Source organism: Neolamprologus multifasciatus, chromosome 7, assembly GCF_963576455.1.
Source record: "Neolamprologus multifasciatus chromosome 7, fNeoMul1.2, whole genome shotgun sequence".
Classification (NCBI taxonomy): Eukaryota; Metazoa; Chordata; class Actinopteri; order Cichliformes; family Cichlidae; genus Neolamprologus; species Neolamprologus multifasciatus.
In genome coordinates, this window is record NC_140445.1 from 36,463,335 (window position 1) to 36,682,694 (window position 219,360).

Sequence of the window (219,360 nt, forward strand, 5' to 3'; positions counted from 1 at the left end):
ATTTTGTTCCATTCATTTTTACAACGTTGCTTCAGTTCATTGAGATTGAATTTGTTTATGCATAGCTCTCTTTGACTGACCACTGCAACACCTTGATCCTTGATTCAGTTTGTTTGTTTTTTCAGCCATTCTGTTATAGATTTGCTGCATGACCCACTTTCAGGCAAGCCTTATCAGTCAGACAGATGACTTCACATTTAACTCTAGAGTACTTTGTATACTTTATATAGTCCAACCAGTTCATTAGTAGAATCATGAAAACTGCCATGAAAATAATGACCTAATGCTGACTGTGCCCGACTATCTGCTTGCAGCAAGGTATGAGCCTCGGGTTGATTTTAGTACAATTTAACTGAATAAAAATGTGATTTATTCAGAAAAAAGATGGTATAATAAAAAAAGAACTTAATTATTATGATAATTACAGCAGAACCACTTACTTAGATATTAAAAAACACCATGACTGCACTGAGAAATTTAAATTTTATTCAGTAATACTGGCAGTGAAACAAGCAAAAATATAAGCTTTTACTTTGAAAGGATGAGATATGCTGTTTTCCTTTGTTCTCGCAGCAGTTCACTGAGCACCTCAATAAAATCAGAATGAACTCATAAATCAGACTGATCAGATTTTCATGTGAACCCCGCGATATGAAACCAATCAGAGGAGCTCGCATCTCATGAAAGAGTCAATTAATAATCAATAGTCATTAGAGCAGAGAGGTGGCTGGATGATCAGAGTCTGCAGCACCGCCTGAGCCGGGGGAGCGTGAAATGAATGCACTGTACGCGCACGCACGTGCACACATCAACACACACAGACAAACACACACAGAGTCATAATCAAACCACAATACTTACCCCAGACTTACCAAAAGATAAAACGAAGTTTTAGGCACACCAGTATTCAAATCTGTGGAGATTAGCCTCCATATAACCGAAATGGTGTGTTGTTGTTTTTTTATTTTATATTTCAAGGCATGTTTGATAGAACATTTAAGCAACAAGCTATTTGGTTTTAAAGTCCTGATTTAGCTTGCTTAGCGCCATGTTAGAACTGGGCTAGCCATAAAACAGATACTAATAGGGTACATTTATTTATTTTTTAATATAAATAAATATAAAAATAATAATACCTTCTTTCTTTTTTTTTTTTTTCTTTTTTTTAGCATTTTAGCCTTTATTGGAACGTGTAGACAGACAGGAAAGCAAGGAGAGAGGAGAAGACACATAGCAAAGGGCTGCTACTTTCTAGCCATGCAGCACAGGGTCGCCTGCTGAGCAAAACTGCTGCCCTAACAGGGTACATTTAGCTTTCATTAATTATTATTTATGTGGTTACAGTGATAATTAAAGATTTCCCTTATACATGATAAAGTATTCCTTTGTTGTTGTTATTACTAATGAGTTGACACAAAATCCTAAGACAAGCTTGGACTTACCATTTGAGAACCTCTGTCCTACCCTAAGCTCAACCTAAGCTCAACCTAGCATGGCCACTGAAACTAATTGCACCAACTTAAGACAACACTTGCATTTCCACAAAATGCATTGTTCGTATAATTCTCCCAGAAGCCAGAAGCTGTCCTTAGTTGCTTAGAGTGGCTGAAGAAGTCAAGTCAAGTCAAGTTTATTTATAAAGCACATTTAAAAACAACCAAGGCTGACCAAAGTGCTGCTACAATAAAATACAAATATAAAATACAATAAAACACAAGTACATAAAACACCTCACTGATAAAACAATAAGTTAATACAGTAAGTTAAACCTTGCTAAAAGCCAATGAGAAGAGGTGAGTTTTAAGAGCAGTTTTAAAAGTTCCTAGGCTTGTGGAGAATCTGATGTGAGGAGGTAAACTGTTCCACAGTCTGGGTGCAGCCACAGCAAAGGCCCTCTCTCCCCTAGTCTTTAATCTGTACCTGGGAACATCTAAAAACATCAGGTCTGCTGACCTCAAAGATCTCCTGGGGCGGTAAATGCTAAGAAGCTCTGCCAGGTAAGGAGGTGCAGTACCATTAAGAACCTTAAAAACCAGCAGTAAATTTTTAAAATCAATCCTAAAAACAACTGGGAGCCAGTGGAGAGAGCAGAGGACCGGAGTGATGTGGTCTCTCTTTTTGGAACCGGTCAGCATGCGAGCAGCAGCGTTCTGCACCAGTTGGAGGCGATGCAGACAGGAACGATCTAAACCAGCATAAAGGGAGTTACAGTAGTCCAGCCGTGATGTAATAAAAGCATGGACCACCCTTTCTAGATCGTTCCTGCACAGGTAGGACTTGACTTTAGCTAAAATCCGTAGATGATAAAAAGATCCCTTGACTATGGAGCTGATTTGTTTATCAAATTTAAAAGCACTGTCAAAAGTAACACCGAGGCTCTTAATGGAGGAAGTACATTTGGAAGTTAGGGGTCCCATAAAATTAAAGGAAAGGTTGGGGTCTTTAGGAAGCCCAAACACAATGACTTCAGTTTTACTTTCATTTAGATGTAGGAAGTTAAGAGCCATCCAAGTCTTAATGTCAGACAGACAGGAGAATAACGGCTGCAAAGAGTCCTTACAGTCTAACCTCAGAGGGAGGTAGATCTGAATGTCATCAGCAAAGGTGTGGAAGGACACATTATGTTTGCGCAGCACATCGCCCAGAGGGAGCAAATACAGGGGGCCTAGAATGGACCCCTGAGGTACACCACAAGTTAAAGGAGCTCTGGGAGATGACAGTTCACCGAGGTGAGTCTTCAAGAAGGCATGAAGTCACTCCCAGTGTGATTGAAGCACTCAGAAAAACTTAACCGGACACATGACTTCAGACACATACTCCTGGGTTAAACCAAACCAAGTAGTATCAGTGCCTAATTTAGTTTTATGAAGTTTTTGATCCCTTTGTTTTATTCTTGTGATTCGTTTTAATTTGTTGATTGTTAGATTTTGGTTTCCGCTTGGAGTTTATTAGTATTATTACAGCCCACCCAGTGTCCCAGTGTTAAGTAGTGTCTGTAGAGGTATTTACTGTTTCACTTTGGTAGTTATATTTTTCCTGGCACTGTATTTTAATTTAGACTTCCTGTTTGTCTGATTGTTTTCACCTATTGTTAATTACTTTCACCTAACGCCTCCTCCTCATCTAAATCCCCAGTCAGTTTTCTGTGTATATTTAAGCCTGTGCTTCCCCTTAGGACATTTTCACACCTATAGTTCATTTACTGTTTTCCAAACCTGTTACTGAGTTTGTAAACTTTAATCAATCAATCAATTTATTTATAAATATATTTAAAAATAGCATAGTTTGGCCAAAGTGCTGTACAAATTGAAAAAAACAAACAAACAAACACAGAGAGAGAGAGAGAGAGAGAGAGAGAAATAGAAGGCACAAAAGCAAAAGAACTCAGTCACAATTAAAAGCTGTGTGTCTTCAGTTTTAAAAATGTTTAGGGACAACAATCTCAAAGGTCCGGCCTCCTCTGTGTTTCAGTCTGCTTCTAGGAAATAATCAGAAGCAACTGATCAGCTGACCTAAGAGTTCTGTTTGGAGTATTTTTAGTTGAAAGATCAGAGAGGCACGAGGGAGCTAATCCATTTAGTGAGTTAAAAACAAGCAATAAAATCTTAAAATAAATTCTAGAACGTACTGGAAGCTAGTGTGAACGAGCCAAGACTGGGGAAATATGGCCGCGTCTACTTGTCCCTGTGAAGAGTCGAGCTGTAGCATTCTGAACAAGCTGACGACGAGAGAGCAGAGCCTGGCTGATACCAAATAAGACGAATGGATGAAGTAAATGCATGAATCACTTTCTTGAAGTCAGCAGATGACAAAATGTTCTTAATTTTTGCAAGGGCTCTTTAAGCTTTTCCCCTTGGTTTCATTTGTTTTCACACAGAAAAATCCATGTAAACTCCAAGCAAACCGAAATGCTTCATTCCAAACCACGTGAGAACGTCCACTCTGCTCATTGGCCAGATGTATATGTTGTGGGAGCAACAAAAGTAAATACAGGAAGAAGGTGAACATGGAGAAGTCTTGTTCGTTTTACAGCTAGTTGCTAGTCCGTACAGATGATTGCACCTCTATAGTACCTTCTAGGATACAAAGCATACATGGCTGCGGGATGTTTTTTAGCTCACACTTTTAATGTACACCTGGTAGTTAATAATAATAATTCTTCATTTAAAAAGGGACAGTTTAAGATTGGGGTCGGATCATGTTCACGCCAAAACTGGAGTTCTGGATTTGGGTCTTCTAGTCTTCAGAACTCTAATCAACCTATTTCTCATGTTTTCTCATATTGGAAATTGATGCTGAAGGGGTATCTCTGTGCCTTCACCCTGTATGTTCAATTATGACTTAATAGTAAGACAGATAGTTCGGTGCTCAAAGTTAACAATTCACCATTTGCTTTAATATATATTTCACTTTAATAGTGAAAGTTGTCACTAAACATGAAAATGATATGGGGCCTGGTTGGTGATCCAGCCTTGGTCTGCACTTTTTCACCTAATTTTTAAAATCTGCCATCTATGTATGTGAAAAGTGACTAATGTGCTCTGTTGTCAGTTTATTTATGTTCCACTGAGTGTCAGATGAGATGGCGCTCATCAGGTAAAGAACAGAGAGCGACTGTAAATGAAGCCTCGGTCGACTGTCCAAGGTCACATTGAAGAATCCAGTTTCCACATTTCATAAATCATCATCCCCACCTGGAAATTGAACCTGTTCCTCTCTGAAGATGGAGTGTGTGTGTGTAAATGGAGTAGGAAGCAGTACTTTGTTACGTTCACTGTATCGATGGAGGACAGCAGATAGACTGTATATCACTCATAGTTCAGACAGCGATGGCCTGAGCCCTCTGTTTCTGTGTGTGTCTAGACAGTACTATAGGACTGTGCCACAAAGCCAAATAGACCAAACTGGCCTTAGCGCTGCACAGACAGAGGTGGATTACGTTGTGACTTGAATAATGTTCAAGTCTGCACAGTCACTCTTTTTCTTTTTGAGGTCACTGTGGCAAAAAGCTGGATGTAGAGCAAACTGAATCTCTTCTGTTGATCTCCATCTTTTACTCTCAGACTCTGATGGATTAGCTTTGCAGGATGTAAAGTTAAAAATAATCCTTGTTTATTTTATTCTGCAGCTCTTCTGCTCATCCTGTCTGAAACAAATTAACACCTTTATGACATCATAGAGAGCCGACAGTAGAAATGTGGAGGATGTACTTTGTTAAAAATAAACTACAAACAGGACACAACTGTTTTTGTTAAAGAGCTGAACATAATGGCTATCATGAAACATACTTTAATACATTATTTTTTTTTATTAATGACATTCAAGTATCAAGTATAGGAAACAAAATATGGAATCACCTTGAATATTGCTTTTCTAAAACAAATACCTGTACAAATCAAAATATGCAAAAGTGCTGTCTACCGCTGCATCATGCCACCCACCGTAGATGGGAAAACCATGGTGTGACCATGATGTAAACTCAGAAAGAGCTTTGTTTTATTGGCTCTATGGGAATCAAAACACAAAACCAAGAAAATAGGCTAGACAATAACACGGGGCGCACAGTTAGATCAAATGAGGGTTGACGCCAACTAAGAACTAGAAACACAGATGACAAAACTCAGAAGCACTGGCAGATAATACTACACTCAAAAGACTAAATAATGTTAAACAATGTATAAATCACTTCATAAACCCAAAGAACCATGACCACAACAAGCTGGAGTTAGCTGGCCCTCCTGGAAACATCCTGTGTTGAAATAGATACATCGAGTGGTGGTGACACTAACATCATGCATCCATTGTGTAGTCTTTCATAGCCTGATGTTGCTCTTTAAGTATTGTAAACTCGAATTTAATTTTAAGTATTGTTTTACATGGTACTTATACTTTGTAGTGTATGTGGAAAAATCCCCTTAGCTTTTTATTAAAGGACATCCAACGTCCAGGTTTACCTACAAACAACACCATCCTCTCACTTCTAATTCACATTTAAAGAAATAATTTAACACCAGCGGCTGGCGGGTTACTCCTGTGCTGAACTCTCTCTGTTCAAGGCTCTAGTTTGAACTCACTCGGCCCTAGAGCGAGTACAGCAGCTCGACATGTCCAGAAGCTGAAAGGTCAATTTCTTTCCATTTAAGAGCAGGTACGAAAGATAAATGGGAGAATTAGGAGAGTGGAGATGGTCACTGTGCTGCAGAACATACACTCCCTACTTCCACTCATCCCCCCAATGACGCCTTCCTTTCCCCCTGCAAGCATCCCCATATTTTACTTATCCTTTTGTCTCCCTTTTCTTCACATCCCTCCATCCCTTATTCTGTCTCTTCCTATTTCCAATCATTCATCTTTTTTTCACCCACCTTTCTCACCTCACACATCCACAGTACCATAGGCGAGAGTGAGGAGGAGAGAGAACAGCTGTTGCCAAGCAACTCGCCTGACCAACGAGGTGTGGAGAGGCAAATAAGGAGGAGGAGGGGCATGATGATGGGGGAGGAGATAAAGGGACTAGGAAGGAGAGGAGAGGTGAGGAGAGAAGAGGAGACGGAGGACGGATGATGAGAAGGAGGAAGAGGAGGGGGCAGGGTGAGGCGATGGTCACCGCTCACTGATTGCAGGAGTCGCTCCGGCCAATCAATTGCAGCAGGTGCGTGACCACAGCTGACCAGCATCAATCAGACACACGAAGGAAAAGTCATTCATTACAGAGCAATTTGAGAAAGTAACAAGAAGAGGAGGAAAAATAGTGTTCGTGTAAAGGAGAACCAGAGAGAGCAGCGGAGGAATAAGAAATGAAAATTAAAGAAGAGTTTGAGTTGAGGCCTCCGGCTGCAGTCTGTGTCTTAAAATTTCACTGCTGTGAAACTGAACACCATAAACTAATTCAGTTAATGTTCAAGCAACCAATCCTGTTACAATAATATGCATTAATAATCAGGATGGAGACAAACAGCAATAAAAATAATAGCATGCAGCAGTAAATGTGCATATGTAGAGTGTGCCTCCATTCATGTACTATGGCTAGTCCACTTTAATGGATAACACTTTATAATAACAATCATTCATAAATGGTACTTGGATAGTTAATCAAACTCGAGAAAACGGTTTTTCACCTTCTTGGATCTCTCAGGTGTCTCTGTCATGTTATTCCAGATTTTGGGCCTAAGAAACAAAACAAGAAAAGGAATGAAAGGTGAACACAGTCGAGGTGACAAAGAGAAATACACGAGTCTCTTGTATTTCTCATTTATCTGATTGTGAAAAGGACCATGGATGGGAGCAATCAAAAACCATGAAAAAAGACTTTAGATGTTCTAAAAAGAAAAACTCATGCTGTTCACATATGGAGGTCAGAGGAATCCTTTGGAATCGTTATGCTATTTTCCAGAAAGTGAATTGGTCAGTAACCTCACTTTTGTCTTCCAGAACCTTACCATTGAATCATTTATGAATTAGCAAGCTAAATTAACTCTGGGCCTTCTGCCATAGAAAGTTGGTTTACTTCTTATAGATGATTTGGCCTTCTGCACTGAATTTTGTAGAGCTTATGATGTAGCCTCCATAAGTGGGTGACATAAACGATAATTGTTTTGGAGGAAGGAAGGTTCAGGGTTTAAGTAGTCATCATCATGGGCTCATCCGATTAGAATGAGAATAAGCAGTCATCAATCATTTGCAGGTTTTGTCTTTTTATTGGATAACGGGTAAAGGAAAGACACACATGGACTGCTATCTCTAAAAGGACATGAAGTATGATTTAAGTAACTCAAAATGATACATGAACTCAGGAGCCTCAAAGAGAAACTCACCTCAGCTGCCGCCCCATGTGGGACTGAAGAAAGAGTGAGGGGTAGATGAGTGCAGTCCTTATATAAGGAGTGACAGGTGAGTGCAATTAAGGCCAAGCACCACACCCCATCAAAGGTGAGGAAAAGAAACAAGGTGCATCTGGTGAAGTGAATGTGCTGAAAGGTGAGCCTTTACAACAATAATAATGCTATATAGAGCTTTTAAAATGGTTTCTTGTTTGTATTTACAACAAATAAGCTTATAAGGAATGATATATGGGGAGTCTAAATATCACATTATGCTGGACGTCTGACCACTTCTTCAAGGTCAAATGCAGTCAAACGTTCAGGTTGACCCAAAAATGTGTTGTATCTGTAAAGAATATTTTGTCAAGAGAAACAGAATGAACTGCCTAATTAGTTAGAAATATATTGTAGTATAATATTATATAATAAGCTCAGGTTGTGTGCATGGAGTTAAAAAAGAAATCATGGAATCGATTTACAGACCAAAATGTATTCTAAACCTTTGACTCAAAGTAGTCACCTCTGGCAGATATAACAGCTGAACACACCGTGTCATTCTTTCAACAAAAGAAATCAAATATCCTTCAGAAAGTTCTTCCCATATCTGTTGCAGAAGTTCCCATAAATGTGTGACACTTGTAGGCTGCTTTACTTTCACACTTCTGTCCAGGTCCTCGCAAACGAGGACCTGGACAGGGTCCAGGTCCTCGGGTTTAAGTCTGGACACTGTGCTGCCCACTCCATGTTTTCAAGCTTACGATCTTGTTCTTTTTTCCTGAGGTAGTTCTGGCATAGCTTGGACTTATGTTTTGGGTCATTATCTTGCTGTAGGCTGAACCCCTGAACAACTAGGCGCATACCAGAGGGTATTGACCCTGTGCACGAGAAAATGCTAACTTCCTGGTTTGAGACCGGATGTGGGGTTGTACATTTCCGGTAGCTTTACTTTGCGGTCAATCGCTACTACGAAGATATACTCCAAAATCATGTCCAAAACTCGAAAACGGAAAGATTGCGTTAAGTTACAAAGAGCAGAAGGTGGGAACACTCACCACTGTTGTGTCATAAAAAATCTAATGATCAATTTTGACGTTTAAAGAGTTTAGATCGATCAGTTGTTTACATCACTAAACACAAGCAGAACTGCAGCAGAAGACACATCGTCCACATTCAGAAGCACATCTCTGTATAGTGACTGGTCTTATGATTTAAACAGGCAAATGTTCAGCATTCAAACTACAGGTGAAGAATAGTCAAACCAGATGTTTCCCCCGTTATGTCGAGATCAGCTAGTCAAATACACACCTACACAGCATGTTAACGAACCGTGAAAAAAGCCACACAAAAAATGAATGATTGCTGGTAAGGGTTTCTATACATTAGTATTTACGAAGGGTATGTTGTGACTTACCTTCAAAATTACAGCGGTCCCTCGTTATAACGCGGTTCACCTTTCACCTCGCTGTTTCGCTGATTTTTTAGTGCAAGTTTGCATGCTTATTTTTTTTTTTACGTCACATTGTGTCCTGCGTCCTGATCGCTGCAGACGATCTCCTCCGTGACGTCTCACCTGTACAGTACAGAATCGCTGCATCGATCGCTGGCAGTGTGACTCTGAAGTGCAGTGCAGTATGTCCACAATGTCCACGAAATGTTTTGCACTGCCAAAAAAAAAAAATTGGCTACTTGATTTCACCTATCGCTGGTTATTTTTTTAGAACATAACACCCGCGATAAACGAGGGACAGCTGAGAAATATAACATTTGAATCCCTTTTCTCTTTTGCTCTGAGGCGCGGGGGAAAAATATCGACAAGTCGATGAACATCATTTACAGATACATTGGGTAAATGCCCGAGACATCTATAGAAATGTAAATCGCCTCTTGATTCATTCATTTGCTTAACTTGTTTTGGACCGTAAACGCCCTGTTTACGGTCCAAAACAAATAGGACACCGGCGAATAGGACACCGGAAACAAAGCTCCCCACAGGAGTTTCCGCACCGGAAGTAGCATATGCTAACGTGCACATAGTCAATTGCATGGTGCTGCAGAATGCTGTGGTAGTTGTTTTGGTTCAGGGTGCCTCTCACTCTGTACAAGTCACCAACCCTGGATCCAGCAAAACAGCCTCAGACCATCACACTTCCTCCACCCTGTTTGACAGTTGATGCCACACACTGTGGAACATGCCTTTCGCCTGCTTGAAAACAATGGCTTTCTTGCTGCAGCTCGTCCTGTCAAACCTGCAGCTCTTCTCTTCATAGTTCAAACTGAGACTTGGTTACTATGACCACACAACTTCAACTGTGCTTTAAGTTGTTGTCCTGTGAGCTGCCTATCTCACAAGCTGTTAATTCTCAGAAACTTGTTCTCTAATTCAGTTGTGGCTTTGTGTCTGCCAGACCTCTTCCTGTCAGAGTTTGCCCCAGTTTCTGAGAGCCTTTTGATGGTGAAGAGGAAACTGTACTCACTGACACCTTGACTTTCTTTGCAATTTTTCTGTATGCCTTACATTTTTAAATGTTAGGATGGTCTGTCTCTCTTCCATTGTTAATTGCCTTTTTCTCACCATTTTTGTAGCAACACACTACCGTATTTCCCGGTAGTGTGTTGCTACAAAAATGGTTACTACAAAGCGCACCTGAATATTAGCCGCACAAGCTAAAATCAGGGGAAAATCCTGTTTTGTACATACATTAGCCGCACCTGACTAAAAGCCGCAGGTGTTTCGATGTTGACTTATCATATGTAAGAGAATATGCACAAAGGGAATTGTCAGGAAAGAGATGGCTGTTTGGAGACACACCCCTTTTATTAATATTTTGAAAAACAAGTTACGGTACATATTTGCATAACTTTCTAGGTATATGTACAAGTGTCGGTAATTACAAGTACAAAACATGTACTGTGCTTCATAAACGAGTAAGAAATGTAGTACATAACAATAACCTACAGCACACCAGAAAAATAGATTCGGACTACCTTTTAGGCTCAGGTGCAGTGACACGGCTTTAACAAGAAGAAAAGTCAGTCATTCACCACCATCTTTCTCTTCTTCCTGCGCACTAAAACCACCAAAGTCCTCTTCTCCAGTGTCGGATACGAACAGGCTCAGGATGGCTACGTCATCCACTCACCGCTTCTCTCCTTCGTTGTCACTTTCAAAACCAAACAAATCCTCGTTGTCAGTGTCAGAGTCGAACACCCTCTAAAGGGCCGTGGCGGTGTCCTCCTCTCCATCATGCAGCAGTCCAGCCCTTTGAAATCTGTTGGTGATCATGGATGTTTTCACACTTTTCCACGCTGTCAGATTCCACCGGTGGAGTTGAGCATAACTTGCTTTTCGCAAGTTTATTGCCGCTCGTCATCCACGCCTCCCCGCTGAACGCGTAGCACTACTTTGAAGTTTGTTTTTCGCTACTTGTACGGCACTATGTTGCCTGGCGGATGGACATGTGACCAACATACCACTCTTGAACCCCGATACTGTGTGTCTGATCACATGCCCTTCCGCCAGGCAACGTAGTGCCGTACAACAGCGGAACAAACAAAACAAATTGTCTTATGATATGACAAAAATCATGGACAATCCATAGAAAAGCCACACCTGACTAAAAGCCGCAGGGTTCAAAGCTTGTGCAAAAAGTAGCGGCTTATAGCCCGGCAATTACGGTACTTTCTGCAGTACAATACTGTTCAACTGATGCTCACGAGGGTACAGTACCACAGTGTGTTCCAACACTGGTTTTATGCAGACAGAGGGGGTTGTAAGCAATCCAGAAAAGTTGGAACACCTGTAGGAATTAGTAGCACCAGCTTTCAAGGCTTGATCAGCCTCTATTGCTGCAGAACAGCTTTAAATTATTAACCCATTTTGTGCTCACTGAAAAGGGCCTTTTTGTATAATTCTGAAATGTACATTGTTTTTCAGTTTTGGGTAACCTTACCTTTTTTTTAACCTCTGGCAGTTTACCACTTACCTTCGTATCATTTCAAGCTATTCAATGGATTTGAACGACTTGAATTGCAATAAATAACCAGGAAAAATTGTTGTTCTAAAACTTTTGACTGATGGTGTATGTCCATGGAGGAGAGAGTGAAAGAGGATGCAGTCATGTGTGAAGATTATTTCAGCTAAGAGCCAATTAGTGATGAGAAAATGAAGCAAGTTGAAAAAAGGAAAGAAAGCTGGTATCTGCAGTTTATCTGATCTATTTCAGATTTAGCTCATAAGTCTTTTCTGTTGCTTTCACACCTTCCATACTTTGCGTGTATGTGAAGCATTTAGGGAATATGTTGACTGTAAAATAATGTCAGTTACTCAGTCCCCAAATAGTTACAGGACTACAAACTAAAGAAAAGTACCTGGAGATGTACAAGAGTTGTAGATAAAACTCCGGCCTTCCTCTTTTTCTTTGCCTGTCTCCTTCATTACACTCGAGGCTCCCAGACATCAGAACTCGCCGGTTTTACTGATCAGTCTGTCTCTAAACATTATTGATCTGTCCTTATACGAGCTGACATTGATCTGATCTCTTAGGATGATTTTAGCCCATGAGATGAACACTGTAAAATATGACAGGCCTCACAAATCATCTCCCTGCACCGAACCCTGGAGTCAGAACAGAAGTGACTGTCAGTGATGCGTAATGACTGCAAAAGCTTCCAGCCTGGTGTCAGCTGTCCTCACAGTACCTCAACTTCAAACTTACTTCACCGGCCTGAGTTCTACAAATGTGTTTGAGGTTCTTTAGTGGTCTACAGGGTTCTCAAAGACAATTCCTTGATCATTTTGCCACATCTGTTGGTGTAGTTAAAGCTCTGGCAACACCAGTTGAGGTTGTTTGGACTTTATCCTCTTCTCTGCTATGAAGAGGAAGTTCTGCCAGAAAGATTTAGTGTTTGGTGACTAAGTTTTAGCTTCTCAACACCTAGATGGAGACGAGTGTCCTTGTTGAGGCTTCAGAAAATAAAGTGAATATTTTTGGAGTGATATGATGAAAGGAAAAATGTGCAAACCTGTGAAGATTACAAAAAAACATCCATCAGACAGATTAAACTGGGTACAGCTGTAGTTCTAACCTTTATTCAACCCAACAAGAGGTTGATGGATGAGTCAATGATCCAGTTTCTTTTTTACAGCGTCTACAAGCAGTGAAAGCAGCGTGCTTCTAGATAGAAAAGGTCGAGTTAAAAATAAAGTACAGTTGCAAGATTTACTCTGCTCTTCTTTAGAAGCTCAAAACCAGAAAAAAACGTCCTAATGAGAGAACCCACAGGTTGTTTGTGCAAGACATCTACTGTGAAAACCATTGTAGGTTCATATGAAAACTGCTGCAGAGAGACACCGAGGTAGACATGCTGTCAAGCTGCAAGATGACAGACAGTGGCAGGAGGTGATAGAGCTCAATCAGGTCCTTCACGCTGACGGTAAGAGAAGAAGCCACTGATGTTAAGTGAAGAGATCTCGGCCAGCATTTCAACTCCTATCATAACTACGCCATGATATTGTTTAGAATCAGGAGAGAGGTACATCAGTGAGTGTCTACAGCCATCTGTAAAACACGGTGCAGGCTGTGTGATGGTCTGTACTCTATAGAAAATATAGACAAGTACCATCAGATTCTGGGGAGCATGTTATTCATTTTTCAGCATGACAGTGATTCCAAACATATTGACAACTGGGCACGGCTATACTTTCAGGCAATACCAACTGACCCGAGAAATGTTTACACCCTACTTGAATCTTTAAGATATGAAATTTCAGTTGAACCTAAACTCTTTACAGTAAAATTGCCTTAAGAGATTTTTTTTTCTGCAGATAGTAAACATATTTATTTCTGCTCTAAAGTTGTTTGTGTTAACATTTGTTGGGGGGACTGCCTTGCTTTTGGAGTGAGCCTCAAGTGACAATAAGAGGACAGTTTTTGTCATTTTAGCACTGGAGCCAGTTGTTTTAGCAATTTGCATTTAAATGTTAGTGCTCGCTGTGGTCATACCAGGGTTTTAATAGTTTTGCAATTTTCATTAGTTTTTATTTTTATTTAGTTTTGACTTCAGATTTTCAATTTTATATCAGTTTTAATTCGTTTTTACCAATTGTTTGCTAGTTTAGTTTTTATTTTTTTGAAAATCCTTAGTTTCAGTTTAGTTTTAGTTATAGTTTTAGTTGTGTTTGCAATAATTAAGTGTAACAAAATCCCAGTTTCATCATATCAGTCATTCTCTTCTGCTCATCCTTGGGTATGTTGCTATTCCAGCTACCATACTGCACCCTGCACAGGTCACCTGTCTGTCGCAGGGCTAACACGCAGAGACAGACAACTCACATTCCCACCTATGAGTTCTTTAAATAAATAAATAAAGGCAGATGAACAACCATTGATACCAGGCAACTATAAAATGTATATCTTGGCCCCAATGAGACTATTAACTCTCGCAGCACCGGGTGTTCGTAATTTTGGTTCAAGTGAATTGATAAACTTTTTGAAGGCAATTGACTCACACAGTTGTGTAGATATCCCCGTCCTGTTGTCTCGGGATGCATCACGCTGCCTTGCCTGGGGTTAGCTTCTGTTTTCTGGGGATGAGGGTTGAGTGTGCTCCCTTACCTTCTCAAGGTAAGCTAGGTTAGCCTTCTTGTGTGAGCTTTTCAAGTGCACTTTAAGGTTTGTGGGATTTTTTTCCCTTTAGAAACGTCCCTCATAATTTGTCTCTTTCCACTACAAGACACTTGCTTTATCCAAAACACAGTCATATTCGAAGTAATCCCAAATTGGACTCTGGCTCCCGACTTTTCCTGATATGATTCTGCGCGTGGACGGAGCAGCAACACAGACGACTCGACTAACGTACTGCCACCTGCTGGCATAATGAGACAGCAAGAAAAAAATCTGTAAACTAAACTTCATTTTCACCCTTGACTATTGTATGACACGCACACGTCAATGAAAACTAAACACATTTTTGCTATAAATTCAGTTAATTTTAGTTAGTTTTGTGAACACTCATTATCGTTTTAGTTAGTTTTCTTTTTTTTGTTTTTATTTTTATTTCCGTTAACGAAAAAATGTTTTTTCACTTTTAGTTTTCGTTATTTCGTTAGTTTTCGTTAACGATAATAACCTTGGGTCATACACATGTTATGTGATGTGAGGCTTTTTTTCTTAACCAAGGTGGAAAATAATGTGCTTTTGTAAAAGCCACTGGCATAGTCTTAGTTTCATACAAGGTCACTATAACAAGGAAGGTTCTCTATCCTTAAAGAAGTGCCTGATTCAAAGCAATGATCCCCTGAGAGGTAACAGGTTTATTTATTTTTTTCTAGATGTGTGTACTGAGCCCTAACCAGACCTATAGTAAAAACTCCCTGTTTAACATTAGCTTAAAAAACCTCACAGTGCCCAGGGAACAAAGGTCCTCCTCTTTCGTGCTGTTTTTGTGATGGAGTTTTTACAGTGAACTGACTTCACATCCAATCAGGAAGAATAAACAGGCACAGTCCAACAAATGAGGCAGTGACATTGACTCAGTTCATTTCAGAAAATGTAATCTGGGATGTGATTATGAAATGATGAAGGTGAAAATGGAAGTAAATATGATTGAGGGGAAGGAGAATGATTCATATAGAGAGAGAGAAATGGAAAGTGGAAGACATATAATAACGAGGCCGTGAGGTGCTTAAGCAAATTTTTAAATTTGCTTCATTTCTATTGGGTATAACAGCGAAAACCCCAAAGAAGTCCACTCCTATTAAAAGATCAAATAAATTTCAGTTTGACTAGAATAGAGAAAAAATGAGCTACTAAAGTCGTCCATTTTCCCCTTAGCTTTCATATTTTTATAGATGTTTATTCTGCATTCAAAAGGAATGTTTGCTGCTGCTTATTTATTTCTGTTTAAATGAAAGTGTTTTAGGGCCAGTGGGCAAACCAACTAGTTTAGAGTGGAAGTTATATTTTTACAAGATAAATTATTTGGAAAGTTAACACCCAATGTGGCCTAAACTGAACTTTTCTAGGGTCTACCTGTCATTTACTGGACATTTTAGCAATCCCTTTATTACACACACCTACGCTAGTACTGGGTTGGAAACTCGTTTTCCGTCAGAGCTGCTTTCACTTTATTAACGGCACAGATCCAACAAGGTGCGGAAGCATTTTGGTCCATATGTACATGGCAGCATCACACAGTTGCTCTAGGTTTGTTGTACATTCATGATTTGAATCACCTCTTCCACCACATCCCAAAGGTGCCCTACAGGATTGAGATCTTGTAGCTGTGGAGGCTACACTCGGTACACTGTGGACAAAAAGGGATGGGCATAGCCAAAAACAATATTCTGTGGTAGGCTGTGGTGTTTAGATAATGCTCAGTCTAAGTGGTCCAAAATCATGCCAAGAAGATATCGCCCACTCCATTACACCACTAACATGAGCCTGCCTTGTTGGAGCCATGCTCTCATGCTGTTTTTGCTCAATTCTGACACTACTATCCAAATCTTGCAGCCAAAATCGCAACTAATCAGACCATGCAATGTTTTCCCAATCTTCCATTCTCCAATTGTACTGAGCCTGTGTGAACTGTACACTCAGTTTCCTGTTCTGGGCTGACAAGAGTGGCACCTCGTGTAGTCTTCTGCTACTGTAGTTATCTGCTTCAGGGATGGGCATGTGTATTTAGGGATGCAGTTCTGCATACCTTGATTGTAACAAGTGAATTACTATTGCCTTTCTTTTAGCACAAAGCAGTATGGCCATTCTCCCCTGACATCAACAATTTTGGGCCTTGACAACTGCTGCTCACTGGATGTGTTCTCTTTTTCAGACGTCTGGCATGTTTAAAGCCACTTAAAGCTCCTTTTTTTCCCCATTTTAATTTAGGTTTAGACTTCAGCAGGTCGACTTGACCACGTCTATATGCCTAAAAGCATTGACTTGTGATTAGCTGATTCAGTATTCGCAAACAAGCAATTGAACAGATGTACCTAATGAAGTGGTTGTGGTTGTGGTTGTATTTTGGAATGGACATTAATTGTACTTCACAGTAGTGATGGGATTTCCGGCTCTTTTTAGAGAACCGGCTCTTTCGGCTCGGCTCACTAAAAAGAGCCGGCTCTTTCGACTCCCAACCGGCTCTTCAGGTTGTTTTGTTGCTTTAATTAATTTATTATTAACAACAATATAAAATTATGCACAAAAGGAATTACTAATGTAAAAAAAAAAAAAAAAAACGTGGTTTATTTATATATGTTTATATATAAATATATAGACAAACTCCAAAACATATTTCTAACATTAACTGAACTTCCAAAACAGAGCTACCTAGATCACTTAAATTACACAATTTGAAAGCATATGTGTATTGTTTGTGTATTTATACTGTGTATTTATATATTCAAATAATTTTTAAAAAAATGTTCATTTACCTGTTACTACCACACACCAAATCAGGTACTTGGTACTTGCTGGCTTGTGTAGCCACTAAGTAACAAAAGCTCAACACTGCCCCTAGCATCCTGGAGCACTTCTGTTGTGTTTTGTACGTTGTTTGGAGTTTTTACGTGTTTTGGAGTTTTTACGTGCTTTGTCTGTAGGGGCCACCGTAAATATACTTTTATTTATTCACTCCACATAAAATGTAATAAATAAATCATATAATACAAAACACAACTATTTACATTTCAACTTTCAACTATTTCAATTTTCAGCTTTTTCCTTTTAAACCAATTTAAAGTGAAACAACACAAAACACTGCAAACCACAACACAATTAAATATAAATATGAAAACAAAAAGAAGATGTATATTCTCTGTCATATGGGCCTACATGAATAAACTTTCTGAATCCTTTATCATCTGCAACTGAAAATAGTTGTGGATGATTACTATACCTTTCTAATGTGACGTTGTTGTCTCTGGCTCTCTTTCTCTCTCTTTCCCTCCGGCTCTGTTCCTGTGCAACATGTTCTCACTCCCAAAGCGTCACATTTTACACTAGGTGACAAATCGTCAACATATTACGTTTTCGGATACCCACCACGTTCCTAAATGACGACCTCGGAAAAATGAGGAAATATGAGAACCGTATGGACTCAATCTACACATGTTCGCTCTTTTTCTTCAAATTGCTTAGAAACACGCTATTTAACATAATTAAAGTCATGGTTAAGGTCAGGAAAAAGGTTATGGTTAGGGCTAGGGATAAGGTTAGGTTTAGGGCTGGAATAGAGGGCTGGAACGTCTATTATCGCGGGAGTGTCATTGCACTGGATTTCGGCCATAACCCGCCACGTACCATATGAACGCCGAAAGTCTCCTTTCGCGTTCCTCAGGAACGCCGCGGGACGTCACAAAACGTCGGCATGTTACGCCTCGGGAGTGAGAACGGGCTCTCCTGTGCTACTGCGAGTGTAACTAGCTAGCTAACTAAATATACAGAATATGGTGACAAGCATATATGGAAATCCTAGAAATGCTACTGTATGTAGTACTGTACGTGGCACTCATGTAAGCAGGTTCTAAAAGGACACCAGTTCAGAACTGGTTCTACACCAGCACCAGGGTTTGAATTTGGCTTTCTGTGGATAGAAATATCCTCCAGTGCATTTAAACTTCCCCCGGCTTCCTCAGAGACCCAGCCAGCCTGGAGGTTAAACATCAGAGACGGCGGGCCAAAGGAAAATTGAGAAACAGACGTATTAATCATCTTCAGAGGAAATGACCTGTAAAAATGGCAATCAATATCTATCCCTGCACTGACTCTCGGACTGTTTAATGATTGACTCTGAGTCAGTGGCACATTTTAAGTGGATTTTCTGTTTCTGTTGACTCACACACACCCTCCTACAGCTACTCTGCAGTTTCCCAGTTTAACCATTAATATTCCAATTGTTTACTCACGCTTTGATGCTATCACTCTCTTTCTCTGGATGATGATGTATTATGAGCTTCACTACTGAGGGCACAGCACTCCTCTGACTGATAAAGGTATTTCACACTGAAAACAATAGACTTAAACCCCACTAAATATTTCACACGTGGAGATTAAGTAGCCTGGAAAAGACAGAAGATGCCTGGATTGTAGACAGACTTGATGCCACCATTGCGTTACACCGATCTTCTGTCAAATGTTTTTTTTACCTAAATGTGTTCCTATGCCAAGAAATAGGAGCAACATAGGTCTGTCCTCCTTTTTTTTTTTTTTTTTTTTACCTCCTTTGATTTCTTGTCCACACCTCTGCCTCCCCCTCATCTCCTCCCGATATGTAGTAATATGTAGAGATGATGACCTATTGATTTCTGCTGCAGGGATGTTTGACAACCAGGCGGCAGTGGGAACACACTCAGGTTGTAATATCACTTGTTCTGTAATTAGCAGTTGACTTATTACACTGAGACTGAGGCTGCAACAGTGCAGAGCTCGAGCCAAGGCTGAATTGAACTTTATTTTGTTTTTGGTTGTCTAAGGTGCAGTTTTATGACTTCCATTTGTGCAGGAGAAAAACACAAAGAAGAACATTAAAACTCTCCAGTGAAATTCAATCCTGCTGCTTTTACACTAATATGTCACAACTTGCACTGCTGCTAATGCAAATTTTGCCCCTACGGAGTGTGATTCTGTGACCTAGATGTATTTAGACAACATGAAGTGGTGACATAAGCATGCCAACATAATTTTCATCTACTCTTTTGAAGCACAAAGCAAAAATGATCAGCGCCTCAATAAAGAAGATATAATAAATACAAAAGCACAGCCATATAAATTAAGGCATGAAACAAAACAAAATACACTAAAATTAAAGCATATGACTAAATATAATTGTCATGTGTTTATTAATAAATATTCTACTTCCGTTTTACTTTTCTTATTCAGGTGTGGGATGTCAGAAAATTAGGTGTTTAATCAGTTTCCTCCTGAATACTATTAATACTCTATTCAGTCAAGCAACAATCACCAAATAAAGGTTCAGTTCTGAAAAGTGAAGCCAACATGGAGGTGCTTTATACTTGCAATTTTTTAATTAACCACAGGGGGAGACTCCTGGCTGTAGAGAAGTCTGTGCTAATGACTTTGCTTCTAACTTTATTTGTGGACTCACAAGACATTTTGAATGGTTTCTTGTCTGGTCCACGCTAAGGTGTCGATTCTTTAGCACTGCTGGCATGTTCATGGTTGCAAATGTAATGTTTAACATCTTGGTTTAGCATAATAGGCCAGGAATTCACTGGGAGTAGCTTCAAAATACTGTAAGTGCAGGCTAAACGTTTCACTTCTGAGGCCGTACACAGAAGATGGGATGTCACTGATGGAGCTTTTTGTATTCCCATGGTTATAAGGATAAGATTAGCACTAAATGCAATATAAAGCTTAGGCAGATCCGATGGTAATTTGTTTTGATGCACTTTTATCATAAACCACGCTAATGTAAATGAAAACCTCAGTCGTGACCTCTTGTATGAGAGAGAATGATAAAGAAACACGGCAGGTGAATCTCAGACACTGAGAGGAGTGGATGTTCTCTGAGCTGTGAAGATGAACACTATAGTCACACCAGCTGCTTGCTCATCATTACTAATTTATATCTGATTGTGTCGGCTAAAACTCCAGAGACCGACACACTCAGAGAGAGAGAGAGAGAGCAGAGAGAGGACTGAGATTAAAGGGGGATTCTGCCGTGCCGCAGAGATACTTTCTGGACACAGAAGAAGCTCTTTTTTTCTCCAACTATCTATATTATACATTAACTTTGGCTCCTCTCCAGTGAAACACACCAGTATGCCCTGACACTGAGCCAACACGAACAATCCCAGGAACCTGAAACTGAAGCAGCTGGATGGAATTAGGCGATCAATCATTTTATTATTTACACTTGTTCTTCCGGCTGTTTCTGCACAATAAAATTCCCAATGCCGCATAAGTCGGATAATCGCTCTTAGCATCAATTCATTCATCCATCCATTTTCTTCTGCTTATGACAAATCCGTAGTAATGGCATTACATTCAACTGGTATGAGAGCTGAAAAGCAAACAGCTGAATGGTTTTTCTCATTGATCAAGGAAGTAATACTGACTAACAGTGCCGTTTTAAAGATCTACAAAGCTCGTTAGGAGGGATGGTGATTTCATAAGTCGCGACAAGGAGACCTCTATTAGTGTCCTGCTGGGAAAGGTGTTTGGTTAAGTTTAGGAAAATATTGTTTTTGTGCCTTTAAATGTGAAACCAAGTGATCCTTTACAGGCATTCATATAGTCTGACATGTTAGCATTTTCGGTAACTGCAATTCCTCTAATGTCCACTTGAGGCTGGCTCCAAAGGTCATGCCGTGCCTATTTATATCCTTGGGTATCCCAATCCCAAATTGCTCTCAGGTGCATCCATCAGAGTGTGAGGTAACATACAGAAAAAGTGCTTGGATGAGTGAGCATGTTGTATATTCACCAAAGCGGGCCTAACGATCCTTCTGACTCTTGCGGTTTTAAGCAGGAGGTGTCAGAAAAGTTACCACAGGGATAACAAGCTTGTGGCGGGAAAGCGTTCTTTGGTCGCTTTTTGACCCTTCAATGTCGGCTCTTTCCGTCATTGTGAAGCAGAATTCAACAAGCGTTGGATTGTTCACCCACTAACAGGGAGCATGAGCTGGGATTAGTCATGACACAGGTTAGTTTTACCTCAATGACGATGTGTTGTTGTAATAGTAATCCGGCTCAGTACAAAAGGAATCATAGATTCAGACATTTTAAGTATGTCCTTGGTTGCAACGATCCATAATTATGACTAAAAGTCTCTAAGTCAGAATTCTGCATAGCCACAGTGATAAGGTAGCACTCAGGTGGTCTCTCAGTCTCGGGGATGCCAGTGAAGGAGAGCCGTTCATGACTGGTCTGGAGGACTGCTGAACAATGGTCGCCTCTCTCTAATATCACACTCATGTTTTGGGAGAACCTGATGGTAAATGATTTGTAACTAGCCTGATTCCTGTAATTTACAACACCATTTAACTTTATTTTGAAAAACTGGGGTACAGATTTCCTAAGTTTTGTGTTTTTAATGTTACTCAATATATCAGATTGTCTATAAAACGCAGTCTATACACGCTACAAACTATTTCAACCCATCCGCGCAACATGGCAACGCACAACCCGATTCAAAGGTGTGTTAGATATGTTCACTGGTTAATCTCATTCTTGATGATCTGCATGTTTGATTTGGCAAAGATTTGCCAGATCACTTTCCTGATGCAACTCTTTCCAGTCTATTGGAGCCCCTTTTCCATTTGGATCTACTCGGATCAGCTCGACTCAAATAGACTGGTTTACCATTACAATCTGGTACTACCTAACGTCCGTGGTTGTCATCATAGCAACGTGTCAGAATGTCCCACAACGTAATTAATGTGCAACACGAATGCTACAAAAAAAGGTGGACGTCAAGGCAAGAATGTACCCGCTGTTTGGTCTGTATGTTTTCATCAGACTCTGGGGAACACGGTGTTGTTTTTTGTAGCCAGTTCCAAGTAGGTACTAACAAAAAAGGGGCTTAGGAGTGGGTCTGCCCCCAGTTTTTCCAACCAGTAGGCCACATCAGACACCATCCTCATCAGAAGGCTCCTGGTGGCCTCAACCAGCTCCTTTCAGAGTGGAGGAGTAGCTGCGCTACTCTGAGCCCCTCACACTAGCTCTGAGGCTGAGCCCAACCACTCTTCACAGGAAGCTCACTACCCATGACCATGTAGTTCATGACCATAAGTGAGAGTTAGGTTTTATTCACTCCCTGCATTGTAATATCAAATAAAGGTCGGTTGATATCTAAGAAATCCTGCTCTACAGTGTTAATATTATAAACGAGTATATCAGAGGAGGAGCTGCTGCCAGTTTGTCGCTATAGATTTTAGCTATGTTAAGTTTTATATTTGCTTTGCTTAAAATGTGTTAAAACGTTTTCACAAGTTTCCGTTTGCTTGTTTGGAAAAATGTCTGTACAGCGTAACACAGTGAGCTTGTGCTGTGTTTTCCTGCCAAGACTGTAATGTACATGCAAGTACATTTGGAGTAAACTGACATTTTACTCAAGTACTTAGTACTGCATGTACTTTCCAGCTGGAAAAAGAGCAGTGGTGGTACAAAGGCTAAATCCCAGTTGCTTGCCCAGCACACTAATGAGACATGTTCACACTCACATAAAGCCTGTGGAAGTAATGTGTTTGTGTGTGCACGTACGCAGCATCCTCTAACTAAATGGACGGGTCTAATCACCTCAGAGGGAGGAACCTCTTCCCCTTCCGCCGCCTCTTAACATTAACGGATATTAACGGCCCCCAACGCTCCTCCGTTTCCTACTGAGAAATGAAATACATCACTAATGGTTTATCACAAACACGGCTAATGCTTTATGCAGACCTCTTACCATTAATAAATGATGGCATGTAAAGAGGGGGAGGGGTGCTGTGAGCGCTGACGGTGCCTGAAGGAGGGGGGGAACTGGATCAGTTTCAGATATTAAACAGAAAAAGGAGCGCTTGATTTGTCTCATTTTGTGGCAACAAGGTGATTAAATCTTTCCTAAAACTTCACGCTCTGATTACCAGGGGAGGGGCTTTTTTCATATGTTCTCTCTCAGATCAGATTTTTAAGTTTCTTCTTTAAAATATAACCACACTTTTCTGTTTTTACGATTAGTTTTTATTAAAAGAAATATGATAATAATGACACATTTATACTATTAAGCCAGAAATGTCATGAAAAAAGGAGCTGCCATGGGTTGCAAAGTGGTTTGCAGAGCAACTGCGGGCACAGTAAAGTTATACGAGATCAGCTGAGCTTGGTTTTGTTCCCTGCTTCAACCATCACTAGTGGGGGCGGTCCTTAAAGCCAGGTTTATGATCAGTTTAATTCCCCTTATCTTCCAATTGTAGGACAAATATAAAGAACCTTGGTGTGTACCTTGATGGTTCCTTCAAATTGTGTAGGCAGGAGAGTGCAATCCAGCTTTTTTCATTTAAGACAGCTAGGCAAGGTTAAGAGATAACTTCCAGCTAATGTCTTTGAACGTATTATTCACCTCTTTATTACTTGAAGATTGGACTACTGCAATTCCAGGCCTCTCTTTATCATCCAGCTCGTCCAAAATGCAGCTGCTCGTCTGCTAACTGGCACTAAATGGAAGGAGCATTTAATCCCATGTTGTGGCCTCTCTAAACTGGCTCCTTGTTCCTTATGTTATCCAATTTAAACTTTTTGTTTTTAAGTCAGTTAACGGTCGAGCCCCTTCTTACCTGTCTGAGCTCCTATTTATTTATGTTCCAGAGAAAACCTTGAGGTCCAGTTAGTGTTATCCATGTGTTATCCATGCTACGGACTAAACTTAAGTCTCATGGTGACAGAGCCTTCTCTGTGGCATGTCCCAGACTCTGGAATAACGTTCCTCTAAATATTAGATCTGCACAAACACTCGAACATTTGAAATCGTTCCTAAAGACACATTTTTATGGTCTGGCTTTTAACACACTTTGACCTAAACATTTTGGTTTTAACAGCCTTATTTGTTGTTTTACTTATTTTTATTCACTTATTTTATCTACTTCACCTATTTATTTGTTTGTTTCTATATTTTACTGCATCATTGTTTTACATTTTATTTGTTTTATTAGCATTTCAATGGCATTTTACATTGTTCTGACTGTTGGAAATGTGCTATATAAATAAACTTGACCTTGACCTTTAAGTGAATACCATTTTTTTCCCACAATGAGTAAACTTCATATTATAAAATAAGCTCTGCAATAAGCAGCTTTTACAATGATGTGGATCATTGAACAAGTCAAATAGGACATTTTATCCCCCTCCTCTAGTTTTTTTCTATCATCTTTATTGTTCTTCATCTCACTATGTTCTTTTTCTTTTTTCCTCTTTCAACCAATCATGGGAGATAGCTTCCCCTCCTTGAGTTTCTATAGGCGGTCGCTTCTTGTTAAAAGGGAGTTCTTCCTCCACACAGTCACCAAGTGCTGTTTCGATGTCATCTGATTGTTGGGATACTCTAATATTGATTAAACTGAATCTTGTTAAGAGGGAGTTTGTTCTCCCCACAGTTGCCAGTGCTTGTTCATGAGGATTCTTTAGTAAAAACTGACTTGAAGTGCAGCTTGTCCAAAAGATGTCATGCTGACACCAGCGAGGGAGGATAAGAAGGACAGACGCAACAACATTGTCATCCCCTATGTAGCCGGTGTATCAGAAAAACTCAGGAGGGTTTTCTCCAAGCATGACATCCCGGTGTACTTCAGACCCAGCAACACACTCAGACAAAAACTGGTTCACCCGAAAGACAAAACGCCAAAACACAGACTTAACAATGTGGTGTATGCTGTACAGTGCAGCGAGGAATGCCCAGAGCTCTACATTGGCGAGACCAAACAGCCACTTCACAAGCGCATGGCACAACACAGAAGAGCCACCTCCACAGGACAAGACTCAGCTGTCCATCTGCATCTTAAGGATAAAGGACACTCTTTCGAGGATGCCAATGTTCACATTTTGGACAGAGAGGACAGATGGTTTGAAAGAGGAGTGAAAGAAGCCATCTATGTCCACTGTGAGCGACCATCTTTGAACAGAGGCGGTGGTTTACGACACCAACTCTCTGCCATCTACAATCCAGTTTTGAGATCCCTTCCCAGACGCCTTAACGCCCACTCACATCCTGGGCCATCTGACCTCAGGAAATCACATGACAGGGTGGGGCCAGGTTTCACAATGAACTCACCCGAAACTCTGGCTGATTGGGACCCACACCCAGTTCCACACCTTGGCTCAGGCGATTAGAGGATCATCAGGGGGTCCTTTTGTCCCTCTGTGGGGGGATACTCCCACTAGGTTTATATCTGGGACTCTCCACCATTTGACCTTAGAACTGAAGAAGCTTCTCGGATGAGAGGTGAAACGTCTTCAAGTAACTTAAAGAAGTCCAGACGCTTTTCTTTGCAAGCTCCTTTGACTACTGAATATTATGTCACTTATTTATGCGCAAATGTTTTTATAATGAAGAACATTAAAACATTACTGTTGGCCACATGTCGGGAAAGTTATGTGACATTAGCGATGTTTGTACTAACTTGGTTTTAAAGCCTTTACTTCAAAATATACGCCGTTCAATAGTTGACTTTAATCTTACAGAGAATGTGATGATTTTATGGATAATTAAAGTCAGTCATATATCCACAAACACAACAGGCTGAAAGTCAGTGATGCTGCGCGGTTTGCAGTCCTGAATATCACAGCACAAGTAGGATTCACTGCACTGTTAATGTTAGCTATGTTATATTGCTGCCTCTGTTCGGTGGTGTCGAGCCAAACGGACTTTAATGTGTGTTTGAACGAGCTGACGGTTCACTCGTTAAGCTGAAAGAAAGATGCTTTAATCACAGGAGTCACACATGTGTCCACTGTACCATCTGGGAACTCTTCTTGTTTCATAATAACACAGTCCTCCTTCTTTTGTGCTGTTTTGCAGCAGTGTATACACCTGAGACTGTCACCTGTCTGTCTGTCCTGCACTCTCTCTCTTTTTCTTTCTCTCTGATTGTGTAATAAAAGTATGAACATGTATTTATAAGTTACACTTGTGTTTGAATCCTGCAGCTTATCACACATTTGATTTCCATGTGTGACGACTGCAAGTGTCCAGAGTGAGGACAGACTGAGGGACCCACTGCTGCACATCATCTGTGAGGCTTTGCACCCCTGATGATCCACCAGGACAAACTCAGCAGTGTGTGAGGAAGAGGAGGAGGAAGAGCCAGCAGCAGCTGACAGATGGAGAGAATAGACAGACTGTTCCCTGTTTGTGAAGGACTGCTAGGAAAGTTTAACATAACTAATTGTCTGTCCTGAATCAGTCTTATTAGGTAATGTTCAAATAATTTTATCATTCCAGTGTTTGCAGTGTGGGAGAAAGTACTCAGGGCCTTCAAGTTACACACTATGAAAGGCAGCAACAAGTTTAATGTTCAGAAAAGTAAAGTATGTATCAGCAGCTGAATGGAGCTAAAAATAATTGTTTGTTTCAGTTCTATGAAGCTTTGAGTATTTTGGATTAGTAGTACTGCTGTGTTTGTTGCATCATATTGCTGTAATTGTTTATATGCTTTATATATTCTGAGGTAAGTTGATCTATAGTGTTACATCATATTCTATAAGGATGTTATGTGTTTGTATACTTTCTGCCCAGTTTGACCCATTTAGCAGAAGTCAGCCAGTTTAAGGCTCTGATATCTATTCTGTATGACTTAAAGCAGTTATGACATGGTCTGATTTTCTCACCCAATAAAGGAATATTCATTATATCAGTCTACTCTTCATTTTATCAGAAACGGTTATCACAGCTCATACAATTTCTTTTTACACATGTATGTAAGCAATGAGCCAAATTTAGTAATGCCAACATACTGAAGGAACAACATTTCTCTCTTATATATGATACACCTATATATGCACTGTCAAAGATACTTGTCTTTGAGTGAAGATTTAAGGTGATAAGACATGTAAATAACTGCAACTTGAATCTGTACTGAGGCTCAGTATTTGACACAGAGTTGTTCACTGCTGTAATAGCTAATAATGACTAATATAATAACTATAATATTGGCCATATTATATTTACATTACCAAAGTGATATGACTTTAGTCTCATGAACAACATTAGCTAATTGTTATTTACTAACTAATCTTAAATGACTGATCAGTACAGAAATGAAGCCCAAAAATCATGTTTTACTGTCCTGTGGTCTCAGCCTCAGATACTTATCAAATCACACAAAGATCTTGTAGAAACAAACAAACAAATGAACAAAATATGTTTTCCTTCATTTCTGTCAAACAAAGTTGTATGACACGTTTCCAGCGGTTAGTATCATGGTTGCTAGGCAACCTGGGAAGCGCGACGGAGACTAGACCGTCCCATACAGACAAACTTGCCGTTTATTTTGCAAATTGAGCTCAACACTTCCCCTAGCGTCCTGGAGCACTTCCGTTGTGTTTTGGAGTTTGCAAGTGTTTTGGAGTTTGCGAGTGTTTTGGAGTTTGTACGTGCTTTGTCTCTAGGGGCCACCGTAAATTTGCCATGTTGCAAGGAGAGCTTAACTTCTGTCTCGCTAGCTTGCCCTGCTCAGTGAATCTGCGTTCGACTACTCCGCCTAGGCTCCACTGTCGAGCGCAGATCCACTGAGCGCTCAACACAGACAGCATCGTCAGAAGGAAAGTTGATAAAATAAATTAAAAATTTTGTATTGTTCGATACATATGCGTACCGAACCGAAAGCACTGTATCGAACGGTTCAATATCGATACGAGTATCGTTGCACCCCTAATATATATATATATATATAATCATAATAATCTGACAATACTATAATATTGGCCATATTATATTTACATTACCACAGTGAGATGATTTTAGTCTCATGAACAACATTAGCTAATTGTTATTTGCTAACTAATCTTGAAATAACTGTTCGGTACAGAAATGAAGTCCAACTATCATGTTTTACAGTCCCGTGGTCTCAGCCTCAGATACTCAACTAATCAAAGTGATGTCATGACAAAAATGAATGACCAACAAAACATTTTTTCTCCTTCATTTCTGTCACACAAAGCTGTATGTAACATTTCTCGCGGTTAGTATCATGGTTGCTAGGCAACCTGAACAGCGCGACGAAGGCTAGACCGTCCCATTTCACAAGCCTCTCACTTACACACTTCTCGTACTTATAGTACGCACTGTACGTAGTACGCGTAGTGCGCGTACTTCAAGCGTGCAGACCCTGAATTGGGACACAGCCTCAGTTTATATTATGCTAACCATAGCTGTGTAGCTAGCTACCACGTAGCAGATCATTATATACCAGCTAGCGCAACTTCAGTAACCCTACAAACGTCACTGCTGTTTAGTTTTATGTCTTCATTTATGTCAGAAGTGATAGCAGTTTTAATTTTTGCTGTGGCAGCCTTCACGAACCTCCTTTGTGGTTCTTTGCACTTCAAAGCTCAGTTTGCTCTTTGTGGTGTTTCAGCTGATGACACAAAATACCATCATGTGGTGGCCTCGCTGGATCTGCTGTCCACCCGCCATGTGATGACCCTCCTCCGGGATCCCCCCACCCAAGGGAAATACACCGCTCTCAAGGCGCTGCTGCTGCGGTGCTACTCCCTCTCTGACGCAGAGCAGGCTGATAAACTCCTCTCTCTCTCGGGCCTGGGTGATGGTACTGCTCTTGAGCTCATGGAGAGCACACTGTCCTTGCTAGGAACGGATGACAGAGGACTCCTCTTCACTCACTCTTCCTCCGGCTCCCCGTTGCTGGCTGCAAAGGATTACCACTCACTCGCAGAAGAAGCAGATCACATTCTCCTGGCTACTAGGAGTTTCAGCATCCAGGCGATAGTTCCTGACTCACTGACGGCATCTCCTGCGCCCTCACTGATTCTCCCAGTGCCTCAGACTCATCTATGGTGGCTGGGATCGTGGCACAGCGGCACAGCATAAGGGCTGTGTTTTTACCATCAGTGTGTTGCCACCACAGCACGGTTCAGTTTTAAGGCCCAGGGGAACGAGCCAGCCAGCGCTCTGTAGCCGTTACGACCGCTGGCGATGAGGAAAGGCTGCTCTTCATAGAGGACTCACACTCGGGGAGATGTTTTCTGGTCGACTCCGGCTCCCAGAAGAGTCTCATGAACTCTGGTGTCTTCTTTGCATACCTCCACAATGGTATATTATTTAATCTTAAAAAATATTTGGAAGATTTCCAGCATACCACTAGAGAGAGCCCAAGCACCACCACGCGTACCACAGTTTGACAACCACTGGTCTAGTGTAAGTGCACCCTAGCTCTTAATGCTTCACAATCCCCACCTCTTAATTGAAAACAGTTCCAGGTGACTATCTGGCTACCTGGAGATGGATTAGGTGACCTACAAATTAGAAGGTCAGTGTTTTGATGCCTGGCTCTGATAGTCTGCATGTTGAAGTGTCCCAATCCCAAATTGCTCCTGATGCAGAGTGTGAGTGTATGCATGTGACAGAAAAGGCATTAAATTACCTCCATCTGAATGTGTATGAATGTGGCCTAAAAGGAGCTTTGAGTGCCCAGAGTAGAAAAGCACTATACCTCGTGAAAAGTTGTGTTGTTTTCACTGTTTTCAAGTGGTTTGAAAAGCCGTCATGAATAAAATGATGCATACATTATTATATTTACAATTACCTAAATGATCAGTAAATATATGTAATGGTCATGGAGGAAAGGACCCCAAACTTCATAAAGCAAGCAAATGAGTAAGTGAGAAGCAAAAACCAGTCTGAAAGTTGATGAATTAGGAACACAAGGAAAATAACTGACAGAAAAAACACAATGAAACCTAAAAGGGTGAAAGACTTGAAGTATACACAGTGAGAAGATGGAATAAGTGGACTGTGAATTATTTCAAAAGATCACAACAATGCTCTGATAATGCTCTCGTGATAGCAGAGACAATGTCAAGAACAGGAAGTAGATACTGTAGATAAGAAACTGAAAAAGACAGGAAGGGCCAAGTTTGAAGTCGTTTTCTGGAAAATGAAACAGGAAATGATTAAACAAAAACCCAGAATAATCTCACATATGTATGTGCCATCAGCGAAACACTGAAGTCTTCATGGTTCAAATGATCACCTGTAACCAGTGATATGGAACAAAAGAAGCTAAGCTGGAAGAAACTGTCACAATCTGTTGGTTTTACCTTAAATCAGCCCCTGAGAAACCATGAAACCATGGAAACTGTCCACCACAAGCCTAAAAACTCAGTTTTTATCCCTGCGAACCCTGCTTTTCAACACACACACACAAACACACACGTTTGACCCTCACGTCCAGTACCCAGTATCCAGTACATGCTCCCCAGTGTCCTCATTAACCCAACCTCGAAGGCCACCATTCATCTCTCTGCTCCCAGCTCGTTGCCTGTAATAACATCCTCGCCCCGTCGCCTCGTTTAACTTTTTCAATTAAAAGAGGAGGAGCGCTCTATTAACCCTGCGCCTCCTCGTGCAATTTTTCCAGCCTAACGTTGTTTTGGAGAGGGCTGCAGGGACGGGGCAGGCGGCTGTATTTCACCCCCGAAAACGGCGAGGGTCTCGCTGCAGTGACAGCGAGCGGCAGGCGCAGCAGTGAGTTATGGAGCCTCGGTGGAGAGGGCAAATCATACGTTTGTGTCTCATCTGTGAGTAAGGGGGATGAAGGACGACGGAAACATGAGGGGACGCTGCATGGGTCAACACGTGTACCTGTCTCTCTGCCTGTCTCTCATACTTTATCTGCCTTTTCCTTTGTTTCCCATCAGATTAGTCTTCCCTTTTTGCGTATATCTTCACATTTTTTCAATCTCTTTTTTCCTCTTCTCATCTTCCCCACGTTTTGTAGTTTCAAGACAATAAACTGTGGGTCAACCCATCTTAGATGAGCTACACTTATTGAAAACGTCACCTCCTGATTACCTTCCTGACAGATTACATCACTGTGACATCATCATCATCATGTGTCCCACCCTGTCTGATGGTGAAGGTCACCTTGCTTTGGACCAACTGTCCACTTTTCCATGGAAACAGTTTGAGGAGATTAAAGAAAACATTTTTACTGAAGTGTATCTGTGAAGGTTAAACTGTGCCTTTGTGTTTAATATGTGAGGCAGAAAAATTATGTTTAAAAAGTAGCATCAAAAAGCTGTTTTCTTACAGGTCCTAGACATGTAGAGCATAATTAATCCTATTGTTTGCTGCTGTTCGTGCACCTCAGACTGTCGTGAACAAGTTCTTGGATGACTCTCCAGTGGACGGACAGGAGGGAGACACAGATTAGTTCTAGATGATTTTTCTGGAGCAGTGTGGAAGAAATTGTACGCTTCTGACCACAGCTAATGCCACTTTGCTTCTTTATCCTGGGACAAGTTGTTGATGAAGCACAGTACTGTGTAAAAGCCTGGAACCACCTCTTATAGTTTGATTCAAATTAGCCAGACTTTCTTGTATTTTTTTTAAAGTGGTCTTTAGTAACAGTTCTCTGGGTTTTCTGAAGGTCTTTCAAAGTTTTACTTTAGATATCTGCTGCTTTTTCACTTATTTTCAGTCAAGTCCTTGTACCTGACCACCTGGAAAATCCAACATGTGACCTGCTAAAAAGTGCACCTGACACAAGCTCTGAGCTGGTGTTGAGTCTACACAGAACTGACACCTTAGGCTCAAACCAATTTTAAATCTTTAGACACTTTGTTAATAGCAGCCTTATGTCTAATAGTAAAACAATCCCACATGAACCTAAAATGAACCACACAAAGTCTCTGATTCTATATATTCTCACATACAAACTGTTTAGTTAAACCTCTGCATTTTACACAAATGCTTTACAGCCATGCAATTAGGCCTTGGATCCATAGTAGCAGTGCCTGTATAGAGCTCAACATGTTGTCTATTGATTTGCCAGTGAGTAAAGAACAGACCAGAGGCCATGTTAAAGTAAGTGTGTGTGTTTGAGAGGGAGAGGGGGATGAAAAGGGGCCAGGCAGAGTTAGTAAATCAAAAGAGTGAGAAAGGAAAGAAAGAGAATCAAGTGTGTGTATTTTAGATCAATGAGAGTCTGAAAGACACTGCAGCTCATTCAGAAACACACTTTGATCAAATCGTTTTCTGCCTTCTGCTGCTTGTACATGTGTATTTATATCCTCATGGTTCTCCCGCTACTCTGAATTCTACATCTCCCCAGTATTGGCAGCATTCGCCCAAGAAGCAAGTCTTACCACTCAGCAGTCTTCTTGGTAACGCCTGTTGGTAAATCTGGGAAGATTACACAGAAGACCAAGAAAAGACTCTACAGCAGCAATGTGACGCCTGTCCTTCAGCACTGGTCTGAGCAGAGATGCCCAGAACTCTCTCTCTTGAGGAACTTCCTCCAGTTCTCCCAGACAACACCAAGGTGTTCCCAAAGGCAGTCAAGAGACATCTCCTCTCCAGTCTGTCCAGGGTTTCCTATCAGTTGGACGTACCTTAAATATGCCCAGGAAGCATCATATTTCAAGTTGGAGGAGCAGAGCCCATCCTAAATAAATTAACTCACCCTATCTCTAGGACAGAGCCCAGACATCCTTTGGGGGAAGATCATTTCTGTCGCTTGTATCATGGAGCTCATTCTTTCGGCCACTACCCAGAGCTTGTGTCCATAGGTGAGGATAGGAACATAGATTACAGGTGAATCTGTAGGTAAACACTCAGCTTCCCTTCATCAGGACAAACCAGTGAACCAGAAAACCAGAAAACCAGAAAACAGAGCAAGAAGTATTGATCATACCAATACAAAAAAAAGCTTAAACTCAACAAGTGTCATCATATTTGGCTTTGCGTGTCTCTCACAGCATGACACACGTTATCCATCTCATGCCTGGATGTTTTTAGTATGTGGTGCTTTGACATGTAATGGTTACTCAAAAATAGTTCCATCTCCTGGATGTAGTAGCTTCTTATATTCTTGCGTTTTGTTTTATTTTGTGCTAATTATTTAGAAAAATACTAAGAAACAATTGTTGGACTTTCTATGAAAGGAATATTTGAGCACCATGTTGACTCTTTGTTACAATTCTTAATCGTAATAATCAGTTTTGATCTACAGTAAAATTCTGATAGTTTTGCTTCATTTTGCCACAAGCTTTTAGACCAGGGGTGGGCAACTCCAGGCCTCGAGGGCTGGTGTCCTGCAGGTTTTAGATGTGTCCTTGAACCAACACAGCTGATTTAAATGGCTAAATTACCTCCTCAACATGTCCTGAAGTTCTCCAGAGGCCTGGTAATGAACTAATCATGTGATTCGGGTGTGTTGACCCAAGGTGAGATCTAAAACCTGCAGGACACCAGCCCTCGAGGCCTGAAATTGCCCACCCCTGTTTTAGACAGTTTGTGAATGGACCATGCATCATGGTGTTAATGTCTGTTATCTGTGCCATGCTGCAAGCTGATCAGTCAGGAACCCAGCATGTTTGGTTTATGAGGCTCACTGTGTGTGTATGTGTGTGTGCGTGCGTGTGCGTGTGTGTGTGTGTGTGTGTGTGTGTGTGTGTGTGCAAGCTAATTCTCTATCTGGGAGAGAGGGCATGGGAACGGGGCGATTTAATCAGTGCAAATAGAGCATGAGGGTTGACTTCACAACAGGAGAGCAAGACCAACACACACACACACATTTGTGTCTGTGTGATTTCTGCCTTTTTCTGTCGAACTTAATGAATTTCCTGAACTCTAATAATCATCACTTATTTCCACCCAAAGCTTAAGTGTCAACTATTATCAGCAGAGAGGAAAGAAAGAACATTTACTTCAAACTTTCATTGATTCATTTTGATTTTCTGATTATTTTTTTCTCCATCAACATCTTTACTTTACGGTTTAAGTTTTTTCTAACTAACGATGAGAGAAAACGAGTTCAGGATGAAAACCAAATGAGAGAATCAGGGATAATAAGCCCACTTTGTCACTGCTTTAGTTCATTGTAAAAATGTTTTTGAAACAAATTGCATCGGATCTTAAAAAGAAAATGTGCTTGGCCTAGGACCTGATCTCAAAAGAATCAAAATAAAAGTGTTATCATATGAATGAGCCTGTATTGGTGGATCTTATCCTCTAGATTTATCATATGGGATTGAGTTATATTAATTTTTAAAGGACAACTTGTAAAATATAAGAATTAAGAATTCAGTTTTCTGAAAAAAGTTTTCCTTTATTTCGATTTGTTACTGGACAACATAAGAATTAAAGTTGTAAAGTAAAGGTTATTACACATTGAGGGCATTGCAAAAAAAACCAAACAAACAAACACAAAATTCAGAACAAAATTGTTGTGTACCGTATTTACACACCAACAAGTGTTTGCATTCTTCATCCACTTCTCAGGAGAAGGCAGCACCAGGGAGAATTTCATGGTTTGGTCCAAGAAACCAGTGTGGTCATTTCTGGATTTCTGGATTGAGCTGATAAGGAACCTGTAATGTGAAACTTTACGCATGCACATGTACAAGTAAAACCTGCAAAGGGAGAAAGAGGTTTTTGTGCTTTATTTTGTGGAAAATAGGCAAACTTTTTGATTAATGATTATGTTCTGTAGTTTTTATGTTCTGCTGACCATTTAAATTCTGTGTCATCCTCATTCATGTTAACAGGAGCTTCCAAGTAACTGCCCAGATTCATTTCAAAATGGCTGCCAGCACGGGAGACTTCCTTCTGTGTTAAGTGGATCACATATTAGCCATTCTGCCCTTCCAGAGGCAGCAGTTTCCTACATCAGAACACCTCAGAGGATATAAATGCACAGTATTATAGTGAGTTTATTATAGTGGGATTATTATGCTGTATATGTGTGAGAGTGTTCTGAATGCAGGTGTTAGAAAGGTTAAAATGGAGGCATGGATGGAGAGAAAACAAAAGAACCCCCAACAACAGCATCTGTGTGTGTTAGTGCGTACAGAGATGGGCTGAAAACAACAATGGATCAATAGGTTTACTGTGGCCTCTAGCCAGCGGCTCTAATACTCTGCCTGTGTGTGTGTGTGTGTGTGTGTGTATGTGTGTTTCTCTCTCCTCTGCTCTCATCAATACTTCCATTCGGTCAGCCTGAGGGCCCCGGGCCCCCCCACAGTGCTCACATTTATTTTTAGAGGGCCGACAGAGTTTCACTGCGGGGCAGATCCTGGCTCCATGTGTTTGGACTGCAGCAGTACTGTATACAGTCAATGTACAACAAACTCACTAATGTATTTATAGACAATCTATCGAGTACAAGAAGTCGCACAAGAATACAGGCAAGCTGAGATCTGTTGGGAGGAAGAAAAGGGGAGATTTGTTTTGATCAATAAGAAATATTCAGCGGGTCTTTGGGTAGTGTTTACTATTCAATATTTGAACAAACTGGAGATGGAGAGTCGAAGCTCTGGAAACGTTCCCCTTACAAAATATCAAATGTTCATAGGCATCATTTTCCTGGTTAAATCTGGTGATCCAGTACAAAGATTACAAAGATGTCCATGTATTACACATCTGCAGTCCCACAGTACAATATCCAAGTGATTCATTGGTGTTGGATACCTCAAAGTAAGCATTTTGCCACCATCGAGTTGTTTTTATAGAGCCAAATATGATGACACGCCAAGCGTTTGCAATATTAGAGAAAAAGGCCCAACAATTAGATGATCCCCCTGTAAACAAACCCTGGCGACAGTGGGAAGAAAGAACTCCCTTATAACAGGAAGAAACTTCTAGCAGGGAGCTCCAAAAGGCCCCAACAGCTCTAACAGACGAGGCCTAGAAGGCAGCTATTAACTACAGTTGAAGCCTTGCACTGAGCATTCTGGGGAACCTTGGTGGTTTAAAAACCGCAGATCTGACTTTAAGACCACGTGCTCGTTGGCTAATGATTAAATCAAAATCAATCAAAAGTCATTAGCTAGTGACAACACCCTAAGCTTTATTTTATGCATTGAGAATGACTAAAATTTACAAAATGAAACTGAAGCAGGTGACTGATTTTCCCATAAGCAAGCACAGCTGTCGCCCCCTGGTGGTCGGGAAAAAAAGAATGCATATTTAAATCACCCCTGCGCTGACTTCACTTTGCAAACATTGAGGCTATATTAATCTTTCATTCGGTGTACAAAAAAATAAATAAATAAAAATTCTTTGCCCTCTTAAACATGAAGCAATAATTTTGAGGTTTATTTATTAAAATAATTAAACATTAAGAAAAAATGTGTTTGGTACAAACTGAATGCAAACAAATCAAGTAAATTTCATTTGACCAAATTCCATTAAATTTAACATCTCTTACTGTACTTGTGTCACAAAATTACATGAAAATATCTTACTTATGCTCTTAAATGTAAGCTTTTATTCAGGGTTCGGTGCTTAAATGAGTAGGTGAATACGTTTGGTAAGAAAAATGGCAAAGACTAAAAACAACAGCAGTGTGATTTCAAATCCATCTTTCACATTTAGCTCATTCTCTCTAACGCACCCTCACTCGCTAACACACACAATTTCACCCTGAGTGGCTCAGGATATTACCTATCAACTGGAGCTTGATTAATTAGTCCTTAATTGGTTGTCATGTCACTGACCAATGGTGTGACAGCACCCCCAGGGGACCGGGTGATACAGAGGGCACTGGAGAGAGAGGAGAGAGGGACAGAGAGAGAAAACGTGGATCCTGAAGGAGGATAAATGATCAGAAACGTGACACTGGATCATTTTGCTGGTCAGAAATAGAAAAGATGTTTAAATGAAAGGGAAAAAAAACTTTAAGCAAAAAGGAGGAGTTATATTCAAAAGAGTAACTTCACAGTAAATCTATTTTCATTACATTTAAAATGCTCAAAAAGGCACCAGCAGCACAAACACCATCAAGAGGTCCAGTTTATTGATTTGAATTGGGGAAGGTTGAGGCCTGGTCTTTGGTATCGACATACCTGCCAATCAAAATGGCTGCACCATAACAAAAAATCACTCACTGTACACACTGTACTGTTAATAAACCTTTACAAGTCCTTTATAAATAAACTACAAACCCATAATGCCTAAGAACAGGTAAAGGCAGGTACGAGGAGACCCTTTCTGTGCTCGGTCCAGGCTCGGTTTCTAAAGGCGATGTCTATTTTTTGTCTTTAATCAGTGTTTTTATGCCTGTAATGAAAATGGCCCTGCAGGGAGACATAAAGTCTATTGAACTGAATTGAATTGTTCTTCTCTGCGATCTCTGGCTACCAGGCACAGACAGGCCGTTAATAAAAAGGCTATTTGTCAGTCTGTCAGCACTCGCTCCTCCAATCAATGAAGACTCTCTGAGTGTGTAAATGCAGCTGCGGGAGGACGCAACATAGATCGGATGGGACGGAGAGGAGGAGACACGAGTGTGATGGAAATATGGGACAAATCCTGTTTCCCTCGTGCAGAAATAATCTGATGGAAATATAAAACACAGATATATTCATCAGTGTTTCCCACGCACACCGATTTACTTACTTTTGTTGAACTGACCTGGTAGATTTATTTGTGAACAAGCCCCTCACTCATACTTTGGAAGTGCACTGTCACCAGCTAGCTTCCCATCAGCTGTTTCTCAACCAGCAGGCTTACCAGGTACCAATCAGACCTTATTTCCCCATTTTCTCCCACTCTCCCACTTCCTGTCTTCTTTTTGTTAGACATGTGCAGAGAAGGCATGGTGGATACTGTATATTGGACAAAGGATGCTGAATGTGGAACTTCCAGGCAGAACGAAAACAGGAAGATCACAGAGGAGGTTCATGGATGTAATGAAGGAGGATATGCAGAGGGTTGGTGTGGCAGAGGAGGAAGAAGAAGAGGAGAAAACACACAGCAGATCATTAGCCAAACACTTTCTGTTAATTAACAGAAAACTAATTTTCCAGGAAATTTTCTGATATAAAATATTTCCTTATAGTTAAAAACCCTCATTTTATTTTTAATAACACTTTATGGGTCATTCCACGTAGCATCCACCCAGCATCCTCTTCCATCACACTAACCCTCTGCATCTCCTCCTTCAGTCTTCCTCTCTTCCCCCTCCCTAGCAGCTCCAGCTTCATCATCCTTTGTCCAACGTATGTACTCTTCCTCTTCTGAACATCCCCACACCACCTGAGCCTCGACTCTCTTGGTTTGGCTCCAAACTGCTCAGCCTGAGCTGTCCTTCTGATGTACTCATGTCTAATCCTATACCTTTCAATAAGTTTAATGTCTGTAATGCGGAGGAAAGGTAACGTTGCTACCCTGGATGTTTGATCTGTTTTCTGTTCATTTGCTGAAGAAAACTTTGAAAGTGCATTTTGGCGAAACTTTTAGGGGCCGTATCACCCTGCCTGATAGATAGCTGCTCAAAACAAATTAGAGCATAGGCAAGGTTTCCTATTCACTTTAATGTTGATACCAGGCTCACCTCGAGTGAATCCTTCTGGGTCTAAATCTATTTTTAGACTGTTTATAAAACTGAGGATAAAACACTGATGTTCATGTTTTACATGACAGATTGGACTGATTTCATCATTTAAACCATTTCAGATCTTGAACAAGGTTTTCATAATGGTTAAAGGGCCTGAATAAAAGTGTTTTTAGAAGAGTTTAGACGTGTTTTGATTTATTTCCTGTTTTTGTGGCATCAAAAGTTGTGATTTAATGGCTTATAAACATAATTTCTAAAATGCGAAGGTTCCCACACATTTCTCTTTCTGCTCTTACAGAAACAACCGAAGGACATGAGATAAGTGTGGCACCTTTCACAATTTTATACACTATAAAATAAAACATTACAAGCATTAAAACAGAGAGAAATCAGATTTCAACTGAAGGGATGGGCGGATGGAGGGAGCAGGGACGAGGAGGAGGGGGAGGAGGGAGAGTCGTCAGGAGAACAAACTGAGGTAGCGAAATCCCAGGAAGACTTTCTCTCATAATTAATAAATGAAAGATGTTGTTAGTGCATCTGATCAATAGAGTTGTTAGAGAGAGGGAGCGATTGATCGGGCCATGGGATGAAGGATGGAGGGATGAGGAGATGGAGATGGGGGGGGGGGGGGAGGTTGATGCTATTCGCTCTTGTGGCTGTTTCAAATTTTCACCCTCGTTGAGAACAAAGGAGTCTCCTGAGCCTCATCAGCACTGATAGACACTTAGCACCATCCTGACCTTAATAGGAGGGCGAGGGAAGGGGGGAGAAGGTGGAAAAGAAAGAGAGATGGGGAGGCAGAGAGGAAAGCAGGAGGAAGAAGAGGTGAGGGGAGCAGGAGCAGCAGGAGAGTAATAAAGTGAAAGGCAAACCAAATGTTGATTTTAAGCTTTGAGTGAAATTAAATAAAGTCAAACTTGCCTTTGTTTTTAAAAGTATGTTCGTTTGTTAAAACGTGTCTAAAACAGATTTTTCACCTTCTTCTATAAAAGTTTTCCTGAAGAATGTTTGTTGGAAGTAAAAACAATTAAAAAAGAAAGAAAGAAAATAAAGTCTCATTAAAATCTGGCACTTTTTACCATTTCCACAAGAACTGAGAGGGTAAGTAGCTCCTAGGTGCTGCTAATTAAATGTAATTCATTGATTAATCAGTGAAAAGACAAATGGAACAAAATTCCTCCACAGCAACGACATACAGGAAACGATTCCTTCCAGTTATTGCTGTTCCTATTGTTGTTCCCAGAGTATTTAAAAGTATAATGGGAGGCAGAGCCTTCAGCTTTCAGGCCCCTCTTCTGTGGAACCAGCTTCCAGTTTGTATTCAGGACACAGACAATATCTCTACTTTTTAGACTAGGGTTAAAGCTTCCCTTTTACTGACGCATACAGTTAGAGCTGGATCAGGTGACCCTGAATCCTCCCTTAGTTATACTGCAATAGGTGTAGGCTGCTGGGGGACTCCCATGATGCATTGAATATTTCTTCTTCAGTCACCTTTTTCACTCAGTATGTGTTTATACACCTATCTGTATTTATTTATTTTTTGTTATTAATCTCTGGCTCTCTTCCACAGCGTGTCTTTGTGCTGTCGTCCTTCCCTCATCCCAAACTGGTGGTGGCACATGGCCGCCTCTCACTGAGCCTGGTTCTGCTGGGGGTTTCTTCCAGTTAAAAGGGAGTTTTTCCTTCACACCGTCGCATGAGTTTGCTCATTGGGGGGTCATCTGATTGTTGGGGTTCCCTTATAATATTGTTAGGTGTTTACCTTACAATATTAAGGACTTTGAGACAATGGCTGTTGGGATTTGTATAAATAAAATTGAATATTTGGTATAAACGTTGTAGCCATTTCATCACACGACTTTCAGGGTCACCTGAATCTCACTTATCGTGGGGGAGATCCAGGATTTTTAAAATTGCCACGTGAAAATGAAGGTTTGATGTAGCAGTTTTACAGTGTACACTTATGAAATAGTATTGAAATGTGAAAACATGAACCTTTTTGCATATATATTTATAAACATCGGTGTTGTGTTTGGTCTGTCGGGTGTGTTCTGTTTGCCTTATTGAGCTTGAATTGTTTCTAGAACGTGATTGAAGTTCTAATTATTGGATTTTGTGAGGACAACAAATCAGCCATGAAGCCCTGGGATCTGTAAACCTTTAAGTGGGTCACGACGAGGATGCTTCTACATCTGTAAATAACCATTGTGACTGATCATGACATCATCCATTGGTTAAGTTCTGAAGCCTCAAGCTGAGCCATCTTGATGCTAAAGCATTCCCTTACTTTATCTTCCTTCTGGTAATGGGACTGGATGGATCAGAAGGTTGAATCAGAAGGCTGTTTAGGTTGGAGGACTGGTTTTGGTGCACAGGTGGAGTCACTAATGTGCAGTGGGGCATTCCAGCACTCACGGAGGAAGTCCTTAAAGTGGGTCAGCTCATCACAGAGGGCCCAGAAGCAAATGCAAGTTCACAACCACCAGCTTCGACCACTATCCTTCGGCTTTCTATGCGTCTAGTGGAGAAAGAGAGTCTGCAGTGTGGTTGTTTGTCCATTAACAGCTAATAGCAGCTCTGTTTCCCCATTATCACTAATGGATGGAACTCTCTGGACACACACACATGGTCGCACATATATACACAGTCTGCTGGGACCATTACTTACTCTCATTCCCATGCTGTCAAAATTAGACATGCAACATAAAAACTACACATATACACACACAGAGCTCTCTAAACGTCTCAGCGGACAGGAAGTGAGGGCGTTATGGCAAACAAGGAAGTGTTTCCCGCTGCAACCAAAGAGCTCGGTGTCTGGCCCCCCGGCCCGCCCGCCTCACTTCGCCTGTAAACTGTTCGTGTGATGTAATGATGAGTTGCTGCCAAGGGAATCCAAAGTGCCCGTTGACTGTTTTAATTGGCTTCTCACCTCTTTCCACTCTGTTATCCATCCATCATCCATCCATCCCTCCTCCTTATCTTTCCTTCCTTGCACTCATCTCTCCTATCTTTGTCTTCCTTTCAATGCTTCCTGAAAGTGAGGCAGCAAAGAGTCTTTTATTTTGAAAATCGACCTGATTCTCTTTGTTTCTAACTTTCTAGACTATTCCCAAATTTCTCCAGCATCGCCACAATCTTCTCCTTCCTGTTTCCTTCTTCTCTTTCACCACCGCCTTCATTAAATCATTCTTTTTCTGCAGCATCATCTTCTCCTTCCATCTGTTACCTGTTACAGACAGGTAACAGATTGCCAAGACAATCAAGCAGTCAATCTGAGCCTGTACCGATGAGCGCAGCTGCCCTACAACCTGTCTCTTTGCGGTATAGGACTGATTGCCAGCTGGTTGTCATTTTCCAGTTAAATTTGCCATCCTGCAGAAAGTATGTCGCTATTTGTTGAGAAATGTCTGGATTTTTCTTGTAAATCTCAGAGGCAGAGGGGGCTTGAGCATCTGGCCTTTTCCTCTTGGATGCCTCAAGTGGCATTTTCTTGAGCTAGTGTTTTGTTTTGTTTTTTTATTTGTTCTTTTTACTTTATTATTATAGCACTAGGAATAAATACTAAGGGAAAGATTCTGGATTAGCACCATGATAAAAACTTGTGGCAATACCATATACAGTATTTTGGAAAAGGTATAAAATGTCACTGTATGTGCAGGTGTGTGTGTGTTTTATGTGTATAGATTTGTTTTTTAAATTATTACTCAAGTATAAAAACAGCAATAAACACAGTTGCAATGTTTTGGTTTTTCATAGATTAGGTGCAAGAGTTTTTAAGTGTGGATAATTAAATAATAGAATCAAACATCTTCAAAAATCTCTGCACAGCCCTGCTGTACACACTTCCATTAAGGCACAGATCTCCCTCTCAAGACTTTGAAGATGACAAAGGACACAAAGACATGTGATGCTGCGTGCATCATGCTGTGGACTCCTCCTGCTGAGGAGCTAGACAGCTAGACAGAGACCACAAAAAAATGACTTTGGTTTGTGGTCATTTTTCCACTGGGGTATTTGTGCTTTCTCTTTGTGGTTATCCTGTCTCTGCTTTGGGCATTATTTCTTCTCTTTTTGGTTGTTTAGTTGCTTTTTAGAGTCGCTTTCAGCTTCTTTATGGTCATTTTGTGCGCCTCTGTGGTTGTTTTTGTTTCTGTGTTATCATTTTTTCCTTTTGTGGTCTTTTATTTTTGTCTTCTCATTGTCATTCTTTCTTTGTGGCATGTTTGGTTGAGTTTACAGTAAGGTAAGTCTGTCCTCATGCCAAAGTCACTGTTTTTTTTGCAGTTTTTTTGTTGCCAGTTCTGAAATATAGGATTGTGGAAAAACACTATTATATTTTAATTCTTCTATATCCAAGTCTCAAGTGTCACACAGAAAATCGAAGGACATCTCCAAAAGCGAGGGCAGGTCAAAATGCCTTAATTTTTAAAAAATGTCCTCAATCCCAATGTCTGAAACTCCGTGTCTCTCTCTCTCTCACACACACACACACACGCACACACACACACACACACACAGCTCTTCCAGTTCACTGCTCCTCTCCGTCCAATCAATGCAATATTAATGAGGCACAGCCATGCAGGGTACAGAAGGTGTGTGTTCCCCATTATGTTTGAATGTGTGTGTGCATGTGAGGATGTGTTGGTCCAAGCGTGTGTATGCGCATGTGTGTGCGTGTGTGTGTGTGTGTGTGTGTGTGTGTGTGTGTGTGTGTGTGTGTGTGTGTGTGTCCATGACACTGACTGAGTTCTAGCCTTAGGCCTGTCCTTTAGCTTAAGGGAACACACACACTTACCAACATTATTTTTCCATTCATTCTGTCCCTGACCCTTTAACCTCCTTGTGCTCAAACTATTAAAAAAAAATCTGCTGCTTATTCAGTCTCAGACAATTCTAGATATTAATTCTTCAGGTCTTTTTTTTCTGTTTATTGATTTTTGAACAGAAAGTGACAGCCTGGCGAGGTGCAATCACAAGCGATAAATAGCTGTAAACAAACCTCCAGCCACCCTCCCCACAGCACATCCCACCACAGAATGCAAAAATACTAAAATGTATGACACACAAACAGCCTCAGTAAGTCCAAACCTCTAAAGTATCTATAAAGTATGGCACCTGAATAAATCAAACTAGCAGCAAGGTGACTTCACTCAGTCTGGGATCTAACATCTACCAGGTCATCGGTGCCCCGTCGAGGGCTGCATACGTGCTTCAAATCAAGTTTCCCAGATGCATTCTGGCCTTTTAGTCCTATTGTAGCAAGGTTTCTGGGGGATGTGAAAACCTTTTTTTTTTCATGTGCCAAACTTTAAATGCCTTGAGTCATTGTCACGTGGCACTGTTTTCCTCATCTGTTGTGAACCCTACATTTGTAATTGAAGACATGAAGTCTTACAGAGCAATCACCAACAAGACAAAATCACAAAAACATTACTCCAGCTGTAAACTGTCCTTTAAAGCAGTTTTCTTCTCAGAAATCATCAGATATGGAGTTTAGGTTTACCCAGAGCTAGCCTATAAGCTACTAAGATATATCCAGGCAAGTGCAACTTGAAAGGGGAGTTTAATTTTTCAAAGCTCAGATGCCTTTTTAAGATATTGTGTCCAGATCCCACTGAAGTGACCCTCAGCTCCAAATCTGAGGGGATAATGTGTTTGCTAATTGGATTAGTGTCTGGATAATCCTTAATAATCTGATGATCCAGTGCTCTCAGGACTTAAAGGATCATTCTGGTTTATTTCAACCTGGTGTGTTTCCCATTAATGTGGTTGTTGTGACTCCATAAATAATGCCAACACTGGATTTTCCACCCTGCTGTAAAAACTCCAGAAACAATAAAAAATATCAATGGAAGAACAACAAGATTAACCAGTGCTTTTATACCAAACTGTCCTGTGTCGCCAAAAAGATTTATACAGTCCTAGAATTTCATGGCGTTGTTTTTCTTTTTTGTCCTGATATGCAATCCGAACTGTAGACACACTTCAAGCTTAGGTCATTAAGCAAGGTCTTTCTTAATGTTGATGATATGTAAACCTAACCCAGTGTTACTGACTGCTAAACAACCCCATAGCATGATGCTAGCACCACTGGGCTAGACAGCTGGTACAGTGTTCTTAGGTTTTAACGCCGCACCTTTACTCATCTAAACATACCTTTTGTCATTGTGGCCTAAAAGGTCAATCTTTGTCTTGTTTGACCACGTGTATGCATTAGAGCCTGTGTGGATTATAGAAAATCCAAAATAAATTCAAACCCTTTCACACAATTCTTGTCTTTTAAAGTCATTAAAGATTTATAGTGTACAATCAGTTGAAAAACAACAGCTCAAAGACATAAATAAACGTCCCAAATTACCATGGTAATCCTGTCCATGGTGTGTATGTAAACTTCCACCACTGTAGCTTCATATAAAATCTAATTAACCTTACTTGACTCATAATTTCTTTCCATATATAGGAAGTGATTATCTAACAATTGTATAACATGAGCTAACCGCCCAATTCAAACTGACACATGTAAAATCCTCTTCAGCACTAAACAAAATAAAACAGAAAAATACTTGCATATTTGTGTCTCAGTTGCTGTTTATAGTGTCAGCGGGGTTTTTTTGTCCTCAGGGCAGAGAGGTGCTCACAAACAGCACAACAACTTCCCAGAAAGCTGCCCAGTGTGTAGGCTGGTAACGCAGGATACACCTGACACCACTTCGGCAGAGGCGAGGGTCTAAATTCAAGGAATATACAAATACATTTGAACAAAGGTGCATGTTTTTCACTTTGACTGTGGCCTCACAGGTGTGTACTGGCAAAAGGCAAATTGACATGATACCTTCATGCTTGCACGTGTTTCTTAAATTCAGCATTACATGTTGAATTTAAAATCTGTTCAGTTTCCATTTTACCATCAATTTTAAGAACCCAGCATCATTCCTGTGATCATCAAGGAATGCCAGAGCAGGGCAAGGGAGAGAGAGAAACACAATAAAAACAACAGAATTTCTTTCATTCCTCTTTCTTTCCCTCCACTCTTTTCTTTGCCTCTCCCTGCAGTAATCACGTCTCTCCCTCTCCAAGCGTCCAGCTGTCTGTCCAGGCTCCGGGTGTATCGATCCGTCCTCTCTCAACAATCTCCAGCCCTAACCAGTCGATGCTGCTGCCGGTCACATCCTGCACGCCGCCGTCTCTCCTGCTCGGCTTCCAGCTTTAATAGACCTGAGGAATCTGTTCTGGAGGCGATTTACAGCCATCAGATGACAACCTTGCTTCTCCTCGATGTGTCTGCTGCTGACTGCAGTTTGTTATTTGTTATTGTTTGTTGTTAGTTTTGTTGTTTGTTGCTCGCGCTGAGGTGAAATTACAGACTGGCGTGAGGGTGTTTCAGATGCGGTGGCATCATAGAATTGACATTTGCCATTTAGCAGAGGGGAAATAAATCTTTGCTTCTTCGCTCCCTCTGGACTTTGTCTCAAGGATTTTCAATTTGAGAGGCCCTCTGTAAAATAAGTGCTGTGGTGTTTCTCACCAAAAGTTATTGGAACACCACACCACCACTTTAAAGGCCTTAATTTATTTCCAATATATAATAACAGTTTTTTAAATATCAGTCAGAAAAATATCTTACAGTATTTTTGGAAGGAACTGAAAGCTTCCAGGAACTAGGTTTGTAGCTTACAATTAATTTTGGGGGGAAATGCGCATGCATCCTTGCTAGGTTTTTGAAAACCCTGGATTTGAAATGAATGAATGACAGGGCCTCTGGCAGAGTCTCCAGACTAAATTGTTCCTGGATGGGGAGCTAGACTACAGTAAGTGTGACTCAAAAGTCTTCAGTGAAGAAGAATTACCTCTACTCTGTAGCCTCCCGAGGCTACAGAGTAGAGGTAGAGGTGGCCGGGGTGTAGTCAGTACAGCTTTGTGGGTCAGGTTGTGGTCAGAGGAAGAATCACTGCAGTTTAATCTCCAAGTGCCAAATTTGGACGGCTTCTACGTGAGGAGTTTCATACTGGGATGAGAGCCCAAAGAAGATCCAAGACACTGAAAGAATTATGTATCCTCAATATTCTCCCAGGAGAGTTGCAGGAGGAGGCTGAGTAAGCTGTGTTCAGGCACACTAGAGTAAAAATAGGACACCCAGATCGTTGTGACCGTCGGCCGGAGATAACATTTAATTCTTTTGCTTTAGAAATTACTAGTAGTTCTGGTAACCAACTGAGACATTGGTAGTTTTGCACACTCAACATCTGGGCAATGACTTTCAATTGCGAGGTAACTGCACAGGTCCGCCTGGTGGGAGCAAACCCACACAATCCACACAATCCCAATCTCACTCAGACTCACTGCAATCACTCCCAGAGAGCTGGGTAAGGGTTTGCCATTTAATTCATCAACACAGACAGATTTCCAGTGCCAATGAGCACAACTCATCTGTGACTCGCATGGGACTCGGCTCCACCGGTTGTATTCTGCTTATATTTCTGTACAATAAAAGAAATGTTGGTAGGTGTCGGTGTCATATTTCCATCTTGCAGCAACTGTGTTACTATTTGTGGAGGAGTTTCTGAATTTCTGTTTCAGATCTACGAGGTTCTGGCTGGAATCTGAATACAAATAGTTCATGTGAATTTCTATATAATGCTTTATGCATGTTCCATTTGCAATAATCCCAACAGTTAATCTGTTAATCTGAATAAATGTGCAAAGCAATGTTATAATTTAAAGTTGTTACCAGAAGACATCACATTAGTGACTCTTTAACAACTCTACATCTTCAAAGTTTCGTCCTTTCTTCCTTGTTTGTTTCCTGATATGTGTCTCACAGGGCGAAGCCAGTCGCCTGTCAGTCACCTGAGATGTGATTATAAGCAGCAGCTCAGACACACGGAGCGGATGCTACACCACAAAACCAATTCATCTCTCATCAGCTGCTCATAAACAGTCCATCGATAGCCTCGCTGAAATCGTCTGCGTCCAGAACGAGTCCGCAACAACTCACGCGTTGTCGGGGAGTCATTTATTGACGTGCACGGATATAAAATATTTATCATCAAGCAGCTCTTAGTTTGGAAACTTGATCAATCGTTATACCCTCCGGTGTACAAATCACGGAGGTTAAGAGCGGAATCGTACCGACGCCTTTGAGACATCAAACACGGGAATGTATTGATCTCATTTTTGAAATGGAGCATGAAACTGTGAACAGGGACATGGGAGATTTTCTCAGAGTAAGGAGAATTTAAAAATATATTATGCTTCTTTTAATGGGAGAAACAGTTTGTTCTGCCTTTTACTAACGGGTCCATGATTCAGGAGGTAAGTGTAGAGATGGGGTGCTTTGCTCAGTGGCAAATGTATACACAGGTTCCAGCCTACAGTAAACTGAGCATCACTGGACCTTAGTGTTGCATGTCCACACAGAGATGTTAACCAAGAACACAGCTTTGGATACATGACTGCAAAGAAAGCTTTGAAAAAGTTTCCAGAACCCTGCTGGACCGTAAGTCATACAGATTCAGTTTGATAGTTTGAATTTAGCCAGAAAGTTTGAATTCAATTCAATTCAATTCAATATTATTTATATAGCGCCAAATCACAACAAAAGTCGCCTCAAGGTGCTTCATAGATACAGAGAAAAACCCAACAATCATATGACCCCCTATCAGCAAGCACTTTGGCGACAGTGGGAAGGAAAAACTCCCTTTTAACAGGAAGAAACCTCCAGCAGAACCAGGCTCAGGGAGGGGCGGCCATCTGCTGCGACCAGTTGGGGTGAGAGAAGGAAGACAGGATAAAGACATGCTGTGGAAGAGAGACAGAGGTTAATAACAGATATGATTCAATGCAGAGAGGTCTGTTAATACATAGTGAGTGAGAAAGGTGACTGGAAAGGAAAAACTCAGTGCATCATGGGAATCCCCTGGCAGCCTACGTCTATTGCAGCATAACTAAGGGAGGACTCAGGGTCACCTGGTCCAGCCCTAACTATATGCTTTAGCAAAAAGGAAAGTTTTAAGCCTAATCTTAAAATAATTGTATCCTAAAGACAGCCGGGAAACATTTCACACTGAAATATAATATTTTTGTTTCTGCCCAGTTCCTCTATGAAACTACCTTTATCTCCTAAAATGGTCCTGTTATATTTTTCCTTATTTCTGTGGTAGGCAAACATCACCAAAACACTGAGTCAATAGTAGTCATAGCAGTATGACGACAGCTGGACAGATGTTGTTGTTGTTTCCTCGTACGGTACAATTACAGGACAAGAAAAAGCCAATTTCAGTCTCCATTGTGGCTGATTAGTTTGTCAAAAGTTTCTTATTTTCTTAACAAATTACAAAATATTTCTAACACAGTTCTTGTACACAAATTTCTCCCTGTCAGAAAGTCCAAACACACCAACATGTCTCCAACGTTGTTGGCAAAAAACAGAAGACTAGGATTTGAGAAACAACGTTTAATGGACGGTTATTTTATGTTGAAATAAAATAAACAGTGGATGTGCACATTAAATGTGGCCAATGTTTCAGATAGTGATGTTGGTCTTTTTGACTCATTTTCAGTCCAGTCCTTACACCTGACCATTTCTGTTTGTCTGTTTGTTAAGCCTCTTCACACTGACCTCATTTGGGAGGAACCAGTGTTGTATCTAAACATAACAGACAAATCAGCAAAGAACCAATTTTCCCTTGCATTTTTAGGCTCTTTGTTACTACCAGCTTGTCACAAAAACACATCATTTGTTCTCATTTCTTTAACTGAATCTATGAGAAGTGCCAAAGATAGCAGTTTGACAGGTATAAAATAGTATTTCTGCAACAACAAGGTGATTCACAAAGGGCTATCAGCTGAAAACTCAGCATATCTCAGCACGGTGTGCAGTCTGTCCTTAAAACAGTGAGGAAACTGGACACGTGGAGGATAAAAGAAGAAGTGACCTAAAAAAAACTCTCCAGCAGTTGAACAGTATCTGGCACAGGACCTGAGAGATGCATCAGACCCTTCAGTTGATGCATCTACTGTTTACTGAAGCCTCATCAGAAACGGTCTCAGTGGAAGGGTGGCTGTCAGTAAGCAATTCTTAAGAAAGGTAAACAGGAAGTGAAAGCTGAGTGTGCCAAATTACACCAGAACTGGACCAGGAATTAGTGGCAATATGTCTTATGGAGCAATGAATCCAAATTTGACATTTTTTTTATTCAATTGTTGTCAGTATGGAAGCTGTTAAAATTGTGAATGCAGAAAAGCACCATCAGTGATCCACCTTCATATACATTTGGAAAGCATCTATTTGGCAGCAGCTTCACTTTTCAGTATGACAGTGATCTTGAACACACTTCCAATGCAGTAAACAACAAAAACAAAACACACAATTGAAACACTATAAGTCAAAGATTGGCCTCCCTGAAATTTAACGTTATTGAAGCAGCGTGGGAACAAAAGGCAGCCAATATCTAAAGAAGAGCTCTGTACTAAATATTGTCTTTCAAGCTAAAGTCATTCAAATTATATATTTATCCAGAAGAACTCATCAGAAATGAGGGGAACCGCGACAGCTGACCTCCTGAAAGTGTCAGCACTGAGCACAAACAGGTGCAGTGTAAGCCCTGAGGGGAAAACACGGTTCAGTCAGTTCTATCAGCACTCGTTTGAAGCTAAAGGCAGAGCTGAAGGGCTGTTATTGTGTTCTGCTTTCTGCGTCTACTTCTTTTTCTTAAAGAAAAGACAAGAAACTGATCGAGCCCCGAGCAATTGCAGCTAGAGGCCAAGATCACTGTTTGGTATTTTCTGCAGTTTGGCTTACACAGAAATTAATGATTGCAGCAGCCTCTTTGCAACCAATTTCACCCAGGGACAGCCAGCAACCAGTCCTAGTGACTAATGGTTGCCAGGGTGGTGCCAGTCACTCATTAGGCCTGTGTGCCTGAGGCCTAAATTATAGTTTATACTATTATTTACTGTTTTACTGTTTGTACTGTTGACGATGGCAGTGGAAAAGGAGCACTAAGGCAAGAGCAAGGTTAAGCTTCAAGTCCTTCATGTGACCATTTTCCCCAAGACTCATTCTCCTGGTCTTTGCAGGTTCCTTAGACCAAGGTGGATCAAACGGGAGTTCCAGTTTAGCGGTCTATCTTATCTATCTGGGGATGAATTTAAATATAACCTCAGATTTTTCACCTCCTCTCTGTTCTCCCTCCCCATCCTCACCGACTTTAACAGCAAACTCCAAGCTTGTCGGAGCTAAACACTCATTTTTGATCTCCTCGCTCGGAACTTAAGATTGACTTTCCTTCGTATCTTTCTTTAAACGTCGACACCAGAGGCCTTTGTCCCACGTTTAAGTATGCATAGATACTTTCTCAGGATTAAAGTGAATTTAGCAGGTTGACGGCTCTGATGTTCAAATGTGCTGCTGCTGCTGCTGTCAGGAGGCTCTGAGGAAAGATACGGGAGGGTATAAGTGGACTACTTAAAACTGTTTGTAGGGATAAAGATCAGCAAGTAGGCTGCAGTGAGATGCTTAAGGTTAAATCTGAATTCAAAACACAGATTGGGGGGGGGGACCTCCACGGGGATAACTTAGGGGTAGGATTAAATGCCTAAACCAGTTTTGTTGTTGTTTTAATTTTTACATCACTTAATGAAGGATAAAACATTATTTTAGACCTTTTAGTACGTCTTATTTTTAAATGAAGATTAAGACCTGGTTTTGGTTTAAGATTAGAGGTTCAGATAACGGATTATATCAGCAGGGGTCCTCACAGGGATAGTGTGTGTCCTAAAAGAGGACAGATGGGTCATTTCCAGTAACTCCCCCGATCCACACACACACACTCACACACACTCAGACTGATGCAGCGACACTTTGATGCACAGAGGAGAGATTAAAGGTCAAAACCCTGGAGGGTCAAAAGACACGTGTGGAGGCGAAATGGTCTGTGTGTGTTTGCCCCAGAGGCAGATGTGCATAGAAATAAAAGTTACTGTGTGGTGTGTTTTGTTTTTTTATTTGGAGTTGGAATTACAAAAGTTATGTTTTTATGGCCAGAATTTAAAAGGCTTAGGACCACCAGGATAACCCAAACCCTGCAGTTGCAATCTTCTCTGAGCTCTGAGATCTGTTACATCACCCTTTTGAGGGAGGAAGCCAGTTCACAGTTCATGATCCCTACAAAATATGTTATATGGCAAATTTTCCCTGTAATGTTTGTAATAAGCAGGTTTATAAGCAGATTAAAGTCACTCCAACAAGATGAAAATAAGCTGATTTGTTCCATATATACTTTCCTAAAGTAACTGCAGATGCACTGGATGTATCACAAATTCTCTGAAGCATCATTTATGTTTATGTGAACACAACAGCTGTGACCTGTGGGTCCCACCTTAAAGCAGATGGGCTATAGCAGCAGAAGACCAGTTACAATTTACACAGGCTCAATAAAACTCGACAATAGAAGGCTGAGTCAGAATTTGAAGTAAAAATCACAAAAACACTCTATGTCGCAAAGCTTTTATGCCATAAAGAATTAAGGTAAAAGGGGGTCTAATCTAAAACACCAGATTATCGGGGTAAGCTTGTTTTTTCCATGTGTTTGTTTGTTTGAATCATATTTGATGTGTACTTTAGATATTGTATACTCTATGGGTTTACATATCAGTTTAAAAAAACTAAGGCAAATCTCAGATTGAAGGGTTAATTAACTCTTTATAATATATTAAAATGTTTTATTATCCGCACAGTATAAAAGCATCTGTATATTAACCAATAAGTACTGAGGCCACTAAAAGTTGTATTAAATTATAATAAAATATAAATTGAATGTTATATAGTGAGCAATCTGCTCCTACATTTCTTAAGTGTTATAAAAACCATGCAGATTAATCTTGGAGTCAATATAAAATAAAGCTTATTTGTTCCTTATTAAATCCGAAATAAAACTTGTGGTTCTTTACCATTTCGGGATGGTTGTACAACTGCCTCTTTCTCATGCAGCTTTCAAGTTCCCAAACTAAGAGAAAAGTAAAAACTTTGCCCTGAATCAGATTTAAGTGGTGTTGATGAACTTTTCTTTGGTTTCTGTATGATGAATAACGAGGTCATTCCACAGAAGGCAGGAGGTTTACGCTGCGCTCGATGGAGAAAAGCCTCCACGCTGGCGGATGAAAGGAATTAAGAGAAGCAGGGAGGAGGAAGGAGGCCTAAATTTGCTGCATAAGTAATTTTTGATCAATATATAACATTAGAAAGTTCTTTCTTTCATCTTTTCATCAATAGTTCATCACTGTACATGGTCAGAACACTGCAAGAAGTGAGGCAAATTTATTTGAACCAAAACAGGTGGTCAGAACATCTGGATACTTTACCCGTGCCATCTTCTCTGTATACAGTACCCAAAAAAACAAGCACTGATATGGTTTCTGACCAAAACTTTGGTCTTTCTAACATTGATGGCTTTGATTGTTTGCAGTTAATTTAGCAAAGAACAAACAACTGACAATGAAAATAACAACTGTTTTCTTTTTTCTTTTTCCTTAAAATGTTTTAATATTATATGTAATTTCCTCAAGTAAAAAGTTATTAAGTAGAAAAAACTGCTAAAGGTCCCTTGTCAGATGAGCTTGCAAGCTAATTCAACAACACTGTAACAGTTTCTTTAGAAGACATGTAGGTATACATCCCATCCACTCCTGTCTGAAAGCCACTGCTGTACAGCCACTGCGGTACAGCTGCTAGCTGCTAGCTAAAGTTGTACACATCCCACGCTCAGTGGTAACCATCTTGCCAACGTAAAAGAAAGGGCAGGGACCGGTACGTTTTAGCTAATAGCTAACTAGCTAGCTAGTCACGGCAGATCTTTTTCGGGCTTTGAAAAAGTGAAATCAGTGTTGTATGGTGTTTATGCAAAACTGTTGTCTTTATTGTAGAAGATTTGAATAAACACAACAGCAAATGTCTGCAAAATATGGCAGCCAGCACGACAACAACACTGAATTGCTGCACTTCTTGTTCTTCTGTAAGCAAACAACTTGAATTTTGGATTTAAGATTAAATTCACATATTACAGTACCCAGAACAAGTTAGGTAGACTACACTAAACCTATCGAAGAGAAAAGTAAAATGGCAGAAATTACAACAAATTGCTGTTAACCGTCAGGGCTGGGGGGCTGGGAGGAGGTGCTGGCCGTCGGATTGGGGTCTGGGATGCGGGGCCTCCCTGCTACTACAGATAAGGAGGCGGGCTGCTTTCCTCCACCCCAGAGAAAAGGGTTACACCTCCTGGGTCTGGGTACGGTTTGCCCCTCTGGGGGCGGGGTTACCTGGACCTGGGATATAGAGTATGTTTGGGGAGTGTGAATGTGTGTACAGTGTCTATTTGTGTCTGTCTCCACGTCGGGTGAGTGCTGAGTATTTGTTAGTGTATATGGGGGTAGGAATGCACGTTTGTGTCTGCGTTCGTCTGTGTCTATATGTCAGCTTGGGTCTTAGACTCCACCTCTCTGGGAACATCTCAGGCTCTCCGAGGTATGGAGATCTATCTCCCCTCATCACACTCCCTGCCAGTGGCTGATGCCCTCAGACGTTGGTGTGTTGGTGGTCCTTGTCGACTGGGGCTGGGCGCTCATGTATGTACCGGCTCACTCCTGTTGGCCGATTGGTGGGGCCTGGCACCTGTGGCCCGGCTGGGCCCCTTCCGGGGGGTGGGGTGCCCTCAGGCCTCTGGGCCTGAGGCCCGGTCCTCTCTGGCACAGCTGGCTGCCGGCAGAGCCCGCGGGCACGTCACTGCAACCCCCTCTGGCCTCTGCTCTGTGGCTGCTGGGTGAACTCTCGTTTGGGGCTCTCCTCAGCTCTTCCCAGGAGGGTGGCACGGTTCCCCCCCTTTGGTGGTCCTCCTTGGGTCCTCGTATTCTGGGGCCTCTGGATGTCTGGGGCCTGGATCTCCTCCATACCTGCTTCATGCCCTGGGGGACGGGGCTATGGCTCCCCACACTCCCTAGCAGATCGTTACATGGAGAAACCTTTTGAATACAAGTGTGCTGATCCACACAGGTTTACACACGGGTGTTCACAGACGCGGACTACACCTTTCTTGGCTGTTACCTCAAGGCACATTGTGCGCTCTCGATCTTGCGTACTGCACAATAACATGTAATATTTAGTATCTACTGTTAGCTAGTTTATTGTGATGGTGTTGTATTTATTATGTTGCTCTTTCTTGTTTTTCTCTTCTGTTTTTTCTTATCTCCATACAGGTGATCCAGGTGTTTTTTTTGTTTTTCTTTGTTTTTTCTTCCCCCCTTTCTCACCATCTCTTTTCCCCTCTATTTTTCTTTCTCTCCCTCACTTTCTTTCATTCTTTCTCCCTGTCCTATCCCCCAGTCATGTCTGTCCCGTCTGTAACAACCAAAAATCAAATCAAATAAATACATAATTATAATAAAGGTCAATCAAATCATCATGGCCTTGCCATGATGATCCAGTTGGTAAAGTAAAGCCGCTTGGCATCTTTCTTGGCCTTCAGGCAACAATTCTGATGGCTAAAGATCCAAACGGGACAGGCAAAAAGAAAAAGAAAAAAAAAAAAATATATATATATATATATATATATATATATATATATATATATATATATATATATATACATATATTTATTTATTTATTGGGGGGAAATCACGGAAGCGGAGGATGGTTTTCCATGTATACTATAAACCATATATCTATTTGATTTTTAACCCTTTACAACTCAAATAACCATGCAAACATTCTGTAATGATTCCCAAATAAAGAAAAATAGGAAGTTTTTTTAACACCAGAATACTTTTTCTTCATTTAAAAGTCTAATCAAAATTTAAAAACCTCTCAGGGCCGTGTAACTTCTCTAAGTGTGTTTGCTTATCTCTGATCTCCTCACCTCGTTAAAACACCATCCACACATCCCTCCACAATCCCACAAACCCTTGCATCTTAACTGCCGTTAGTAACCTTAAGCCAGCTCTAAGCTGCGGCGCAGCTCAACGCTGCATTGATAATTGAAAAGTAAAGAGGCGGCGATTAATTTTTGACAGCGTTGTGGGTTTTTTAAGAGTTGGCGGCCCCTCCTCGAGCGCGGGGGCCCGCCGGCTCCTGCTGTTGATGTGAGAAATCCCGGTGAATCAAAGCTCCGACTGGGCTCTCGAGGGTTTCTCTCCCTCTGTATCTCCATCCCTCCATTCTTCCCTCGCTTGGCCGGGTTTTAATGCCTACCTGAGGGACTGAAGGGGAGGGAAGCCGAGGTTCTCTGACTCCACGTCGATACTTTCTCTCTCCAGCTGAGCAGAATCACAGCCTCTCTGCTCTTAACTAATCGAAACCTGAACCTCTACTCCCCCCACTGAACTCCCTCCTCTTTCTCCCCTTGCCCTCCCTCCTCATCCTCGCCAACTTTACCCAACAAACTCCGAGCTTGTCGGAGCTAAACACACACATTGTGCTGTTTTTGATCTGCTCTTCACTCGGCACTTATCATCGACTTTCCTTCGTATTTTCCTTAAACGTTGACACCGGAGGACTTTGTCCCACGTTTAAGTATGTGCGGATACTTTCAGGATTAAAGTGAACTTAGCAGGCTGACGTTCAAATGTGCTGCAGCTACTGTCAGGACGCTGAGATACGGGAGGATAAGAGGAGTTCTTAAAACAGTTTGTAGGGATAAAGATCAGAAAGTATTTTTGAACTGAAACCTGAAATCAAAACGCTGAACTTCTCCAGTATGAGAAGAGGCGTAAAATGAACTCTGAGAGGTTTAAATTATTACCGGTAATGACCCCAACCCAAATCCAAACCCTGTGCAATCAGAATTTCCAAGTCTTGACAATCAGAAATAAAAAACGTTATCATTTTAACTTGACCTGCATCAAATTTTATGTGCATTTTATTTAAAATGGTATGGATTTAGGGTTGGAGTATTCTGCAGGGTGTCATTTAAGGATTAACTTAGAAGATCATCTCTCAGTATCAAGAAAGCCAAGTTAGATTTTTGGTAAGCACAAAGAAGCTGAAGGGTAACGGTGCACAGATTAAATTAGAGGAGAAATTTGAAAGGCACTGGCAGTTTTGTATAAGGTAAAGGTTACACACGAGGGTTAAATAGATTTTATAGACCAACGCTATGTTTAATACGAGGCATGGCCTCCTCTGAACATGATGGAAATAATCACCTGCCTGTGTCCAGATCTGTTGTTGAGGAGTTCCTCTCCCTAGATGCCTCTGATTAACACATCGAGCGAGCACGTCCATGTTCGATAGGAGACCTATCAGGACAGCTGCAGGAGGTTCCCCCAAATTTGGATTGGAGAATCTCCATGCAGTCAGATTTCCACCAGGAACAATCGCTTGGAGATGGTGCTCTCACAGATGCAAGGCTGTAAGACCCGGTCAGCTTCAGCTGGTTGCAGCATGGCCATGATCATGAAAACAAATCAACCAGAGCACAAACTCCCCACAGTGTTTGGGTTTCCTCAAAGATCGACCTTTTAATCAACAAGATATTCAGAAAGAAATTTGTGAAATGGGTTAACCTGATCACACTGATCCGTTGTTTCTAAAGGCCCACATCATGAAATTTAATATTTTGATCTATTATAAAATAATGTAACTAATGTTCAAATATCAACTTCAAATATATATTTTTAAAAAAATGTAAGAAACATATTTAAAACAATAAACTCAAAGTCCTGCTATAAATACCCCATGAGTACCTGTACACAGCGTTTTAACTGTAACCCAAACCACTGCACTGCATAGACGTGAATCGATGCAGGAGTCCTGGTTATGGTGACCTGTTACATTTTTGTGCTGCACTTGGTTGCACAAACACTGGAAACCTTCGCCCATGTCCAAAGAAATCAAAGTTTAACCACAGCATAAATGAAATAATCATCAGTGCATGATAAAGCTCTAAAGAGTCTTTGTAATTGCTATTATGAAAATACTCCCTACTCAGGAAACTCAAGTACAGTTAACACAGGATAGTGTTTGCATTTCCAATTTAACTCAAAAACAAGCATTCCAGGTTACTGCACATGCTTATTCAAATATACGTGAATAGTTTTTGAGCAATTGTGTGTATTTAAAAATAAAGAGATAAAAACACGAGATCCTCGAAGCACGAGATAGTGAGACAGCAAACAGCCTTCATACTGAACTAATCTTATAATGCCCAACACCCCTGGGAGACAGCATAGATATGAGCAATGGTGCCTCTTAAACAAGTACTCCAAAAGTACAGTTAAATTGTACTTGTACTTTTTTAAAGCTGCTTTATTCTTGTTTCTAAGCTGCAGATCATGAATTGGTGCTTAGAGTCATCATGTTTGTAATTCATTGTTCACTTATCTGAGCAAAGCTCCCTTGAATATGTGCAGCGTGTTCAGAACGCTGCTGCGAGGCTTCTGACTGAGTCCTCTAAACCCTCTCATGTCACACTGATGCTGATCCAGCAGCACCGGCTCCACACTGAATTCAGAGTCCGTGTAAAAGATCTGGTTCTGACTTTTAGAGCTCTTCTTGAACAAGCACCAGCTTACATCAGTGAACATTTATAGTCATATCTCCCCAGCAGGTCCTTCAGGTCTTGTAATCAGAGCTCAAAACTAAAGGGGACCCTCCTCTGCATTCAGATCATCTCAGCCTTGTTTCTCTATCTCCAAACCTGAGCTGTCCCTCTCTTTCTTCTTCCTCATATTATTGCACTTTGCATTGCATATATTTTATTATTTTTGGAGATTTAAAAACATAAATCTAGTAAATATTACTTTATTATTATGGTTAAAGCTACCCAGTAGTATATAAGTCAATAAAGTAATATCTGGCTGCAATACTAATGAATCAGCAATTGTAATAAGGTTTAGGATTCTGTATAAGAAGTACTTCTACTTGAGATACTTGAACTTTGATACTTATTTCTAATCTTATTAAAGACTACAGACTCACTGAAATCTGCAAAGCTGCTACACTGATGAGTTTCAAATCCAGCAGCAGTACAGGTGTTTGAACTGTGTTTTACTTCCACATTTTTAATGAAACTAAAAGCTGTGAGGCATTAGAAGCTGCTGCTGGGCTCCATCTTACAAAACTATGAAGTTCCTCAAATTAAAAAACAACTTTGAAAACTTTTCTCTTTAAAAAAAACTGCAGTGATAGTGTATTTGTATCTGGGCTAAATCAAGCAGTCGGGTCCCTGCAAACCACTTGCAGATGAAGAGTTTTTTTCTGTATTTCTCCCCTCAAACGCTCTCCCATCCAGCTGTGAGATCGTATCGATTCAACCCCACCGCAGATCTTTTGATAATCTTTTTATCTTGAGAAAGAAAAAAAAAGATACTCACTCACAGTAAAATCACAGAAACGTTTGGGAACATCAATAATGGGTAAATACATGATTTTTTTCTGATCTTGACAAAACTTTCATATCCACAACAACTTCAAAAAAAACGAAGGAGATAAGACGACAGATGGGGAGAATATTCAGATTTGTTTTTGACTCCGTGATTATATTTAGTAAGAGGATAAGTTTTCTTCAGAGGTGTGGAACAAAGGAAAAGGAGGAAAAGAGGCAGAGGAGAGTGAGTATTAGAGGGTATGAAGATGAAGAGTTTTGGTTGGCTGCCTCGCCCCAGCAGATCAATGAAAAAATCAAGGAGACCAAAGAAACTGAACCTCCTGCTGCTCTTGGTAAGTAAGTGGACAGTAGGACTTTTTCCCAAGTATTGGTCCAATAAAATAAAACTAATTGAATTTAAACTTAAAATGTAATTAAAAGAACACACATCAACAGTCAAACATGGTCCTGGTAGTGTGATGTTCTGGGGCTACTTTGCTGCTTCGAGACCTGGAAACATGAATTCTGCTCTCTGCCAGAAAATCCTGAAGTCCATGCCCTGAAGCTGGATCTCACTTGGGTTATGAAGCAGGACAATGATCCAAAACACACCAGCAGGTCCACCTCAAAAAATTAAAACAAAATGAAGGTTTGGGAGTGGCTAAGTCAAAGCCCAGACTTAAACCAACTTGAGAAACAAGTAGCTAGTAGCTTGGGGCTGACAATAATCATGAGCTTTTAAGAGAAGTGGACTAACTTTGAAGTCCAATCAGGAATCTTTCTGATCCTGCTGTGGAAACACGGATGCGAAATTTTATCCAAACACTGGCTAACAGGTGGTGTGCTTCATTTATTTATTTTAGGTTTCAAGTCTGTATGGTTGATGAGGAATCTCTTCTTCCTGAGCTGGTTTTCATCCCCTAGATAGACACACTTCTGATCAATACCATCAATACATTGTGTTCAGTACGAAACTGATCAGACAGTTGGAGTGAGAAACCAGGGAAGGAGGAGCAAAGAAAGACGCTCTGTGATAAATGGTCGGGTTTCTGATGAAGGACTCAAGGTCAAAGGTCAAAGCCACCTGGAGGTTTGATCTGTAGCCTGAGAAATGATCAGAGGGAGAAACACACAGGCAGGATGTCCATATTTTATACAGAATACTTTTATATCTTAGTCCGTGAGGCTCTAGTTATGCACTATTGCATATAACCTAACCTTGGGACTTTGTGGTGGTTCTAAATGTCTAAATAATCATTCTAAGTGGTGTTTCTGAATCTCTTTTTGGGGTCTCAAGTCTCTGTGGTACTTCTGGGTGCCTTTGTGGTGGTTGTATATCTCTGTGTAGCATTTCTAAATGTTTCATATTGGTTCTAGCTCTCTATGTGGTGTTATTGACCCATGTAAAGAACTACAAGTTCCTAACTTTATAAAATAAAAACATCAAATCAGTGATCCTCCTTTATAATTATTTTCCAGGTTGAATTATTTCAGACAAATAAACAAAACAACCAATTCCTCAAAAGCATATAACCATTTACCTTGCAAGTGGTTATTGGAATTTTTGCCTAAATCCCTTAAAGAATGTTTTAAGATTTAATTAGCATTTTCTGCAAAAACACTTAAAAGTATTTAAAGCAACAATGGAACAAAGGTAAAAGAGAGAAAGCTCATTTGATTTCAGTTTTTAATGTCTCCCTGCTCATTTTTAATAGTTAAAAGTGAATTATTGAGCACACACTTAACTTTTACAAGCAGAACTTCAACTTTAATCATTTTTCACGTTTAAATTATGAACAGACTTCATGTTTTTAGTGTAGATGAGATGAAAAAAAGAGTTTGGAAGTCCAAAAGATGGAAACAGAAACTGTCAGAGATCAGAGGGAGATTGATCTGCTTCTCCGTGATCAGAAACTTGTTAGGCAGGTCTTCCCTGAGCTCATCATGGTGTGTGTATGCGTGTTAACCTCCTCATTAAATAAATTTGTTTAATGACAGAACGAGACAAGATGCATAAATATTTCAGTATCTTTAATGCAAAGTTGAATGTTAATTTATATATATTACATTAAGTTAAAGGGACTCTGCTTAACCTTAGAAAAATCCCACAAGTGGCAGATATGTAGCCTAAGTTAAAGCTAGCTGACCATATGTGTTGATTACTGTAGAGCAATTATTCTACATCTTACAGCTATACATTTTCACTTTAAAATCAATGTTTTTTGCATCCATCCTGTAAATTGCTGCCATCTTGTGGCTACAACTGGTTATTGTCTCTTGAAGCAGGCTTAACTCTGCTTGTGTGTCCCATAAACTAATGGTGGAGCTGCATAAGCTGATAGGGCACCAGCAGATTACTCTGGTTGTGTATTGTGGATAAACCTCTGGTCTTTGATGGGAAACTGAAGGAAGGAAAATATGCCAGACAAGCTGCTCCTGACTCTACTGTCACAGATCTGAGATCAGTTGCCATCTGTGTTTGTTACAGCTAGCATTAGCTCTGTTCCCTTGAGAGGCTGCCAAATACATATTTTCTCAAACTGTTAAGTATGCCAAAGAAAACAAAAGATTAAGAGTATGCTTGTGTATTTATCTATTATTTTAATAGATAAATACTCTTACTGACCACCTTGGGCAACATGGGTGATGCAGAGGAGTTAGGAGTTAGAGGAGTTTGTGCTCAAAAGTTAATAATTCCTTTAGTAGATGATGATCAACATGATCCCATTCTTCTTCAATAGTGGTGAGATCTGGGCTCTGGGGAGACCAATCCACGATAACATTGTGTGTGTGTGTGGGGGGGGGGTGTCTATCCTTTTACTGCATTAACAGTGTGTTTGACAAATGATAAATGAAGGTGATACATGAAGATGTTGCCAATCAGATGCTTAGCTATCACGGTTCATAAAAATCTGAGAGTACTTTTCCACATTTGTAATTCCATGGGGTTTTGATAAAATCCCTAACAACACTGGCTGAAGTGTTGCTCCAAACAATGACACAGACAATTGCTGCAGGTAGATTTTTAGGGTTTTTTTACCATTTCTCTCATCCTTCACTTGTCCAGATACGTCAAGTTTTTGGCTAATAGCTTTTTGAGAATCACCTTAATGGTGCAAAAATACAATTTTATGCTTCTCAAGCTGTTACCATTTGCACAAATTATGTGTTTTACTGACAGGTTGCTAGTAACAAAGTGTCTAAAGGTACAACTGGAAATTGATTATTTGCCAAGTTGTCTGTTAGATACAACATTGGTTTATCCCTCCGGTTGAACAACTTTTTATACTTGAATATGATTCATAGGTCAGTGATACGTGGCTGGACAAACACCTAAAAACAGACATTTCTCTGAAAATGGTCAAACACAAGGACTCAACTGAAAATGAGTGAAGATGATAGCAATGCCCAGAAGAAAAGCCTCCAGACATTCAGAAAGAGAATTATTGCTGAAGACCACTTTAAAAATTGCTTCTTAAAAGCAAAATATAAAGAAATGAGGCCTACTTCAAGACTTTTGTACAGTACTGTATATCTGGTGATTCTGACGGGTTCTGGTGGAAATTTTTGTTCAGGTTTCACTTCATATGGAATAACCCAGCAGTAAAATTAGAAATAATTTAATAATCAAGTTTTTCAACGGAGCAGATAGAGAGAAATATAAAATATAGTAATTTTTTAAAGGTGTTTTAATCAGAGGTGTGTGGTAATATGAACAGAAATGCAAGCAAACCTGTAGGCTCCAGTCCCCGACCCTGATAAGTATACGTGAAAGACTAAGGATGACTCCATCATTAAGGCTTTCCCTAATAACATGTCAGGAGTTTTTGGTTAATAAAAGTTGCCGTGATCATTTGGAAAGAAAGATCAGAGTGTAGAGAATAAAACAGATGCATCATTTGACCACCACAGTCACATTTTCATCTTTATTGGACATGATGACAACACAGTTTTACACAGCAGATTTATAGGATGCACAGTAGAATCAACCTGTTCTGTTACATCACGTTAAGCTCATACATGCAATACATCACACACTCTTAAACACTCTGTAAACAATAAATACAATCAAACTAAAATGAGTAAGAAACACCGATTTCGAGAATTTCTATATTAAAGTAACAAGACTGCTTCACTTTGTTGTAAACATCTGGGTAAAGATGAGTTTTACCATTTTCAGTTTGGATATTTTCAGCAAATGTACCTCGTGTGTTTAAAAAAGAAAAATCCCCAGTAGGTTCTAACCATTTTGGTTCACTACCTTCACAGCAGAACCTCTTTTTCTGGCTGGATGACCTGATCTTCTTCACTTGTTATTTACTCCTCAGCTCTTCCTCTCTGCCTCCTTCATTTTTCCTCACCCTTCCTCCCTCGAGAGGCTGCCAAAAACACATTTTTTCAAACTGTTAAGTGTGCTGGAGAAAACGAAAGATTAAGATCTCAAAGCTGTCAGGACCTGGTGGACTGTTTGTGTGTGCGTGTTTTCAAAAAGAAGCTGTCTGACGAAATGCTGGAGGAACTTGTGAAAAGCTTTGACACGCCCGGGTTTACAGGTGTGTATCGGTGTTAGAAGCTTTCTGACTGCACTAATGAAACTGACAGGAGCTGGAGAGAGGAGAATGACGAGTGGAGAAAATAGAAGTAAAGCAAGTTTGAGCATTTTGCAAGAGTCACAAAAATCTAAGCCCAGTACAACTGACAGAAAACACTATAAATATATTTGCATATATATTTATATATAGATAGAATTCACTTTCTGAATAAAACTCTGAGTACTAAAACAGTTACATTTTTTTTAAAGTAATAATGTGCAAAAATGTGTCATCAACCACAAAGAACAGAGCTCAAGAACCTGATGGTAAAATTTTGCCGTTGGAAATGTCCTTTGTTGCGTCTCTAAGCACCCCTAACATTGATGTAATCATGTACCAACACCGTGGAGTTTGTTTATCCCCCTGCAGAATGTGCAACTTCTGCTAGTTTGCTATTGTTAAATTTCATCATCTTCCTCCTAAGAGGTGATGGTTGTACTTGGCTTGGGGCAAACAAGGTAAATCTAGAATGATAGCAGCATTTTAAATATAAATGTACCTCTGCATCATGTATTGTTAGTGTCATAAGACAACTTTTCCATTTTGGCTCTTTTAACTTATCCTAAATAAATTTGGTCCTTCTTGTTAACCAATAGGAAAAGCACATTTTCTAAAAGAAGTGATTCGTGGTTTAAAAAAACAAAACAAAAAAAACTGCTGGCAGAGGCTTGAAAATGGACTGGAAATTGTGAACTGGAAAAGTGGAAATTTGCCACATTAGCCACAATACATACAAAACAGGACAGATGCTCAGATCACTATACAACATGAACAGCCTACATACACACATATGCACAATGGCTCTGAGGATATGTTGGCTGAATATGGACACATTTATAGTCATAGATATATTTCAAATGTCAGATGTGAATTGCAAGAAGAGGACGATGACGATTTCACGCGCAACTGCCAAATATACAGTGTTGTCCTCTGCAAAGAAAGAATCCAGTGGAAAATGTGAGCTTTTTAAAACTTTTGTTTTAAATGTATTAACCTCCAGAATTTTTAGCCTTTGAAAAGAGGAACAAAGTCCAGAGAAACTTTGTGGAAGTGATAGGAATGATTTCACTGGACGAATAAAAAAATGGTTGTGGTTCATCTGGAAGTTTAAATGAAAATGTCTACATTTTGCCTAGCCACTTGTTTTCTTTCCAAGACAAAAAGCCAAATTTCCACATCAGAAAGGCTCAGTTATTTAATTATAAGGCATAGATTAACAAAAGGAAGCCATGCAAAAGATGAAAAATGGCCAATTTCATCCTATCAACACATAAAATGGTTAGTAAACTGAGCTTTGCGATGATGTACCTACTTATCTATTTAACTTTGTAGTTTGATTATTTCAAGTGGACCAAAATATTAGTTTGTCTACTTTGGTGATACAACAACAAGATAAACTTTCAAATAGTCAGATGGGAGGTGGATTACTAAAAATTGTCAGAAGAATAAAGGTATAACAGTCGGAATTAAAGCAACATCATTTGCGTAGAAGCACAGAATCTGGTTAAAGAAAAACAAAACAAAAAAACCCTCAAATTGTTTACTTTAAATGATAAACTTCCAGGAGAGCTTTTCCCTTTCTTAAATACTCATAAATGTCCTCTGAAACTTTGTGGAAGAGAATGGAATGATCAACCATAATATGAAGAGGTGGAAATAGAAGAATTTCATTAGATATTTTAGACCAAAAAGTGAATATTTTGCTTTATGAAGGTGCTGAAGGCTGAGGATCAGCCAGCTAAGAACCAGTTGACATACAAAACGAGGGGTAAACGTTCATGCGACAAGTGAAATTAACAAACACAAGAAATATGATTTTTTTTTCTTAAAAATGACCAAACATTGGGAACTAAACTGAGCTTTGCCATAAAAAACAAAAACTACAAAAACCCATTACTGGTAACCACTGATGATGTATCTAACTTAATTTAAATTTAAAGGGGACCAAAATAGCATTAATTTGTCTCCTTTTACATATCTGCAGTAAGAGCAGCTACACCTCCAACCTCCAAAGCAAGAATGTGTGTTTAACAGTGAAAATACACTTGGGTGTAGACACACACACAGACACACAAACACTTCTGTGTGAAGCCAGAGAGGTTTCAAAAGCTTCCAAGGTGTCACAAAATACTCACACATGTGCACATGCACATTTGTGCACACGCACATTTGTGCACACGCACATTTGTGCACACGCACATTTGTGCAGCTTGAAAGGTGAAATGCATGCACTGGTCTTACAGAGGTCGGAGTGTACCTAAGGCCAGAGGTCAAACTAATTCCTTTCATCATTTTCTACCCCCCAAAATACACATTTTAATCAAAGTTTAATCACCAAAGTAAATACCTCCCATACATAGAAAACATTTAATAATTAAGTGATCCAATTACTGGAACTGAAATAAAATGAAAAAGGAGACTTAAATTAACAGCAAAGGTTTGGAGGGTCTGTGACATCCAGCATCAACGGCAAATAAATAGGAATGGCAGAGTAAATGATTAAAAATACATCAATGCAAATCATGTAAACAAGGCTTCTATCACGGCCTATGAAAGATATCACAGAGTCACTTTCCTTACAATGATTACTGCAGGAGATAAAATGAGAACATGAATCTGGTCCAAACCTGGGCCTGAGCTGGGCTTTTATCATTCCTTCAGATTTTGACCTTAACTATTAGTTTTGATCATACTTCAAATCTCTTAACTCTAAGACTTGGCCTCTAAAATATCATCTGAACTGCAAATACCAAAATTACCACCAAATAAATCCAGAGTGTAGCTTTCTAGAGTCTGCTTCAAAGTAAAAACCTCCTACCAGGCCCAGGTCTGTCAGTAGTAAATACAGCTTGGATTTAGACCATGAAGCGATGCTCCTTGCCATCATGGGCCATCAGAATGACATTGCGGTTGGAGGTCCAGATGAGACGGGCAAGCTTCAGGTGGTTCTGGGAGCCTGGGGAGGCCGGCTGGACCGGAGGAACCTGGTACGTCTTGATGCAGCGAAGCTGAGGAGCAGAGTTCAGCATTCCGATGCTGCCCAGCAGACTGGTGTTCATCTGAGGAGGACCAACAACACATGAAGCCACACATTCACCTCATCTATCAATCAAAACCTCAAAACTCTTGCCAAGTGTTCATAGGTGACCAATTTAGGGTTAAGTTTCATTTTTAGCAATGTGCTAAACAAGCAGAGTTTTATAAACTAGAAGCTAGAAGATGCTTTCAATTCAAGTTTCTTGGATACAACAAAGGAGTTTCTTTTGGTATATACAAAGGTGCCTCTATGCCTTATTTATTTGTGGCACTGAAATTGTATCAAGTCGCCTCATTAGATAAACTTTGTGAACTTTTTGCATTTAGTGCCGACACACCATTAGTCCTTCTTTTAGGACAAACGGTTGAATATTTCATATGAAGGGGTATTGATAAACATAACTGTAACCAGCTACTCTATTGGCCTAAAACTGAATGACTTTTTCTGGCCTGCAGTAGATCTTTTGTTCCTCATCTTGATCTTCAGGTTGGGGTTTCTTGTTGTACAGTTTGAGAGCCAGCTTGTTCATTGTCCTTGACTGCCGATGCCAGCACATATTCATGGATAAAGTAAAGTTGGTGGACTAAAACAGGGAGAATCACTATGATACTTGCACTTCCCAAACACTAAACAGGTCACTAGCAACCTGGAGGATTTTAACCAGTTTATTGCTCAGCCAGCCTGGGAGGTTTGAAGTTTGACTGTATGGATGTTTTTTCAGTATTGGAGCAGGTCAGGTATGTTAAATTAATTTTAGTTCCTGGGGAACATACATACCACCCCAAGTTGATCTCAGATGGGCCAAATCAGTAAAACCAATGGGTAGTAAGTTATCTTTGTTTTTAACGTAAGTGCAAATGCAGCTATTGGTGAGATGGAATCATTAATGACTTTTCTGCAACTTTTGCAGTTTGCAAAGCCATCCACAGTAGACTGGATTGGTCCACCTTCATCCATGGGTACTCTTTTAAAAGAGATTTTTGATCTCACAGTTTCATTTCTGGAAAATGAAAACCCCCTTTATAACTATTTCTTGAGCCTTTGTGTCATAGTCTTGGTTTTCTGCGTATTATTCAAGCATCACTTTCTGGTTAAATACAATTCAAAGATAGATTTTTAATGGAGCAGCAGGTAACTGATAAAACACAAGGCAGGAAGAGCTGGGCTAGCTGGTCAGTATTGCCTGAATTTTCAAAATAAAAGCAAGGGAATGGTGTCATTTTCAGATAGCCATTAATAAACCTGAACGTCCCACTCATGCGCTCATGTGAAGTCTGTGTGGGAAACACTGCCTTCTCTTTCTACTGAGAGCTGATACCTCCTCCCTCATTTTGACAAAAACTGCAAAGAAAAATTAGTTATTGAACATCTGATGATCATCAGTTTCTGCTGAACCCTGTGAAGACGTCTCAGAGGGAAAACCTGGTGTTTAACCCCAGAGTATGTCTATGTAGGAAATACACAGCGAGTGGAAACCAAGACTACACTGCCTCACACACATACACACATAGACACACACACACCCCGACAGAGCGTCTGCCAGCTCATTACCACAGCAGCCGTCTTGCCGGCGCGCTTACAGTGGTTTATGCTTACAGTAATGCCATTAACGTGTGTGTGTGTGTGTGTGTGTGTGTGTGTGTGTGTGTGTGTGTGTGTGTGTGTGTGTGTGTGTGTGTACACATCTGTGTCAGAGGTTGTAAAGACCTTTCATTCAAAATAACGGTTCCTGGAAGAAGATAAGAAGAGCCTGATCGGTTATCTGAGTTTGTTATAGTTTATTTAGATGCTTTACGTGTTAAGCCTTTTATTTTCAAGTTATTTTTTTAGTTTGTGTAGATACAGTGGAATTAAAAGCAAACATGTAAATAAAAATATCTAAATTCAGTTTTTTATGTTTTTAACCCACTGCACAGAACAGTCATGACTGAAAGCAGCCAACTGGACAGTATTTTTTTATTTTATTTGTTCAAATCCTCCGCTGGTTTGTCTTTAACAGTGAAAGTACAACTGAAAAAAGAAGTGAAATCTGAAGCTGTCTGCATGCTGATAAACTGATAGCTCTTTACATTTGGCAGATTTCATGTAAACTTTAAGATACCTGCAGGGAGGAGTCTAAAGGGCTCAGCATTTATTCCACTGTATATATACTAAAGAAATCCTTAGTTATTGTTTTTTCCCCCCGATACAGATTTATAATATAAATATTAATCTAGAAATAAGTCATTCTCTTGTCTCATAGAATAAACTTTTTGCATTTTTTTGCTTTTAAAAAAAAGGGGCAGTCTAATTTCTTGCACTGCATAAACTACATCCTTTCTTTTATCTATTTTATCTAATCTATTTCTTTAGTTTTGTGTAACGTTTTTTTGCTTGAATAAAAAGACAAGGCTGGGAATGTGCAAAAAAGGTTGCCCTTCATATAAAGCTTTAAATCTGCTTTAAATATACTGGAAGTTCATATCAAACCACAAACCCAAGTCCATGTTTATTACATCAGAAACAAACTCACCTTTGTAAATCTGACTCTATACAGTCTTACCACAAAACAGTTAACGACTTCAGAAGGAGGACTTGCATTAAGTTTGTATGTGTCTGTATGGGTGAGTCTTACCTGCCAGAAGGAGATATGGCTGTCAGCGCTGGAGTAGGTTGCCAGATAACGGCCATCAGGGGCGAATGATACCGCTGTGATTGGACCTTTGTGACCATGAATGTTCTACAGAGGAACAATATGGGATAAAACAAACTCATTAAAAACAAATGAAGAATAAAATAAAGTGAATAAAAAACATGCCGTAGATGGAAAACATCAATGGTCGTCTCTTTCTACCAGTAACTGTTAAATGAAAAACTTATGCAAAGTTCATTTAAAACTCCAGGAGTCATAAACTGTGTGTTGATGGTGTCAACATGCAGCAATCAGCCTGTTAAAATATTTACTCTTTAACATTTACCACAAGTACTCAGTATTACTCAGAAGACAAATGAGGTGGTCTAATTCAAACTGTGCTATGGGATTAACTTTCCATCAACTGGTTAAACATTTAAAACAAAAATAAATTAGGGGAAAGTGTAAAGTAACTAAATACAAGAAAACTTGAATGTAAATTCACAAGAAAATAAAATTATTCAATCTTTGTCATGTTTTATGAATTAATATCTAAGAAAAACAAACCACTCAAATCAATTAGACAGGCATCCGAATCAACCAATACATCTGGTAACCAACCAAAATAGAAACAGGTAGGCAATCAACTAACCACCCAGGAGGACAACCAGCCAGGCAACCAACCAACCAGGTGGATAACTAAACTAAGCCAATAATTCTTGAATTCAATAAAACAAATAGGAAGGCAACCAAACCAGGAACCAAGCAAGCAGGCAATCAAGCAGGCATGCAACGAAACAACAAGGTGGGTAACCAGTCAACCAGCTAGCCAGGTGCGTAAGCAACCACCCAAACAAGTAGGCAGGCATGTAGCTAAACAGCCAATCAATTAGGCAGGCAACCTATCAACCAAACAGGTAAAGAAAGACCTCTTTTATTACTTATTTATTAATACGTTTGTGGTTTTGATTCCCCACATTTGTCTACTTTACACTTTAAACAGTCATCTATAAAAAGCACAGTTCTGACATGTCCAAACCTCTTCTGATGAGAGCTTGTTGCTCTGTTTGTTGCTGTGATGATGGGAAGCCATTTTTGTTGGTTTTATAACACTGACAACAGACCAGAACAAAATACCACTTTACAGTATCACAGTGTTTTATCAGGCAGCAGCACATCACTCACTATCATCACTTAAAGCCGCTAAAATGAGAGCATGCCCCGATTTCCCAGACAGTTCCTCTTTCTGATGGCTGGAAGTTCAGTTCAATAAACTCTGCTCTGTGATGAAGCCTGAATGAAAAACAAATTTTGGCCCTTGTTGAAATTTCATTGAGGCGTTTTAGAAAAACTCTGCATCGACAGCACGTGTTCGCTTTGGCAGAGATAATTCCATCAGATGGGTGGCAGCTTCTGGTCCGACAGATGCTGCCATTCGCCTCCAGAACTCTGGGGACAAAATATACTGCTGCGTGTAACACAATAAACTGTCCCACCAGATGCAGGGTGTGTAACGCAATAAAAGAAATCATCCCCCCCACCCGCCTGCCTTTGCTTGCGACTGGGATTACAAACTCTCACCTCCAGATGAGATTAAGACGCGTCGCCTCAGGCACCCAGACTCTGAAATAATAACCAGTGTGTGGCGATTAAAGCTTAAAAAAAATAATAACACAATGAAATGAAAATCTCATCTTTTTAATTCGTTCTCTCCCTCCTTTTTTTCCCCTTTAAAGGGCAAACTCTATTAGATTCCAGCAGTGTTGTCTGGGAAAAAAGCAGAATTATTTTTATTTCCTTCATCCCTCTCCTCCCCTCATTCAGTGTCTGTCTTCATCTCTACTTTTCTCCTCCATTTTTCTGTCTCTTAGGAGAGATCCCAAATCTCATTTCCTGTCACTACTCACCTTAAAGGGAAAATGATCAAAAACAGAGTAAATGCGGTTTGTCTGCAAACAATCATCAGCCCTAACTAAAGGATACTGAAGCCACTGAGAGGGAAATATGACAACTACATCCAGTTGCTCTAAGTCAAAATGCCCAGTCATGTTAATCCAAAACCAAAAAGTAAACTATGTCTTCAAAGTGCTTTTCGAGACAAAGAAGAGTCACAACCTGCTTTTACAAAGGTAAATAAACAAAAACAGCCAATGCCCAGGAAAACACAAAACACAGGCACTACCACAATTGCTTGTCTGAACAGATTTGTTTTAAACTGGGGGTTTAAAATGAATCTGTTCAGACAAGGATGAGGTCAAAGAACAGGACAACCATGGAGTCAAGGTTGTGAAAAGATAGTGGTAAGATGTCCATAGTTTTGGAAGTTTTGAGGTTTGGAAGACCCAATCATCTTTAGTTTCCAGTGGAATCACAAAAAAGCCCCTGTCTGAGAACCTGGCCACATGAATGGATTATTTCCATAGTGCAGGTTGGGGGCCTCACCCCGTGAGGGCATAAAAGAACGAACCAAGATTTTAAAATGGCATTACAATGTAAAGTGACTTGAGGCGACTGCTGTTGTGATTTGGTGCTATACAAGTAAAAATGACATTGATTTGAAATTTTAAAACAACTTACTTATCCAATTCGTGAGATTTAAAAGAGACGTAGTGTCATCAGCATAGAAGTGATACATGATTTTAAAACTGCTGGTAATAGAGCTGTTCGATATAACAATATATATATATCGGATGATGTGAAAGCATCTATCATTTCATATTACGCACATTTGTTTCGTGGTGTTGCAAAATAAACTGTTAATGGCAATATTTTTTCATCGTTTTGATGGTCACTGTAGTGGCTATATTAATTTCTTAAAGTTCTCTCTTTCTTTTATGTTTAAATAACCACACTACAGACGGACTAGCGACTGTTTTTATGCGTTGTTGTTAGCAACAACGACGGTAAACCCAGCGTGCGGCTCCACGTCCACTTGTTTATTTTCCACATAAACCTTTTACAATAAAGCTAAAGATCCTGTTAAGGTTTTTCAACATAAACTGAAATGATAACAAAATACAATACATCAAATTTCAGAATATGCATCAAACAAATGACCTCAAATAAAAACATGAAGTAACTATAAATGGCGCTTACAGTCACCACGTGGATGCAGGCACAGAGAATACCAGCATAGCCAGTGAAGATGAGTCGAGTTGCCTGAGATTCACAGAATGTACAGAAAATGTAAAATTTTCGTGATATATATTGTTGCCGGGACGATAAATGTCTTATATCGGGATATGTGATTTTGATCATATCGCACAGCCCTAGCTGATAATGTGAGGTGATGGGAGAACACACAATGAAAACAAGAGAAGACAACCTGGGAATGTAGTAGAATGGTAAAATGCTCCAAAATATCTAATTCAGTGATTCAAATTTGCAGATGTAAAGTCAAGCAGACACAAATTCTACCCCTCGTGGAGTTTTTTGTTAATTTCTGCTGTAAAGTTGGACATTTGAAAATTAAAGTCTGGAGCTTCAGGTGGGCATTAGAGAAACTGAAGTTTTGGGCTCTTCTCCATCAGCTCCATCAATCAACTACACAGTCTCCCAGCTCTTTTGCTTAGAAAACAGAACAAATTTAGGTTTAGACACACAAGAGAGTTAGTTACTTATATTCAGGTGTTTTTCTTGTTTTTTTTAGACAATTTTTGAGATCCTGACAATAAACAGAGGATTCTGACGTTGCTATGTGGGGACAGTTTCATCTGATGTGCAGCTGCTATTTTGTTCAGATGTCCTCTAAAAGTCAGAAACTGAGGAGTTATCTTTGTTTTTCCTCAGTGTGGATGCATGAACTAGCTCCTCTGCCTGACATCCTTCCTCCTTGCTCATAGCAGCGATCATCACGCTTTGGTTCACAGTTACTGTTAGTTTTAGTCACTTCATTTAAATATTATTTTGTCTTCCTCAGATCCTCACACCGAGAAGGTGAAATAAAGAATAATGTAGAAAACAAACTGTATAACATGGATTAAACATTGATGCTTCCATATATATTATGATCTGTGTGTGTGTGCGTCTCTCTCACAGTGGACTGCCTACCAAATCAATCAGCCTATCAGAGCGCAGTGAAGCACACTGAAACCATTTACAGCACTCTGTACTCCAATACACCTGACGCCTGGGGCTCGGCTGTGTGTGTATGTGCGCGTGTGCATCACATGGGTGCTTCACCCCATTTTATTCTTCCATCTTCTCTGACAAAGACTGACAGCTTGTAAATCCCGCCCCCTTGCTGAACAAGTATTACGTCAGCCAATAGGAGAGGTTTTTTTTTTGGGGGGGGGGGGTGTTGGACGGGCAGTACCCCGTATGTTATCATCAGATGGGAAATATAATAGTGAGAAGTTGTTATGTGTGGACAAAAAGTGGACAAAAAACTCAACACAAAAAAACAACCCAGGACCAAGACAGCTACGGGAATAAGACCAACTTCCTCCTGTCAACAATAAGTACAGCTAGAAAAGCAAGGGTGTGTGTGACTGGTAGACTAGAAGCTGTTACTGTTCTCGCTAGTTGACATCAGAAATTAAAATCTTTCAAATTTTTAACTAAAGTTGAACAGCGTAACAATTTAAAGGTAGAAACAGTACTTTGAATTATAAGAGGAGTGGCTGTTTATTGGCTGTGAGATTAAACTGACATCTAACTGAGGCTTCTACCCAAATCCTCGTCCATTTAAAATGCAATATGGTTATCAAAGAACTAGATTAATACTTTCAAATAGCACTTGAATACACAGACACTATTTATATGACCAGAGTACGTCTTCTTACTTTTAGACTCATTTTTTCCCTCATTTATAACTTTAGCATTTAGTTTCCAGGAACATCTGCAGTTAAAAACATGTTCCTCATAGAGTGTTTTAAACAGCAAATAGCAGCTGAACATGGTGTAGGTATCACAGTAGCCCAATTACCACCAGAATAGGGACACAGTTTACATTAATTCATCATGTCATGCATTGCGGGAGACGATTCTTCAGGTTAATTTTGGCTACACTGCCACCTTCAGCTGCAGGTTTCAGCTGTTAGAGAGAAACAGATGCAGAAAGAGGTACGAAATCACTCAGATTGTTTCTTTGTGTTCAATTAGTAGACTGAGTAGAGTCTGTTAAAGAAGCAAGCAGCTGGAGACACACACACACACACGCTGCTGACAAAGGGCTGTTCACGGAGGCTGATCAAAGCCATGGCAGATGGTCATGCGGGGACTAGCTAGCTACGGTTGGACACACACACACCCGCAAAGATGGATTATGAACAAAAACTGCCTCTCATCTCCTTCTACTCTCCGTCTTTGCTTTTCATCTGGTCTTCATTTCTCGCCTCCTCCACTATTTCAGAGAGGTCGTCTCTCCTTTCTCTCCTTCTCACTTTGTTTTAGATACACTAAAACAAGTCAAACAATTTAGCTCCTCCAAAATTCTTGGAAATCGAGATGTTCCCATTTTTCCAAGGAGATGTCATTTATTCAGAAGTCTCTAAGGAGATCTGACAACTTTCTGCTGCTGCGTTAAATTTTTAAGATTAAAAAAAAAGAAGAAGAAAATGTATCCCCATGGAGGACAAAGCTGGCCTCTATTGGGATGATTATTTTAAGTTGTCATGAATACAAACTGACAGCTGACATTCTTGGAGGTGATGCAACACACAGTTTCTGAATTCCCCTTTTGAGTACACAGCAATTTACTTGTGTAACTTGGAACAGCCCCCCTGCAACCCCGATAAGGATAAGAGGAAGAGAATGGATGGATGGACATTGGCAAGCTGACTATTATGAGTGCATGATTTTCTAAACTGAGTCTGGTGAAACAATCTAAAGTGTAGTTCAGAAAACTTCGGTTTTGTATTATTCTGCAGTCAAAGAGTTGCAACAAAAAATATTTTTCCTCAGAAGTGAAAGAGGTTTTCTCTGCTCGGTGATGTAAGTGACACGCTGCACTGCAAATTAAATGATTTTTTTCCTCAAAAAAATCATTGTTGTTGTACTTGCATCTGAACAAACCACAAGACTTCTGGAACAATGTCCCTTAGACAGACGAAACCAAAGTGGCGATGTTGAAGAAGAGGGGAGATCGTGGCAGTTCGTCTTGTAATCGGAAGGTTGCTGGTTCGAGCCCTGGCTCCGACAGTCTCGGTCGTTGTGTCCTTGGGCAAGACACTTGACCCGTTGCCTACTGGTGGTGGTCAGAGGGCCCGGTGGCGCCAGTGTCCGGCAGCCTCGCCTCTGTCGGTGCGCCCCAGGGCGGATGACTGGTAGCTTGCCAGCACCAGTGTTTAATTTGATGTAATTAAAATCATTTAATTTTAATTTAATTAATCTGCCACGATCGCCCCTCTTCTTTAACATCACCACTTTGGTTTGTGGTTTGTTCAGACGCAAGTACAACAACGATTTTTTTGAGGAAAAAAATCATTTAATTTGCAGTGCAGCGTGTCACTTACATCATCGAGCAGAGAAAACCTCTTTCACTTCTGAGGAAAATATTTTTTTGTTGCAACTCTTTGACTGCAGAATAATACAAAACCAAAGTTTTCTGAACTACACTTTAGATTCTTTGTGTGTGAATGGATGGATGACTGAATGTGTAAAGCGATTTGGGGTCCTTAGGGACTAAGTAAAAGCGCTATACAAATACAGGCCATTTACCATGTTCAAGCATAATGCGCAGCACCACCACGTTTGGAGAAAACCAAACAACGTATCAGCGATGGTGGTAAATGGACTGGTTCTTATATAGCGCTTTCCTACTCTTCCGAGCACTCAAAGCGCTTTACACAACTTGTGCATTCACACATTCACACCCATTCACACAAGAACATTTTCTTAGTGCTTTCTAACTAATACACACATTCATACTCCGATGGATACATCGGAGAGCAATTTGGCGTTAGTATCTTGCCCAAGGATATTTAGCATGCAGACTAGGGGAAGCCAGGAATCAAACCTACCTACCAACCTTCCGATCAGTAGATGACCTGCTCTACTGCCTGAGCTATAGCCACCCATGGTGGTGGTGGAGGGGTGCTGATTTGGGTTTGCTTTGCAGCTACAGGACAAGGGTAACCTTACAGTCATTGAGTCATCCATGAACTCCCCCACAGACCAAAATATTCTACTTAGGATTGTGCATAAACCAATGCCTGCAAACCTAAATGCACTGAAGCAATGTTGTAAAGATAAGTTGGTCAAAATCATTCCCCCATGATGTGAGAGACTGAAGTCATACAGAGAAGGTGGCTTCCCAAGCTACTGAATCATGGGAGGTTCTCAAGTATGTAAATAAAGAGGGTTTACAACAAAGTGCAAACCACTGGTTACACGCAAGAGCTGGTTATTTATAAACGCTAATTCTGTTTTTTAAAAGACTCCTAAATACAGGCAAAGTATTTGTCTGGCCAATGTTTAACCTCATCCATTAGCCTGCGCTTAATTTTAACCGTTTTCTGAGTGTTTGCTCACTTTTAGACTCCTCTACTGTTTAATCGACTAATATTAGGTGCCTGGAACATTGCTGCAGCTAGAAGCCTTGCTGTACAGGTTTTAATTACAGCTGTGGGAAGACCATTTAAGAAATAGTGAGCTTTAAACATTGTTCTTTTCTGGCTGAATTAATTACCCATCACTTGATAGAGGTTTCTGTAAGTGTGTTAATAAAGATAATAGCTTTATGTTGCACCTGAAATAAAACACCTGTAATGGTTCCAGCAGAGAGACACACACTTCCCACAAAGCCATTATCTATTAAAAGTTAATTACTGCAAATAACACACACAAAGTGTCTCCTGTCTCACACACACACACACGCACACACACACACACACACAAACTTGCTCACAATCAAACGAGATGTTGGGTGAAAAGGCCCGTGCTGTTATCAGATATAAATGACCCCCTCCACCAGAGTAGACTGCTCAGGTTACTGCAAATCAATACACAGCAAATTATCAACACACACCCGCTCATACAAGAAATACACACAAACATGGAGACCAGCAGCTCACACACACGAGCGAGACACAAACATGATTAAGAGAGTCATTGCTTCATCATTAATCAATTACTGAGGGGTGAAAAAATGAAACTCCTCTCCTCCTTATCTCCTCCTCTCTCATTTAAACCTACTGTTTCTGCTCCTCCTCATTTCCTCCAGTTTGAGCTAAAGCATCCTGTTTGCAAACAGATGGAAAATTTCCAACATATTGAGCAAACAGATTAAAGGCATCTATTATGCTTAATTTTCTGTCATATCTGCTGTTTCAGATGGATTAAATATGGCCAAATAATGACATCAGTGCGTGCAAAAGCCAAAGACAAAAACTGAACACTCAGTTTACCTGCTCACATGTGTTTTCTAATTATAAAAGGATGAAAACATGATGGTGCTGAAGTTTTGAGATGTCTTAGAGTTTAGTTAATATATATGATTTTTGGTTACCTTCTCGCCTTCCCTTGCTTCAAGGACTTTGTATACCAGACATTAACCTTTTGGTTTTCTAATCATGAAATCTCTCTTTGCCTCTTGCACTCTGTACTAAAGACCTATCTGTGGAGAGAGCTGGTTTTCCACGTGCAGTCATAATTATGGTTGGAAATCTGTTGAACGCCTTAACGTAGGCCGTGAAGGCTACATGCAGGGGTGGATTAATACAAAGTGGGGTGAATGGATGGATGCGAGTGGGAAAATGAATGAAAAAGAAGATGATCTGTGTTAAGGAGGCGGTGGAAGAAAGGATGGGTAAAGCTGGGGTCCAGAGTAAAAACCAACTTCATCTGGTGTAATCAAACAGCTGCTGAGCTGATCAGTTTAGGTTTTTTGATGTACCTGACATTTCCCTGTACGGACATCGTAGAGGGCCACTGAACCTTGGCGAGCTCCGACAGCGATGCGGTGACTGCGGTCGCAGTAACCAACCATGTAGAACCTAAAAAGGTGGACGGCAAACACACATGAACATTTAACACTGTATAAGGGAAGATGTTTAGCGATGAAGGAAGATTTCATTCATCCATTTTCTTCCTCTAGTCCAATTCTGGGGGCTCACCCCCACCCCCGCCTCAAGGTTCATTTTTATGTAAACAAACAAACGGAAACACTAATAGCACACTGAGGCTGACACACCTTAATGTATGAATACATTCTTGCATATAGACTGATCTGGTTAATCCACCAGCACTGAGGCTGATGTCCGAAACAGGCGCAGACAGAGCAGTCAGGGCCCAGCTCGCCTTTCCCAGCCCCTCCCAGTTTGAAGATATTACTTGGGGTTGAACCTGATGACAAACTTACTTGCAAATAGCAGGGAAACATTCCTGCAGTCCTTTCTTCTTCACCAGAGAACCTTCAATACAGTACATGATGATATCCATCACCTAAGGATCAGGAGAACAGTTTTTATTGCAGTTGAAGCTAACCTATGTAGCTTGTTTCCATGTATTAAACACTTTTTATTGCCAGGGTCTGAACAGATCATCTTCTCTGACTCTCCTTTAGTTTGGTTTATAAATCCAACCCTGAGTCATGGGGTTGACTAGCCAGCAGCTTCTGATTCAGCACATCCAGGTCTTTTCTGTTTTGGATGATGCTAGTTTTCACTGGCGTCATTAATAACAATAGTTGTCTAAGGGTAAAAAGAGCTCCTTTTTTATTTTGGTAAAGTCAAATACTTAATTGAATTATATTATGCTTGTGTCATTTGCTGAGATTTCTGAGAACGTTATCTTTCATCGATCTCAAATATAGTTCGAATTACTTCAACCAGAAGATCCACGACGTCTCCAGGCATCTTCTCAATCAGGATGTCGATCACTCGCAGGATCTCTGTCTTGGCTCTGGCCAGAGTGGTCGTGTGAATGTTCTGCTGTGACTGAGAGTTCGCCTGAGCAGCGTTGTGCCGATGAACCTGAAAAGATATAACACTTATATTTATAAGAGCTGGAGAGGGAAAACAGTTGGTGAGTACCTAATAAGATGGCTTTGGTTTCAGCAACTGGTAAAGAAGTCTGAAAACACACCTCTTTTGCAATGGTGGTGATGAAGGCAGGCGGCCGGGCGGTGGCAATAAGAGAGAGGGCGTGGCGGGCTGAACGGGCCGAATCTGCTGGAGGGTTGAGGGGCAAACCCATGGTGACACTGTAGAGCGAGGGAGTAAAATGTATCATTCAGATGTTTGAAATTACTGTTTAAAAAACACAAAATACTAACAGAGACAGAATTAATGCAAAAAATACTAATGCAAAACAACAGTAACAACAGAGTTTCAACAGCTTCAAAGCATTACAAGTCTTGACTAGCAAAGTTCCAACTCAAAACCCTGCAGCGGTCTGCAGCAAACCCCGGCAACCCTTGGTTGCTAGGGAAAGGTTTGTATTCCCTGATTGGTTGGTGAGTGGTTGCAGGAGGTTGCTGCCAGTCACAAGGGGAAACTGGTCAAAATGTCTTACTGCAGCCAACACATAAAAGGTGCAACTATAACTTTACAGTTTTATGCTTGGAGAGTAGATGGCAAGTTTTTGCAGACAAGCTGGCAACTTCCATCCAAACTACAGGCAACTGCAGAAATCTGATAACAAAAGCGATCACAAGGAGGTTTTTGGTGCAAGGCCTTATTTGGGACCGATTTCACCAAGCCACTGCCATCACTCACTCGCATACTTGTTTGGATATACACATTTTAAACAAACCATCTACCAAAGTGAAAACAACAATCTGGGTTGCCAATACTTGTTTATGTTCCTCTTATTCTTCATAGACAATAGATTAGGGGATTTTTGCTGTTGATACTACAACATATCGCAGTACATTGATGCGGGAAGATGGCTATGGAAGGCAATTTTTTTGCCTGTAAATTGTGACACTTTGAATGAATGTAAAATTGATTTGGTTTCAGTTTTTAAACAGAGCCAAAGTGTGTTTCCCAGCACTGAAAATTGAATCTTCCATCTTTGGTAATTATGAAGTTATGAGGCCTTAAAAACACTGAAAGCCATAGCACCAAATTTAAACCCAGGACATACTCATTATGGTTTTATGTGCTTGTGCTGGGATTTGTTGACAATAAGAAAACCATGCAAGGCTTATCTCTTAGAGATTTTACAAATCTAAAGGGGGACTTAGACATTTCAATCAGCCACTTTAGGCGAGAGGAAGAAAACAAGACAAATCTGAGAAAAGCAACGGCGAGATTGAGTTTTACAAATATATGGAGTGAAGAGATTAGCCAGCAGCTTATAATGTCAAGGCCAAGTCAATAGGAGCCATTCACCAGGCGACAGCATAATGGACTCCCACAATGCAACAGGAATTAGACACACATACATACACACACACACAGAGACACCCCTCAGAGAGTGTATGTGTATGATTGTAAGAGAAAAAAAGACTACGAGGGCGAGTGAGGCCACCTTGTTAACAAATGGAGAGAGAGAGAGAGAGAGAGAGAGAGAGCGAGAGAGCAAGGGAGGGAGTGATGGGTGGACGGCTGGGCGAGTTGCACGATTCATCTCCTCTGATTACACATCACAGCCGCAGATCTCGTAATTAATACCGGTAATATATCGGCAATATATCAGCAATATTGAAATGTTTAATTTCATTCAGAGAGGTGGCTGTAATTGGAAACAGTCACAGTGTTGATATAAGGCAGCAGGAGTGCAAAGGGCCAATTGTGCCAAGACCGGCTGAGGTTAATAACCAGCGTTTAGCACATGTAATGAAATAATCTGGGTTACCATTAGAGTCACAGGAGACAGAGAGAGACACAGAGTCATGAAACAAAACTAAACCCAAGAAAATATTAATAAATAAAATAAAATATTAAAATGGGTCTATTTTAAGAGTGTTTCATCATCCAAACTAGCAGCCAGCAACTGTCCATGAAATAAAAACAAAAATTCAGCATTAAAGTGGTTGTACTGTTGTACTGAAATGGATTAATGAGTCCAGATAGAAAGGATTTGACTGTGATGAACTTTCAGTGCTGACATGAAACACACACTCAGGGCTTACTGTGTGTGTGAGAGAGAGAGAAGCTGGCAACATGACTGCATTCACAGCCAATATCACGCTGACATTATCCAGTCGATACCAAGTCACACACACAGAGCGAGGACTGGAAGTATTGATTTTTGTGTGCGAGGGAGGAGTGAATAACTCCAGTCACATGACCAGAATCCACGCTGCAAGAAGCCAGCGCTGTGTGTATATGGCTGAGTGACTTCCAGGGACTCACTGGCTTACTGATTGGCTTTCTCACTGAGTTGCAGATGGGGTAACTGGACTGTTTACAGACTGATTTACTGGAAAGTTTCTGAATTGTAAGATGTGCCTCTAGTTAATGCACATTTGACCTTTTCTATATAGACTGATGACCCTACTTTTTACTGGGGTTGGGTGACTGGAGTTTAACTTTGAACTGTCCAGATTTATTAACAACCACCCAGCTATATTCAAAATTATTCCTTTAAATTTTCAGGAGCAACCCTTGTTGCATTTATTCTAAACGTTCTGCAGTTCTTAACAAGTAAGGTTGAACATGTGGAAGTTCTCAGAGTCATTTGGTCCGACCACAGGACTCGCTATAGACAGTACAAAAGATGGATGTAGCCACCAGTGTTTTCATTCTTGCCATCTTGCTGTTTTTAAACCAGGTTTGAGGAGTGATGCGCGAGCTTCAAGCTGATTGGCTAAGCATATCCTGTATAGTGACAGTTACAAAATGAATTTCATATTTTTTATTTAATATCACCTAAAATTGAGCGACTGAGCCCATAAATTAGGTAGGAAACATTTTACAGAGGTTTGGGCAGAGAGTAATTTTAGCAGATTTGTACCAGACCAGAAGTCTTTTTGTGTCACCCCTTGGCGACAGTTAAAACGAATGCAGATTCAAGACACTATATAATCCCGGGGTGGTGATTTGTTTACTTTGTTTACCGTAATAACTGAGTAAGTATGCTGGAGGGAATTTTTGTGAATATGTTGATCAGCTCAGGATGTCGAGCAGGTCATCTACTAATCTGCTGGCAGCTCCAGTCTCCATGCCAAATATCCTTGGGCAACATACTAACTCCAAGCTGTTAGACAGAATGTTAGAAAGCATTTATGTAGACAAAACATAGAAAAAAGTGCTTGTAAGAATGGGTGTGTGAATGGTTGAATCAGGCACGTTGTATAAAGGTAGAGAAGGCAGAGCAGAAAAGCCCTACATAAGAACCAGGCCATTTGCCATGTCAACACTCTGTCTCTTCTGTTCTACAAGGAGTGTTTTGAGTTATGTTTTGGTCATCATTCATAGTTTTTCATAAACATCAAGAACAAAAAAATATTGATAAAATGAATAAATGGCAGCAAACAATTCAATTAAATGGAAAGAACTAAAGTTCAATTTATTAAACGTATCATTTTTTTTTTAAACAGCTTAATCTAAAGGTAACAGTTTTTATAGATTTAAAGATTTTTAGACCAAAAAAAAAAAAAAAATACAAGATGGATGCTTAAAAGCTTGGCGGTGTCCAATCTGTGGAGGGTTAGCTGGCGTGTGCTGACCTGTTCACATAAACTCTGACATTGGCTGGTCATGCATCACTGTGTTGGTCTAAATGGACTAACTGGTTTTCTCAGCTGCTTAAAGGCATGGTTTACTGACTGCAAATGTATCCACAGACTGCAGAGAGCATGGTGGAGAGGTGGAGAGTAGGGCAACCTTTTGATGCAATCTTTACAGCAGACACTGGCTTTTTCAGTGGTTAATTTTAATTTCTGAGTTACTGACAGCCTTATCTCAGGTCTGGGTGGAATTTACACAAACACACCCACAGATTAAAACTGATCAGTAATGGTGACCTGCAGTTTCCAGATTTTTGTTTTTCCTTTAGGGTTCATGAGTGGACATCCATGGTGACAATAACATGTACTTATCTCTGCATGACACACAGATAGCCAAAGCATTCATTTACCCCTGCATGACAAACGCAATCGTTCAAAACCTGAAGACAGACAAAATACAGTGTAAAAAGATGTATTTATCCCTGCAAGACAAACACATTGAAAACATGCATTTATCCCTGTGGTGGTCTCTGATTGGATGGAGACAGGGAGGAGATTCAAACACCCTCAAAGTTTTAGAAAACTTTCTATATAAATGTGATATCTCTGTAGATATGTAGTACGAAAGCGGGCTTAAATTCAGAGTGATCTTATAGATAGTGCAAATGAGAACAGAATTTAAAGATCCAACAATCACTGTGGAAAAAGCTTTAATCGGGATACCCATACAATAGTGCATGGGCCACAAGAATAGATACTGCAGAAAAAGCTTGCAGTCAAATCCTGTTTGTAACAAGCCACACAATTTTAGCATAAAACTATTTGGGGGTATGGAAAGATGCCAAGCTTTTCTCTCTAATGTACATATTGCTGATCATGGTAGAAATCTCAAAGTGGTTTTGACTTAAGGAATAAAAACTACTTGTAGAAGCTACCTTTCAGCCTGTGATTATATGCACACAACCTACTCCATTTTCAGTCAGACATGCTTCTCTTTGTTTCATTACATTAATTGGTTACCACTGAATTCTTTATGATTTTGTAGGCTAGCTATGACTGACCACCTGGGTAAAACACTCTCTCTCTCTGTCTCTCAGAGAGTAGTTACCAAATAAGCACTCATTAGAAAAAAAGATATGCAGAAAACACTGAACCTTAAAGAAGAAGACAACAGCAGAAGACCACACCGAGTGTCCCCCATGCCAGCTAAGAACAGGAAACTGAGGCTACAGTTTGCATAGGCTCGCCAACACAGGACAACAGAAAATTAGAAAAACGTTGACTGGCCTGACAAGTTTCAGTTTCTGCCGCAACATTTGGATGGTCAGGCTTTGGTGTAAACTACAAGAAAGCATTGATCCATCCTGCTTTATTCTGCCTGTGCATTGTCACTCATCCTGTCCACCCCTTTATAACCACACTGTATCCATCTTCTGCTTTCAGCGCAGTGACACAAAGCTGAAATATTTGGGTTTATTGAACATGACAATGAGTTCAATGTGATACTGTCATGTCAACATTTAGCAAAGTCTGTGAGGAATGTTTCCAGCACCTTGCTAAATCATTGTCACAAAGAATTAAAGCAGCAGGGTCCAACCTGGTACTGGGAAGGTGTGCCTAATGAAGTGGTGGCCAGTGAGTCTAAAGGGAATATGGATTATTACGACCCATTAATCATGCAAAGCTACTCTAGTAGCTTCACCACAGACTTTGGATATGAAATTATACGGAATAAGGAATGTGTTAGCGTTTCCTGGAGAAAGCACTAGTGTTTTATACCATGTTGTATGTCTTGTACTTTGTGTTGTATTTTTAATATATTAAGAATTTGTGTGGCTGCTACCTTGGCCAGGTCTCCCTTGTGAAATAGATTCGACCACAGTGGAACTTTCTGGTTAGATGCACAGAGGTAAACACACAGAATAAATACATAAATAAACGAGAGAGAAAAAAAATGCTGATTCTATATGGGTCAGGTGGAAGGCGCAGATTGATTTTTCATGAAATGACCCTGAATATTTTCTGTGTATTTTTATCAGTTATTTTTTATAGTTTAGTTATCATTATTATTATTAATACACTTTTTATTTAAGTTAAGTAAAATATGTCTTAACACTTAGCTTTAGTTAGTAGTAACTATAATAACCCTGGTAGGGTCAGGAGGCACCGATGACCTTCACATAAAAGTAACTCAGGTGTTTATTCAGACAGTAAGCAGACAGGCAGAGCATATAAAGGTGTGCGTCTGCTGAAAGCAGCTTTTACCTCTTAGAATGGATTCCTTGAAAACTGTGTGGAGACTGCTGAAGCAGTTTCTTTCCCTTTCTTTTCTTTTTTTTTTTTTTTTTGGCTTGTGTGTCTGAAAATATAAAGTGCAAGTCTTCCACACCGGGAGCTTTTTCAAATCTCTACCTATTGAAAAGGGATTATCCCACATACACACACAGCTCTGCAAGGAGTGTATTGACAACTGGTTGGATGGATCAGGGACAAAAAGCCTCACTGCAAGTCAGCTGCATGGAAATACATCCTCAGAGAGAGAGCGGAGAAAGAAAGAGTGAGCGTGTGTGCTCTCTTTTAGCCAGTAATGCATTCAACTCCTTGTTTCTCTGTCCACAGAAAAGAAAATTGCCCAAGTGAAGGAATACTGAATACTGACTGTGTGTGTGTGTGTGTGTGTGTGTGTGTGTGTGTGTGTGTGTTCGTGCATCCTCTCCGTATGTATTATAATGTACTGATGTGATTACTGTGCGTCTCATTGATCAGCCCTCGTGCTGTTTACTTCAACAACACCAGGAGGCAACACCACACACCTGCAGACTTCACATTATTAATTATGCATGGTCATGAACTGTGTGTGTGTGTGTGTGTGTGTGTGTGTGTGTGTGTGTGTGTGTGTGTGTGTGTGTGTGTGTGTGTGTGTGTGTGTGTGTGTGTGTGTGTGTATTTTAAGTTTTAGTATTTACTTAAGCTCACCACTAAGTTGCTGAGGACTCTAAACTAAAGTATCTAAAAAAGAACATTTGATACTGCAACACTTCTCCTATAATGTGACTCCTGAACACACACCACATGATAATAGCTTAATTGAAGCTCTCATTAGTGCTACTGCTTATTTTTGCTATACCTTAATTTAGTCTCAAATGTGATTCCAGAGGTTGATAGATAATATAGACAAATTTTGCCTATGTTGAAAAGGTTATCAAAGGATTATAGGGACAGCTGTTACTATAAGGAGACTTGAGATAATCTTTCTCAAACTGAATGTTCAAAGATCCTTTATTTAAATTTATTTTCAGTTTCCAGTTTAGTATTTTTTCTGACTGTTACCCTTAACTTTATTTTTCATTTCTTATTAATTTATTTAACATTTCCCTTTTATTAATCTGAATTTAGTTACTGGCATATTATGCAGATCCATATACACGTTATAGGGATTACTTAAATTATGCATTTTGACTGGACATCATCTCCATGTGATGTGATTATATTCGCAGAAACGTGTGATTTAAGGTGGAATAAATGTATAAAACTTGGGGTTCTGTAAAAAAAAAATATTTATTTTTTTAAAGACAAGATTATAACAATTATGTCTGCCTGTTTTTTTAATACATTTTTTATTGTTGTCTTGTGTTGCATCATATGTTTTAAAGGTTCATGAAGATTTTTTATTAAAAGAACAAAAGATAAAACAACATCAGTGAGGTGGTAGCTCATTCAGCACATAATAACCTGGAGCAAAGAGCTCCTAAAGTGACCAATGTGTGTCAGTTAAAATCTGACCAATGCTCCAAAAGAAGTAGTAAATATTTAAATTGTGGAGGGATAGACAAGCACTTCACCAGGGCATAAGCTTGTCAGCAATTACTTGAAATATAAAATTACTAAAAATATAAAATGACAGAGCAGGTGAAAAGAGACACACGTCAAACACAGGAAATTTTCAAAATAAAAGACTGTGCAAGGGGGAAAAAACTAAAAATGATGCTTCTGAGACGCTCCTCGTGTGACTGGAATCACTGTGAGGATTAAGTTGCTTGGAGTCAAGCAAATTTTTGACTGCTATTTTGTGCACTACTGGCATATTCAACTTTATCTACTGTATCAATGTTTTTTCACTGTACTGTAACTTATAACGAAATTTTTTTGCATTAATTCTTGTGTGGATCTTATAGGCATCTTCCCTTTCTATTTGACCGAAAATGTATTCCATTAAAATGGAATTGTGTCAGTTCTCTTCCGGACACACCACTCTGCAGCTATCCTTGCTAGAATACTTCACTGACTTCAATTTATTGTGAACAGCCCAACACAAACCCTAACCGGGACTCCAGAAACGATGTTTCGCCTCATTAGGACCTGGTTTGGGTCCCCATGAGGACTAAGGTCAGTGTTTATACTGAGAGAGGTCCCAGGGAGGTAACAAAAATGAACGAACACACGGACGGACACGGACACACACACACGCACACACACACACACAGCGGCAGACATATCTATACTCATTTAACCAGACTGTGCCAGCTCGAGTTTCAGACTTAATAGGATCAACTCATATTGGCCAGTTAGATTTCAGCAGGGAAGAAGACGCACACGCACACACACGCTCTTTGTATCATACATGAAGAAGAAGCGACTGAATTAGCCTCTCTGCATGACCCCTGACCTTCGCTTGTGAAAGAAGCTGCTTCAAACCACAACCTCACTTTAACTGCATGAAGGCAGCCACGACCTCTGACCTCGACTCTGCTGCCAGTAATGTTGATGGTCGAGTACGTGAAACCGGCTCTGCTGACATCTGTGGTTTTACAAAGTCTTGTAACTCAGCAAGTCGGAGTGTCAGTGTCTTTACCGTTTGCTCATAATAGTTCCCAAAAATATTTAAAGGCGTTATCTAAGCTGGGAAATCAAGAGTCCACACTCTGGCGCTTATATTGTGTACTTTGTTAACATATGATCTTGTCTCTCACCTGATTAAAGTCTAACGGGTTAATCTTGTCTGGAGCTAGAGACTGCAGGGCAATCTGCTCACTTTTCTAGATGGAAATTTTTAAGAGCCACTTTAAGTGGGGCACAAAATGCTAAATAAAATGAAGAAAAAGACAAATGTGTGCACAGAGACAGTGGACTCTCGTGTCAGGCCAACGCAGACATCGTTACATCATCATAATGTCTTGAAATCAGATTAGAGTCGGGCTTCCATAACTCACTGTGGCGGCTATATAATGTTCGTTTGTGTGTGTGTGTGTGTCTGTATTTGAGCGGATGCATATGTTTGTATCTATAGGATATACTCTGGAATCTGAGAGGGACGGATACAATTTAACAAACAAATTAACAAACAGGAAGTGAGTACAGACAAATTGTCTGTTTTCAGTTGCTGGAGAGAAAGTTAATAAATGCAGAGCGTTCAATTTCCAGATGCAAAAGTAGATTTTTAATTTAAAAAAATTACCTAATTATGTGAAACTCCGTCAAATCGGTGTGAATGTGAAAATACTGAGTGTAAAAAAAAGAAACTATTTGTTAGTGAGGGTCCATTTCAACCAGTCTGCCCTTACAGGAGAATGAGTCGGTGAAAACCCCAACAACCACTGCAGCCTGCATGAAACCATGACTCCTGATCTTTTAGTAGTGTGTCTTTAGGATGCCTTCATGCCAACACAACAGACCAACACTATGACACTTTTAAGGACTCTAGTATACATGCAGTTAGACTCTCATGATGATTTCCATGAAGATGAAGGCAAAGTGAGCAGGAAACTCTTAAAACTCTTTTACATTTATCTTGTCAGCATCTTCTGCCTGATGAAACATTTTTTAAAAAGGCAGCAACTTCATTTCTGTTTAAGCGGCTCGTCGTGACTCACTTGGCGAGCTGCTTCTCGGCATCGGCGCACAGCTCCAGCAGTCCCATGAGCACCGCCGACACATCCATGTATGGCTCCCACACGGTGAAGCCTCGACCAATCAGATCGATGGCGGTGCGTCGGATGGTGCTGTGGGCAGGCAGCTTGGGGCTGGCGGGCTGCAGCAGCAGGAAGGTCAGGGCCTTACCTGCAGAGAGAAACAAATCAGAGGGTTTTATCAGAAAACAGCAGGAGTTTGAAATCAGCCTGTGAGGGTTCAGCATCAGACAATACTAAAGAATACACACAGTCACCCTCTTATGCTGGAATTTTTGTCAGTTTAAGGACATTAATATTAGCTTTCAGGATCCCATCAGCTCTGAAAAGCAGCCTCAAGCTGCACCACAGGCGCAATCTTAAACAAAGAAAAGAAAGGAAAACATTCTCATAAAGACAAAATATGTCCTGATATTTTTGGTGAGGTTTTGGGTGAAAATAGTCCAACACACACACTGACAGACACACACTCTGAGGATAAAGACAGCAAGCGGGATGGAGGTCACTTCATAGCTGACCTGACATTTGAGCCAGTCTCTGTGGGGACAGACTGACCATTAAGACTCCTGAAAAGAATCCCCCACCCCCCACCCCACCCCACCCCTCAATAACGCTCTCCTTCCACCACCCTCTGTGCTCTCCACCTCACATCTGTCTGTCTTTCCTAGCTCGTCTCACCCACCTATCTTTGCAGGCAGAGGTCCAAAGATAACACCAAACAAAAAGAGTTTCATTTGTTTCATCCTCTTTTTTGAGTATCATGCATTTAAGTTCTCATTTTATCTACTGTGAAGCTGAAAATCTGTCTTTTGTCTGTTCTCTTCTGCCGCTGCTGCAGTCTCAGAAATCAATACGACCCTTTGTGTGTTTTCACTTGAAATGCAAAAGCTAAATAGGCATAAAATGAAGAAACATACAATATAAAACAGATGATTTACTTTAGGTGGTGGCTCTAAAGGTCCACCGGTCTCCAGACGCACTTGGCTAATCGCATCACCAGGATCTCCTGGCATTTCATCATCAGCCTGCCTTAAATGGCAAACCCCCTTCCTTATTGGTTTACATCTAGACACACAAAAACCTATGGATGGGTCTATGAAAGATATGGCAAGAGGTTAACCGTGTAAGAATAGCAGCTATCTACAGACATTGACAGCATTGGCTAATGTTGTTAGCTGGTATAGTTAAGACAATAAGGTTTATATTGGCTTGTGAGCTCTGCACTTTCAAGGCTCCAATTTTCGCTTCACAACCACATTGGTTTTTTGGAGCCAGAAGTGACGGTCTTTGAACGAGGGAGTGAGATGAAAGTAATAACACACCAGAATATCAAATAAATCATAAAAAAACCTAAATGATACCTGGAATAACTCATGGGCAGACTCACAAATGTCAGCTTTACTGTTTACTGGAAAGGAAAGTTCAATTTTATACTTTGAACTGGAACACTCCAACTTTAATGTTGTTGGTAGTAGCTGTTAATTTAGGACTTGCTTTTTAAGTCCAAATGTTGTCACATTGGATTAAAATTACGAAAAAAACAAACAAACAAACAAGAGAGAAAGTCTAAAGACCAATAGGTGACACGGTAACTATTTCAATCTTTCAATACAATTCACCAACACCCTAAACACAATATGAAAGGTCTAGTTTAGTAACTTTAACTAATTGAAATGAAGTCAATTTAACTGGACAGCATATGCCAGCAATAATACAAACTTAGAACTTCAAGAAAATAAGAAAAGTTGCCTTTTAAAAAAGATTCACCCCTCTGTGTAATTGTTATGATGGGGGAAACAAAACAATTTGTTGTATGAGGCTGTAAATATGTTTATTTCTGCTGTAAAGGTGGTCAATTTAACATTGGAGCCTATGGGGATCGCCTAACTTTTGGAGCCTCAAGTGGTCACCAAAGGAACTGCAGCATCTCCTTTATTCCGTCTTTATTCCATCTCCGCTTGGTGAAAACAAGCATGCAGATCAGGTATGTTGGTGCACTTTCAACCCCCAGCAAGTAAGCAAACACTGACGTGAACTCAAATCTATCAATGTTTTTATAAAAAGCATCAATAAGCTTAAAAACTGCAGACTATAAATATCAGCAGAAATATGGGGCTCCGTGACCTCTGACCTCAACTTTGTGATCGTTACAAATAACAGCCGCACAGAAATCAATTATACATGAGTTTCTGGCTTTTTTTAAAAAACACATTCATGTGTACATAAATGTTCAGTATCAACTTTCTACTCATATTGACAGTTTTATTTCAATCAAAATCAGTGAAAATAGAAAATAATCTTTAATGACAGTTAGAAAGACAATAGTGTGCCCCCCCTTAAAAATGTTTCTGGGAGATTTAGGGACGCTTCCAAACAAAGATGAGCATTAATCGTCCTCAAACAGGCTAAATGTTATAACTTTAGTGGTTTTCTTAGTGTGAATCCATCAGAGCAGTGAGCCAGGGGACCAATTCTCTCCACCTAATGCAAAATAGGCTTTAGAGGTCATGAGGTCAAAGTTCATTAGTGTGAGCAGCAAATGTGGGTGGGGTGTGAGCATAACAAACCCTAAGAGAGCCCACTCTGACCACAGAGCCACATTTGCTCTTCGAAGCCTCATTATTTTACTTTTATTTCCTCGCAAGACAATTAAAGACGGCCGTTAACAGTCAGCACTGTAATTGGCCGGATCGAGATTCAAATTTACAGCCCCTCCCCCCATTCCCAGCGAGGGGAAGGCTTTGACTCAGGGTTCATTTCTCACAGCGGACATCTTTGTTTAAAGGCAGCACCGGGCTCCCAAATGAACCGATTGCTATTGACAAAGCATCAGTCGGCCGTAATGAGCTGTTAGTTAGGGCAGTAAACATGTCACATTAACACACAGAGGATGATTAGAGGAAGAGGAGGAAGGAGGGAAGAAGGAAGGAAGGAAGACGGAGGGGGAGAAGTAGAGTGTGTGATATAGTGACAGATTGGTGACGTCTAAAATTTACCAGGCCGAAACGAGTGCTAACAGGCTTTGTGCTTTCTTTTCTCCATCTGCTAACTGCCCCTTCTCCCTCTCTTCCTCTGTTTGAGCTTAAATGCGAGGTGAAGGTAAATCAATGCTGGGGACTTGGTTAGTGGATGAGAGCTGGATCAGACTGGCTGCAGAGTGCTTGAGAGAGACGGAGAGGAAAAACAAGACAAAAAGAGAAAGAATGAAGGTTTTAGCTCATGTAGAGACACTGTGCACCTACATGAGAAGTGCAATGTAATGTCCATCATTACATTGCATAACCCTGTAGTCAGTCTCACCCCGTCTACATCTGGTAATAACTGGCCTGCAGATCCAGATCATCAGGATATGACAGGCATGCATTATGCCATTTTTTTCTGTGTATTATTGCCAACGTCTGAAAGGATTTTAACAAACGAACGACCAAATGATGAGATCTCTCCTGATTCTCGATGTGGCTTCATCACTTTTCACAAGTTATCTGCTGTTAATGTAATTTCTTCCTTGTAAATTTTCCAGTGTTTGAGGATTTTTTCCCCCCATAAATGTACAACTTTGAGCTTGAAAGTTTCCAACATTTTCTCCCCTTCTGTTTGTTTCTCAAGTGTTGATGAAGAAACTGTTCTATTTCTTGTATCCCACTCACAGCAGCAGAGACATTTCTACCTTCCGTTACCTGCTTCTTCCTGTTAAATGTCCTACAACACAAAGTAAAACTCAATTTCCAATCAGCTCTCATGAATGTTTGAAAATGCCACGGATCAGGCTTGAGTGGGCCTCAGAGGGGACTCGGAGCATTTTGACATTTACTGTGAGCTTTTTATTGTCCAGAGACTGAACACACTGATGTTCAGTTTGTTTCTCCTATCCTGCCCAACAGCAGGATAATTCCTCCCCCTTCCCACCGTCATCATCGGTCCATCCGTCCATCCTTAAGCTCGATTCCCCCCACCCACCCACCCCCACCCCTGCCATATGAAAACATCAATCTATACTACAGGCTACTGTACCCTCCCACTCTCTAGGTGGACAGCTCTCATTCATCACACACTGCGCTGTACGCCAACAACACCGATCCATCTTTCAATTTCATAACAGCGTGAGGGAGGAAGGGGGGGGGGGGGGGGGGGGACAACAAACTGAACAAGAGTAGTAAAAAGGAGGAGGAGGTAGGAGTAACAAAAACCTATGAGAAAGAAGAGAAAGCATAAAAACGTCCTAAACTGTGCTGCAGTGTATACATAACCAGGCTAATTAGGACCATAAGATGACCCAACATAAGAGAATATGTGCACACGCACCCTTCCACCATTTAATTACAGTCTACTAGTATCAACTATATCTGATCTTGAACATTGTTCCTTCACCACTTTCAAGTCAAAATAGAAACTTTAAGACCTTTAAGGCCTAGCAAACCACTTCCCGCGTCCGCAACTTCTAACTTCATGGGAAATTTTGCTGATAGAGAACATAATACTTGATTTTTCAACTCTGGAGGTTTTTGCTAAAAAAAAAAAAAAAAAAAAGTATATTGGCTTAAAAATTGATCAGCGCCGTTTTGGGCGTTGTGTAAAAAAAGAGTAAAAAATAGAAACCAAACGTTAGCCACACAGGTTGTTAATTAACTCATTTTCCATATAAGCATGGCTGAAACTAGAATAAATCTTAAGGAGTAGTTTCAATGTGTTCATATTCATATTTACATGTAATGCTGATGATTGTTTAAAAGAGCAGTTATAATTAATAGCTTTTCGGCATCTCCAGTCGTGAAGTATGGCTCCAGGAAATCAATTAAATCTGGAGTTGTTTTCATCTCATGACATGGATTTAAGGTTTCTGGTGCGTGTGTGTGTCCACACAGGTGAGCTGACTGCTGTGTGCAGGTCCAGCTAAGAAGCATCACGCTCCACAGCCTATCGGCGAGAGCACAGGCTGTGTCACCGGGCGGATGCCCCCCTCCCCTCCCCCAGAGGCAGCCAATCAGAGCACGGGAGCAGTGGGACGGAAGAGCACCTCTACTTAGTGCAGGTTTGATGCCCACCAAGGTCCAGCGCTGCAGGCACAGCGTGGCACAGGGCCGGGCTTGCCGAGTGTGTGTGGAAGTCAACACCAAACTCCTTAAGGTGTCAAGCTTGGCAGGTGAAAATCAATGCCATCTCTACTCACCTCTAATCCTGCACTGAAGTTTCTACTATGTCAGTTGTGGAGTTGTGGATGTTTACGGGGTGTCTTTAGGATGTTTTTTACTTCAGTTTAGTTGGCTAGATGCTTTTAAAATTTGATTGGGTTTAAGTTGGGAACCAATTAAACCTCATAAAATAATAATAAAACTGTGCTATTGGTGGCTTTTGGAGCATTTTAGTGGAATTACCTGACAATAACTATGGGCTTGTATGTGGCACAATCAAGAGTTTGTTTTTATTTGTTTGTCCCTTATTAATTAGTAGGTACTGTACTATACAGTCACTTCTGGCTCCAAGAACCCAACACAGCAGCAACCAAAACTCTAACACAAGCAAATTCAGTAGCGCAGAAATGGGCAAAAAAAAGAAAAAAAAAGAAACCGTTACAGACTTCTGAAAGCTGAAAACACACAGTCCTGAGAGTCTCTACAGGTTAGTATCATAAAGCATTAGGACACAACACACCTGCTATGGTGACACCTGCCAGGACTAGAGATTTTCTGCAGAATTTACACAAACTTAAAAATGTAAAACCTATAAGCACCACAGCCATATCCATCCAAAGGTTTTTAAGATTTCTCTTTACCTATCAAACTAAACAAAATGTGCACATCTTGGTGGTCCATTTGAAGAATTTTGGGCTGCAAATTTAACCAAATAAATTAGATTAGATTAGATTACCGTAATTGTCGGGCTATAAGCCGCTACTTTTTGCACAAGCTTTGAACCCTGCGGCTTTTAGTCAGGTGCGGCTTTTCTAAGGATTGTCCATGATTTTTGTGATATCGTAAGAGGATTTGTTTTGTTTGTTCCGCTGTTCTCCGGCACTACGTTGCCTGGCGGAAGGATCGGGGTTCAAGAGTGGTATGTTGGTCACATGTCCGTCTGCCAGGCAACGAAGTGCCATACGAAGTAGCACGAAAAACAAACTTCAAAGTAGTGCTACGCGTTCAGCGGGGAGCCGTGGATGATGAGCGGTGATAAACTTGCGAAAAGCAAGTTATGCCCAACTCCACCAGTGGATTCTGACAGCGTGGAAAAGTGTGAAAACATCCACGATCACCAACGGATTTCGAAGGGCTGGACTGCTGCATGATGGAGAGGAGGACACCGCCACGGCCCTTCAGAGGGTGTTCGACTCTGACACTGACAACGAGGATTTGTTTGGTTTTGAAAGTGACAACAAAGGAGAGAAGCGGAGAGTGGATGACGAAGCCATCCTGAGCCTGTTCGTTTCCGACACTGGAGAAGAGGACTTTGGTGGTTTTAGTGCGCAAGAAGAAGAGAAAGATGGTGGTGAATGACTGACTTTTCTTCTTGTTAAAGCCGTGTCACTGCACCTGAGCCTAAAAGGTAGTCCGAATCTATTTTTCTGGTGTGCTGTAGGTTATTGTTATGTACTACATTTCTTACTCGTTTATGAAGCACAGTACATGTTTTGTACTTGTACTTTTGTACTAATTACCGACACTTGTACATATAGTGGGGCAAAAAAGTATTTAGTCAGCCACCGATTGTGCAAGTTCCCCCACTTAAAATGATGACAGAGGTCAGTAATTTGCACCAGAGGTACACTTCAACTGTGAGAGACAGAATGTGAAAAAAAAATCCATGAATTCACATGGTAGGATTTGTAAAGAATTTATTCGTAAATCAGGGTGGAAAATAAGTATTTGGTCAATAACAAAAATACAACTGAATACTTTGTAACATAACCTTTGTTGGCAATAACAGAGGTCAAACGTTTACTATAGGTCTTTACCAGGTTTGCACACACAGTAGCTGGTATTTTGGCCCATTCCTCCATGCAGATCTTCTCAAGAGCAGTGATGTTTTGGGGCTGTCGCCGAGCAACACGGACTTTCAACTCCCGCCACAGATTTTCTATGGGGTTGAGGTCTGGAGACTGGCTAGGCCACTCCAGGACTTTCAAATGCTTCTTACGGAGCCACTCCTTTGTTGCCCGGGCGGTGTGTTTTGGATCATTGTCATGTTGGAAGACCCAGCCTCGTTTCATCTTCAAAGTTCTCACTGATGGAAGGAGGTTTTGGCTCAAAATCTCACGATACTTGGCCCCATTCATTCTGTCCTTAACACGGATCAGTCGTCCTGTCCCCTTGGCAGAAAAACAGCCCCATAGCATGATGTTTCCACCCCCATGCTTCACAGTAGGTATGGTGTTCTTGGGATGCAACTCAGTATTCTTCTTCCTCCAAACACGACGAGTTGAGTTTATACCAAAAAGTTCTACTTTGGTTTCATCTGACCACATGACATTCTCCCAATCCTCTGCTGTATCATCCATGTGCTCTCTGGCAAACTTCAGACGGGCCTGGACATGCACTGGCTTCAGCAGCGGAACACGTCTGGCACTGCGGGATTTGATTCCCTGCCGTTGTAGTGTGTTACTGATGGTGACCTTTGTTACTTTGGTCCCAGCTCTCTGCAGGTCATTCACCAGGTCCCCCCGTGTGGTTCTGGGATCTTTGCTCACCGTTCTCATGATCATTTTGACCCCACGGGATGAGATTTTGCGTGGAGCCCCAGATCGAGGGAGATTATCAGTGGTTTTGTATGTCTTCCATTTTCTGATGATTGCTCCCACAGTTGATTTTTTCACACCAAGCTGCTTGCCTATTGTAGATTCACTCTTCCCAGTCTGGTGCAGGTCTACAATTCTTTTCCTGGTGTCCTTCGAAAGCTCTTTGGTCTTGGCCATGGCGGAGTTTGGAGTCTGACTGGTTGAGGCTGTGGACAGGTGTCTTTTATACAGATAATGAGGTCAAACAGGTGCCATTCATACAGGTAACGAGTGGGGGACAGAAAAGCTTCTTACAGAAGACGTTACAGGTCTGTGGGAGCCAGGGATTTTCCTTGTTTGAGGTGACCAAATACTTATTTTCCACCCTGATTTACGAATAAATTCTTTACAAATCCTACCATGTGAATTCATGGATTTTTTTTTCACATTCTGTCTCTCACAGTTGAAGTGTACCTCTGGTGCAAATTACTGACCTCTGTCATCATTTTAAGTGGGGGAACTTGCACAATCGGTGGCTGACTAAATACTTTTTTGCCCCACTGTATACCTAAAAAGTTATGCAAATATGTACCGTAACTTGTTTTTCAAAATATTAATAAAAGGGGTGTGTCTCCAAACAGCCATCTCTTTCCTGACAATTCCCTTTGTGCATATTCTCTTACATATGATAAGTCAACATCGAAATACCTGCGGCTTTTAGTCAGGTGCGGCTAATGTATGTACAAAACAGGATTTTCCCCTGATTTTAGCTTGTGCGGCTAATATTCAGGTGCGCTTTGTAGTCCGGGAAATACGGTAGATTAGATAAAACTTTATTAATCCCTCGGGTGGGTTCCTCTGGGAAATTCGGTAAATGTGTTATCATGAGTGTGTTTGCCGTTTCTGGACTTACAGGTGTGTCTGGCCAGGGAGTAGTTGGACGATCCTCCGCTGGTCAGTCCAAAACCTTCGGGTGCCTGTCCACCAGCTCGAGCCCGGGCCGAGCCCTTTGGGGGTTCGATCTCTGCGCCAAATTCAGCCCCAATGACTCCCAGAAGGACGATGGCAGTGGCCTGTTTACGGCGCTCCTCGTAAGAGTTGGAGATCTTCTTCGCGTTTGGCGGGAGGTTAGACAGACAACCTTAAGAGAGAGACAGAGAGAATATTGTTGGATTGTTTGAAATATTGCCTAAACAAAAAAGAGATCAACATACAAACTCCATGTTTAGAGAAAGAAGTACAAACATATAGTCAAAAATCTAAAAACTAGCATATAGAATTTTTTAACACTGCCCCCTTGTGATGGTAAACAGCTACAAAATGTAGAAGTTCCGCTGTAAAGCTTAACACCACAGGTGTTTTCAACTCGGAAATAATTTATTCAGTATGGCCGAAATAAGTGACTGAGCCCAACAAGTCAACAGGAGGTCAGGACTGAGGACTGGTTCCTATAAACCCCGGGTTTATCGCAACTACAGGTATCGCCCCCTGGTGACTATTTAAAAACACAACAGGTTTAAGGCTCTTCTGTTTTACCTTCACTTTCCAAACCCAGAAGCAACATTTATCTTTTATACCGTGTATGGATGACAACTTCATTAAAACTGACCAAAGCCTAAACAATAAGGACAAAGAAAGATGCACTAAAAACTCCAGAAAATTACGATCATCTGGTTGAGGTATTGTTAAACTTTCTGTGTTTGAAATTGGAATTAACAAGTCTGAATCTTAGTTTGACCAACTCAAACATCTTTGGCCAAGAACCTCCATGCTTCTTTCAAGGCCCTGAACCATATAGTTAAACGTAATCAGGAGAACCAGAAAACATGGATTTTATTTCCCTTTTCATGCATTCTATTGGTCAGTTCTAAGATCTGTAGATCGATATATTATTCAGATCAGTGTGAGGACCATATTATTATTATGAGTATTTTTTTTTTGTTTTTTACTTTTTAATTTCTGTCCTTCTTTTCACACTTAAGTGAAAAGTGGTTTGAAAAAAAAAAGGGGGGGGGGGGTCTCCAGTGAGCTGATAACAACTGAACAGGCACACGTCTATTGTTCTGGTATTAATCATCACACACACACCTCATTGTCACACTGAAAGCCTTCAGTCACAGTGCAAACACATTTGCACACAGACGGTCGTGTTCACAGACCTCTGGAAGGATTTTGGACATGTGCAACTGTAGGTGTGTGTGTGTGTGTGTGTGTGTGTGTGTGTGTGTGTGTGAGAGAGAGCGAGAGTTTTGGGGGGGGACTGTCCTTTTATTGTGTCCATCAACACGACCCCAAAATAACCTCTTTTGTGAGCACGTGTGCGATGGGGTCTGCACAGTGGGGAAACTCTGAGTGTGTGTGTGTGTGTGTGTGTGTGTGTGTGTGTGTGTGTGTGTGTGTGTGTGTGTGTGTGTGTATCACAGTAGGAGACGAGAGCTCCTTACACACTTTGGATCAAAGCCCCAATAAGGACTACATAAAAAGTGTGTTGAGCCCCACACTCTCTCTCTCTCTCTCTCTCTCTCTCACACACACACGCCTCCACCCTCTGATATCTAATTCTTATTTTTCTCTCTCTCTGGATAAGCAAGCACAGCATTGTTATGAATTTGTATTGCAGGGTGAACAAGCACTCACTCACAATGAACACACACACAGATACACACACCAACAAGAAGAGGCGGCGTGAGCGAGCACACTTGGTGTGTTGAATAGAAACCGAGTGAGAGCCACTGCTGGGTCTGCGTCCTGTCCATGTTCATGGCCTTGCCATTACTACAAGTGTCCCACAGGGATCTATACTAGGGATGCACCGATACCACTTTTTTGGAAACGAGTACGAGTACTTGCATTTCAGTACTCGCCGATACCGAGTACTTAATAAAAACATGATTTAAATTTACAGGTAACAGCTTTAGTCCTATAATTTAACAAAAACAACAACAACAAGGGACTAGTTTGGAATTAATAACATTTATTTAAAATGAAAAGCATGTTGTATGCAACATATTACAGAATAAATAATTATAAAAAACAAAATTTAATTTTAAATTTGTTCGTCTGTTTCTCTGTTTAGAAGTCTCACTAGCACAGTCACAGCTGGGATGACATCAGAGGCTAGTGCGTCGTAGCTGCTCACTTTTTTAATTAGTTCCTCAAAGGGGGCGAGGATGGCAACAGTCGTCTCCATAAGAGCCCATTGGTGAGCGGTGAGATAGTCAGGGAGTTCGTGCTCGGACACGCCCAGCACTCGCTTTTGCTCAATGAGGGACTGGAGCATGTAATATGTGCTGTTCCAGCGCGTCTGTACGTCCTGCTGCAGTCTCTTTATTGGCTGGTTGAGCTGTCCCTGAATGTCCTTGAGGCGGGAGTAGGCTAAGGCGGAATGTTTAAAATGCCCAACTATTTTCCGTCCCACTGCTATAGCATCAGCTATGCTCCTGTGCTAATAAGCGTGGGTAAATAAGCGTGGGTAAACTCTTTGTACTCGTTGTGGTGTTGGGATTTTGGTGCTTGATTAAATTACTTGTGTTAAATGCGCTACCTTTTGAGCCTCCTCTGGACAATTTCGCTGAGCACAATTTGCAGTCCGCCTTTGTTTTCGCATCTTCGTTCACTTTGAAATAGGGCTTGGACCGGCAAAAGTGACCCGAAATAGGCACTCTGGTGGAGTTACTTTGTGTGTGTGTGTGTTTATAAGTAGTTTTAAACCTTGTGATACACAAAACAGCTTAAGAGTAAAAGAATAAAAGAAGAACTGACTGCGTTACAGCACCCGCTGCTTCTTGAGAGTAAAAGCGATATGCGCTTTCACGTCTTTTTTTAGCGACTTTTTGTAGAAAAAAAAGTCGCTAGGGGGTCTGAAAACTCGCTAAATATAGCGACAAAGTCGCTAAGTTGGCAACACTGGCTGCAGCCGGGACCTGGGGGCGGGCACTCGGGGCCTGGGGGCGGGCACTCGGCGCCTGTGATTAACCCCTTACATGCCGCTCAGACATAGACAGGTCTCAGGCCGTGGTATCGGTCCCCGGTATCGGGGGACTTTTAACGAGTACGAGTACTTTAGAAAATGTGGTATCGAGGTCGATACCCGATACCAGTATCGGTGCATCCCTACTTGGGCCTCTTAAAAAAATTAATTAATTAAAAAAAATACCACCCACAACTAATGTACATACTTTTTTTGTTCTTTTAAACAGATGATTTTATAACTGGCTATTTATTAAAAGAAGCTTGTTATAGACCAAACATGGAGAAAATCCAGCATTATGATTACATTACAGGTTCTGGTTGGAGCGATCCTTCCGCTTGCAGCAGATTTCCAGAACTGAACCAGGACTACCATCGCCCGCTGTAGTCCAAAATGGTAGAGCTGGAGTTGGTCTCAGGGAAAAGCCACAACAGCGACCTAATGGTTCTTATGGTTTCCTGCTAACTGCAGGAGACATGAGAATGGAATGATCTGTGCCTTCCAGATCTAAACCGCTAAGCTTCTAATTAAACAATTTTATTTTGGTCCTGAAATACTCAACATGTTTAATTTAAATAGACTGTAACACACATATTATGAACGGGGATAGATTGATATGGCCTTTTCAGAGCCAGTAATGATAATCGATATTACAGAAGACCGATAACCAATATCAGAAAAATAATATGACATTTGCTGTACAAGAAAACAAAAATAAAATACATAATTTAATTTTTCTTCAATAATAAAAATGTATACATAAAAAAAACCCATTGCAGGCAAGTAGTTATTTAACGCTCTGCTTCTTCATTCCCAATTACTTTTAATAATTCATTAGCAGTAATATATTGATTGTAATGACACAGATAATCAGACAGTATCATCAGTGGCTTTAGTGATCTGATAATGAAATGAAATCGGCCAGGTAAACCACAACCTTCAGAGGTGTTATCTGGACATCAGAGTGTATTTAGATCCACCTGGATTAAAAATGAATATAAGAGTCACCATTACTGTATTTTGGACTATGTAAAAATGTGGTTTTGTTTTATCCCCAGGGTGTTTCTTCTCTGTCCCTTGTTTTGAACTCAAGACCCCCTTTCCCCCCTCCTGCCTCCAATATTTCCATACTATATCTTGATGCTCTTTATAATGAGATTGCTTTAGGCCAGCTGTCATTTGGAAGAAGGCCCAGTGGCCGCCTCTGATAAATGGATTACAGATGGCATCCATCCCTCGGGCCAGACTGGGCCAGTAGATAACAGAATTAGCGATAGACTCCCAACCAGAATCACTAAAAAGTTCAGGTTAACAGACAGGAAAGTGAAAGTAAAGACAGAGAGACAGATGGGGGACAAAATAAAGGCATTTAAGTTTTTAGTAGACAAGGTTGGTCAAAACAACCAAGCACAAGTACATTCTTGGTAATTTCCTTTGTCTAACCAAAATACTTTTTGGAACTCCAAAGAAAGACTTTTTAGCTCTGCAATAACTTTGAGCTTTTCTCAGCTGCATTTTGCTGGCTATTACCAACTTTAAGTGCCGTAGAGTGCTCCTCATTTTTGAATCAGAGATGTATTTGATAACTACTCGTATATAACTCAAGTCTTAGACTCAAGCTTCAAAAATTCAGTCAATCCTCTTTCCAACAAGTTAAAACCTCAACAAAAACAATCGGGTTAAACAAACAGCAAAAGGATAGAAGACCTTAAAGGGACCATCTATGAAGTTGGAAATACTACAAAAATAGACAATACGCAGCAAGTTTCTAGCCACCAAAATCATGTGCTTTCTAGTCAGACAGAGCAGACAAGAAATTATAAAGAACACACAACATGAATATCATTGTGTCTTCTGTAAAGTAAATACTATGAGTGACTGATGCGGCAAATCCACATTCATGTGTGTTAATAAACTTCAACTTCCTGGAAAATTTTTCTTCACTCTGCATCATGAAAACCCATCAGGTGGAACGCTTCTGAAGCCATCAAATATCAGAAATGGACGACAAGCTAACAGAGCAGTAGCTTCACCATTTTTGAGATAAATAAAGTTGCTCTTATCTCTCTTTTTTTTTTTTTTTTTTTTTTTTTAAACAGCATTTATTTTATGTCACTTATCGTGCATTTTCACTCTGAAGAGCCACATGACTATATTATATTCAGGTTTAGTTTACCAGTCACACGTTAACTAGTGAAACTGACTCTTATATAGTCACTTTATTGTTATTTCCTCACATCTACCTGGACTCAAAAAAATATTATTAAACACCGTACTGTGGATGAGATCACAGAGGCCCAACAGGTTGAACTAACAGGTAAACAGGTTTTTGAACTAATCCTAATTGTTTGTACAATCATGAAAGTGACGAGCCGATAATGACGAGCTTTGATTTGACATGTTAAAACCATTAAAACGACTTGCTGGCTGGTGAGATGTGAGGCAGTATCACTTCCTGTCCAGTGTGTACCTGCTGCCTCGGTTTCTGCCCGCGTGCACAGTGTGATTGATTTTTGAAGCCTATCGATCCGCTTCCTTTGCGACCAGCAGATCTATTATAATGACATTGTATCTAAATCCTATTTGTTGGGCAAGCTGCTCCCAAACATAACCCAATAAACTAAAGAGGGGGACGGACGAGCTCCCCTCTGTGTGCGCCTCCGCTTGGCTAAATCTTCATAAAAACCAGAAATGGATTGGGATAAAAAGGCTGTCTGGCTGAAATGACATTATCCATAAAGGAAGGAATTCATTAAAAAAGGGCAGGACGGTGTAATGCAACAACCTGTGGAGTCCATGCAGTTAAATTATGGACATGTCATAAACAGGAGAACAACTGAAAAGTCACGGAGCATTAAAAAAGGCTGTAACCTTTAAGAGGTAGCTTTATTTCAATGATAATAACAAGAAATATCACCAGAATGCCTTTGCTTTTAATTTTATTTAATTATATTTAAGTAATGTTATTGAATGTGCTGTGAGGACTGAGGTCAGCTTGCTTGTAATTTGACAAAACTGAAAGGGTTTTTTTTTTATAATGATTAATGATGACTGATGATGGAACAGAGAAAAACCACAAAGCTGTGTCCACAGGAATAACGTCAGGACCTCATTTTAAATAAAATGTAAGAATAGTGCTTGAAAGGAAATTCACATCAGAAGAAAGAAACTGAAAAAGACTGGAAGGAAGGAAGGAAGGAGGCAAGACCTAAAAGAAGGAAAGGAAAGATCCAAAGAAAGAAAGAAGGAAGAAAGGAAACATTGAAAGACAGAAGGAACACTGTATGAAGAAAAGAACGACAGAAGGAAGAGAGAGAAAAAGAAAGCCTGAAAGAAAGAGGGTCAGATCAAAGGACACAAGGGAATAAAGAAGGATGGAATGAATGAATTCTGAGTGGAAGAAGGAAGGAAGGAAGGAAGGAAGGAAGGAAGGAACACTAAAAGGAAGGACAATAGAAGGAAGGAAGAAAACGGAGAGAGAGAAAGAGAAACCAAAAGGAAGGAGGAGGAAATGAAGAAAAAGGAAAAAAAGAATGATGGAAGGAAGGACGAAACCAATGCTGAAAGGAGGGGGGAAGAAATGAAGGGAAAGAAGGAAAGCTAAGTAAATAAAGGACCAAAAGGAAGGAAGAAGGACAGAGAAAAACCAAAAGAATGATGGAAGGAAGTAATAGGGAAGACTGAAAGGAATAAGGAAGAAGAAAAAGAAAGAAGAAAAGCCCAAAAGAAAAAGAACGAATGAAGGAAGGAAAGAAAGGAGAGGTGTTGTCTGATTGACATGGAGTTGTAAAGGGGCTGCTGACAGAAAATAAATGTTTTTGATTATCAGTGTTTCATTTAGAAATTTAAACAGATGAATTGATTCATCATATTTAATTTAAAAAAAATATGAAAAAAACCCATAAAAAAACAGCTTCACTGATCATCCAGACAGACATCTGCTGTGGCGACTGTAAAATTAAACGCTGTCTAAATTTAATTTAACCTTAACACATTTACACCACTGAGTCAAACACTTTCATTCAGATAAGCAATAATTTAATAATAATAATAATAAGCAATAATCAATTACAAGTAACAGTTAGTATAATACTGCACTATGTTTATTTGTGAGACACCCAGATCAATAATTAAGCTGTATTTTTTATCTTATATTTTTGGTAATCAAAGCTACAACCCTCCCATCCCTGCCTCCTACTGCTGCAGCTACAGCCCTGCAATCTTCCCATCATGCACCTCAGCTCTGCCTCCATTGGTAATCAATGGGAGACTGGTAAAACCTGATCACCAGGGACTGAGGGAGGGGATCAATACCAGCAGGAAACTGATGTGAGAACGAAGGAGAGGGAGGAGAACGACAGACTGAAGGAAAAAGAAATGAAGAGCTCAAAACAAACTCCCGAGCACGGCCTCAAGGGTTACATTTCTGTCCGTTAAGGAACTTCCATAAAAAAAGAAATCCCGGGCTCGTGGGGAGGAGGGAAAAGGGGAAACTGTCCTTACAGCAAATGTCAGGAGACAGAAAATCTGGGCGAAATAATTGAAAACACAATTAAGTTGATAGAGAAAAAAGATTCGAGTCCTGAAACGGTGGCTGCCCTTCCAACCGGCCTGAGTCCATCTGAAGGTTAAGTGTATTTTATTTGCCATCTTAAGACAGAGACAGGAGAGCTATCTGCGCTCACCAGCTTCAATTAGACGAGCGTACGGAGGGAGGGTCAGCGGGGAGTCCACAAGACACACCACAAACAAACGGGATTCAGGTTCATAAGAGGAAGCAAGCAGCCCTGAACCAGACTGTGCTGATCATTCATCAGGTTTTAGACTTTTATTTCCTAAATGGTTCAAATTCCTTCCAGAACAGACGCGTGATCAAAGCAAAGCACTTCACAGTATCACCACTCAAACATTAAAACCAGTATTTCCCCACATATGAATTTAACTGGGCACACTGGCCACATCTGGGTTTTTTTGTTTGTTTGTTTGTTTGTTTTTAAACCTTTAACTTTAAATGGAGACAAGCCTTGCCGTTTTAGTTATTGTTCTCTCAGGTCTTGGCATTTAGAGGGAAAAATAATTATTTTAACTGACACGTATTTTTTGTAATTTTTTACCTCGAAACATCCCCTTTTTTTAAATATTCAAAACATAAGGTTAGAGCTGGAGTCATCACTAATAACAGCATGAGGTTTAAATTATCCTGGGTCTGCTCTGAGACGGAGGAGCACTCTAACCAGAACCCGCAGCAGGTCCAGAGCTGGTTCCTGTGTCGCTACACCGAGCAGAACATGGAGTAGAAGGTGCAGTCCAAGTCGGTGGAATTGGAGTTTGTCCACAGGATGAGAGACTTAGAGAGCGCTGGCTTCATTGCTTAGTTATACCTCACAAAGAACTTGGCAAAAATAAACAAAAAGTAATGATACTGGGAAATATTGTTCTAATTTTAACTAAGGATCTCAGTCTCTTTAATCAGTTCTTCAGGTTTCATTTCTTTTTGGTCTCTATGCTGGGTCGCTATCATTTAACACTTAACCACATCACATTGATCTGATGGCTAGGGCTGACCCAGGCGTGGCCTGTACAACTTTATTATTATTATCATTACTATTATTATTATTATTATTATTATTCCCAGCATTTTAGACACTCTACTGCTTTCTCAGCAGAAATAGATGCAGAGTAAACACATGAAGGAGTCTCCCGTTCCTCCTCCCAATCACATTAACTTCTCCGCACTTCATATTTCAGTCACACTGTATGAAAGTACAGTTTGGCAATATTGAGAGCCTGAGGTCTTATTTTTTAATCCTCCATTATCAGTTATGTGTTTGTTTTGCAGTTTAATTTCCCCTCCGACAGGTTTTTAATACAGCTAATACTTTCGGTCCTCTGCAGCTGTCACTTTCATGCTGTTAATGGAGCAGTCTGAAAAATGAGTCTGGATGTTAATTTCACTAATGCAGAGACAGTGGACGGCCTCCATTGCACAGCGTCTTCATAAAGGAGAAATTATTTTTTATTAAAGCCACCGCGCCTTGGTCACACTCTCCTCTCGATCACAGATGAATCAAAGCCATGTGACAGAATTAGATTTCAGCTCTGCCAAATGAAAAGCATCACAACTTGGAGAAGGTAGAGGAAAACGATTTTCTCCACAAATGGAGGATGGGGGTCTTTTTTTTTTTTTTTTTTTTTTTTTTTAATGGAGGAAAAAAAACTGACTTAATCCCAGATATTTGGAACATTTAAATCTTAAATTACTGATTGAAAAGAAAGCAATGGTCAAACTTTGAGGATGCAGGTGGACTACATCTCAGGTCTGGGCTGACTTAAAGAAGGGCCACACAATAGACGCATAGACAAAAAAAATCAATTAATGTTGGGAGCATAACACCTTAGTTGGATTAGATTTTGAACAAACTTAGATACTGGTTCAAGAACCAAAAATCTTCTATTAAAAAAATGTTGATTTGATGTACGATCCACCTGAACCTCAGTCATATGAAGGAAAACCGCAGCACGATCGCAGCACCACCAGAATAATTGCTGTTGTGTACAATGAACTTTGACGTGTCAAGATGGTGATAAAACAGCAATAAGACAGAGTCAGTCTGCTACCAGTCTGCAACTGAATGGAGTGAAGTTGGCAGCTACATGCATAATAATGTGGTGATCAACTATAATAAATCCATGAAAATCACAAATCTGATGCCAATTTACATGAGCTAATGACTGCTGTCAGTGTCCAGCCAGAACCTCAGACTGGAAACTGAAATTAGTGATGTAGCTGCTGCAGGACTAACATTTCACTGCAAAACAAAAAACAAACAGGCACTCACCGCCCATCTGGTTATATACAGGAATATAACCAGAATACAAAGTGTTGGCAGCCAGCTGAGTCGAGTCCCCTATTGCAAAGAGATCCTAGATCAATATTTCATTGATCATTTTGAGTTTTGACTAATTTGTATTGCATTTACTATACATGAGATTTATGTCTAGCATGGATACTTTTACTTGCTCCTTCTTGCACATGTTCTCATTTCTTAACGTCTAGTCACATTTCGTTTTACATATTTGTACTTGGACTGAGCAGAAAATTGACGTTTATTTAACGTGGAGCCACAAAATTTGAACATTTATGATGTCATATTTTATTTTATATTTTTCTAATTGCTCTATTTGTGTTTCTTATACCTATAAAGCTCTTTGCAGCAGACACCATCAGCCCGGCACAATTTTCATTTTCATGATGACGTTCTTGTTTTGATTCAGTAATTAAACGCAACGTTCATATTTCCATTATATTATAAAGGCTGTACTGTCACTGGCACTTTCACTAGTTTGCAGCCACAATCCAAGGCAAAGAGTCAAACCTACTTTTGTGTTTATAAAAATACCACAACATATAAATATATGACTGCTCAGTCACTTAAAGGTTAAATTAAATCAGTTTTGGTACTTCGGAGTTTGAGAATTGTTTAGTTTGTGACTCCTACTTTAATAATACATTAAAACAACAAAAACAAATTCCATCACTGGTTTGTTGTCAAAGAGCTCGATGGCTGCTGAATTGCAGAGAAATGGAGCAGAAATAACAGAGGAGCTTGATGACAGATTTACAGTTTGTTGTGTCGAGTCTGAAGTGTCGGATCAATTCAAGACGTCTGACAGTTAATCCGACCTGATTACACACAACGAGCAGATGTGAGCAGCCAGGAGACGAATTATCTGGGAACATCTGAACAACGTTTTCCTGAACTCAATCACTGCCAACGGCGGTGGAAGCAGGAAGATGAAGGTGGAGCGAGCGAATGGGAACAATATGGACAGAAATACAGACAAGGCCATGAAGGGGAGACAAAAGCTGATAGAAAAACTACTACTAGTTATGTAGCCTCAAATATTATAATTATATACACGTCTTTAAAATGGAGTTTCCATAGATTAGAAGAGTTTTTCTTCCAAGTAAAAGTGGAACAAATGGATTTAAATCCCTAGCTGTAAATGTTTATGCTTTCAAAACACTTTTTAATGAAAATATGATTTAGATATTATGATTTCATAAAGTAACCATTGACATGAGTACTGATTCAGCAACAACAACAGGAACCAATTAGCATTAGCAGCTAACGTTACTTCCGTTTGCTTCCCACCTGCTCAATGTGCTCACATCCACTGTACTTAAATTCATTCAAAGTCACAGTAAAGTTGTTCTTATTTACATAATTTCTTGTTTGTACTAGCTGTATAGGCATGGGTAATGTAATGGCCTTTACTCTCAAGTCACTGAAGAAAAATCATCTGTTATGCTTCCTTGGCTGTATTCACGCGTTTAAAAACAACAACAAAAAAAAAAAAAAACACTTACAGAAATAAAATTAAAAAAAGGAAGAAAAAAAACAACCTCAAAATAATACCTCAACATTTCAACGTACCTCTAGTTGGCTCTGGAAACGAGTATCCATAAATACTGATAGTTATTATTTTTCCATCTTTCCCCAAAGCATTGTTTATTTAGTATGCAGTCTATGAGAAATGGTCATAATTAATATGGAAATTGATAGACTTTTATTGAGGATTTACATTTTAAAGTTGCCCCTTTTCTGTAACATTTGCCTGATTTATGCATCCTTCATTCTTGTACCTTTTCTGCATGAGGAAAAAAACAGTCTTGTGAGACATACAGTTTACTAGTTTTTCTACTACTTCTCTAAATGGGCAGTCACTGCTCGACACAAGCAGCTGAAATCACTTTACAAAATGATACTTGTGAATATTGGCATGACATGCACTGTCAAAATCACTCATCCTCTCTTTCTCCATCTCTCCCTTTATCTACATATGGGGCCATTTCCATATAATCCGATTACACTTTTTGTGTTGTGTATTTCTGTGATGAGTGTAAGACCTCATCCTCTGAGGTGAAGCTTTAAACTGATCAATCTGATCAGTAATACCATCTGAACCTGCCCATGGGGCTGAAAACACCACAAAGGCTCACTGTCTCTCCATCTATGTTTCTTTAGTCCTAGAAATTTAAATATTTTTAAGTTGCAGCAGATTTTTATCATTAATATTGTACATCTCACCCAGCTCAACTCGTTTCAGGTCCATTACAAGATTTTCTTATTATATCAAGATCCGTCTCACCTCAGTGGGTTCACAACTTTCTCTAGAGAATACCAGTCTGAGTGACCAAGAAACAGGACCATGCCATCTATGCATTCACAACACACACACACACACACACACACACACACACACAATCCAATATCTACTCATATGGCAGACTGTTGCAAACTTGCCAATAATCCTTAAAACCAATTTCAATATTTGATTTTTTTTTTTTTTTTAAATCACCAGATCCATCATCAGTTTTACAGAAGATATGAGAGTACATACCAAGCTCTCAAACAATCACCATTCAGCGTTCCCTTCCAAGTCGGGACCCAACTGCCATGTGCTGACAAAAGCAGACCATGTGAGCGACCCTAAGCTGACAAACATGACTCCAAGCAACTGTAAAGAGTTTTACCACATGAGGGGCACTTTATAGCACAACTGCTCATTTTATCCCAACTACGCCCATAATCTCACATAGTCCCATTCATCCTAAACACCAGGTGGAGAATAATACAAATGGAGAGCCCATATAAATACTGTTTCGTAAGATCACAGTGATCTTCAACCACCGTTTGTGTGAAATTTAAAGAAACTTCCCAAAACCGTAACCAAGTTTTCAGGTTTAAGAAATTGGAACAAACTGACCTCACATCTGTAGTCAGACTGTGGGCTGACTGCTTGTCAAAAAGACACACACACACACACCCCAAGGCCAGCACTTTATCTTTGTGACACATTCATAAACCATGACACACACACACAGAGACGGTCACACACACTCGGCAGGGTGGGGTGTGTGAAGGTGGGAGAGTGTGTGTTTCACACTGTAACCAAACTTTTATGGTACCATACTGTATAATATTACAGCTTTACTACTCTGAAATAAATCTGCTGTAACATTAAAAACAAGTGAATGAAGTATCCACGCCTCTCTAGTGATAACTTTTCACTGCTCGGCTTAAATTAATTTTAACAGGAGCCTTCAGCTGCCAAGACAGGCCGTGGTATTTGCACCACATCTTTCCTGCAGTACTGTTTCCACTCCACAGCCGGCAGAAATACATTCCTGTACATTATTAATATTTGGACTACCTGTAATACAATAATATCCTCATACACCAGCTGGGTCCCTCACTGTGTAACACAGTAGGGACACAACTGTCTGAGACAATCACCATGTTCGGAGTGGCGGCTCGGAGCATTTATCTCCCCATAAGTTCAATCTGTTCTGAGGAGAAATGTGATCTGACCCAAACGACCTCCAGGCTCGGGTATTAGATTAGCCAGGGAGGCTGACGTTTCAGATAACCAAATCAAAGCTGGGCTAATGATGCCGAGAGGTGAGGGTCAGCCTGACCTTTGACCTCTGACCTCGATCACCGCTGCTGTGGACCCCTCAAAATGGTAAGAGGGGACAGAAATCCCTTCATACTCTGTTGTCCTGACCTTCCCTCCTCATAAACTCATAGAAATATTTTATAATAATAATGCAAGAACAGCTGCATAATGTATAAAACCACTTATTTAATTTTACTGAATGACTTTGACTGGGAGCAATCAGCAGGGCAAAACTGCCCAGCAGTGAAAGTGGTTCAGTGTGTGAGGAACGGAGGGTGTTGGGGCTGCGTCCACCAACAACCTTTGACCTCCCTGGGGTCATCCCCTTCATCAAAATCCATGGGTGCGCTTATTTCTCAGTTAGTAGAGGCAGACTTCCCTCTAGTGTAGAAACAAATGACTGTTCCAGGTTACCCACCACTGAACGACAGTGCAAAACCAAGAGAGACACCCACAGGATCTCAACACACTTAGCTGTTGATGTAAAACTATCAAATCCATGTTTTTATATAATTATAAAATGGTATTTCAGAATTAACCCAAGATTACTGCAGGTGGGGCATTCTATATTTGTGCTTTATGACAAACTAATTAGCTTACTATAATGACAGTATGTATCGAGGTTATAGTTAACTAAAACTAGATGTGAAAAAAGCTTTACTTAACTAAAATAAAAAAATTTAGACTTGAAAAAATTAGAGCTGCAAAAACTTTAAAAAAATAATAATAATAACAGCTTTCCTGATGAGGCACTAAAGTATGTGTTTTTTGAGACTACAAAATTTTGAGTCAGCTTTTAGCAGGTTTTGTGGGGTTCTCTGTAATGATTTTCCTAAATCTTGCTTCAGGGTCTGGAAACTAACAAGCTAAACTAAATTCATAACAAAAAGTCAAAAAGACACGTTTTGAAGGACGACCTCTGCATAAAGGATTTGGCAGTGGGACTGAAGTTTTTTGTGAGATCATCTAGACTGCAGTCATTCAGGAAATAGCCAGGGCCCATAGGGCTGCTTTACACAGCATAACACAGTGAAATGTAGGAATTCTTGTATTACAATAACAACAAATGACCTTACTTTAATTGTTTAGATTCTTGGGCATGTTTTCCCACCAAAATGCCATGCCATCAGAGATTTAATGAACTAAATTCAAGTGAGTGTGTGTGAGAGAGAGGGGAGGCTGTGGATCCTAATGACATCCCCTGACACTGCAACGGACATAATTACAGGTTTGTGTGTGTGCATGTGCGTGCGTGCGTGCGTGCGTGCGTGCGTGCGGCTGTGGCACTGAGCAACAAATGTTCTCACCTGCACATCCTGGTGTGTGTACATGTTGGTGTTTGTGTGTGCAAGTGTGTGACAGCAGACTGATGTGATGAGTCTATTGCCGTGGAAACAGCCTGCAGCCAAGTGATTTTGCTGCTGTAGACATCTGTTTTCTCCCCTTTGTCTCATCCACTTTCTCTTTTTTCCCCTTCACTCGTTTCATTTGCTTCACATTTTCGCAACTCATATTTTCTCCTAGCAAATCCAAAACATGACGAAAACCTCGAGTTCCCACAACCTCAAATGGCTATTTCTGTCTATACAAAACACAAAAACTCTATAATAAAACAATAAAACCCACAAAATCATCTTACTAAGTATCTGAAGTAAAATGTAATATTGCACATGGGCATGTACACAATTTTTCCTGACATGAGCTAAACAATTACAGTACCACTGCTCACCATAAAGCTCCACGTAAAGCTGTAAGACTGAACATAAAAACACTGCACATTAAGTCAGTATGTGTTAGTGTAAGTGTAGTCTGTATGTGCATGAACAGCTATGATGCTTGATGGGATAAGCCTAAATTATGCACTGAGTTTTTTTTCCTTTTTTTTTGCTGCACTATTCAAATTCAAACTACTCTGATAGAGTCAAAGTATAAAAACATAGAGATGGAAATAAGTGTCACAGAGTGAAATCAGTGGTGCAGCTCCATCGAGTTAGTGTCATGTGTTTTTTTTTGTAAAAGTTTCGTGAAGCTGCACAGAGCACACAAGGAAAACAGGAAGTCAGGAACAGAAATGACAGACCGCATGCAGACAAAATGTTCCACTCTGTGCAGACTCACAATTTGTGAATTCTTGAGGTAAAACCCGTTTGCCAACTTTTAACATGAAGCAACGGAAATCATACACACATCTAGGGCTGTTCGATATAACGATATATATCGGATGACGATATAAAAACGTCTATCGTTTCATTTTACGCTATCGTTTGTTTCGTGGTGTCGCAAAATAAACGTTTACGGCAATAATTTTTCATTATTTTGATGGTCACTGTAGTGGCTATATTAATTTCTTAAAGTTCTCTCTTTCCCTTATATTTTATATAACCACACTACTGACGGACAAGCGCCTGGTTTATGTGAAGTCTTTAGCAACAACGACGGTAACACCATTGCGTGTCCGCTTGTTTATTTTCCACATAAACCTTTCACAATAAAGCTCAAGATCCTTTCGAGACGTTTCAAAATAAACTGAATCACATGAAAGAGTGTGCAGAGTATTTACGACTGAGAAGCAAAAAAGAGCCACCAGGTGCTAAAAAAGAAACCTTAGACTCAAACGTTAGAACAGGCTTTTCCCCGCAGCACGCTGTGTAATAAATACTCACAAAGAAAGCGGCGGCCATTACAACTTATGTCTAAAAATATTCAGTTTCATGCATCGGTTAAACGCTCAACTCCAGGTACACGACGTCCAGCTGGAAACACTTCACGCAAGTCGAGCTGCCCGAGATTTACAGAACTTACAGAAAATGTTACATTTTTGTGATTTATATCGTTATCGGACGATGGATGTATATGATTATATCGGGATATGAGATTTTGGTCTCATCGCACAGCCCTAAACACATCATTTTTCATATGAACCCATTCAAATTATAACTGCAATTTTGGTACATGGTAATGTTAAATACCGTGTAGAAATCCAAGTAGTGAGTTTATATACACTGAAAATCTTTATATGAGAGGTTTCCAAATGGAGAGTGCTTTCATTCATAAAAATGTTAAAAAGTTCAATTATAAAAACCACAAAAGAAACAAAGAGGCAAAAGTTCTTCCTCCACAGAAGAATAAGGTTCAGGTTGCTCTGTGTTTGAGGTTTCTGCTAACAGATTTAATCCTGCAGAGACCGAATGAAAAGAGAAAAAAACCCCACAGCTGTCAATAAGAGAAAAACGAGCTGAGAGAAATGATAAATTGTCAGACACATCTGTGATATTGACTGGTCTGAGAGAAGGATGGAGGATGGAGGGAAGAGGAAAAAAGGTGGTGCAGACAGTGAGACAGCGTTAGGCACTGGGTTTTTTTTTTCTTTATTACAGAAATGAATGTCTTTAAAATATTTAGACAAATGAGTCAATCCTGCTTTATTGTTCTGTGATTGTGGATGCAAAAACTGCTGATATGTAGGAAGAAAAATAGAAATGGAGTGCTTAAATGTGCTTATCTTAGAGTGGAGAATCGTTCTGTGTGTGTCTGTCACAGTTAAATATTCAGGAAAATGTGGCAAGGACAAATGGACTGGAAAGTGTGTGCATGTGTGTTTTTCTACCTGTACTGCAGGTGTGAGTCGTTTCCTGGGGAGAAGTGCTTCTCACCTTACTCTGTGTCTGTGTGTGTGTGTGTGTGTGTGTGTGTGTCTGTGTGCTACACTAAACTGCTTTTATCACCATGCAGGTCACAGTACACGGGTATTACACGCAGGCATTGATTAGGGCATGCGTGCACACAAACACTAATGCTTATCCTCCACTCAGAGTCAGCAGAGCAAAACACCTGAATTCAGCTGGAGATAAATAATAAATGACTTCTTCATGTTTCTTTGGAATCAAACCAGATGAGACTTCTCAGGTCACGGAGGGGAAAAATGAGCCCTTAATTTTAATCCTCAAACACCAGAGAGGTTCACGAGGAACAGAAGAAAGTCTGAAGAGGTTAAAGCTACAGCATCGTACGAAATGGGTTTCAGCTTGTGATCATGGGACAAAGCAGGGATGCTTCAAGAGACTTGAATTTCCTTGTCAAATACTGCGGGGGTATTTGCTGAAATTTTAATCTGCACACACGAGATTCACATTAGATTGCAGAGTGTGGTCACTGTTCTTTCTTTCCTTGGAGGTCAGCATCCACACGGCCTCGTTGGCTGATTATGGCTGACTTTACATCACAGAGAGATAGCTAGGCTGCTGGGGTTTTTTTAGGACAGTTTTCAGAGTTTTGCTCAGAAAGCAGCTGGACGTTCTAGACAAAGCTGTCACTGCCTTCTAAACTACAACTGCAATATGCTAGTGACCAAAGCAACCAGCAACTTTTAACAACTGGAATAAACAGTAGATGCACTTGGTCTTATACAGTCCTGTTCCACTCTAATTGAGCACTCATGCCAATGAACGAATTGCAGAGCATAGTGGTGTTCAGTATCATGCCCAAGGATACTGTGGCATGCAGAGATTGAACCACCAACCTTCCAGTTACTAGATGACCTTCCTGAGCCCAATGCAGTCTCATGACCAGTGGTTGCCAGATGATTGCAGACCAGTCATACCTGTGCAACTGGATCCTGATCCACTTTATCCAACATTGCCACTACACATGACTGCAAAACTTCAATAGGTAGCTCAGCAGTAGTAACATTCCTTCTTTCTTTTTCTCTCATCTATATCATTTGGCTAAGAATTACACTTTGGATCTCTGCGTTTAAATAAATGAATGGCCTGGTCTTCACAATTCACAAAAAAACCCAACAAGCGAGGCCGCGAAAGGTGAACTGCGATATAGTGAGGGAACACTGTACCCTGTGTGTACCCACTTAAATAGACGCAGTAGGCTATTATTAAAATCATTAACTTCTACAGTTACAAAGCCCATCACATCAAAAAATTGGAAACCTGGCACACTCCCAGTATACCATAAGAAAAATGAGCTTAACCAACTAAAATTTCTGGTTCCAGCTAGCAGTGAAAGCATTCAAAGCATTTATTTTTAGATGTTTACAGTCAGTCTAAGGCAACTTGATGAGTGTGCGAACGACCAATTCAAACCACGACCAACCAAGTTGCAGCTCTACAGTTTCTATCATTTACTCCTGAGATGGGTAAAAAAAAAAAACAAAGAATACCAAAGAAGTGTGCGTACTTTAACCCTATTTTCCCTGCTTAGAAAGAAATTTGTGCTCTTACCTGCTGTAATGTCATCATCAGTGACATCCATTTCCTCCTCAGGAGCCTTGGTTTCTACTGGCTGAGCCTCTGGTGGCGGCAGGGCTGGAGGGGGAGTGTCGGTGGTTGTTCCAGCTGAGGAGAAAGAGACAAAACGGTTCACTGCAGAGTCCGTCCAACGAGCACAACCCAGGTTACTATTATAGATATAATTTACACATCTCCCCTAAACGCATCATAGCAATTATAAAGTTACTGATTCGAAAAGAGAGCCACTGTAAGAATGAACTCACTGAATCTGTGTGCATTATTATTTAGTAACTCAAATCAATTTAAGTGAGATTTAGCACATTAAAACTACTGTGCCCCTACCCACTTGATTACAGCGAGGCATTAGAAACTATTCTGATAGATTTAGACAGCAATACTTAACTTGTGTTAGATTAAGGCACTAAAACGTATTCTATTTGATTTAAGCAATAAAGAGAACATAGATAGATTTACACACTAAAAAATAAGCCATTAGATTTTTATGTTTATTTGTTTCAGGGACCAAAGTACATTAATCACATAAAAGGAAACAATGTTAATTTAGCTATCAGCTAGCCCCCATCTGCAGTTACTGGGCAGGTAAAACAAACAAACAAACAAACAAACAAACATGCAGTTCGTTAATTTAACCATTAAAAACTACCCAACTGGATTCAGAAAAAAAATGTTTCTATTAAATTTCGGCAGTAAAAAGTACCCCAGTAGAATGTAGTTTACTGCTCAAATCTTTTAGATTAAGCCAATAAGATAAATTTGTCAATAAAATTTACTGTGACAGATTTAAGTAATAAAAACTACTCTGATAGATTTACACAGAAAAACTATGCAATTACTTTAACACAGTAAAAACTACGCCGATAGATTTAAGCAGAAAACCAAACCCTATTAGATGTAGTCAATAATAACTACACCACTAGATTTAATCAATATAAACTACTTTGACAGAAAGTTGATGGTTTGGTAAAAATAAAACAATGCACACACTGCAGATAAGCAACAAACCAGTTGATTTAAGTTAGTTTCATGTCTGTGAACATGACCAAACAGGTTATTCGTGACCATTTCACATTGTGCCATGAGATCAGGCTCACTGATGTCACCGACCATCAGCGTAATGGTTTGAATGTCTGTATGTCAGGATGCTCTCCACTGCGAGTTTCTGTTCTGGTCCTCATTATTGCTATTATCAGGTTAACTGCTCTAGTTATGCAGCAAATAAAGGCTTATTGGACGTCCTCGTATAAGCAGAATGAATAGAAACACACGGGGACACACACGGACAGGGACACGCTTTTATTTAGTGTTTTCATTTAGCTCTTATCTCTCTGTTGGCAATTAAGAGTGGCTTTTCATTAGCGGCCGGCACTAATGAATGACACTGTGCTAATGAATGAAGCAGCTTAAAGTAACAGAGTTGGCACAGGGCTAATCTCTGGGAAAACGGCCTGCTTAATGAATTACAGAGACGCAACCACAAAACGCTTATCAAAAACGAAGAAAGCAAAAACAAAGAAATATATTCCTCTTCTTTTTTTTAAGAAAAAAATGTAATTAACAAAAAAAAGAAAACGTTAAAAGGCACAGTTTCATAAGGCTTCTTCAATACACAAATAAAATTAACTGTAATTACACTGTGTGTAATTACATTGATTAATCCAGGTTAACATGTGCTTCATGTTCCAATTAACCTGCTCACACACACAGCTGACAGCTCGACATAATGACTTCGTATCACACACCCACACACACACACACGGTGACAGAAGGCCAATACACAGCCCAGCAGTTGATTACCTGTCTCTGGCATTAAAGTGATAAAAATTTAATTGGATTTAATTAAAACATAACTGATGTTTTACTGTGAATGAACAAAAGGCCTGCGGAGAGCGAAAAAAAACAACAACAACAAAAAAAAACAGACAAAAAAAACAAAACAACAACCCTTGCTTCAGTTTCTATTTGCATGTTTCCCTCTCTGAGCAGGCGTTTTCACGCCACAGATAATGGTGCTTACATCCATCTTTTATATACAGTCTGTGACCCTCGAGGCTGCTGCTTGGCCTGAAGGTGGCCCAGTTCTCGTGTTCTGCATCTCCAGCACACACATCGTGCACACCAACTGGGCTATAACCTCCAACTTAACTGTCCTGGTTGGAAGAATGACAATGAGAGATACAAGAGCTGAGGGAGAAGAAGAAAGAGGAGGAGAGGGAAGTGGAGGAGGGGTGGCGAAGGAGGGGAGGAAAAGGAGGGGAGAAGAAGGAGGGGAGGAGAAGGAGGCGTTCTGCCCTGCTCCAAGGTCAAGCTTGTCATGTCAGCCATGACACATTGCTCCCAGCATGCCTTGTTAACCTCCAGGACCTCCTCCTCCTTGTCCTCCTTCTCTTCGTTTCTTCTGACTGTTGCTCCCTGTATTCGTGTTTGAGACCCACACTTCCTGTTCTTCAAGGCACAGCAGGGCCTCCTGTTTCCCAACCTCTACTGCTCTTTCACTATAGTTTTAAATCATTTTGAGGAGAGATTCATCTAAAGGAGGACTCACATAAGGATGACTGGAATATTTTTAGTTCAGATCTGTCTTATATAAGATAATGCAAGGGAGTTTCATCTTCAGCCTCTATTGTTGTACTGTAGTCCCGATATTTTAACTTTGCACTACAATGTTTCTGCTTGCTTGATTCTGTGTTTTAGACATAAGAAGAAAAAGAAGAGAGGAAAAAAGGTTTATGAAGAGATGAAGAGAAATGGAATGGATGATTGAGGCACTAAAACCTACTCCAGTAAATTTAGGAACTACTATGTCAGATTTAGTCGATAAAGACTACTCCGTAGACTTAGGAAGTAAAAACTACTCAATTAGACTTAGGAAGTACAGAATAATCTGTTAGATTTAGGAAGTAAAGACTCCTTTAGATTATGGGACTAAAAACCACTCACTACTCACTAAATCTAACCAAGCTGCTACTTGGTTAGATTTAGGCAATATTACTGACCATCTTTAGGGACTAAGAATTAGTGAATTACATGTAAGAGACGATCATGATTTTGGTTAAATTTTTAGACACTTTCATGCTCTTGAACATGAAGAAACAGGGTTTTCAGTGTGACTATTTTACATTTACAGAAAACCTGGGAAAAATGTGTAGGAAAGGATGAAGGGAAAAAGGGAAGACGCAAGAAAGAGGGGGGAGAAGGAGACTTTGAACAGCAGGTTGATTGGAGTTTTTTAAAAAAAGTAACAATCTGGATGTTCGAGGTAGACTGAGAAGCAACAACGGAGAAGAGCAAGAGAGAAAAGGGGGAAACGGAGTGCTCTTCAGTGATCAAAGAAACAGCTGCTTCACATATCCACCATTTCACCCTGAAAATTGCATGTGATCATGCGACAAGGAACAAAGCTCAGGGACTTTGGTTAATGAAGTGTGTGTGAATATGAGAGCTAAGTGTGTGTGTGTGTGGTCCCTCAGTACCCTGCCTCACAGCTCCTGTAGCTATGAAAGACCTCTTTTCGGTTTTTGTTTTGTTTGTTTGTTTTAATTGTCAACAGCAGCTTTGCCACTCATGGCTTTCCGGATATGACCAGACCTCCCGTCTGCAGGTAAACGGCTCCATGCAGCCACTTTCTGATGATAAAACTACTTTCCCAAAACAATGTGCGGCTCCACGCCATCACAGCAGTGATGATGGAGACTCTGTGGACAGTTCATTTCTTCCTCTGAGTGGAGGTTAACAGCCCCTGTTTTCTCCGTGTTAAAGCCTTTTAAACACTTCCAGGAGAGCTGAAAGGTCAGGCACGGCTGCTGCTGTTTGTGTGTGTGTTGTCAAGTTGGCTCCCTGCTGCGACGGAGGGACTCGGCTCAGTGACATTTCCTCTGCACTTAAGCCTAACAGATAAATACAGGCGACTCTCTACCACACTGGTCAGATAGCACAGGTCTCACTAAAGGTCTCATCCCACCCTTGTGCACTCTGACAGTGTGGTCAGAAACATACACACGAGTAACCTACTGAGATAATTTCCATGGTAGGGGTGGTCATAGCCATCCAAATAGCAACAACATGGATAGTAGCTGATATTGTCAGCTACTATCGTGTCCTCTCGTTTCCAAAATAGTTAGATTTTTGTCTCTAGGACAAACAGTAAATGACTTATGGTAATTGATGAAAAACACTCAGACCCAAATTTCTGAGATGTGTTCTGCTGAAGGTGCTGGTCAGCATCTTTACATCTTTACTAACAGTAGAAAATCATTTAATCAGTTAATCAATGGGTTTTGTGCAGAGAAAAAAGTTTGGGTTTTAAGTTGCAGTAATTACTGTAAACCAAAGACTGATCCAAGAAGAGCCTCAGGGTTCAGAGGACGTCTCCAGAGGATTCAAACACATCTCCGACTGTCCCCTGGAGGTCCAGGATTTCCAGGACCAGCAGGAGTCATCTTTCTGCCTTTTCCAGTCCTGCTATGCAGCACACAGCTCAAATTCAATGACCCTTTAACCTCCTTTTCCACCCGCCTCCATTCTCCCTCATCCCTGGAGGTCACCAGTCCATCACTCCCCTCCACATAGGCACCACCCCTGCCTGCGGTACTGCTGTGGTAACACAACACTGTTTCCACGGCAACTGTTCCCCGAGAAACCCTTAGCATCCTCAGCAACCACAGGGCGACTCCTGAACACACACACACACACAGCATTTTAGAGCGCCGTTTCTAGTAAAAGAAGGTAGAGATTCACCTTTCTTCCCATCAGCAGGTCTAACTATAGACAGAGAGGGAGACCAGGGAATAGACAGAGCCGGAGACAGAGTGGCAAAGCGAGAGAGACGGAGGTAAAGAGAGACGGCACTGACAGCTGCAGAAAGAAATCACCAATCAGAGCAGTTCAAGCGCAGCTACAGTGAGATATTCATTAAAAATTTAGATGAGCTGGACAATGCTATACATGGCTTTAAAAGTCATCTTAACATATTAACAAGACTAAAAGAAAAAAGAAAAGAAAACTGAGGTTGGTCATTGGTTCAGCCTCCAAGTTCATTTTGTCTGAAACAGGCAATTTTAGCTTCCTTATAGTTCTCTACAACATTACAGAGAGCCAAGAGTGAAGGAGACGGAATACCTTTTTGTTTTTAGAAATTCTGCTAGGAAACTGCTGTGGATATTTTTTAGTAGTTGTTTAGTAGTAAAATTGGTAGTACTAATTTTTTAGTAGTAGTAGTGGTAACCAATACTGATACAAATACCTTGAACTTATGAAGGCAGCTTATAAAAGGGACCGCATCATATCATGATTGATTTGATTAGCACACACAGTTGTGGTACTTACGGGAGCTAACTGTGTCGACATACTGGGGCAGGTATGGAGCCCACATGTCAATGGTTTCTTTGCGTCCTGACTGGCCGATCCTCCTCAGTTCAGCCAAGAGAAGAGCTTGGGCTGCTTCTCGTACCTGAAACCACAAACACACTAAATCACTGTGAATTAAAAACATTATCACATGTTATTATTTACCGTATTTTCCGCCCTATAAGACACACTTAAAATCCTTTAATTTTCTCAAAAATCGACAGTGCGCCTTATAATCCCGTGCGCCTTGTGTATGAATTCTGGTTGACCTGACCTCAAACAGATTTTATGTGGTACACAGCGCTCAAAAATCTCTCAAAAAATGTTTTAGTACGACTTTGGTAAGCTACGAAGCCGCACCGCTTGATGGATTGTCAGAGCATTACGGCTGCCGTAGTCTGGAGCCTCGCAGAGTAATCTGGGTCCAAAACTGTGTCTGCTTCAGGTCCCAAAGTCAAATGAACAGAGCGGCATCACTGAGAGTTAAAAACTGTCTAAATTCTTTCATCTTTAATAAAAGGATCAGCATTGCTGCTTTACCAGGTGTAACAATTAAGTTTAACATTCAGGCATCCATGAAAACAGAATTTTTTAAATTAAACGGAGTTAGCAGGAAGTAGTCTCCACCTAAACATGATACAGCATGTTCTGACTGAGCAATTTCTGAAAAAAATTAAAACGTACAGCTCTGCTATCACTTCCAGCATAAATGAAGACAGAAAACTAAACAGCAGTGACGTTTGCAGGGTTACTGAAGTTAGGCTAGCTGGTATATAATGATGTGCTAAGTGATCGCTAGCGACACAGCTATGTTAGCATAGCATAAACAGTGAAGCTGGAGGCTGAACGCTAACTTTTTTCCACTTGATAAAAGTTAACATGAGGGTTCCTGATGGTTAGGGACAAATGCATTCACATGGCAGGATGCTGTAAATGGACCAAACTTCAGTCAGGAGAACAACTGAGATAATCCATCCACAACAGAGGTTAGTCATTAATTTACTGCAACAACATGAGAATAGAGCAGCTGCGTGAGAATTCAACATTAATGAATCAATGGTGCGGAAGTGGAGGAAGCAGGAAGAATGAGTTGAGTAAAGTTTGACTGTTTGTGAGTGTCTCATGACAATGATGTACGAGCGTGCGGCATTCGTGGCATCAACAGACATGTGTAGATCAACAATGGATAATATGGAGTGCGGGAGAGAGTACAACCATGCAGAGTTTAAGCTTGGAAGTACTGACATTACTTTGAGCTTTGAGTTTGACCCGTAAAAAGTGACAAAACCATTAGCGTCCGCTCTACACTCTGTGTGGGAAGAAAACTTATTTCTACGGCAAAAAATTAAACTTTGAAAATCTGAGCAAGCACCTAGCATGCTGCCAGTGTGAAATTCACAGAAACACCGCTGTGGCACCGGGAAAACCTGCACCGGTCCCACTCCTGCTAAACAGGTGAAAATAGATTTAAGAGCGATAGGACTTAGTGCTACTGAATCTTTGATTTTATTTATTTTTTGCTGTGTTTTACTTGCATCTATTTGAAAGGATGAGTGTAAGCATAAAAAATATTTTATTTTATATGCTGGAATATGTTTAAATGTTAAACAAATTTCCTCAAATCAAAGACTGCTGCATATAATTTAATTTTTGATTATGCAATGTACATAAAGTTAAAAGATTAAAACTAATAAAAAAGCCTTTAAAAGAGACTTTTTCATTTGGTTCACTTTTATACGATGGATTATGCAGAAACAATAGATGAAAAGTCAATTGCTTTATTACGTATTCAGGTTGTGCATCATGTTTTTTAAAAGTAACTATGTAATAAAGTAACTAATTACTTTTGAAAATAAGTACTCAGTAAAGTAATTGGATTACTGTCTTGGAGAAGTAATCAGTATTTAGTAACTAATTACTATTTTGAAGTAACTTGACCAAAACTGATGGCGACTGACTCGCTTTTTTTAGCTTGCCTCAAGTGGCCGTCAGAGGAATTGCAGGTTTTTTTTGTTTGTTTGTGTGTTGGTTTGTTTTTTTCAATTTTGACTCAATTTTTTTTGATGGCATCATACATACCTCCAGACAGCGGTCCTGCCATCTCCTCGCCAGCATCTCCAGCAGTGGCGGTCTGAACTTGTCCAAGCCAAGTAGGTCAGGGAGCATCACGCAGTGCATGGCCGCCAGCTGGCTCCATCCTGCACAAACAATCACAACCACACACACACCGACACATTTTACACAAACAGTCAGAAAAACTACAAGAACAAGTTAAAGTCTCTCTAATGCTATTGCTGTCAAATAGAAACACTGTTTTTAATGCAGTGCCTTGAAAAGGTATCCATACCCCTTGAACTTTTCCACATTTTGTCAACCATGAACTTGAATGTATTTTATTGTGATTTTGTGTAACAGACAAACGCAAGGCATGGAATGGAGTGTATGTGTTCACAGTCGCTCTCCATCCAATCTGACTGCACTGGAGCTATTTTGCAAAGAAGAATGGGCAAATTGCACTCTAGATGTTCAAAGCTGGTGGCGACATACCTCAAAAGACTTGCAGCTGTAATTGTAGTGACAGATAGTTTGAGAAAGCATCGACTCAGGGGGGCTGAATACAAATGCACAATATGAACAGACGCCCCCGATCCAGTGTGTTGTGTTTGTGTATCACACAAAATCCCAGTAAAGTACTTTTAAGTTTGTTGTTGTAACATAACAAAATGGAAAAGTTCAAGGGGTTACTAGGTTTTTGAAAGCCTTGAAAGTAATTTATTTTTTGTTGTTGTTGTTGTCGTTTTAAATCGTGGCCAAAAAACAAACTTCAGTGTCTTCTTGAGTCATCCTTGCAGAGAAAGAACATACTTAACTCACCATTTTAGTCTTTAAAAGGACATTAAAAAGTATTTTTAAAAACTTGTTTCCATGTGACAGCACTGACTTCCAAAGGAAAGAAGAAAAAAAAAAAAAATCACAGTAACAACAGTCAAACACGGGATGAGATTATCAACAACATTATCTGCAGTCTTGGTTAGAGCAAACTAGTATTTTCTGCTAACCAGAGTCTGTCTGATGGAGTTTAAACAGGTAAACAACAGGTATACAAAAGCCTTGTAACGATACCTTGGCATGATGAATTTAAGTGTGTGTTTTCAGCTACATGTGGGTTTTTACTTGATAACAAAAAGAAACACTGAAGGCTTTCACAATAAATGGCAGACACTAAAACGCTCCGTTTCTCAGTTGTGTGACAAAAACATTCAAAATGTCTCGGTATCGCTTTATAAGGGCTCAAAACAATGGCATATATTCATATTTTTGACCATACACCAAAGATATACACATCACCTCTTACGCATCTGTGACGTTAACTTTTTATTTGCAGATACTCAACATAAATCAAGCACCTTATTCACATATATTGGATTAATATATGGTTTCTGGACATGATGCATGTCTATGAAATGCACTTGTGTAATGGAGACTGAATGGCTGTTAGGCAGGAAAGAAATTTCATACAAATTTCTTTGCTGGGGGAACCGTATAAACTTACCTCCACCAATGAAATATCCAGATATTACAGAAAAAATAAAACGTTATTACAGAAATACTATGTAGAGGTTGACAGACTAAAGATTTCATCATATATGTGACAGATATATTATAATAACTATTTTGTTTATAACATAGGAAATCAAAGCAATCAGAATCAGTCAACCTCCACATGCAAATAAGAATCACTGCCTTGCAAAAACTGCAGAAATTTGAATCAATTCTAGTTCCCAAAATCTAATTTTACTGATATTATACTGCAAAGGCTGCTCCTGTTTGTTTGGTTTTTTTTGTTAGTTTGTTTGTTTTTTAAAATCAGACTGGACTTTGGCTTGAGGATTCATTTGGTTAACAAAGAAGCATAAGCTGCTCAAGGACTGTACTCACAGGCAGCTGGCAGCATCCATTTCATATATGAATCCTATTAAAAAGGTCAACAGCAACAACAAACCACCTCCAAAAACAAACTCCATTAAAGAGTTTGTTGGTTTGTTGACAACCAATGAACTTTTGGAACAAAGCTATGCTCATCAAGGTCCCCTCCTTGTCATGGACCAGTCAGAAAATCAAATGGTGCAGAACTAACTTATATTTGAAGAACAACGAGAGAAGTGCCAAAAAATTTGAATTGTTATCTGGAGGGAATGAAGAGGGACCTGTTAATGTTTACAAGAAGAGACCAGAGTAAAATTTGTTTTGTTTTTTCCTAAAGGGTTTTTATTTCAATAACCAATTGGATATGCTGCTTTTAGTTTTATTTAGGTTGCATTAGTTGGGTTTATGGGCTTCGTGTTACCACAAGCACCTTCTAGGTGAACTGCTGCCAACAGGACAAGCTTCAGGACAAATCAGGAAAAAAGCTGTGGAAGACCAATGAAAGTGAAATAATGGACAAACAGAAAAGCAGCTACCAGTGGAGACTGATCTTTGTGTCATTTTAAAATGTATGCTTTTATAATTATTGTTCATGCAACTATTTTTAGTGTGTGTGTGTGTGTGACGTCACTTTGTTCTCTGCTAACAGTATCTACTATCTACTACAACAACTACTAGTGTAGTGTTAATTTGTTTTGCTATTACTGCAACTGCTAGTGGTAATACATATTATAGTACTTATAAACAGCATAAAAAGCAACAAAGGAAGAAATTAGTTTTTGCAGGGCAGCGTTTTTGACTAAACAACTATTGAAATTAAAAATATATATATTCCTACATGTACTGAGAAAGAATGTGACACTGTGAGCATGCTTGCGGTCTCCTATTTGTTTTAGTGTACAAAAAAGTTATTTAGCTTTGAAAAGGAACTTGTATTCCCTTGAATTCCCTTAGACATCACAAATAATCTTTGAAAAACAAACAAAAGAACACATTCATCATATGTGTGGGAGTGAGAGCAAGCCTCCATGGTGAAATCCAAAATCCTGTTTTTTTTTTAAGAAAAAACAACAAAAGGTTCATAAAAGAAGGAAAGGAAGGAGAGCAGTAGGCTCTGACACCAGAGAAACTCCAACGACAAGTCCATGTAAAAAAGAAGCCTTAAAATCAATAATGCAAAATTTTAGTTAGCTTTCAGTTCTCCGTGTTTTTTGGTAGGTTTTTAAACGCAATTTTCCGTATTGCATCTGTTTAAAAATAAATAAATAAATAAAATAAAAAATTTAAATAAAAAAAACAAACAAACAAAAAAAAACAGTTTGAGGTGGGTGTGCTGGTGTGCATTTTCTTTGGTCTTGCTTTCCTTTTTGATTTTTTTGTTTGTTTGGGGTTTTTTTTAATCTCCTCAGTGAAACACTCAGGTGGAAATAGCAAGCATGCAAACAGCACAGAGACACTGGAACATCAGGACATGTGGACATTCAGACAGGCGGTAGAGACAGCAGAAACGGAGCAGAACTGTATGTTACTGCCAACAGTTGGGAAAAATAGAGACAAGACTGGGGCATAAGGATTGTTTTCAGTGCACACTCAACTCTGTCAGTTCCAAATAACAGTCAGCCTGTTTGCAGACGACACCACTCTTTATTGCACCAAATTTAGGAAAAGCATTAAATCATTTTAAAGCTGCTGACATGTTAGCAGCTTCTTGTGGAGTATTTCACATTTACAAATCATTAAATTTGTAACAGATTGGCCCAGAATTGCAATTTCAACAAAATTGCAAAGTGCAAGGCTTGGAGAAATAATCACTTGCTTGGTAAGCCAGATTTTACAAATTTACTCTACCTCTTCCTATGCAAAGTTTTTTGTGACATGCAGATTAACCTAATTCCTTCAACTGACTGGGCTGAAAGTGGACTGAACAGGTAAAAAGATAGCAGCGCTGTAGACAAAAACAAGGACATAGGACACTCAGGAAAAAAAAAACTAAACACAACAACAATGGAGCTAGATACCAAAACTGGCTGCAGTGGAAAACAAGACTGGTGCAAGAGAAGAGAAATGAGGTGATCCAAGGCAAGGTGAGGGATTATAATCACATAAAGAGAAAAGTCAAGAGAGGAAAGAAGAAAACACTAAAAGAGGGAAGGTCAGAGAATAACTCATAAAAAAAAAAGAAATTAGGGGGACAGATTCAAATAATAAAAAAGGACAGGAGGCAGTGAAAAAGATCTGGGAAGCAGAAGAAGGCTCTGAGACTTTTCCTAAGTGGCAGCCGTCAGTTCACTCAGTACCTTCGTTGACTGAGAGGATGTTATGAGAAGCAGGCCCGGGGCTGGGGTAGCCAGGAGCCCCCTGAGGGAGTCCCCCAGGGGCTCCCAGAGCCCCAGCAGAGGCGGCAGCAGCAGCACCGGTGTTGGCTGCAGGAGCTACAGCAGCTTGTAAAGGAAGAGAAGGAAAGAAATAGTCAAGGAGGAAAGAACAGTTTAGAAAGATATGAATATATTAAGTACCCAACAGAGAGAAGAGACAAGCAGTTTGACAGGAGGGAAGAAGAAATGAAGCTACAACAAAAGAACAGCAGAAAAAAGAGAACACCAAGAGGTTAGAAAATAATGTTTCCTTTTCAAAATAAATTAATTTCTTCTGCTTGAAAATATGCAAATAAAAGTAAAATCAAAGTAGTTCATCTTATTTGGTAAACAAAAGAAAATGTGAAAATGGCCTTGATAACCAAAGGATTGGAAATAATGGACCAAAGGCTAACATTAGTGTTTAGCTATGTCAAATTTCCCCACAGGATAAAACGTGGACGTAGTGAGCCAAGTCATAATATTAAGCCTTGTTTTGAAATGGGATGCCTAATTTTTCCAAATAAACTCACCCAGATACTAACAGCAGTGTAACTAAATGCTCTGAGTTCTCATTCTTTTCAAAATAAAAGCCTTCAACTATTTACTGGATGTGCTCAAGCTGTTTAAAACAATAAACAAACACATACAACAAAGTGACATAAGTAATTGCAAGATAAAGTTAATTCAAACCAACAAAAATAAATGAAAAAATAAAGTCAAAGCAGATTATAAAAAAATTATAAATATAAATTGTTAAACAAGACTGAAAACTCACATAACTGTCAAAATAAAAACAAGAGAAACGAAGATGGACACTGTATTTCCCACCAGGAATTCAGTGAAAGCAATAAAACACCACCCAAGCAACCAACAGCTAAAAGAAAGTTTTCAGACTATAGTACCATTTTTTAACCCTTTTCAATCTGGAACAATCGAAAAACCCCAAACAAACCCCAGTTACTTCAAGTCTACAGGTAAAAATGTTATGCACCCAGTGTAATTTTAATAATTTCATGAACCAGAACTACAAACCTGAAACCTTTAAGGCACATTAGTAAAAGTTAAACCTCATTGATATACACCATTTTAAAAAAACATTTATTTAGTCCTTAGATACACAGAAAATTGTTCTTGATAACAAAGTTCATCTAGTACAGAGGAAACATGAAGCACAGAGACAACAAAGGAAACGGAGAAACATTACTTCAGTAGAAAAGTAGAAAGGAAAAAAATGGTTAAAGAAAGAAACCCTGTAATACAAAAGAGAGATTGAATGGAAGTAAGTGAAAGACATCCTGAAGGGAGTGGTGTTTGTGCAGAGAACAGGCAGCAGGCTGAAGCCATGCACTGAGCAATGAAAAGAGAGAGGAAGAGACAGAAGAGGAGAATGGGGAGAAAAAAAGACTGAACCAGTAAATGATCAGTTTGAGGTAATTTGACAGCAGTTTGCCAGTACATGAGGAGCATTAAATGTTTATTTGTCCATCTTAAACCAGTTTTAGCTGGCAGGTTATCTGCTGAGCATTGTAGCATGATTTAAATGTTGGTTTAATAAAATACTAATTTATATAGATGATATAGAGCTATTTATGTCTAACCTGAATATTTCTAAAGCATATATTTAAGTGAAAAGATTTACTTTACGAGAAGAAGAAAGAAGAAGGAGAGCATAAGATGAAGAGTAAGGTGGAGGAGAAGGAACATGAGAAGGTGAAAGAAAAGAGTAAAAAGCAACAAGAGGAAGGGGAAAAAAAAGAGATGGCGAGGGCAAGAAGTGGACAACAAAAGGAAGGAAAAGGGGAGGAAAAGGAAAAGATGATAATGAACTAGTAGAAGAAGCAGAGAAAGAAGAAAAACCAGGAGGATGGGGATAAAAACAAGGAGGAGAACCCAAAGGAGAAGGAAACAGTAGGAGAAGAAGAATGTCTTCTCCTTCACCTCCTCCCCAAAGGAAAAGAAGAAAAGAGAATGAGAAGAAGGTGGAAAAGAGCACAGCAGAGGAGGAGGAGGAGGAAGAGGAGAAGAGAGGAAGGAAAAGAAGGAAAATTCAATAAGTAGAAGAAAAAGAGGAACCAGAAGAAAGAAGATGATTGCTATAAAGGTCTTTTAAGAAAAGCAACCAGCATTTCCATTCTGTTATTTCCAGTCTGAACTTGTGTGACAAGTTCAGCATAATATGAAGGCAATATTCTTCATGGCTTTATTAAATAAAGTTTACTTGACCTTTTTGGGAAAGTAAATTAATAAATCAGACGATTCTGAGGGGGTCAGGTGGGAGACACTGATTGGATTTTCACAGATTGACCCTTGAAGGCAAAAATTCACTATTAGAGTGTTAAATATCTTTTGATTTATGGAAACGTTTTGACAAAGAGAGAAAAAAAATGTAATATAGAGACAGAATTTGAAAGCTCTTTTGCACCTTGTTGTGAACATGATAATAAAATAATAAGTGTGTGACATTTTTTTTGGGGGGGGGGGGTCTTAAAAAAAAATCATGTGTGGACTCCCTGCTCTCTCTGTTCATCTCTCTGCTTAACCGGAGTATATTAGAGGGGCCTCCTCATTTATTTCCATGTGAAAAGAGACGGTGAGCAGGGTTAACAGCACTGCTCTTCTTCACAAAGCCACACACACACGCCACGCAGGAGTAGCTGGCTAAGCAGGGGTCACGGCCGAGCGTTCCCTCTGAATGGCGGTGAATAGGCGTGTGGCGTGAATAAGTCCACGCGCTTGTCACGCTTGGCCTCCATTAAGCCGTGACAATGGCACAGAAACCCTGCCTCCAACCAACACCCGAGGGTGCCACTTATAGCACACGTTTGTGTGTGTATGCATGTGGACCTGATTTTTAGCGGTGTGTATTTGTAGGTATTGAGGCTGTTGCTGTGTGGTAGGCAGATGTGTGTGTGGGTGGGGAGCAGGCAGATGGTGACGGCTGGTTAAAACATCCCCTACAGTGAAGCAGAGCAGGTTTCTCTCTGCAAACCTGTAAATCTCTCCCTCTTTTTGCCTTGTTTAGGCGTTTGATCATCCAGCTCTTACAGTTATGGTTAAGAAAACGGCCCACAAAGTTACAGAGATACCACATGGGGAAGCAACAGAATATATTTTAGTAAAGTTTTTCTAGGATGCACAGAGGAATCATTCATTGACTTCAAATATAAGCATTTCCAATCACAGAAGTTGTTCATTCGACTGTTTACTGATCTGCCACAGATGTGATTAACCTTTGCTTAAGATAGAGGCTGGTTTAGGTAAGAAAGGGGAATAATATGAGAATACTGATCCTCGTTGGTTTGTCAAAAGTTAACAATAGCTAGAGAAATGGTATCAGCACTCCTACAAGTTAGGTACCCCGGTTTACTCCTACTGATTTCCACTTACTCAGAGGCTGTGGGTCAGGTGGCAGAGTGGGTCTTCTACTAGCAGTCGGGTCCAATAACAGCAGACTTACACAATTCAACACCAAAACAAAATAATTATTCCACGTACTTAAACTTGAACTAGTTTGTGTGGTTGAAAAGAAATGCCAACTGGTTGTAAAATGCTAACATGGTGGCAGATCATTTATTTAAAATGGTAACATTTTATTTTGTTGATTACACACAGTAATGTGTGATGTGGTAGGATGTTTGCAGAGTAGCCTACGAATATCACAGCTACATTATGTTAGCTTCAGCATTTAATGTGAGCCATTGCAAATATTTTAGCCTATGAAAAGAAGCTGACTTCATTTCAGTGCCAGCTGTTTTGGACAAAATGATGAACTGCATTTCAGGATAACGTAAGGAGGACAATATGTTGGATGTTGTTACTATGGAGATAGTAACAACATCATGGAGGTCATAGTAACAACATCCAAAATATTGTCCTCCTTACATTATCCTGAAATGCAGTTCATCATTTTGTCCAAAACAGCTGGCACTGAAATGAAGTCAGCTTCTTTTCATAGGCTAAAATATTTGCAATGGCTCACATTAAATGCTGAAGCTAACATAATGTAGCAACATCCAAATGGAGAATTCAAGCTGAGCAAGCTTGAATTCTTTGAACATGTCTGGATTTTTTTTAAGTGCTTCCCTGAACTGGAAGTATTTCCTCCCTTGGTCTGAAAAAGACAATAACATAATTTTCTCTTCACTTCTTGTGAATCCATTATCATCCCTTGGTAACCACCCCTCGGACACTGCCTTTCCTATCACTGAGTTAGAGCAGAGCTATCATGGAAACTCAGCAAATCTACCAGTGTGTAGTTTTTCTTTTGCTTTTGGGCCATTTTCATTTTCAGCATCTACAGACAGTCTAGAACACTTGGGGTTGTATGGTGCCCCCATCAGTTCTGGATATACAGCCTTGGTGGTACCAAAAAAACCAAGTAGCATTGCATTCACAGAATTTTGGTATCAAACCGTACCGCAAGTATTGGTTCTGGTGACATCCCTCTCATCTACTAACTGGAACGACAGTAGTTCTATCCCTGGCTCCTTTAGTCTGTATGTCAAAGTATTGTTGGGCAAGACACTGAACCATGAGCTGCATCCACTGAAGTGTGTGTGTGACTCAATGTTAGGCAAAGAAACAAAAGCGCTTGTTAGAATGTGTGTGTGACTGGGTGAATGAGTCTTGTAGTAAGAAAGCTCAGTGTGAGTAGAAAAGCACTTTCTAAGCACAGTCCATTTACCACTTTACTTCTTCTGCTGCCATTTTCCAACCCTCCTGGAGGAGACTAGATCAACTCAAAGAGAGTAAAAGTTTGTTTGGATTTCACCACAAACTAACGTAGAGGTCATCCAAATGAGTCCAGCTGTGAATTAATGGATAATTAATGGACACCTACCTCTGCACCACTTACTCAATACTTTTTCTAACAGCTGTGCTTCTAACATCAAACACAAATGCAAAATATTGTTTTTTAATGAGCTGCTTTTTTGTGTTTGTTACTGTTTTTGGAGGGTTGGGGGTTTGGGTTTTTTTTGTATTTTTTCATGCCGATAAAAAAAAACAACAAAAAACAGCCATTTCCCCAAATTTGGGATAAACAAAGTACATTTTATTCACAAAATCATTAAGGCAAAGAAAAATGAAAAAAAAACAAACACTGAGGTGCAAGCATTATTCCGAAAATGTGCCTGTGGGGTTTTGTTTTGGTTTTGTTTTTTTTAACACTGATTTTGAACATAACTTCATTTGCTTTTAACCTAATTCAGAAGAAACCCCCTGGCCTAACACTGAAAACTCCAGAATGGCTCATTCGTAGTGAGAACATGATCCGACCTCAGTCTGACCCAGTTTCATATAAACTTCTTCCTGTAAACAGGAATGCTTTGTACGCTTTGCATGCTGGGATGCATCACAGCACACAAACTGTAACAGAGCACTCGTTAAGACAAACAACAAATTCTGCCCATAGCCCAGCATAATTCGTCCTGTATTTAGTTTTTTTTCTTCACTCTTCTCACAGGGTTTGTAGTGCACAAACTCAGACTTATTCGGACCAAGGTAAAGTCAATTCAAACAACTATGAACAAACACCGGTCATTTTAGGTTTTTTGCACTAATCTGTTTTTTGTGTTCACAGTGAATCTCTGAACTTGTGGTGACAACTGAGTCAAAGAAAAACCCTTCAAAGCCATTAAAGCAGAGCACTGTCGCCCATCCTACCCTTATCAGAGCACAGTCTGAGTTTACCCAGCGTCAGATGCAGTCTTTCATGGATCAAATTCATTTCCAGAGAACCCAGATGCAAAGCTGCAGTCATATGTTTGTACTTTGAAGTTCAACAACTGCAAGAGAGCCCTTTAAAGACCTGCTGACTTTGGAAACAACAGCAGCTTCCTCCTGTGATATTTTTGTTTCTTTTCTTCAACCCTCGGTGGGTTTTATTGCCAGTGGGCTGCATTATCAAACCCCACCTCCCTCCTTCCCTCCCCGCAGGGCCCCAGGGGTGTTCGAAGCGAGCGCCACCTCCTTTTGTAGTTACCTTGTTTGATCTGGGCCTGTAGCACCGGGTTGGAGGGCTGAGGGGGGGTGGCAGGCGTCCGGCGAGGAGTCTCCGGGGTTCCTCCTGGTCTGGGAGGCCTGGAGGAGGATCACAAAGAGAGGGCATGAAATATTAAAGCAGCAGGGAGCAGAGAGATGGGCCAACGCACAGACAGAGAGACACACAGAGACACACTCACACACCCCTAAAATTCAAAGAAACACACAGAAACACATGCATTCATAAAAACCAGGAGTTCACATACACAAGATTCTTATTTCTTTTTCCTGAAACCAGCTGTGTGTGTGTGTGTGTGTGTGTGTGTGTGTGTGTGTGTGTGTGTGTGTGTGTGTGTGTGTGTGTGTGTGTGTGTTTTCAGGCTCCAGCCTATTGAATTTTGGTTGGAGGACACAGTCCTCTGTGAACAGACTGGAGGTGTCTAACTTTCAGAGACACACAAACACTTCCAATACAACAATCCACTGGGTGATCAATTGCAGTTGTCGGGGAACAAAAACACATCCAGAAAGCTCCATTTAAAAAAAAAAAAAAGACAAAAAGACAAAAAGACAAAATTCTTTAAAAGAGGGCAGGACAGTGGTCACAGCTCATAAAGTCGAGATCAAATAATTACTTTTTGTCCTTCTGCAAATATCCTGGACTGCACTCAGGGTTCCTATGATAGAAAGCTCTTCACAGATGCACTAAAGCCAGATGTGCTTGTGACAAAATATTATAGAGGACTAAAATAAAATCAGTGATTAACATAACATTTTACCCCACTGGCAAACAGAAAAGCTACCTTTATCCACAAAAATAGAAATCCATATAAAATCAATTTTTTTAAAAATTCATAATTAAATGAACAATATAAAAGAACAATTTACCGTAATGTCACCAAAAGCAGCTAAAAAGATTGGATCAGTTTAATGTGCAGAAAAGCAAACAGGTGGTTTACTGATGTTTTAACTTCAACCAAGCTGCTTTACATGGGAAAATGACTGATAGAAATGCCAAACAGCCCCTTTTTTTGGCCTTTGGAGGTCGCCACAGTGGCTCATCTGCCTACATCTTAGCCTTCCCAGTGTCCTACTCTGTCGCACAAACCCTCTGCATGTCTTCTTTCACTACATACATACGTCTTCCCGTTTTCCTCCTGCCTGGTTCTTCATCTTCATCATTGTTTGCCCAAAATATCCACTCCTGTGCACATGTCCAAATCATCTCAGCCTTGCCTCTCTTTCTCCCGACCGTTCAACCTGAGCTGTCCCTCTAACATACTCCTTTCTAACTTTGCCCATCCTGGTCACGCCTAGTAAAAATGTGGCCATCCCCAACTCTTGGTTATTTAAAATTGCAGCAGGACCACAATATTTTAGTAAACAGAAAAGAAAAATTAAAAACTAGACATGATATAAATGAGAATAATCTAAAACTGAAACAAAACCAAATAAAAACAATACTGGCAGCGGTCAGTGGTACCCATCAGCCTCCTACTAGATACACCTATGGTATCAGTTTCAAAATCCCACGTCGCCTTGTTCTCAAGTTATTGCATTCACAAGATTTTAAGAAAACTTGACCTCTGAACTCTGTCCTTGAGGTCGAGGCCAATGAGATTCAAACTTGTCCAAGATTTTTAGTAGATACACCTATTCACAAACCTGGATGTCCAGATCGCCCGTCCACACAGCAGGATGACGACAATACCCTAATTAGTCTTTTACAGCTGGTTACAAAACAAATATGTACAATAATTCTGAAGTGAGAAATGTACAAAGAAGTCTTTAACCTGCCAGCTTCCTACAACCATATCTGTAAAACGTCCAAATGTACCGATTCATCCCTGTACAGGTGGCAAACAAAATCCAAAGGGTCCAATCAGGTCCACTGGATCACTCTGCAAAGTGTGAAACTATAGAGAGGTCATCAATTCTGAATTCACAATGCTGATGCTTCAAAATGGCACCATGGCTAGGAGCCACCTTTTATACAGTTTATGTCCAAAAGGTAAAGCTCATGTTTTCCAAAAGGAGCTTGTCAGAATCCACCCAAAGTTAAGACAAATACATGAAAGGTTTGGACAAGAGAAATAGTTTTGAGGAAGAAAGAGCTAAAGACTCCTACAAAAAGGCAATATGATCATAGACATTGACTTAGAAAAATCACTTAAGTGAGGTTTGGTTGAGGCTAATTCAGTCCCGTCTCAGGCAGCCAAGCTGAAGGCAGGTGGAGGAACTGCTGTTGAAACTCTTAAAGAGTTCAGGAATACTTCTTTTCAAACTCCAGCACACAGAGAGGAAGCTTTTCCGCTATCATAAATGTAAGATGAGGAACATGAAAAAGCCAAAAACCAAAACAACTTAAAATATTCACAACTGCTGTTCTGCAGTTTCAAGGCGAAGACGGCCAGAAAGAAGATCCTTGTTTGAGCTTCATAAAGAAGTCTTCAGCTTCTGTTTGTAGCTGCACAATCACCTCCTCTGATCTGGACACACCACAGAAGCACAGTTACGGGTTTATGTGAAAGTAATAAACTTCTCTGGAAAGTCAGCCTATGAGTGACGTCTTTTGTTCTTCTGCTTTTTACTTTTCATGCTATAGCTGTGACTGCATCTACTCCACAAAGTTTGACTTCCTTTAATTTCTTACTCAGAAAGTTAATCTGATAATAGCGTGACATCAGCAATGCCACCAATGACAGGATGCAATGGCAGAAGGAGTCAAATAGAAAAACACTTGATTTGATTTTAACTTTGACATGCAGCCACCAGTTTTCTTCTGCTTTCTGGAATTTGGCAGCAGGCTAATTCAAGACGTCCTTCACCCCAGTAACATTCCCCAGTCCCTTTTTTGTGATCCCTACGTGTTTCCAGCCCAGATGAGATATAGAATATCTAGCATGTTCTTTTAAACCTCGAGACGGATGCACCCAGGAGGCAACCAAAATTAGATGATTTGACCTGCTCCTTTGAATGTTAAGGAGATTCAAACTTATCACTGTATAAGTTCATGGGGCTTTAGCTCTGGCTGTAAGGACTTCAGATTTGATTGTGAGGGGAAAAGTCATCATGACTTTAGAGTAAACTCAACAACACTGTATTTCAAGGATTTCAGAACTGACCCAAGACTGACACTGAGGACACCTTACAGATGACTTTTATGTCACTTATATTAGACAAGACTCTAATGACGATTAGAATCCAAGCTGTACTTTCCACCCTAACCTATGAGACATAAGGGGGTTTAACCCTTTAGCCCTTGAAAACCTATTTAGGAGTAACCATTAAAGCTCTTTTCTGAACTGGTTTCTGTCATATTACAGGTATGCTCATTGAACAAAATGACTAGGTTTGCATCAGGGTGGCAATTACCCTTGGAAAAAATCTTTCATCAAACCACGTTTTATTGACAGATCCTGAGGTGTCAAAACACATCATTATGGGCACAGCGGATGTCCTCGAATGTCGTCTTTATGGGGGAAAGAGTTCAAAAACGACATTGAAAGTACTGAGAGGACGAAACTTTACAGGGACTAAAGTACTAAAGACTAAAGTACTAAAGTAAAGCTCTGTAATTTTTGGTTTTTCAGGTTTGCCTGATCCACAGTTATAAAATATATATATATATATATATATATATATATATATATATATATATATATATATATATATATATATATATATATATATATATATACATACACACACTTATTTATCTTATATTGGGCCCGTCAACTAATATTTTGCCTGAAATGAGTTGTTTTACTGCCCATACCTTTACGCAAACTTTACTTTAGGCAATGTTTGTGTTGTGAACCAAATCTATGATTTGTGTTTTTTTTCCCTGTGTTCTGACAATACTTACAGCTCTTGCAACTCTTGAATCACCACCACCACACCCACCCAAACCCAGCATCACTTGTGTTTATTCCATTACAACAGCCTGGTTCTTCTTTTGTCTTGTTTTGGTATTTTTGTATTTATTTCCAGTTATGTATCCCAGGTCATAACAGCTCATTTCTGAATTCACAGTTTAAAAGAAAAAAGAACTTTGTCCTTGTTTAATTTGAATATTTATCATTGTAAAGCTATACATATGGCAGGAAAAATATATTTTAACCACAAAAATAAGTCAATTATAGACTGAAAACTTATGAAGGCTGATCAAACACCTCACTACCCCTCGACCTGTGTTTTTATCATCTCTGACTCTTCGCTGCTCACCCTCCCTGCAGAGTTATCCTTGAAGCAGGGTTGACGGGACGATGAAATGTTGTGTTGGTATTACAGCAGCAGCAGGACCTCGACCTCTGTGTTAAATCTTTCACAGCACAATGAGAGCTCAGACAGACTAAACAATCAGCCACACACACACACACGCACGCACGCACGCACGCACGCACGCGTAGCCAGAGCTCAGCCGCTGGTGGTAGGATAGTATATGTCCTGCACTTTGAGTTCAGTTTCTGCTGCAGTTTCAGTTGTTATAGGGTTTTTAAGCTGGAATCAGAATTGTGTGTTATCAGCCTGATAATTCTAGATAAAATGAACTTGGCTTCATAAACTGGTATCAATTTAAAACAAATGTGGATACATTTTTGTGCACAATTCAGGGTGTTGAAACAGACTGATTTCCACAGATTGCTGTTTGTTTTTAGCTGATGAACAAAGTTTGAAATTTAAATCCTATAAAAGCCACATGAAGGCAAAACAAGTTTGCTGCAGCTTTGTTTACTCAGCGTGGGCCAGAGCAGCTACAGAAGAACAAAGATCAAAAGTAAATATAGAAGTAGACAGTAATGTATAAAATGCGACAGTTCAAAGGGAGTAAAAACAAAAACATTACATGTTTTTGTATTGTTACATATGTATTGTAATATTGTTATATTGTTAAGATAACTTAACAATATAAATATATGAATTAATCACATTCCATTTAGTTTTAATATTGTTTTTGGTTCATTTAATGGCACATTAAAGTTATTAAAGTTATGTAATTAACTACCAACATGCCACCTATCCAACTGTCTATTCATCCAACCACTTTGCCTCCATCCAGCTGTTAGTCCAACAAACCATTTAGCCATCTATCCACTCATCCAACATTTATCCACCAAACCATCCATGCATAATTTATTCAGGTATTTATCTATCAATTATACCATCCACAGACTAAACCATCTATCCATTCATGCACACATCCAACATTTCTTTATCCATCCAAAATATATGTCATTATCCATCTAATAGACATCGAATCTTCCCATCCATCCATGCCCAAAACATCTTTTATCCATCAACCATCTTTCATCCAACCATTTAGTCATCAAACTATATAATTAGCCCTTTAACTTTCTATCCATGCATCTGTGCATTTAACCATTTATCATTCATCCAATCATTGAACATCAATATTTCAAACCTTTTATCAATTCATGTATCCATCCATCTTTTTATCCATCCATCTTTCATCCAACCATTTAACCATCCCTTGATTCATTCATATAATCCACCCACCCATCCACATAAGGAAAATCCTTCAAGAACTGGCTAACATGAAAACATAAGTTGCAAAGCCACAGGAAGTAAATCCTGCCATTGTAGATTAGTTTGTACTGACCAGGTAAATCTACATCCAACATTTCGTCTTGATGCATGCTCAATCATCCAGGTAAGTAAATCTCCAAAAGTTGATTCTGTTCATCTGGACATAGCATTTTGTGGAAGAAACGTTTCGTCACTCATCCAAGTGACTTCTTCAGTCTCAGCTGACTGCAGGTTTCCCCAATCTTATCAACAGTACATTTGCATAATGACTGAAACCAGCCCACTGAAGGAACAATGGGCTGTGAGGTCAGTTCCTTAATCTTAATTAAGCAAATTCTCATGACCATTGATCAACAACCACTGACCAAAACCCACTGATCAAAGACCACTGATCAATGGCCATAAGTACCATTCACAGAGAGTTGGGGAATGGCTGCAATCACAGCATTGCAAGATCATGCATCCAACATTCTTACTTTTTTAACTTTAGTTTGGGCTCAACCAACTCTTCTGGAAAAAAAAAAAAAAAGAGTTCTTAAAGAACAAATATAAAAAATAAATCACTTTTAAGAGTTAGTCCATGTGTGTTTGTTACCTGGCCGGTGCTTTCTTCATGTGCTCTCCAACAAAGGTGGCGTTGGTCATGCCCATCAGAGTGTTGGCCAGTGAGATGACAGAGAGGAGGTGATGTGTGGTGACAGCCCTCGACACACCATATGTCCCCTTCCCCACTATGTCTGACAGAGATAGCTTCCGACCTGTCGCCAGGGAGAGCTGACGAAGCAAAGACTCCTGGGAAATGGAGTAATACAAAGAGAAGAGGTTCTTATTTTCGGGTGCCCTGTTATCAAACTATTGATTTAGCTTCATGCTCAACGATATGTCTTTCATGGAAAGACACCTGGAACCCAGGTGATAACAGAGTTACCTTGAAGGTGGGCAACATGAGAGACATGTGGCCTCCTCTGGAGATCAAGCCGAAGGAGATAGGGCAGTGTGGTCTGAGCATGCCCAGTCGCTCCAGACAGATGGTGTCCAGCTGTTCGTTGAGACCCCAGGCATGCAGGCAGGACATGAAGAGCTTGGCTGTGTCCATCGTCAGGTTATACTCCAGCAGACTCAGAGACTTGGACTTCTCCTCGCGCCTCCTCATCTCCTCCTCTTCATCCTCATCTTCATCTAATAGGTGCTCCTTAATGGTCTCTTTCATGGTCTCCTTCACCTGGTTTTAGGAGAAATTATTTACATGAAAAACAAAAATAATACATTAATAAAAGACCTTCATTAGTGGATTTTTTTTTGTGTTTATGGACCTGTTTGAAGATTTTATGAGCCAACAAGGACCCGCCCTTATCGGCCCCAGCTTGGCTCTTCTGTAGCGTCTCCGGGGACACCAGCATGGGGTTCGGTCTCTGAGCTTCCTCCGTCAGCAGCTGGATGATCACCGCCTCCACGTCGAAGAACAGCACATGCATGTCAGGATCCGTCAGGTTGGTCTTCATCGCCTGGACCACCAAGGCATTGTGGGAATATTTTGGTAAGTTGCCCTGGTGGAAAGACAGAGTTCAGTTTCAAGAACATTAATTAGCAGGTAGCACCAACTATGAGAAACACGATTATTAGTTTAAAAAAAAAAAAAAAAAAAAAAAAAAAAAAAAAAAAAAAAGCCAAATATATGAGACTCCATAAGCTAAAGTGTCCACCTGAGAGAACATAAACAGAATCATGCGCTTAAAATCAATCACAGTGTGACACTTTTCACATTAAATATATTTAAATGATCCATTGTCGATATACATTTAATTAAGAAGTTCAGAGCTCCTCATCAAAAGCTCATTATTTAAATGACAAAAGACAGGATCAGTCATACACACACACACACACACACACACACACACACACACACACACACACACACACACACACACACACACACCTGTAATTGCCACTAATATTAACACTCGGCTCAATTTTAATTGTATTAGAAGAGACAGCATGTGCACGGAGCTGTTTGCTTCTCGTTTCCATGTTAATGAGCTGATGACTGCAATTAAACTGTGATCCTGTTAGACTTCGATTCCAAGGGAGGAGACAGGAGGAGGAGAAAGTGAGGGAGGAGGTGGTGATTAAGACAGGAATGAAGAGAGGAAATAAAGAGGAAAGAAAAGGCCAAAGCTGGATTTTCATCTGCATTTTTTTTTTAACCTTTTGCCTTAAGATCACAGAGCTTTTTTGCCATCACCACAATGGTGTTTGAAAAAGAAACATGACAAGTCATCACATCCTGCCCTATCATTCTGTTTGACTCTAAAGGGGCCAAAATCTACAAAAACAAACATTTTTCATTAAATAAAACAAACAACAGAATCCATAAACTTCTCAGGAAACTCACAGAAGGCTCATTTTCCCATAGATCAAGTGAAGCAACCCGGTTCTCATTCCACAGGCTGCAGGTTTCAGGGACGAAAGCACCGACTTCACTTTTCAGACCCAGAGTTCAGCCCATTTCTTTTCACGTCTAAGCTCACGTCACATCATGTCTATCATTTACCTTTGTAACCATAGCATTGCATCAAATCTTTCTTTAAAGATACATAAAGAAACAGAAAACATCTGATTCCTCACCAAATCTTCCTCCTGTTTACTTGCGTTTAGAGTTAACTCACTGTTATAATCATGTCGTATTTAATTTTCTCTCCACATTTTAAAATAAACTACAAGAAAGTGACTTTAAACAGACACAGACTTCAAACTTTTTCCTCTTGGCAATAAGCCACGTTTTTCTTTCGAGATTTGCCATTTTTCTTGTGAATATGAAATTTTTCCATAGAAATTTGGCAGTGTCACTTTCGTAAGTAGGGGAGACCGGGGATAGTTGTAACGTGGGTCAGTTGTAACACTTCCAATTTCTCCAATCAGGGCTAAGTTTCAAATGATGTGACTCATCCTGTGCATGCCCAACTCAGTTCTGCTATCACATGTGAAAAATCAGCACATTTTGTCAAACACAGACAATTTAACACGAAAAAAAGTAATTTGTATGCCAAAAAGTAAGTTTTTCTACTTTATTTCAATTTCTAATAGCATTATCTGCTTTGCAGTTAAACTCATCAAACTTAAATTATGTTATTTGTATGCCTATGGGGATATATTCTGTGTAGGTCTTTAGTGCTAATGTTTTAGCCGTTGGCTGTAATGTTAGCTAGTTCATGGCTATAGGAGTCTGGGTCAGTTGTAACAGCAACAGTCTGGGTTAGTTGTAACAATAATGCAGATGTTACAACTTACCACACTATTACTTTAACTTATATTAAACAAGTTGGGGCAAAGACATCAGCAGAGAGAGGTTCACTGGTCACTTTTGTATATGTGGTTAATGCCATTGGCAACACAATTCCTCCACTGTTTGTGTTCCCACACATACATTATGCAGACCACTGTGTAAGAGATGGACCAGTAGGAAGTACTGGTAGTGGAAATAAATCAGGATGGGTGCAAGAAACAGATTTCCTACTCTATCTGAAGCACTTTGCAAACCACACCAAGGAAAGCCATGATAAAAAGTAATGGAATTGCGATGCTGGTGAACAACTACATTTTTTCAGCTTCTTTGTTATGTTCAAAATTGGTGCAAGAGCTGTAGGTTATAATGCCCACTGAGCCAATGAGGCCAAACTCAAGGAAGACCAACCAAAATTAATGAAATACTCAGTTGCAGAAAATTCCATAATTTGTCTTTTTTGGGGGATTGGAATATGTTCAAAAGCTAGATTTCTGCATTCTGTCACACAAACACATAGCTACATAAATGGCTCTAAGTGCATTCATGTGTTGAATAAACAAAGATTACATGTTAATGTTTTGTTAGTACCCTTATTTCATTGTGTTACATTTCACCCCAGGATATGTTACAACTAACCCAGACTATGGGGTTAATTGTAACATTTCACTCTTTGTGTTTGAGGCCATATCATGCAATGGGTAATTGTGCTGCAGAGAAAATAGCTGCACTATTTAATAGCCGAGACATGTAAATACTTTGCATTACATTTTGAATCCACTACCTTAAAAGAGCTCCAATTTACAGACAGAAATGTCAAAAATGTTACAACTATCCCCGGTCTCCCCTATGGCACTTATTTCTTTTATAATTTGCTAATTTTGTCTCCGTTTTCCCTTTCCCCTCGACAACGTACCACTATCGTGTAAATTTGCTCATCTGTTTTACAAAAATTTGCCTTGTTTTTGTCAATTTGACATTTGTTCCCCAGGGGGTCTGATATTATTTGCCTTCTTTTTCCTTAAAAACTTATCAGTTGTCGTTTTTTTCCTTTGTGAATTTAAAACTTAACTATTGAAAATTGTGAGTTTTTACTTAAAAATGTGAAATTTAACTACATTGAAGTTGAAGTTGAGCATGAAGTTAAGCATTTGGTGCTGCAGGGGCCAATATTTTTAAAATGATGTTAAAAATCTTCAATATAAACATATCATTTCTTCTAAACGGTTAAATCTCTGTGAGCTTACCAAGTTTAACACTTCGTAGCACAAGCTATGAATCAGCGCACACAGAAGTGACGATGAACTGATTCTTTTATGTGATAACTTGTTTTGTATCTGGATCACTGATTGACTTTGTGTAAAATTCTGGTATTATTTTCATATTTGTACCTTCACTGATCACTGGTCATTTTGTTGCACTTAAGTACTTTTTTTTTTTTTCTTTTGCCTGAAGCTCTTTGTATTGAGCTGGATGTGACTGTGTGGGCGAGAACAATAATTAGCGGTAAAGACACGTCCTGACTGACCGAGAGACACAATACACCTGCAGCTGGGACACACACACACACACACACACACAGTGACATCACAGCTTTGACAGGCTTGTCCTCCCTGAGGGCTGACGTGTTGTATGTCTTTGTGTGCATTTGAAAAGTGGTGCTGAAAACAGTGATGTGCTCATAAATTTAGTGTATTCTTCAAACATGTATAACTGATCAAATCTGGGCTCATTTTGATATTTTTACTTGTCCGTTTATTTTTTTTCTTATCATTTACATGAAAAAAAATGATGTGAAGTAGATAAATATCGGCACTATTATCGGTCTATTAGACAGTTTCCTGGTACGCTGGTGCATGCACAGAAAAACATACATTTGAGGACGTTTATGAAGTATTTCATTCAAAGAATGGCTAGACTCCTGCTTGGATCCTTTTAATTCTGTTTTCTGGCTTCAGACTAAGAAGTTAGTTCTTATTTTCATAGATGTCTTTGATTTTTCCTGATACTGGAGCCTCATCCCTGTGTCTGTGTGAGGGAGGCGCCATTTTGGTGGAGTAACACTGCCATCTAAAGGCAGTCTGCAGCACTGCATCACTATTCATCTCTACAATGGAGTGCGGTCTGTAATATTTAAGTTTGAGAATGAAGAAACATTTATGAACACATAAAAATTCCAACATGAAGCAGGCCGTTGTGATGTGAGGAAACATGGCTTCAGAACTAGGTGAGAGAGTCAGAATTGAAATTGTTCTCCTGATCAAAGAGCAGCTTTCTTAGAGTCAAACACGACTGGACTACAAAACAGATCCAGCAGGAGGACGTGAAGTTAAAGACAGAGTGACAGGAGCGAGAGAGAAAGGCGGATCAGGCATGAGATCATTTAAGTAAATGAGGAGAGATACACTTAGCTTGAATTTGTGCAGAAAACAAAAAGAGAAGACAGAAGAATGGGCAGGAGGATAATGCGGAGAAGGACAAGGACAGAGAGGAAAACGAGGATGAAGAGGAGGTGAAGAATAAGGTGGAGAAGAAGAAGTTGGTAGAGGAGGGGAAGGTGGCAGAGAATCAGGTGGAAAAGGAGAAGAAGTTGAGGAGGAAAAGTAGAACAGGACAGTAGAGGGCAGAGGAAGAGAAGAAGAAGATGGAAGGAGGAGGATATGAAGGCAGCAGAGGAGAGGAAGGAAAAAGGAGGAGGGTGTGAATAAGGAGAGGGTGGTCAAGGGAGACACGCAGAGGGAAGAAAGTTGAGAAGGAAAAGAAGAGGAAGGAGGAAGATGAGGCAATGAATGAGGTGCAGAAAAAGGTGGGAGAGAAGAAGAAGAAGAAGAAGATGATTAGATGGGGGAGAAGAGGAGCAGGTCGACGCTGTGATTAAATTCAGGTGCAGCAGGAGGGGGAGGAGTCACAGAGGAACTGAGGAACCTGACTTAGAGTTCCGGTTTCCCTGAGCTCAGGATTAACAAACTCAGAGTTCCAGTAAACTGACTTCCTGGATCCTGGCAAAGCTTCAGGCTCAAGTTTGAAGACCTAAAACATCATTCTTGCAAGCTCCAAAGTCTGGATACAGTCGTTTTTCCTCATGAACACAAACATTCACAGATCAGCACATTCAGCAGAATAGCTTCTAAGCAAACCGACATCAACTGCACACACACACACACACACACACACACACACACACACACACACACACACACACGTCAGCTGGGTGAAATGTTTGGGTTGATAGTCTGACATTTCATGGTCATTATCCACCATTACACCCAGCAGGGGAGGACACATACACACGGTGGAGGGAGTCGGTGGTGTTGAGCCATAATTTCAGCAGGCATGAGGGGGAAATGACGGCGGGGTGGGAGGCAGGAAAGTGAAGCACAGTGATGCATTTCTGACATAAAAGGAGAAGAAAGATTACAGCTGTTGTTTGTTGGCCTTTTCACAGAAGAGCTCTGATTATGGGCAGTTATGACCGGGGGGGAGGGGGGGGTTTCTCCACAGACGACCCAGAGGAGAGAGAAAACAACACAAAGGTTATCATGTGGAAGGAAACAGGAGGGGGGGAGGAAAATTAGAAAGAAAGGACGACCCCTTAGAGCAGAGGAGACCAGAGGTAAATGAGTTCCAGGTGAACCTGCAGAAGTCAAACTGCACCGGCAACTAAACTAAACGCTGTTCAAGCACTAAATAATTCACAGCGCTTGTTTTCGGTGCTGGGCTGCACATTTGGGTGGGGTTACCGCTGTCAGGACAGATCAGATCATCACGTCTGACAAGTGGTCCCCTCACAGGTGAAGCTCAAAGAAGCTGAAAGCTACCGAATACAGCAGAGAAAGGGTCACTCAGGTGTGCCGTGAGCTAAAATATAATTCTTCATTAAGTATGATCGGTGTTTAAAGCTTCTTTTCATTATTTCCAGTCATATTCAAAAGGTAGAAATTCATAATTACAATACCTTAAACACAAAATTTAAGACATTTTATGGTAGAGTGACACAATAAAACATTTAACTCAGTTTTCCTCTATGTTAGTTTCATCTCCACAACAGTCCCTGGTTCTCTTGTGGTCCTGACTGTGGGACTGACTCACTTTTGGAGTGAGCCTCTAGTGGATATTAGAGAAACTACAGTTTTTGGTACTTGAGCCAACAGGCACGCCTCTGCTCCCATACATCATCATGTAATCAGCATGAGCCATTACATGGTTTCATACACAGCACTAACTGTAAAAACTGGTTGCAACATTATTTTCCCGGGAAAGGCAGTTTGTTTTTTTGAAGCTCCATGTTTGAATTTGTGACTTTCTATACATCATTTCGTCATGAATGTAAATGTTCTGTTGTTTTATTGGTATTTTAAGGTTTTTAGCACCGATCAAAGACAACTTTTTAATTTTGTTGTTCAAGCACCAATGACAATAAAGATATTCATTTCAATTTAATTCCCCAGACACCGAGAACTATGCACTTTTGGAAATGGAATTTTGATGTACATACTGTCTTTTTGCAAATTGTGCACAGTGTGCATTTTATTTTCATTTTTATTATAATTTATAAAAATGGGTGTATCTCAAAAACAAAGTTATGTGCACACTCAAAGTAATGTTTTGTGGTTTGAAAGGATTTTATGCAACTTTTTTCCTTTTACAATTTTTGTATCTATGTTCTGGGTAGTTTATTGCATTTACTTAGTTACCATAAACTTACTACACACGCATTTTCAAAACTGGGGATGTATTGATGCACAGGAAGTTGGGAAAAATGCACAAAGGCACTACAGCATGTAAAAATGTAAAAACAAGCTCTGGAGGGTAATTTTAAAGTAAAAAAATAAATAATTAGGACCCAGTTTAAGATTTGAGAGAAAAAAAGGGCTACTCTAGTATTTTGACTTGTGCTGGTACAGGTTTAAATGTTGAAAAGCTAGTCTCCAGAAAGTCTCAAAAGAAACGCTGGACTCACTCTTTTTCACCATTATGACATTTAATACCATCGTTCCCTGGAGAAGTCACTGTACGGTTGACCTTTGGGCCGTCTCCAGCAGAGTTTTAATTGGTCTGACTTGAGCCAGCAGCTTTGTGACTGAGATGATACGTGTGTGTGTGTGTGTGTGTGTGTGTGTGTGTGTGTGTGTGTGTGTGTGTGTGTGTGTGTGTGTGTGTGGTGAATGATGCAAAGAGAAAATCATTATATGAGGAGCATAAAGAGACATCTGAACTTCGTAGAAATGAAAAAATTAACATTTGACAAACCTCAGCTTCAGTCTAAGAAGATTTAGAAAACAAATCTTTGTTTTGAGCAAAAAATAAATAAATAGATAAATAAATAAAAGTAGGATCAGGATTTACCACAAAGTGTTGAAAAGATTCCCAATCTGAATCAGATTCCTGAAAGTGACGTCAATCCGGAACCTCTATTATTTTAATGACCACCAGGAAGGCGACTCCTTCGACTTCTATGGTCTTCTGTGACCTCTATGAACTTAATGGGCTCAGTCAGTAGTTTCAGGTCATAAACAGAACATCAAGTCATTTTGGTGGATCTCAGGCTTGTCTGCTGTCCCCTGTTTCTAAGGTTATAATAGGTATCGCGCTGCAACAGTTTATATTTATATCTGCAGTTGTACTTGCAGGTGCTTTAAAATATACTCACTACTCTTTATATTGTTGTATATGGGTTTTTGAGGACTCTCTTTAAAAAGAGATGCTAATCTCAATGACATATTAAAGTAAACAGATTTAACAATAAATGTATAATGAAAACTATAAGGAGGACCAGAGACGTGTACTTGCAAACTTGTGTGATCTGTTGCTCAGTGATCTGTCTTAAAAAGCAGCTTAAAACTTGTCATTTTAATGATATTTGTTTTGACATTTTTGCTGTATTGTCAAAATACAATTTTGCTTGCTTACCCCTTTACTAATCTAACATATTGAAATGTCTAGCATGTTAATTCAGCTAACAAATGCAATCCAGACCATTTTTCCCCACAGGTGGCTGAGAATCAGGGTCTTTCCTTTGAATTTAATAAACACCAATAGCCTCACAGTGTGCAGAAAAAACAAGCGTTGCCTGCATTTGGATTGCTCAGGATCTGATGGTAAACAAATATTCCTGTATACATGCTACAGGTCAACCATTATATGCACATTTCTTTGTTTTGTTTTGTGCCTTTTTCTGTTTAACTTATTTCTTCCAGTGTGTTTGTGACTTTTATTGGTCGTCCTCACCTTGTCAGCGTTGTCTGCAGCCAGCAGGTTGGTGGCAAGCGTCTGCAGTTTGTGTTGAGCCATGTTCTTCAGTGCTGCCAGGCTGCGGCGGGTCATCGCCTGTTTCAGGTTCACCGCCGAGTGGCTCAGAGCATCCACAGTAGCTGGAGCCAGCTCATCACAGGCATTCAGGATCTCTACTGCAGTTATTCCCATCACACAGCGGTCCAACGCTCCTGGAACCAAACCAGTAAACAAATCTGCCTCAGCCTCAGAAGACACAAGCTACACACAAACCAACAGTCTGGTATTTTTTTCATATTTTCTGTAGTCATATTTTCACCCCCTGGTCCACCATGGCCCACCTGCAGGTGTACACCTGTGCACAGTAAACCTGACATATATAGATTCACTGCTAATTTCTAATACATAAGTGCCTTGTTTTTTCTCATTGTGCCCATTCATTTCTCAATTAGACCAGCTAAAGATTTTGCATGGAAAGAAACTGCTAATTGGATGGTTTAAATTCCTTGTAGCTGCAGGTCTTTAGCACTCACTGTTTTAGTTGACTGATGGTACTCTATTAAATCCATCCATCCATTCTCTGCTGCTTATCCTTGTCAGGGTCACAGGGGGCCTGGAGCCCATCCCAGCTGTCTAGGGCGAGAGGCAGGGTACACCTATGGGCAATTTGGAGTTACCAATTAACCTATCCCCACTAACTGCATGTCTTTGAACTGTGGGAGGAAGCTGGAGTACCTGGAGAGAACCCACACAAACACGAGGAGAACATGCAAACTCCACACAGAAGGACCCCAACCTGACAGTGGACCTTCTTGCTGTGCAGCAACAGTGCTAACCACCGTGCTGCCCCTCTATTAAATCCATAGGGTAGATATAGATAGCTCTATACCTCAAGCTCTCAATTGCAGTACAGTCCTCAAAGGTTATTAGGTTAATTTGGTAGTAACATTCAGTTTAAACAACACAAGGATAATACAAAGCAATAAAAATGAAACACTGCAATCATATGCAGTTTTAAAAAGAAAATTCTTGCAGTGTATTACAAGCCCTTTTTAAAAAAATCAATTTTACATTTAACTAAATTTCGAATTTTTAAATGACAAACGTGTCATAGTAGATCCATAAGTAAACAAAGGAGTTGTGTTTTAAGCAGACAGAAATAAAATAAAAAATTTACATGTAAAACAGCAAGTAAATCTAAAATATCTCAAGAGACATTTCAAGAGAAAAACATTCAATAGAAGGAGCCAGAGTTTTGTAAAACAATTTTCATCCTGCACTGATCTTTTTATCAGTAAATTGGAAACGGTGAAAAATGTCCAGTGTAATTTCCTTCGATACAAGATTGTATTAAAAGTATGTTAAAAAAAATGCCTGTCATTTGTTGACCACCCAACCAATTAATTGAACCACTTGCACTGTAAAAGGTGATTTCATCTGAATAATCAGGAAATACGCTTCACACTGGATAAAACTAAAGCAATCCTGCACAGGTGGGTCTTAAGCTTCTTTTTAAAAAAGAGAGTTCTGCAAATTGGACGCAGCTACAGCCAACATTTCCCTGAGCTCAGAGACCCAGGAGCTACATATGGATGAAGCAGTTCATTAATACCAAGTAGAAATTTGACCATGAAGAGCTCCAATAGTGATCTCTGAAATCTTCAACTCAACCCTAAACTTTAAGGGTTTCCAACACACTTTGTTTGTGGGAAGCTCAATGGTTTTGATTCAACTTTGACAGAACAGTAGGTGTCGTGTTGTGTCGTGTTGTGTTCGCAGGGCCTCAGAACTGCACTGAGCTCTGACCTCGACCCTGTACGGCATCGTCAGGATGAACTGACACATCGATGGTTTTATCTCAGCCTCTCTCTCTTCATTCTCATCACACAGACTCGCCTTCTGTTTCCATCAGTCTCCCTCCTCTTGCCCTTGCACTCTCCTTTTATTTATATCAATCTTCCAATCTCTCTCACACCATCTCAGACTCACAATCATTATCTATAGTCTCTTGAATATGATTCAGGTCACAGACGATCTTCTCCAGTGTAACAATTCTCCACCTTTACAGAAAGAGACGGGCTTTATAGAGACATCATTAGCTGCAGACAGAGCTGACATCAGTATTGGCTCTGGTATTGAGTGAGAGGAGAAGTGGCACCATTATACCTGAGTGTGTATAGGTGTGTGTGTGAGTGATGAAGGCCCATGAGCCATGGCCCCATTACATGTCTAACGCCTGAGTACACACACAGCTTCCTTAATTTCACACTTAGATACCCTGCAATTTCCCAGCACTACAGCTCATTCAGGTCACACACACACACACACACACCCCTACACCTGGTCTGTTCCAGTACCCAGTCATCATTCAAGTTAATGCTACCTCTATGCTGTGCCACATGGTGCAGACTGCACAGGAGCTAGCAGGTACAGAGGAACATGTTTACTTCGTTTCTTCATGTCAGGATGATAAGATGGATATTGTTAAGCACAGAGCTCAAATTAGGATAACTGGGAAAACAAAAAAAAAAACAAAGGATGTAGCTGCCATGTTGACTTTTTGGAGCTATTGTTGGACGAGAGCCAAGTTATTGTTCAGCCAACACAAGGGAGCCTGTTCATCAGGCACAAATACGAGTTTTGGGGGATTATTAGGTGGCTGTAGTTCAGGAGGCAGACCAGCTATCTACTAGTCAGAAGGTTGGTTGTGTTTGACTCTTTAGTCTGCATGGTAAAGTATCCCTATCCAATATACTGAGCCCCAAGCTGCTATCTGATACGTTTATTGGAATATTGATGTGAATCTTAGGAAAAGTGCTTGGATTAATTATTTGATCAGTGTATGAGGACTAACTCTTTTGAAGCCAGTGTCTAGTGGTCATTGGGTGAACTGCAGAGAGCACGCCCACGCCCCCCCTTAATGCATGCTTAGCATTAAGACTAGAAGTAGGAGGAAACTGCAAACCTGAACCTTTCAGCCTTGGTAGCAGCTCGCAAAGGTTTTACTTTGAGCTAACAAACAGGCTAATTTGATTATTATGATCGGTATCTTAACAGTCATAAGGTTTCCATGTTCTAGTACAGTGAAAACACCTCCTTCCTGGTCCTCTGGTTCTTACCTGTGTCCATCTGCCAGACGTACACAGAGCCGTCAGAGCAGCCCACCACCAGGTAGTCGTCTGCCGGGCGCCACTTGATGACTTGGATGGGGAAAAGGTGCCGCGACGCGAGCATGATGCACTTCCTCTCCCGGAGACTGAGCAGGCCGACAGAGTGGTCGCTGGCCACCGAGCAGACGCAGTGCTGCACCCGAGTCTGCAGAGGAAACACAGCACGAAGGTGAGGCAGAGAACCTGAAGAAGTGCTTGCAGGTCACCGAGAGGTTAGCAGACAATAAGTCAGAGTAGAAACTCAATACGGCCTCTGAATCGTTTAACATTATTTTATTTTCAAGGATTTTGAAGCATTTAAAACCACTCAAGATGTCAGATTTGATTGAATTTAAATGGAATGACCCTTTTTAGTCATTAGTGACTGCACTGCTGCAAAGGTCTTCTGATCTCTGGAGTCATATATCACTGGTTAAAAAAAGATATCTGCTCTCTATGACATCAAGTAGAGCCAAGAGTATAAACAAACTATGTGAAACTGATTAGAGCATCCTGAAGCCTGAGCGTCCGCCTCACAGTTTACTTTAATATGAAGAGCCAAATTGGAACAGGACATATGTGACAGGAAATGAGCAACAGTTACAATAGGTACCCTTTACTATTAAAAGAATGAGAAGAAGCCCATCTGATGTCTTCATTAAAGCTTGTGTGTGTAACAGCTCAGCCATTGTACTCAACAGCATTACTGTGATTTCCATGGCAGCAAAACATCTCTAACCATTTATTTTAATGTCATGTAAACAATACAAAGTCCTCTCTGTGTAGTTTCAGGTGGGCTTTTGAAACCACAACAGCACAAAGGTCTCAACTTATTTCCACAGTAACGATGACGACTGTAACCTCGTAACATTTAAATATAATGTCAAACGATGTTGCAGAGACGACAGAACAAAGCCTGAACACAGACATAGACCCGTGCGGTGGCGGTCTTACGCTGCAGTTTTCTGGCGGAACGATGAGCTGCGTGATCTCCCCTCCGTGGACGCAGAAGATGTGCTTCATCTCCCCGGTGAAAATGTCCCAGACAATGACAGAGAAGTCCACTCCCCCAGACACCAGCGAGCGCTGGTCGTAGCGTGGCGAGACCTGGTATGGGTACAGGACGCAGGTCACCTTGTTGCGGTGGCCTCGTAGGGTGCGATGAGGCGGCCAGCCTGCAGAACAGACCGACACAAGGGTCAAAGGTTTTTAAAGTCAACTAAAACTAGAAATGTGCATGAAAATGAATCTTAACTGATGTAAAAGGAGTCAAATTGAAACAAAACTTCCCTGGATTTGTTAGTGTGTCTTTATAGTTTGTTTCTCTCACCTCTCCTGAGCATGTGCTCGCCCTGCAGCAGCTGGACGATGGCCGTCTGAGTAGCGGGAACGAGGATGATGCTGCCGTCTTCTCTCCCGCACACCAGGCGCCCCTGAGAGGGGATGTAGACGCTGGCCGTCACCTGAGGTGAAGCACACACACACTCTCTTAGAGTTTCCCCACTGTGTAGACCCCATCGCACACGTGCTCACAAAAGAGGTTATTTTGGGGTTGTGTTGATGGACACAATAAAAGGACGTCACACACACAAACACACACGTTTGTTTTCATTTTTGAAAGTTTTCAACTCTGTGAGAATATTTTGAATCTTTAAAACAACTTCTTTTATAATTTAATGAGAACATTTCTGTGTTCAGACCTTAATGGGTTCGTCTTTGCCTGGCAGGACGCTGAGCTGGTCGATGATCCCCGAGGACACTGGGGTCAGCTTATCAAACGCCTCCTGCAGGCTGATGGTGAATGACACCTGCAGCTCTGCAGTGATACAAACAGACAAAGGACTCGTTTAGAGATCAGCCTTCTGAAGGACTTGAGGATGAAGAGGAAGCGCTCCAGAAAGTTGAACAATGCAATCAGGCATCTTGTAAAGGGGACCTATGCTGCTTTACTTTTTTCTCTTCCACATTTTTCTTAAGAAAAGAAACTCTATGAATCAAGTTTTTCTGTTTGTTTGTATTTTTGGACCAACAGACTAAAAACAACCTCCGTTAATACCAACTCGTTAACAATGGGCTGCTTTAAAGCTCAAAACAAAAGAGATCATTGTAACGTCATGCTGAGCTTTGAAGTTCAAGAAAAACAGCAAAGTTTTATGAAAAGACTTTTACCGGAGAAACCTCGCCATCTTCCCCTCTTCCTTACCTGTGGAGGTGGACTGTGGCTGCAGAGGCGAGGTGTCCGGGATGCTCCACAGGGTCATTCTGCCCGCCGAGTCACCCTGGATCAGCAGCTTATGGAAGGGCTCCCTCCGGCTGAAGAAGAAGCGGGTCACAGGAGGGCAGATGAGGAGCTGGAGGAAGGCAGGAAAAAATACATGTCAACACCAACAAGATGTGATGCCTCATAGCTCCCCGGTGACAGCTGGATCTTTAAAGGCTCTCCAATTGGCCAGAACTCTTCCACCAATACTGGAATATGCTGAACTTGTAAGCTGAGCTTAAATTTAAGAGCCAAGTGAAGCTGAAATGGTTGGTTTTGCTCTCAGGTTGTCTTCAAACAACAACACACAGCAAACTGCAGAAAAGCAGAACCACACATCTCTGATCTACAAGCGCTCCAACCACTGTTTTTTTGTTTTGTAACTCTGGGATGGAATAAGCCGAACTCATGGATGGCTGTCTCAGCGCCATCTCTTGGTTATATGAGAGCCTGATACAAGGCTCTGAAGTAAAAATTTGTAGAGCAGAGTCAAAGATGACATGAGTTTGGTTGAGTATCACCAAAAATCTGAGCAGATTCTGTTCCTTGGCTCAATAATTCTGGACATCAGGATAAAACTGACCTCTCCGGGAGAGAATAAACACAACTGGAATCACACTTTAGCATTTCATACTATTTTAAAAAAAAAAAAAAAATCCAACGGTTACTGAAAATGGTGGAGATGGGAGGAGAGCAGCAGAGCTTTTACTGCCTAAAAAACACAAGCAATCCACCGCTAACCAAAACTGGGCTGACTTACATCTATTATCAATACATGAAGTAATAAAGAGTGAAAACTGATTAATGCGACGAGCAGTGCGAGAACAAGTCTCAAAGTGCAGTTTGGGCTGCTGGCAGGCGTGTGGGGGGGGGGGGGGGGGGGGGGTTGCGATGATGAAAGCCGGTGAACCTGCGGGCGTAGCGTCACTGCGTAATGGCTGAGGGGGTGAAGAACGATCGGTTAGTTCAGCTCATCTGAGCGCTGTGGACGAGCAGTGAGGGTATGCAAAGTGCCACCAAATATCACACACGCAAACCAAACCACATCTTTCACTAAAGATGCAAACAATTAAACAGCAAGGAGAGTTTAAGTTTTCAGCAAAAACCACCAGAGAGGAAGCAAGAAAAACAGAGACCGGACACCCACCCACTGCACCTCATTCATCTGGATAACTAGAAACACAATATTCAGAGTTCTGTGACGTGTAACCTGAATTTCTTTTAACCTATCTTAATATTTAATGCAAAAAAAAAAAAAAGTGAGCAAAACTGTACAGAATTAATGTCACTGCTAAAAAAATTAATTTGTAAATTCTAAAGTTATGAGTTACTCTTCTCTTAGTTAGTAAAACTGAACACTTCCTGTACATAGTTCAAATTAAAGGCCAACCAGAAAAGAGAATTTTAGACCAAGGATGATGGAACAAAAAAGCTTTGGAAATTTGGCCATGAAAATCAAAAATCTGATTTTAGTTTAGAAAATCTCTCATTCTAGATCAACTTCATTCTTTCAGAATGACACTTTTCATTGTGGCTGACCTGACAAATGTCAAACTGGGTTTACCTGAGCAACACAATGTTATTTACAGTAAATAACTTATTATTATATCACATTAAATATTGTATCACACCAGATGAATATAAAATTACATTTTATATTTGGATTATTTATTTAGCTGGTGGTGATCATATGAAGTTGGCCCTAGCGCTGGAGCTCACGCTGGCTTTGGTTATGTTTGCGAGTTCTGTGCACCATATCACAATTATGTGTACCATATCACAATTATGTGTCACATTTTTTAAAAAGCATTATTGTAAAAGTACCAAAAAATTGGTATTCACTTCAATCAAATGTTTCGCATTTGATGTGGACCATGGCCATCTTTTCCATTATGCCAAGATAATAACCACATTTTTGCTGTGTTATTGAAAATGTAGACATATAAAAGAAAACAAAGACATTTATCAAATAAAGGACATTGGTAATTATAGCAACCACTCTGTAGGTTCCCTAACAGGGGAAAAAAAAGCTGTTCCCATCAAAGCTAAATACCTTTTTTTATTATTTATCAACACCTCACAAATAACGTAGAGTTTTTGGCTGTTCGACTGTGGCTGACCCGTTGTGCGCCTTTGGTTTGTTATGACCTCCGGGACTCAGCGGGTCATTATTTGCTTAGAAAGCAGCTTGGGGGACTTTGCATGCATCTTCATCAGCATGAAGACAGATGAGGAGGGTGATGGTGCTTTTGGAGGACGAGTTTTGCTTTAGTGGGAGGAGAGCGTGAAACCAGGTGAACCAGAGTGAGTTCAGTCCATCAGTTGGTTAGGCAGGAAGGAAAACAAAGAGCGGAGCAAACAAAAACAGGCAGTTCACTCAAATAGTCATCAACTCAGCAGCTCACTCTCAAAACAACCAATTACCTCTTCCAAGCAAAACAGCAGCCATCAGTGGTTTGTTTTCCTAGCAAACTTACAGATATTACCATTTCTAGTATTTTCTATTATGATGGCGTTCCTCAAGGACTCATTCTTGGACCACTGCCATTTTATGTACATCCCAAGCCACAGCTTCGCTGACATCAGGAATTAGTCTACGCTTTCAAATATATAAAATTCAGTATATTCTTCTGATAAACAAAGTCCTGAATGATCAGGTCCCATTACATCTTACAGGCCTCGTATAGACCCACAGTATCCCAACACTCTCAGTCACTCTCATACTGCAGATTTAAAAGTGTTTCCTAGATTTTCCCAAAGTAAAATGGCACATCAGGATCATCTCTTTTTTTGGAAACATCTGCCCACCACGCACCACATCACTATGTCAACAAGCCAAACTTCACTAACCAATCAAAAGCATTTGTCTTAGTGGTGCCTAAGTGTTTGCTTGCTTTTAAGAACTGAAGGCACATTTGAACCCGGAAATGGCTACACCAATCGGAGACCTGCACCATGATCCTGGTCCGACTGGAGATCTCTTCTTGTTAAAAAGCAGTTCCTCCTCTCCACTGTTGCCAAGTGTTTGGTCATAGCGGATGTTCTGATTGTTAAGGTTTTCCCTCTAATAGTGTTGGGTCTTTACCTAGTGTATAAAGGACTTTTGCACCCCCTGATGAGATGGTGTGTTTTTTACGGCTGAAAAGAGTGAGCTGAAGAATGTGAGCCACTGAGCTGACATCAACACTTTCACTGCTGTTCTCACAGTTCGCTCTTCTCACCTGGTTGTCACTTTCTGGATGAGCTGCAAAGTCCCAAAGTCAGTTTGTAAATGCTCCAAGCATTTCAAAATAATATCTTTTTGACCCCACCTGGACCCTAAGAACCCTAAGAATAATTTATATCAAAAATTAGCTCGAAAGAAAGATTAATCGAGCATTTTTCAGCTCTGGCTTCTCCAAAGTAAGGAATACATTTCTAAAAACTCTTATTCTGCCTCTTGTAGCTTTTGCAGCTTAGCCATGACAGTGAAACCTTCTTCTTCCTGCCTTCGCTTTCACCATGTATTTTTCTTGGGCTTACAGGTGCCTCTAGAGGCCGGTGGTGGAATAACGGCTCTGGGGTGTAGAGCTCCAAGTCGTACCCGCTGGGAGGGAAGCACTTCACCTCCAAAACCATCTCTTCCTCCTCACCTCCCTCTCCTTCCCTCTGAGAGGAGCGAGGGAGGGAGCATAAGGTAGAAACAGCAAAAGTAACAAAAAAGGCACAGACAACACATTAATACCAACAAGACGACAAATTATAAATACACACATGAAAAAAATGAGGAAATTAAACCAGAAAGGAACAGACACAGAGTCAGGTTCATGCACACGGATCAAGATGAGACCTTTCATTTACATTTCCCGCAGCGGTTTCAAATTAAAAACTTTAAAGGAATAAAGGGGAAACAGGGACGAGCTACCGCCTGGAACAACAGGTCATGTCTGCAACTGTTGTTGGACTTGACTGATCTCTGCTGGCTTTTTGTAATCTTGAATCCATGTGCATGAAGTGAACCTCACATAGAATAAATCATATAGACAAGACAAAGCAGCCTGAAGACTTCAAGAACCACATTTATCAATATTATTGCAGAGCAGACAGCTAGTACCACGTTAGGTTGGCTTTACATAGCTAAAAGCATGACAGGCCTGCTGGTTTGCTGCACAATAAGGTTACAGGTTTGCTGACTTACCGACTACCGAAAGTCAATGTGAATAACTGGAGTTCATAACTTTTAGTTGTGAAAATACATTTCCTGATGGAGGCTCAATGCTGAAATGCAGTATAAAGTTTTTAGCTTAAACATGTCTTAATAACAATAATAATAATAATAATAATAATAATAAGGTTGTTTTACCTGTGTTATTCTCAAACTGTGTTTAGTTTTTTAAACTAATCAAATGACGCCCCCGTCAAGTCTATTCTATTTATAGTCTATAAACCATTTAAAGAACAGAGGCTGCCTTATAAGTTCAAATCATCGGTATCAGTAGCTATATCTGCAACACTGGCCCTGTATTTACTTGGTATCAAATCGTTAAATCTCCCGTCTTCCTCCCTGCGCATGCAATCTGAGGCGGATGGAGGACTCACCTGTTTGTCTGAGCGGTCAGCGATGCTGTACACCAGCGGAGGGATCGAACCCTCTTTGGTTTTCCCAACGTCACTGCGGAAATGCTCACTAGCAGGCAGGCAGCTAAGAAACACAAAGACATGTTTAGGTTAAATTGTCATGACGATGAACTTGTCTTTTTCCTGCAGTAATGACAGATGAGCAGCAGGCTTACCTGGCTGGCAGCTTGTAGATGTAGCTGCAGCCATCCTCGGTCCAGATGATGACTTTGTCCGCGGCGATGAACTCACCTCCCGTCCAGGACTGGTCGTTGTCGTTGGACACCGAGCAGAGCAGGGAGTAATCGCCCGCATCAAACACCTGAGACAGACAAAAATTCATTAACATAACCATCTGTCCAGGCCAAGACTTCAGACTGCTGTGTGATGATATTGTAGAGAACCATCAGCACTCCGCTGTGGTAGTAGGGCTGGAAAATCGTCAAAATCCTCAGTGTATGTTTAGCTCAGTGGTTGAGCAGTTTTTAATACTCTGATTGGTGTTTCTCTTTACAGTAGTCCCTCGCTATAACCTTTCGCGGCCTTGCTATTTCGCGGATTTTATTATATATGGTTGTTTCTTTGTTTTTGTTTTCTTTCTTTTGGGGGGGGGGGGGGGTGTAACAGCGCATTGTGTGCTGCGTCCTGATCGGCTGTAGACCATAGTCAATCAATCTCCTCCGTGCCGTGTCTCCTGTCCAGTACAGAATGCGTTCAGCTTGTCAAATTTACATAAATCTGCGATCGCTAGCAGTGTGAGTGAAGAGCTGTACTGCATGTTTGTAAGTTTTCTCCCCAACAAACACAACAATGTCGACAAAATGTTGCTAACCATCACACAAAAAGTTGGAATTCTGGACATGCTAAAGGAAGGTAGAAGTTACCGTGTTTTTCGGATTATAAGGCGCATTAAGCGAAACAAAACAGTAAAGTAAGTCAAGCTTTAATCAACTCATTCTTCTTGTTTCCTCTATAATACATGACTTATTTTTCTACGAAGGTTTGAACTTTGAGAGTGTTTAAACAGGAGAGAAAAGTGTGAAAATGTTCATGTCTGTCTGAGAAAAGTGTATAAAGTCTGTAGTAGGGATGGGTACCGGTATCCGGTGCCATGATGGCACCGGTTCTGACACAAACGGTAGTAACCAGACCGAAAAGCAGCGCACATTTCGGTGCTTTATTTCGGTGCTTTTTTTTCCTGAGCTGTGGTACACTTTCTTCTTCCTTACATTTATATTGGCGGTTGGCAAACAACTGAAAGGTGCATTACCGCCACCAACTGGTATGGAATGATACACTTTAGATTCTAGCCAATCATTTTACGTTTCCGGATAGTAGGCGGGTCCATGTACGTACGTTCTTTTAGAGCAGAGCTACAGATTAAAAATGCCCAAGGCGAAGCGGTCAAAAGTCTGGCTGTACTTCACAGCAAAATATGCAAACTCAGCAGCCTGCAACAAGTGCTTTAAGCTGATACTGTCAAAGAAGGTAACACCTCAAATCCGATGAAACACCTGGCGACGGATAGCGTTTTTTTTAAAAGCCGAAAAATGCGCCGTATTTGATAGCTTGCTGCAAGACCTCACACCAGCGCATCTACTGCGGGTGGGTTGCCTGTTATCGGACCCGGAGTTAGCAACATCCCCCAAAAACCCGAAGAGGAGAGTCCTGGCCCCTAGCCCTGCCAGTGTAGCAGAAATGATGACGGATGATGATGGCAGCAGCAGCAGCCGTTCTTCTCTGCGTGAGTAGCTTAGTAGGCTAACCACGTTATTAAATTAATGCATGTAAGGTGAACTAGCAAACACCGTCATAGTTACATGCAGCTGTCTTCTTGTTTGATGGCAGATACTCCCTTCACCCTGGCCAAAAAGGCTAAAATGACCAAAGAAAAAGTGGAAAACGGCTAAACATGAGAGGTTTTTGGACAAAGTTTGTGTTTTTTCCATTGATTAAGCACTGCTTCCAGCCAAGAGTGATGCCATAAATCCCCTATAGCTGCAGAAAAGGCTAACATTGTTATCTTTTTACAAAAAAACAGCTGAACATAAGATGTTTTTGGACCAATTTTGTGTTCTCCATTCTTTAAGCACTGGTTTGAGCACCGTTTCAAAAGTACCGGTTTGGCACCGGTATCGGATAAAACCTAAACGATACCCATCCCTAGTCTGTAGTGAGGGGTTTTACAGCTTTAAAGCATCTATAATAATTGTAAAAAAGCTGGATATTTCACGGATTTCACCTATCGCGGGTTACTTACTTACACTACTACTACTTACACTAGAATGTAACACCTGCGATAAATGAGGGACCACAGTACAGAGTTTCTCCTGGTTTCTTTTGGCTGCACTTCCAGCAGAATAAAAGAGGTTTACCAGCAGATTATAATCAAGTATGACAACATTTTATACATTTCCTAAATCACCACCTTAATACATGCACAGTTGACACAAAGTTTGGGTTAATTCGTTGGTTTTAGTAGGGTATGACTTAAAAAGCTGCACATATAAAACTCATTTCTCTGTACAACAGGTACACTGCACTGCTCCAACAGCAGGTGGAGCAAACCATAATGATTTACCCAGTAAGAAGTAAACCATCTTCATAGTATAGAAAACCCAAGGGTAACCCTCGAGTTACCTGCTACATAGTACAGGCTTCATGTGATTGGCTAAAATGGTATTACATGATAACCTTTCTTTCACTCTACCAACTTTGTTCAATCTATTTTGATCAGTTTAAAATAGTTAACCTGACACAGGAGCATTTCAGCACGCTCAGTCACCACTGTGACCATCATGCCAGCAAAAACAACCCCCGAGTGGTTCGTGCAGGTTCTTACCCTCCAGTATTTGGAGCACACGACCAGCAGACTGCTCTGAGTGAAGGTGCAGAAGGAGATGCTCTGGCAGCTCTGACAGTAGATCGGTTTGGACTCCTCTTCAAACACAGGGTCCAAGTCCTGAAAAAACAGACAAAGAAATTACAAGTTACATCCTGAGCAGAGCCATACATCGATGCTGGAGACACAGAAAAGAAGCATTTTCTCCTTGATTTTTAAACAACCCCCTGGGCTCAGGTGCCAAAAGTTATAGTTCCTCTAACGTCCACTTGAGGCTGGCTCCAAAAGTGAGCGACTCTCCACAAACTCTCATGTTTAAATGTCCAATTTTATATCAGAAATAAACATGTTTGCAGCCTGCTGCAATAAACAGTTTTAGACTATTGACACTTTCCTCCATCAGATTATAATACTTTAAAATTAGGGGTGCGACAGGTATGCTGAAACAGACACTAGTAAACTTGTTAGGCCTGACCTCCACTAAATGCTGGTACCTTTTTAAAACTGTCCAGAAACCAGTGTGTGATATCAAGCTGGCCACATCTATCTTTTATATACAGTCTATGATATTCTAATCTAAGTAGGACTGGGGAGGTCTGTGTTTTCTTAGCTTTACTTTATTTACAGCTTCATTTACGATGGTGTAACTGAAGCCTGATGCGCGTTTTAATAAACACCTGTATGGAGGTGTACCTGCATTCTGCTGACCTCAGGTGTTATGATCCAGACCTTCAGGATGCCCGTCACTGACACCGCCACTACCGTGTCCTCTGCAGAGAGACAGAACATAGCTTATTCACAAGTACAAACATGAAGAAGTCCATAGCGATGATGTTTTGTGCAGGGCAGTCTGCAAGCTAACATTCAAAGCAGTGAACCTGAGGGAAACTCTCACCTTGTGTGCGGTGGGATCGGATGATGCTCATAGAGCTAATCCAGTCAGGAGAGATCTTAGACACCAACGAGTACAGGACCTCCAGGCTGGTGGCATCCACCACCAAGATTTCTGGGTAGTGGCCATTACAGAGGAGACGCCCCTCCCTCTGAGTGCCGATGGTGAACTGGTAGTACTGAAGAGGAGGCAGAGAAGGAGGAGGGGAGTGAAGACGAAATGATCTGAATTAAAGGTCTTTTCAATCACCTTGTGGCTTAATTTTGGTCTCTACTTTTTCCTGAAGGTAATATTAGGCTTTTGTGTGCTGGTTAAATACTTTTCAGCTTTTTTTTTTTCCACCTGAGCTTTTTTCCCCTTTTTTCAGGGAAAAGGGAAATACACCTTAAAGCTTAGGGAAAGAGCACGACCATTCCCTTTGTATGCTCTAAATATGAAAACCCTACAGTAAATACTAGTTTACAGTAGTATTGGGAAGCTCACCTGTAACCAAAAGGTTGCCGGTTCGATCCCCCAGCTCTCTCTGTCCTGGTCGTTGTGTCCTTGAGCAAGACACTTTACCCTACCGCCTACTGGTGTTGGCCAGAGGGGCCGATGGCGCAATATGGCAGCCTCGCTTCTGTCAGTCTGCCCCAGGGCAGCTGTGGCTACAACTGTAGCTGCCTCCACCAGTGTGTGAATGTGAGAGTGAATGAATAGTGGAATTGTAAAGCGCTTTGGGTGCCTAAAAAAAGCGCTATATAAATGCAATCCGTTATCATTATTATTATTATTATTATTGGTACCATAAAAAAAGAAGCCAAGTAGAAAACATCTGACATAATTAACCAATCAGACTGTATTTGGGTTGAATAGATAAGACGAGGCTGAATCAGTGCTATGTAAATGTACTGTTTAACATCTTGATGTCTGATGATCATTCACTGCATATATGTGTGTGTGTGTGTGTGTGTGTGTGTGTGTGTGTGTGTGTGTGTGTGTGTGTGTGTGTGTGTGTGTGTGTGTGTGTGTTACCTGTATGCCAATGTGAGCACATGCCAGCTTTGTGAACTCAATACAGCGTCCGTCATTCACGTCCCACAGACACATCTCCCTGTAAGGTCAACAAGCTGCTGTCACACATTATGTACTTTAAAGAGCTTCCTCATACACAGAAGCCTAATCTGTTTTTAAGCTAATTATGGTTGTAGTAAAATGGACTGCATTCTTTTAGAAAACCACAGTGGTTGCAGTACATGAGAGGGTCCCTTTCGTACACCAACAATGCCTCATCTCAAAAACCTCCAGCTCTGAAAATGACTGGAGGTGAAGTCAGGCAGTCTAATACACATTTACCACTGATGTGCTGTCCTGCACCAGTGCCTTCCTGTCAGACTTTTTAGCATTTCTCACACTTATGCATTTGTTGGAGTTTGGCTCAGAGCTGGCTTAGAAGTTATGCTTTAAAAAATGTAATGTTTTAATTTAATTTATATGTTGTAATGACTTATTTCATTGTTTTTAACTTTTATCACCCTGTCCAAACTAAACCTCCTACAAAAAATCATCACAGCAGGCAAGCAGCAACCTCTGAGACTGAGAAATAAATCCAAAGAGTGCAGTTCCTTTTATGTCCATAAGTGAGTCAGTCGCTTATAGACAGTGGACTTCTGGCTCCAATAAACCAAAATGCAAAAGGTAATAAAGTCTCAGTATAGGACTTTACAAATAAATGGACCACATTAGAGTCCCAAAACCTGTCGTTTATACAGTTTATGTCTGTAACATGTAACCACTGTACAGGCATAACAATTAGGGCAGATGTGACACATATTTAGGATGAAAAGGCTCAAATTTAAATACCAGTCTTCAGAGTTTATTCCCAAAACTATTTTGACAAATCTTTCTGCAACTGAGCCTCAGCACTGAAATGAAAATACTTTAAGACACAATTTAAAAATAAAAATAAAAATAAAAATAAAAAAATCACAAGAAAAGAAAGGTGTACACACTGCAACTGTACATACAACCCACATGAATGTGTTATATAAAAGTTAGCAAAAAGAAGTCTCATGGAAGCACGCTTCACGCTTGCTCACCCGCTCTCAGATGCACTGACGATGTACTGTTTGTCGCTGCATGCACTCGCTTTAGACAGGCAGGTGATGGAGGCTGTGTGACCAAACAGCATTGCCCTGGGACAAATCTGAGCAGGAAAAATAAGAGAGGAGCAGAGTGTTTGATGAGAGGAGGAGGAGAAGCAGATTGAATAAAGCTGGAGGACAAACACTCACCTCCAACTCAGGCGTCATGTCCCAGAGACAGATCTGTCCATCGTGGCAGCCGGTGATGATGGTGCTAAAGTCATCCATCACCAGCAGGCTGCTGATGCAATGTGTGGGAGCTGTGCGGCCCCAGAGCACTATGGGTAGAACCAAGTTGTTCCCTGACATTATGGTGATGTGTCTAGAAACAGAGGAAACAATGAGGCTTAAGTGTGGCAGAAGTCTGCCTTAGCTTAATGGTTTTAGCAACATTTACATGTTTGAATGACTTCCTGGTTAACAGCAACCTGGAACAGTTTTGATTGGTGCGTTTTGGATCTCATGTTCATGCACAACAATCTGGAGGAAGTTTGATTTTACTCCAGCAAATAAAGCTGAATATCTAAGGACACCAATCAGAACCAGGATTAAATCTCAAACAGCTAAAATACTACTGAAATGATCATTTATGACCCATTTCACATGGGAATACTTTTTTTAAACTTGTCAAGTTTAAAAATTTGTTCTGCAGGAACAAATCTTTGAGTGTGTTTATATTTACAGTCCAAATTGTAATAAGTTACTAAAGCAGTGAGATAAATCTATCCAAGCACACCCTGCGATCTCTGCAGCTCTCCCTCTGCAGGTATCACTGCTAGAAAGCCTGAGGATGGCTGCTGTCAGTCTGAAGAAAGGTTTGCAACAAATATGAAATTTAGATTTAAAGATAACAGTTCATATGCAAACAGACAGCTTCCAGTTTAGCTTTGTTCTGTAGCAGGTCTGCACAATAAATATAATTTTAATCTGAAATCATAACTTTGGTTTCCCACAATGAAATCAATACGATCAAGTGATAATGAAAAAATGGTTGCTCTGCCAACAAAACAAGCTGCGTGGTGCAGTAAGCTTCAAGTTTTCTGGATTAGTCTGTAAGAGCAACACTCCATTAAAAGACGGAAAAACAACAAAACTCAAACATGTGACAGCAGAAGGTGAAGAGTTCGTCCCTCAGTGCAGATCATCATCATACTCCGGATATTCTGCAAGTGATGTGACTCAAGAACAAATCTTATGCAAAGAGCGATAGAGAGTTTTCCTTTAAACAACAACTCAAAAAACACAATACAGAGACACAACAAAATCATGATAAAAATAACAACAATCATGCAGAACAACACAAATAGAAAGTCAGCAAGGATGACTGTTAAAAAAACCCACAACTTCAGTTAAGCAATAACAGGGCAGAAAGTTTGATTCTGCCTTGTAAAGTGACTTTTTTTTTTACATCCTTTTGATCGCCATTAAACCATTTATTGATCCATAAACAGAGCCAATGTCATCCTGGAGGAGACCACATGTTTAATCACGTGAGGCAAATCAGGCAATCATTCCAATCAGCATTAGTATTGATTGCAGTGACCCTTAGCTCCAAGGTGACAAGATTACTCAAAAGCAACAACAGAGCCTCCTGATACTCTCACTGTGGGAGCTCAAGAGTTCAGGACTTTGGACCAGGACACTCACAAAGTTAAACCATGCTGGAGTAGTGAAAACTAAGACCATTCATCCCCACTAAAGAAAAACTGAGGTGCAAACCAAAGCTGTGGCTCAAAAATTAACGAACGAATGAATCTGTGGTCCAAAATCCTGAGGTAAGTACTTAAACAGAGGCAGAAACTCATAAACCAATCTACAAATTAAATGGTGGCCCAAAACCTGAAGTAATGAGGTTGTACAAAGGAATAAATAAAACTGTGGCACAAATATAAGGATACAATTTGCAGTCATGGCTCAAAAAACCGTGCTTCATGGGAAACTATTACTCCTACAAGTGCAGATTCTTCATGATGCTTTCCACCAGGTCAGCCATGGATATACCGATAGTGAGCTTGATAACCAGAAGGACTTGGAAACTGAGTTACTAAGAGTAACTCCCGAGTGGGAAGTGAAACTCTGGCATTAACTCAAACAGTGGCCCCTGAAACGCGATCAGAAACGTCTTTACAGGCAGTACAGCCACGTGCTCACTTTACATCATATTTCTGCTCCTCTACTATTGAGAGTCAAAAAGGTTAATCCAGCTGCTCCAGTCTGACACAAATACACCATCAGTCTCAGGACAGTCACCCACACACAAAAGAGCAATAAAGCCAGACAAATAACACACACAACGTAAACATAATTAAGCCATCATCAGTAAACTTGGTGTCACTCGGGTTTAAAGCTAACACTGTTTGGATAAAACGGAGATGTTTAATTCAAGGCAAGCTATTAATCTAGCAGCTGGAAAAATACCAGCAGCGGACATTTGATCTTAAATCTACCCATGAGTGATTAAAAGGATGCTGCACACCAGCTGCGCAATGACGTCTGAGACGCTGAGGCTAAACTACACCTGCAATGTCGGGACTTCCAGGTTAGCAGCGCAGCTAACGGAACCAAAACATAGCGCTAAAACGTCTTTTACTCACCAAAAGCAGCGGGCCTACTGGAACATTTCCCACTAACAGTGGGGCTGAGTGGTAAACGGTTCCCTCTGTGGAAAATAAAACGCAGAAATACCCGTTTCTTGACTCGTTTCGTCGGTTTCTCCTAAAGACGCTCAGAGGTGCTCGGTCAGCTGACCATAGGACGACCGAAGAGCCGCATCCGGTAAACGGATACAAAATAAAACAAAATGCGCAGGGAATTCGTTATAAGTTGTAGCTCCTAAAATGCAGAAATCCACAAAAATCAGCGGAAAACTACAATCGGATGAATAAATAAAATACAATGAAATGGCTAGATGTGATATCATCGTGCCACACCTAAAAACAAAATTTCAAAGAAACACTTTTTTAAATAACTAAAATAATGAAAAGTTTGAAGCGATATGGAGCCTTAAATACAACAACACAGCAAAATGATAGTAATAATTAAAATACCACTAAATTATAGAGAATAATGTATTTAGTTTCGATCTCAGTTTAATTTGTAGATATTATATACAATACAATAGCTCTTGAATTTAACTGGAACTAACCACAACGCCGTAAATAAAACTAAAATAACAATAAAAGCAGATTTTAAAGAAAAAAGTATGACTCTTGTCTATCGCCTTGATGCGATCGGTTAAAATAAGCTTTACTTTGAAATTTTGCTCGCTTTTGAAATGAAACCGAAAACTTCCGGTATTCTCGGGGTTTTGTAATTTTTTTCCATAAAACGACCATCAACTTTATTTATTTTAGTGTTTTATGTGGTGTTTTCTCGCTTGGGATTTCCTTTAAATAGTCCTACAAAATTAAATTACAAAAGTTGTTGTTGTTTTTTGTTTGTTTGTTTTATTTTGGGGGGGTGGAGGGGGGCGTTGTTCGTTTGTGTAAGTCTCATCACATTTTTCATTTAAGTTTGGAATTTTTGTTTTTGTCTTTTTAAGCTAACCGGAAGTCATTGTATTTGTTGTTGTTGGCGCCAGCTGTAAAGCTTGACTTCCGGAAGTTTTGTCGTAGGGGGTCTACACGTGTTGGTGGACTCACTGAGCATTTGGGGACATTTTAATAGCTACGTGGTCTCTTTTGGACTCCCGTGTGTTTATGTATGATCGTGTTTAGCACCTCTGAGCGGGTGTCACGATGTTCAGACGGAAATAAATAGAAACACGCGCTCGCTGCCGGCGGCGGGATAGCTAACGTTAGCTGAACATGCCCGAACTTGTTCTTCAACACCGACAGAGAGACAGACAGGCATCGTGGACACAGGAAAACCCGACTGCAGTTTGAATGATTTAACAGCAAGCAAACATGGATTACCAGTTCCCCCAGGAGCTTTTTCCATCGTTTTATAACTGCGGGCCGCCGAATTTGGTGCAGAAACACAATGCTGGAGGCTGGGGCAGCTACGACCGGGTCAAACCTCAGGTGGGTCCCACGTGGATAATTCCGTGACTCCAGATTTGTCCGCATTCCTGCGGGGAAAATAATTATAACTTTGCTTATATGATAATTCAAGGGGTAAAATATACTAGATCATAGCAATATTTATGTTTAAGGTCTTTAAACTGAGGTTAAGTTATCACAGTAATGTGTGTGACAAATTAATGTCTTTGTTTATTTTTATTTATTTTTTTATTTATCGGCAACCATGTGGTTTACACCTACCGAGTTGCGCTTTCAGGTTGGTTCTGGTCCTCTCTCCACCTGGACTTTCACATCCAGGCATCAGGTCGGAGGGGAGCTGTGGCGTCAAGTCGAGCCTGTGCCGGTCCCCCTCCTGGCTCCTAAACACGGTGAGTCCTCAGTCAGCAGATCCTCCTCTGGTTCAGACTCCTTAATAAACTGTAGTGCAGCTGTCATAGCTCAGGACCAGATTTTAACATCTAAGGAAAGATAAAGCGAATATAGAGCAGTTTTTCTCTTTCAGATACTCTTCACTTCAATTGAATGTGTTTTTCCACATATATGTAAGTTAATTTGAACTTTTTTTAGCTATTCTTTCGCCTTTGATGCCTCCGGATCCAATGAACTTCACAGAGCATGTAAGTGAGCCATAAAATCACCAAGAGACAAAATTTTATTTTGTTTGTTTTTGGTTTTATTTTTAAGTTGTGTCTATTTTTTGTTTCATATATTTTTTCCAGTTTAACAAATTGAATTTTCTGGGCAGTGAAGAACTGTTTAATTTCTAATCAGCATTAAAGGGAACAAACAGTCCCAGATGACTCGTGTTAACAAACACTCATCTTTTCTTTGTGTTTAGATGAATAATTTTTTCATGGATCACTCCCTGGACGCCTTCGGCTGCATGAGCAACGTTCTGTCAGAACACTTCTCCTTTAAGCTAAAAGGGCAAAAAGAGGTGGGTGTTGTCACAATGGGGTTAAATTACTTCAGATGTGATCAAAATCACACCCTAATTTTATGGACATTTAATGTGGTGTCGCATTTGAGCATTTAATTATTTATTTTATCAGCCCAAAAGAACACAGTGAACAAATTATGACTCTTCCTTTGAAAAGGTAGTTGCTGTTTTCCTTGCCGCTGATTGAGTGGATATCATTCAGCTCGATTTGTGTTTATACACACTCCAAAACCACAATCTTGGGCTGCAGCTGACGAAGCTGTGCCCCCCAATGAGGTGGAGGGCCACTCCATCCAGATCCTGCAGCAGGTGGAGTTCATGCAGTTGGCGAACTCACTGAGGCTGTGGAGCAGAATATGGACTACCAGCTGCAGTACAGGATGAATGATTCACTGAAGAAGATGGATGATTTGGCAAATTTAATACAGCACAAATAGAACCTTAATGTAAAGGGCAGTTTAGTTTCAAATTATTTGCATTGTTTGGCTCCAAATATTAATCGGGTCTTTAAGATATTTAACAGAAGCAACCAAAAGCTACACTTTAACAGAGTGCCAGAAGACAGAGGTGAAAGAGGTTTACAGCATTTTTGGGACTGATGCCATTTACAGCAGAAGACAGGTGAAAAATAGGAAATGCACAAAGGCCCAGAAATCAACATCCAGTGAAATGTAAACAAACTGGAGCCACAGACTTAAAATGTTTGTTTTCTGGTCCTAATATTCTAAGAATAAAATTATTGCTTGGAGCCAGATGCCATGCACACCTTTCTCGACTCTTTAAGTCATTGCCAGAATTGATCCACTCAGTCAGGATGTATTCGTTAGCAAGCATCATTGTTACTATAGCCCAGTTGGTTTCTGGGCTATAGTAACAATGCAGCTTTTATGGTGTTGATTACAGTGCTGACTATCGCCAAAAGGTGGAGCCTTGTTCTGTTTGTTGTGTTGGATCTTGAGCTGAGAGTTTGAAGCAAACATTAACAACAGATTTTGTTTACCGTAAACATTTGTATATAAACACAGAAGGAAGCTGTGCAGTCGTTGGTCATCAGATTTCTGTTTGATTGCAGAAATATTTTAAGGATGCAGTGAGGATGGGGAGGGTGACCTACTTCCTGGATTTGCTGAAGGTTAAAATGTGAGTTGAGTTGATTGGTTGAAATTCCTGGATGTCGAAGCTTTGTTTTAGTTTTATTTTAAACACGTTTACCCCTCCCCACGCAGGTGCGAGCAGAAGTATCCCTGCCGGAAGCTGGCCCGGCACAGCTGCCAGCTGTATGACGTGGTGCACTCCATCCCTCCAGAGCTGCTCGGCTCACTGCTGTATGATGAGCTGGCGGAGCAGAGGGACCGCCTGCTGTTCTCCGAAGGAACCACAGGGGGTGCTCTGAGTTTTGTTCCCTTTTCACAGAGTGATGGTGGCTCTCAGCATGGCTGCCTCCTCTATCCTGGAAACCCTGCACTGAATACCCTCAGTATCCTTGAGTTTGGATTTAGGAAGCTTCTAAAGCAGCACTGTCAGAAATATTTTAGGTCCACAATGATCTTAAAACCATTAAAAAAATTCTTTCACTTTTAAAGTACTCACTGGGTCAAAGCCAGGATTTCACATAACCATGGCTGCAGCTATCATTGGATAAAATGCTTCTTGCCCTTAACACAGTACCTGCAGACTTTCACAAGGTGGAGCTGCAGCACCACAGAGGCAGTCCTTTCTGTGTGGATACCAGCAGTAAACCGTTCAGCTTCCCACTTAGAGGCCCCGTCAGACAGATCAGCACCGCCTCGCTGTTTGGCGAATGTGAGAGCAACTGTGGGGAATATTTGGAGATGACTTCAGGAGCATGGAGGCGTTTTTAAAGATGTTTGTTTGTTTGTTTTGCAGGTTGTGTGGCTGTGCGGTCGGATTACCTCTGTGGTGTTTGGAGGTTCAGTGAGAGAAATGAGCCACAGGCACTCCAGGTGGTCAGCACGTCGGAGGTCGCGACCTGCATCAGCGCCAGGTTGGTGACAGTTCAAAGAGTGAAGTTGATGAGATGGATCTTTTTTGTGTGTGTATGGGGGCGCATGTGAGGCTAATCATCTCTGCTCTGTGCTGCCAGTCCTCATGTTTTAGGTGAAGTTCTGGTGGCGAGCGAGAGCGGAGCCGCAAACCTGTGGACGGTGGGGAAAGGGTGAGGAAGTCAATGCATTCCGCTCAGAGATGACAATGTTTAAAGGGAAGCGCAAACTAAAATTGACCCTCTAACCAATCAGGATGCAGAAGGTGCGACATGAGGACAGCAACCTGTACTTCAATGCCAAGTCTCCATGGAGATGGTGCGAGTTCACGGCCCACCCGAGAGTGGTGCTGTATGCGGACAGGACGGGGGTGGACCTAACAGACATCAGGGTGAGTCAGGAGGCTGGTTAACGTTGGCGATTTTGCTTCTGTACTCCACCCCAGTGGATTTTAAATCAAATGACTCCTCCTACATCTTCTTCTTCTTTCATTTCACCATCTCTCCTCCTCCTCGCCCTCATCTTCTGTCCCTCCAGGTGAGTCCGGCCTCCTGCCACACTCTGTTTCGTATCAGCAGCACCGCTGATTGTCGGAGCGGAGAGAGACTTGTCCTGTCCAGGTATCTAGGAGACTCCCACTCCTTCCACCACCTAATCACCACTCAGGTACGCCCAGCATCACTTAAGATTTACAGGAAGTAACAAATCAGCTAAAACGTTAACGGTTCCACTTCACCTTCCTCTCTCTCACTTTTTGTCAGTACTCGGCCTACATCATGGACGAGCGCTTCCCGTGTGTCCCAATGCTCAAATGGGATCACATGATGACGTCTCCACCTATTTTCTGTCACATTGTTCCTGGCTGCGCCTCGTCAGGCTTGTCAGCTGGCGAAGCAACCACTAAGGTCCTGCTCAGCTCCCAGAGTTCTCAAGAAATGATGATGCTGCAGTATGCAGGTGAGCCACCAGGGGGCAGCATGGTTTAGTTACTTTCATATATATAGATATATGGTTAGGTAGATATAGATAGATATATGGATTGAACATAAAAGTGAAACTGTGTGTTCAGGAGGCAGAGGGGACGCCTGTTTCAGTCGAGGTCCTCCTCAGGCTCTGCTCAGGCCCAGAGACAGTCTGAAACACCTCCCAGTCCAGATCCCTCACCGCTTGGACATTGCAACCAACAGACTGTCCTCATATGCCGCAGGTGAGAAAGTGATGCTACAGTTTACGTGAACTATCAGTTACAAATTAATTTAGCAGGAACCTTTAAAGTCTTAATTTTTTATAGGTTTTGATTAGACGTACCTGTAGCCCAGTCACAGTCACATAATCATAATGTGGCATTAGCCATCATCTGAAATACGCTACGTGTAGTTTTGGTTCATCTAATGTAGTTAAATAAGGTCTAACTGAACTTAACACAGTTCCCATGAGTTATTAAAGCCTTCACTTTTAGTTTCTAAGTTTTAGTCATGAATGTTAGAAAAACGTATAAGATACATTAGCTCAGTTAATGCAGGCTCCATATTTGATCTATTAAAACAATCGAGGAGGTGGAAGTTTTTTAACCCGTGTCACACATCAAGCTTTAATGTTCTGGTGGTTAAAGTAGAAGATAGATGGATAATAACAGTTTCTGAGTTTGCAGAGGGTTGTTTGTTTCCAGGTCTCACTTGCATCCAGAAGGCAGCAGAAGGTGGAGGTGGTGGCGAGGAGTGCATGTGCGTCCTCCAGCTGACGGAGGCAGGAGATATTTTCTATCAGATCCTGGAGCACGAGCAGCCAGACACCGACGAGTCACATCCTCGAGCTGAGGAGGGTGATCTGAAGCCTCGGCAACAAATTCGTCCAGGAATGACAACACGGGCAAGGAAAACAGCTGAGAGCCTTCCACCTGATTCTCAGCTGATCATCTCCGAGACATCGAGTGACGAAGACATCGTTGGGCCCACACAGGGTCTATCGAGGATTGTACCTGAAACACCGGAAAGAGGACGGCAACCATCCAGCTTCTCTGAGGATTCAGAGTCAGAGATGAACCGAAACCGAAGGCGGATGCAGCTGCAGGTTGTTGTCAACGATGATTCAGGGGCGGAGGAAGAAATTGGATTTGACGTCAGTGTGAATGATAAAGCTGTTGAAGTGGAGGAAATTGTCAGTGGTGCATCTCGGAGAAAGACTCCAGTAAAGCTGAGTAGTGGTGCTCTCGTCACATGGAAACATTGGCTCCAGAAACTGATGCAAAAAACCTATGAAAATAAGCACCGCTCACACCTCTTGCAGCACTTCAAAGCCAACACTCAAGGTCTGCTTTGTATTCCTGAAGGCGATCAAGGCACTTCACGGCAGGATAAGTGTATGCAACGCCTGAGGAAGGAGCTGAGGTTGGGCATGTCCAGACGGTCACTGCTGGTTCACAGCATGGTCTCCACCTCTCTCAGGCCTCCACATGTAGTACCCTTACCAAACCAGTTCAACACAAATGTCTGGACAGATCCACTCAGTCACCGACTGACCCTCTCCTGGCAGGGTGAGGAGGCATGGCAGAAGTGGTGGAAGGACCATCTGAGCTTCACCAAGGAGGCAAAGGTGCAGGCTCTGCGAAGGAGGAGGAGGAAAGAAAAAGAGGCGAAGCAAGCCACTGGACGTCGATTGAATCTGAGCGCTAGCTTTACCTCATCTGTCAGCTACCAGTCGGCGCTGGATGACCTCTCTGACTCTGCGGGCTGGTCCTCCGGAGTCAGCCAGGTGGCGTGGTCAGACACAGAGGACAGAGGGAGGCTGTCACAGTTCTTAAGTATGTCAGAGGGTGAGACTTCGAGGGCTGCGACGCCTTCCACCGTTCTAAATGACACTCCAACAGCAACTCCAACTCCCACCCCGACCGCCACACCACAACATGATAAACGTAGCAACCCTCAGCAAACCCCCAGCAGGACCACCACCCTTCCTCAGACCCAGACACTCAGACTGGACTCCACACCAGCCAGTCAGAGGAGGAGCAAACGACCAGCAGACGACTACCTCGACTCTCTGTTCGCGCCACAGGTAGTAACATGTCTTAGATCAGGTGATTTAAAATGCTCACATACAGAAAGTGGGATTTATTTTATACTTTTACTAATTAATTAATTTTTTCATATATCATAAAGAATAGAAACCTGAAAAATAAAAATTGGTGTGAATGTTATTGTTTGTATAACAGGACCTAGATAGAATATTTGTACTTGATTTAATTAAATGAAAAATTGGCAGGATTCATTTCATCTAACAGATTATTTTATGACCGTTTGGTGGCTAAAGGTAACCACTGGCAGCCAAAGTACAATACTGTCTCATGCAAAAATCCTTTAATCTTATTTTCAAAGTACCTGGCAGCTTAAACATAGTGTGTTAGCTTGGCTGACTGTTCTTCATTCTTTCTCACCTGAAGAGGAGGGTTTCTGGGCTTCGTTTTAGGACCACTGCTGTTCTTTATATAATGTATTTTTTTATGCTAACTTGATACCACCCACCCCCAGTACATATACCGTAGGGCATATATCTTAAATCTAAAGGCATGGATAATAAATGCCCTTTTGTGACCTGTATGCTCGCATTAACTGGCTGATGTTTCCAGGATGATCCTTCGCAGAGCCATTACTTGGATGAGGGGAGCTCCACAAATCCATTCTTGGCCTCATCTCAGCTCCGCAGCTCCCAGTCCATCCCTCTCCGAAATTACAGTGTGGATTTGACCAGAATGAATTTCGACTCGCCGGGCTCCTCTCAGTCCAAGTCTCAGTCCTACTCTCAGTCCCAGAGTTCACAGGGTCGACTGTCACAGGCATCGCAACCAAAGAAGAAGTCTCGAATGGGATTTTGAAATATTTACTCAGTCTGGGAATGTATTGTTTGGGATTTTGGGATTACGCTTCTTGGATTTGCTACACTGGAATGAAATTAGAAAACTTGGACACTGGATCTAAGCTAATCAAGGAGGATCACCTGTGTGACGTCTGGAGGAGTCACTGCAGACTGTTTGGTAGGACTGAATGGAATTTATTACCTCAGTTGTGTATGTGTGTGTGTCTGTGCGTGTGTGTGCATGCACGCAACTGACTGAGCTCATGGTCCTGTTTTATTTATGTGACTTTTTGTGATAAAAGCTGAGGGTCAACATGCAGGATTAATTAAAGCTGTAGAGAATAATGGTGATAATTAACTTGAGAGGGCTGGTACCCAAATTAAGCTAGGGTCTGTTATAACTATAAAGTCTAGATAAAGCTAAAGAGCCTTTAACGTATCAATAATTTCCATAAAAATGATTAAAAAGATACCAGAAGTTGGTTTACCCAAACGTATTTCAGAAAGTCTGTGGCCTACGAAGATGATTCTGTGAAGACTATATTACTGTACCAGACAGCTGTCATCCAACTTTCACATATTTAATACCAAAACCATTCCTGAAGGTCATAATGAACACACCCACAAACAGCCGCCTCTCATCAACTGTCTACTGTGTGGTGAAATGTACATTATTTTAAAAAGCTGTTTGTCTCACTCATTTTGCCAAATTTATGTTTCTGAGACTTTTCTACATCTAAGCAGAATTTAACTTATTTTCTCAATAAAACCACCACTAACATGAACAAAAATCTCAACTTCTCTTTTAAAGGGAAACAAGGGCAGAAACTTAAAAGACCAACCACACCTGCCACTTTCGTGGGTTTAAATTCAGCAGGTTCTGGCGTTCAATGGAAACGCTGTTAATATTTAGATGAGCTGCACTACTTATCATTCTTGATTATTTGTCAGATGATTCATCTCCTTCCATAAAGGACGATCCAGTGTATCTTCTATGAAAGGAGGTAGTAAAGGAAGCACAGAGGCACCTTTCCTTTATTTAGAGAGAGCTTCTGTTGTGGCTGTCGGGCAGAAACTTCCAGGTCTTGTTAGTCAGTTGGGAAATTTTCTAAGAAAACTAACTTTTGGTGGCGAAAGACTGTTGAACAGTTTGTGCCTTGTATACAGTCTCAAAAAGCAGTTTGTCCAGCTCAGAGTCATTTTGATGAACATTTGGTTGTAAATTGGGTGGCCAAGTTAAAGCTGGAGAAAGGTGTCGTTTGTTTGTTTGTTTGTTTGTTTTGGGGGGGGGGGGGGGGGGGGGGGGGGTGTTGTCCAGCTTTACTGGAGTCAACGCACCAAAGTTGCACACGTGGCTCTTAAATGTGTTTTAAATTCTTGGATGTACACGAGTGCTGTGTCTGTAGAGAAATGAGCTGCACTCAGGTTCAGGTTTGATTGATGGAGTTGTTTTTGCTTGCAGACATGATTTAAAGGGAAAAAACAGAGAGTAGATGTTTAAAAATAATATTTTTATAAGATTATTCTTTTCTCTTTTTTTTAGTACAGGTGACAAAAACAAAGAATAACTTAATATCTACAAAAAATTATAAACTATTTTTTTGTACAGCATTTACACTTTTACATATTTTTGTATGAACATTTTTGACATTTTTCAACTTTTTTTTGACACTTGGTCACTATTAGTTTCATACAACAATCTCTGAACAGTTTCAAACACCACAGACGACATTCCTTTTGTTTTTAAGCTACATCCTAACATTGGCAACTTCAAATTTAAATCAGAGTCATACTTTCAAACACATCCATAAACACACGATCGTTAAATGTTTTTCCAACCTCCACTTCCATTTAACACCTGAAATTACATTTAAAAATAATAATAATAATAAAACTGTGCAAATTAAACTGAAACAGAAGACCAGAGCAGCGCAGTCGGAAAGTTTCCAGTTTGATCTGGAGAACACGTCACTGATACATCTTTAGGTTGCTCTCATTTACTTTAAAATCCTGATTCATCACATGAGATTCGACTAAAAGAAAAATTGCGACCACTGCTGCTTTCAGCCTCTGTACGCCATAGAAACGCCTCCTACTCCTTAAAACAGTCTTGGATTAATAACAGTCAAAAGACATACTCAAAAACAAATGCCACGTTTTGGCAAATTACTCTTCCAGCCTGATCTGACATTTTAGCGACCATCATGTGTCTGCTAGCTCAGCACCTTGAAGACCAGGCTGTCCAGAGTTTATCTGCAAAACATCACTTATATCCTTACAAAGAAAAAAAGAAAACTTGCATCCTGGAATGTGACATCTCAACATGCACCGACACATCTACAAACTAAATCTATCAAATCTACCTGGAGGATGTCTAACCGCTCAGCTGCCAGTTGTGCTATTCTCCACCAGCACCAGAGCTTATTGAACAATAAATTAAAAGATGGCAGGAGAACACGGGGTGGTGGGGGGTGGAAACGGCGAGGCACGGGCGGCAGAGGCTTCAGGCATAGAGGTATTGGCGTTGATTTTGGCGACGGAGGTGAGGAGGGAAGAAGGAACCTTCGGCATCACTGCCCAGAGAACTGCTGAGAGACTCTTCACCCGAGCTCATCATATCCTCACAAGAGTCCTCGCTGTAGACACACAGAGGGAGGTATGAGGTCAGTACAGTCATATGTAGAGGCTTTGGCAAGTTGATACTACCATGGTAGTAACTTCCTGGGTCACGTTAATAGTGGTAGCATCTGACATGTAATACTGTTAGTATCTTGCTAAGCTCTTCTGCTTTGGCGTGTTTTTGAGGTGAATTTGGACTGTTAGTATCTCGTCAATTTCAAGGTGAACAATTAGTAGTGCGTGTGGAGTGGTTGTACCTTACTCACATTCCAAATATACCTGTGTATCTTAATTGGGGTTGTTTTGAAGTCTTTGTGTCTGGTTTGGGTGTGTTTTTGTATCCGCAGTAGTCTCTGTGGGCTCAGAAGTTACTCTTAATGAGTAAATCTGATTTATCCTTCTCATCACCCTCTAAAAATAGAAAATTAATCTGGTGCATTGGGGTATTTTCACCGAAAAGCTAAATCATGACATTTTTCAATGTTATTTTAAATCAATCAATTAATGAACCACCATTCATTCTCAATTTAATTGGGGTTTCTTGGCAGTAGAACCAACTGAAGCCAGTTGGAAGCTGCACTAAACCAAAAAAAAAAGCATTAAGTGATAGAAACTGATCTCTTCTAAATCTATTTGGTCATTTCTGATCTTGCTGAGAGGCACTGGGATGGAGATGGGCTGAGCAATGAAAGCAAAACAAACCAGTCAGCTGTTTCAAACTTCCGCATATCACTTAAGACTATCAGCTGATCTCATGTTGTCTGACTCAGCTGACTGAACTGTTAAGGTGTGTAAAGATGTTTGTTGATCGGGAGCTTTGTGTACTCAGCTTGTGTTTAAATACCCGCCCACTGAAACCATGTCTGTTCCTCTTTTCGCTTTCAACACACTGACGTAGAAATAAAAAGGAGCTGTCCTTGATACATAAAGGCGAGGCCACTCTGGCTTCATGTGACGTCATGGAAACAGTTGTGTCAGTGGGATGTGACTGGCTGGGAGATATGAGAGGCCCTGACAAGCTCAGACAGTTTCAACACAGGAGAAACTTCAGCGTTGCCGCTTGTTGCCACAGAAAAGTGTTTACTGCAAATAAAATAAAAGAAACGCACTCTCTCCACTGATTTAAACTTCATTTCGTAGATTTTTCTGACTTTATCAGCACCAGAAACAGTAAGTGTCCTACTTACCCTTGCTCTAGATTACCTGACAGAGACTTTTCAGGGTGTTTCTCTGTGCTGCGTCACTGCAAAGGCTGAAATATTTGGCGTATGTGATGACACAAAGGGTGTGTTTGGTTCCTTTTTCATTTAGCCTCTGTTTTTGTTGTTGTTGATGGTGGTAGGAGTGTTTGAAAGAAGTGATCAAATCAGACTGAAACTGAAGCCAGTACAGTCAGTCTGATTGGTTTCTATAGCTTGAAACAAGTCACTAAGACCAAGAAATTCAGGATCGGTTGTGTTTTTGGAGGTGTGACGGTGGTGTTGCTTGGATGTGTTTGGGGTCCTCACCTCTCGCTCTCATCCCAGCAGCCCTCTGGGATGGTGGGAAGTTCAGGGACACTACGGTAGTTGTGCAGGCTCTGGGCGGTCCGCCGTGACACGATCCACTGCAGCTTCCTGTGGTCAGGTTTGCTGCACTCGGGGGAAGCGTAGTCTGACAGGCACTGGGCCACGCATTTGCTCCACAGCACCAGGTCAGCATCAGCAATCTGAAAACAAATAGGGGAACAGATCAGTTTAACTGTCTGCGCTTCGCACTGACAAGACGACGGTGTGTTTAAAACTATCCGGTTAGTTAACACTTAAACAGAAACCTGGTGGTGCTGGTGATTTGCAAGTGTGAGAAAGACAAGAGCTAAAGATCAATGACATCAGCTCCTTTTTAACATGGAGCCATCACAACACGCCAGGTTACATAACTACAGACATCAACATAAAGAAAATATTCTGGACCAGAGCTGGGCTAAGAATAAACACTCTCACGATACACGGCTGCTGCTATTCATAACTCGAGTGCTCACTTCTTCTATTTAAAAACTGGAGTCTCATCTTGAAGCTGCAAGTCCGCAGGCTGTAAGGATAGTTAAAAGTTGTTCACATTTGCCAAGTAAAAGTCTGCATTAAAATGCCTCCTGTGTGCGGCTGATTCAGGAAAATGCCCACACTAATTCTCTTTTAATGGAGTCATGAGATATCTGCTAATTTAAACTTCTCATTTCCTCTGAAATCCACCTGCTCTGTGTTGTTGACTTTGGTGTAGAAAATCTATTTCTCAGGTTTTTTTTCCATGATTTGCACACCTTCCCCTCCCCAGATGAGTTGTTGTGTAATGAAGTCATGCACTGTTTGGCAACAGCCTACCTTGAGGTGTCTCTGGATGTGAGAGGCTATTTCCAACATGTCCTCGGACTGAACGGCTTCAATCTCCTGCCTCAGCAGTGCCAACGCAAGGACGGACGGCTGGAAGGAAAAGAAAAGAAAACAGTTAAACAGGATCAGTGTTTGTCAAGAATAAAATGCATCTATTTGTCCGTTTTTAACAAGGACAGACATGGAATTGTTACCTTTGCTTTGGAGAAGGAGATCCGGCACAGACAGGCTTTGAGCTGAGCCTCCAGCTTCTCCAGGCTGAGCGTAGTCTTCCTGTTAGGACAGACACAAACATGCAATCAGGTTCGGGTCTTTAACAATTCTCAAACACACGCAATCATCAGTTTTGTCCACATTGCTATTATTATTAATAGCAATAAACTGAGAATCGAAAAGGTGGCTCAACATTATCTTTTGACCCAAGCTGAGCAGGTTAAAAACAACACGGCAGGGTTACATAAGAGCAAAGTTTTGTTGCCAACAGCAGAAAACAAGCGTTATCAGTGCACTTCAGTCAGACACTGCCTGCTGCCCCACATAACAAGACTTTTTGCCAATCGAATGCCGTCCAGACTTTTGAACCCAATCCAGAATCATCAAGCTTCCAAACATCAACTGTAATGGATCATCTATTTGCAGACACAAATCTGAACACGTAACCTCGTGTTTGTAAGGGCCTCACCTATCGGTGGAGTGCGATAGCGCGATCTGGTGGTACAGGTGCAGAAAGGTTAAGGCAGTTATGGCTTTGGCCTTGAAGTTGAGCTTCTCGGTGATGATCTTCTCCATCCGTGCGAGGTCGGACACAGTGAACCGGCATTGTCCGATGCGGATGAGCTCGTCGGTGGGCGTCAGGTTGCACTCCTCCTCTGTCACTTTGGCTGCTATATGGAGGCAGCTGAGGCTGATGCAGGACAGGTGCTTGGGCTGGATCTGATGGGAGGAGAGACGACAATTAAGTAAAGAAACCTCTAAAGCTAAAGTGTGCAGTGTCTGCTCCTAGCAGGTGTGAACGTCTCATACCTTCATCATGGCGAGGAATCTGTCCAGCAGGTTAACGGCCAGGACAAACGTCTGCGTGCTGTAACCGAAGAAGCTGGTCAGACTCCACAGATCCTCCACTTTGGCATCTCTGCACTTGGCCGAGATCCGACTGTCACCCTGGAGAATAAAGACAGACAGTTGGTTAATTTCACAGTTATTAAGAAGCATGTTAGCGATGCTTAGATCTACAGGTGCCCACCGGCGCTGTGGATTCAATGGCGCTGAGTCCCGTTACTTTGGGGAGATAATGCACTTCCTGCTCACAATTCACCCTCAGCTCCTTCATCAGCTTGAAGGCATCCATGTCTCAGCTGGCACTGCAGGAAGTGATCAGTCTTTTTTAAAAACACAGTACCGACACTGCAAGGAAAGAAAAGTCACAAAGTTTAGTTATTATGCTGTAACCTTAAACATCGTCGGGATTTATGTGATCAGTAAGAAAAGGCCAACTTACAGCCTTTGCTGTGAGCTTGTGCTCCTCGGCAGCTACAAGACTGTCATAGTTCAAATAGTTGCAAATCATAATTGAAACTAAAAGCATTTTTGTAATACACATACATAACAGGATTTCTGCAAACTCTCCGTCACAATGAAGAGCAGAGCAGAAGTTTGGAGTTTCCCCTGAGGTGAGTTTGTTATGACATTTTACAATGTTATGAAATTCACTTCTAACCAGAATTTTCTGATTTCTTCTTAAATTTGCTTTTCTCCATTTTGTTTGTTTTTAAAAAAGTGACTTTTAATCACACTTATGCCTCTTAACTATTGAATGATACAAATCTAGATTATATTTTTAAATCCTGTTTCCATCCTGGCAGCTGCCTGATTTACCTGCTGCCTTTTCTGGCAGGTTATTCAAAGTCACCAGATGCACAAACTTCTTTCCACAAGGACGTTTGGACTCAGCTCAAACAAGCAAAATCAACAGAGCCTCTGGGCAGTTTTACATTCTACAGCAGCGCCACTCATGCAACAATTAGCTCTTTTCTGTACCTGTAGCTCACGACTTCTTCATGATTCGTTTGTTTGCACATTCGTTTGCATTTTAGTTTTGTTCCATATTTAGCATTTTACTTAACTTTTTATTATATTTTAGAGATTTTTGCCATTTAGCAGGAGGTTTCTTTACTGCATTCAAACATCTGTAGGTTACCCACCCAAAGAGGGTTTGGCCTTTCCTGACAAAAAAAAGTCTCTGTGATCATAAGAAAATATTTTGAACCTTTTTGCTGCATGAATAGACTTGTCGTGAGTATGGCAACAAACTCACTGCCTCAACTATAGAGGGAGGACAGCTGCTAATGAACACATCCCCTCCCCCCAAACACTACATCCCCACCAAGAAAACCATGTTAAGCTACTAAATTCTATTTAATTTCTATTTGAGGAATTATGTGGCACATTGTTTTACTTATTCTCTATTAATCTGTTGTTTTGTCGTATTATTTGCTCCGTTTTATCAACTTCTTGGGAAAAATAAAATCCAGTTTTACTGTATTTCACACAGAGCAGAAACAAACGCTTTCTAGTCTGTTTTATTGTAGACGCCTGAGTATATCATGAGAATAATGTGAATGAAGAGGACACATTTAAGGTGAAGTCTTTGGAATCGTGTCAGATAATCTGTATCCAGGTTGAGGATCTAAGTTAATCACTCGGTCGTTGCTAAACTGCTACACTGTTACCGTGTTGTCACATGACTTCACATTTTCGGGTACATTGTTGCTAAACTGTTACGTGACAGCCGTGCACTCTCAGTCTGGGGGTCAGAGCCCAGGGCCCGGCCCACTTCCCTCAGCTGGGCTTCGGTGTCAGATTTCCGCTTGTCTACGTCTTCTCGATCCCCTGACCGAAAAACAAGTACCCCCTTTTCCTGTTATGGCTGTATATTAACGACCTAAAATACAAATTAAGTTGCCCCACACGTCTAAAAATACTGTTTTTGTCTTTTGGTTTTGTTTTTTGAATTTTTGTAGTTGATGTGGACGGTTAGCCTCCGCTAGCTAAAGGTTTAAATCCTCTGTAGTCGAAGCGGGGGGAGGGGCTTCTGTTTAAAAATGATGAAATATCTTAACTATTTTACTACGGAAACACGATTACCCACACAGATATTTAATAATCGAGAACTAGAGCAGAGAGTTGACTTAACAAACCGATTATATGTCATTGCAGTGGTTTGTAAAAGTGAGTTTAACCGAGCTTAGAAAAAAGGAAAACGGGTCCAGATGATACCAGCTACAACAGCGAAGAGAAGCCTCTATGCTGTACGTGCAAACTGAAGCAAAAATATCAATTTTAAGGAAAAGCACACATTAAATGCTTTTAATCTAATGTCAGAACTATAAAATTCACCTATTTGCTATTTTTAAGCGCTTCTGGGCGAGTTCCTGTCGACAGTAATAAAAAAACCTTCAAAAACAAAAAACGACACTTTACTCGCTCAAGTGAAGGCTCTAAGTAAAATAAATGCAACTGTGATGTATTTTAAAGGTTTACTCTACCTGTTTCTGTGAGTTAGATCCACATATCTGTCCTTGCTGTGGCTTATTTTTTTCTGCTCTTCTTTCGTCTTTCTCTTTTTCTGTCCTTTGTTGATGTTGAGCAAGCTCACGCCTACTTCTCGACGTCACCCGGCCACAACCAATCAGACCCATCGCTTTACGAACAGCTGTCCTCTTTTTAGGGTGTTAAAGGCACAAATTGCAGCTAGATTCTGGTGTTTTTGTACCACCGTATTAGCATTTTCACCATATTCACACTGGAGATAGATAACCCAACTTCAATCCACAGATACAGCTCGGAGAAACGGAAACACAGCGTTTGGATCGCGAGAAACAAGCCCACCTTGAGTAACATTACCGTGAGCCAATCAGCAAACCGAAGTTTGCTGCGTTCAAATAGTCCGCCCAAAATGTAATGTTTTGATTGGATCGTGCCTACACAGAGACCTGACGCAATCATAGCATTACGTAGTGCCTTTTTTGGACAGTTTTTTTATTCATTGTCTGTGTCAGATGTGAAACAATATGTCTGTAAATGGTTAAACTTCAATTCCACCTTAAACAAGCATACCAGTGTATATAATCTAAGATCTTCCAGATGTAATGAAGATGTTTATATTAAATAAGAATTCAAGACAAAAGTGATTAAATTCAAAGATATTGTGGCAAGCCCAATAAAGTTTATAAAAACAAGTGGAATGGGAGATTCTACACCTGGGTTCGTGTAACGTCACAATGAACCAGGATGGGAATATCTTCTGATGTATCGTCAGGAGTTATTTGGTTAGTTATTTTAAGACCCCAGTCTAAATTAACGAGTTTAAAGCTAAAAGTCCAATTTAACATGAAAACATCATGTATAGAGTCAGATCTGATAACACTAAAGTAAGGCTTTATAAGCTTTAAGTCTCACATATGTTTTTAGCTATGGTTTTATTGAATTAAAACCTTCGCAATGAAACACAGAAGTACTTCAAGAATAAAAATATTAAATATGAAAGTTCATGATTTTACTTTTATGCAACCTTGGTGGCGAAACCAACCAGGGTTTGATTGAAAGGTGTGACTGCTGAATCCATTGATATGCAAATATCAGTGGGTACTATACAAGGGATATCTAAATATGCACTAACTTACATACATTTCCATTAGATAATGCGTAAATGAACATTTAAATGTCTATTTTAGACCACTTTTTAGGAGCTTTTCTTTCCTCTTGCCTGAGAGAAGACAGCTTAAGCAAAGAAAGAAAAATATATTTGTTAAAAACCTTCAAAAGCCAAAAAAAGTAGTTTGTTTGCAGTTTCCTGCTGGAAAGGTGCATTAAAATTTCATTTAACTGTGATAAGATTGTTAGTCAGACCACTAATGATGTCAGTACTTCTGTCTAGCTGTCCGTGTCAATGATAAAGTTGCATGGTCACCTTGAAAGGCAGAAGTCAACCCTTATGTCAGCATTTACTTTGGAGCTGCTTTTGAGGAACCACCACTTCCCACACGCTGGTAGGAAACACACCATAAATACCTGTCATACATCAGACTCAGAGTCACAGAAAAGTCCACGATGAACTTCGCATTCAGCACACTGATCAGTACGTTTTGGTTATGCTGGCCCACAGAAGATTACCAGAGAAAGACCCACCCTTTTTCTTTTGTTTTTAACCACATAATGGAGTCTTTCCTGGGACAAATGCTTGTAAACTCCCACAGAAACATCCAGAAAGAAGCTTTGTGTTAATTCTGTTTTCTTAAACACAATCTGTGACGAGCTAAGATTTGACACAACTCTGTTTTTACTCACCTGTCATCCTTTCTAGCCCTTTCAGTCGGGTTTTGGTTCTTTCACAAACGATATTGTAATTGGTGCTGATTCTGGTGGTTGCTCTGCTTTTTTTCTGCTGGACTTGAAAGCTGCCTTTGATACTGTAGGAGTCAAAGGTTTGCCTCTTAACTAATTTCAGTGTTACATCTAGAGTTATACTGTCTTGGGGCCTGTTCTTTTTTCTTTGTACATGCTCTCTCTACCTCCAGTTATTTGTCAACATAACCTCTCGAGTCATTGCCATGCAGATCATTTACAGTTGCATTTAGCTCTCGAATCTTAGAAATCACTGTTCTGTAAGAAAGTGCATATTCGATATATATTTAAAAAAACAAGAAAACAACGTTTTTTGCAGGTGATATTGTTTGTCCCTTGACTATTTACTGAGGGGTTAACAGATAAACTGGACTCTTTAACTACTTTTGTTACAACACATACTAAAATCTTTTTGTTAAATTTAATTTTATTATTATTATTATTATTAATAGAAAAGAGTTATGTTTACTTTTGTTCCTTTAAAGCACTGTACACTAGAGTTAATCAATCATCTACTGCTAGTCTATTAATAGTGCAAAATGCTGCAGCCTGATTACTGACTGGGACAAAAAAGAGAGATGACATTTCTCCAGTATCAGCAGTCTTGCACTGGCTCCCTATTCAGTGTTTTTTGTGTTTTTAAACAGGGTTGCATCTACATATGTAGAAGCTATGCTGAATCCATCTCACAGGTTATCTTAGATGGCCTTGAGTACACTAGGTTCACTGTAAACTGTTAAACAAACTCCCCCTGAAGGTACATGTATCATTAGTATGACCGTGACCCTCTGCTGAAGGTTTGATTGTTTTGTATTCCCGTTCGGCGTGGAGGTGGGCGGAGACTTTGTGTTTTGCTCTTCCCCCCCCGAGTCCCCTCCTCGGAAGTAGACGTATCAGTCTATAGTCCGTTCTTTTATTTTTATATATTTTATATACAACAACCCCCGTTTATCCCGAATCACGATGGACGACTAAAGTGAAGTGCGGGTACCCGTTTTCACCCTTTTCTCTCGTCCTTGTACCGAGTGGACCGGATGAAACCCAACTGCGGTCTTCTCCGCTTCGCAGGGGAGGTAAGGCTCGAGGCTCCGGCTACTTACTGGGTCTGACTCGGCCATTTAAATGTCTCTGCTGTGTTGTTAACGCAGTCTGGAGACTCTTTTACGCACCGCAGCTGTTTTTGTTTCACAACAGTGGAGAGTAGTGAACAACATTTTCAACTATGTTTGTGTTTTTAAACAAGAGCGAATATATAAGTAATAGCATGTTACGTCAGCTAGCGAACAGCTAGCCACGTCAGATTAGCTCAGCTCCAGAAGATAGCCGGATCCTTGGTTATATCATAAGGAAATGGTCGGTAATACACCTGCTCCTGAAGCCTCGGTGCTTCCCGAAGTGAAAGGGACTTCCCGGTTGGATATTCACGGTAGTTTCCCGATAAAAGGAGAAATTGTTTGATTTCAGTTTGTCATAGATTAGACGGTGACTGATGTGATTACGGTTAGCTAGGTTCAAAGCTAACGTTTCAGATCGATAAGGTCACAAAGTTTAAGCATCTCCAGGAGCTTCAGTACCCCCAAAAAAACACCCACGGCCCTGAATTTGATCCACAGCCTTACAGGAAATGTAGGGTTAGAACGTTTATATTTTCGGAGGGTTAAACAGTACATTTAGATAAAAATTGTTCTCCATTTTTGAGAGATTAAAATGGTAAATTTACAGGAAAATGGTATGTTTTCTGAGGGTAAAAATGTTCATAGATTAAAGCAGTAAATTTGCAGGGAAAAACGGATATAAAATTAATAAAATGACAAAAAAAAATGATGTGTAGTTTGAAATTATATTAGTAATAGTACAGGTGGAAAACGGAATCTTTTTAGAGATTGAATGCTAAAGTTATAGATTTGTTTTTTAACCCAGAGATTAAAGTGAGCCATAATAAAGAGATTGTGTATATTTTCAGAGATTAAAATGGTACATTTACAGAAAACAATAATCTTGATAAATTGCAGGAAAAAATAAAATCTTTAGAAATTACAGTGGCAAAAGCACAGGGAAAGTAATACATTTTAGAGATTCCCGTGGTAAATTTACAGTATATTTTCTGAGATTAGTCAAATGACATGGGGGAAATGTCTAATTTCTTTAGAGATTAAAGTGATAAAATTACTCATACTAATTTCAAGCATTTGAAAAAATTTTTTTTTAAATTATATGGATGTAACCAACAATATTATTAAGTCGCCCATGGGCATGTGACATCAGCTGTTTTGAGGTCCATATTTGAAAAGCTCAAAATGACAAGAGCAATGGTGTAATTTGCAAATAATAATTATTTTTTGTTTTTAATTTATTGTTATGACCATTAATAATTAATAATCTCTTTCTGAATCCATTACAAATGATGTACACATATAAATGGGACATTTAGGACAGCTGCATGGAACAAGATACATTTAGTAAGAAATAGGTGATGTAAGACAGAAGTGGAATATAATCATCAGCTCCTCAGGGTTCAATTTATTCAATTTTGAAGAAGCCAGAAGCCTAGACGGCAGACTCATGACTGTGTTTGCCACCTTCAGTAAATGTTGTCACTTCTTTGTTGTTTTTAATCCCTCACTGAAAAATAAAGACGTATGCTTTGGAAAACCACATTTGTGGTCCTTAAAAATTATATCTTAAAGGTGGTTTTGTGAGTATAAAAGAACTGGTGCAGTCCCTCTTGGTGGCAATGTTCTGATATCCTGCCCCTCCAATTGTACAGGTAGCTGTATCCAGTGGGGAGGTAGGCTCAGCCCAGGGAGGACACAATGAAGTTCACCGAACCCTGGGGACGCCAGAGGCTGTCTTTTCTTTTGGAAAAGGCCGCCTCTAGGGAAGCCAAGATGTGGAAGGTCTACGTGCCAAAGAAGCCTTCATCACAGGTGAGATGCTTCCTCAAGTCACCCTTGTTTATTTAACTGATGTGTTTATTTAACTGATGTATTCACATAGCTAACTATTATGATTTGACATGGAAAAACCCGTACGGGAATTGCACTACAGCAAATTTATATTTAATAGCATGTTTTCCATTAGAGCTGGTGCTGTTGGTAGTTAAAGCAGAATAATGAGGGTTATTGTTGGCTCGTCTATCCGATGGTTTTTAGCTTGGGATTCATGAACTATTTTCAGTTTATACATCAGAAAATTCAATAAACTACATTTTTCTCACATAGTTATGAGAGGTATTTGTAGACAGTGAAGCTGAGATAATAAACATTGGAAATACTGGAAAAATTGGTTTTTCGCATCATTGCTTGGCTGGGATTCTCGGTTCTTGGCTTGCCTTTCCCAGCTTCTCCCATTCTGTGCAACAAATATATTGTTAGCACCATGCAGCAAGAGAAGACCGTGAGTGAGTGGGGCTCACAGATATAGAGAGTGGAAGAGTATCCACAAATCTGTGCATACTAAGGCAAACGTGTATAGCTACATCTCTGCTGTTTAAAAGGAAAAAATGTGTTTCTTCTTTAAAAGACAGATTACTTCTAAATAGTGTGAAGCGCAAGCTTTTGGTCCACTGGAATGTGTTTTTTTACATACGCTGACAACATTGTTTTAATCTTCAGTCAGTTTTAATGTGAACAACCACCACTGGAACGGAGATATATGGCAAAAATAATCAAAGTAAATATTCAACTGCCTCCAAGAACTGTGTTTGTAATCTGTTGCCTTTTTATCTCACTAACCCACCTGATTAGCACATTTTCCTTATTCTGGGACCTCCTCATTCACAAATGTAGTGTGAAATGACACAACTTTCCCACATGCAGTAAGTGAGGTGTGCAGATAGAGAGGGAGAAGCTTAAGGATGCAGGTAAATGACAAAGAGAAACTAGTATGTGTATCCGTAAATCCATCCATCCTAAAGGAAACAAAGAGGTGAATGTTTTACAGGCTGCCTAAATGGTTCTTTAGTGAGCTTTACTGCCACAAGGCATCAGCCCTCACTGGCCATATTATGTAATCTTTCACACAGGCTTGGGTTTCCATCTACACACTGAAATATAGAGCCAAGAATTTAAGACGAGGCTACTGAAAAGAGCTGGCACCTTTTCAATTAATAGAGGCGCAGGCCAAGGGGTCGGCACTGAAAGGTCTTTAAATATCAGCACTGAAATATTGGACAAATAATACCGGACAGGTTTAATGTGTTAGGCGACTCAAAGTTCACATTTTCAGAGACAACACAGGTCCAACAAAACTGACTCAATTTCTGTTGATTATGTAATGATTGTCATTCTTTTTATGGCTCTCGAATGGTGCCATATCAGCATGTTGATAATGGAGTTGCAGAGAGTAGTCTGCTCCCAGACATTATCATAGACAGACACTGTGTAATCACAAAGCAGCAGGGCAGAAGAAACATGGCGTTGAGTCACTGAACAGTCACTCGGCCCAGCTGGTCTCGCCCCGTTTACTGGGAACGTCTCGACATGTTGTTATTTGACGTCACAGAGGTGTCGTTTCATCACACCCTCAGGTGGTCTCGCCCAGTGTATGTGCATGTTTTCACATGATGTCACTTACCTAGGACACAGTTCTGTTTATCAGATGGTCAAAAATAAGAAAATGTTTAGAAAATGGAGATTTTTTTTTTTTAGTCAACAATAACCCTCCTACATGCCTTTATAACATGAGCTATAACTAGTTTAGTTCAATTTAGATATATTCTGTTTTTTTGTATTTCCTCTACTTTAAGCCCAATTTAAGCTTAGCATTAGTGTCAGGTTAGTCTTATTTAGCTAAATATTAGGCATATGTCTCTAGCAACTAGTTCAGGTATGTTCTTCAAAAACACGTTATCTAGTTAGTGAAATAGGATTGGTTATTCAAACAAGCAGCATGAACCTTGTGCTGGGTTGGCAGGTTCAGGTGACCTTTTTCCTCTGTCTCGGGTCATGACCTGGGTCAATAATCCCCGTGTGGTGCTGTGGTGGATTTTGATTCCTTACTAACATATTTTTCAGTTCAGTTCAGTCACGTGTCTCGGTTGTTGTGTTTTCCAGCTGGTGGAGGTTTTTGTTGTTGTTGAAGGTGGTGGTGTTCTCTCAGGTATTACCCTGTTTCGTAAATACAGAAGGTTTTGTCTTTTTTGTCTGCTGAGTGCTGATACCATTGTCCAAATACACCCAGAGAGCAATGCAGCGGTAGTCATGATAACACACATAACATCACCTGCATTAGGTGACTCAGGTGTTTTTATGGTCCCATGGTTACGTGCGCTGGAGCAGGCACACGTCATGGCCAGAAGTATTCCGATTAGAGGTGAAGTACCTATTTATTTATCTAGCATATTGAAAAACAGTAGTTTAGTTGATTTAACAGTCCATGTATACGAGAATACAAAGACTATGAGAGAAGCACAGAACACAATAAACATGAAACATACTTTTTATCGTTTAGTTTGTAGCAAAGAAAAGGATAAAATAGAACTTTTCTACTGAAAGTTTGCAGTTCAGATTCACCTACTGCTGCATCAACAATGAGTTCAAGGGAGCTAACAGGACCCATCAGAAGCTATCTGGAGATCGCAAGATGTTTTGGGAGCTAAATCCTGGGAGCTAGGGTTAGACAACAACTAACTGGGGCTATATTTAGAGAAACATCTGGCTGAGTCTTATTTTAAATGCGGAAGAAGGTCAAGAATTAGTGTGTCAACCACTGTCTCTGTGTGGAAAAGCTAGAAACATGTGTTGAAAGGTCATTTTATACTGCAGGGATTTTAGTTTGGAAGGGTAAAAGGGAGAAAGTCACCTCTAGAGCTACCCTTCCCAATTTGGATTGGGAGGGGTAGAGCTCCCCTGTCTGCATCAGGCATCCAGAAGGCAAAATAGATGCAGATAAAGAAGTGGAGCTCAAACAAACATTTATCATGTGAAAAGTGAAAGTTGAATAGAAAAAAATTCTGACTGAGAGCGGCCGTGACTTCCGGTTGACAAAAACCTTCATTTTGACATCTCTGTGTATTATGGAGGAATTGGTGGAGGGTAGAGACACCGTGTTTTTATTCTTTGGATACATTTTAAAAAAAACTGCACAGGTTTAATACAACAACTCCAAAACTTAGCGTCCTGTTTAAACTTTATAGGGTAAAAATGTCCTTCAACATACCCAAGAGTAACGACTACAGGTTAGGCTGGGTTTGTAACTTTTCATGAAGATTTCACATTCATTTAAATGAGGATTTTTGACACAGACTTTTAGACATTGAAAAAAATGGAATATATTTCATTTAATATACTATTTATACCCTTGAACAGGTATATTGGGAGCATCCACATAGGAGCTGCTTCAGTCATGACATTATCCACTTAGAAGACCACTGAGATTATTCTGACTAATACTTTAGTATTCAACCAGTAGCTTAAGTAAAATCAACCAGTATCTGAAGATTACGCCTGGCTAAAGACTGTTTAATCGCTGATCCTGCTATGTCAACATGTGCATTGTCACATGAGCTTCTATCAGGTGATGTCTAGTAAAGTTCAGGGCTGTAGAGCATATTTTGAAGCATCTCTGATCTGCAGAAAGTTCATCTGGAAACCAAAAGTAGACCTGGGTAGTTTTACTGGGTCAGAAACCTGCTTATGTTTGCATATAAAGTTTAACAACGAGGCGTTGCATATGTTACTGGAACACTGAAATTAACCTTACTTAAAATAGCAAAAAGTACTACAAACGAACCTGCCAAGCTCATTTGTAGTACTGAGCTGATAACACAGAGGCCAGTAAACTCCAGCAAATGATGTAACAGATAGTTATGATGTTTATCAGTGCCTTTAGCCCAGTTTGCAGGTGTGGAGCTCAGTGTTAGAGGTCAAGGAGGTAGTCGGTCTAATCAGGGTGTAAAAACAAGAGGAGTGCTCAAACACTACAGTCACAGCGAGCAAAAGTCACTAAGCAAAAAGTCAATGAAACATCTGGGACTAAATCTGGGACTCTCCACCATTTGACCCTAGAAGTGAAGAAGCTTCTTGGATGAGAAGTGAAATGTCTTCAAGCAACTTAAAGAAGTCCATACGCTTTTCTTTCCAAGCTCCTTAGACTACGATGACCTGGATGACTGAGAACCTTCACAGATGCCTTTTGGAGATCTTTAGTCATTTCGGATAAAAGTAAATCCAGACTTGGTGGTGAATTTCTGGGCTAACAGTCTTGTGTTGTGTAGCTTTTTGGCATTTGTAATTTTTTTGTAAAAAGCATTTTTAGATTGGAAAATTTGATGAGTTTCTTAACTTAACTGGCACACCCTGCAGGAAGTTACAGGAAGCCTTGACCATCCCTCTGATAATAATGATAAGGGATGGCTGGCCAAAGTTACCCTGAAGACACTGCAGAGACTATGTAGCCAGTAAATTGTTAGAGAGAGATGAAAGAAGTTAATTTAAGATTGTCTGGGTTACTTCCCTTAGCCTCTGACTGAGCTTGTCTTCTGTGTCCAGCCAGTACAAACAGGCTGGAAGTAGGCCAGTTGTTTTTCGTTTGGACAGTCAAGAGCTGAGAGGCCAGATGGTGTCACGTTGCAGATTAATTGGCCGTTGCATTCAGCTGTGCTTTGACCTTTGGCCTCTCCTGCAAGTCCAGTGTTGGAAACTGTAAGCTGTAAGCCACGACTTACAGAAGCTATGTGACGAATCAGAAATGTTTAAGTCTTAAGTTTTGTTATAGCATAGTGTGCTATAGCGTGTTATTTTAAACACGGAAACATCAAAATAAAAACTAAATATCTTAAATTGTGGTTCATTCTGAAAATTGACCATTTAATGGCCAGTCCAGTACATTCACCAGCAGGTTTAAAGTGGACCTATTGTGCTCTGTCCTTTATTTTCATATACATATAGATTATAGTTCCAGAAGTTAACATTAGCACATGTACAAGTGATCCCTGTGAGACAAAACCTCAGGCTTCAGTTTGCTGTGAACGCTTGGTTTGAGAAAGTTTTTTCTACTCTTGGCTTTCTGTGATATCATAGAGGCTCAGAAGCCCCTCCCACTTGCTGTTTTTGATGACGAGGGTAGCCAGTTAAAATGGTTCGTTTTAGATAGAAGATGAACTAAAGTACTCTAGCGGTAAGAGAGACAAAAGTTATTTTGAACTACTCTACTTTAGTAGAGTACAGGAATATATAAAATGTCCCCTTTAGGTTAGTGTCAGTTTTAGCACATAACTGACTATTACATGTAGTTACAGTGTCTGGTAATTTGGAGCTAATGGCAGCTTTGAAATGTAATTACCACCTTTGTCAAACCACTTTCACACACAAATGAACTTTTGGCTCATGTCTGATGCACAGATGCCTGACTGTAATGAGTCCTGCTGATGTTTGGGTGTTAACAGGGTCATTGTTTTTGTAGAAACATGCTGCTGTTGAGGTTTTTAGTGCCGTTTGATGGTTTAACACTGTAGCAATCTCAAAACCTCTTTGTGCGACAGGGGTAAAAAGCTCTGAACTATAAACTAAAATTATATTGTGCTTTGTAATCTGTGTTTTGTCACCAAAGAGGAAAGGTTAGATCAAATGTGTCCAATTCTCTTTTATGAACCAATGTAACTTTTAGTCCATCAGAGTGATTAAACTTTCAGGTGTCAAAATGCCTGTTTAGGGGTAAAGACTCTGTTTTTTTAGAGTTATTAAATGGTCAGAATTTGTGTTAGGGTTCGGCCCTGTAGAGTGATAGTTAAAAGGTTTGGTAATGCATATTAATAATTGTCCACACACAGAAAGCCAAGGGGACAAGCTGGTAACACTGAATATGAAACAACATTAAGGCAGCTGATGCTCAGCAACACATCCACCGAGTCTCAAGAGGATGAACAGTTGACGAGTGTAGCAAAGAATAGATGGATGGGTGGGAAAAAAAATCTCTACTTGTTAATGATAGTATAGGGCAGGGGTGGGCAACTCCAGGCCTCGAGGGCTGGTGTCCTGCAGGTTTTAGATCTCACCCTGGGCCAACACACCTAAATCAAATGATTAGTTCATTACCAGGCCTCTGGAGAACTACAAGACATGTTGAGGAGGTAATTTAGCCATTTAAATCAGCTGTGTTGGATCAAAGACACCTAAAACCTGCAGGACACCAGCTTTCGAGGCCTGGAGTTGCCCACCGCTGGTATAGGGTGACCAATCGTCCTCTTTTTTTTTTCCCTTTTTTTTTTTTTTTTGCACTTGATGACTTGTAAAAGCCTATGTGACATTTTTTATTTCACCATTCATTAACCACACAGAGAAGGCATCGTTTAAATATGTAAAAGTCTTTTTAAGCAAACACTATTATTAAAGTTCTTCATGACTGCGCCAAGTGTCCTCTTTTTTGGAAATCAAAATATGGTCACCGTATGATAGTAGGATTTGGCAAAAAAAAAATCCATCTTTTGAAACATTATTTCTGTTTTATCTTCATTTAAAGCAGTTTTTCACCTGGTTTTATATGTCAGACCTGCAGTTGTCACATTTTCTACTCGTTTATAATAAGGATGCGCTTTGTTTTTCCCAAAAGTCGGTACATTTCTTTGTTACAGCAACAAAAACTTTAATAGCTTAAATAAAGTTGAGGAGCTCGATAAAATGAAATATGACAACACGGAATTGTAGGAAAGACTACATTAAACCACTGTAGCCAAATATAATACAATAAAGAGGCTGAAAAAGCAGCAAATTAGTCCAGTAAATTCATTGTACTGCAGAATAATAAAACAATGAGATGGCTTGTTAAAAAAAAGCACAGCAAAGGTCGAATAAGTTTAAAGTGGCTCAGTAGACATATATATTTTACAGTTTATTATTGTGCACATGGGTTTTGCAGTGTGTCGTCATGCTTTAACAGATTTTGTTGCAGGGTTATTTGCATTCTGCAGTAATTATATCATAAATGCAGTTAAATGGTTGAATGTTGAACCATTCAACCAACCAACAAATTAAAAATCCAGTGGAGTTTCCAAACAGAAAGCCTGTGCATGGCATATAAACCCATTTTATCTTAGTGTTACAAACTTGTGAGAAGGGTGCTTCAGCTGGTGAATTCTTTCAGTTCTCAGATGCTTTACAGAAGGAATTTTTGGAATGTTTTTGAGGCAGATCTGCTGGCAAGTCTAATCCGCCTGCCAAGCTGATTTAAGATCCTGTTTGGCCCTTCAGTGGAAGTGTGTCAGTCGCAGAAATCTCCTCAAGATTGTCCTGAAATACCTGAAATCAGATTCCAGTTTGCTGTCTAACCCCATTTTGCCCTGTCGAGGAAGTCTTTGAGAAAATAAGGCTCTGCAAGATTTCCAGTTTCTTTGTTTGTTTGTTTTTTCCAACTTTGTTCCACAAATAGTTCAGTGTTGGGTATAACGCTGGGCTTAAACCTCAGTGTTTCTGCAGGACTGCGTTGTAGAAATGGTAATGGCAGATGACTACTAATAGTTATTATTAAATACAACACATTTAAGTAGCTTTCAAAACATAAAATAAACAAGTTTTTAAAAAATTATAAATAATATGAAAATATATAAATAAAAATTGCACAGTGGCATACTTTGTTGTAGGGAATAATGAATGACATCGAACCCTTGAGTCAGTCTTAATGTTTTGTTTTTTTGTTGTCTGCAGGATACAGACATCTCTCCGGCCCAGCGGGACGAGGCGGTGCGCTGGCTGACGGAGGTCCATGGCAGGCTGCAGCTGTACCCAGAGACGCTGGTGTTAGCTGTCAGCATCCTGGATCGCTTTCTCGCTCCCATCAAGGTACGTAGAGAGCAACAGGTGTGCTGTAAATCCTGCTGTTAGCATGTGAGGGTTTGCAGAGAGCAGCCTAAACCTCCAATCAGAAAATCTGAGTGTAGGGAATCTTTTAAAAAGTAAATGTAATAGAACTCATAATAAACAGACAGTAAGTGAATGAAAAATGTGTGTTTAAGGGAGGGTTTAAGATTTCGGAGCCATTCACTTCACTTACATCGTTTACTTCACTTCGTGCCATCACCATGACAACTTATGCTACAAAGCAGGCTGTTTGCCTAACTAACTAATCATTCCTGCAAGAACACTTGATGTTTTTTAGAGCCTGTCTAAGACTGGGCTTGTCAAAGGTTTGATGGCTAGCTGCCAGTTTAGGGAGCTCGCAGACAGTTGACGACTACAAAAGGAAAAAATTTAACCATCAAACAAAATCATTTCCAAACCATTGATTTAGCATTAATTTGCCTTCAGAGTAAAAGTTATGTCTTGCTGTTTCCAGAACTCTGCAAGCACAGTAGTCTGCAAATGACCAAAGCAATTGCCATTGTGTTTTTGGTGCACCTAACAACAGCCTCCAGCAACCACTCATCAGGCAATTGGGGAATACACATTTCTGGGAAACAAACTAAAAGTGTAAAGTCATTTTAAGGCTCGCGTTGATGGTGTTTTCCTGTAAGCATATATCAAATGACAGACATTTCTTTTTCTTCATTGTTGTTTAGTTTCATTTGTTCTAAAGAAATCTTCACTACAATCAAACGTTTGTCAGTCTTAGACCTTTATCAGGATACTGAAACTCAGATATGAGATACAGCAGATAAACATCGGACTCTGCCACCAATGAAGGTCATCTTATTAACAACAGAGTGAATGTGTAGGCCTTGATGTTCAGACTGCCACTATTATAAAACGCATAACATTCATTAAAGTCCTTTTTATTCCTCAGCGAATATCCTATGATCCTAGTGTTACGCAGTTTTCTCTCTGAACTTGAAATCATTAGACTAGATTAAATGTATCATGTTAGATACAATCTATATACCTAATTTGCATTAAGGTGCAATCTTTTTATTGTAAACACAGCATTTATTTGGCTGTTTGTCAGCCAAATAAAGCGGCCCTTAAGTCTCTCGGCTGGTTTGGGAACACTCTGATATTCTCCTGGAAGAACCAGAATAGTAGCTAAAAGTGAACCCAGAGAGTAGATGGTGAAAAGTTTTTCAGATTGATTAAACATATAATCCTTAAATTATACGTAACTGATTAATCATGTTAACTGTTGTCAGGCCCGTCCAAAGTACCTGCGCTGCATTGCCATCGCCTGCTTCTTCCTGGCTGCCAAGACCTGTGAGGAGGATGAGGTGAATATAGACACGCACACACACACACTAGATTGTAGGCAGTGCATCAGGACAGTTAGAGCTGACTCCGTGTGTGTGTTTGCCAGTGTGTGCCATCACTGAGGGAGCTCGCCGCCTCCAGCGGGTGCGGCTGTTCTCCCTCAGAGATCCTGAGGATGGAGAGGATCATCTTGGACAAACTGAACTGGGACCTGCACACCGCCACAGCGCTGGACTTCCTGCACATTGTACGTCTAATCACACACAAGCACAAATGCTTACACATTATTACTTTTTAAAGTGATTAAAGTCAGCTAGTGACACCTGGGGGCAAAAAGAAATTCCTGCAGTTTTCTTTCTGTTTTTATTTTAATGCACTTAAATCCAGTTTTTAGAAGTGCTTTTTTTTTGCTTTTTTGTGCTGTTGTTGCTTCTAATTCAAACCAGTCTGCAGTTAATTTCACAGATTCTCTTTTCTTCATTCAATAAATTTTTCCTCTCCTTCCTCTCCAGTTCCACGCGATGGTGCTGTCGTGTCGCTCCAGGTTCTTGGATTCCATGTTGGGACTTAACCGCTCTCAGCACCTCGCCCTGCTCACTCAGCGACTCTACCACTGTCTGGCTGACCACACACTCATGCAGGTACGCACACACTCAGTATTTCTTACTTTACAGATTGAAGATATTATGCCTTCAGCACGGAGCCTTTCATACCACTTTTCATTTAAATATTAAGATAACACAATAAATAATAAAATTATGATATTTATGTATATATGCGGTGTTATGACCTCAATGTCAGGGCCTGTCTTGGCTAAGAGTGAGTCTTTGAAGGGTTAATAATCAATAAAAATAACCGCTTATAGTCACCCCACAGTGGAAAGCCCCTACTACTATTTTGCTAACAAGCTAGCGCTGGCAGTTTATGTCACAGGTTTTCCCTGCTGGCTTGCTCACTGGCCAGGTTGCTGGTGTGCTGTTACAAGCTGTGACTCCAGACCAATTTAATGGCACCAAACCTTTAACAAACCTTTAACATTTCCACTTTCACTCGCTTCTCTTTTTATTTAATGTGTCATTTTGTAAGCTTAACTTGAGCTTGGTTTTTGAGCACGTTTGTCCCTCATGTGTTTCCATAGCTCAGAGGATCCATGCTGGCTTTGGCCGTCTTCACCCTGGAGCTGGAGAACTGTTGTCCTGACTGGCTGGCTCTCACTATCGAGCTCCTGAGGAAGGCGCAGGTATCAGTCTGTCAGTCTTTGGAGCTCTGTCATAGTTCGGTTTATCTCTGAAGACTTCAGGCGTTCATGTGACCTCTTTAGAACAACTTCTTTGTGGGATTGGGATTTGACTGTAGCTTTCTAATGTCATTATAAGTCTACACTGATGGGCAGCCATGTTTAACATACAAGATGTGTCAGAGAGCAGCGAGGGGAAGTAAAAGCTGTTAGGCTTGTTCCTCTATTTGCTGTTCAGTAGTTAAAAAAAAAAAAAGAAAAAAGAAAAACAAGCACACACACATTGTGCAATATTTCTCTGGTGTGGCATGATAAAAAAACCTGGAATCTGATTGGTTTTTGTCATCCTGAGTAAAAACGACCAATAACTATAGGCAAAGAAAGACATTTGAGGCTTTAGCCAAGCACCAGCTGCAGATGTAAAACCATTTACCTCATTTAAGAAAGTAGAACTTTAAACTGCTGAACAAAAAGGAAACTGTGGTCCTCAAGTTCATTGAGTTCCTTTCCAAGTTCCTGTTAGCATTAAAAAAAACAAACCACAAAAAAACAACAAATTATGTTGTTGGTTTTTTTTTTTTCTGTTTTTGCTTGTTTGTTTTGTTTTTTTCTTAAATTAGTTTTGTTATTTTTCCATGGCTCACTCTGGATGACAGGAAGACAAACAGGCTGAAACACAGAGGAAAAAAGAGCAAACAAATACCTGCAGAGGGCGCTACACCTGCAGCATGACTGCAGCAGAAAGGGAAGAAGTACTGTGAGGAAAAACGAGAGGAACTAATGCAACAGTTTCTATACTGAGCATCATGACTTTCAGGAGGAGAGCTTTGTTGTCAGACAAAGGGCACCAGCGGTCACCTCACTCATATTAAACACAGATTTGTGGAGGGCCTTCTCTTTGTTTTTGCCTCATTCTTTACTTTGTGGCTCATCAGAGTAGAACTGTAGGAAAAGGGAAATTTATAGTTTTCAGGGTTTTTATTGTTATTGTTTTTATCGTTAACTCAGTTTTCCTGGGTCTTTTCCCGTGTGTTATGAATAAATCTTCTTTTTTTTTTGGTAGCGGTACTGGTTTTATTTTGTTGTATTTATCTGCGACACCTTAAAGGCGGGTCCATGAAAATATTGTTGGACATAAACCGGCCCGTGGCACAAAAAAGGTTGAGGATGGATGGAGAGGATCTCCATCGAATGACTTGTGTTTTACAGTAATTTGTCAAAAATACCAAAAAAATGTGACTAGGTGTAAGAAAGAAAAACAGCTCTGTCCCTTAAATACTGAAAGGATATTTTACTGTATATATTAAATGCACTGTTCTGAAACCAGGAACTTTAAAGGTGGAATATTTTTATGTGTTTTCTATATTGGCGTGTAACATGCTTATTGAAGTAGGATGAAGGGATTTTAACTGGAATACGTAAATAAATTTTCCTTCTTCTTACTTTTGATGAGAAAAGTGGCAGAGCGTAAGTGGTGTCCACACAGGAAGTCATCCTCAGTGGCGTCAAAGCACCGTCATTTGAAAAGAGTCCTGGTGGTGTGCAGTTTTCTGAATGTCCAGGCGAACAATTGAAGTGACTACCAATGAGAGCGCTGGATTTTGCTTTTTGATATGTGGCAGTAAATATATTAGAGGGTTACCCAGGCAACAGGAGCCTGGTATGTCTGCTGTCAACTGACCATCAGCGACAAAGCACAGGTCACATGATAGCCATTCAGAAGCGGTGAACAAAGCAGCTGCGTCCTCATAATCTGTGTGTACATGAAGATAAATTATCACTTTTTGTTTTTTCATAACAAGACACTTTTAGTTTCGTTTCATGTCTGTAGTATTTTGTCCACATAAAGCAGCGATGCGTCACCTTGGCCACAAAGAAATAGGCACCACTGCAGTTTAAGCCAAAGCATAAAGTCATTTTTGACCAAACCTAAATGGGGAACATGTTTTTACTCGGTAACAGATTAAAGATGACGACACGTATGTCTCGGAACAATGGCAGCCTGTCCACATATGGACTTTTTCACCTTTTAAAATGAGAAAATGTTGATTTTGTGTAGTAGGAGGATGAAAAATTGTGAACACAAACATGAACGATTCCACTAGAAGTTAAGACTATTTTACAAGCTGCAGTGATCAAACTGAATTTTACTAGTTAAAGGCGAGCACACATGCTTCTGTCCATCACATCAGCTCAGGGCTGCAGAGCTTGTGTAAAGATAAGTCTCTCTCTCTGTTCCTTAGATCGACAGCTCTGAGCTGATTCGCAGCCGTGAGCTGGTGGCTCGTAGTCTTTCCACACTGAGAGCTCCCCTGCCTCCGAACACCGTGTACATCTACCAGCCCCCGCAGCCTACACCACCCTTCTGCACACTGGGTATGTTTGACTTCTACATCAGAGCTGCTTATCAGATTTTGCTGGAGGACAGTGTCTGAAATCTTTCTTGAAGCACATTATGCTACTGAGCCAGTCACCAACTCGGACCTGTGAAAGTGTTTTGCCACTGAGAAAAAAAAAAGTAGTTTTCTTAGTAAGCCACATTTTATATTCATAAAGCAAGTGTTAGCATCAGAGGGCGTGAGCTGTATTTGTGACGTCCTCCTTTGTAGGGACCATCACCTCCACCACCGAGTCTTCCAGGGACCATGTCACCTCTGCCCACCCACAGTCTACTGCTGGTGGTGGGGAAGAGGAGGAGAGCCAGCAGCCCTTGAGTGTCATCTCCCCCTCCTCCTCCTCTGCAGACAGCTGCATCCCAGCCCTGCTTTCTCCCCCCAAACACCTCCGCCATCTTAATCACCTGCAGAAGGTCACACTGCGCTGCAAGGCCTCGACCAAACGCAAGGTGACTCTATTTTCTTCTCACATTTGATATTAGGCTGGACCTGTTGTTATTTCCTGCAGAGTTGCAGTCTTACACGCCTCTCTGCAGCTTCTCTCCTCCTGCTACCCCCCCAAAAACCCATCTCCATAGAGACTGTGTCTGCTTCCAAAAAGACAAAAAACAAACTAAAAACCAGCAACAAACAACTTAAACAATCACAAAGAAAGAACAATACAGTATCCACATCTGAACCAAAGAGTAAAACAGTGAAATGTGGATTATTAAATATTAGGTCTCTCTCCTCCAAGTCTCTGTTAGTACATGACTTAATAATTGATCAACAAATTGATTTACTCTGCCTTACAGAAACCTGGTTGCAGCAGGATGATTATGTTAGTTTAAATGAATCAACACCCCCGAGTCATTCTAACTACCAGAAATCTCGAAGCACAGGTCGAGGGGGCGGTGTGGCAGCAATTTTTCACACCAGTCTATTAATTAATGAAAGACCAAGACAGACTTTTAATTCATTTGAAAGCCTGATGCTTAACATTGTCCACCCCAGCTGTGAAACTCAGAAACCAGTCTTACTTGTTATCATCTATCGTCCACCTGGGCCTTACACAGAGTTTCTGTCTGATTTCTCAGACTTTATATCTAATTTAGTTCTGAGCTCAGATAAAATAATTATTGTGGGTGATTTTAACATCCATGTAGATGCTAAAAATGACAGCCTCAACATGGCATTTAATCTGTTGTTAGACTCAATTGGTTTCTCTCAAAATGTAAAAGAACCCACCCACCACTTTAATCACACTCTAGATCTTGTTTTAACATATGGCATAGAAACTGAACATTTAACAGTGTTTCCTGAAAACCCTCTCCTGTCTGATCATTTCTTGATAACATTTACATTTACAATAATTGATTACGCAGCAGTGGAGAGTGGACTTTATCAAAGTAGATGTCTTTCTGAAAGCGCTGTAACTAAGTTTAAGAATATAATCCAGCCACTGTTATCATCGTCAATGCCCTGTACCAACACAGAGCAGAGCAGCTATCTGAACGCTACCCCAACAGAGGTCGATTATCTTGTTAATAATTTCACCTCCTCACTACGTACGACTCTGGATACTGTAGCTCCAGTGAAAACTAAGGTCTCTAATCAGAAGTACCTGACCCCGTGGTATAATTCTCAAACACGTACCCTAAAGCAGATGACTCGTAATCTGGAGAGGAAATGGCGTGTCACAAATTTAGAGGATCATCATTTAGCCTGGAGAAATAGTTTGTTGCTTTATAAGAAAGCCCTCCGCAAAGCCAGAACAGCTTACTACTCATCACTGATTGAAGAAAATAAGAACAACCCCAGGTTTCTCTTCAGCACTGTAGCCAGGCTGACAAAAAGTCAGAGCTCTGTTGAGCCAACCATCCCTTTAACGTTAACTAGTGATGACTTCATGAACTTCTTCACAAATAAAATTTTTATCATTAGAGAAAAAATTACCAATAATCATCCCACAGATGTAATATTATCTACAGCTACTCTTAGTTCCATTGATGTTAAGTTAGACTCTTTTTTTCCAATCGATCTTTCTGAGTTAACTTCAATAATTACTTCCTCCAAACCATCAATGTGTCTTTTAGACCCCATTCCTACAAAACTGCTCAAAGAAGTCCTGCCATTGATTAATTCTTCGATCTTATATATGATCAAACTATCTCTAATAATCGGCTATGTACCACAGGCCTTCAAGGTGGCTGCAGTTAAACCTTTACTCAAAAAGCCATCTCTAGACCCAGCAGTCTTAGCTAATTATAGGCCAATCTCCAACCTTCCTTTCATATCAAAAATCCTTGAAAGAGTAGTTGTCAAACAGCTAACAGATCATCTGCAGAGGAATGGTTTATTTGAAGAGTTTCAGTCAGGTTTCAGAGTTCATCACAGCACAGAAACAGCTTTATTGAAGGTTACAAATGATCTTCTTATGGCCTCTGACAGTGGACTCATCTCTGTGCTTGTCCTTCTTGACCTTAGTGCAGCATTCGATACTGTTGACCATAATATTCTATTAGAGCGATTAGAACATGCTGTAGGTATTACAGGTATTGCACTGCAGTGGTTTGTATCATATCTATCTAATAGACTCCAATTTGTGCATGTAAATGGAGAGTCCTCTTCACACACTGAGGTTAATTATGGAGTTCCACAGGGTTCGGTGCTAGGACCAATTCTGTTTACATTATACATGCTTCCCCTAGGCAGCATCATTAGAAGACATAGCATACATTTTCACTGCTATGCAGATGACACCCAGCTCTATCTGTCCATGAAGCCAGATAACACACACCAATTAGTTAAACTGCAGGAATGTCTTAAAGACATAAAGACTTGGATGGCCACTAACTTTCTGCTTCTTAACTCAGATAAAACTGAGGTCATTGTACTCGGCGCTGAAAAGCTTAGAAATATGGTATCTAACCAGATTCTTACTCTGGATGGCATTACCTTGGCCTCCAGTAACACTGTGAGGAACCTTGGAGTCATTTTTGACCAGGATATGTCCTTCAACGCACATATTAAACAAATATGTAAGACTGCGTTCTTCCATTTGCGCAACATCTCTAAAATTAGAAATATCCTGTCTCAGAGTGACGCTGAAAAACTAGTTCATGCATTTATTACTTCCAGGCTGGACTACTGCAATTCATTATTATCAGGATGTCCAAAAAACTCACTGAAAAGCCTTCAGTTAATCCAAAATGCTGCAGCAAGAGTACTGACAGGGACTAGAAAGAGAGAGCATATTTCTCCTGTTTTGGCTTCCCTTCATTGGCTTCCTGTTAAATCCAGAATTGAATTCAAAATCCTGCTCCTCACATACAAGGTCTTAAATAATCAGGCCCCATCTTATCTTAATGACCTTGTAGTACCATATCACCCTATTAGAGCACTTCGCTCTCGCTCTGCAGGCCTACTTGTTGTTCCTAGAGTATTTAAAAGTAGAATGGGAGGGAGAGCCTTCAGTTTTCAGGCCCCTCTTCTGTGGAACCAGCTTCCAGTTTGGATTCAGGAGACAGACACTATCTCTACTTTTAAGATTAGGCTTAAAACCTTCCTTTTTGCTAAAGCATATAGTTAGGGCTGGACCAGGTGACCCTGAATCCTCCCTTAGTTATGCTGCAATAGATGTAGGCTGCCGGGGGATTCCCATGATGCATTGAGTTTTTCCTTTCCAGTCACCTTTCTCACTCACTATGTATTAACAGACCTCTCTGTATTGAATCGTATCTGTTATTAATCTCTGTCTCTCTTCCACAGCATGTCTTTATCCTGTCTTCCTTCTCTCACCCCAACCGGTCGCAGCAGATGGCCGCCCCTCCCTGAGCCTGGTTCTGCCGGAGGTTTCTTCCTGTTAAAAGGGAGTTTTTCCTTCCCACTGTCGCCAAAGTGCTTGCTCATAGGGGGTCATATGATTGTTGGGCTTTTCTCTGTATCTATGAAGCGCCTTGAGGCGACATTTGTTGTGATTTGGCGCTATATAAATAAAATTGAATCGAATTGAATTGAATTTCCTCTGTTTCCTGTCATATATGCACTGTTACACTTTTTTCTCCTCTTGACGATGTCAGACAGAAGGGAAGCCTCAAGAAGTCTCACTCTGGCTTCCACATCACCCACCTGATGTTCAAATATTCTAATTGCTAGGGTGAATTACTCAGACAAGTTAGTTCGAAGGGGATGAAATGGAGTTAAATGAGGCTGCTTCAAACAGAGGCTGAACTGAGCGGCTCAGCTGGGAACAAAAGAGGCTTATTCTGAACTCTGAATCATGCAAAGCTACCCTAGAATAAAAATATGGAGCTGAAAATAAGCAGAATATGGGAATCAGTAGCTGTAGCAATAAATATCTCTCTCCCTGTCCAGGTGGAGGAGATGGAGGTGGATGACTTTTACGATGGCATTAAACGTCTCTACAACGAAGACGTCACCACCACCAATACCACCGCCGTCCAGGAAGGGGCAAAAACGCCAATAGCCGGAGGAGGAGGAGGAGTTTTGCCAGCTCGACTGGAAGGCAGCTCCTCCCCCTGCCCACCTCTGCAGCCAGCCAGCGCCTCCTAGAGACCAAACAGGAAGCTGTCTGCCAAAATCACCTTGACGCCAACATCATCTTCCTGTTTTCAGGAAACTGTCGTGGAAAAATAAATCTTTCCGACTAAAAAATGTAAGCCTGAGAGATTCCGAGTAAAAAGCAGCAGCTCCGAAGGGAAAGTTGCCCGTCAGAGTTGCCGCTAAAAAGAAGATGATGTTAGTGGTTAAGACTGTTTTGGTTGCGGTGAAATGACCCCCGTCCCACTCTCCCTCCCCCTCCCAACTCGGTGTGATGCCGAGCTGTTCGGGTGGCCTGCAGTCAGCTCCCATCACCCCCTGCAGCGGGGACAACAGAGCCCCAAAAAAATATTTAAACGTTCAAAAACTAAAAAACCTGCCGCTGCTACTCTGTTCTTATTAATTCTATTTGTTGAACACAAACATGAGAATCTAAAAAATTATAAGTAGAGAATACTGAAAAAAAAAAACCTAGACTTGACTTCCTGCGTCTGTTTGTCACCTTATATTTGTCTTTATTTTCATATATTTATACTTTTATCCCGTCCCTCCTCACTCTGCCTATTTATAACATATTCATAGAGAGTCTGAATCAACCGTATGAAGGTTTGTGTAGATTATCTGTAGTTTTCACCCTGTTGGCGGGGAATTTTTTTTTTTTTCCGGTAAAATCTGATTGTTAAAAAGATGCTAATATAAACATTTATTTTCCTTTCAAGCTTGTTGTGACACTCAACTGAATGAACGCGTGTTTCGGCCACCAAACGTTCGTTTACTGTTTGTTTTGGGGCCCAAAAAGCAGCTATTTGTGGATTGTGTGTTCTGAAAAAGTATGAAAACAATCTGGCTGTGATGCATGAGTTAAAAAAAAAAGAAAACAACTCTGACTTAACTTATCCTGGCTAACATGATGTTATCCAGCTACATTTATCCCAATCATGAGTTGTGTTTTTTGGTTAAGCGGCTGCTTAAAATTAATAGACAGATATGTGTTTTAAGCTGTTTTTTCTTTGAAATTGAGTGACTATCTTTGCTTTGATGTTCAAAGCTAAAACACGCTGGGGTTTGTTTTTTTTGTTTTTTTTAATCCCTTCATGTTCAGTATATTTTCCTTCATGAAAAAAAGCTCTGTTGTTCCTGCTGTAGGAGTTGCCGGTGGCCATGCCAGGTCCCTGAACGCACCACGGCACCAGTAAATAAAGAATATGAAACTGAACATGTGCTGTGTCTTCAGTTTGTTCCAGATTACTTTCACACAAACTGCAAAAAAGGACAGTGTTATACCCACAGCTGTCGGAGATCTTTGGCTTTGCTGTAGAAGCAGTAAGGCGAGCTCCTGATGTCATTTCAACACTAAAAATCAAAGTATAAAGATAATTGAAAGGTAACCTCTACCATCGTCATCTTGTTTCTGAACATTTTGGGCTTTTTTTTTTAGCCACATTCAAAAGCAAAGCCCAGGTGGGTCCCACTGACATGGTAAACATTAAAACGGGACAAGGGTCCATTTTTCTTAAATATATGGTGACCTGTGGAATAATCAGAGAAGGTAGCGTTGGTGTAATATCACAAGCTCTGAGTGTGCCTCTGGGAAGCTTTTGCTAGGAGACCTTGGATCCAACTATCTGTCCATTAGTACACTTGATATAGCTAGGAGAGGTTTCAGGATTTAAGATGGGCTGGAGGGGTGAATGGAGACGGGAAAGTAAAATAAGGTGCAGAAAACTGAGGTGTTTTAAATGATGAAGACAGGTTTTCTTTGTGTTAGCTGGCTTGATGGAACCTAAAACCCCACCATGGTTATCAACCTTTGTTAACTCTGACTTTTTGTGATCTTTCTTACCGTCTCTCACACTCACATAAAAGGAGAGCATCTCATTGATCATTTGACTCTTCTGGACAACACAGATGAAGTGAGTGCCATCTGCTTCAGCCAGAGATGTTCTCAAAGGAACCAGGAATGAAGATCTATTAAGAACATATGATATATCCACAAATAGACTGAATAATGTTCTATATTCAATTTTCCACAGCTGGAACTGTAGCAAACATGGCAGCAGACTGACTCAAGAATAAAAAAATGTGCTTTCTGCACAACAAACTAAAGCGTGTAGTGTCAGCAGGACCTAGCTCATCAGGTTGCAAAGATAAAACCTGTGACATAAACTACAAAGGCGGTTTGAAAACAACATTCAGAACATGTGCAACAAGATATTAGGAACAAAAAGACCCAGAGGACTGTGTTCTTGATCCCTTAAAACTGTTAAGACTATTTCAGCTGATTATCCCAGAATAAAAGGGTTCAGCATATTTAAGAGATTTCCCGTCCTCATTCCCCCCGCCCAGCTTATATTCTGTCCCAGAATCAGAACTTTGTAAAATGCTGTGAGAACAAAGGCTGCACGGATTAGTTTTTACACATGTATGCACACAGATAAAAGGGAAGCAGCTCAAACAGAGAGATCTCCCACACGTAAATCTGCAGCTTTGAAACAAGTCCAAACTAAAACGAGGGCCCTCCCCAGGTTTTCTTTTGTTTCTCGTGTGCTCTGTGCCTCTGGTGTCATTACAGGCCATTAACCTTTGTTCCCTGTATTGTCTCGAGCTCTCGGTTAGTCTCTGAGTTCTTGTAACCTCATCACATCAAAGGGCAGAACAGCGTCATGGTAGACGCACTGTTTCAGTCTCTCTGGCATCGGTGGATTTATTCTCCCTTTGTTTTGTTTCTGTTTTTTCCACCATCTTCCTCTTCCTGGACCTGGCTGCTGATGAGGGAGTGGAGAAAGCTGAAAACGATTACTTAAGTCACTGCTGCTAAAGGTGGTTCTACAAGCTGTTGAATCATGGGGTGCGCTTCATTTTTCACAGGTTAGGTTTACTGTAAGGATTTGGCACTTCATTGAGGGTTAAACTTTGGGCTGAAAAGCTTGGGAATGCATTAATGTTAAAGAAGAAACATGCCTGTGAGTTTATAACCCCCACCCCACACACAAGAGTGGAGGCAGCAGCCAACTCTGTAGGCGAACCATGGCCAAGTTTTTGTCAAAAATAAAAGTACCACTGATCCAAATTATGTCAATCTTGGCATAAAACTTACTCAAGTCCCCACCAACACACCTGCTGAGTTTAAATTTGGATTTGGATAAACAGGAATGACATAGGGAAGGACAAATGGAGCATGATTTCACAAATTTATAGTAAATAACTTTGGCAATAACATATCCCAGCTGGGTGTATTATGAGACACTGAAATGGAGTGGAATAATGCTACAGGTCAGACCGGTTATATAGAAAGGGACTTTCTGCTGCTGAGCTTGTTCAGGCAAAAACCACACATACACTTACATACACACTTCTTTCTACTGAAATACCCACATTACATAATCTAAAAGTCATGTTTTGAATCTGCAAAGAGGATGTAAAAAAAAAAAAATTGCCTTTACAGCTACAAGAACAGCAGCACCCTGAACCCTGACGAATATTAATTTCCTTTAAGTCCGCATAATGTGACTGTTAAGCAGGTTTCAAGTCCCCATTACAGTCATACCCACCCAAACACAACAAAAACACAACAAATCAGGATCGAACATGCCCACAAGCATGAAGAACAGTCTTGAAACACAGAAACAGAAACTCTCACACCAATGTTTCACAAACACACTCCAGCATGCTATCTGACTTGCAGAATTTATATTTAATTGCAACATTTCAGACTAGACCTTCATCAGGCCTTTCAAATATAGATACAAAAAACATATCATATCCAACTGTGAAACATATTTAATATTCAGTGGTGGTTTGTCAAAGTAAACAACAGACAAATTTACAAACAAAACAGTCAAATGTAATGTACCCTGGTCATTGTGAAAGGATAATACTTGTGCTTTTACATGTTTTACACTACCTCAACTTCAAATTCCTCCTCAGCCTTTTACAAATTCTCCATCATTTTTTTTTTTTAAATTTCTTGAGTAGTTTCTTGAGTTCCTCTGGAAGGTCTGCTAAGAAGCATTTAAAAAGGGTGTAGCCCAAAGTGTTTATGAGAGAGATTGTGATACTTTGTTGTGGTGGTGCACATATAGCAAAATGTCAAAGATGTCTAGTACAAATTTTACATGTTTACTTGATGATTGTAAACTTTTTTTTTCCACATTTAACATTCACTCATTCATACAATCTGTTTTTTTGTAACGAAACATATTCACGATAGAAATTGGGTAAAAGAATAATCAGTCCCACTTTGACAACTGATAAACTGAAAAGAAACAAAGTGGTGACATTGATTATAATTTGTCACAGTAATTAATATCACAAAAATCATTTTGTCCCCTATCCACCAGCTACAACTTCAGTTCAGCTGTGACAAAAGTATAAACAAATGCAGAAAAGTGTAAATTTAAATAAAAGTACAACTTTTCAAAGCTTTTCAGGGACTGTAGGGGAGAAAGTTAGCTAATGTTAACTGTTATTAACTACTTCAGGCTAATGAATATATGAGCAAGTATTAGCCATCTGAAGCTAATGGTCGCATCAAACCCTGGTGTCAGCCAAAATTAGCTCAACTAGTAGTAGTAGTCAGCTCAAGCGAATAGTTATATCAGGCTAGCAGCTGAAGTTAGCTGACAACAGCTACTATTAGCCACCTCAAGTTAATGTCATGCTAGACTAGTATCCAAAATTAACAGACATTGAATAGCAATAACAATTTCAAGCTAATGGTCATTACTAGGCTAGTAATCAAAATGACCTGATAATAGGTACTTTTAACCTTTTCAACCAAATATAATGCTAAGCTAATAGCCAAAGTTAGCTGACATTAAACAGCCTTAGCCACCTCAAGCCAGTGGTCATGTTAGATTAGCAGCCAAAATTAATTGACAAGTGACATTAGTAATTGAAATTGACTACCAGTAGCTATGTCAAGCCAATGGTCACCAGTCAAAATTGGCAACCACTGAAAACCAAACTGCAGATGTTGACAACAACATAACATGAAAACAACAGTCAAATTAAAAAGGTGGAAAAAATAATGCAAATGTTAATTAAATGTGTAGATTATTGGCACTCAGAAAATACAGACAAAGTTGTAAACTAAAGGAAGAATTTGACATTTTGGTATATGTGCTTATTTTTTGTTAAACATTATTATGGGTTCATATCAATAACACAAATGCATACTCCCTAGGAGACAGTTAATTTGTGCCAATCTAATTCACAAGTTGTTTTCCGAGTGACTTTAATTCTTGATTTGTCTATAATATCTTTATGAAGTCAAACTAAACACTGGTTAAAAGAAAGGGGGGGGGGGGGGGGATCACTGAACAAACTGATGGATGGTGTGTAAACAGCAGGAGGAATGTAAAACAGACATTAACAAAGCAGCGGTGTGTACTCCAAACTCTAAATAAGTATCAGTAAATGAATCACGGCTGAAACTGGAACTGTCTCTCCTGTTAGCCTGCAGCTTGTAAACGTACACCTTGTATGTTCTCCTGTCACAACTGCAAGATAATAAAGTCATGCTGAAAACCAGTCAAGCGCTCGCAGATCGGATCCCCGCTTAAACCATCGCATTCTTTAGATCATATTTCAGCTTCTTTGTGATACAATCTCTTGTTAGGCATTCAAAGTCTGCCATGGAAACTCATTCATGATTCTCTTTATCGCAGTTGTTTGGCCTGAGCTCAAGGTTTTGGCCTTCAAAAAACTAATCTCTCTTTTGTTATAATAAGAAGTGGTGAAATATTATACGGCATATTTATCCAGTTGGAGAGGCTTCCAACAGTCGATCAACAGCAGAAAAGGACCAACAAATGAGGCTTTAAAAGCAAAGCTCACAGCTGCTGTTGAAAGAGCTGATTTATCTGTTTATAGGGTTTTATAGTTCAGAAAGGTCTTCACAGAGGAGAGAGGAGGCAGTCAAATCCTACATACCCTGAAAATGTGCAGTTCTATATATCCGCTGTGAAGAAATCCTGTTTATCCTGTTGCATATTTTCACTTTCACTGAAAGAAAGGGCGATTATTGGTATGCCACTGCTCTTTCTGTAAAACAAGGTCATTCTTAAAAACGCATGTTTAGGAACTACCAGCATTACCACCAGAGGGTGTGTTGAGTTTTTTTCCCCACAAGAGGTTTAACCGCTCCCTAGGCAGGTATTGAGGTTTTTTTCACATGATGTCATGCAGTCATTGTCATGTCATTGTGTCTATTTAATACTTGTTTCTGGGTTAAATAGCTAGATAATTAATAAAGTGGTAACAGTGACTGCTACTGTGAACACTGTAAAGTTATATTAAAGTGAATTATGCAGTGGCCTAATCAGCATGGCTTGTTCTTTTAATAGTTTTCTGGCAGTTTTTGCTGGTTTCAGGAAAGGAAATATTTTAACTACTGTATGAGAATCACTGCTGGTGCCCAAGCATATGACAAAGGAATAAGTGTGACAAACCGTTAGCTGCTTCTTAATCTCTGTCTTGGTAGTTTTTAAGACCCGCGGACCAGCTAGCTGTTCTGACTAGTCCATGTTGCAAGACTCTTGAAACAAGCTTAACCCTGAAGTTTAAGCTGAGGAGTTCACCTGATGTGCTTGAAATCGTATTAACGATTTGTGTTTAAGCAACGCAGCGAGTGAGGTTGCCCGTTTCACCTTCGTTCTACTCGCAATTGTCAGCGGGAGCTCTCTTGAAGCTGAGGAGGCATGGTGACGCAGGTGGCGGCTTTGCTTCTGCTGCTGCTCCCAGCTGGTGTTTGCCATCTCGACACCTTTCTTTCCTGACATAACGTCCTGCATCGGCGCTGCGAGCAAGTGGAACATTTCCAGCGGCGCGTCGAGGCTCAGGTACTGCCAAGGTCTCTTACCTGCCATGTCTCTCTGCTTCACATTAGCTTGGAACTTCTTGATTAGCAACCGAATTATGTTTTTGTGACCGTGCATGACAGCGATGTGGAGAGGCGTGTGACCGCTGTTAGACCTGGCGTTTACGTCGAAGGTAAGAGAGTGCTTTTCAATTCCATACCTGAAACCGAAAATGGATGATGGATGAGTGCCATTTATCATCTATAAATAATAAACACATTAAAGATTTTATAACGCTGCTGTCAACACAAGAGAGTCATGAGTGGGTCACTGGTCTACCTTCCACTATTAAACCTGAGCAGACAAAACTAGCACTAATCCGCACAAGTACTTCAGACGTTCCTAATTATAGGTCACAAGTTTGCTGCGTACCCTAGAGTGTTGAGGACTCGGTGGTCGCCGTGTTTGGCAATCCAGTGCAGTACAGTGAAGCCTGAGATGAAGTCTTTTTTGTTGAGGAGGGATGGTTCCTCTCTGAAGAGGGTGTAGATTTCCGGCCAGTTGCCCGCCGCCGCCTTAACCAGCCAGGTATGTTCCCTCGGCTCCAAAGGAACCAGCGACTGATGACAGGAGCACACATAATTTTAATTAATGAAGCCTCATCATGTATTATATGATATGTGTGGGGCAAAAGGAGAGTATAGGTTTTATAACCTATGCTAAAAGCATGTAACCTATGAACAGGTGAACAGTAATTAATACTTGTGATTATGTTAGTCACAGTTGTTAGTTTTAATAAGTCTTACATGTCGACCGTGGTTGTCACGGTGGTTGGAGGAGGGCGAGGCTTCAAGAGATGGATTTATTTTTTCTCCTTTTGGCTCGTCCAGACTGGCGAGGCTGTGGCTTCGAGGCGGCGTGGAACAGGATGATAATGAGGAGCACGACAGATTGTGGCGGAGGCTGAGCGAGGAGGAAATCCGGTGGAGGCGGCTCCTCCGAGCCTCCTCGGTTCCTCTTCCTTCCCTTGCCTCCCCCTGAAGAATCTGGTCCAGGTCGGCTCCCATGCTGAGGGACATCCTTTGTTTGGTGCTCATCCGGTTGGTGGCCCCTGGGCGCTGCCGCAGGTAAGGTGAAGAGACGGAGTCATCGCTTGACGCCGCGTCTTCACGATCACAGAGATCACCTTTTAGACAGAGGGAAGCGTTCAGTGTGGTAGAAATCATTGATTCCCACCCAGCGATAAAGGACACCAGGCGATGGTTATGGTGCAGGTGGGAAAGTAAAGGCAAGTTTGAAAAGATGTTCCTTAAAATTTAGTTCCAATTAACCAATTTGAACATGAAAGACAGGGCTGATAAAGGACAGAACCTGCTGTTTTAAATGATTAGAAGTGAATACTGAACTTCGTCACCGAGCGACGCAGCGGTGACGAACGAGCTGAGGGCTCCTGCTCGTCATAGAGCTGACCGGTGGAGCGATGCCAAGGCACTGTTTTAGTGTCAGCACAACTCATCATGGAGTCCGACATACTCTCTTTGGTTCGTTTGACAGTTTCCTGGATTCTGGGCATGCCTACAGGCACACCTGTTTTCACGGAAATGTTACAGAGACAAGTCAACAGCTGGATTACCACTTTTGCTTAATGCACCTCGGGCAGAGGTGCATACACAGGAAACCCAAAATAAGGACGGCAGCTTATTTAAGCACATACTGTTCATTATGTGTCAGGAATGAGTTGGACTCTATTACTGAGATGAACTGTGAAATGTGTGGAGGACCAAAACTGACAAAAATCTGTCATTCATAAATATAATAAATGTAATCATTTTCTTATCAATTTGCTAAAATGTACTATTAAAAACCCCATAAATGTGTCTCAGGCTATAATCACTTATTTTATGTTTTAAATAAATAAAAGACTGTTGGATTAAACAAATAAAGCTTTTTAAAAAAATAAATAAATAAATTAAGTATCACTTCTGACTATTAAGCGGATCATTTTTTTTAAATTTCTTTTAAAATTTACTCTTCTCCTACCAATTGAACAGTATGGAGGACCACAACTGTCAGAATCTTAAATAACCTAAATGAATGACTAGCTCAGGAATCTTTACTTAATTTAAAAAATAAATAAATAAAAAATTCTCTTGTGATTATGGTAAATGATATAGATCAAATATGATTTGTATAGTAACATTTTGTAACAAATAGAAGGACAATCTATCATTTTCACTTGTTTGTGTTAATATACCCTTCGGCCACTTTGTCAGGTACACTTGTTTAACTGCTTGTTAATGCAAACATCTAATCAGCCAATCAAGTACAGCATGTAACATGTTTAAGCATGTAGAAACGGTAAAGTCGAGCTGTTGAAGGTGAAACTGAGGATCAGAATGAGAAACAAAGGTGACTTAAGCGACTTTGAATGAGGCCGGTCTGAGTATTTCAATAACTGCTGATCTAGTGGGAGTAAATATCCAGTGAGCGGCAGTTCTCTGGGTGAAAATGCCTCGTTGATACCAGAGGTGAGAGGAGAATGACCAGAGTGTTTCAAGCTGATAGGAGGGCAACAGTAAGTCAGATAACAGCATGTTACAACCCAAGTATGCAGTATGCAGACACGTCAAACCTTGAAGCAGCGGCAGAACCAGAGTCATTCCCATCAGCTAAGAAAAAAGAAACTTCACACAGGCACACTAAAATAGGATGAAATTAGAGGGGGATATCTTCCTGGCACAGTTAGGGCTCCTTAGTACCAACTGATTTTCATTTAAACCCTACGCCCTACCTGAGCATTGCTTGCCCTTCCCTTTATGACCACAATGTTCTTATCTTCTGATGGATACTTCCAGCAGGATAACGGACCGTGTCACAAAGCTCATTTCCTAATATATAACTGTACTCAAATTGCCTCACTAATCACCAGACCAATCCAACAGAGAACCTTTGGGATGCGGTGAAATCGGAAATTCACATCATGGATGTGCAACTGACAGTTCTGCAGCAACTGTGTGATGTCATCATGCCAGTGTGAACTGAAATCTCTGAGGAAAGTTTGCAGCACCTTTTTCAATCTGAGCCATTAAAAATTCAAGCAGCTCTGAAGGGTCTGGCCCAGGTGTACCTAATAAAGTGGCCGTGAGTAATTTTACAATAATAATTTCTAAAATGTAACAAACAAAAGCAAATGTATTAGGTAATGAAATAAATGAAACATCAATAAATGAATAAATAAACAGATCTAGATGCTTGTTTACATACATACAAGTTTTTCATGTGTCACATAAGAACTTGACTTTTTCATCCAGTGAAAAGTGAAATTTCATAATGTAATTAAATGCACCAAAATTAATATTAAAAATAAATAGAGGCAATAATCTATAAACTGTGACATAAGTTGATATTTCTTTATTTTATTTTGTATTTAACTTTCAGCTATATTGATTTTTAAACTGATTTAGTAGTCATTCATTTTGACATATTCATTTAATTTCATTTACTTTCTGCATTAGTTTCCACATTTCTGCCTGTGTATGACAGTGAGGAGGTTCTCCTGAGGACATTTATCGCTGACAAAATCAGGGGGAGTCATTGAAACAGGGGAAAGAGTGATTTTGATGGGGACCATTTTCAGTGGTGGATTAATACTGACAAGCTTCTAACCAGCTAACATTAACAAAAAGACCTGCTAGCGTACCTGCTCTGATCTGCAGATCCGAGGAGCTGCTGGTCCATCCCAATGCTCTGGTAGAGTTAGACGGCGGCCACTTGGTGCTGTGGAAGCCACCAGCGGACGAGGGCGAGTAGATGCTGCTGTGGCTGGACGACATCAACGGTCCGTGGCTCTGATTGGTCTCTGGTTTGGGTTCCCTTGCGAGTGGTGAGTATTGGTGGCCCTGCTGGATGTTGTGGTGGAGTGCCATCTCCAAAGGCAGGCTGCGTCTGGTGGTCTCGCCCAGTTCCAGCCTAGGGCCTGCAGTTTCCCCCCTCAAACCTAGATAGTGAGGGCTGAGCTTTTCCCCTTCAGCGCCCTGGATGTAAATCTGTGGGACAGATGAAGGTGCAGGCGTGTCTATGATGCATGGCGATGAGGAAGACATGGCCCTCACTGTGTCACCGAGCGGCACATTCAGTGGCCACGCTCCTCCTCCTGAACCTCGCCTCATGGGGACCTCCTCTACGTCATCTTCATCATAACTCACAGCAGTTTTATAGCTCTGTCTGTGCTTCAAACGCCTTTGGGTGAGCTGTGGACGCACAGGAGGCTCCTGATGAAGACCACCTTCTGGAGGCTGGGGCCCCCTTCTGAGGGCCTCAGTACTCTGAATGTAACTCCTCTGGCCTGAGGAAGGAGCAGGCGGAACGCTAGGGGGCCGTGCTCCTGCTGCTGAACCCTTCGTCACTATGAGCTCCTCTTCATCATCTTGGCTCACAGCAGTTTTGTAGCTTGGCCTGTTTCTCGCCCGTCGGGGAGCACGCTGAGCATGAACACCCACTTCTGGCTGCCTCTGCCCTGTGAGGACCTCTGACCCTGGGCTGGTTGCTCTGTGAGGAGGTGCAGGTGTGACACCAGTAGGTGGACCAAAACCCACTCTCTGCTGCCCCTGCCCCACTTTAGAAGCCTGATCGAGAGCAGGAGGCGTGGGCAGACTGGGTGTCTTCAGCTGTGGTGTCTGTGGGCTGTGACTCTCTACCTGTGCTGTCACTGGTTGTATAGACTGGTGTACCTGCTGCTGCCTCAGGTTTAAATTCTCCTGCACGCTGTTGTTGTTGGTCAGGACGAGGCCAGCCACAGGTAGGATTGTTTTCGTTGCAGTTTCTCCCGACGGGGCGGGTGCAGTCGCTTCTTTCTGCTGCGGTTTCTGTCGCGGCTTGTTAGGAGCGGCAGTTTCGGCGTTCTTCCCGACCGGGACGCACGGAGGGTCGGAGGAGCCCACTTCAGCCCCCTTACCTGGGACATATCCTCTGAACTTCTTCCTGAGGATCACATGAGACACTCCGTCCAGCTGTTTGACGGTGGCCACGGAATTGACAAACTTCTTGAAGAGCTCTCGGTTTCGGTCCTGGTCCGCATGATCCCGAATGAAGTTTTTGAAGTGCAGAACCAGGTCGGAGTTTTTCACTGTGCCTCCGCGGCTCTGGAGGAACACCAGCACCGCGTCCTGAGTGAACTCCGAGGCCATTGCGCTCCGATTAGTGCGTTATGCAGCTCCTCTCTTTCTCTCCCGCCCTCTTAGTCCCAAAGGTCAGGAGCTGTTTCTGTCAGACCAGAATAAACTCCGCCCACCCCAGGTATTTAACCGCACTCTCACCTGCTGCATCCTCGCAGGTAACCCGGATGTGTGTTGCGGATCTAAATGAAGTGAAGATGCGAGCTCCTATTTCAGGAACCAAATGTGCAGTAAAGCCGTGATAATAATCATGTGTTTATAGCACTGCAGACAGGGAAGCGCAATAAAACTTCAGCAGGTTTCTGTAAAAGGTCCGAGAGCTCGCCTGCTGCTGTTTTACATCATTTAAATATCCTGATTCTTTCTAACTTTATTTCCACTGCAGTGATGATATTCATCTATATGTGTGTGCGTGTGTGCAGGTCAACAGGATGAGAAGAAAGAGTCTGATAGTATTTACAAAAAACATTTATTTAGCAAAAAAAAAAAAAAAGCTGTTACTTTTTATTTATTGTTCTTAAGTCTTTCAGAAAACAAACATTGAATTTCATTCAACAATAAACCAGAATATTTTCGAGATATTCTTTAGTGCCTCTGAAAATAAACAGTAATCAACAGTACAACTGGGGTTATAGAGGAGGGCATACGGCAGTGTGTGTGTGTGTTGTACTGCTTGGAGAATATTTAAAAGGTGCTCTCAAAACTAAACACGTAGGCGTGGAATAAAAGACAAAACCCCTCCACTGATCAGAAGCAAATAAATATCATATACTGCAGAAATGAAACCATTCGGAGTCTGTATGAAGGGAAGCCAAATGGTGCCTGTTATACAGCAAGGTGAGAAAAGTTTATAAACCTGATCCTGCAATGAGTTGGAGGATCTATGGAAGCCCAGATATGACAAAAATGTATCAAACAAAGAAAAAATGTAAGGATTAAAAATAAAAAGGTCACCATTTTGCACTTGTTTTCTTTTGTACTTTACTCATCTGACAACACATTTTCTGTGTTTAAAAAAAAAAAAAATTACCTAAATTTATTTAAGTAAGAAGTCAGTGG

General features: G+C 40.5%; 5 protein-coding genes across 9 annotated transcripts; 2 read left to right on the top strand and 3 right to left on the bottom strand.

Moving 5' to 3' along the window:
• Positions 1–63,096: 63,096 nt before the first annotated feature.
• On the bottom strand, positions 63,097–167,620 carry wdr7 (WD repeat domain 7). 5 transcript variants are annotated; one of them, XM_085168478.1, is made up of 32 exons: positions 167,432–167,620; positions 164,988–165,159; positions 164,793–164,899; positions 163,729–163,807; positions 162,718–162,892; positions 162,531–162,592; positions 161,823–161,942; positions 159,157–159,302; positions 158,963–159,065; positions 157,907–158,032; positions 154,328–154,475; positions 153,825–153,940; positions 153,455–153,587; positions 153,079–153,299; positions 152,095–152,290; positions 148,973–149,187; positions 140,778–141,011; positions 140,393–140,686; positions 140,060–140,256; positions 133,916–134,013; positions 127,873–128,016; positions 123,728–123,846; positions 121,628–121,751; positions 116,276–116,389; positions 97,521–97,748; positions 88,867–89,053; positions 79,465–79,582; positions 79,203–79,352; positions 78,740–78,822; positions 78,275–78,374; positions 69,442–69,546; positions 63,097–66,849 (listed from the first exon to the last, which is right to left on the bottom strand). In XM_085168478.1, the coding sequence occupies exons 2-32, from the start codon at positions 165,144–165,146 to the stop codon at positions 66,646–66,648; spliced, it is 4,605 nt and encodes a 1,534-aa protein (XP_085024604.1). In that variant the 5' UTR covers positions 165,147–165,159; positions 167,432–167,620; the 3' UTR covers positions 63,097–66,645. The 5 variants fall into 5 exon arrangements, with proteins under 5 accessions (XP_085024604.1, XP_085024603.1, XP_085024605.1 ...); XM_085168477.1 differs by having other exon boundaries at positions 162,516–162,592; positions 167,432–167,619; XM_085168479.1 differs by lacking the exon at positions 157,907–158,032 and having other exon boundaries at positions 162,516–162,592; positions 167,432–167,619.
• A 695-nt stretch (positions 167,621–168,315) lies between these two features.
• Positions 168,316–176,442, top strand: taf1c (TATA-box binding protein associated factor, RNA polymerase I subunit C). Its single transcript, XM_085168483.1, has 15 exons — positions 168,316–168,859; positions 169,116–169,227; positions 169,427–169,476; positions 169,698–169,796; positions 170,872–170,939; positions 171,026–171,276; positions 171,474–171,602; positions 171,687–171,804; positions 171,904–171,975; positions 172,058–172,193; positions 172,340–172,468; positions 172,564–172,759; positions 172,872–173,009; positions 173,472–174,853; positions 175,425–176,442. The coding sequence occupies exons 1-15, from the start codon at positions 168,743–168,745 to the stop codon at positions 175,668–175,670; spliced, it is 3,243 nt and encodes a 1,080-aa protein (XP_085024609.1). The 5' UTR covers positions 168,316–168,742; the 3' UTR covers positions 175,671–176,442.
• Positions 176,443–176,948: 506 nt separating this feature from the next.
• Positions 176,949–184,471, bottom strand: ccng2 (cyclin G2). Its single transcript, XM_085168489.1, has 8 exons — positions 184,185–184,471; positions 181,883–182,043; positions 181,663–181,800; positions 181,322–181,572; positions 180,834–180,912; positions 180,631–180,729; positions 179,779–179,978; positions 176,949–178,287 (listed from the first exon to the last, which is right to left on the bottom strand). Exons 2-8 carry the CDS (start codon positions 181,985–181,987, stop codon positions 178,155–178,157), a joined length of 1,005 nt encoding a protein of 334 aa, XP_085024615.1. The 5' UTR covers positions 181,988–182,043; positions 184,185–184,471; the 3' UTR covers positions 176,949–178,154.
• Positions 184,472–186,882: 2,411 nt separating this feature from the next.
• ccni (cyclin I) lies at positions 186,883–207,208 on the top strand. Its single transcript, XM_085168488.1, has 10 exons — positions 186,883–187,115; positions 188,810–188,969; positions 196,683–196,817; positions 198,098–198,172; positions 198,259–198,399; positions 198,665–198,793; positions 199,291–199,392; positions 201,633–201,765; positions 201,999–202,234; positions 206,142–207,208. The coding sequence occupies exons 2-10, from the start codon at positions 188,856–188,858 to the stop codon at positions 206,337–206,339; spliced, it is 1,263 nt and encodes a 420-aa protein (XP_085024614.1). The 5' UTR covers positions 186,883–187,115; positions 188,810–188,855; the 3' UTR covers positions 206,340–207,208.
• Positions 207,209–207,391: 183 nt separating this feature from the next.
• On the bottom strand, positions 207,392–218,425 carry sowahb (sosondowah ankyrin repeat domain family member B). The gene is made up of 4 exons (XM_085168484.1): positions 216,828–218,425; positions 213,934–214,313; positions 213,560–213,747; positions 207,392–213,347 (listed from the first exon to the last, which is right to left on the bottom strand). The coding sequence occupies exons 1-4, from the start codon at positions 218,311–218,313 to the stop codon at positions 212,891–212,893; spliced, it is 2,511 nt and encodes an 836-aa protein (XP_085024610.1). The 5' UTR covers positions 218,314–218,425; the 3' UTR covers positions 207,392–212,890.
• Between the last annotated feature and the right edge of the window lie 935 nt (positions 218,426–219,360).

Bases quoted from the DNA above. Each gene is read 5' to 3' on its own strand.
- taf1c (XM_085168483.1), top strand. From the start codon at position 168,743: ATGGATTACCAGTTCCCCCAGGAGCTTTTTCCATCGTTTTATAACTGC. The intron at 171,805-171,903 runs GTTGGTGACAGT...CTGTGCTGCCAG, and splicing joins GCGACCTGCATCAGCGCCAG to TCCTCATGTTTTAGGTGAAG. The intron at 171,976-172,057 runs GTGAGGAAGTCA...CTAACCAATCAG, and splicing joins CTGTGGACGGTGGGGAAAGG to GATGCAGAAGGTGCGACATG.
- wdr7 (XM_085168477.1), bottom strand. From the start codon at position 165,146: ATGTCAGGGAACAACTTGGTTCTACCCATAGTGCTCTGGGGCCGCACA. The intron at 163,808-164,792 runs GTGAGCAAGCGT...TTGACCTTACAG, and splicing joins GTCAGTGCATCTGAGAGCGG to GGAGATGTGTCTGTGGGACG. The intron at 97,749-116,275 runs GTAAGAGCACAA...CTCTCTCTTAAG, and splicing joins TGATGATGACATTACAGCAG to GTTGTCTGTCTAACCTCCCG.
- ccni (XM_085168488.1), top strand. From the start codon at position 188,856: ATGAAGTTCACCGAACCCTGGGGACGCCAGAGGCTGTCTTTTCTTTTG. The intron at 188,970-196,682 runs GTGAGATGCTTC...TGTTGTCTGCAG, and splicing joins CAAAGAAGCCTTCATCACAG to GATACAGACATCTCTCCGGC. The intron at 201,766-201,998 runs GTATGTTTGACT...CCTCCTTTGTAG, and splicing joins ACCACCCTTCTGCACACTGG to GGACCATCACCTCCACCACC.
- ccng2 (XM_085168489.1), bottom strand. From the start codon at position 181,987: ATGGATGCCTTCAAGCTGATGAAGGAGCTGAGGGTGAATTGTGAGCAG. The intron at 180,913-181,321 runs GTGAGGCCCTTA...CTGTCCTAACAG, and splicing joins CTATCGCACTCCACCGATAG to GAAGACTACGCTCAGCCTGG. The intron at 179,979-180,630 runs GTAGGCTGTTGC...ATTTGTTTTCAG, and splicing joins ACATCCAGAGACACCTCAAG to ATTGCTGATGCTGACCTGGT.
- sowahb (XM_085168484.1), bottom strand. From the start codon at position 218,313: ATGGCCTCGGAGTTCACTCAGGACGCGGTGCTGGTGTTCCTCCAGAGC. The intron at 214,314-216,827 runs GTACGCTAGCAG...TCTGTCTAAAAG, and splicing joins GGATCTGCAGATCAGAGCAG to GTGATCTCTGTGATCGTGAA. The intron at 213,748-213,933 runs GTAAGACTTATT...TCCTGTCATCAG, and splicing joins GTGACAACCACGGTCGACAT to TCGCTGGTTCCTTTGGAGCC.